Genomic DNA, 262932 nt, shown 5'->3' on the forward strand with positions numbered 1-262932 from the left:
CTACCCAGCGCCGAGAGATCTGGGGGGGGGTGGGTGGTGAGGACCCAGCTCAGTTCATTGCTCAGGGTCTTCAGGGGAATGGAAATCGGTGGTAGGCTCCCTCCCTGCCTTCCTGGAGGTCTACATACGTCTGGGAGAGCAGAGCAGGCAGCTGCCTCTGGGGGGGAAACTGTCTCTTGGGCTTTGTGCTGGTCCACAGTACCCAGGACCAGCTTCCCACCCTTCTCCCTCTTTCCCAACATCTTCCCATAGAATCTTCAATCTCAAATTACCCTAAATTGCAAGGACAGCTCCCACCTAGCTCCTAAGCTGCTGGGGAAAGCTTAAGTCCAGCTGGGAAGATGCTCTGGGTACCACACGTGGAGGCTTCCCGGGGAGACTTGGGCGTGCAGGAACTTCCCCTTCCTGCTTCACAGCTGCTTCTGAGCCAGGCTCTGGGAAACGACCTCCAAACTCCGAGGAGTTAAAGGCCTGATTTGCATTTAGATGCCCTCTCACGCTCAAAATACCAAGGCCAAGCACACCACGGCCAGAGTTGCAATGCACAGCAGGGCTGAGCAGGCAGGAAGAGAGCAGGAAAAGCTTCTTTCTGAGATGGAAAAGCATCCTCCTGCCAGCGACCCAGCAACTCTTCACCTGCAGGCAGCTGCTCCAGGAGACGGTGCAGCATCCCACCTCATCCCACGCCTTGCCATGCTATGCCAGCTCAGAGCAAAGCACAGCTTTGATTTGCAAAGCCACCCTGGTAATTGGACCAAAGAGCCAAGCGGGAGGATTTATTCCCCCCAAGTCCCTCCTAATGGCCCCGGCACCCGACAAGAGGGGGTCATTACCAGGAGATAATGGACCCTGTCAACATTAAGCTCTCTTAGGACGCAATTCAACACACTCAATTATCTCCTAATCAGGGCCATTTTGTCAGAGGTTATTGCCCTGAGGGATCAATTAGATTAAATCTACGGCATTACTATTTTATGGGCAAATCATTCACAGCAAAGTGTTAAACACCTTCCCAAACTTCCTTCCCCCCCACCCCAGTGGAAACGACTTGTGGGCAGCAGGGGCTGGTCCCGAGAAGGAAGTCCCCAGGGAGGGCACTGGCAGCTGTGCCTGGCACTGAAGGTATCCTACTCAGGTCTAGGAGTGCCTATCCCTGTCCTACCAACAACAGCCACATCTGAACCTCATCCCACCTCACCCCATCTCATCCCACCTCATCCCTTGGTGGGATGCTGATACTTGGCCCAGGGAGGTCGTGGATGGTCCCTTCCCTGGAGATGTTCAAGGATGAGGCCTTGACCTGCTGTGCCTGGCACTGCAGGTATCCTACCCAGCTCCAGGAGTGTCTATCCCTGTCCTACCAACAACAGCCACATCTGAACCTCATCCCACCTCACCCCATCTCATCCCACCTCATCCCTTGGTGGGATGCTGATACTTGGCCCAGGGAGGTCGTGGATGGTCCCTTCCCTGGAGATGTTCAAGGATGAGGCCTTGACCTGCTGTGCCTGGCACTGCAGGTATCCTACCCAGCTCCAGGAGTGCCTATCCCTGTCCTACCAACAGCCACATCTGAACCTCATCCCACCTCATCCCACCTCATCTCACCTCATCCCTTGGTGGGATGCTGATACCTGGCCCAGGGAGGTCATGGATGGCCCCCCTCCTTCCTGGAGGTGTTCAAGGATGAAGTCTCGAGCAACCTGGACTGGTGAGAGGTGTCCATGTCCATGGCAGGGGGTTGGGACTGGATGAGCTTTAAGGTCCCTTCCAACTCAACCCATTCTGTCAATCTATGAATCTCCATCCCACACCAGCAGAGGTGAAAGGAAGCTCTGGCCTCATCCTAATGTTCAGTACACAGCTTGGTGGTACCTAAGCACAGCAAGGTGCTCATCCCTCTCCTGACAATCTGTTCCCCACCTGCTTGCCAAGGTGATGCTCAGCACAGCCCTGGCTGACATCTCACCAGCATCAAGGGTGCTTTACCCATGTGTCAGAGGAGCCCCGGTGCTGCCCGCAGGTCCCTGTCTGCAGTCCCAGAGGGCAGGTGAGCGCTGAAGCTGCTCTCACAAGCCCTGTCAGCTCCTCTCCCTGTGCTCTGAAGTTATTTTCGTGCTCTGAGATATATTTAACTCGAGCCATAACAGTTTGCTCTCAGAAACCTCTCTGTTTTATTAAGCAAAGCGTGCGGGTGCTCGCGAGAGGAGCTGCTGGGGAAGCAGAGCTGCAGAAAATTGCAGAGACAGAGATTTAGCCTCATTACCCTTTCCCTCCCTCCCCTGCCTCCCCAAAATAGAGCCTTCTCTGCCACCCAGCTGCTGCCCCACCTCACCCAGGACACCTCCTGCTCTGGTGGAGGCAAAGCTGCTTGGCCTGTGGATGTGTCACCTGCTATAATGGGGCTGTGGCCCTGTGCCAACAGCCATGCTGATTGTCCAGGGTGCCAACTGGATGTGTTCCTCTGTGATCTGTGTTAGATAGGATTGTCCTGCTCTGCAGGGAGGTTGGACTCGATGATCAACTTAGGTCACTTCCAACTCCTAACATCCTGTGAGCCTGTGAACTGTCCTCTGAGTCCGCAGAGCTCAGCTCCCGAGCAGAGCCTTGGGCAGGCTGTGACCACACAGCTCTTTGGTGGCCTTGTGCTGCTGTTCTTCTCTCAGGTGGCTTTTTCTGCTGGTAAAGAAGCAATGGAAAGAGTAAACAGAGGACAAATGTGTTCAGAAAGCTGCAGGGCTCCAGCACCTTGGAGTACTCCTGCACCTTCCGAGAGCTCCTTGTGTGAACAGAGAGCCCCAAAGGCTTTGCTTGCCCTGCTGGACTTGCCAGAAACACTCCCAGAAAGCAGTAAAGGTTCTGAAGCAGTGAGGAGTTCTCTGAGACCCTTTTGGAACATTGGCATCCTGGCATTTGGGGCATTGGCATCCTCAATGGCATCCTGGGCTGGCTCAGGAGCAGTGTGGCCAGTAGGACAAGGGAGGTTATTCTCCTCTTGTACTCAGCACTGCTCAGGCCACCCCTGGAGTGCTGTGTCCAGTTCTGGGCTCCTGAATTCACAAGAGATGTTGAGGTGCTGAAAAATGTTGAGAGAAGGGCAGCAAGGCTGGGGAGGGGCCTGGAGCACAGCCCTGTGAGGAGAGGCTGAGGGAGCTGGGGGGGGTGCAGCCTGCAGCAGAGGAGGCTCAGGGCAGAGCTCATTGCTGTCTGCAGCTGCCTGCAGGGAGGCTGTAGCCAGGTGGGGTTGGGCTCTGCTGCCAGGCAGCCAGGGACAGAAGAAGGGGACACAGCCTCAAATTGTGCCAGGGGAGGTCTAGGCTGGATGTTGGGAAGAAGTTGTTGTCAGAGAGAGTGATTGGCATTGGAATGGGCTGCCCAGGGAGGTGGTGGAGTGGCTGTGGCTGGAGGTGTTGAAGCCAAGCCTGGCTGGGGTCCTCAGTGCCATGGTCTGGTTGATTGGCCAGTGCTGGGTGCTAGGTTGGGCTGGCTGAGCTTGGAGGTCTCTCCCAACCTGATTGATTCTATGACTGCAATGTGGAGCCTTTTGCAAAGCTGGGAAGTGCTGGAAAGTTCCCCTCCTCGGTGCTCCCTGTCCCCCCACCTTGCAGCTGGTGCCCAGGATGAGTGCTTCACAGCAACAGGGACTGGCATGTTGCTGGGTTTGCTGCCAGAGAGATAGGTCTGCTCCTTCCCCAGGTGGCTGGGATGTGAATATTGGTATTAACTTCATGATGATTGGAGAGCACAATTAGGGGCTATTAATAATGACACAAATAAGGACACTCAGGGCCTCATTGTGATGGGAGCAGTGCTCTGTCTGGTGGTATTTAAACAGCTCTGTCTGGCACAGCTCCTGCCGTGCCAAGGTGTGAACTGTAATCGTGGCATCAATCACCCAGCTCCCTGCCGGTGCCTGCCCCTGCAAAGAGACCTGGCAGCTGGGGGTCTCCTTCACCTGGGAGGGAAGGGAGGGGGCTGCAGCCAGCAGGAATGCTGGTGAGGAAGGCTCTGGGGAAACTCTGAGAGTGTCTGCAAGCTGCCTAAGCGAGCTGCTGCCAGGTGTGAGTGAGGGCTTGGCCAGCTCCAATGAGTGTCACCACCAACCTCTGCTCCTGAGAGCAGCCCAAGCAGCTGGCAGCTGGTGGCAGCTCACCAAGGGATTGGCAAGGAGAAATCACTGGGCAGCACTGAGGGTTGATAGACTGATGGGGACACTCCAGGGAGGGGCTGGGTGGGTCTTCTGCCCGAGGAGCTGACTCCCCTGGGCAGAGCACCTTGAGCCAACTCCTCAGCTCCTTCTGCTGGGGGTTCCTCAGCCCCGTGGCTGCAGGAGGAGAAAGCTGCCACAGACTCAGCAGAGCAGTGTCCCAGTAAGCAGCTGATCTTCTCCAGGCTCTCCAGAGGCAGCTTAATGGGGCTGCTCCAGCTTAACTCTGCCGACGCTGGGCACTGGAAATGCCTCATTTCCTTGGCACTGCCCTCGCTGCCACGCTCAGCCCTCAAGCAGCCTTGCTGTGCTAATGGCACTTAATGGGCACCTTGGAGTCAGTTCCTCACTCCCTGAAGAAAATCCCTCTGGTTTGTGCAGCAAAAGCTGTAGCTGAAAATGGCCTTAGGTTCCAGGGGGATAAAGGGAGAGAGGAGAGGGAGAGGAGAAGGAGAGGAAAGGAGGAGGGAGAGGGGGAGGGAGAGGAAAGTGAGATAAAAGGGAGAAAGGCAGGGGGAGGAGAGGGAGAAGAGAAGGAGAGGAGAGGGAGCAGGATAGGAGAGGGATAGGAGAGGGAGAGGAGAGGGAGAGGGAGAAGGGAAAAGAGAGGAAAGAGAGAAGGGGAGGGAGAGGAAAGGGAGAAGGGAAGGGAGAGGAAAGTGAGATAAAAGGGAGAAAGGCAGGGGGAGGGGAAGGAGAAGAGAAGAAGAGGAGAGGGAGTAGGATAGGAGGGGGAGAGGAGAGGGAGAGGGAGAAGGGAAGGAGAGGAAAGAGAGAAGGGGAGGAAGAGGAAAGGGAGAAGGGGAGGGAGAGGAAAGGGAGAAGGGAAGGGGAAGGAAAGGGAGAAGGAGAGGGCAAGGGATAGGAAAGGGAGAGAAAATGGAGAAGGGGAGGAAGAGGAAAAGGAGAAGGGGAGGGAAAGGAGAGAGAACAGGGGAGGGAGAGGAGGTGGGAGGTCCATTGCAGTTCCATGAAAGGGGGGATCAAGTGAAACGTTGCTGGGTAATCACCAGGTCTGTACATGGTGTCCATGGCTGGGCCATGCTGCAGAGCTCTGCAGGGGCACAGCACATCCCTCCCACAGCACGGGGGGAGCTCTCTGGAAGCACTCACCCTCCAAATTGCAAAGTTCCACTCATCTGAACCCCCAGAACATGCTGAGCTGCCTCACGCCTCATTGCTCTCTACAGCTACCTGAAAGGAGGTTGGAGTCCAGCCAGTGCTGGCCTTTTTTCACAAGTAGCTAACAACAGGATGAGAGGAAATGTCCTCAAGCTGTGCCAGGGGAGGGTTAGTTTGGAGGTTTAGAAGAATTTGTTTCCTGTAGGAGTGGTCAGGCATTGGAACAGGCTTGCTGAGGGAGGTGATGGAGTCCCCACCCCTGGAGGTGTTCAACCCGGAGGCTAAGGGAGCTGGGGTTGTTTAGCCTAGAGAAGAGGAGGCTCAGGGGTGACCTCATTGCTGTCTACAACTACCTGAAGGGAGGCTGTAGCCAGGTGGGGGCTGGCCTCCTCTCCCAGGCAACCAGCAACAGAACAAGGGGACAGAGTCTCAAGTTGTGCCGGGGAAAGTATAGGCTGGATGTGAGGAGGAAGTTGCTGGCAGAGAGAGTGATTGGCATTGGAATGGGCTGCCCAGGGAGGTGGTGGAGGCACCATCCCTGGAGGTGTTCAAGACTGGATGAGGCACTTAGTGCCATGGTCTGGTTGACTGGATAGGGCTGGGGGATAGGTGGGACTGGATGATCTTGGAGGTCTCTTCCAACCTGTTTGATTCTATGATTCTACGAACAAAGGAGTAGATGTGGCAGTCTGGGATGTGGTCTAGTGGGCATGGGGGGGTTGGGTAGAAGGTCAGACCTGATGATCTTAGAGGTCTTTTCCTACCTTGTTCTGGAGTCCTGTATACCCCTAAATTCCTCTCCCTTGGTGGCTTGAATGGGAGAGGAAAAGCTGCCTGTCCCCCATCCCCCCCCACTTTGCCCTGCAGGCGTGAAGGGGGTGAGCAAGGGGCCCTTGCAGCACCAGGGGTGCCTGTGCAGTGCCCACGCTGGGATCGGGCTGGGATTGGCTGTGCTTTTAGTGCCTAGGCAGTGGTAACTCACAGTATCACAGTATCACAGTATCACCAAGGTTGGAAGAGACCTCACAGATCATCAAGTCCAACCCTTTACCACAGAGCTCAAGGCCAGACCATGGCACCAAGTGCCACGTCCAATCCTGCCTTGAACAGCTCCAGGGACGGCGACTCCACCACCTCCCCGGGCAGCCCATTCCAGTGTCCAATGACTCTCTCAGGGAAGAACTTTCTCCTCACCTCCAGCCTAAATCTCCCCTGGTGCAGCCTGAGGCTGTGTCCTCTTGTTCTGGTGCTGGCCACCTGAGAGAAGAGAGCAACCTCTTCCTGGCCACAACCACCCCTCAGGTAGTTGTAGACAGCAATAAGGTCTGCCCTGAGCCTCCTCTTCTCCAGGCTAACCAATCCCAGCTCCCTCAGCCTCTCCTCGTAGGGCTGTGCTCAAGGCCTCTCCCCAGCCTCGTTGCCCTTCTCTGGACACGCTCAAGCATCTCAATGTCCCTCCTAAACTGGGGGGCCCAGAACTGAACACAGCACTCAAGGTGTGGTCTAACCAGTGCAGAGTCCAGGGGCAGAATGACCTCCCTGCTCCTCCTGGCCACACCATTCCTGATGCAGGCCAGGATGCCACTGGCTCTCTTGGCCACCTGGGCACACTGCTGGCTCATGTTCAGGCAGGTATCAATCAGCACCCCCAGATCCCTCTCTGTTTGGCTGCTCTCAGCCACTCCGACCCCAGCCTGTATCTCTGCATGGGGTTGCTGTGGCCAAAGTGCAGCACCCTGCACTTGGAGCTATTGAACACCATCCCCTTGGACTCTGCCCATCTGTCCAGGCGGTCAAGGTCCTGCTGCAGAGCCCTTCTGCCCTCCAACCCAGCCACATCTGCCCCCAGCTTGGTGTCATCTTCCTGATGACTGACTCGATGCCCTCATCCAGATCATCTATGAAGATGTTAAAGAGGATGGGGCCCAGCACTGATCCTTGAGGGACACCACTAGTGACAGCTGCCAGCTGGATGTAAGGAGGGTATAAATATTGGTGGTCTTCCCGCCTAGGCAGTGGTAACTCTGCTCTTTGTCTAGGGATGGTATAAATACAGGGGGACTCTCTGCCTAAGCAGTGGTAACTCTGCTCTTTGTCTAGGGAGGGTATAAATACTGGGGGGACTCTCTGCCTAGGCAGTGGTAACTCTGCTCTTTGTCTAGGGAGGGTATAAATACTGGGGGACTTCCCACCTAGGCAGTGGTAACTTTGCTCTTTGTCTAGGGAGGGTATAAATACTGGGGGACTCTCTGCCTAAGCAGTGGTAACTCTGCTCTTTGTCTAGGGAGGGTATAAATACTGGGGGGACTCTCTGCCTAAGCAGTGGTAACTCTGCTCTTTGTCTAGGGAGGGTATAAATACTGGGGGACTCTCTGCCTAGGCAGTGGTAACTCTGCTCTTTGTCTAGGGAGGGTATAAATACTGGGGGGACTCTCTGCCTAAGCAGTGGTAACTCTGCTCTTTGTCTAGGGAGGGTATAAATACTGGGGGACTCTCTGCCTAGGCAGTGGTAACTCTGCTCTTTGTCTAGGGAGGGTATAAATACTGGGGGGACTCTCTGCCTAAGCAGTGGTAACTCTGCTCTTTGTCTAGGGAGGGTATAAATACTGGGGGACTCTCTGCCTAGGCAGTGGTAACTCTGCTCTTTGTCTAGGGAGGGTATAAATATTGGGGGACTTCCCCCTCTTGGGGTCCCCACCTTGGAGATTGTGCCTGCCTGAGCGTTGGTGCCTGCCTGAGACTTCTCCTCCCCCCCCTCGCCTGGCCTGGATGCAGAAAGATCCCAGGACTGCTTCACCCATCAACACCTTTTGTGCAGACCTTAACGACCCTTAACGACTCTTCTGCGGCTTCGGGACCAAGTCAGCCTGCCCGTGAGTTGTTTTGGCTCAGCTTTATCCTTAAGTGGAAAAAGCTATTCATTAATAGTGTCATAAACATCAAGCATAAAGTTGCTGTTCATGCACAGGAAGGCTTTAATAGAGTTGCAGGAAACAAGCAATGCACAGACCTGGGTGTGTGGGGAGACTCTGCTCTACCCTAACACACACCTTTTGTTTTCAGTGTTCTCTTTTTATAGCCTATTCATTACTAATTCTGAGAATCATAGAATCAACCAGGTTGGAAGAGACCTCCAAGATCATCCAGTCCAACCTAGCACCCAGGTCAACCAGACCATGGCACCGAGTGCCTCATCCAGTCTTCTCTTGAAGACCTCCAGGGACGGTGCCTCCACCACCTCTCTGGGCAGCCCATTGGGATTTGCTTATCAGTTTTAGGAATGGGAGGTGTCTCTTCCACGCATGTCTCTTTTTATCCGGTGGTCCCTCTGGTGGTCTTCAGTGATGAAGTAAGAGGTCTTCCTCAAGTGTCCTTTCCAAACTAGTAGTGTCCTTTCCATGAACTCCAAACTAGTAGCATCCTTCCTCTGTTTGCTCATGCACAAAGGCTGTCTCTTCCACCTGCCTCCCTCCTCCACCAAACTTTCTAGTTTCTAATTATTGATTGCTGTTATCTTAAGCCAAGTGTATGCTTTTGTGATGGTTGTGCAAGGAGGAGTGCAGCTCCGTTCAGAATCCCCCTTCCTCCCTGTCTGTGGCCTCTTGCCACGAATTGATCGGATCAAACATGTATTTCTCACACTAGCTAAAGCCTTTTCCAACTTCTGACTTCCAAAATAGTCAGGTTATCTATGGCATCACTGAGAGAGTCATTGACTACTGGAATGGGCTGCTCGGGGAGGTGGTGGAGTCGCCCTCCCTGGAGCTGTTCAAGGCAGGATTGGATGTGGCACTTGGTGCCATGGTCTGGCCTTGAGCTCTGTGGTAAAGGGTTGGACTTGATGATCTGTGAGGTCTCTTCCAACCTTTGTGTTACTGTGATCTTCTCAAACGAGCTGAATCTGGTAATTAAACCTAAATTAATTTCTGTTTATAGATTTGGGGGAGGGTTTTGGGGAAATAAAATAATCCTATTTGTCTATAAAATTCCCTGCCTCGACCACATTAATTCCCTGCCTCCACAACATACCTTCATGACTCTGTGCAGTGGAGAGGCAGATGGGAAGGCAGAGGTGGGGGTGGGTGTTATCCTTTGGTGGCTCACACCATGCCCAGCCTGCCAACCCTGTCGCCAGCCACCCAAGGGCATCCTGCACATCCCTGCTGGATGCTGAAACTCATTTCAGACGCGAGGATGTTGGCAGCTGCACACTCTGAGCAACAACTGCAGGGCTTGCAGAGCTTTTGCAGTCTGCACCCCACGATTCCCAGAGACTGATGGCTTCATCTGCTCGGAAGGGTCTGATGGAGCCAGGGGGAGACAGGCAGAGAAAGTCACCAAACAAGTGATTAACCTTTAATCAAACAAAGCAGAAGGCGACAGCGAGAACAGTAGAATTTAATGAGCCAGTCTCGGTGGCTCCCCAGCAGAACTGCCTGGCAGTAAAGTGTGGCTCCCAAAAGGTGCCTGACTTCCAGACACCATCCACAAACCCTCCTCACTCTTTGTTCTCCAGAAGAAACTGCCTGTGAAGTAGTTCATTAGGGCTAGGAAGTGTGTGTGTGGGGAGGAGAGGGGGGGTTGCTTTTCCCTGCTCCTCCGGCAGGCCACAGACTGATTTTTCTTTCTTTTTGCTTTCTCCTCTTGCCACAATTTATTTATTGCAGATTTTTTGGGGGTCTCTTCCTTTAGAGCACAGAATCAGGAAGGCCTCATGGGCCAGCAGCAGTGTGGAGCCTCGCTGGATGTCAGGGGTGGGGGTGACATTGCCTCAACCCCTCCCCCCTCCCCCAGCAATCCACACTTGGGGTGTCCCTTACTGCTGCTCAGCGGTTTAGACCCAGCTCATCTCCCCCAGCCCTTGTGCCCAAAACCCCCTCATAGCCTCCTGGCTCTAACCCACTCTGTACTGAGCTGGACGATGGGAGCTGCTCTGCTGGGGTCTCCCAGAATCACAGCAACAGCTCCTGTGCTCAACCACTCTTTGCTCCCTGCCTCGCAGACTGGGGGGGGGGCAATCCTCACAGACAAACGCGGGAGGAGGGGAGGGGGCTTGGACAGACACCATAGGGCAAAGCTTTCTCTCACCAGCGCATCCCTTCTCCTTTCCCCCCTCTCCTTTCTCCCTTCTCTCCTCTCTCTTCTCCCTTCTCCCCTCTCTCCTCTGCCTTCTCTCCTCTCCCCTCTCCCCTCTCCCTTCTCCCCTCTTCCCCCCTCTCACTTCTCCCCTCTCCCCTCTCTCTTCTCCCCTCTCTCTTCTGCCTTCTCTCCTCTCCCCTCTCTCTTCTCCCTTCTACCCTCTCTCTTCTGCCTTCTCTCCTCTCCCCTCTCCCTTCTCCCCTCTTCCCTCCTCTCTCTTCTCCCCTCCTCCTTCCCCCTTCTCCCTTTCCCCTTCTCCCTCCTCCTCCCCTCTTCCCCCCCACCCAGGTGCATTTGCTAGGGAGCTATAAAGGGGGATGGGTGGGCACAACCCTTCCCCTGGAGCTGCAGCAGCAGCAGGAGGTCTGCGTGGAGCTGTGGTGAGTGTGGGACAGTGCGACGAGGGGGGTTGGGGGGGGGGAAGAAGAAGCTTGTACCACTAAGTGCTGACAGGACGTGGCTGTCAACACAGTGTTCCGCCTTGATGAGCCTTCATCTATGAAGATATTTAATGAATTAGTTAATTAATGAGTGGGGTTTGATTGATGGATCATAGGGAGAGCTCAGCAGGGTGAGCCTGACCCTGGGATATTGCTGCTGTTGCTTAAATGCATCCCCTGGCTGGTCCGGAGCACTTCGTGCGCTGGCAATTTGCATGCATTAAATGGAGCTCCTTAATAGGCTGTAATGTGAGCGAGGAGCCAAAAGCAGAGCAGCTGTAACTTAAAAGACAGCCCCATTACTGCGAGCCTTATAATTAGGGTAAGAGGGAGCCTCGTGCTGCCATATGTTAAACTCTTTTGAGGTTAATAGCTCTGTAAGATTTTGCAATTTAAAAAAATTAGTCTTGAGGAACGGTGACAAGGCACAGATCCACCGCGGTGCAAGGAGGGGATGAGCGTGGGGATGCTCTGTCCTGCTGCAGCCAGGCTGGCTGGGTGCCTGCAGAGGCTTTGCAGCTCTCCCCTGGGTTACTCCTGGGGGATGCTGCTTGTCCAGGTAGAGGGTGTGGGAAGTTGAGCTGCAGAGCCCTTATCCTGGCAGGTCCCCAGCTGCACAGTCCCAGGTCTGCACCTGCACAGCTCAGAGGTTGTGTCTGCTGGGTAAGGACATGAATTTTCACCTGCCAACTTTGCTAGGGTTTGCAGAGGGCACAGGCTGGGAGAGTTGGGGATGTTCAGGCTGGAGAGGAGAATCATAGAATCAGTCAGGGTTGGAAGGGAGCACAAGGAGCAGGCAGTGCCAAGCCCCCTGCCATGCCCAGGGACACCCTACCCTAGAGCAGGCTGCACACAGCCGCAGCCAGCCTGGCCTCAAACACCTCCAGCCATGGGGTCTCAACCACTTCCCTGGGCAACCCCTGCCAGCCTCTCACCACTCTCCTGCTCAACAACTTCCTCCTCACCTCCAGCCTCACTCTCCCCACCTCCAGCTTTGCTCCATTCCCCCCACTCCTGACACTCCCTCACACCCTCAAAAGTCCCTCCCCAGCTTTTTTGGAGCCCCCTTCAGCTCCTGGTAGGCCACAAGAAGGTCCCCTGGGAGCCTCCTCTGCTCCAGCCTGCACAGCCCCAACTCTTTCAGGCTGTGCTCACAGCAGAGTTGCTGCAGCCTCTCAGCATCCTCCTGGCCCTGCTCTGGACACTCTCCAGCATCTCCACATCCTTCTTGTCCCAGGGGCTCCAGAGCTGGATGCAGTACTCCAGGTGGGGTCTCAGCAGAGCAGAGCAGAGTAGAGAGGGAGAATCCCCTCCCTGGCCCTGCTGGCCACACTTCTGCTGCTGCATCCCAGGCTCTGGTTGACCCTCCAGGCTGCAAATGCACACTGCTGGCTGATGTTGAGCTTCTCAACCTGAGAAGGCTCCAGGTATAGCTCAGATCAGCCTTTCAGTACCTGAAGGGGCTCCAGGAGAGCTAGGGAGGGACTTGGAACAAGAGCTGGGAGTGATAGAACAAGGAGGAATGGATTGAAGCTTGAGGAGGGCAGATTAAGACTGGAGATGAGGAAGAAATTCTTGGTGGTGAGGGTGGGGAGACACTGGCACAGGTTGCCCAGGGAGGTTATGGAGCACAGAAGCACAGAATGTGATCAAAGATCTGTGGTCCACAACCTCCCTGGAGGTGTTCAAGGCCAGGCTGGATGAGGCCTTGAGCAGCCTGTACTGGTTGGACATGTCCCTGCTCATGGATGAGCTTTAACGTCCCTTGCAACCCTAACTCCTCTATCAGTCTATGCCCTTCTCTTCCCTGGCCTCTCAATAAAAATCATCCTTTCTGCCCTCCTTTGCTGCTCCCTGCCCTCTGTGGCCCTCTGAAGTGCTGGGGGTGCCAGCCTTTGCAAGCCCAGCCCTCAGTGCCCAGGGACTGATGTGGGTTCTGTGTGGGTCAGAGAACCTTGTGTGGGCTGTGGGTTGTGGTTTGGGGCTGAGCAGCACCTGGGAGGTCTGGATTGCTGCTCAGCCCTGGCAGGGATGTTCTCCCCAGAGGCTCATCTTGGTGGGGGAGCTGAGAAGCTGCTTTTGAGTGTTGCTTTCATGGCAGTTCCCTTTTTTCCTTCCCTCTGTCATGTGCACAAATTATTCTACCTTGGTAGCCTCAATTTGCTCATCCATAAAACTGAGACTAACGCCGCACTTGGTAAGGGTGTCACAGGCCCTTTGTGTCTCAGAGGGCTTTGAAGTCCTCTGCTCCAAAGTAGCGAGGAAGTGCCAGTCCCTAGGATTATCCCGACGTGAGGTGGGTGGCTAGCAGGCTGCTGGCAAGGTCTGCTGTGCCTCCATGGGCTGGCATCTCAGGGGGCACTCTGTGGTTTGTGTCCTTCCTGCTGCAGCCCAGGTCGGGGTAATCTGCACATTGCCACCCCCCCCACACACACACACTTTTTCCCTCTGCCCAATGAAGGGTCCTTAAGTAGCCACAGCAGGGAGAGGATGGGATGAAGTGTTCTGGGGATGGTCCTGCGTGGAAGCTGCTGCAGAGGCCACAGCTAGGCTGTGTGTGGGTGCACTGGGGTTGGTGCTGCTGCTGTGCTCATAGAATCAGTCAGGGTTGGAAGGGACCACAAGGAGCAGCCAGTCCCAACCCCCCTGCCATGCCCAGGGACACCCTACCCTAGAGCAGGCTGCACACAGCCTCAGCCAGCCTGGCCTCAAACACCTCCAGCCATGGGGCCTCAACCCCCTCCCTGGGCAACCCAGTCCAGCCTCTCACCACTCTCCTGCTCAACAACTTCCTCCTCACCTCCAGCCTCACTCTCCCCATCTCCAGCTTTGCTCCATTCCCCCCACTCCTGACACTCCCTCACAGCCTCCAAAGTCCCTCCCCAGCTTTTTTGGAGCCCCCTTCAGATCCTGGCAGGCCACAAGAAGGTCCCCTGGGAGCCTCCTCTGCTCCAGCCTGCACAGCCCCAACTCTTTCAGTCTGTGCTCACAGCAGAACTGCTGCAGCCTCTGAGCATCCTCCTGGCCCTGCTCTGGACATTCTCCAGCATCTCCACATCCTTTTTGTCCCAGGGGCTCCAGAACTGGATTCAGTACTCCAGGTGGGGTCTCAGGAGAGCAGAGTAGAGAGGGAGAGAATCACCTCCTTGGCCCTGCTGGCCACAGTTCTGCTGCTGCAGCCCAGGCTCTGCTTGGCTTTCTGGGCTGCAAGTGCACACTGCTGGTCCAGGCAGACTCTCCAGTATTAATGTCCTCAGCTACAGCAGTGGGAGGTTTTAAGGTCATCCTGAAATCACTTTAATGGCTTCCTTCCTCCCCCTACCTCCTGCCTTATTGCAGTGTTTAATTGCTTTCTTATTTAAAAGCATCAAGATTTCCTGATAGGTTTGGCCATTTGGCACCTTGTGCTCTATAGGGAAGCTGCAGGGCTGGAAATGAGGAAATCATCTTGAAACTCCAGGCTGTTGAGGGGGCAGACACAAGACTTAAATCTCTTCCACCAGAGCTGGCCTGTCCCAGAATCTGGAGACTGTTTGGACACCCAACTGGGCTTCAGCAAGTCCATGCTTTGTTCTTCTGCTGCTTGGAGAAAGAGGCCTCAGCTCTCAGTGCCTGGTGCTGCTCCGTTGCCATTGTTTCAGGGCTGGTTCTGCTGTGCTCACTGAAGGGCTTGGATTTGTCCTTGGGAGGCAGTTTTGGGGTTATCAATCCTGAAGTGGTCTGGTACCAGGCAGGGCTTGTTTCAGTTGTGTGGCATTTGGGTCCGTGGTGCTGTGGTGGCAGCTTTGAGCCCACAAACAGCAACTGAACAGGCTGCAGGTTCCTTTTCCCATGGTGTGCTCCACTGTCAAAGGCAGAATCCTCATCTCTGGATCAATATCAGAGCCATTAAAGAGCATCTGCAGCTTCTGTGCACGCTGCTGCTGCGTTCAGCACCGCGGCAGCAGCCGCTCCCTAACGAGTTCATCTCCTCCGGTAGAGGGAAATTCTTCACTGCCCTCTCCTCTCCTGCAGTGTGACCATCATGTGGCTGAGTCCTTGGCAGTGAAGAGAAGGATTGGAGAGGCTTTTGGAGCAGAGTGGCTCCGTGGCTGCAGATTTCCAAGAGGAAGGAGTTGCTGCCAGCTTGCAGCTTGCTGACACTTCAGAGTCCAGCTGCAGCAGGGCAGGAGTGGGGCCAGGCATGAACAACTTGCTTAGACTGCCTGGGCTCAGGGGGGCTTAGACATTTACAAGCACATTCCAAAGCATGACTCTGCCACACAGGAGCATGAAAAGCTCTTGCTGCTCCTTCTCAGCCCTCTTGGAATCTGCCTCAGCTGTCACGCTTGCAGGGAGGTGAGCTGGATCAGCAGCTCTCCCCTCCAGCTCCAGCTGATGGGTCCCTTTAGTGCCTCATTCTTACTGGTCCCAGTCTGTAATTTACTGGTGCAGGCTGCCTGTTTGGTACCTGGGCAACAACTGGCATCATCTGACACTCAAGGTTGTACTGGTTTAGTCCAGTCCTTAGTGCTGAGACAGTTTTAGCACTGTGTTAAGATCTGCACTTGGCCACCTGTAACTGAACCTTCCCCATCTGCATTTAGTGGTCTGCATGGGGCAGGAAGGGGAGGATGTTGTGGTCCTGCACTCCACTTGTCTCCTGCTGGGAAGAGCAGGGCTGAAGTATGGAGTGTCCACCTGGGTCCCCACTGCTGTTCAGGATCCAATTTAACAACCAGTTATGATGGGGGAGGTTATGGATCTTACCCTGATCTATCCCTGATGGATGGGAAAACTCCCTCTAGGAACCTGGAACTCGTGGCCAGCACAGCGAGGGGCTGCTGGGATGTGATGAGTGAGGACAGGGAATGCAACAGGAGGAAGCAAACCCAAATCCATCTTCTGGCACTGGTTAAATAATGACAGTGGTGTTTGGACAGCAATGAAATATCCTTTGGGTAGTGTGACAGAAACCCTTGCAGGTGCTGTCAAACAAGCCCTTAGCTCCCTGAGCACATCGTTGATCTCCTTGCTGTGAGAGGTGAGACAAATGACCTCTGCTCCTGGTGCCAGCCCAGCATCCTCTGTCCCTCTTCCAAACGCTGCAGCAAATGGGGCTTGCAGAGCTCCAGCTGGGAACAGGCCAGGACTGAAGGGTCCTGAGCAGCTGCTGAGGCCCTGAGCTCTCATTTCAGAGATGGGGGGTGCTATCCCTCACCCTGTGACCTGGCATGGCCTCCTCGGTCTCTTCCCTGCTTCTCTCTAAAAATAGAGGATGCTGCCATGTGGCTAAGCTGCTCTGAGGGACAGATGTGCAGGGGCCATGCTGCCAGCCCCTCCTTCCATGGGCAGGGAGGGATGCCAGGCTGCATGGGTCTTTCCCAGATGCTGGGTTCTCTTACTGGCTGCTTTTCCTTTTCCCCTGTCCAGCAGTGTCCCGGCAGGGCTGGATGCTGGGGATGTAAATCTTGCTCTGACCTCCCCTCTCATCCTCATTTCCTTGGCTGTGCTAAGCAGTGGTTTAGCTCCGATTCCCCCAGCCGGCTGGGGGGAGGAATAATGCTCTGTGCTATTTTACACCTCTCTGCACTGGAGGCTTTCCAAGCCCTCTGCAAACACCAGCGGAGGTGGCAGGTGAGGATTTGTGTTCCTGTCCAGCAGACACAACCTCAGAGCTGTGCAGACACAGATCTGGGGCTGTGCAGCGGGGGAGTGGCAGGATTAGGGCTCTGCAGCTCAGCTTCCCACACCTCTGCCTGGGCAGTGAGGTCCTGCTGGCTGCACAGGGATCTTGGGGGGCTGTGCTGATCAGCAAGCAAAGGCTCTGCTGCTCCTCAGCCCTTTCCAGTGTCCTGGATGACAGCAGAGCCTGAACCCTTAGCTTGCATCCTAAGTCCTCCTGCCTTTCAGTGCGCAGCTTTTGGAAGGGAGACTCCTGAATACAGCCCAACCTGTCATCTTGTGTTCTCTGAGGTGAGTGTTTGTGTTCCTGTCCAGCAGACATAGATCTGGGGCTGTGCAGCTGGGGAGTGGCAGGATTAGGGCTCTGCAGCTCAGCTTCCCACACCTCTGCCTGGGCAGTGAGATCCTGCTGGCTGCACAGGGATCTTGAGGGGCTGTGCTGGTCAACAAGCAAAGGCTCTGCTGCTCCTCAGCCCTTTCCAGTGTCCTGGATGACAGCAGAGCCTGAACCCTTAGCTTGCATCCTAAGTCCTCCTGCCTTTCAGTGCGCAGCTTTTGGAAGGGAGACTCCTGAATACAGCCCACCCTGTCATCTTGTGTTCTCTGAGGTTTCATTTCACTTTTAAAATGATTTAATTGATGAGCCCTTTTGTTTCATGCAGCCACGTTGAGCTGGTTTCCACAGTAACAACCAAACCTGGAACCCAAAGCTTCGAGTCCTCGCCGAGTAAATAATGCCAGCCCCAATCTTGGAATATTTAATTGAATTCCCTGCCATGTCCCTTTTGTCTGCTTTCTGTGCAGCTTCTGTAAACAGATTTCATGGAAATGTGGACTTTAAAGGAAACAGCAGAGGACACCCTGCAGGGGAGATGCCCCAGACCCCTCGGCAACCTCAGCCCTGTGGCTCAGCTCCAGGGCAAAGCAGCTCCTTCGTGTCCTCGGTGAATGCTTCCCACTGGTGCTGGTGGCTCCTGGTCCCTTTGTGACCCCCCCCCCCAGCAGCAGCCCCAGGCTCCTGCACTTGTGTTTTTCTAGCAGTTCCCTAGAAGAGAATCCTAGAATCATGGGATGGCTCAGCTTGGGAGGGACCTCAGAGATCATCTACACCTTCTGAGCTAGACTCAGCTGCCCAAGACCCCATCCAGCCTGGCCTTGCACACCCCCAGGGAGCAGGCAGCCACAACCTATGGCAGGGTCCCACCACCCTCATGCTGAAGATCATGAGCTTCCCTGGGGGTTTAGGTTGTATTTCCAGTTTCAGGATGTTTCTAGGTTGTATTTCCAGTTTCAGCATCACTACCAATCCTAAATTTCTCCTCCTGCCATTCCTAGGTTTGGCAGTGTCAGTTCAGCTGGGAGCCATCAGGCTGGCTCACCTCTGGGCAGATCAATTATCCCTCTGAGGAGGAATCTGCCACCAATGCCCAGTGCTGCTGTGCTCACGATAGCTCCTCGGTATCACAACACCTCCTCAGATGGTGAGTGGGCTTAATTAGCCCAAGGATAGGTTTTATTTTTGATTCCTATGACTACTTAATCTAATGGCAACACATCATCTGCTCACAGGTCTGCAGCTCTCCTGTTGTAATTAGCACTGCTCTTAGCTGAGAGTGCGTCAGGGGCGGTGGCTACAACGTGGGAGCTGGAAGCTGCTACCTAAGCTGGGGACTCCCCCCCCCAAAATGCATGCCTGGGAGACTGCCTGTGCCCTGGTGTGCCCTAGCAGGTGGGTGCCCAGGGTGGAGCTGCTGGACACATGTAGGGGCAGGAGAAGGTTGTTTGGGATGGTGGCACGGTCGGGTCTGTGGCGTGGGAGCTGGGAGTGGTGAAGTTTGTGGTGGTGGAGCCCAGGGTGATGGAGAGCCTGGGCAGAGTGGCTGGAAGCTGTTCAGGTAATGGAAGCAAAGCAGCTCAGACATTTCCTCAGCGAGGCCTGGCATTTATGACTAAACCCTCACATTTCAGGACATGCAGATGGCTGGCAGGGAACAGCTTGCAGGGATGGGCTGAAACCAAATTATTAATTGTAGCCTTCTTTGCACCTTCTCCCAAGCAAGGGCTGTGAGAGCCTGGGGCAGTGGGTGGCAGTTTGTGGCCAGCACGAAGGTTTGGGAGGCTTGGTGAGGCTAACTCCGTGCTGCTGAGCCGTGCTGGCTGCTCTTGTGGATGGAGCCTGTAGGGTTGTGTGACCTCTCCCCTTCCTTGGGCAGCAGAGCTCAGCTGTGCTGTCTGCAAGGGCTGGCAGTGTTGCCAGCACTGAGTGGTGTCCGAGGGGCATGGAAGTGCAGGGATGTGCACATTTAGATGCAGTTCCCAAGTCCCAGCATTTTCAGCAGGCTTTTGGGTGTTGCCTTTTCCAGCTCCTGCCAGCAGAGGGAATGTGTAAATGTGCCAACTGCTCCCTTCTCTTCTTCGCTTCCATGAAGAGGACCCTGCCTGGCTGGAGAGCAGGCAGCAGGATGGGCAGACACTCGGCACCCTGATGTTAGCTCCTGGATGGGCTGCATCTTGAGCTAAGCCATGCCAGTCTGTGCTCAGCACCCTCAGCAAGGCCCTTCCCATGTGCACAGGGAGGCAGCTTGTGGTGCAAAACACTGACACAGATTCTCCTGTGCCAGACCTGCTGCGGTGACAGGGCAGAGCCGAGCCTCCTGCCCAGCCTCTGGCAGGGTGACTGATCAGATAATGTTCTCTAAGCAAATGCACAAATAACACGAATTGGGGTTGGCACTGAGCAGTGAGGTGTAAAAAAAGCAATTTGAGGTGTTCTAAGAAAATGCCAGTGCCTCTGAGATGTGATTGCCTGTCGGAAAGCTGTGCCCACGGCGCAGGCGCCAGGAGCGCTGCTGGCAAAGTGTCAGCCCCAGGAGAGCAGGAGGTGAGCCTGTGGAAACCTGGGATTAGAGGCTCCCTGCCTGATCCTCAGCTCATTTCATCTGCTTTGGCTGTGGCAGTTTGTGGCTCTACCATAAAGTGTGAGGGCAGGGAGAGCCTCTGGTGCAGCACCCCCAGCACGCTGGGAGCTGCTCTGAGCAGTCAGTGGCACAGGAAGGGCTTAAGGAGAGTTGATGGCTGAGCTGGGGTGGGCACTGGGCTGCTTCGTCCTCAGCGGGTAGGAGGGGAAACAAAAGGTTCAGCAGAGCCAGTGCCATCCCCTGTTTTCCTGTTACAGCTGTGACAGTGCCAATCAGATCCCTCTGCACGCAGCAGCATGTGTGTCTGGTCTGGGACACAGCCCTCACCCATGCCCGCTCTGGCTGGTTCTTCCTCTGCCCTGGGCTCCAGCTGAGCCCCCACTGTGGTGGGTGCTGTTGTGCCATGGTTTCTGAGCCAGCCTGTCTGGGCAGAGCTAGATGATATCTGAGATGGCAGCCTTGCATTTCTGCTCCATTTCCCTCCAGCCTCTGCCTCCTCCCTCTCCTCCTGTAACATTCATTAGCTGCAGAGATGCTGAAGCACCGAGCAGAGGCCGTGTGCAACCTCTGAGTAACCTCGCAGATGAAACCTGTGCCTTGGCACCCCTACCCTCTCCTCCCTGGGCACTAATCAGTCCTCACCCCTGCGCCCCAGCAGCTCCCTCTAATACCAGTGCTGCTCGTTAGCCTGGCAGAATCCACATCTGTCTGCTTGATGGAGTCTGTTTGCATGGGGAAGGAAGCTTCTGAGGGAGCCTCTGTGTTGTTAGAAGTGAAAGCAGGGTTACAAGAGGCCTGGGAATTCCCTCTTACAGAAACTGCCCGTTTGGAGCTTAACAGACACTGCCTGCAGCCCTCGGAGTGCCACAGCCACCTCCGTGGTCTTTCATCTGAGGAACTCCTTGGGTGGAGGATGCTGAGATGCTTTGGAGTAGTCTCCTTGCCCCACTGACTCTAGATCTAGGAGGGTCCCGTGGCTCAGATGCGGTACTGGGTTAGATTATTGCTCTCCAAAGCACTCGTGGGAAGCCAGCAGGCACAGCCTGTGAAGCAGGAGAGGAACTGTTCCTCGCTAGACCTTTCATGCTCACTTCACAGCCCAGCTCCTGCCTCCCTCCTCTTCCCTGCCTGGCAGAAGAAAGGGCCCTTCAATGCGAGGGGCCATGGAGGAGGTCAGAGCTGAGGGATGGTGGTTTGATCTGTCCCAGAGGAAGGGGGGAGTGGGATGGCTGTCAGCGTGAGGCTGTGACAAATGAGAGCAGAGGATGATGCCAGATGAGTGGCGCAGGCAGTGATGGGTCATGCTCCAGGATGGCGGCAAGGGGAGAACCCCTTTCAAACATCCCTGCTCTCTGTAACTGGTCTGACTGGTTAGAGCAGCTGGATCTGCTGTGAGGGTTTGGCAGATGAGCTTTTCATGTTGTTCCAGAGGTGCTGGTGAGGTTTCAGGTCAGCAGCTGGGAAGCTGCCATCCTCCCCAACCCCTCCTGAACCCTGCCGGTGTGTTCCTCACATGTCTACCACTGCTTGAGCACAATGCCAGGACAGGAGCTAAAATACTCTTGCAGATAAGGATGCGAGGGAGTTATCTGGAAGCCTGCAGATACTGTATGTGAGGGGGAAGGTCAGTGAGAAGAGGGAGGTGGTGGAGATGGAGATTAGGTGATTTGGAGATGGTTTGAGGGATTTAGCAGAGAGGCAGAGCTCCTGCGGAGCATCAATGGGCAGCAGCACCTCTGATGGATTAGAGGGAGACCTGTTCAGAGGCTTTCCAGGGCTGCAGGCACCAGCAGGGAAGAGATGGGGAATCTTGCATGGAGAGGAAGCTGCAGAGCTCCAGGTAGAGCCGTCCCTGGTTGTGTCCCCACTCTGGAAGCACACTCTCACAGCTGAAACAGCATCAGGTGCCACCTGGGGTGCCAGCAGGTGCAGTGCCCACCTGCCAACTGAACCCTGGGGCAGAAGCGTGGCTGCAGGAAGCAGCTGGGGGGCAAAAGGTCTTTTCGGTGTCTGAGTTCATGTTGGGATGCTCTTCCGAGGGCAGGGAAATCGCACCTATCCCTCAGAGCCATTGTCCTCCCTGCCTGCCTGTGCTCAGCTCCACACAGCTGCTGTGAGCTCGTTCCCAGCTCCGGAGAGAAGGAGCAGCTCCTGACCTCTCCTTGTTGTGTTTGGGATTTGCCCCTTTGTAGCCTGCTTCTGACTCTCCTGTCCCTGACAGCCCAGTTTGCAGCCTTCCCCCACGGGCAGCATCCTGCTCATGCTGTGCTGGGGCTTTTTCTCGCCCTGCCACTGCCGAAAGGAGCTGGAGGAGATGAGCTGCTGCTGCTGCTGCTGCTGCTGCTGGCAGGGATGTGACCCCCAGGCGATGGGGAGCGATCGGATCTCTTCCTCTGGCCGGAGCGCTGAGATCCTCCATCACAACCCGCGAGCTGCAGCAGGCCTTATCCCCTATTGTTAAGGACAAAGCAGAGGGATTTGTGTCCCAGGCTTAAGCTGCCTCAAATCCCCAAGTACATTCCCCAAACGTTTTCTCCCCGGCTGGGCTTTCAGAGCATCTTCTTTTCTCGGTAGCTTTTGTTTGCGATCGGTGTTGCGCTTTGTAATGCGAATTTAGTAAACACCATCACTACCCCAAACCGACAACTTTGTTCCTTTCTCCAAGCGATTGCTTCCTTCGGGATGCTCTCAGCCTTCCCCTACGCTGGGCAAGGGCAGTGAGGACCCAGCACAGCTCAGTCCCCATCCAGCGAGGCTCGGGGCTGCTGCTGGCGTCATTGCGAGGCAGCTGTGACGCGCGGGAGGTGCCTGCATCCTGGAGAGCTGTTAACATTTAAATCAGCGCCGTGGTCTGGGAATAGCAGCGAGTTAAAAGGACCTCTCCTGAAAAGAGCACAGCAGGGACTTGGCTGAAGAGGTCTCTTAGCCCTTTAAGCGCAAGCGGCTGCACGGATTTTCATCAGCAGCCAGCTCCGCGCCAGCCCATTAGGGCTTGATTGAGCTGCTCTGGGGCTGGGAGGGAACGGGGGGCAGAATGGGCATCTCTCCTGGCACAGGGCGGATGGGGAGGGGGGGAGGTGTTCCAAGACCTGTTGGTCTCCTCCCCCTCCTGGAAGTCTTCTTGGGCCACGTCCGGGGGTCCTGTGTGCGCTGGAGAATCGCTGGGGCAGGCTCCAGGGAGTTTGTGCCTCACTTGTCACCCTTGTGACATTTCTGTCACGTTTCTGTCGCGAAGCTTGAGGCCGACTTCATAATGTGTAAGCTGCTGCTCCGTGCATCAGGTTTCATCCTCAGCCCTTCAGAGTCCCGGGTGCTCTTCAGCATGGCAAATGAGGTTTGAAAGGCTTCTTGGAAACGTCTCCAGGTGTTTCAGGGAGCCTGGGTGCTGCTGGCCGCTGTGGGCACCTGCAGGCCAGCCTGGAGCCTGCTCAGCCTCTGTCCTTATTTGCTGTGGCAATAACTCCAGCAACTTAATCACCACCTTGGAGGAGTATTTCTTTTTATCAGCTTGGACTTTCTTCCTGCCTGAATTTATTGCAAGCCCCGGTTCTCATGTCTTATGAGATGGTCCCAATCTGCCTCTTATGGATCATCTGTTGCCTTTTTATTGCTGCCTCTTCACCAGTTGCCATCCCAAAGCCAGAGCCTCATTTTTTACCTCTGCCTTTGTGTCAGAGCTGTCCAGGACTGTCAGGCTTTCCTCTGAAGGTTCCTGTCCCCATGGTACTTGCTTTGCAGAGGGGAAAGCGGATGGGAGGTGGGATGCGGGATGCTGGAACCATCCCTGCAGTGGTACTGTCCTGGCAGAGGAGACTTCTGCCCCTTGTCCCTGGCAGCAGCTTTTGGGAAGCTGTCAGTTCCATCACAGCCCCTTCAGCCAGCTGACAAGATGAATTTCAGCTCCCATGTGGTGACAGGGGTGGCTCTTCCCTCCCAGGCTGCTCCCCGTGTGGACAGCAGTCTTGTTGCCGCCTCACCTGCATCTCTGCTGACCTCTTCTGCTCCTCGGTGGCCTCCTGCCCTGCTGAACCCTGGCAGCTGTCCTGCCCACATGGTGCTGCCATTCTCCCCTCTTTCCGGGGTAATAAAACCCATCAAAGCCCGTAACCAGACACTGCTGCAGATGGGCTTTCAGGAGCCTCCTGCGAGGGTCTGAGTGATTTAGGGAGCTTGAAGGAGGGGTGAAGCTTCCATCTCTGACCCTGGGTCTGACAGCAGCCGTTAGAGACATAAATAATCCATCCACTGGGTAAAAAGTGCAGGGACAAAAGGGTTCTTAGCATGGGACTGCAGCTGCCTGCAGGATGGTGCCCAGTGACTGTGCCACCTTCCCAGTGGGGCAGCAGAAGCTGGATTATCTGGGGCTGGCAGAACTGGGGCAGTAGCACAGGAACCACTTCAGCTTGCAGCGGGGGAGCCGAGACCTGGATTCTGCTCGCGAGTTTGGCTTGATTTAATATAACTTGGGGCAAGTGAATTAATCTTTTCTGCTTTTGCTGCTGCTGCTGCTGCTGCTGCAGCTCCCAGCACTGAGGTTTTGTTGGTTAATGTTTATAAAGGCTTTTGAAATGTGGCTGTTGGCGTGCGGGCCCAACAAAGAGCCGACAATAAAGGAGTGTTTTCCCAAATACAGCCCAGGAGAAGCAGCCCAGATAAGGTCTGCTCTCATTAATTTAAAAAATGATATTTTCCCTCCTTCTTTCAATAAAAACTGTCTGCATGATAAACTGACATCTTTAACAATTGTTTAAGCTGCACAGGTTTAAATATACACTGCCTTCATGGGCTGCAGATGAGTCACTACTCACAATTATTTATCCGACGCGATCGCTCCGTGCCAGGCAGCGTGAGATGGAGCTGCCTCCTTTCTTGCCACAGCCTGGCTGTTGCTGTGAACAATTGCCAGGGTTCTGCAGTTCTGCCCCTGATTTAATGATCTGGAGTCAGTGTTGACACCTTTGGGATGCCAGAGATGTTCTAGAAGGAGGTGTGTACAAAGCAGTGTTGTCTGCAGTCTGAGGCAGCAGGGGATGTTGAAGCCAGCAGTGTGCCCAGGTGGGGGCAGAGTGGCTGAGAGCAGCCAGGCAGAAAGGGACCTGGGGGGGCTGGTAGAGAGGAGCTGAAGAGGAGGCAGCAGTGTGCCCAGGTGAGCAGCAGAGCCAATGGCATCCTGGGCTGGCTCAGGAGCAGTGTGGCCAGCAGGACAAAGGAGGTTCTGCTGCCCCTGTACTCAACACTGCTCAGGCGACAGCTTGAGTGCTGTGTCCAGTTCTGGTCTTCTCAATTCAAGAGAGATGTTGAGGTGCTGGAATGTGTCAAGAGAAGGGCAGCAAGGCTGGGGAGGGGCCTGGAGCACAGCCCTGTGAGGAGAGGCTGAGGGAGCTGGGGGTGTGCAGCCTGCAGCAGAGGAGGCTCAGGGCAGAGCTCATTGCTGCCTGCAGCTCCCTGCAGGGAGGCTGTAGCCAGCTGGGGTCGGGCTCTTCTCCCAGGCAAGCAGCACCAGAACAAGGGGACACAGCCTCAAGCTGTGCCAGGGCAGGTCTAGGCTGGATGTTGTTAGGAAGTTGTTGTCAGAGAGAGTGATTGGCATTGGAATGGGCTGCCCAGGGAGGTGGTGGAGTGGCTGTGGCTGGAGGTGTTGCAGCCAAGCCTGGCTGGGGCACTGAGTGCCATGGTCTGGTTGCTTGGCCAGTTCTGGGTGCTAGGCTGGACTGGATGATCTTGGAGGTCTCTTCCAACCTGGTTGATTCTATGAGTCTAAGCCACTCTTGGCTTGAAATTGTGCCAGGGAAGGTTTGGGTTGGAGATGAGGAAAAAATTGTTTGCTGCAAGAGTGGTCAGGGATTGGAACAGGCTGCCCAGGGAGCTGGTGGAGTCTGTCCCCGTCCCCCCACCCCCCCCCCACCCCCGGAGGTGTTCAGGAAACATGTGGCCATGGCACTTGGGGACATGGTTTAAGGGCCGTGGTGGTCTTGAGCTGATGTCAAGACTCTGTGAGGGCTTTTCCAGCCCAAACAATTCAATGAGTCTATGAAATGCTGACAGAAAATTGTCTGGGACACTGCTGCTGTCCAGTTCTGAATGTTTAGGATCCTGTTTCTTGTGACTGTAAACCCAAAAGCTGTGACAGGAAAGGACAGAGGACAGACAGACTGCATCATAGAGTGGGGAAAGAGGTCTGCTGGGTGTAGGTGGACACTTGCTCACCCAGCAAGCTTTTGTGTGCCGGGTACTGATACCAGTGTCTTGAGGGATGCTTGTAAGATACCTACCAAAAGCTGTCTCTGAAGTGTTGCTGTGTTGATTTAGAGGCTTGGAAAGACCCAAGGCATCAGCATTTGTGATTTGACATCACCAGGGCCACCATTTGTGATGCAGTGAAACTGGGAGGGTGCTCGAGCCACAGCCACAACAGGCTCTGCCTGTGGGAAAAGGCTGAAACGTGCTGTGGGCTAACCAGGATGAGGTGATGAGAGGGAGAGGATGCTCAGGCACTACAACCAATGTGTGAGCACTGCTTGGCTGAGCCCACAGAGCAACCCCAGTGCCCTGGAGGCGGCCAGACAAGTACAGTGGGTCTGGGAGGACAACTGAACCTGCCGGTCCCCCACCATGCCTGCATCTCCTTGAAGCCCTGCCTGCCTCCAGAGCTCCATAGCAAAATCTACGCCCTTGCCTAGTCTTCTTGGGGCTGATCCCCCACACCAAACACCTTTCTTTTCTTTTAATCAACTTGTCACCAGGAGACACATCTGCTCCTGCCTGCCTGGCCACTTTCATCAGGGGCGAGGAGGGGAGCCAGTGCCGACACTTATGCAAAACACTGCAGCCAGGCAGGGCTGCTCCGATATCAAAGGCAGAGCCTGGAGAGGTGGCCTGCTGGAATTTGCATATAAAATTGCAAGCTGAAATCCAAACAGCAGCGAGATGTGAAGATCAGTGCGAGGGGTGAGCATGAAAAGCACCGGCAGGCCTGGCAGAGGGAGGGGGGGGGGGGGGAGAGCCAGGGCAGGTAACTGGGAGAGCAGCGTCGAGATATGAAAGGGGAGGAAAATGAACACACAGAATATTTTAACCAACAGAAAAGTTTCTTGTACTGCAGATGGATGATGAAAGGGAGACAGTGAGGAATTATTAGGACAGAAGATAAGGAAACAGCAGAGATAGGAAATAATTATTTTGTATCTGTCTTTATAAATGAAAATGAAGGGCATTAGCTTAAATAGGATTTAGGGTTTTTTTTTTCAGGGACAGAAGGGGATGAATTAAGAAGTGTTCAGATAACAGCAGAAATGATTATTAAAGGTCGGGGGCTCTTGAAACTGATGCTGCAGGACCACCCCGGGGCTGCCAAGGGGCACTTCAGGGGATGCCATCCCAAAGCCAACAGCTGACACGCGCTGGCTGGAGGTATGCTGAGTGCTTGGTCCAGCTGACCTGGGGAGAGGTGAAGGAATGTTCATGCTGCTGGTGCTTGGAGGAAAGCTGTAGGTGGGCATCACTGTGCTGCCCTGGCACAGGACCCAGCAGCCTGCCTGGTTGTGATGGTTTGGGTGTTCCCCACCCTCCCCACACTTTAGAAGGTACCCAGACTAGACTCAGCTGGCTCTGGGAATAGAAATGAAGCTATTTATTTACAGCTAGCACAAATATACAAGCAGATATTTGCAGTATATACAGTTACAGACAGAAATATATAAGGTAAAAGTAATACAGAAACACAACTCCTCTCCCAGAAACCTGAGTCCCCAGCAGGGGCTCTCAACCACCCCTGCACCTTCCCCCTGCCCCTCTCAACCTTACCCCAGTCCTAAGGAAGAAAAGAGGTTCAGCCAAGAGGTTAAGAAGCAAAGGTGAATGGAAGGTGAGGTTAGGGAGCTGCAGCTCAGTCAGTGCCCAGCCAGAAAGTGCAGAGAAAATGGCAAGAGTGTTATTTAATGTTTACTTTCTTCTTGTTCAGCAAGACTCTGAGGGGAGCAGACATCACCATTGTTTTCCTTTCACAGCCTATAATCTACTGTTTCTCACCAAAACATTCTAGCCTGCTTCAAACTAGCACACTGGTGAAGCCAAATCACTCCAAGAAGGGCATGCATGGGGTGAGTTTTCCCCCTCCAGCCCCTTGCCTGTGCCACACAGTTCCCCAGCAAAGATGCTGATGATTAGCACAGCGATAATTGGGAGCCCTGACTAACGTTGCTGGGGGGATAAAGAAACCCCAGCCCCAGTGAGACCTTCCTGGAGGTGTTTCTATGCCCCTCACACATGCTGAGCAGAACTCAGCCAGTGCAGCATTTGCATGGCATTCTTAAGCCAAGCAGCCCTGGGCCCTGTTGCATTTTCATGTGGTTAGAAGAGCCCTTTCATTTGCACTCCCATTTCAGGTGCTGCTTTCATAATCCAGCTCCCCCCCACTCTGCACACAGGGAGGGTTTGGTACCCAGGGTCAGTGGCAGGCATGAAACCTGGCACACGTAGCTCAGTGTCTTTGTTTGCCTGGCTGGGTGGAACAAAGGGTGGCTCTGGAGGCACCAGGAGCTGCAGATGGGGAGGTTAGCCTGAAGGATTTATTCCAAACTGAGGGTCAGGATTTTTCCAAGTAGCCTGGTTACATCAAGCTTGTCTGGCACGGAGCTGTTTGAGCAGAACCTGACCTCCAGAGCCTGCATTCCAGATGCTCCCTGAAAGTGCCTTGGAAGCCTTTTAGCTGGGAATTGAACCTCAGGAGCCACTTGTGACAATCCTGCTGCTCCCCCAGCCCTGCCTCCCTTGCCTGCTGTGAACTTGTAGCTCTTACCCTGATAAACAACATGCAGCAGGCTGGAAATGAGGCAAATAACAGTAATTGCTCTTAACCTCAGACTTTTAATAACACTTCTCTGTTCCCTTGCTCTGATCGCTGAACTTGGCTGTAATGGAGTTGGTTTTGATGCCATCATTGCCTGCTTGGGATCCAAAGACTCCTAGCAGCTGGTCCACAGGGATTTTGTATGGTGCTGCCCATGGGTCTGTACACTCTGACTGCCCCAGAGAAGCTGGGGCTGGGTTTGAGATGGGCTCTAAGGGTGGCCTTGGCCTAATTTTGAGGCTCATCTCACGGCAGCATCAGGTAACCACCTAAAGCCTAGGTGTGACTCAACAGCTATCTGCAGATGCCTATGTGAGCCCCTGTGCCCTGCTGGTACCCACCCTGAGCATCTGGCCACGTGGGGAGCAAAGGGATGTGCTGCCTGCTGTGGTTAGACCCACACATTGTGGTCCCTGGGAGGGTGGTGGCTTTTTCCCCTCTGAGCCATGGCAGTGAGGCTGTGGGATGTTGGTGCTGGCTCATGCAGACCCTTGGTGAAGGTGGCAGCTGAGAGTTAGTGACTCGAGCTGCCAAGAAGAGGACAGTTGGCAGCAGGGATAGGCATGCAGAGCTGAGGTGACACTGCAGTGGGGAAGGTGACAGTTTCAGCACATCACATGCAAGCTGCTCAAGGGTTTTCAACAGACATCCCTGGAAAGAAGGTGGTTGGTTTATTTAAGAGATGTCCATTAGACTGCTAATTGCTAATTGATAAAATCTGACACAGAGCAAAGGTCTGAATCTGTATGAGGGAAGCTAAGCTTGTCCTGTAAATTACCCAGCCGGAGCTGGAGCTTCCTCCCTGGCTTCTCTGTCAGGGAGAATGGGTCCATTCAGCTGCTAAAGTGGCAAACCATGACTGAAATGAGATTTACAGCACCACTGTGGGAAATAATCAAAGCCAGAGGCTGCCTCTGCAAACCACCAACTGCAAGGAGAGAGGCAGCCGAAGGAGATGGCTCCTGTGTGGGTCAGGCAGGGACAGCACTGCTGGGGCATGTGGGGGAGGCTGGGATGCCAGGCTGGGATGCCAGGCTAGGATGCAGAGCAAAGGTGGCAAGGAGTAGGTGGTGAATGCAGCCACTCAGGTGGTTCCTGGTGAATACAAGCTTCAGGCAAAGGCAGTGCTGAGGTGTGGCCATGGCTTGGAAATGCCAGGGGTGTTTGGGCTGGAAGAGACCTTAAAGATCATCTAGTGCAAGAATTGTTGCCAGTGAGGGTGAGGAGACACTGGCACAGGTTGCCCAGGGAAGTTGTGGAGCTCAGAGAGGGAAGATAAGGAGACACTGGCACAGGTTGCCCAGGGAGGTTGTGGAGCACAGAAGCACAGAAGATCAAAGATCACATTCTGTGCTTCTGTACTCCACAACCTCCCTGGGGGTGTTAAGGCCAAGCTGGATGAGCCCTTGAGCAACCTGTGCTGGTGAGAAACGTCCCTGTCCATGGCAGGGCAGTTGGAGCTGGATGAGCTTTGAGGTCTCTTCCAACCCAACCCATTCTGTAGTTCCATGGATCTATGAAGTGCAGCCTGAGCCTCAGAGAAAGCCTTGGGAAGCCCAGGAGAGCAGCCTTGCCCCTTAGCTGGTCCGAGGACAACTTTGCCATGCATGAGCTGCCAGGACACCCTCAGAAGCTCGACTCGGAGCGGCTGCACTCACCTGCTGCTTGTCATGCAGCAGCCACCGCAACTTCTGCGCTGCCTTAATGGAGCAAAGTAAATCCCATCAGCTCCGGAGGCTGCGGACTGGACCTGGGGAGGGGCAGCTCCATCCTCCCGGTGAAGCGAGTCACAGCGTCGCCGTTTCATGTCATGCAAGACAAAAGGTGCAATTTCAGACGGCATCCTTCAGCTGCTCGGAGCAGCGCCGGGCTGTCAAACGCCCATTTCTGTAAGCCAGTGGTCCAGAATAAACTGGTAATGAAGAGTCATTTGACAGCAGGCAAGCTGGAAACGTGTCTGTGAAAATAATCTGCGAGGTTCTCGTTCCTCGGCGCTGAGCTGAGCGATTCTCCTCGCCTTGGCTCCGTGCTGCTGGGGGGCAGCACAGTTGGGCTGCTCCAACTGCTCTCTGCAGAATGAACTGCTGGAGAGGGTCCAGAGGAAGCCATCGAGGTGATCAGAGGGCTGGAGAACCTCCCCGTGGGGACAGGCTGAGAGAGTTGATGCTGTTCAGAGAAGAGAGGGCTCCAGGGAGACCTTAGAGCAGCCTTTCAGTACCTGAAGGTGCTACAGGAGAGCTGGGCAGGGACTTTAGACAAGGACTGGGAGTGACAGGATGAGAGGGAATGGATTGAAGCTTGAGGAGGGACTGAAATTGGAGATGAGGAAGAAATTGCTGAAGTGGAGCTTCCTTGGTTCCAGTTTGTATCCACTGCCACTTCTCTTATCACTGAGCACCACCAAAAAGAGACTGGCACCTTCTTGGCACCACACACACACACACACCCCTCCCACACACACACACCTCTTCAGATATCGATATACATTGATCAGAGGTCCTCTCAGCCTTCTCCTGTCCAGCCTAGGCTGGGCATAGCATCAGCAGTACCGAGCCGATCCTGGCCAGCATCTCATCTCCTGCCTAGCAGGGAGCAGGACCGCCCCCTCCTCGCCTTTCACTTCATCCCCCTGCAGGCTGGCAGCGAGGGCTGTGACAGGACCTATTATTTTTCCAGTTATCCAAACTGTCCACGTCTTAACAGCTTCCTCCTTCAGTCGAGACAGTCTGAAAAGTTTAATATCATTTCAAATCAGAGCCCCAATAAAACCTGACATTATTAATATGATGTCAAGGGGTTTTCCAACTGCTTAGGGAAAAACAACGTGTCCCATTAAACAAAGCTCCCTGCACACTGAAATATTAAGTGACTTTTCAACGAGTGCCAGCTGGAGCTATTAGTTTGCCTTTGGTGCAGTTGCTGTGCAGAGGAAGGCTGCTGGAGAACCTTTCATGAAGACATTAGCTGAGTCCACACTGCTGGGAAGGGCTCCTGCTGCCTTCGGAGGGACTGTGCCTGTGGGGTTGCGTCTGCCAGCATCAATTATTCAGGGTGCTAAATAGGTTTGGTGGGGAGTGCCTGCTCCCCATTAATGCACTGTTACTCTGGGGAGTCTGGAGCACCCCCTGGGAATGTGAGAAGATGAGATTTTAATAAGCTGAACTCTGGGATTGTTCAGTCTGGGGAGGAAGAGGCTGAGGGGGGACCTCATTACTGTCTACAGCTCCCTGAAAGGAGGTTGCAGTGAGGTGGGAGTTGGTTTCTGCTCTCTAGTAGTAGGTGATAGGGGAGAAACTGGCCTGAAATTGTGCCAGGGGTGGGGTAGGTTGGGTATGAGGAAAAATCTGTTTGCTGCAAGAGTGGCCAGGGAGTGGAACAGATGGTGGAGCCCCCATCCCTGGAGGTGTTCAAGGACTCTGTGGCCATGGCAGTTTGGGGCAGGGTTTAGTGGCCATGGTGACACTGGGCTGCTGGTTGGACTGGAAGATCCTGGAGGGCTTTTCCAGCTCCATGATTCTGTATTCCTCATCTTCCTACCTAGTTCCAGCAGGGGCCCAAGGGTGTGTGTCTGCTGCTATCTCCTGTGGTCTGACTCAACAGCCGGACGCTGGGCCTCATTGCTGGGTGGTGCTCCTGGGCACTGCCCATTTCAGTCCTGCACCTTGACCCTGGAATTCTGGCTTGGTGCTGGGTGTGACCCTTTCCCAAAAGATATTCCCTAGGGAGAGCCACTTCTGTTTCCTGGCTGGCTTGTTGGTGCTCAAGGAGCAAGCCTGAGGTTTCCAGAGGCTCCTTCATTCCCAGTTGTTACTGTCAGAGCAGATCCCTTCAGCTCTTTGTTCAGGCCCAACAGGTCCTGCACAACCCCCCTGAAACCTCCTTTTTTTTTTTTCCCCTATTTTTATTTTTATGGGAATGCCTTTGGAAACACCCCCGGGAGCCAGCAGGTATTTAGTGCAGCAGATGAAAGCCTCCTCTCTGCTCGGTGTTTACACCGGGCACGTGTTGCTGCATGTCCTTAAACACCCCTCCCAGCCCTGGCCCGGGCTCTGCCTGTCTGCTCTCCCAGTGGTGTGATAAGCCTGGCTTTGATGTCTGCCAGGGGAAGTGTAAGTGTTTAATTTCGCTTTTATGAAGTTCTTTGACAGGGTAAAGAGCACTGCACACAAAGCAGAGTTTCGGGGAAGTCGAGGCACTGATGTCCCTCTTTTATCTCTCAGAGAGCATCCCACATCTGAGCAGAGAGCCCTCCAAGCCCCAGCGCTGCCAGCCAGCCACGCTGCTGCCTTAAGGGCATCGCTATTTTTGTCGGCTTTAGCCCACAAATCCACCCCCACCCCCAGCCCTTCCCGTTCTAATGCACCAGCACCGCGTCGGTTCCTGCGCTGCTCCTCTGCCTGGCACCGCAGTGGTGCTGGGGGCTGGAGAAGACCCAACGCTGGGCTCCCTTCCCAGGGTGCATCCCATCTCTTGGGGCTGCTCCCTGGGGTTGGAAGTGGCTCTGTCTGAGCCTCTGGGGCTGGAAGTGGCTCTGCCCAAATGAGGCAGCTCTGTGCCCCGGTTGGCTTTTGGAGACCTTCCCAGCAGGAGTCAGGGTGGGGGGCTCCACGAGCTGGCTGCTGCTTTAGCTCCCGAGCGAGCCAAGCTCCTGGCAGGAATGACAGCAGCTGTAACGTAGCCTTCAAGGAGGAGGAGGAGGAAGCCTGGCGCTGCCTCTTTCCTGCCTCACAACCTTCCTTCACCTTCTTTCTTTTAATGTCTTAATCAAGTGGCTGATAAGAGAAGTGATCCATGAAAAGGACGGGTATCTCGACAAGGCACAGAGCCTTGTGGCAGCACTTTCCCCACAGATCAGCATCCTCAGCGAGAGGGAGAGACCAAAAAAAAAAGAGAGAGAGAGAGAGAGAGCGCCAGGTTTTTGTACCCTTAAGCTTCCAGCACTGCAGTTCAAAAGACCACTCTTTACAGAAAATAAATTTAAAGGAGAATTTTTGATGTATGTGATGGTCTCTTGTGGTCGACAGGAGTGCTGCTGGCAGGGTACGGAGTTATGCAAAGCCAGGGCTGGGATTACTTAAAAGTGTCTGTAGTGCTTTGATTAACCAGTGTGGGTTTTATTTTTTATGTGGCACCATCAAGCCCTGCACTGATGAGATCTCCCTCTTATTGTTCCAGCCCACCCCCCCACCTCCACCATCACCTTCCAGCAGCATGCAGCTGCTTTTTTAGGGCCCTCCTTAAAGAATTCGCTGCCCGCGCGTTAAATGTGTGGGTCTGGAGCTTGGCTTTGGCACCTAGGGGAGATTTGGGGGTGATGCTGAAGGGTGTGGAGGTACAGAAAGGGATGGGACTGCAGAGCCTGCTGGGGGACACTGGACTGGGAGCCTGGTAGTGTCCTCCTCCCCACACCGAGGTGATGCTTGAAGGTGTTGCTGATGATTTTTGGTGCTCTTTGCCAGCTGTACCAGAAGGCAGGTGGAGCACCAAGGAGGAGCCTGGTAGTGTCCTGCTCTCCACACTGAAGGGGTGCTCAGAGGTGATGCTGATGATTTTTGGTGCTCTTTGCCAGCACAGTACTTTGCCAGCTGTATCAGAAGGCAGGTGGAGCACCAAGGAGGAGCCTGATAGTGTCCTCCTCCCCACACCGAGGTGATGCTTGAAGGTGTTGCTGATGATTTTTGGTGCTCTTTGCCAGCTGTACCAGAAGGCAGGTGGAGCACCAAGGAGGAGCCTGGTAGTGTCCTGCTCTCCATGCTGAAGGGGTGCTCTGAGGTGTTGCTGATGATTTTTGGTGCTCTTTGCCAGCTGTACCAGAAGGCAGGTGGAGCACCAAGGAGGAGCCTGGTAGTGTCCTGCTCTCCATGCTGAAGGGGTGCTCAGAGGTGTTGCTGATGATTTTTGGTGCTCTTTGCCAGCACAGCACTTTGCCAGCTGTACCAGAAGGCAGGTGGAGCACCAAGGAGGAGCCTGGGAGTGTCCTCCTCCCCACACCGAGGTGATGCTTGAAGGTGTTGCTGATGATTTTTGGTGCTCTTTGCCAGCATGACACTGTGCCAGCTGTACCAGAAGGCAGGTGGAGCACCAAGGGGGGATGGCTGACCCAGGAGGTGATGCTTTGGGTCACCAGCACAGCCAGGACAGATGCTGCTCTCCAAAATGATAGCGTTTTCTTCGCACCCCTCATCAGCTGCCTCCTTCAGCTGCCCCTGGGTAGGGCCAAAGGCATGTAAGGCATTTGCAGATAATAATAGCAATCCCCAGGAAGGCAGAAGGAAGCAATCTGAGCCCGGGGTGGCTGCAGGGGAAGTTCAGCAGCTGCAGCACCCGAGGAAGTCCTGCTCAGCGTGGTGGGTTGGGGTTTCAGGTGGCTGCTGCCTTCTGCTTTGCCCTGGGTCAGGGACCTTCAGCCCTCAGATCTCCCCTGGCCCTGGCAGAAGCACATAGCAGAGGCAGGACCTGCTGTGCATCCTGCATGGGTCACCAGAAGCTGTCCCTGCCCGAAATCCTTATGATCTTTTCAGCAACTGCAAAACATGAAGCAAGGTGACAAATGCCAGCTGAGACCTCAGCCCCTTCTGCTTTCCTTCTCTGACTGCTGTGCTCAGGAGCTCTCTGCTGCCGGCAGGACTTGTTTCATGGGCGGGGTGGGGCTGTGTGGTGCTGATCCTCAGGGTGCTGTCATCTGTGGGCTGTGGTGGTGCAGCGAGGCTCCGGCTCTCCCCTCTGCGGCTGTGTTGCCTCTGCAGCGCTGATGGCCCTAATGGCTTGTTCTTGTCACTTGGCTGAGCAGACAGACTCCTGGGGTATGCGCAGAGCCAGAGAGGAGCTGCCTCAAGGTGTCCTATTTCCCCTACAGACTTGCTTCCACCTTCCTTTGCAAAGGAGAGGGGGGGGGGAAGCTGCAGGAGGATTCTTTAGCTCATTCTTGGGCCCTCGGCATCGCTGTGGCTTTGCTAAAGGAAAGGGCATCCTCTGGTCCTGTGCCCTGACCTCCTCAGGACCCATGATGGTGTCAATGAGCAGCCTGTGACAGCCTTGCAGCATGGCCCTTGGAGCTGTCCTGGGAATGGAGAGGGCAAGGGATGCTCTGAGATGGGAAAGGTGAATGTGGAGTGCAGGAGCTGGGCAGGTTTGTTCAGCGCTGTCAGATCAGAGCGGGGGGGGGGGTGAGGGGATCAGAGCAAGGGGGCGAGGGCTGCCCAGCACTCCGTTACCTCCCTTCTTGCACAATGCATTCCATCAGGAGGCAGTGGCTCAGCTCCACAGCCAGAGGTGGATGTCTGCCCCTCCTCAGGACGGGTTTGGGGTCAGTGCTTCAGCGGTGCCGGATTTGGGTTTCAAAGGGTTGCAGCCATTGCTGCAGTCAGGATTTCTAAAGGGCCCAGCGTGGGGACATCTGCAGCCAGATGGTTCAAAACCAGCCTGGTACTTCAGATGCTGAACTCCTGAAAATGGACTCGTTTAATTTGTTAAATGAGAGCGAAGGTCTCTTCAGATCATCTCCCTGCCATGGCAGGAGCCCAACGCTTCGGCGGGCAGAGCAGCCTGCTCCCCACCGCAGCTCCTTTCAGGTGCAGAACATCTTAGCTTGGAGTCACTTTAAAGTGCATTTTAAAGGCAAGAAGCAAACCAGAGAGGGCAAAATGCGACCTGGTATCAATTAGCTGGAATTTGCATGGCTTGTTGCTTGGATTCAGAGATGTTTGGTCTGTACTAACCAGGGATGCCCTCGTGGGAGGTGTCCTGGTGAAGCTCAGTGTGGCATTTCTTGCTGGAGCAGGGAAGGGGACAGAGGATGCTGCCTGGGTGAGTGATGAGTCTCTGAAGGCAAATAAAACCCCTCCTGTGACAGCTCACTCCTAGGGTTTCAGGCACATCCTCTCCTGAAGAGACTTAGATGAGCTGAGTACTGCCTGGGGAAATGCAGCTCCAGGCTGAGCTGTGTGATGGGAGCATGGCTCTGGCTGTGCCCCTGCTGTTCGTCCCACCAGTAACACCCAGAGCCGTTTGCAGCCTGCCCAGTGGTGGAATTCCTGCTCTGACCCCATCCTTGGGATCAGATCCCAACCCTGCATCCCAGCTGGGGTGTTCATAGAACTGATGAAGTGAGTCCAGAGGAAGCCACAAGGATGAACCAAGGGCTGGAGCAGCTCTGCTGTGAGGACAGGCTGAGGGAGCTGGGGGTGTGCAGCCTGGAGAAGAAAAGACTCCGTGGAGACTGTCCCTGAAGGGATCCTGCAGGAAGGCTGCAAAAGAGCCTTTCCTGAGGGTGTCTGGAGACAGGACAAGGGTGAATGGTTTGAAGCTGAGGCAGAGCAGTCTGGAAGTGAGGAAGAAGTGTGAGGGTAGTGAGAGTCTGGAACAGGCTGCCCAGGGAGGCTGTGGCTGCTTCTGCCCTAGCTGTGTTCAAGGCCAAGGTGGATGAGACCTTGGGCAACCAAGTCTAGTTGAGAGGTGTCCCTGTCCATGGCAGGGGATGGGAGTAGATGACCTCTGAGGTCCCTTCCAACCTGAGCCACTCTTTGCATCCATGATTCTGTGACCCCTCTCTTAGGAGCCATCACCCCCTCCATCGCTACAACACTCAAGGATGGGGTCCCAAAGGCTGGTGGCTTTGGCCCCTTTCACCTCTGGCACAGCAGAAGACAGGGGCACCCCAATGCCACCCAGGGTAGAATCAGAGTGAGATGCTCTCACCCCTATCAGTGTGTGCAGCACCTCAGAAGATCCTTCTCGGAGCACTGTGTGTAGGTGTAGAGTGTGTGTAAATACCAACTGATGAGCTAAACCCCTTATTGACCTTTAACTACTTGGGAGCTGATTCTCTCCCATAATACATATCTCCTGCAATTAATAGTCAATTGGCACTTAATTAATGAAGCAATAACAGTGGAACAGAACATTGTCACAGGATAATGGTCTCCCGCAGCCATTACACCGGAGCTGTCCCACTAAATCAAAATTAAGCAGGGAGTGCTGCTGGTTTGGAGCAGGGAGAGCAGAGCCTGGGCTGGCTCCCTGCTTCCCAGGGCTGCTCCCAGCATGGGGCCCGGCAGGCAGCTGCTCTGCGTTGGAGCAGGCAGGAGACTGCAGGGCGGGGTGAGAGCATGAGGCAAGTGGAAGCTGGAAAGAAGCTTCCCGCAAGGTCTGCAGGAGCCCCTTGGCTGCAGCTGTGGGGACAGCAGGAGTTGTGCTGGTGGCTCAGCTCCCACTAAGCCAAATTTAACCAGGTGAGCTGTGCCTCTTCCTCTGGCTGACCTTCTGCTCCAGTTTCTGTCACAAGGAGGATTGTACTAAATGATGCAAGAGCATTTTTCTGCAGGGTTGGGGCTTTCTGGGGTGCCCATGAGCTGGCCCTTGGCTGGTGCTGTGCCCTGCCCTCCCCTGAGCAGAGACTGGTGAGAGCATGAGGCAGGTGGAAGCTGGAAAGAAGCTCCCCTCAAGGTCCACAGGAGCACCTTGGCTGCAGCTGTGGGGACAGCAGGAGCTGTGCTGGTGGCTATGTGGGGAGCAGAGGCTCAGCTCCCACTAAACCCAGTTTGACAGCATGGACAGGGTGGGCTCTGCCTCTTCCTCTGGCTGACCTTCTGCTCCAGTTTCTGTCACAAGCAGGGTTGCACCAAGTGATGCAAGAGCCTTTTTCTGCAGGGCTGGGGCTTTCTGGGGTGCCCATGAGCTGGCCCTTGGCTGGTGCTGTGCCCTGCCCTCCCCTGAGCACAGGCTGGTGCTGTAGAGGTGACTCCAAGCATGCCAACACCAGCTCCTTTCTCTCTCTCTCTCTCTTTTTTTTTTCCCCAAGTCCCATTTTTCTGTCTTGTCAGGTCTATTTAAGCATTTAATGAGGTGAGATAGTACCAATAAATTCCACACAGCACAATAACTCTGGTGTGGGCCACAGCCTAATAAACTTCCATCCTTGGGACGGGAGGGCAACGCAGCCGGCACTGGATTGTCTCTGCTCTGATTGCTTTGCTAGGGCAGGACCAAGACTGAGCAAGGACTTTGGAGGCACTGCCACGAATCTGAGGGTGTCCACCAAGAGAGGATGGAGCAAGTTCCCCGAGGGCAAAGCTTGTGGTTGTCAGCTGGCACCAGTGGCACAGGATAGGACTCATTCCTTCAGTTGCCAGACCTGTTTTGTTGTGCATCTTTCGTGGTGATGTCTGCTCGGAGCTGCATTGAGGGCTCTGAGTTGCTGATTTGGTGCTCCAGCAAATGGAGCTGGCCTCAGCTTCAGCTGGTGACTCCCTGGGCACCCACAAGAGCTCACAGTGTTTATTCACTCAAGAGGAGCAACTTGTGTGCAGGCAGGCCCAGAGTTTAGCTGGCATTTAGGAGCACCTGGCTCCTCTAGGTACTCAGTGGCTTGTTCCCAGTGACTGATCCTGAGAGTGATGGTTTCAGTAGCTGAGCTTTATGATGGAGCTGAGCATCCCTGGGCAGCTAGCTTGAGCCCCATGCTCCTCAGGGTTCTGCTGCAACCAGCCTCAGGTGCAGTACCAGGAGCTCTTGGCACTGTGTGGTGGAACGTAGAGAGATTTGTACTTTGGCTCTTTGAATGTCTCCTGAATCAGTCAACTTGGCAGATTTTTCCCTGCTCCTCACTACTTGAAAATCTGTTTGCAAGCAGCTTGCCTTCTCGGAGGAGGACTTGGAACCATCAGCTGGCTCCTGCATCCCGTTTGCTGCAGCATCCCTTCCCGTGCCTGGCTTTGGCAGTGCCTGCTCTGCTCAGAACGGGCGGGAGGAGGAGGGAAGGCTGAGTTCAAAGCCGTTTCCTACAGGGAGATCTGCGACTTTAAGGCTCGTTCCAGCACTTTGTCACACGTGTCCACGGCTGAAGCAAAGTTCAGGGGGAGGTGGAAATGATTCTGTGGCTTTGCAGCTCTCAGGTTTTGAATTGCATGGGGTGCTACAGGCTGGTGTTGCCCACTGAGCAGTGCAGCCACAGCCTCCAGCTTTACCTGGGTGCTCTGCAGGGCACAGCAGGGAGCTACAGGGAGCCCAGGGCTCAGCAGGGAGCTACAGGGAGCCCAGGGCTCAGCAGGGAGCTACAGGGAGCCCAGGGCACAGCAGGGAGCTACAGGGAGCCCAGGGCTCGGCAGGGAGCTACAGGGAGCCCAGGGCTCAGCAGGGAGCTATAGGGAGCCCAGGGCTCCTCTGCTGTCTGTCTTAAGGCTGAGGAAATATCTAGGATGTAAACTGGAAGTTGTCCAGCATTGACCTGCTCCCTGCTGGGGGAGAGGCAAGACCAGCACCTGCCCACTGGTGGTACCTAAGCAGGACACCAGGCTCTGCTTACACAGAGCCCATACAAACCCCCTTCGTTCTCCTCTCTCTCTTTACAGCTCTCCAGTGCCAGCCCCCACTAACCCCTGGGGCTGGCTGGCCACAGATGTAATTACCCCGAGAGGGGAGGGAGCAGTGAGAAGGGAGCTGATGGAGATGCCAGCATCCAGCCTTGTGGCTCCCTGTGATTCACAGCCCTGAGCCCTCGCCTTGCAGCACGGCACTCACCTTCAGAGGCTTCCTCAGGCAGGCTTTGGCTGAGCCTCTTGTTGTGCTGTGCTCAGGGACATGCCACGAGTGGTTTATTACAGCTTTCTGCTGGGCTTGCTGCAGTACAGAGGAAATAATGCAATCATGCCTCAGCTCCTTGTGCTCTCGCAGCCTGAGCAGCAGAACAACCTTTTGCTTTGTTTGTGCTCTGGCTCTGGGAATGCCGTGGGGATCTCTGGCACTGCTGCTCCCAGCCCTGCACTCAGCCTGCTCCTGAGCTCAGCCCCTGGCCTGGCAGGAGAGGATTTCCTGGGCCTGGAGAACAGCCACCTTTAGCCAGATTTTGTGCCTGGGGAGGTGGCCTCTAGGTTGCAACAAGTCAGCACATCCTCATAGAATCACAGAATCAGCCAGGTTGGAAGAGAGCTCCAAGCTCAGCCAGTCCATCCTAGCACCCAGCCCTGGCCAATCAACCAGACCATGGCACTCAGTGCCCCAGCCAGGCTTGGCTGCAACACCTCCAGCCACAGCCACTCCACCACCTCCCTGGGCAGCCCATTCCAATGCCAATCACTCTCTCTGACAACAACTTCCTCCTCACATAAAGCCTGAACCTTTCCTGGCACAACTTGAGGCTGTCCCCCCTTCTTCTGTTGCTGGTTGCCTGGGAAAAGAGATCAACCCCACCTGGCTACAGCCTCCCTGCAGGCAGCTGCAGGCAGCAATCAGCTCTGCCCTGAGCCTCCTCTGCTGCAGGCTGCACCCCCCCAGCTCCCTCAGCCTCTCCTCACAGGGCTGTGCTCCAGGCCCCTCCCCAGCCTTGCTGCCCTTCTCTGGACATATTCTAGTACCTCAACATCTTTCATGAATTGAGGAGCCCAGAACTGGACACAGCACTCCAGGGGTGGCCTGAGCAGTGCTGAGCACAGGGGCAGAAGAACCTCCCTTGTCCTGCTGGCCACACTGCTCCTGTGTTCCATTGGCTCTACTGCCCACCTGGGCACACTGCTGGCTCATCTTCAGCTCCTTTCTCCCAGCACCCCCAGGACCCTTTCTGCCTGGCTGCTCTCAGCCACTCTGTCCCCTGTGCTGTTCTTCAGCACAGAAGCTCAGAGCATCCAGGCGAGACACTGGCACAAGGTGCCCAGAGAGGCTGTGAATGTCCCCTCCTTGGAGGTGTTTGAGGCCAGGTTGCATGCAACCTTCAGCAAGCTGGGCTGGTGGGAGGTGTCCCTGCCCATGGCAGGGGAGGTTGGAACTGGATGAGCTTTAAGATCCCTTCCAATTGAAACCATTCTGTGAACCCCAACCAGGACACCTGCCAGGGTTGGGACACAGGAGAGCTGTAGAGAATCACCTCCTGCTGCCTGCTGCTGTCCATCACCAGGGCCTCTGACACTGCTCTCACCCTGCAATCTCAGCTAGGACTGAAGGAAATGAGAGGTTGTCACCTAGATGTGAGAGATGTGGGTGTGATGGGACCTTGGGCAGGAGCAGTGCAATGATGGCTGCTGAGGGTCACCAATCATGCCAGGAGCTGATGGAACTAGGCACAAGGGCAGGGCATAGGCATTACGTGCTGGGTGCAGCTTCCACCCAGAGCATCCAGGCATGATTCAGTGCTTGGGCTTATTATGGGAGTGAACTGCTCCAAACAAGTCCAGGGGTAACTCTCTGCTCAGATCCAGGGACTCTGGGTTTCAGCAAAATAAATAATGGAGCTGCTCTTTGAAGGGGGAAGCTGAGAGGTGCTGTCAGGTAGGAAGTGATTCAGTGCACAAAAATGCCTCAGCTGCTGAGTTTCCTCAGCTCCACAGGTCATGAACTCTGCTAAATTCTTCCAGCTCCACTTCTGGAGCTCCATGAGACAAACCTGGGGGAGAAGGAAAACATTCCTGGTGCCCCCTCTGCCTCCACAGAGCTGCAGCAGCAAATGGTTCCAATTACCAGGAGGAGTTTGCATGCTCTGGGTTGCTTCTCTCAGTGCTGGAGGGGCTGAGTCTCCTCACCACCGTGGCTGGGGTCTGGCAGCCCACACCGAGGGGTGTGGGGAAGCAACAGCAGGAAACCAAATGGATCCTGCTGAAAGCAGGGGCAGAGGGGCAGTGAGCAGTGCAGGGGGCAGATCCTAGGGATGCAGGGCAGGGATGCTCAGGACACCAAACCCCCCTGGCTGGGGTGGCACTGGGCAGGCACTGGGTGGCCAGGGATGGTGCAGGCAGCTGTTCCATGGGAAACAGCTTGTTGGAGTTAGGAGAAAAAAGGGACAGAATGGTCCTGCTACAGCTCAGCTCTGCTCCAAAATGTGTTCTCCAGAGGAGCATGCAGCAAATTCTGTGGTTGGTGTCCATCACATCACTCAGGCTGCTGGTGAGCACTGGTGGTGTTTAGAGAGACCTTGAGGAAAGGCATGGGGGAGCCTTCCACCAGCCCAGGTTGCTGAAGGCCTCATCCAACCTGATCTTGAACATCTACAGGGAGGTTGGGGAGCACAGAAGCACAGAATGTGATCTTTGATCACATTCTGTGCTTCTGTGCTCCCCAACCTCCCTGGGCAACCTGTGCCAGTGTCTCCTCACCCTCCCTCTCTGTGCTCCACAACCTCCCTGGCCAACCTGTGCCAGTGTCTCCTCACCCTCCCTCTCTGTGATCCACAACCTCCCTGCCCAACCTGTGCCAGTGTCTCCTCACCCTCACTGGCAAGAATTTCCTTCTAACCTCCAGCCTAAATCTGCCTTTCTCAAGCTTCAATCCACTCCCTCTCATCCAGGGTTTCACCATGGTTTGATCGATTTTCCTCTCAGACCAGGCTCCAGCAGCTCTCCCTGCTGCCCCGTGGCTGCTGGGCAGTGCTCTCCTCCCGACTCCTTTGCTGCAGAAGCGACTCAAGCTGCCTCTCAGCTCCCCTCCTTCTCCCCGCGCTCTGCCGAGTGACTCCCACAACTTTCCCGAGCGATGCTGTAAATTGGCAATGGGGCTGGGCAGCAGCTCCCCCTATGCTGCCCAGCATCCCTAACGAGCTTATCAAAGGGCTGCTTGGCAGGGAGAGCTGAGCCCTCCCGGGCTGGATTCTGAGCAGGTGAAGGCAGAATGTGCTGAAGCCTGATTGAAATGTGCGAGGTCAACAAACTAGAGCAGCGAGTGCACAATAATTGGGGAAGCAGCAGCAGCCTTGCTTTCTGCCTGTGTTCCTGTGATCCCTGCCTTGTAATCTCCCTTTTCCAAAGGGAAGTCTGCCTTGCTTGCTGCAGCATAGCCTTTGTTCCACCCCAGGCCTCTTTGGACAGGAGGGAGAAACCCCAGAGCTAAAACCTTCACTGGCTTCGTTCTCCCCTTTTGTTGTGCATCCAAACTGGGAGACAGCTCGAGAAGGGCTGTGGAGAGAGGAGTGGCACCAGGCTGTCATTGTAAGGTGTCCTTGCATCCAAACTGGGAGACAGCTCAAGAAGGGCTGTGGGGAGAGGAGTGGCACCAGGCTGTCATTGTAAGGTGTCCTCCTTCTCCCACAGTTGGAGCCTTTTTATCTCCCCACATTGCTGCTGTTTGCTGTAGATCTGGAGGTGAGGAAGGGGGTCCTGGATGACAAACCTTTCTTGCAGGCTGAGGTGGCTCTGGCTGGGCTCTGCAGGGCAGCAAATGTCTGCTGGCACAAACTTGCTGGCACAGAGTCTTCCCCAGGCTGGGCAGATCTGAAGTTTTGGGTAACTTGGGCCTTTTTCAGGGATGTGGGGAAGAGGTAGAAGAGTTTTATTTCCAGCAGACACTTTCTCCAAAGGCTCTGGCACTGTTGGAAGTGCTCCATTCCCCACACCTGTGCAAACCAAACCCTTCCTTTGCTTTGGAGCCTTCGCTTGGGGGATTTCCCTTCTCCTCCGCCTGCTGTCTCTAAAAGGGGAACAGATTAAAAACAAACCAGGGAAGGGGGAAGAAATCTGTCCCATTCTCCCTCCTCCCCATCTGCTGTTTAATCCCCAGCTGCTCAACCTTAAGCTTGGATTATTCCCCTCCACCCTGCTGCTGGGGTGCAGCAGGGCTTGCATCTCCCACGCTGCGCTGTGCATCCACTGCCGGTGGAGAGAGCCAGGCAGGGCTAGTCTGGGGGTGGCCAAACCCATCCCAGTCGCCTGCAGGCATGGCATTTCTTCTACCTGAGATGTGTGATGAGGCAGGGCCGGTCCCCATGGTGCAGGTGCTGGGAGTCACTGTTTTGCTGCTTGCAGGGCTGAGCCAGCAGCCCTTGGGTGTGCAGTAGATGGTGGCTGCTGGGGCAGAGTTATTTACCCTGTGCCAAGGGGCAGATAAATAGGGTAAAGTTTCACACCCACAACTGGGAGGTGATGCCCAGCAGGAGCCCAAGAGCTGATGTGGGTGTCAGGAGCTGGAGCTTTCCCAGGGCTGGGCTCTGGAGCTTGAAAGGAGCTTTGTGCCCATATGGGCGATTGGCTCACAGGAGGGAAGCAGCCACGAGTAAGGCTGCTGATGGTGCTGGGTGGAGTGAGAAGCCAGGAGTGCCAGCAGGGGTTAGGACAGGTGCCAGCTCTGCCTCCAGCTATGTGAGCTGTAGGAGAAGTCAGCATGAACCCAGGGACTGCTGCACTGCTGCATATGCTGAGCTCACCCAGGGAAGCTGTGGGTGCCAAGTCTTTCTTTCTGACGAACTGAATTCAGCAGGGCAGGGGCAGCTCCCTGCCCGTGTGCCCCCTCTGCTCCCCACCTTCCTCTGGGGAAGGTCTCCCCACCCCACAGCCAGCCTGCAGCAGCTCCAGAGAGGGGAAGAGGCATCATTTTGCCCCCCCATCTCCCTTCCCTCTCAATGCTTGCTGCTTGCAGCACATCCAGGCCCTGCTGTGCCACAGCTGCATCCTTGGCATCATCCACACGTGCCCCTCACGCGTGGGTTTGGGGTTCAGATCCCTGGACAGTGACAGCAGCAGCGACAAGGAGGACTCAACTGTTTCTACTAGAGCCTAATCACTGGCACAGTGGATCCATACCACAGCCTGATTAGCAAGCCCCCACCCCAGCAGCCCAGATCCCCTCCCAGCCAGCCCCCATGCTCCACAGCAAAGGTGGCAGAGGCTGAAAGAGGGAAGGTCTCCCTGTGCCCGCGGTGCAGCGCCCGGCAGCCCCTGCTACGCCGCCATCGGTGACACCAGCATCAAAGGGAGCCTATTCTTAGCCCCCCTCCTGCCAACTGTGGAGGAGAAGAGAAAAGCAGCAAACCAGGGCTGCCAAACACGGCGGCCACGATGTTTTTATAGGCTCCGTTTCAGAGCAGGGAAGGTTCAAAGGCAGGCAGGGCACGGCGAGCAGCCTGCTACAGAGAGCTGCCAATCGATTGATGCAGCTCCGGGCTCCTGCTCCTGCAAAAGAAAATAAAGCAGGGGGGGGAGAGATGGGGTTGAGGGTTTTGGGACACAGCTCACAGCAGAGGTTTCTTGCTAGTGCAAGAGGTGGAGCTGCTGGAGGTGGGATGTGTTTGCTCCTACGCCCTGTGTGAGGCACCTGGGAAGGTGCTGAATCATAGAATCATAGAATCAACCAGGTTGGAAGAGACCTCCAAGATCATCCAGTCCAACCTAGCACCCAGCCCTATCCAATCAACCAGACCATGGCACTAAGTGCCTCCTCCAGTCTTTTCTTGAAGACCCCCAGGGACGGTGCCTCCACCACCTCCCTGGGCAGCCCATTCCAATGCCAATCACTCTCTCTGTGAAGGACTTCTTCCTAATATCCAGCCTGTACCTACCCTGGCACAACTTGAGACTGTGTCCCCTTGTTCTGTTGCTGGTTACCTGGGAGAAGAGGCCACCCCCACCTGGCTACAATGTCCCTTCAGGTAGTTGTAGACAGTAATAAGATCACCCCTGAGCCTCCTCTTCTCCAGGCTAAACAGGCCCAGCTCCCTCAGCCTCTCCTCATAGGATTTGTGCTCCAGGCCCCTCACCAGCTTTGTTGCCCTTCTCTGGACATGTTCCAGCACCTCAACATCTTTCTTGAATTGAGGGGCCCAGAACTGGACACAGTACTCAAGGTGTGGCCTGACCAGTGCTGAGTACAGGGGAAGAATAACCTCCCTTGTCCTACTGGCCACACTGTTCCTGATGCAACAGGAACATAGGGTTGGAGACATTTGGGTGTGTAGGACCAGGATCCCTGCTTTGATTCCAAGCAGACAGGAGTGGTTAGAGGGTTAGAGGTGGGGGTCAGGGTTGGTTCTGCTGGCCCAAATGCTGGCAGGCTTGGTGTATGGATTTGGGCAGGACAGGCTCTGGCACAGCCCCATCCATCCCTGGTGCTGGTGGGAGCCTCTGGAGGAGGGGACAAGGCTGGGTTGTGATCTGGACCATGCTTACAGCTTGCACTGTGGCCTCAGGGTCAGCTGGCTGCTCACACTTCAGGTGCTGTCTGTGAAGGGTGGCTTTGAAACGGGAGCTTTTCAGCTCAGATTTCCTGGGCAACCCAACAATGGCAGAGTGAGGAGCTGCTGGGAGCCAGCAGGCCACACATCCTTTGGTTAATGCCTCACCAGCAAAGGGGAGCTTCATTACACAAGGGCTAATCATTGACAAGCTATACATTGAGAGTGAGGATTAAAGTTCATTGCTTCATGCCCCAGGTATGTGCACTGGTTTGCTGGCTCTAGGGGGGTGGTAGTGGTGCCATCTTTGCCCCCTTTGCAGAAGAGCCTGGAGGTGCAGACCTTACCAAAGCCATGTATGAGTTTGCTGCCTCTTGTCTGGAAAGAGTCACAGTCCCTCTGTGTCTGCAAAGAAAAGCACACTGCAGAGCACCTGCAAGGCTAAAGGCTGGGGAGCCCTGAGGGACTGCAGCTTTCCAAAGCATCCCTCCCTCGGCTCCTGCACACATGAGGAGTGTGAAGGAGCAGAAACCTCAGCCCTTGATTTGGAGCAGGGCTTTCAGATGTGACCCAGGAGAAGCTTAAAACCTTAAATTCAACTTCAAGCCACTTGAAATGGACACTTCCATGCTGAACTCATGAGTTAAAGGTGCAAAACTTGCTTACACCTCCTAAACCTTTGGGTTCAGATCTGGGGCATGGAGTTGTTTGCTCTCCCAATGCCTTGCATGATGGCTGCTGGGTTTCAGTGCTGTAGGCACTTATTGCCATCAATCATAGAATCAACCAGTTTGGAAGAGACCTCCAAGATCATCCAGCCCAACCTAGCCCCCAGCCCTGCCCACCCAACCAGACCATGGCACTAAATGCCCCAGCCAGGCTTGGCTTCAACACCTCCAGGCACAGCAACACCACCACCTCCCTGGGCAGCCCATTCCAATGCCAATCACTCTCTCTGCCAACAACTTCCTCCTCACATCCAGCCTAGACCTCCCCTGGCACAACTTGAGACTGTGTCCCCTTGTTCTGTTGCTGGTTTCCTGGGAGAAGACACCAACCCTCACCTGGCTACAGCCTCCCTTCAGGTATAGTGTTCTGTCACAGCAGCACAATCAAGGGCAGCTGGTGCCCTATGGGAGGGCTTGGCAGGGCCTCTGCCCCCAGCCCCCTCCACCCTTGCTCTCCAAGCTCAGTCCCTGGCCTCTCCTCTCCATTTCCCCTTCGAAGCAGATATTGATTTTCCTGACTAATGCACTGGGCCACATCGTGCACCACACTCCAAACAAAACCAAGAGAACTCAATCAGCCACTTAAACAACACCAAAAAAATCAAACCCCCCCTCCCCCTCCCCACCCCCATCTTCCCACCACAGGCTGGGCAGGTCACGCAGCTGCAACTTGAAAGGGTTCCAAATGACCCCCAGTGCTTGGTTAAGATGAAGGCAGCAGAGCAAACACAGGCTGGAGATGCAGGCTTAGGAGAGCTTTTTGCTCACATGAAAAAGGTTTGGCTGCTTTCTTGTTACCTGCAGATGAGGAGAGGATTCTGCTCTCCCTGGCACTGCGTTGCCTTATTCTGAGCGCACCAGCGCCTGGCTCCCTGCTCCCTCAGCTCATAAGTAATCATGAGGAGGTTTGTGGCCTTGCTTGTTTATATTTGGACCAGAAAATGCTTTTTTTTTTTCCCCTCTCTCCCTTCCCTTGCCTCTTTCAGTCAGATGCTTCCTGAGGTTTATTTGTAGCTTGTAAACACCGAGTAAATAGCTTTAATTTAATTTCCCGGGCTGCCGTGAGGAGCTGTCTGTGAGCAGCAGTCCCAGCAGCCTCTGCTGAGCAGGGAAGCATCTGCAGATGTGGGATGTGTGGAGCTTTTCCTCTTCTTTTCCCTAAGGAAGAAGCTATTTCCTCACCTTCTGCTGCTGCCTTCTCCAGGCTGCGGAGCTCTGAGCGCGGGACACTCTGGTGCAGGTCAGGTGCTTGGTGGGAGGGTGGCAGATAGACTCTTGGAGCCTGAGGAGTAGAATCATAGAATCACAGAATCAACCAGGTTGGAAGGTAGATCCAAGCTCATCCAGTCCAACCTATAACCCAGCCCAACCTATAACCCAGCCCTATCCAATCAACCAGACCATAGCACTAAGTGCCTTATCCAGGCTTTGCTTGAACACCGCCAGGGGCAGTGACTCCACCACCTCCCTGGGCAGCCCATTCCAATGCCAATCACTCTCTCTGGCAAAAACTTCCTCCTAACATCCAGCCTAGACCTCCCCTGGCACAGCTTGAGACTGTGTCCCCTTGTTCTGTTGCTGGGTGCCTGAGAGAAGAGCCCAACCCTACCTGGCTACAGCCTCCCTTCAGGTAGCTGCAGGCAGCAATGAGCTCTGCCCTGAGCCTCCTCTGCTGCAGGCTGCACCCCCCCAGCTCCCTAAGCCTCTCCTCACAGGGTTTGTTCCAGGCCCCTTATCAGCTTTGTTGCTTTTCTCTGGACAACTTCCAGTATCTCAACATCTCTCTTGAACTGAGGAGCCCAGAACTGGACAGAGCACTCCAGGTGTGGCCTGACCAGTGTTGAGTACAGGGGAGGAATAACCTCCCTCATCCTACTGGCCACACTGCTCCTGAGCCAGGCCAGACAGTGATGGCGATGAGCTGCTCCCAGTGCTGCTTCTGGCCCTGCTTGCTTTGGGCTGACAGAGCCAGGAGGACATCCTGCTGCCTCCTGGCAGCCCCTGCTGCAGAAGAGGGTATTTCCATATTTTCTCACAACTCTCAGAGGCTTCCTGGTTCCTGGAGAAGACTTGGCAGGCAGAGCTCCATGCCTGTTTCTGCAAACAGTGTTTCTGCAGAGATGTGACTGACTGAGGTGCTGAGTTTTATGAATGGGGAATGTCAGCGGCATGTGGGCAGCAGCTCTGAGCCCAAAATCATGGTGAGGAAGCAGAGAGAGAGTGTGAGCTGGCACTGGTGATGGCTGGAAGGAACGAGGTCCTGGCTGCTTTCAGCCTGGGTGGGTGCATGGGTGCTTGCAGAGACTGGCTGGGAGGGGTGGCTCCTTGAGAACAAAGCTCATGATTGCTGCCACACAACAGAACCCTTCCCTAGAGCTGTGTAAAGATCATGATAGAGCATGGGCAGCACCAAAACCCAGGGCAGCAGCACCCTGGGCAGCCACCCACTCTATGGTGGATGCTTTGCCCCCTTCCCAAGCTGCAGCAGGCAAAGATGATCCTGCAGCAGGCAAGGGTGATCCTGCAGCAGACAAGGGTGATCCTGCAGCCCTGTGCATCTTGCCCCAGCTGATGTTCCCAAGGAACATCCCAGGGAATTGCACCTCAGTTGTATCATTTCACTCTGCATTCCCAGGCCCCTCACATGCAGTCACTGCTCAGGGAGGTTCTGTGCATCCTGACCCACTCCCTGTCCTGTGCCACAACCCCAGCTCCTTCTGGAAAGACAGGGCCAGTGGTGAAAGGAGGTGGCTACAGTGATTCCCTGCCCTACCCTGCCCATCTCCCCTCCCTTCCAGCCCTGGTGAGAAGCTGCTCACCCCCATAGAGCTGCTCGTTGGAGCGTTCCATGGCTGGGAGCCCAGAGCAGGATGGGTGGGAACAGGGGTAACGCTGGCAGCCCTGGCACTTTTGCCAGGATACGTCTTGGATCAATGACTCACTGAGGCAGGAGCCTTGCTACGCCCTGTTTCATTCCCATGGCAGGGACTGGCACTCTCCCAGTTAGCCCGGTGCTCCCCAGCTCCGGCGCAGGGCTGGAGCGCCGCTGCTGGTGTGCCCTGAGCCGCGATGCCCGCACGCGTGCGGGTGCTCGGAGGCTCCCACTTGTGCGATGTGCCACCCGAGCTCGCTCTTTCTGCATCAGTTTACGCGGCGCTCCCCTCCCCACGCACCCTCGCGTCTCGTTAGCTGCCTGCCCGGGGCTGACAGCTTCTTTAGGAGGGGCTGGTGCCCAGAGCTAGAATTTGCAAACAAATAACTTTCACCTGCCGTGTCAGTGCGGGAGAGGCTGCGAGGAGCCTCGGCGGCGACGGCTGACGTGACAGTGACAACAGGAGTTTTGTCCTCATTAGTTTTCCCAACGGAAAGGCTCCCAGCTCTGCCCAGCCCTCGCTGCGCGTCAGCGGAGCTGGCGCCGCCGCCTCGCCGCTCTGCAGGCAGCAGCTGCCGGCTGGGGCTGCGCGGAACTCGGGCACCCTGCTCCTATCCCTGCTCTCCTCGGCGAGGTGATGCCGGCAGGCAGGAGCCTGGGTTCTGCGTCTGCGGGTGAGGGGTTTTGCCTCTGTGTGTGCCCACAGTCGGTGTGGGGATGAACCCTGGGCTGGTGCGCGTAGGAGGAAGAGGCGAAGAAGTGCTGCTGGCTGCCTTGCGCAGCGCAGAGCGGATCTCGACGCTGCAGCAGCTGCTGCTGCTCTCGTCTGTGGTCATAGCAACTTCGAAATTAATTTTGCTTACTTTTAATCTGGAGCGCCTGCAGTGACCCCATCAGTTGTCCTCTCCAGCGCCCGTTTGCGTTGCCTTGTTGCCCTCGGAGCCTGTACGGTGGCAGAGGATGAGGAGGAGCAAATCTTCCCCTGCTGAGAAGGGGCTGTGGGGGAGATTTAGATCAGCACGGAGGCTGAAATACCTGGGTTCTGCAGAGGCTGGATGGGGCCAAGCTGGGTGTCCCTGCTCAATGTGGCTTGGCTCTTGGGCAGTCCATCTGACAGGACGTCTGCCTGCTCCTGCTTGTTCCCCGGTGGACAATCGAGTCACCCTACGGCTTCAACCTCCCTCATTTAAGCCTGGGCATGCAGAGCCCTCGTCGGAGGTGGGGACAGCTTCAACCTTTCCCTCTCCCAAGCTGCAGTGAAGGGATGGGGGTGGGGGTTGGAAGCTGCTGGACGTCCATGGAGAACACCCAGACATCCCCCCAGGAGCAGGAGCCGATGGCCCCGTTCTCTGCTGGGGTGCAAGCAGGCCACCATTTTTCCTAATTAGTCATGATGTCTTGCCCATCACCGGGATAAATAGCAAGCCTTCCCTGAGGACATGGGATGAGGAGCACTATTTATCGTGGCTCTCAGAGGAAGCTGACAACATGACAGGTGAAATATCAGGAATAATTAAGAAAAATAAGGGCCTGTGTACTTTATTGCACCGGCAGCAGGGATGGATTGCCAGCAGCTCCTGCATCCTCCTGTGCCCCATCCTGCCCTAGCTCTCACTATTGGATTTTCTGAACCACGTTTGTGCAGTGCCTCTCTCGCCCTGGGGCCCATGGCAACGGCTGCCCATCCCAGCAGGCTTCACTCCTGGGTTTAGTGGCTTAAACAAACCAAAGGAGTGAACAAAGTGCCTCAGTGGTCATAGTGGACCTGCTTGGAGGTCCTGGCTCTGAGGTTTAACGTGCTGGGTACACGTGTGCTTAGGCAATGCTGTTTCCCAAACAGCTCTTTATCCAGGCGAGAGGAAGGAGAGACCCCCAGTAACCACCTCCCTGGAGGTATCACAGTATCACAGTATCACAGTATTATCAGGGCTGGAAGAGACCTCACAGATCATCAAGTCCAACCCTTTACCACAGAGCTCAAGGCCAGACCATGGCACCAAGTGCCACGTCCAGTCCTGCCTTGAACAGCTCCAGGGATGGTGACTCCACCACCTCCCCAGGCAGCCCATTCCAGTGTCCAATGACTCTCTCAGGGAAGAACTTTCTCCTCACCATGTTTAAGGCCAGGTTAGATGAGACCTTGAGCAGCTTGGGCTGGTGAAAGGTGTCCCTGCCCATGGCAGGGGGCTGGAACTAGAAGATATATTTACATTCCCTTCCAGCCCAAACCATTCTATGAGCCTATGAACTTGCCAATGACCTGGAGATTTTAGGCTGACCACAAGAAGGTGGCTGGGAAGAAGACCCCACCAAGGTGCTGGCTGAAGGGGCCACCACTGGGCTTCCCACTCGCTTTCTGCCCGGTGAGGCAAGCTCTTGGTGACAGGAACAGAACAAGGGGGGGACACAGTCTCAAGTTGTGCCAGGCCAGGTTCAGGCTGAATGGTAGGAGGAAGTTGTTGCCAGAGAGAGTGATTGGCATTGGAATGGGCTGCCCAGGGTGGTAGTGGAGTCGCTGCCCCTGGAGGTGTCCAAGCCAAGCGTGGATGAGGCACTTAGTGCCATGGTCTGGTTGATTGGCTAGGGCTGGGTGCTAGGTTGGACTGGGCGAGCTTGGAGGTCTCTTCCAACCTGTTTGATTTTGTGATTCTATGATTTTACAATTAGGGAGAGCATCCCCAGCACTGAGCCAGGGCTTGGTGTGCTGTCCCTGCTGGAATCGATAACGGATGACGCACAGGGGAAGGGAAGCAGTTCTGGTGACCTGGTTTTCCATGACAGCATTAGCCTTGCCTCCAGGGCACTCCTGGGTCCTCTCGGGCTAACGCTGGGCTCCATGGCCTTGCTGAGGATGAAGTTGGAGCTGCAGCCTGCCCATGCAGGGAGATGTGTTTGCTTATGAGGCAGGACAGCTGGGGAGCTCAGGAACTGTATCTGCTCAAACAATGTGGAAATCTGATTACAGCAAGTGTCAGTGGGCATCACTTAACTCTTCCTCGGCAGCCCCAGCCTCTCCTGACAGGGATAATGGATCTGCTGGATGCAGAGGAGGACGCCTCGTCAAAAGCAGTTAAAATCCCCCTGGCTGCGCCTTGCTGATCGCCTCTCGCTCTGCCTCCCTCTGCTCGCGGCCGCCCGCCCCACATTAAGCTTCATTAAGCCATGCAGCAGCCTCCCGACGCTTGGTCAGAAAATGAGTCTCTTTTCTTTGGTGGGGGGCACTCGGGAGAAGTGCCATTGTGGTCACCATCCTCATCCCGTCCCCTCTGACCACGTGCTCTGGGCGCTCCTCGGCGCTGCTTCGGAGGCTTGTGAAAGGGACCCTTTGTCGGAGGGGAGGAGGAAAGCAGCAGCAAACAAGGGAGAAATGCTGCTCCTGGGGCACTTATATTTAGCTGGCTTGCAGCACTGTCCCTTCAATTTGTAGTCACCCTTTTGTCCCTCTTAACTAGCGGCACCGAGGGTCTAAAGGAGCAGGCTGGCAGCAAGGAGCGGGCGGCTGCGGCGGAGGGAGGTGAAGGTATTTTTAACACAATGCCGGAGAAAAAGGGATTTGTTTCCTCCACCCTTCAGTCAAAGTCAGAGCTGCGAAGGATCTCTGATGGCAAGCAAAGCCTGGGTGCTTCTGCCCGTGAAAGCATCGCAGGGGCAGCAAAACCACCTCCCAGAGCTGAAGAGGTGCCCTCAGGAACAAAGGCAGAGGTTCATCCTGGCGAGGTGGCCTGTGGTGACTCACTCATGGAGGTGAGGAGCTGCGGGGGAGGCAGGCAAGGCACAGGCACCCATGGGAAACATGCAGGGTGGTCAGGATCCCAGCACAAGGAGGGGATGAGGCTGTCCAGTGAGAGCTAGGCTCAAAACTGAAACTGCTATTTGTGCTTTTAACCATTTGTAGAGCACTGTGCACCCTGTGCCACTGCCTGTGCTCCCTCAGGCTTTGGGGTGGGAGAAAGCATCCAGAGCAGGTTTGGCATCTTCTGCCAGATGCTGCTTCAGAGCCTGACCTTGAGGATTTCTCACCTCCTGATTTCAGTTCCTGGACTGATGGGTCTCACCACTGCAGTGTGTGAGCACTGAACGTCTTGGGGTGCTCTGGCAGGGAGATGCTGGGCAAAGAGGTGCTGGGCAGTGCTGCTGACAGGCAAGGAGCAGGCTCTGCAAGGCGTGGGATGTGCTGATGCCAGGCAAGGGGCAGCAACAGGGATCCAGCAACCACGCTCCCCATGGAGCACACCCAGGTCCTGGGGGGCTGGCTTTGGCTCTGGATGTGCTCTCCCAGCTCACTCCTCCTGCCAAGGAAAAGCCTTTTTCTCCCCTTTCACTGTGGTGTTTGCCTGCTTTATCAGCTGGCATCGAGTCCCACAAGTCTTGGGATAACTGTGCAATTCCTCAATCCTCCAAGCAAATAAGCCCAGATAAGAGGCAGCCCTTTGAAGCCCATGGTAATTTAATGCAGCTTAACTGGTAAACATCGAACAGTGGCAAAGGAAATATGATCAGAGACATCGATCTCTGGGCAGCAACAGAGGCTTGCTGAATAATTCCCAATAATGGGAAAATGTGAGAAAATTGAGACCTGTTTGCAGATATTAGAGGCCTAAATGGTCAAATAAATAATTAGCAGGCTCCTCGTTTAAGCTCTCTGCATGAGTAAACAAGGAGGTCTTCACTTCCCAGTGGAAACGATGCACAAAGCATCTTTTTGGTGTCAAACAGGGTGGGGGGAGGAAAGGGAAACCCCTGGGCAGGGTGGAAGGTGGATTTCCTCTGCTGGCAGAGCAGGGTGCTTAGTGTGGGGAGCAAGCAGCTTTCCCCAGACTGCATCACTGCAGCACCATCCACACTCTGCTGGGTGCTTTATGTTTCATTTCTGCTCTCTGGATTAATTTTAGAGTGCTAATGAGCTGGCCTGACACAAGGTTCAGAGCCTGGAGAAGGGCTGAGGTGTTGCTGTGAGTAGTTCCACATCTAGACTGTGGCTAAGGTTGAGTTGTTTCTGTCTGGGAGAGCCTGACCTGTCAGCACTGATGCTTTCCAGATGCCCTGCCTTCCCCTGACAGTGGGGAAGGGGTTCTGGGGATGTGAGATGGGGTGGCCAGGGCTCACCCAGCAATGGCACCCAACTCTGGAGAGCTGGCAGTGGTCTGGGCTGTTGGAGGTGGCAGGAAGGCAGCGTTTGGCTGCTCTGCCGAGGAGCTGTTGTGGCTGGAGCTGTTCGATGGGGGCTGTCTGCGGTGCCGTCACTGAGGATGCTCTCCAAGCGCCGTTAGCGTTGCGCTGACTCCCTCTTTACGTTTCAAAAGGGCAAAGCACAGCAGTGAAGAGCTTTAAAGAAATGGAAGCAATTTGTTAGCACTTCCCTGTGAGTGCTTGGAGAGGAGATGCTCCTGCTTGTGCTAAGCTGAGCGCTGGTGTCCTACCCTGCTCTTCTCTTTCCTCCTCGTGCTCTTTCCAGCCATGTGGCTCTTTCCTCATCTTTCCAGCCACGTGGCTGCTGGCTTTGTTCCCATGGGCTGGCTTCACAAACATCACATCCCCTGCCATGGACAGGGCAGAGCTTATCCCTATGCACTGCTCCTCTGAATGACACCTGGTGATGCTTCTGCTGAAGGAGATGGCTTCTCACTTGCACTGCAAGGTCCTGTTGCTCTAGCTTCATGTCTAAGCACATCTCTGGCTTTTATTAAGGACAAGCCCACCCCTGGGGTCCTGCCCAGGCTGTCAGAGGGCACACGGACCCTGACCCCAAGTGTCTGTCTCTCTCCTGGCTGCTCTCTGGCCATCACCACTATGTGCTGCACCATCTCCTCCCGCACAGCATCTCCTGCTCCATGATCCTGGGCACTGATCCTGCTCATTGACTGGAAGGAAATGGTTTCTGTTCTAATTTCAGTTAGGTCTAAGAGAAGGATTTTTGCTTCTAACCTGGCAAGTGCAGGCACAGAGTATCGAGTGCCACTGGGCTTGTGTAACTCGGGGTAGGATGCTCTGTAACGCTGCAGTCGTGGCAGACACAGGAATTTAGTGGTGCGAGGGGAAATTACAGACTGGAGAGCACGAAAGAGAGGTTTCTAGTTTCCCTGGAACACAAAATACCTGCCTGATTACAGGCCCTGTGGAGGCTTCCAGACTTCTTTCCTGACAGGCACGTTCGACGGGATGCCTGCCCACCCCCTGCGGAGCCTCTCCACTCCGGGTTTGTCTGGATCTGCAGAGGCAGCAGCGCTGCCTTCCAGCCGCCGGGGTTCCAGCGGGGGTCTCCTGGCTGCTGTTCAAAGCAGGAAGGGGGTGGCCAGGAAAGGAGATCTGCAGCCGGCGCTGCCCCTCGCACCGGGGCGATGCTGCCGCGCGGGGCAGGTTGCCGCTGGGCATTGTTCGTGCCAGGGCCAGCTCGGAGTGGATGTTCTCCAAACACAGCCCAGCTCTTCCCCGGCCCTTCAGACAGAAATGAAAAGGCTTTCATGTTCCGCGGGGGTGGAGAGCACAATTTGTGATGACCTGGCTCCGGCTGGTATTCGAAAGGTCACTTTGAGTACGAAGCTCTCTGAGCCCATTGATTTAAAAAAAAAAAAACCAAAAAACAACCCGGAGCTGGAGAGGGGAAAGCGGGGGAGAGGCAGCGAAAATAGCTCTGGCAACAGGCATTGTCTAAAGCCAACAAAGAGGCTCTGAAAGGCTCCCCGCTCGCCGCCGTCAATAGCCAGGCAAGGGCACTGCCTGGCGCGGAGAGATGCCTCTGCTCGGCTCCTGCTGCTTTGGGTGATCGTGCTGAGGAGCTGGGCTGCTGGGAACGATGGAGAGGGCACATCCAACCCTGCAGGTCCTGCTAATGGGGCGCTGCACCCATCCAACACCACAGGACCTGCTAATCAGTCTGCCATGAGGATTACTCTGACCGCTGCCCGCTCTGCAGGCAGGGCTGTGGGACCAAGCTGAATTCTTACAAGCCGAAACAAGGTCCAAGGGGCCTCAGCCCCCAGCCGTGGCTGGATCACTACCTTGAAAGCGTTCAGGGCCAGGCAAGAATCGATTTGCCCTGAAGAGCTCAGCTGCCCATCAGCTGGTGCGTGAGCACCAGAGAGTGAGAGCAGCACCGGCCCCGTGTGCCCGCGGTCTGCTCTTGCCTGACAAGACCAGCGCTGGCACCTTGTCGTGTTTCAAACGCTGCTGATCAATGCTTTAAACAAAACAATAACCAAAGCCAGCCCTGTGTGCACCCAGAGGCACTGCTCTGGCTTCAGCAGGGATCTGCTAGCAGGACTGTACAGAGAGGAGGGGACCCTGCTCCTGTCCCCGAGCCTTTAGACCTGTGGAATCCACCTTGCTGCAGCTTGACCATGTCTGCAGAAGAGCAAACTGCTCCCCTGCCAGAGGGCTGCTCTGTCACCTGCAGGTTGCTGCAACCCCAGCAAGGTCCTTTCTGCTGTCGTGGTGGAGCACAGGAAAGGAGATCTCTTCTCCATGGACATCGTGGCTGATGGTCAAAGCTGCATCAGATAAGTTGCTGCAGATAAGTGGGAGGTTTCATCTCAGCACACGAGAATGGGGCAAGCTGAGAGGAAAAAGGGTCACAGAGGGAAGTCCTTGGTGATGGAGACCCAGATGCAATTAGCTGCAATTTCTGTGAGGGAGGGGATAAGCTGGTCCCCAGCTCAGAGCCCTGCCTGTGATACAGGGAAGAGAGCACCTCAGAGGTGCTCCGGGGGCCGTAAAGGCGTGTGACAGTCACAGGCTGCTCGAGCACTGCCATCCTGGGTGCAGTGGGTGGGAGAAGCCTAGCAACCACCTTCTCCTTTGTTTGTGTCTCCAGAATTAAGTGCAGCAGGCAGCGGTAGACATTTTGGGGCTGAGGAGGGGAAAGGGAAGACTCCAACTTGTGACTAGGTTAATTGGGAGGCAGAAAGTGGGGTTTGCCCTGCCCAGGGTAAGAAAAGACTCAGAGGGGAGGAGGCAGCACCTCCTGGGCTGGGCACCTGGTGAGAGAGTAATGAGAGAGCAGAGGTGGCTCCTTCAGAGGCCTCAGGTTGAGGGGTGTAGAGGAGGAGGAGGAGGAGGAAGCATCTCCTGGGTTAGGCATCTGGTGGGAGAGTGTTGAGAGAGCAGAGATGGCTCCTTCAGAGGCCTCAGGTTGAGGGGTGTAGAGGAGGAGGAGGCAGCATCTCCTGGGTTAGGCATCTGGTGGTAGAGTGATGAGAGAGCAGAGGTGGCTCCTCCAGAGGCCTCAGGCTGAGGGGTGTTTGGGGGAATGGGGTTTTCTGACCAACTCAGGGGCAGACAGAGCACAAAAAGATCTCTGCTGCTGCTGCTGCTGGTGACAGCCACTTTTGTCCAGGCACAAGCCCAGATGGGCCCTGGTCAGTGGAATGGACCAAAGGAGGCAAAGCTGTGCACTGGCAGAAGGCTCTCAGCAGAAATCACTTAATGGATTTATTCCTCCAATTTCCCTGAGCTCTCCCAAGCCCTGGACGTAAGCGAGGAGAGAGCAAGGTAAGGCTCAGGTTATAAAAGTGATGGATCTGCTGCAAAAGGAGACGTTTGAAGGGTTGCAATGCACCGCAGAGCCTGGCCTGGGAGTGACCCCAGGCCTCCTGCTCTGGATTTTTCCCGTGGTACGCAGAAAGCTGCAGTGGGGCAGCTGGGCAGAGGGGCTGGTGGCCGTGTCCCCGTGATGTATGGCAGCCATAGATCAACGCTGGGCTTCCGGAGAGCAGGGGCGAGGCGGGCGTGAGGCTAATTCATGATGCATGAAGGCATTGATCTTCCTGGCTCTGAAAATACAATGTAATGAACCCCCGCTAACAGATCATTTTTATGCCACTGCACTTCACTAATATCTAATGATTTCACCTTGCTCTGAGATAAAATATAATTGTATGGGAGTTCCAGCTTTGTTCTTAACGCCGCCGCAGAGTTAACGAATTGTGTTTTGCTCTGTAGCTGTCGGCAAGTTGAGACAAGCCTACAAAAGCCCCACAATTACTAGGCTAAGATGCACTCCCTAAAACACTCCCTTCTGTGTGTTTGTATCTGCTGGGGATGTAATGACTCAATGCGTGGAGCCTGTGCGTGGAGCTGGCTGTGAAGGGCACTACGAGAGAGATGTTGACTTGCTTGCAGTGTGTCCAGAGAAGGGCAAGGAAGCTGGAGAAGAGGGCTAGGGAAGAGCAGCTGAGGGAAGTGGGGGTGGTTAGTGTGGAGAAGAGGAAGTTCAGTAGAGTCCTGTTCAATATCTTTTTTGATGATCTGGAGGGGATTGAGTCCAGCATCAGTAAGTTTGCAAATGGCACCAAGCTAGGAGCAGATGTGGAGCTGTTGGAAGGTAGGAGAGTCCTGCAGAGGGACCTGGCCAGGCTGGATGGGTGGGCAGAGGCCAATGGGATGAGATTGAACAAGACCAAGGGCAGGGTTCTGCACTTTGGCCACAACAACCCCAAGCAGCACTACAGGCTGGGGACAGAGTGACTGAGAGCAGCAGTGGCACAGGAGCTGGGGGTGCTGGGAGAGAGGAGATGAAGGTGAGCCAGCAGTGTGCCCAGGTAGGCAGCAGAGCCAATGGCATCCTGGGCTGGCTCAGGAGCAGTGTGGGCAGCAGGACAAGGGAGGTTCTTCTGCCCCTGTACTCAGTGCTGCCCAGGCCACAGCTTGAGTGCTGTGTCCAGGTCTGGGCTCCTCAATTCAAGAAATGTTGAGGTGCTGGAAGGTGTTGAGAGAAGGGCAGCAAGGCTGGGGAGGGGCCTGGAGCACAGCCCTGTGAGGAGAGGCTGAGGGAGCTGGGGGGGTGCAGCCTGCAGAAGAGGAAGCTCAAGGCAGAGCTCATTGCTGTTTGCAGCTACCTGAAGGGAGGCTGTAGCCAGGTGGGGTTGGGCTCTTCTCCCAGGCAAGCAGGGACAGAAGAAGGGGACACAGCCTCAAGTTGTGCCGGGGGAAGTATAGGCTGGATGTTAGAAGGAAGTTGTTGTCAGAGTGATTGGCATTGGAATGGGTTTCACAGGGAGGTGGTGGAGTCGCCATCCCTGGAGGTGTTGAAGAAAAGCCTGGATGAGGCACTTGGAGCCGTGGTGTAGGTGATTGGCCAGGGCTGTCTGATAGGTTGGACTGGATGATCTTGGAGGTCTCTTCCAACCTGTTTGATTCTATGATTCTAAGTTGAAAGGAGATCTCATTGTTCTCTGCAGCTCCCTGAAAGGAGCCTGCAGTGAGGTGAGGTTGTTCTCTTCTCCCTAGTATCAGATGAAATGGCCCAAAATTGTGCCAGGGAGGGCTTAGGTTGGAGATGAGGAAAATTTTATTTGCTGCAGGAGTGATCAGGGATTGGGAACAGGCTGATCAGGGAGATGGTGGAGCTCCCATTCCTGGAAGTGTTCAAGAAACTTGTGGCCATGGCACCTGGGGACATGATTTAGTGGCCAAGGTGGGGTTGAGTTGCTGGTTGGACTCTATGATTTCAGAGAGCTTTTCCAACCCAAACAATTCCGTCCTTCCGTGACACTGCTTGGATGCTGAGGGGCTGGTGTCCATGCACAGGGATTCCTGGATCTCACCTGCCCACTTGGGCCCTGGGGAGCAGTGGTAGCTTTGTGCTGGAGGCTCTCAGTCAGCTCATCCTTCCCAGTGTGCCAGCTGGGGCTGCAGCAGCACAGACATCCACTCACTATGTCCAGAATCCACACTCCTTTTGCAGATCAGCCCACCCCAGCCTGCCCTCCCAGAACTGAGCTGTGTTTCTTCCCCAGCTGGGCAAAGCATCTGCTCACTAAAATAACTTTGGAGCCCTTTTGATATCACTCTGCTGAGTTCTTTGTGCCTCACCCCAGTGAAGGTGCACATCAGGATTTTTTCCTGCTTATTATTTGTCTGTAAGCAAGTGCCAGCTCCCTTCCAAGCCTGCTCAAGAGCCCACAGCTTGGAGCCATTTCTGATGATGCTTTTCAGACAAAATTAGGGCAGGCTAAAAGGAGAGGACAGTTAACCATGGACAGTCCTGATGGCAGAGAGGAGAGGACAGTTAACCACCACTGCTCCTGATGGAGTTGTGTGGGGTTGGTTTGTAGGGGGCTGGTAAAGTCAGCTCGTGCCTCTGGCCCAGCACCAGGGATGCTTCTGATCACTCCAGCAGGGTCTCTCTGAGCACCTTCTCTGTGGTTCCTCTGTCTGCTTGGTGACAGGAGGCACTTCTGGGGGCAAGTGAGCAGCGAACTGCTGTGTGCTGCTGTGTGCTGCACAGCATCTCCTGCAGCTGGGGTCTTGGCCCCCGACTGTGGCTTTTAAGTGCTGTCTCCACACGAGAAATGAGCAGGAGCTGGGGAATGAGAGCTGAAGGTGAAGATGTTTGTGGATTCTTCAAAGGAGAGCTGTGGTGCTACAGATGGAGTCAATGGCAGCCTAACTGCTCTTGACAGTGGAAGCTGCAGTCATCTTGTACCTAATTTGAAATTCCCTCTGGGCTAAGTAAGACTTCTCCTTTCATGTGCTGTGTTTGTATCCCTTCTGGGAGACCTTTCCTCTGCACCACACTTGGTTCATGTGTTGACAGGTGATTAAGATATGAAGTCTCTTAAAGCAGAGTCCCAGCCCAGGTTTCGCATCCTGTGCTGCTCAGGTGTTTACTTGCAGCAGCTCCTGTGGCTCAGCCTGGCTCTGAGGCTTTGGGGCTTGCTGCCTCTTGCAGCTTCAGATGTCCGCCAGAGAAGGAGATGCTGAAGGGGACAACAAACTGGAGCTGGATGAGCAGGACAGCAGAGGAGAACACAGTCCCTTGCTGGCAGCAGTGTGTTTATCGTGGATGGGCTCACTGGATTTGTTGGCATCCTTAGGCTTTATCTCGGGGGGATGAGGAGCAGAAGCTTCAGCAAGGCTCTGCTCCCTGTCTCCACCATGTAAACCTCACATGGTAGTGTGGGGGAAGCTGTGAGATGGTTGCATGGGGGAATCATCTCTGGGATGCTTCCACAAGCCAAGGTTAAAGATGGCTGCTGTGACGGGTTGATGCTCTGGCACTTGGTCACCAGGGTCTGTGATGGGTTTTGGGGAATTCAGGTGGGGCAGGCAACACCCAGGAGGCATCTCCTTGTGGGGCTTTTGATGGCATCAAAAGGGTTTGTTTTCCCCAGCAGCTGGTGTAACACAAACAAACGAACAACAAAGCCCAACTAATTTGCCATGGTGCCTGTCTGGAGCGAGCTGGGCTGGGAAGGTAGCAGTGGGAGCTTTCCAAACCCCAGACCTGCTGGCAGCATAGCGGGCCAGACCCAAACTGGACTCTACCACGGGACAAAGAGAATGTGAGCATCATTGTGGACCAATCTGGATACCCTCAGTACACTCCATTAGCGCTTGGAGCCACCTCCTTACGGCAGAGCCGCGGCTTCCCCCTGGCACCGATTTTGACGGCTTACTTCCTCCCCCGCCCTGTGATCTCCGTGTCTTGACTTCTGCAGGCACTTTTCTCCTATAAGAATATTAAACACGTTTTAAAAACACTTAAATGCTAATGTGGAACCTGAAAAGAGGATGTCAAACGGGAGCAGCGAGCGGGAGACACGATGTCTCTGCAGAAGGGTTTGACCCCGGTAATCTAATTTGCTTTACATTTCAAATGATACTTCATTCTCTTATTATAAGGCTCTGTGTCATTGGCTCATAAAGATTACAATTTCTTGTCTTCCAGTTGTAATAAATCCAATTCGAGCACCCTCTCCATCTGAAATTTGTCACAACAACATGCAGAGGGCACAGTGGTCCCTGGGTTTTATGGCGTGGGTGCATTAGAGGCTCATCTGCAGCAAAGATGATGCAAGACTATGAAACGATTTGTCCCCCTCTCCTTTCCCCATTGGATCAGCATCAGGGGGAAGGGGGGGGAAAAATGAAATAAATAAAATCTAAATTATAGCTTACTCCTCATTATCCCCTAGTAAAAAGGTTAGGCTGGCAGAGGAGCCGGGCTGGCGAGGCCTCTGTGCTCTGTTCTTGCACTGGGGAATGATCTGGTTTCTTTAAAACCATCTGAAAATATTTCATCTCCTTCCAGCAGACCTGAGAGCTTAACCTCGCTGGTTGTGCTTATTGGAGGTGATAGAAAACCGATGGCTGCTTCCTGCATGCATCTCACCAGGCACCAAGGGAGGGATGCAGCAGATGTGCCCACTGGCTTTGTAGTGGGGCTTGAGCCCCTTGGCTCAGCTGTCAGGTCTGTGTGGATGGGCACAAACCAGCCCTTGGGTGAAAACTGGGTTGGGCACGGTGGTGGAGGCTGCTGGCTTCAAGCTCTGCACTGAGCATGAAGGGATTGTTGGCCTGCGTCCATGCTGTGTGTTTGCAGCGATAGCGATGCGCTTGGGCTTCCTCCAGGGACCACGAACGGCTGTGTAGGTGCCTCGCTGGGACTGCTGCCACAGCTGGGCTGTGGAGCCAGCTGGGCTCTGAACATGAAGACCCGGGCTGCTCCTCTGTGCTTAGACCCAGGAGAACCCCAGGGCTCGACTGCACAACTGAGAAACACAGCTGGGAATGGGAGCAGTCATGGTACGGCTGTCCCAGGGAAGCAGGTGTCCCAGGGAAGAGGGTGTCCCAGGGAAGAGGGTGTCCCAGGGAAGAGAGTGTCCCAGTGAAGCATCTTTTGGGTGGCAGCAAAAGTGGGGAAATGCTGCAGAATCCCAGGAGATTTTGGGTGCATCTCTCTGGCTTCTGGCACAGAGCAGCTGCGGGGTGGGGATGGTGAGAGCGAGGCGTTAAGTGGCATGGAAATAGGCTTTTTTATTCTGGGTAGTCTCGAATAAATACGTGTGAGAGACTTTGCCGAGAGAGAACTTTTATACTTTGAGTGTCTGTCGTTCCTTAGGGGTTTTTTGGTGTATGTGTGTGTGTTTTTTTTTAACAAAGGTTTTAGCCACGTTGAAAAAAAAAAAAATCTCCCATCTGGATGGCTTTTTATTAGGAGATAAAAGAGGAGGAGTTCATAGGAGTTAGCATTAAGTCACCGTCCGCAGCCATCGGAGGTGCCGGCTGGCTGGGGACTCTCTCTGTTTATTTCAAACACCCTTTATCGCTGGTTGAAAGAGCGGTGTTCTCTGTAAAGCTCTGCCAATTGAAGAAAGAATCAGATAATGAAGACTGATGCTGCACTGATGACAGCCCTTCAGATCCTCAATAGGATTTCTCCCAAATCAAAAGGCTTTTTTTTTTCCCGGTTTGGGATTTTTGGTTTGGTTTGGTTTGTTTTATTGCCACACTTGTGGCTTAAAAATAATTAAATTTGGTCTTCTTGCTCTCTAAACCAAAATGACAATTCCAAGCCAGGGCCCCCCACATACAGGAAAACGACAAAGCAGATGCAAATGTGCAGTGAGTGCCGGAGCAAAAGGAGAAAGGAAGGGTGGGCGTCCGGTGGAGGAGCTTCACAAAGCCTCCCGCGCTCCTACTCTCAGCCAGCCGAGCTGCTCCTTGTGCCTGCGCTGCCTGGCCCAGGGGAATTCAAGTCAACATCTTACACCCTGCTACAAGCGCTGCTTGCCTTTGTTAACCTGGCACTGGTGCTTTTAGGAAGCACTCCGAAGCTCACCATCTTTTCGCACCAACCCGAGTGCCCATGGGCTGTAAGGGGACCTGCGGGATGCAGATGCTGCTGCTGCTGCTGCAGCGCTGGCGCTGCAGCAAGGGCTGGCAACACGCTGCTGCGAGGAGCTGGGCTGCTGCAGCCACATGTGCCAGCTGCTGCGACTCAGTACCGGGGGCATTCCGGGTGCCTGCGCCTCGCCTTTCCCACCTGCGTGACGGCAGCAGAAGCTTGCCTTCTGCAGGGCACTCAGTGAGGGGAGGTGCCGGGCGTTGGGCTTTGGGGACATAGCTCTGTGGCAGAACAAGCCCTTAAAGGTGTCTGAGTTTCACTGTGGTCCAGTTACTGGTTTGTGGGTGCCAGAGCGTGTGGTGTGGGTGGGAAGCTCATAGCCCTAAGTTCCCAGGAGCATCTCAGTGTGCACCAAGTACATCTTTGTGCTGCCTGGCACCTCCCATGTCCCTGCATAGCACAAGGGCTGGGACAGTCGTCACTCAGTGTGGCTGCTTCTGCATCACGCAGCCCCCTGAACCAAGTGATGGGAACGAGGTGCCCACCCTCAGGCTCTGGCATGAGCAGGGTGTGGGTAATGAGCGGGCAGAGCCCCACACCCAAGGTGCCCTCTCTCCTCAGCAACGAGGGCAGGCAGCAGTTCTGCCGGGTGCTGGGGCCTCCCTTTGATACCTTTAAAAATGGTGAACAAATTTGCTGCTCGCAGTGGAAGGCAGATAAATAAAACGCATTGGGAGCTATTTGTACTGTAACTAAAGCCCTAAATTTATAGAGGGAGAGCGTAGCAAATGACAACTTTGTCACAGTACATGAAAGACTGGAAATGAGGCTTTGCATTTTTACCTGATCTCCAAAGGGACTGCACTGGGCTTCTAGGATGGGGACAGGTCCGAGAGGCACTGCACGGGAGCCCAGGCGGGCAGGGAGGGGGGCGGAGCGCAACCCACCCGTGAAGCGCTGAAGCGTCTGCCAGGAGAGCCCTGAAATCTGAAATGCTCTAACTTGATTATTCCTTCTCTGCTTCCCTTTTGACAAACTCCTCCGTTTTCAAAGGGTTACACAGGATTTAGCCCCACGCTGCCTGTGGTGTGGATTGTGTGGCTAAAGTGGCATGCGGGGCTTTGAAACTTCGGGAGCCGGCTCCTCTCCCGAGAGTGACAACTGTTTTATTCCTCCTGACAGGACCTGCAGCCAGCAAACACCGCCAGTGCTGGAGGAAGCTTTTTGGTCTCACTCTCTAGAGCACCTTTAATCTGAGGCTCAAAGAGCCGCACAAGAATGGCAAATCCTGCAGTATCTGCCAAAGTGAAACACGTCCTGCGACGCCTTCCTTTTGCAGAGGGCAGAACTTGGACTTCCTCGGGTTCTTTTTTTATTCCTTTCTCCTTCTTGGGTTCCTGTAGGGAGCGAATAGCAAAGCTGGGAACTCAGCGGAGAGCCAGCGAGCAGCCTGGGCTGCCTGTGCCCATCTGTGAGATTCATTGTTAGCTTTGCAAACCCGTCTGAGAGCAGCTTCTTCTGTGGCTCCTTCTGCAGTGGCTGTAATGAATGTCAGCTGTGCTGTTGTGTCCTCTCCCAAGGGTGGGAACGGCAAGACTGGAGCTGATTTGCCCCAGGACCAGTTTGATCCCTGGCCTGATGTATTATCAGCAGCTGCTGCTCATCCAGGTATCTACGGCTGGCTCCTGCGAGCTGATGCCCTCCGGGGCAGATCAGAATGCCCCATCCAAGTGTGGTGCTAGGGCAGGGCAGAACACAAAGGGGTTCAGTCTCTCTTCTCATGCCTCACTCAGCATTTAAAGCTGCGGGGTTTGGCTCTGTCTCCGGGAGTGTATCACAGATTGGATTCTCTTCTTTAAGTTCATTTCTGCTCCTGATTGAAAAGCTGAAGTAACAAACAATTGATTATCGGTTTTAAGATGCAAAAACACCATCTGGTCCCGGAGACGTGCTGAGCTGTGGCTGGGGGAGCAGGGATGAGACATCCGAGGGATCTCAGCAAGTGGCACCGGAGAGGCCCCTGGCAGGAATTCCTGACCCCGGCCAAAGCAGAGGAGGAAACCTGATCGCTCACGTGGGGGCCTCCGAGTCTGCTGCAGTCCTTGGGTGGGCTTGGGGACAAAAGGCCGTGGCATTTCAGCCAGTGACACCAGCAGCATGCAGACCAAAGCATGGGCCCAGAAGTGCTTTTCTCTTCTCCCTGGTGCTGCAGAGATGCCTGGAGGTGCTGGTGACCCTCACGTTCTCCACAGCCTGCAGTCTGCCACCAGCCCTGCCTCCAGAGCAGGCACGGAGTGGTTCCACTATCCCACGTTTCCTCCTGGCTTCCCTGGAGATGGGTCAGAGCTGGTCTCAGGAAAACAAGTGGGTGCTTGTCAGTGGGACATGCAGCTCGGGGAGCCACCTTGCCATGTCACACCCACCACTCAGTTGGATTTGTGGGTCAGGTCAGCTGTCACCACCCCCCCATCCCCACTCTCACTCCCACCCATGCTCCCTGCCTGCCTGTGACTCAATGTCACCCAGCTTGCCATCACTGCATGCACCTCAGCATCTTAACAGCCAAACACCCTGTGACAAATCAGCTGAGGCCGAGCTTCCAAGACAGAGGGAATCATCTTCCTCTCCAAATGAAGGTTGCTGCATGCTGGAAGATGTTTCCAGCAGGAACACAGCCAGCCTGAGAGCATCCTGAGCCCCTTGGTGTCTGCGCTGGAGGTGGGGGAAGTCATTTCCTAGAGTTCAGGATTTGCAATTTGCATTCAGTAATCTCCTGGTCATTTAGAAGCACATCATTTGTCACGGTTTGTTTTAGCTGTTGTGATATTGATATTTATTATGCAAATTGTATTTCCTACTACTTATTGTTCTGCACCCTATGAATACTTAAATTATTATAAACCTTTTTAGCTAATAGGGGTTGCCTTTCAGTCAGCTGCTGGAGCTGCAGTGGGTCATGATGTGCAATATTGTGCAAAAGGGTTTAAACCATGTAATTAAAAAGAGACAAACAAGAGAGCTGGGTGCCTAATGACACAGAGGCAAGTGGAGCTTCTCCACAGAGCTGCCCGAGCCTGAGATGGTGTCCATCAGCGCTCAGATCCTTCTAGGGAGAGGGGAATTGGGTGTCGTGGGTGGAGACAAACTCTCACAGCCTGGGGCATGAATCTGGCATGGTTGCTCAAGACTTTTCGTTGTGAAGCAGGCAGCAGAGCTGTTTGGTAGGTCTAGAGGGCAGGAAGACTTGCCATCCTGGGAGGCAGAGGGTTGTACAGGCAGCAGAGCTGTTTGGCAGGTCTAGAGGGCAGGAAGACTTGTCATCCTGGGAGGCAGAGGGATGCACGGAGAGGTGGTTTGGCCATTTGAGCTAGATTTGGGAGGTGTTGGAGCCAGTCCCAGAGAGAAGCAGTTTCTGTTTTCTGGGGAGCTGCTGGTGTGAAACCTGTCTGGTTTCTCAACCCATTGAGTGAAAGCTCTTCCCAGCCCCGTGCTGTGACTCAACACTTGCCCTGAGCAGTTTTATCTTCGGGCTTGGCAGGAGACAGGATGATAAAGTTAAAGTGACATCTCACCTGCCTCAGGTTAGCTTGGAAGAACCTAATTAATGACGTTGGCAGCATTTGACATCTCCTGCACTGCCGTGCTCAGTGCCTGCGCAGGCCTAGGCTATTTCTGGCTCGGTGGGTGGCTGGGTGGGTGGAAGGACTCAGTGGTCCTGTCCTAGAGGAGGTCAACCTTCCCTCCCATGTCTTTGGCTCAGCTTATTTGGGCTCGGTTTGGCAGTTCAGGGGGGAGCGGGGGAGCACTTGCAACTTGCTTTTTAATTTGCTCCTCTCAAGCCCCGCTAGAACGGGTGGAAATCTGCGGGAAAATGCTGGGGTTTGCCGTGCTGCGGTTCGTGAGCCCCAGCCCCGCATCACTCCCGGTGGCCGTGGCGGGCTGCCGGACTCCGGCCTCGCCGCTCCCCCGGAGCCGGGGAAGGCTCAACACCGCCTCCAGCGGCCCTGGTCCCGGGCGGGGCGATGCCGGGGGGGCCGGACCCCGGGAATGAGGATGCTGAGGGGACCGAGAGGGAAGATGCTGGGGGAGCAGCCGGGAAGGGAAATGCTGGGCTGGACCAGACCTCGAAATGAGGGATACTGAAAGAGCAACCTCGGAGAGGGGAAACACGGGCAGGGTGACGCTGGAGGGGACCAGACCCCGAGAGCGAGGATGCTGGGGGGCATCGGGCCCAGGGAAGGCGGATGCTGTCGGGAACCAAACGCCGGGGAGGGGGATGCTGGGGCGGGGTAGGCGAGGGAAAGGCTCAGGTTGGTGATGCGCGTAGCCCCTCGGCCTGTCGGCAGGAGTCGCGATAGGCGGCCGTGGCTTGGAAGCGCTGTAGGAAATGAGAGGTTTGATTTTTTTTTTTTTTTCTGGTGTTTTTCACATTTTTCTCGCTTTAAACTGCGACCCTCGGGCTCTCGGCGCCGGCGGGGTCGTGCCCGGCTCCCACACCCTCCCACCCGTGGCCCCCGTTCCACCGTGGTGTTACTCCCCTGAGGTCCCCGCCGCACCCCTTCGCCCCTCGCCACGCCGGCACTTTGCCCCCAGCCCCTTACGCGGCGGCGGCGGCGGCAGGGGCGGGACCGGGCGGGGCCAAGGCGCGTCCCCGCCCCCGCCGCCGCCGCGGTGACGCGCCCGCCGCTCATTCCGGTGTGTGGCGCGGGCGGCGCGGCCGGGCAGAGCCGAGCAGGTGCCGGAGATGGCGGGTCGCGCCCAGCCCAGCGGCGGCCCCGGTCCGGGGCTCCTCCCGCTCCTCTTGCTGCTCCTCTCCGCCGCCGCCGTCATCCGCACAGGTAGGACCGGGGATCGACCCGCCCGACCTTCCCGCCACGCCGACGGGGCCCGCGGGGGGCTGAACGGCAGCAGAAGGGTCGTGGCGGGGCTTGGGGGGGGGGCACTGGAGCCGGGCGGGCGGGGCAGGGGTCCCCCGTGGCGGGCTCGGCGGCGCGGGCAGCCGGCGCCGGTTACCATGGAAGCGACTTCCCGGTGCTGCCCGCGGGCTCATCAGGCGGCCCCGCAATTAAAAAGTAATTACGATACGCGGCCCCCCTCCCGGTACCGTCCTCGGCGGGGAGCGGGGAGGGGGGCGGGATGCGGCGCCGCGCTGCCTGTGGGAGCGGGGACCTGTTGGAATCCGAGCGCAACTTGCGAGGAGCCGCTTCCCTCCTCCCCCCCGCCCCTGCTCCTCCCTACCTCCTACGGTACCACCGAGGCCCCGCCGAACTCCCTCCCCGCTGGGTGCCCCCAGCCCAGGCGCTCCTGGAGGCGATCGCGCAGCTGGGATACGGCGGCCGTTAATTAAACGGGACTTAATTGGACTCCCTTAGCTCGCATCCTGCCCTCCCTCCCCAGCACCCGACGCAGCCGTCGGAGCTGGCCCTCAGCATCGTTGCGGCGGGGGCTACCCTCGCATGCAGCCCCGACGCCCTCTCGGCGGCACCGAGCGCGGGAGCCGCAGCAGGAACTGGTTTCGGTGTCCGAGGCGAAATGCCCCCCGCGATGGCACCTTCCGCTTGTAGCCATCGCCGGAGGGTTCCATGGGGCGGCTCGGCCGAGCGCAGCCCGCGGGGCTTGCCCGGGACGTTTTGGGGCAGAACAAGGGGCCATTGAGCCGCGGGCTGCGTCTGGCTGATGGCGAGGGGGGGATGAAGGCGCGGGCAGCGCGGCCGAACAAAGAGCTTGATTCACGGGCGTGTTGGACACGCTCCCCCCGGGCTGCCCCTGTGGCCCTGTTGTGGCGTGGTGGGCAAGGGGGGAGCTGGGGTCATTTCCAGCTGCTTCTCCTTCCTTTACCTTCTCAAAGGGCAGCTCCAACAGGGAAAATCCTTCCTTCCTTACGGAGTGCCCACCCGCTCCGGCAGCGGCGAAGTGCGGCAGTGCTCTCTGTATCAGCCGCTCCATGGCCCCAGGTGCTTATTGAGGGCAAGCCAGGAGCGATGGAGAGGAGCCATCGGTGCCAGCGCGTTTCGTGGCAGGCGGGGAGACGCTGGCCGCGCTCCGGCACGACTCGGCTGCGCCCGCCGCCCAGCTGTGTGTGCGCACTCGGTCTGCTCCCCTCCTGGTTGTTCAGATGTTCCGTCGCAAGGTGCTCGTTTGTGTGGAACGTAGGCGAGAGTTCGCCATCGCGCCCGCCGCTTCGACCCGGAGACCCCGCCGTTGGGAGACGCCTGAGCCAAAACTCGGAGCCCCGGTGCAGGACGCCTCCGTTCTTTGTTTTGCTGCCTGGCTCTCAGCTCCTGGCGTCTCCCGTCGCTTTCCGCGAGCTGTTTTTAACGGGGCTGGTGGATGCTCCCGCGGGATAAGGCTGCGGATCCAGCGCAGCGCACGGCTGATGCCGAATAGCGAGGCGGCCGCCGACAGACAAAAGCGGGGCTGGATGCTGAGCGCAGCCGATCGAGCCGGACTGCTGCAGCTGGGGTTTTCCAGCGGTGAAAGGCAGCAGGCAGCCTGAGCCGGAGCGCGGTGCTGCCAGCGGGAGATAACGATCTGGTGGGCTTGGTGCTCGTCGTGACTCACAGGATAAAATCCTAGACCTCCTGCCGTAAAGCCTTTTAGACAACGCTTTCTTGGGGCTCAAGAACTCATTTTTTTTCCCTTCTGCCCTTTCGGAGCTCTGTGAGCAGTCGTGGAGGAGGAAGCAGTGTTGTGGCAGCAGCGCCTGGCTCTCGGTGCTGTCGCCGTGGCTCCCGTATGTGTTGCCACTCGAGGCACGATGGTGCCGTATCAGCGCCGCGGTGGCACTCCGGGATGCAGAGCGTGTGGCGATGGCTCGGCTGCCCGCGTGGAGACGGGGCAGTGGGAACGGCTGCAGCCAGCGCTTGGGCTGGGCTTGAGCTGAGATGGTAACCGGAGATGAATCTGTGCATTGCTGCGGTGCCTTTTCAGTGCTTTGCAGTTAATTAAACTTCCCAGAACCCCTGTGAAGCAGGGAGAGATGAGGAAGGATTTCAGTGGATACGGCGCACTGGGCTGGAACGCAGCATCTGTCCAGCTGTGCGGAGAGTATCGCCCATCGGCTAAGGAAGGGGAGCTCAGCAGAAGCTGCAGGAGGCATTTGGTGTCAGCGTTGAGCTGTGACCCGGCTGTGGCACAGAGGTGCAATGGGCTGGGTGAGAGGCAGGTGCAGCCCTGGGCTCCGTGTCTGCCGACACCAAACCAGGACCCTCTGGAAGGCAGCGATCGCTTCTGCCACCGTCTCAAGCTGGGAAACATAGAATAAGGTTCCAAGGAGCCTTTTGATCTGTAGTGACTTCGCTCAGGCTGGGCTGAGCCCTGGCACTGGAGAACACGCGGTTGTGCTCTTCATGCAGTGCAGACGTCGGCAGAGTGTTGCAGGGAAGGGGCTGGTGAGCAAAGTGATGCATCTGGGCTGCAGCCTGGGCTCATTTGTCTTGTGTGTAGGCACTGGAGCGCAGGTTTATAAGCACGACAGTCTGGCATGGGAACCACTGCCAAGGAGGCTGCCGTGGTTCCCCGGGGTGGGAAGATGAGGATGCAGCTCAGCTGCACGCGCTCTCGGCGTGGAGGAAGAGAAGTGGTCAGCACCTTCGGCCAGATGGACAACTTTGGTATTCGTTGGGATGCTTCTGGGCATGGGTGGCTGGATCCGCCGCTGGTTTCATGGAGGTGGATCTGTGGGCAAGAGGCTGGAGAAGAGTTGTGCTTCCCCAGGGAGCCCTGGGCCTCACCGGCGGCTGCTGTGCGCTGCTGCGTCGCTGTTTCCTTTGTTTGTCTTCCTCTGTCTTCCTGGGTGTGTAAATAAAGGCGGCTTTGTAAGCTGGCAGCTCTGGCTCCGTAGCCCTGGTGGCTTGGCCGCCTTCCTCCAGCCATGCCAGCGCTGGGGATGCACTCAGCAGGGCGATGGCATTGCGATGCCACCAAGCGGGTCTCTGCCCTATCACTGGACTAAAAATGGGTCAGCCTTTGAACCCTGCTCCTGCCCAAGACCACCTGGAGTAGGACACTTGTTGCAGCCTGGATATGCCCTCTGGTTCAACAGAGCATTGAAACCCTCCTGAGAAGGCTCATCCAAGCCCCTTCCAGACATGGAGGCTAAGCAGATTTTTCTGGATGTTTCTGTTGAACGTCTGCTTTGCGAGGGACTGCTGGCATGCTTATAGGAGAGGTTTTGCCAACCTGTGCCTCTCCTGCCCACTGAAAGCACCTGGCAGCACTTCTCTCCTGGATGCATGGACTCCCTGCTGCCCAGGAGTTGAGCTGCTTTCTATGACTGGGGCGATGCGGAGCTGTTGCAGGCATCTGAGGCTGACGCTTGCCCAAGCTGGAACTTGGTGTCAGTAGATGCTCCAATAGTGGGTGAGGAGCACAAACAAAGCTGGACAGGCAATCTATGCCTCTTCTGAGAAACTGGATACTACGTGGAAGGATCAAACCAGTTGTGTTTGTTTCCCTGGGGCATGGGGTGTGCTGGGCTCTGGTGGGGCAAACCCACCGGCGCTAAATAAAGAGAGGCTGCCTGGAGAGTGAAGGAGAGAGCCGAGGTGGAATGTGGTAATTACCAGTGGTATGGACTTGTTTAAGTTTCATAAATCAGTTGCCTTCCCGGGGCTGTAATTGCAGGCTGCCGCAAGCAGCTGCTGCTGTGGTTCAGGGGGAGCTCCGCCATGGAAGGCTTTGAAGGTCGGCCAGCGTGGGCTCGGGTGCCTTGGCGTGCCTGGCTTCGAGGGGAGCCTACTGCTGCAGGAGGAGTGGCTTTTGCCCGTGTGGCAGGTGTGTGTTGAAGGGAAGCACCACAAGGCTTCAGTCAGACCTTTGGTACTGGGAGCAGAAGGGAGCTGGGTGCCCGGGGCACGCAGCGGTGCGTGGTCGCTGGCCCACGCTGCTGCGAGATGAGCCAGCGTTTGTGGTGCAGCCATGGGCTGGATTTAGATCCTCCAGTTTCTAATTTGTGAGGGCACAAAGAGCCCCAGCTGTGAGCTGTGTGGGTTTAGGCTGGCTCCTCCACCAGCCGTGGCCTGCCTGTGACCAGTATCTGCCTGGCTTCTCCAGCTTTTTGGGCTGTAATAAGAGGTTTTCTGCTCCTACTGTACTCGCTGCCCCTTGAGCTTGTGCACCATCAGGTTCTTACTGTATGTCTGTGTGGTGCTGAGTTGAGTATTGGGGAGCCCCACAGGAGGTGCTCTCTGGGACTTGCAAACCTGGCTTTGGGTGGATCCCAAATGTGTTCTGGTGAGTGATGAAAACACAGAAGGAGCAGCAATGGCTCTTGTGACTGGTGCTGAGCTCTTGCCCCTTGCCTGCCCCATGCGGTCGGTGCCTTTCTGTGGTGTTTAAAGCACTCTCTAGGTCGTGCCAGGAGCTTTTCTTGGCCTGCCTTGTTTTAGATCGATGGTGTCCCTTTGCAGGGCTAGACCAAGGGGCTATTTTTACCTGCCGGTTCGGATTTCATTGATTACATTCTTCTGTGGTTGAAAAACTTGGGTATTAAAAACATTCTGACCTTACTTGAAGGCTCAAGGTGAATCTATTAGAAGAGTTGAGACCCCATTAAGACGCCACTGTAAAGGATCAAAGTGATACTTAAGCACATCACTTTAGCCTCGATTTGTCCTTTTTTTTTTTTTGTGGAGGTGCTGGCAGCCTCTGGGTGTTGTCCTTTTGCCAGTAGCCACACGTGGAGGTGCTGCCTTCTGGCAGGTCCACCGTGGGTCTGACTTGGTTTTTTTTCCCCTTCTGATGGCAAAACTGGCACTCGTGTTGGGATTTCTGCAGCTCTCTGCTGAGCAGGCGGGGGACAGTAGTGTAAATGTAGCTGTTGGAACCCAGGATGCCTGTGGGGACTATGTGGCCTCCTAAAGTTACACTTGGACTTGACTGCTGTTTGGTATATAAACCCTTGGGTTTAGGTTACGGCAGCGAATGGAGCTCCTTGATCTGGTCGTGTCCTTTTTTAGCAGCGTTGGTAAGCACCTGGCTCTGGTTTATAATCTCTTCAAAGGTCTGTTTCGAGAATGGAAAGGTCATTGTATTCCCTGAGCCATCAGCACGTCTCTTGAGTCGATCTTCTCTGGAGTAGGCTCTGGCAGTGGAGATCTTCCACTGACAAAGATGCACTCAGCTGCTAATCCAAAACGTGACAACTCCTGTGAGCTGGGACCCGAGATAGCTCACATTTGGATGCAGAAACACACCTGCCTTTAGAGCAGGAGCGCTGCTGCTGCTCGATGAGAACTTCTGGGCAGCATGAGACCAAACTGGCACTTGGCAAGTTACAGCAAGTGAGATCTAGCAGTGATTGCTGGATGGGGGCTCTTGGTACCACCAGCCCTATGGCGTCTCTGCCTAGGAGGTGGATGCATCCTAGACCCCTCATCTGCTTTTTCCAAGTGCTTTGCAGTGTGTATCCCTCATCCCTTCTCCAAAGGGTGACAGGGAGGAAAGAAACATCAAGCAGCAAAGTGACATCTCCCTCCTTCCTTCTCTCTGCTCCCCCCGTGCAGCAATAGAAATAAGAGTGTGAGGCTGCAGCATCAGAGGAGAGATCAGAGTAATCGGATCAAGCATGAGAAACTGCTTGTTGCCGCTTTTCTGCCTTTAAATGAGGCTGCCTGGCAGCTCCCCTCGCCCCGCGCTGACAACTCGGGGATGCTAAGCCTTGGAGCTGGCTTCGGGCAACGTGCAGGGCTCTGCTGAGATGGGGCTGCAGAGGAGAAGGCCTTCGTGCAGCCCAGGTGCTCCGTGCAAACCCCACCTGGCCTCGGGATCCCACCCCCGCTCCTTGCGCTGTGTGGCTGCGATGCTGCTCTAAGCTGCTGCTCCGAGCTGCCGCCTCCGCTGCTGGGTCTGCTGTGACCTTGAGCAGGCACCGCGGCTTCCTGCGGCACTGCTGCCCTGGGGTGGCACAGGGGGGCTGCAGGGCAGCAGCTGCCCTTTGGCCAACCAAAGGTGGTGAAATCGGGTGGCTGGGGCAGACAAGGGCAAGGGAGAGCTGCTGGCTAGAGTTCATGGCTTAGCTCCAAAGAGCTGTCTCTGCTGGCTGGAGGCATCCATCCTGGTCCTTAGTGTTTGTGGGGCATCAGACCAGTTCCTCACCCACACGGCTGCACAACTGCAGTGCTGTTGGTTCCATGGCTGTGTTTGCTCAGGGATCTGGCAGTGATGGGTTCAATCGGCTGAGAGTAAGAGAAGAAGGGCACTGAGGACTAGGGAGGGGTAAGCATTGTCTTCCTTGCTTTCCTCAAGCCAAGAGCGGTGCCAGCCTTCCTGCTAGCCCCTTTTGGGAGCACTGCCCTGAGAGAAGCTAGAGAGGTCTTCTACACCACCACCTCGAGTCAGGTCTTTGTTCTGCCACGGGCAATCCATCGGTGCAGGGAGGCTGGTGCTGAGCTAACCTCAGCTGCTGCAGCACATGGGCAGACTCAGAGACCCTGCATGGCTCGGTGCAGTTGGGTTGTGATGTGCAGCTGCTTGAGGCTGCTCTCATTGTAATGAAGACCTGGAATGGTCACGTTCAGGGAACTGTTGCTGTAGCTCATTTGTTTTGGATTCACGTTCTGAGCTATTTTGCTTGAAAACATGATTTGAGCCATCTGTTTGTGCTCCCTGACTTGCCTCTCTGATATCTTTATTCCCATTAGCGAGTGTGGACGTAGGTTATGATATTAGAAGCTCGGGTGAAGCAGGGAAGCTCCTCAAGCTGCTCCTGCTTTCCCCAGCCTGTGTAAAATCAGATGCTCTCTTTTTGCTGACTTTGGGGGTAGGTGCTGCCTGAGCTCTCCTTCAGCAGAAAGTGTGCCACGTTGGCTTCAGTGTCAGCAGCTCTCAGAAGCACGTTCATGCCTGGATCACTCCTCCTGCTTTCCACAGGGGAAGGCTGCTGGAGGGCTGGGTGGTGCTGCTGGGGGCCGAGCTCCCCAGTGATGCCATTCCTCGTTATCATCTCCCAGTGACAGCCTGACTGGGCTGCGTGGCGGCTGCAGAGCTGCTTGACAAACATCAAACCCATGAACGCCTGTCACGGCCTGAGCAGCAGTGCTGCCAGGGGAGCTGGTGCAGGGTGCTGGATTGATGAGGGCTGTTGGGTGCAAGGCAGCTCCTCCAGGCCGGGCAAAGCAGGGAGGAAGTGAAGCCAAAGCCTGCTTGCCATGGGAAGCTTTGTCTTGCTGCAGTGGGGAGAATCTAGGTCGGCTCAGAGCAGCTCCACTGCTGCTCCAGGCAGGTCAGCTCTGTGCCACCGTTGGTTTTCACCGTGCTGTGCAGGGGCCAGAGAAGCCACACAGGGGTCCTCGCTGCTCACCGGCTGAGGGGCTGCAGTCAGGGCTGGAGGGGCAGCAGTTGGGTGCATGGTCAGGAGCACTGTGCTGAGGCACTCTGCCGAACCAGCCGGTGGGGTCTTGGCTCTTCTGCAGGCTAATCCCTGGCACCTTGCTCCTCCTGGATCAGGGAGTGGGGCAGAAGAGGGAGGATGTCCAGCCTTAGAGCCCACTGCTGGGCAAGGGGGGGAGTGGGGATACCCACCTAGACCAGGGTTGTTTGGTGGGCATTGTGCCATCTGTGACCTTCGTAGGTGCTTACAGCAACTGATGGTAGGGATGAGGCACAGGACACATTGAACTTGCTCCTGCTTCTCATCCCTACTCACTCTGGGAGCATGGATGCACTGACTGCCTCCTCTGGGTGTGTAAAAGCTGGCTGTGATTTCTGCTTTCTCACTGACCTGCTTCCTTTTGACCTTCACTGTCCAACATTCTGCTGGCTGCTCAGAACGAGGACCTGTGCTGCGTGGTGAGCAGAGCTATCCAGAGGGTCATGGTGCACCACTGCTGGCTTCTGCTCTAGCACAGCTGAGGACCAATTTCCCTCCTCCCCACACAGCTGCTGGTCTGCAAGTGGCTCCAAAAGAGACATTACTCATTAACCCAGCAGGCAGAGCTACTCCCAGCGAGTCCCACGCCGAGATTGTTCACCCTGTGCATGTGAACAGCTTCTGGTTCAGTTTAAAGGTACTCTGCTCTTAATCATTCCATGGAATCCTGAGCAGGATGTGCACATGAAGGCAGCTGGGAATGATGCTGGGGATTGCTGAGGTGGAAAAGGATGCTGGCAGGGCTGGGGTCCTCTTGCAGGCTGAGCAAGTGGTACCTCCTTTTCCATCCTCTCTCAGTGTGTGTAAATCCCCTCCTGGAGCAGGGAGTAGCTGAAATGGTGCTGCAGTAAACAAACAAGGATTAGGAAGCTATTTTGGGGCTGGGCATCTGCTGCTCTTCCCAGTGGGAGCCCAGTGGAGTGGCCACGCTCCGAGGGGTGAGTGAATTTTCTGCTGGAATTAATGTGGCTGTGGGGTGTGCTCCCTGCTTCTCCCAGATTTCCCTGCCCCAGGAGGGAGCCTTGTGCTGCAAACCTGGCTGAATTCCCTAGGGAAGCCTTGGGAAACACAACTCTTTGCTCTGGTCAAAGGTGGCTGTAGCAGTTGAAAAAGCTGGCATCCATCAGAGATGCAATCTGAAACCACGAGGAACTTGAGGGTTTTTGTTGTGCAAAAATGAAATTCCTGGCAGGGTAACTTCCTTGCTCAGCTGGTTGAGAAGGGGCCAGGGAAATTGCTCTCCTGAGCCTCTGTAGAAGCCTCATTGGAATGGAGCAGCACAAGAGTCACCTGTGTCAGGTTCGGAAGCCTAATAAGATAGGTAATCTTAGGGGGGAGCAGAGCACCTCTGGAAGTGGCATCTCCTCAGTTTCAGTTGTGTCCTCATGAGGGACTCAAGGGCAGATCAGGAGCAGGAGCTGAGGCAGCTTGTCCCTATTTTCCTGGAAAACCCAGAGATCCTGTCAAAGAGAAGCCAGGATCTGGGGACCTGATGTGCCTGGCTTGCTGCTCATGTGGCAGGGCTGCCCTGGGTGGTCAGGGCATGGGTCCTCCTGGCCTGCCCTGTGTCCTCCTGGCCTGCAGCAGTCCAGAGCGTTTGTGTCTCGCTGTGTGCTGCATCCCCTCGGAGCAGCCTGTCCAGGCTATCAGCATGCGGAGGAGAGCTGGCTCCTATTTACATGATTTAGTTGTAAATATGGTAAGTGTTGATAGATCTTGTTGTCAGAAGTGCTTACAGCTCCTGGACTGATGACTGAATTTCTCCTCTGGAAATCTGCACAGGCTCTGCATACCAGCAGCTTCCCAGGGGAGCCGAGAGAGGAGCTTGTGGCTTCCATGCGGGAATCCAGCCCCAGCCTGGCGGCACTAGGGGCAGCGTTTGCTGTCTGGCAGCAGTGGGGGCTCCAAGGTTGTGATGAGGGCAGCACAGGAGCTTTTTGCCCTTGTTTTGTGGGAGCTGATCCCTGTTTGGGGACAATGTGTGCAGGGAACATCTGTAAAGTGATGCGGGAGGGGCTTAGGCTGAGCAAACTCATCCTGTACTGCACCATCCGAGTGCCTGGGACCTCTGCTGCTGCGGCTGCTTGTGCTTAGTGGCATCACCTCGGAATGCTCTGCATACCTGCCCTGATCCCCTGCATTTGCAAGCCAGGGCTTCTGGGAAGTGCCTTTCCAAATGCAAAAAGCCTGGATTTGGTGAAATCCTCTCCTGGGATGTGGATTGTTGAGGGCTCTCCGCAGCCTTTGCATCGCTGAGTGCCTTTGGTTCCTGTGCGCTCAGCCGAAGGAAATGGTAGTGTGGGGGCTGCAATTGGAGGTTTGGAGGTAATTTCGGGTGGTGATAATTACTGTGCTAAAAAACAGGGCAGGGAGAAGCAGCTCCTGATGCTTGGGCTGTGAGGGCATGGATGGGACTGGCTCTGCACAGCCATGGCCTCCCCTGAGCTTGCTGGTGTGAGAAGCAGGGTCTGGGGTGCAGGTGGTGCTGGTGCCTCTCACCACGCATGGGTTTGCTGCCAGCTGCCAGGAGATGGAGACCCTGAACCTGCAGGCAGTGGCCTGAAATCTGAGTGCTCCTGAACTTGCAAAGTTTGTAAGCTGGACTGGATGCTGAATTTAGGGCATGGATAAAATCTTTCTCCCCACCCTGGTGGACCTCTTTAGCTGTGACATTGAGTCTTGCGTCTTCATCTAGCAGCTTGGACTAGATGAAGAGAACCTGGGAGCTGCATCCCAGTTCCTGTGGCACCGGTTTTTAACAGCCCTGTGGGTGTGAAACGAGAAGCAGAGCTACTGGATGTAATTCTGGGCTTGGAGCAGCTTCGTTGGGAGCAGAGACGAGTTGGAAGGAGTAACTGTTCCTTCCCAGGCAAAAGCTGTCCCCCTGGGTGGGAGGTGCAGAGGCTTGACTTGGTTGGGTAGCACAGGCTGGCAGCTTGTTTGCTTTGCAGCCCTTCGATTTGGGACTGTTTTGCCTTCGGGGTTGGGGGCGGGGGGGGAAACAAGGAAAACGTTCAGTGGTGGGGTCAGGAGAAGAGGGAGGAGGGGACCCCTGTGTAGTTAGTATGGGCAGTGTGAGCTCTGCAGAGTCACACATCCAGATGGATTACATGAGGAACTTGACATCTTGTTTAAAAACAAATCATTCATTATGTAGCGATGAATAATCAAGCGTTACAGCTCCATCTCTGGAGGTTCCTTTTTTTGGTTGGAATTTTGATAGTTCAGTAATTAAAAGCTGAAAGCTATTACACTGTCTACATGTTGATCAATTGGTAATTAAAAAGTTGATGATAGATACGGTATTTCATGGGACCGGTTTGCTACCATCAGCTCTCCTTAGTGTGTTTTGGCAATTGTCGTTTAACTCAGCGCTTAAGCAGCTCTCAGCATTCAATGGGCTGCTTGCCCTGGGCTGCTGGAGAGCCTTGGAACCGCCAGCGCTTGCCTGCCTGCAGCACTTGCAGCTCCTGATGGATCGCAGGGTTCTGCCCTGCTCCGCAGGCTGCATTCCTCCTGCCCTTCTGCAGTGTCTCAGGCCTGTGGCTGTGCTCCTGCCCTGCTTGCCCTCAGATTCCAGGGCTGCCAGGCATGGATTTGCTGTGGTTGATCCCTGTGGCCATGCTTCAGCCTTCCTCTGGTGTGACCCTCGGGGAAGGGTCTGCAGAAGTGTGTAGGGTCTCCAAGCAGACAGCTCTGGTGGTTGTGGCAGGGAATTGGCCAGGGTGGGCTGTTGGGAGTTGCCTGGTGTTGGCACAGCAGTGATCCTCACTGTGCCGAGCCCACAGGCATTGGGAGTGCTTGTGGGAAGCCTGCTGCAGGGGGCTTGCTGGGCTTGTCAAATCTTCGGGGTGGGGTGGGGGGTTGCTAGGCCTTCAAACCTTCTAGGAGGGGTTTCTGTGCTGTCAAACCTTCTGGAGTGGTCCTAAGCTGGGTTGGCATTGTGCCCTACCTGAGCTCTAGCCCTGGCATGGCTTTGTTAGATCTGGCTGGGAAGTGGAGAGCTGTTGGAGATCCCTGCCAGCCTGATCTAGTGGAAAATCCTTTCCCATCACTTAACCTGGTGATCTGGACTGAGCCTGGGAAGGGCTTCCCAAACTGCACACCTGAGAAGATGCTTCATGCAGAGCTGCTCCTTCATGGTACCAGGATGCTTCCAAGGGGCCAGGCAATGAAAGCTCAGATGCTGGACCCTTCTGAAGGGCAAAGTCCTTCCTAGCCCTCACCTCTGACCATCAGGACATTGTCCTGTGCCCCCAGACAGGGCTGCCTGCATCCTGCTGATGGCAGAAACTGTTGTGACTGCTTCCCTTGCTACCCTGGGGCAGGGGCAGCATTTGGAATGTCTGATTTTGGCAGGAGATGAAGATGTGACATTGGTGTGAGCCTGGCCAGGCCCCTGTCCTTGGGCACTTGTTGCTTTGTGACAGCTGGTGGCAGCAATTTGTTTTTATAGGGCAGTTTGTGGCAAATGAGTGACACGTGGAATATTTCCCTCGGATTTAGGCTTATCTAAAGGATCCTTTCCTCTGCCCTAATTGGAGATAATGCTGAGTACATCGATGTTGACATGAGCAAATGGATTTCAAATGATTTTGAAGTGAGCCTCATTAAAAGATGCTCTAATTCAGGCATCAGGAAATGTCACCCGGCGTGGCCGTGCGCTCGGACCAGATTGTGGCGGTGCTGGAGCCCTCGCAGGTCCCTGTTAATTACAGGCAGGTCCATGCTGCATGTGGCCTTTGGTGACTCTCTTTAGAGTCCTGGTGACAGACTGGGAGAGCTGCCTCTGTTAGGAGGTGGTAACTGTGGAGGCTGAGAGCTCCTTCTGAGAAGAGAAGGCTCCAGGGGGACCTCAGAGCCAGTATCTGAAGGGATCCTACAGGAAGGCTGCAGAGGGACTTTTCCTGAGGGTGGCAGAGACAGGACAAGGGGGAATGGTTTGAAGCTGAGGCAGAGCAGGGTTGGAGTGGAGCTGAGGAAGAAGTTCTGCAGTGTGAGTGTGGTGAGAGTCTGGAACAGGCTGCCCAGGGAGGCTGTGGCTGCCTCCTGCCTGGAGGTGTTTAAGGCCAGGCTGGACGAGACTTTAAGCCGCTGAGTCTGGTTAGGAGGTGTCCCCAGGCACGGTGGGGAGGTTGGAGCAGATGAGCTCTGAGGTTCCTTCCAGCCTGAGCCATGTTGTGATTCTCAGTCAGGCAGTGCTGGGGAGGCCTCTTTGCATCCATCTTCTGTCAGCTGTTTTTCAGAAGTGAATCCCACTGCAGACAGGGGTGAGTGGAAGCTGTGCTCAGGGTGCTGTGCTGCCCACTTGAGCTTTCTGATGTTCTGGAGGCAGGTGCTGATGTCAGATGGGTTTCTAATAGCTGTTTCTTCATGGTCTTACATGAGTGGTCCAAGGCAGCCCTGGCAGAGCTGGGGATGGAATCCCATGTTCCAGCTGGAGCTGAGGCTGAGCATGCTGAAGCTGAAGCGCCGTAAGAGAGGCAGCCCAGGTGGTCCTTGGGCCATGCTGCACAGGGCTCTGGTTGGCCATGGTGAGCAGCTCTGCCTTTCTGGTGAGCAGCTCTGCCTTTCTGGTGAGCAGCTCTGCCTTTCTGGTGAGCAGCTCTGCCTTTCTGGTGAGCAGCTCTGCCTTTCTGGTGAGCAGCTCTGCCTTTCTGGTGAGCAGCTCTGCCTTTCTGGTGAGCAGCTCTGCCTTTCTGGTGAGCAGCTCTGCCTTTCTGGTGAGCAGCTCTGCCTTTCTGGTGAGCAGCTCTGCCTTTCTGGTGAGGAACGAGTGGCAGCTTAGGTCTGAACTTAAAGAGCTGGATCTCAGCATCCCTCGGGCTGGTGATGAATGCCTTCAGTGCTGAGTTCTCAAGCTCCCTTTTCTTGTAGGTGGGGAGAAATGTTTTCCTCGTGGAGATCAGGATCTGCCTTTGAGGGCCTCCCATCAATGAAATTGACTTTCCCCTTTCTCCCCTCTCTGTGAGGAACGTTGCTTTGCTGTCGTGCAAGTGACATCTGAAGTTTTGAATTCATAAAACTTGGATTTGCTTGAATCTCTTGTTTTCATTTCCTGGAGACAAGTGGGGAAATGAGTCTGTGTGCAGCCCTGGCCCAGCGTTAACCCTTTGCTCTGGCAGGGAGAATGAGGAGGCTCGGGGAGAAGGAGAGAGAGCTTTGGAGACATGACTAACATCTCAACTATGCACTGCCTTGCACAAACCCATTACGGCTGTAATGTAATGTTCTCTCGGAAGAGATTGATGGCCGTGATGGGGAGTGAGGAGGCAGTGCCTTCCAGGGAGTGCTGCTGCCTGGCTGTCTTCTGAAAGTCAACCAGAGGAAGTTAAACATCTCCCCCAGCATGGCTCAGCCTGGCTTCTGGCAGTCCCCAGCCTGCCTGGGCAGCAGGGTGGGCACTGGAAGAGGAGCAATGGGTGAGGCATTTGGCTTGGAGAGGTGGTCTGCAGGGAGAGGTGCTCTGCAGCCATGGTGAGCAGCCTGTGTCACCTGGCAGAGGGGAGCTGCATGCTGCAGGTGAGTGGAGGAGCCACAGCTCCTGCAGAGGCACAGGGGGTGTGTGAGAGCCTTGCCCCTGTTGGGTGGGTGGCAGTTGAGGCGTTTCCAGCCTGGCTCAAACCACTCTGGTGTGGGCAATGTGCTCCCAGCGTGCTCAATGGCCTCACGTTTCCAAAGCCTGAGGTCCACATCTGGTGTTCACGTGAGAGATGCAGATGCATGTCAGGAGGGCAGTGTCATGCCAGGATAAAGTGAGCAGAGCTTCAGATGCTTCCAGACCTCTTCTGTGGCCGGTCCAGACTGTGGCCGGTCCAGACTGTGGCAGCCTCTGCTCCCCTCTCCTTTCTGGCCTCCTCTTTTCTAGCCACTTGTTTGTGTGTCAATGACTTTAGCACCATGAGGGCCAACTGTGGAGGTGATAAAAACCCATTTGTGTGCCAAATGCTCCAGCCTGGCTTTGGGAGGCCATGGGGAAGAGTTACCAAAGATGGTCATTCCCTGGGCAAAAAAACATCTACCTCAGTTCTGGGGGATTTAGAAACACCCAGAAGTTTTGAGATTCCTGTGAGGTGATTCATTCTCAGAACACAAGAAGGAAAATGCAAGGGGAAATATAAGAATATTTGATGGATAAACCCCCAAACCGAGCAAAGAGAACCAAAAGAGCTGTTTTTTGTTGTCCTAAGTGGAATTGAAGCAGTTCTGGGTTAACTTCTGTGGCACAAAGAACTCTTCAGTTTGCCAAGGCTGATCTCTGCAAGCACATTGTGGATAAAAGCTGATGGGAAGCAGATGAGGTAGAGTCCCTCGCTCAAACCCCTCTCCCAGGCAAAGGCTGGTCAGGAAGAGCTATTTTAAGGAGAGGAAGCCTCAGAAACCCCCAGCAGATGGAGTTTGGCTTTCCCCTGTCACCGTGGACTTGCCAGGGCATGCAGATGGTGGCCTGGCTGCCCTCTGCATTCTCATTAATATCTAAAGTGAATAAACAGGTCCTTTGCCCACTCGGTGCCTAATCCCTGCTGCAGCCGCAGGTTGGCTAATCAAGGGCTGCTTGGAGCACTGCAGCACCTGGGATATTTGGGGAGATTTTTATTGTACTCAAAGTAATTGTCGAGATCTGATAGGAAGGGGACACAAAAGGTGAGTTGAAAGCAGACAAGAGCTGAATCATTGAACTGAATTGAGAAGGAGCTGCATTGTGCAAGCTGTGATGCTCCTTTCCATTCATTACCCCAATTATCTTTGTGGAACCCAAAGCCTTTAATTGGCCTCGCAGCCTCTCCAGGCTGAATAGATTGCATTGTTGCCATCTAAAACAAAAATACCCTCTTATGCATTGCAAATACGGCTACGTGTTGCTCTCTGCTTCTCAAGAGGTTTCTTTGTTTATGTGATGGGTGATTAACTGAATTATGGATCTTCCCGACGTGGTGTCAAGCTAAAGTCAAACGGAAGAAGGATTCTTCCCCACGCAGCAGATGAAATCGGATACAGGCTTGAAAAAGAGAGCCCAAAAGACCAAACCCTGGTGGAGTTGGGGCCGTTGTAAGAGCTTTGGGAAGGCTTGGAAGGCTCTGGGTGGGTGGGATGGTGCTGCTGGCGCTGCCTGGCAGGTGCCTTCTCCCAGTTTGGGAGCTCACACAATCATGGAAGGACTCAGGTTGGAAGTGACCACAGAGATAGGCTCCAACCCTCCTTCCCTCGGAGTCTTCTCTTCCCCAGGCTGCACACCCCCAGCTCCCTCAGCTTGTTCTCGTAGCAGAGGTGCTGCAGCCCTGGGATGGTCTTTGTGACCTCCCCTGGGTTCTCCACAACAGCTCCGTGTGCTTTTCGTGCTGGAGGCACCAGGACTGGAGGCAGCATTCAGAGTGGGCTCTCACAAGGTGACACTGCCTTGCTCTCTGCCCCTTGCTCTCAGTGCGTTCCCTGTGGCAGGTGCAGGCAGGTTTCACTCAACGGTGAGGCCCTGGTGAGCTCTTCCCGTGCCAGCAGAGCTCATCCGTTCTCCATTAGCAGCAGGGAGGTGCAGAAAGGTTTGGGTTTTCCACCCTTGTTCCAACATCCCTGCAGCCTCTGGGCGTTTATTGTCCTCTGCTGGTCTCTGAACACTTCCAGCAGCAGAGGGCTGGTGGCTCCCAGCCTGCCCAGCTCATCACTTCCCATGGAAGTGAGTTTTTAAATGGAGCATCCCTTCTGAATTGCTGCTTCTTCTTGTTGGCTCATCTCGGCTGAGGGGTGGAGGGGGACGAGAGCTGAGGCTCTGCCACACAAAGATGCTGTGTGTAGCACTTGGCAGAAGGGCTGGAGATTGGATGCCGAGCTCCTATTGCAGCAAGTCAATGTCCGTGGTGTTTTTATAGCTTATCTCCATTCATCTCTGTTTGCAGGGCTTTGCTTGCCAGGCGTTAATGTAAACACTCTGTTTGGAGACACAGCTCCAACTGCCTTCTGCAAATCCTGCTTTTATAAGGTGGTGCTGAAGCTTCCCAGCATCAGCCCGAAATAGCCCCGGTCAGCACTGCCGCCGGTGGCTGACAGCTCCTGTCACCTGTGTCAGCGCTGCCTCTCCAGGCACCAGAGCCTGCTGTGGTGGCTCAGCCACATCTGCTGGCCGTGGGGCTGCTGCTTGGGGCTCTGCTGTGGGGCTGAGATGGGTCCTGGCAGGAGCAGCGCAGCTAATGCTGCAGGGCTCAGCAGCTGCTTCCCACCGGGAGGGTTGAAGCTCCGTTTGTGATCTCTCTGTGCCTCAAAGGGTTCTACCTTGAGCCTGACCAGGGAGGCTGCAGACCATGTAAAGAGCACTCTTTGATCTCACTAATTGGCCATAGTCTGCTGAGCACAAGGGACAGCTTCTGCCAGAGTGCAACCCTGAGTCCTTCTGGATGGAGCTCCTTCAAAACGTGAGCAAACTGGGAAACTGTGTACAGGAATGTGGAATCATGGAATGAGTCAGGGTTGGAAGGGACCACAAGGAGTAGCCAGTTCCAACCCCCCTGCCATGCCCAGGGACACCCTACCCTAGAGCAGGCTGCACACAGCCTCAGCCAGCCTGGCCTCAAACACCTCCAGCCATGGGGCCTCAACCACCTCCCTGGGCAACTCATTCCAGGCTCTCACCACTCTCCTGCTCAGCAACTTCCTCCTCACCTCCAGCCTCACTCTCCCCACCTCCACCTTTGCTCCATTCCCCTCAGTCCTGTCACTCTCTGAGAGCCTAAACAGTCCCTCCCCAGCGTTTTTGCAGCCCCCTTCAGATCCTGGAAGGCCACAAGAAGGTGACCTGGGAGCCTCCTCTGCTCCAGCCTGCCCAGCCCCAACTCTTTCAGTCTGTGCTCACAGCAGAGCTGCTGCAGCCTCTGAGCATCCTCCTGGCCCTGCTCTGGACACTCTCCAGCATCTCCACATCCCTTTTGTCATAGGGCCCATAGGATTGTCTCCCCACCCTAGTGAGGCAGGAGATCTCTTAGGGTTGAATTTGGAAGAACCAGGTTAACTTTCTGCAGTGCTCCTTCTGACAGACTCTCCTGGAAAGGGTTTTGCAGAGCTGGTGCTCAGCACACAGAGGGTAACAGTGCAAGATCTTAAGAGGATTTGGGGAAGGATTTTACTTTATTGTTAGTTTGGCTGGGAAAATGGTGTGGAAACATCACCTGAAGCTTGGACTGAAAAGTGAAAGAGAACAACCTGTGTGTGTCCAGCCAAGCAGTTGATTATTTCGGTGCTGTGAGGCGTGGCACAGCATTTTAGGAGCTGTGTGAGCTCTCGGGAATGTGGCCTGGAAAATCATAGGGTCCCTGAATGGCTCAGGCTGGAAGGGACCTCGGAGATTATCTGCTCCAACCACCCTGCTATGGGCAGGGACACCTCTCAACTAGACTCAGCTGCTCAGGGTCTCATCCAGCCCTGGCCCTGAGGATCCCCAGGGAGGAGACATCCACAGCCTCCCTGGGCAGCCTGTTCCAGGGTCTCACAACCTTCCTACTGAAGAACTTCTTTCTCAGCTCCAGTCTAATCCTTCTCTCCCTCAGCTTCAAACATTCCCCCTTGTCATGTCTCTGGACTCCCTCATGGAAAGTCCCTATGCAGCTTTCCTGTAGGATCTCTTCAGGTACTGGAAGGCAGCTCTGAGGTTCCCCTGCAGTCTTCTCCAGGCTGAACAGTTGCAGTGTTCCAGGGCTGTGATCTGCAGGGTTCTTAGAGGTAACTCAGTGCCAACTACTTGGGAATATTTTGTGGTTCAGAGCCTTCTCTATCGTGTTTATTTTGGGATGCTTTGTGACTGGGGGGAGGAAAGAAAAAAGTGAGCACTTAAGAGAGCTCCTTGGAGAGCATGAGCAGAAGTGACTGAAGAGATAAAGGCAGAACTTCCCAGTGGAGAGCTGCTGTTTGCTTGGGAAGGAGATGAAAACCTGCCTGGGAGCAGTGGGAGGCTGGGAATGGCACAGGGCTGCTTCCATGCCCTGTTTGCTCTGGCTCTGGAAGCTTGGTTACAAGTGCAGTGGTGTTCAACAGCCTGGCCCGGGGGCAGCTCCTCTGCAGGGGGTGGCTGTGAGCCTGCGGTCATTGCTGTGGGCACGGCTGGAGGCCTGGCAGTTTGTTTGGCAGGAGGAAGAAAAGACTCTTCCCACTTTCAGGCAGGGTAGGAAGGGACAGGGCAAACTTCACAGATGCCACACTGGGTACAGGGCTGAGTGTGAGGCCAGGCATCACTCCTCTGCTGCACGCTGACAGCAGGGGTTAGGGTTGGTGCCCAGGGACAGGAAAAGGGGTAAAGGGCACAGACTGAACCTCAGGGGTTCCAGCTACACACGAGGAGGAACTCCTTCCATTTAAGGGTGGTGGAGGACTGGAGCAGGCTGCCCAGAGAGGTGGTGGAGTCTGCATTTCTGGAGACATTCACAACCTACCTGGATATGCTCCTATGTGACCTTTTCTAGGTGACCCTGCCTTGGCAGGGGGTTTGGACTTGGTGTCCTCTAGAGATGCCTTCCAACCCCCTCCCACGTTGTGGTTCTGGTGCTGTAAAAGCAGTGCTGGCTGTCTGGAGGAGCTTGTTCTGCTTTTTAGAAGCAGAATTATCTCCTGCTGACCCCGAGAAAAGAGACATGGGAGGAGGGACACAGGAAACCCATGGCAGGAGGTTAAGTTTGAGAAACCATCCTGGAGCCATCTGAGAGGGCTGAAGGTCAGGCAAGAGCCTGGAGCTGGTGTCAGGAGTGGGAAGCAAAGCACCCAGCTCCCTGTTGTTGGTTTAACAAACACTTTGTGCAATCCCCTGGGGCTCTGTGGCCCTCACAACTAGGGGCTGTGTTCTGTGGCCCTCTGGGCTCCTTCCATGGGGAGCTGAGGCTCAGCTGTGCTCTGCAGGCTGCTGTGGGCAGGGCTGTACAGTGACGAATGGCAACTGTCACTTAATTTTTATCTTCTCTTAGGCAGCTCCAGGCCCCATTTTTCAGGTGCAGTGCTGGAGCCATTAAAAAGAAATAAGTAAGCTAGGTCCTGTTCCATCACCTTTGGCAGCTGCCCAGTGGCCTGCAGCCTTAATGCCAGTGTTTCTCTACAGGTATTTGTCGTGAGGCTCTGAGGTGATGCTTTAACACTCCCCAGATGGTCCAAGTGAGGAGGAATCTGGAGACAGGTGTGGAGCAGGCAACAGTTCTGTGCCAGTGTTCAGAGACTGATAGACTGACAGAATGGGTTGGGTTGGAAGGGACTTCAAGGCTCATCCAAGACCAAGCCCCTGCCATGGGCAGGGACACCTCCCACCAGCCCAGGTTGCTCAAAGTCTCATCCAGCCTGGCCTTGAACACCTCCAGGGAAGGGGCATCCACAGCCTCCTTGGGCAACCTGTGCCAGTGTCTTCCCACCCTTACTGTTAAGAATTTCTTCCTCATCTTCAGTCTCAACTTGTCCTTCCCCAGCTTCAGTCCAGTGTTCCCATCCTGTCACTCCCAGCCCTTGTCCATAGTCCCTTCCCAGCTCTCCTGCAGCTCCTTCTGGCACTGGAAGGCTGCTCTAAGGTCTCCCTGGAGCCTTCCCTTCTCCAGGCTGAACAGCCCCAGCTCTCATAACCTGTCCCTTTAGGGGAGGTTCTCCAGCCCTCTGATCACCTTGGTGGCTTCCTCTGGACCCTCTCCAGCAGTTAGATGTGCTTCTTGTGCCAGGAGCTTGCAGGTAAATCAGTGGTGGAGACATTGAAAGCTTTCAGCAACAATACTTCCTGCCAGGGATCAGGCAAACCCTTCCCTGAGCCATCAGTGTGTCAGGGAGGTGACTGTGTTGCTGCTCAGCTCCTCCTCGTGGGATTAGAGCTGGGTGAACTGAGCTGGGCATTGAGCTGTTGAGTGGTGCAGAGGTTTGTGCTCAGGGCTGAGTGGAGGCTGCAAAGCCTTTCCCAGCAGCGTTGATGCACAGTGCAGAGCTTTAAGCACTGCCGAACCTCGGCAGCTGCTCCTGGCCTTTTCCTTGGAAAGCAGCAGAGACCACAGCTCCAGGATGCTGTAACCTTCAGTTAGGACTCTCCTTGCCCCATCTCTTGGCGGGGGGGGATCAAGGGTCCTGCGTCATCTGGCCAGGAAGGACTTCCAAGCTGTTAGCTTAATTTCCAGCAAAAAGCATTAGCAGCTGCTGCAGATGACTTGGCCTTTGTAAAGGTCTTCTGAGGACAGCTGGGTCACCTCAGGAGAAGCTGGCAGGAGCTGCTCTTGGTGTGGGCTTTGCAGTCACTGCAGCTTTGGGTAAGGAACCTTTGGCTTTGCCCTGGTGCTGGAGCAGAGCCTATTCCTGCCAGGCTGTGTATGATTTGTGAGCGCAGCAATCCCTGCTCCTGGCATCTGCTTCTGCCCCTTAGATCCCTGTGGGTAGGAGCTTGGAGGTGCTCCTTCTAAGTGCCTTCAGCTCTGCATTTGATGTGCTGCTCTTCAGTAGCTTACAGAGAGTCTTTAGGACTGTAGGAAGTTACAGGAGCAAGCTGCAGGCTGCTGTGTGTCTTTAGCAGGTGGATTTGTGTTTGTGCATAGAGATGCAGAGCAGCCTGAAAGCTGCTCGGCAGCTGCGGCGCTGGGTGCGTGCTGGGCTGGTGGGACACAGGTCCCTTGCTGCTCCTGACATGATGAAGATGCTCCAGCTGGTTAAGGCAGCTCCTTCAGAGGGAGCACTGGAGATTAGCATGCGTTAAACTTCCTTCCCAGAGGGGATGTTTCGACAAAGTTGTTGTCTGTAAGGCAGGGAAGGATATTCTCAGCCAGCTCTAAACTGAGTGTGTCCTGGCTTGGCCCTGTGTATGCACGAGTGAGGAGAGGAGGTGAGAAGTTAGGAGTCCTGGCAGGGATCTGCTGGATGTGGTCCTTCCCTACACCCTCCTAGGACACAGATTCACAGAGTGGGTTGGATTAGGAGGGACTTTAAAGGTCATCCGGCTCCAACCCCTGCCATGGGCAGGGACACCTCCCATCAGCACAGGTTGCTCAAGGTCTCATCCAGCCTGGCCTTGAGCACCTCCAGGGAGGTTGTGGAGCACAAAAGCACACAACCTCCCTGGGCAACCTGTGCCAGTGTCTCCTCACCCCCACTGTCAAGAATTTCATCTTAATCTCCAGTCTCAATCTGCCCTCCCCCAGCTTCAATCCATTCTCTCTCATCCTGTCACTCCAAGTCCTTTTCCAAAGTTCCTCCCCAGCTTCCCAGGGAGGTGGTGGAGTCACTATCCCTGGAAGTGTTCAAGCAAAGCCTGGATTGGGGCACTTAGTGCCATGGTCTATTTGACTGGATAGGGCTGTGTGATAGGTTGGACTGGATGAGCTTGGAGGTCTCTTCCAACCTGGTTGATTCTATGATTCCCTGTAGCCCCTTCAGGTACTGGCAGGCAGCTCTAAGGTCTCCCTGGAGCCTTCTCTCCAGGGAGAACAGCCCCAGTTCTCCCAGCCTGTTCCCATAGGGAAGGTTCTCCAGCCCTCCAGGAGACAGTGGCAGCCTTTCTTGGAGCACAGTCATGCTCCTGTGCATCTTCTACATCTTGGTTCTTCCCCACATCCTCTTTGGACATGAGGATCCAGGAATTTCAGTGGGGAATGTGGTGCTGTGGTAGCAGCTTTCTGCATGAGTGGTAAGCACAGGGAAAAATGCCACCCCAAAATAGCCCAGGTAGGTGCCAGCCTCATTCACAACCCATCTCCTATCGCACCACCTGGACCCACCTCCCACCTAAGGGTGTGAGGCTGAACAACCTCAGTATCCCTGTGTAACAAACACCTTCCAGCCTGCCTTTGGTGCAGATCAGAGCTGGCACTGTCGGATGCCAGCCTGGCGTTGCCAAATGCCAGCCTTGCTGACATCGTTCGCAGTGCAGCTGTCGAGCTGGGATTTGAGCTGTGGAGTTTCACAGGGGGGAAAAGCTCTTGATGTCCTTTTTGAAAGTTATTTCTCTGTGTAATGGGATTGGAAGGAGTGAGAAACTGCAGCTCCTTGCAGGCTGCACGATTTAATTTTTCTGTGCAGTGGAGAAGTTCACACCTGATTGTATTTCCTCGTCCCTCTCTGTTATTCTTTGCACTTCTGGGCTCAGGATTATTCTATCTGCAATTCCTGGAGCTGTTAAAATTGCTGCTTAAGGGAAAGCCCTGGTGTGAGGTTGTAGGAGGGTTATTAAAATCCATGCCCCTTGCAGCAGAGGGATGGCAGAGCTTTATTTCCCTGCAGCAGGTGTTGCTTGGTGCCAGTCAGTGCTGCTAGCTGTGGTGGTGCTGGGTTGCTGGCTGGGCTGGATGACTCTTTTTGTGATCTGAGACTCTTTTTGTGACTGTGAAATTCCTTTTGGTGTCAGCAGCCAAGCTGGCAGGCAGGGAGCTGAGGGGTGCTGCCTCTGTTGCAGATGTTTCAGGTAATTCCTGGTCTGGTTTTGAAGACCCTGGGCTCCTGCAATGCTCCCTGGCAGCCTTTGCCTGCTCTTTGCCATCTTTATAGGGTTAGATTTGTAGTGTTTCCAGCTGCTGGGTTTAAATCTTCCCTGCTGAAGAGGTGTCTGCTGTAAAATGGGATTTGAGCACACGTGCAGCACGTGGCTGTGAGCTCCAGAGCCTTTTGCTTTCCCCAGCCTTGGCTAGGGAAGCTCAAGGCTTCAGCAAGCATCCTTCGGGGCTGAGCCATCTGCTGCGAAGGGGAAATCATTTCAGGGTCTTTAGCTCCCAGGCCTCAAATGCTGTTGACAGTTTGCCCCTCTCCAGGACAAGAAGAGTGTCTCTGTCTTGGAGTTCCTTCTGGAAGCTCTCCCTGAGCAGCTCCCGTGCTGCAGTGACACTGACACAGACATAAATCCAACCTCTTGTGGCTCCGGAGCCACCATGCCAGGATTGGGGCTGGCATTCCCTTCACACTGGTAAGCAGCCCTGGCACTGCTCCTCTGCTGCAAGACCTTATTTGCCTCGGGTGTTGCTCACTTTGCCCTGGAGACAGTCCCTGCAGTGTGGCTCTGTGGCTTCGGCAGTGGTCGGATCCTCACCACCCTGCTCTGTGCGGGCACCGCGGCAGGCTGGATCCATCCCCTGCTGCCACCAGCAGAGCGACTGCAGCCTTCTCCCCTGGCCCTGGGCAAGGTCAGCTCTGTGTCTTTGTCACCGTCCTTGGCGTGCCTGGGCTGTGCTGCCCCCAGCCTGGGGGCTGGCACCGATCGATGGTGGTTTTGTCACGGGCCAGAAATCTGCCATCAGCTCCCGGGGCCCTGCTGTGCCAGCCCAGCTCTTGCAGGGCTCTGCTTGGCAGTCGAAGCCACTGCCAGGGGCTTTTGTTGACCACCTGTTCGCGGGGGGAGCTTTTCAGTTACCTTTTTGGTGGCTGCTCCGTGCACCGCTGCTGCCTGTGCCCGGTGTGCCACTGCCGCTGCCGCCACCTGTGCCCGGTGTGCCACTGCTGCTGCCGCCGCCTGTGCCCAGTGTGCCACTGCCACTTGTGCTGCCGCCACCTGTGCCCGGTGTGCCACTGCCACTGCTGCTGCCGCCACCTGTGCCCCGTGTGCCACTGCTGCTGCCGCTGCCTGTGCCCAGTGTGCTGCTGCTGCTGCCACCTGTGCCCGGTGTGCCGCCGCCACTGCCGCTGCTGCTGCCACTGCCACCACCTGTGCCCAGTGTGCCACCACTGCTGCTGCCACCGCCTGTGCCCAATATGCTGCCACTGCCTGTGCCCGGTGTGCTGCCACTGCCGCCGCCGCCTGTGCCCAGTGTGCCACCACCACTGCCACTGCTGCTGCCACCTCTGCCCGGTGTGCCACCACCCCTGCCACTGCTGCCGCCGCCTGTGCCCGGTGTGCCACTGCTGCCACCACCACCTGTGCCCAGTGTGCCGCTGCTGCTGCCTGCGCCCCGTGCGCCGCCACCTCTGCCTGCTTCTTCTCCTCTGCTTGGTTCCCCCGGCTTGAACGCCAAGCCAGCAGCAAATTGCCTTTGCAGGAGTGCTGCTGCCCATGGCCTGGTGCCTTGCCCCATCTCTTGGTTGCATCTCGCAGCCTACGGTGCCAGGAGGTTGAGTTTCAAAGGAGAAAGCTCAGAAAAGGCTCCGGGAGCAGCCTCAAAGGTTGTGTGCTGGAGGGTGGCTTGGGACAGGCAATACCCAGGGCTGGTGGGGCCAGCTTGTCCTGGCTCTGGGAGGGCAGCAGAGCAGGATATGTGGATGGTGCAACACAGAGTCCCCTCCTGGGGTGACTTTGATGCCAGCCGCCGCTGCAGTCTCCGTGTCCTGCCCTTCCCGGTGCTCTGCTGGCAGCTCTGCTGAGTGAGGGTGCTGGTAGAGCCACTTGCTGCAGGCTGCTCCTGCCCTTCCCAGGGTGGGTGCTTGGCAGGGGTCTTGCAGATGAAGCATGGGCTGGGGACATCGGAAGAGCCCAGGAACAGCTGGGCTGTAGCCCCTCGGGGCAGATTCCTCCCATGCTGCTCCGGAATCTCTGCTGTGACTTCAGAAACATGCTTGGGTCCTGCTGAGATGTCACTTCCAGGTGCAAATGCGCTGCTGCTTTGTGCCCTGCAGCAGTTCTTGTCCAGAGGAAGAGCTCCACGAGTCCATGGCCTCCACGTTCCACTAATTTACGGCACGGTTGAGTCTCCCCATGGGATGTTGAAAGAGGGAGGATTCATCTGTGGACTTTGGCTGCTCTGTCCTGGTGGTTGTGTCACAGCAGCAGAACCAGATAGGAAAGGTCTGAGGCTGGATCCAGAAACTCATTCCCAAAAGTTCAGTGTTGTGCCTGATGCTCTGGAGGGTGGGAATCGACTCTTTGCCAGTGAGTTACTTGAACTTGGGAGATGTTTGCAAGCAGCAGCAGCTCCTCTGGAGGGCTGGCAGCTGAGCAGCTCCAGGCCTGCTCTAAACACTGCCAGGCTCAGATGTAATCCTATTAAAATAATTGAGTATCTTCAGGGCAAAGAATCCCTCATCCCCTGTCCCTGCACACAGCAGAAGACATGAAAGGCAGGCTGGAGTGTCCTCTGCACATCATTGAGCTGGAATTCCTCTGGAATTCCCAGGAGCCAGGGCTTGGCTGACTGCAGACAGATGGAAGGCTGGCAGTGGAGGATGCGGCGTGGTCTGCATGCCCATTTCCTGCCCTCCCTGTGGGTTTTGAGTGCGCTTAGTCCTTGCCTCCCTGTTTGGGTTGGGCTGACCCACCTCGGTTAGGATGGGAGACCACTGTTAGCGTCTGGTATTTGTGCCTGGAATGTGAGGAATGCCAGACCTCACCCAGGGTGTCCTGTGGCACTCCCAGATTCAGCGTTGCTCTGGGATAACGCAGACAGGAGGCTGCTGAGCACAGCTTCTGCTTCTCTCTTGATCCTCAGAGGTAGCTTTGGTTTTGGATGGGTGCTGGCAGCCCCCACCCTGCCTGTGGCTTTTCTTGTTTGAGGCACAGCTGGGGCCTGGGGTTGTGTTGTTTTGGCAGAGCTGCGGCCCTGGTTTCTCCTGCTGGTGATGCTGCTGGTGAAGCCCCCAGGACATCAAAGCAGAGCCTCTGTTGGCTTTTTAGAGAAGACAGCTTCTCCACTTTGCCTTTTGATAATCTTCAAATGCTGGCATGGCCTGAATTTACAACGAGGAGAAAGAGAAGGAGAGGAAAAATATCTCAGAAAGCTTTTAAGGTGTCTTTGACAGCAGTAAACTAGAGAAAATAAGCACAAGCTCCTGCCTCTCCCCTCTGCTTTTGTAGGTCACTTCAGGGGAAATCTGAGCAAATCAGAGAACTTCAAACCCAACCTCCAGCCCCGCTGCTTCCACCAGCTACCCAAAAAAAGCTTCCACCACACAACCCACAGACCTCAAATTCTCTTTGGCAGGATCCTGTGAAAACCATCTTTGAATAACTTGCAGCAAAGAGGACACCAAGTTCCCTGGGGCTGGGAAAGCAGACCTGCTTATTTTTGTTTGCAGCAGCTTCGAGTGGCTCAGGGCTCTGGCAAGGACTGACCTTGCTCCCTTCCTTTGTGGGTTGAGCCTTGGAAGAGGGCAAAAGGTGGGCATGAGATTCCTTTTTGGGTTGAGCCTTGGAAGCTTGAAATAAGGGAAAAGCTAGATATTAGGAAGGAGTTCTTGACAGTGAGGGTAGGAAGGCACTGGAACAGGTTGCCCAGGGAGGTCATGGATGTCCCCTCTCTAGAGGTGTTCAAGATCAGGCTGGATGAGGCCTTGAGCAACCTGGGGCTGGTGGGAGGTGTCCATGACAGGGGCTTGGAGCTGGATGATCTCTAAGATCCCTTCCAACCCATTCTATGAAGCTATGGGAAGGGGGCATGAAAAGGAAGGATTGGCTGTGCAGGTGGCTTCTGTTACCTGTACCCTGGTGCCTGTCAGGTGTGATGCTCCTCACCTTGCTTTTTCCTGAGGAGCATCACCCACAACGTGAGCAGCAGAGCAGGCTGGGCACAGGCACTGCACCTCCCCTGCCTGCTCGCCTTGAATCCAGCTGGTTTATGGCATGATGCTGTCACTGAAGCAGGCAGGAAGGTGATCACATAACTCAACAGGGCTTGCTCTTGGAGTGATTTAGGTGGGCTGTATGATGGCCCAGGAGTTGGATTGATCCTGAGCTCCTGCTGGAGCTGCCTTGGGAAGGAGCTGCATCTCCTGACTGAGAAGAGTGATGCCATCAATGTTCTGGACATGCCTCGTGTGTGCCTGTGCCATGGGGAGAGCTGTGTGGTTGTGGCTGAGACACCTGCTTGGGTTCTCAGGAGGGGAGGGAGATGCACTTTGCTGCAGGGCACGCTGTGTGGTGATGCTCTGGGGTGGTGATATGGAACTGTGGCTCCAGAGATGCTGCCCTCGCTGCGTGCATCTTTGGCAGTGGCTGGGATGGGGTTTTGGAGGCTGCTTTCAGGTGCTCACCAATTTTGGCTTGAAATGTTGGATTGCTTGGATCATTACTGGAGTTCAATCTGCTCTGAGCTGGCTCGTAGCAGGGATGAGCTGCTCCAGGACCTCCCCTGTGTGTTAAGCATGAGGTGGTGTTGGTCAGGAAATCAGGGAGGAGGAAATGATCCCCTCCAAATTGCTTGGAATGGGTTTGTTTGTTGAGCTGAGCTTGTGGGAACAGGTTTGATGTCATCATAGCTTGGTGATGTGCCAAGTGGAAGTGGTTCTGAACCACGGTCCTGTTGTAGCCACCTTCTCCCTGGTGGGATAACTTCACAGGAAGGTTTGGCATTCGTCCTCCTAACAGCTCAAATCCTGAGGCTTCCACCTGAAAGCATTTTAAGTCTGGCTCAAAGTCTCCTTTAGGTGTGGGGGGGGGCTGGATGTGAAAGGCAGAATGGTTGGATGTGAAAGGCAGAGGGGTGCTGCTGGCCTCAGGACAGGGCATGGACAGTGAGGAAAACCCCAGCAGGGAACAGGCCCTGGATCCCAGCTGCTTGGCTCAGCACTCCTCAGCCTTAACCGAGCAGGTCAGAGCCAATTGCCTCCTTGCTGAAGCTGCAGTCAGTCGCTGTGGCCAGGGTGGCAGCTGTCAGTGCCAAGAGAGGGAATGCAGCAAAGTTAAACCCAAACCTGATTTGTGACCCTCTCACAGGGTGCCAGGGTCCCGGCTGAGGCCAGTCCCTGTGCCCCACTCCATTGTTTTCCTTTCACTCCATCACTGCAGCCATTCACCTGCCCAGGGCCACAAGCCCAGGGAGCAGCTTTAGAGCACTGCATTTGTTTTACCTTGAGAGAACTTAATTAGCTGTCAGCAGCACAGCACAGGAGTGGTGACTTTTGAATGAAGTTATGAAATCTCTGCTCCTGAGGCGTTTTTCTCCCTCCTGCTAAGGCAGAGGGAAGGATTTGTTTGGATGGAAGCAGAGGAATTTCAGGGTGATGCCCTTGCCTGTGCAGTTTCATAGATTCTTAGAATGGTTGGAAGGGACCTTGAAGGAACCTTGAAGATCCTGCAGCTCCAGCCCCTCTGGGCAACCTGTTCCAGTGTCTTACCACCCTCACTGTCAAGGAAGTTTCCCTGCATCCATGACAGCAGCATCCAGCCCCTTGGTTCTGCTTTGAAAGGGAGGGATGAGCACAACAGGGACATCAAACTGGGTTGGGAGGGCACTTCCCAGCCAGTCCAAGGCTGTGCTCTGGGGGAGTCCACCTAGGGCAGGCTGATTTCTGGAGTGGCTGAACAGCTGTTGTCCATCTGCTCACCACCAGAGTTTAAACTCAGAGTCGTTTTGGTTGGAAAAGCCCTCTGGGACCATCCAGTCTAACCATTCTCTAACTCTACCAAGTCTGCTGCCACCTGAGCAGCCTGCCCACAGCTGCCAGCCCTCAACGTGGGTGTGCTGCCTTCCTGGCTTCAAGAAGCCCCCAGAAGAGCTCCTTTTTGGCCCTTTCTGCTGTAATTCCCTCTCCCAGCCTGGACTTAACTTGCACTGGAGCAGCTCTCCTCCATGAATGAGCATGCCCATGCAAAGCCCAGCAGCAGCTGTGTCCCCAGCCCTGTGAGCTCACCAAACCTGCTCTCACATCCTAAGAGCTTCCAAACGGCAGTTTGCTTTCCCCTGGAAGCTCTGGTTCTGTGCTTAACAAATTGTGCAGCTTCCATCCATCAGGCAGCTCCGTCCTTGTGTGCTCCACAGCTTCAGACAGCCTGGAAAGGAGGCGCCGGAGCCCTGCAACCGCAGAAAGGTCTTGGACTCAAAAAGATCAAACCTGATCAAACCTGATAGGAAAAAAAAAACACCACTTAAACGTTTCCACACAAATCATTTGAAGTCCAAAGTTCAAAATTTACTACTTTTCCAGGCCTGCTGGCAGGCAACGATGCCCCCAGGAGCTTCTCTCAGCCTCTGCTCCTGCAGCAATTTGCCTCCTCGCAGCGCATCCAGGCAGCAGGCTTCAAAGGGTGCTGCGGGCACCGGGCGCTTTGAGAGCAAAGGGCTGTCTGCAGAGAGCAGCCAGGTGAGGAGGAGACAAGTTCACAGCCACTCTGCCAGGGAAATCTCCTCGGCACAGCAGCAATTACAGCCTGCAGCTCCCGGCACACGCTGGCAAAACAACCTGCTGGGGTCTGCAGCGGCTCCGGCACGATGCAGGCAGCTCCTGGCCCTGCTGCATGCAGCGACAGGCTCAGGCAGACAGCACCACCTGCCTGACCTCATCCTGGGCTCTGGAAGCTCCTGGGCTGAGGTGCTGAGCCTGCAGGAAAAGCCAAGGCACAGCAGCTCTGCCAAGAGGACCTGTGTGTTACCCAGCAGCAGCAGCTAGGGACCCATGGCTGTGTGCTCACCCAGGCTCCTCTGGTGCCACACTGAGGAGCTTGCACAGCAGCTCCCTTTGGGGTTTACCCCAAGCTGCTTGCCTGCCATGACGCCACAGCATGTGGGCTCAGCTGCTGTAACATCTGCAGGCAGACACCCCTGGCTGCTGTAGCACCACAGAATGGTTTTGGGTGCAAGAGACCTTGGACATCATTGAGTCCAGTCATTAACTCTGCCAGGTGGAACCATGGCCCTCTGCACCCCATCTCTGCCTCTCTTAAACCCTCAGTGAATGGGGATTCAGCCACCTCCTGGGGAGCCTGTTCCAGTCCTGGAGAGCCCTTTCAGTGCAGAAGTTTCTTCTACCATCCAAACACTTTTCCAGCATTTCTGTGTTAGCCTGAATGGAATTTCCTAGAGGTCTGCTTGTGAAAGCTGTGTTGCAGGACTGAACTCCCAGTGTTGGTTCTCCTGATGTTTTGCCACCAATAGTATCAAGGCTATACTGGAGCAGTCTGGAATGAAGATAGTTAAGAAAATCCTGCAGGCATCAGTGCTGTGGAGAAGCCTTCCCTTACCAGCTACAGCAGCTGTGGCTCTCTGCTTTCCACTGATTCAAAGCTGTTTGAATGTGCCCCAGCAGCCAGCAAAGGTCTTTGCAGCTCTTTTCTCACACATTAAGCTCTGGGACACCCCAATCCCCTTTGGCTTTCTCCTCCTGTATCAGACACTCAAGCTGTGGAGAGCTCCACCCGTGGCTGAACCTCCTGGAGAGCCAAATGCTGAAAGCCGCTCGGCCAAGGGGACAGCAGCAGCAGAAGGCTGGCACCAGAAGTGATGAGGCTGAAAATCCTCCCTGTTTGTGCTGAGAAGAGGCTGCCTAACGAGTTCCAATTCCTGGGTCACACTTCAGAGCTGAAGCTGATGCTCCTTGGTGTCCCAAATCCCAGGCTGCCCTATTTTGCACCTCGTGTTTCTGTGCTGCATGGCAGTGCTAAGACTTGCAAAATATTCCAAATTACTTTGCAAAGGGGAGAAATGAAAACAGAAGCAGCCAGCAGAAGACTTAAGCCTGGGATCTGCCAGGGAAAAATAGAAAAAGGGATTAACCTTGCTGGCTGGCAATTTGAGACTAGTGGTAATTGAAGGAAGCAAAATCTCCTTTTCAGCAGTTAACCCGCGAGGAGTAGGACTGAGCTGCCTCTAGGGCCCCCAGAGCCCTGCCTGGCAGACAGAGCCTGTGCCTGGATCACCAAGAAGCTCTCAACCTGCATCTACTAAACCTGTAGCAGAGTGTCTGGGGCATGGGGCTGGTGCAGGTGGTTTTCATAGCTTCGTAGAATGGGTTGGCTTGGAAGGGACCTTAAAGCTCATCCAGCTCCAACCCCCTGCCATGGGCAGGGACACCTCCCACCAGCCCAGGTTGCTCAAGGTCTCATCCAGCCTGGCCTTGAACACCTCCAGGGAAGGGGCATCCACAGCCTCCTTGGGCAACCTGTGCCTGTCTCCTCACCTTCACTGTTAAGAATTTCTTCCTCATCTTCAGTCTCAACGTGCCCTTCTCCAGCTTCAGTCCAGTGTTCCAATCCTGTCACTCCCAGCCCTTGTCCAAAGTACCTTCCCAGCTTTTCTGTAGCTCCTTCTGGCACTGGAAGGCTGCTCTAAGGTCTCCCTGGAGCCTTCCCTTCTCCAGGCTGAACAGCCTCAGCTCTCCCAGCCTGTCCCTTTAGGGGAGGTTCTCCAGCCCTCTGATCACCTTGGTGGCTTCCTCTGGACTCTCTCCAGCAGTTAGATGTGCTTCTTGTGCCAGGAGCTTGCAGGTAAAGTGAAGAATTTCTTCCTCATCTCCAGTCTGAATCCACCCTGCTCAAGCATCAGGCTTTTGGGCAGGGGTTTCCAGGCACCTTCCTCTTGTCTGACTCCTGGCAAGTGAGTGGTGGCTGCCAGGTGCTGCCTTTGAAGTTTTGCCTTCACTCCAGGCTTGCCATGAATTACAGACCTCTCCATGCTGCCACGCAGCCACCCTGGTCATCTTTCCCATCTTGTTCACTGTGCCTCGGAGACCTCCCAGCTCCCTGTGGCATTGGTGCTCTGCCCAAGGCTCCCCTCCGCGCCGCTGCTGGTGCCGCGTCCGAGCCGCAGTGATTAATCATCTCTGCTGCCAGGGCTGACGTCCCGAGGTGGGGAAGCGACGTCCAGAAGGAGCAGAGCTGATTACCTGGGAAAGCAATTCTTAAAGGTAGCCACTGCTAAGGAATGGTGCCAAGTGGGGGTTGGGCTCTGCTGCCAGGCAAGCAGCAACAGAACAAGGGGACGCAGTCTCGAGTTGTGCCAGGGCAGGATCAGGCTGGGTGTTGTTAGGAGGAAGTTGTTGGCAGAGAGAGTGATTGGCATTGGAATGGGCTGCCCAGGGAGGTGGTGGAGTGGCTGTGGCTGGAGGTGTTGAAGCAAAGCCTGGATGAGGCACTTAGTGCCATGGTCTGGTTGATTGGGCAGGGCTGGGTGCTAGGTTGGGCTGGATGAGCTTGGAGCTGTCTTGTAGCCAGGTGGGAGGTGGCCTCTTCTCCCAGGCAACCAGCAATAGAACAAGGGGACACAGTCTCAAGTTGTGCCAGGGTAGGTATAGGCTGGATATTAAGAAGAAGTTCTTCACAGAGAGAGTGATTTCCCATTGGAATGGGCTGCCCAGGGAGGTGGTGGAGGCACCATCCCTGGGGGTCTTCAAGAAAAGACTGGATGAGGCACTTAGTGCCATGGTCTAGTTGATTGGTTAGGGCTGGGTGATAGGTTGGACTGGATGATCTTGGAGGTCTCTTCCAACCTGGTTGATTCTATGATTCTATGATTCTATCTGCCAGCCCCAGTGGCACTGGCAGGGCACAGCTAACAATCATCACACAGCTGCCTGCTTTGGGATTGTTTGTCACCAGTTGCCACTGGGACGTTGGGAGCTTGTCCCCAGTTCTCTCCCCTGTCACCCAGCAGGGCTGGGAATCTCCCATCAGAAGGTCTACAGCAGCTTCTGACAGCAAAGCTGAAGGTCAGCTCTGGCCTGGGAAGCACAAGCTGATATTTCATAGTCAAGGCTCTGCCAGAGCAGTCCTGTAGCTCCCATGTCCCTGTTTCCAAGCAGGTTTAGCTTGTCCCTCTCCCTATGGCTGCCCGTGAGGGCTTTGGTCATCACAAAGGATGGACCTGCCCAAGGTGTTGGTATGCTCAGGTGAATCACGGGAGAAAAGGGGCAAATGCTGCTGGCATTGCCATGGGCATCCTCCCTCTGTTCCCTGCTGGCACCTCGCACTGCCTTCCAACTCTTCTCTCTGCCCACACAGTGCAGCTCCATGCTGGGGTCCTCTGGTGCTCATTCCACGTTTGCAGCTGCTTTGTTGCAAGGTTTTGTTGTTCCAGCAGCTCTCGGTGTTGCTTCTTGTGTCTTTGCTCCTGGGGGGTTGAGGAAGGAGTGGGCAGAGGGTGACCAAAGCTGCAGGCTTTGGGAAGGGTTTGTCCTGCCTGTGCTGTACCTCACAGCCTTTTGGTAGCTGAGGTCACCTGCAGGCTGTGGAGATGTTGCCTGCTAATGGTTTGCCTTGGCTCTGGTGTTCAAGCAGAGTGGCAGGAGGAGCAGGAGCTAAGGTTACGCTGAGGCTGTCTGCAGCAGATGTCCTCCTGTAGGCTCTCTGCACCTTGGAGGTGCTTCTCCTGGGCCTTGTGGCTGAATGAAGCAGGGCTGGTGGTGTAGCCAAGAGTCAAGTTGGGAGGCTGGAAGTGCAGCCTGACCAGGACTGGCTGGCAGCCAGGGACTCACCTTTGGCACCTCCCCTGCCTTGCCCTCCTGCCCAGGCTGAAGCTGGTGCTGAGGAAGGCCTCTGAGAGCCGAGTTGGGCTGAGTGTTGTCAAGGAGACAAGCAAAGCCCTGTGGAGCTCCAGTCCTGCCAGAGGAACAGGCACAGATTCCTCCTGCTCCTAGAAGCATTTCAGGGTGGTGAAGTTCTCCAGATGTTCTCCACAGCTGTTGCCTTTGCAAGAGAGATTTCCAGGCTGCACACCTGAATACCAAGGAGCAGGCTCTGCATCCCCCCCATAATCCCTGCTCCCAGGAAGTTCTCAGCTTGCCTCAGAAATGCCATTTCCTAGCAGCCAGGCTTGCTAATGACTGGAGATGATGAGAGGAGACGAGCAGGGGCTGTGATTGGGAAGGAAACAATGTTTAAGGAGTGGGAATCTGAAGATGCTTTCCATAGGGAATGGTAGGAAATCAGCCTTCTAAATCCAGGGGCTGCTGAAGTGCTTTCTCTGGAGGCATCAGCTGGAAATCCCTGAGCAGCAGGTCTTCTAACTGCAGAGGGAATTGGGCTTGGTCTCTAGCAGCCACCTACTGCCTTCACCTCCTCCCGTTGGTGGCTTAGGTAGCTGCAGCAGTGAGGAGACAGGGGCTGAAGACCACCATGAGCACTTCTGCACCACTTCATGCTGCCAGAAGGGTGGGCAGAGCTCCGTGACCACCGTGGGCACATATGGAGCTTGGGAGCAGGGAGTGCTCTGCAGAAGTGATGATTCCAAGTGGTGGTCCTCAAGGACTGCAAGGCACTGATGAAGTGCAGGGACTTACAGCTCTCCTAAGACCCTTTACTTCTGGATTTCCTTGCCTGAGTGGATCCAAACGATTCCTATAACATTCCCTATGGATGTTGCAGCTCTTGAGCAGTTTCTGGCACTCTTAAGCAAGGGACTGTGATGTAGAAGTGGTTGATGGCAAAGCAGCTTCTGGTCCTGGCTGACCTCACAGCAGAGCTCTGTTGGCTTCTGTGCAGTGTGGGAACTGAGGGCCTTCCTCCAGACAAGACTCTTCTAAGGAAGGCAAATCCAAGGATGGAGCAACAGTTTCCCATCGCTCCTCTCAAGCAAAGGACAACCAAGCCACTGGGGGCTCTTCTGCTGCAGCCTGGCTGTATGGAAGACCTCTGCCTGTGCATGCTACCTGCTTGCTGACTGCGGCTTGGAGGGCCCCAGATGTGCACCCATCGGCGCGGCTGCCTAAACGAGAGGTGACAAATTAGTGATAATTAGGAGGGCCTCTTGTTTCACCAGCACAGAACAAGGCTTTGTGAAAGCCAATTTGGTTTTATCTGTGGCCTCGGGAGCTTCGAGCCTGTTCTGCTCGCTCTTAATTGCTTGGTTTATGGGCAGAGTGAAGTGGCACCAGGGATGGCAGCGCGGAGCCTGGGCCGGGGCTGCCGCTGTGTTCCAGCAGCAGGCAAAGAAGGGACACAGTGGAGTGCCCAAAGCCTCCCAATTCCCACCTTGCATGGACAGTTCTGGGCCCCCCAGTTTAAAAGGGATGTTGAGATGCTTGAGCGTGTCCAGAGAAGGGCGACGAGGCTGGGGAGAGGCCTTGAGCACAGCCCTACGAGGAGAGGCTGAGGGAGCTGGGATTGGTTAGCCTGGAGAAGAGGAGGCTCAGGGGTGACCTTATTGCTGTCTGCAACTACCTGAGGGGTGGTTGTGGCCAGGAGGAGGTTGCTCTCTTCTCTCAGGTGGCCAGCACCAGAACAAGAGGACACAGCCTCAGGCTGCACCAGGGGAAATATAGGCTGGAGGTGAGGAGAAAGTTCTTCCCTGAGAGAGTCATTGGGCACTGGAATGGGCTGCCCGGGGAGGTGGTGGAGTCGCCGTCCCTGGAGCTGTTCAAGGCAAGGTTGGACGTGGCACTTGGTGCCATGGTCTAGCCTTGAGCTCTGTGGTAAAGGGTTGGACTTGATGATCTGTGAGGTCTCTTCCCACCCTGATGATACTGTGATACTGTGACATTAATGAGCCCAAGGGCCAGGTCATGCACTTGGGTTACAGCAACCCCATGATGAGTTACAGGCTTGGAGATGTGTGGTCGGAAAGCTGCAACTTGGAGAGGGACCTGGGGCTGTTGGTTGGCAGTCGACTGACCATGAGACAGCAGTGCCCAGGTGGCCAAGAAAGCTAATGGCATCTTGGCTTGTGTCAGAAACAGGGTGGGCAGCAGGGACAGGAGGTGACCATACCCCTGTCCTCAGCAACAGCAAGGCCACATCTTGAGTCTTTAAGTACCTCACTCCAGGAAGGGCACTGCGGGGCTGGATAGTGTCCGGAGAAGGACAGTGAAGCTGGAGAAGGGCCTGGAGCACCTGGGCTGCATGGAGGGGCTGAGGCAGCTGAGGGTGTTCAGGCTGGAGAAGAGGAGGCTGAAGAACTGATATCAGGAAATGTTTCTGTACTGGAAGGGTTCCCAAACTTCCCCAGGGGTGATTGTGGTGTGTGGACCTGGCACAGAGGGACGTGGTTTAGTGTTGACCCTACAGTACTGGTTCAGAGGTTGGACTTGGATGGTTTTGGAGGTCTCTCCTAATTAGACAGGTTCTGTGATTAGCAACACAGCCGTTTCTAGCCATCCCATAACTAATACAGCAGTGAAATGTGATGTGGAGCAGGGAAGGTTCTCCCGCTCGGAGCTGCCGCGCTCGGAGCTGCTGCGCGTCCGCTGAGTGCCACAGATTGTGTTAAATGGGCCTGAAATAATCTGCAGGAAGAGAAAATCGTTTCCTATCCTCCCTGACACCAAGAGTTTGTCACAGGCAGGCAGCCCCAGCCCTGGCTTGTTAGGGAAATCATTAGACTTAGCAGTACAAGTTTGATGCAAATCCGCCCGTTTGCCTTGATTAGGTTTACATGAGCAAGCGGTAATTAGAGGCTGAGGTGATATTAATGTGCAACAATTAAATCTGTAATTACTAAGTGTAATTACCAGGTGCAACTGTGGCTTTAAAAACGCTGGCCCCAGCCCCTGTGCCATGCTGACGTTGGGGGGTTCCCCTCCCGCTCCCCTGGTGCTGGTGTGCAGCAGGGGTGGAGGCTTCAGCACTTGGAGATGGGCAGGAGGTTCCTTCCCCAGCAGAGCCCAGCCTTTGTGTGGTTAAACAGAGGCTGTGGGGAGAAGCTTCCTGCTCAGAGCCTTAGGGACTCTGCATAGTGTCCCTGAGAGCTCTGCCTGAGTGGTCAGGGACTGGAACAGGCTGCCCAGAGAGGTGGTGGAGCCTCCATCCCAGGAGGTATGCAGGAAATGTGTGGCCATGGCACTTGGGCACATGGTTTAGTGGCCATGGTGGGGTTGGGTTGCTGGCTGGACTGGAAGATCTTGGCTGGCTTTTCCTGCCCAAACAGTTCTGTGATGCTCTGACTTCAGGCTGTGCAGAGGTGCCCGTTGTGCCTGGTGCTGGGGACACCTGGGGACTGGCTGTTTGGCTGTGTGGAGAGGAGATCTGCTCTCCTTCCTGCTCCGAGGATGATTTCGCTCTAGGTCCTTTCTATTGAAGCCTGGGCCAGGCAACGAGAATGCCTGGGGGGTACATCTTGAAGAGGGCTTCCACAGAGCAGATGAAACAGCAACGTTTTTTGTGCTGGGAGCATACCAATGAAGGGCTTGAGGAGTCTCCTCAGCTTGGGCTTTCCCTCTGCTAAAGAAGCAGCCAAGGAAGGCAGCAGGTCCAGAGGAGTCAAAGCAAACCTGCTGTCTGCTGAGCATTGAGGACACAGCTGCGAGAGGGAAGGCAGTGTGAGGCCACGGGAAAGGGCTTTTAACATCCTGGTGTGAAGCCACTTAAGGGAGAGGCAGAGGACCTGCTCTGTGAGTGTGCAGTGAAGATGGATGTTCCCCAAGAGGACAGAGTGAGAATGGACCTCTAGGACATTCTTTGTCCTAATGAAAGTGACTTGCATAAAGGGATTTACAAACCACTTGCGAGCAGCACTCTCGGCTGCATTGTCCATGCTGAGGTTCAACCTTCTTATTGCTGAGAGAGGAAAGCATCCTCCAGGTGCATCAGCTCATGCTGGGCACCCACTTGCCCTTTCCTGCCATCCATGGACCCTCAGTGAATGCAGCATCCTCAGCTTTGCTGTAACCTTCACCATCCAGTTGGGTATTTTCACTTGTCCTCTCCAGTGCCCTTTGAAGTCCCATGTGTAAGGAACCCTTCTACCAGGTGGCTTCTGTTCACCCCCTCATGCCTGTGGCCTGCAGGGTTGAAGCAAATTGGCCTTCTCTGCCTGACCCTTGCTGCATTTGCAGTTGGTCTGCAGCAAAAACTAAAACCAAAACACCAAACCAGAAACTCAAAAGGAGAAATGGAGACCTCAAGGTACCTCCTGGCACAAGGTCAGAGGAGCTTCCTGGTGGCTGAGGTGGGAGATGCTTGCTGAGGATACCTGGAACTGGCTTTGGGAGTGCTCAGAAGGGTTCGTTGTGGTTGGTCCCTGTGGTGGGAGGATGATTTCAGTGTCACCAGCCCTAGAAATGTCTTGGTGGAGGTGACTGTGAGTACTGAGCAGATGAGCTGGCACAGGCAGGGATTGCAGTGTGCTGCTTTCACAGCACCCTTCTCACCAGCTACCACAACTGCAGCCCTTTGCTGTTGAGTTTCAATGGATTCTTCTGCTGGCTGATAAGGCAGAGAGCCCTCTTTGGGGAAGGGAGGAACACAGCCTCTCCATGCTGCCTTCCAGCTTCCTAGAGCTGGCGTTGCTGATGTCAAAGCACCACTCACTATCTGTGGCTGGGAGAATGAATTACTGTGCTGGGCAGAATGAACACTGCCCCATCTCTTTCAGGCATGGAGAAATGGATGCTCCAGGGTGTAGAAGTGATTGGAGAAGTACTCTGCATCAGATCCCCCCTGGTGTGTGTGTGTGTACCAATAAAAGGCCTCAGAGGTTGGCTGGGTCTTTATTAACCTTCCTGTCCTTCAGGGGCCCAACGAGGCTGCAGGGGCTTGGCCTGGGGCTTTAGCAGCCTGGGGCTGCTTGCTTTGGCTGTGTTGTGGTGTTGCAGGGGGCCATGAAAGCTTCCTTCCTGCAGGGTTTTGTGTCTGGGGTGCCAGGTCCATGCTAACCCTGAGTGTTCTCTGCTCTCTCTAGGTAAGTGAACACCTTCAGCCACGTCGTGTGCATGGTGATGTTCTGCATGGGACAGCTGCCGAGGGCAGAGCTGGAGAGATGAGCCTGGTGTGAGCTGAGAGGCAGCGTTAGTAAGTCTGGAACCGCTGGGTGATGTCAGCTGTGCTGTGCCCACCACCTGAACCAGGGTGGGACATCCTCGGGTGCTTGGGTACAGCAGCTCTGGGGATATGCAGAGCCTGCTGAGGCAACCAGCAGCCTCCAGAGTGTCCACGAACTCAGATGGCCTCTGCTGTTCATACAAACTGTGAGAAAAATGCTCCAGCAGCTTCTGGAGGTTTCTGGGAGTCTCCCACTTGAGTGAGGAAAGACTCAAACACTTCCTCTTCTAAAGCCTTCTTCTCCTCCTGGCTTTCCTGTTTTCTGATTCTTGTTTCCCATTTGGTGACTCTTGCTTCCCATTTTTCTGTGGTGTCTCTCTCCTGCAAGACATCTCAAGACATCTCTCTTGCAAGAGCTGTTTTCAGAGCCAGCTCAGCTGCTGGCAGGGGAGCACAGTGCTGCCGAGGCTCCAGTGGGGCAGGGAGCGGCAGGCAGGGGCTGTGCTTGGGCTTCAGTAATGCTTCATCTGGAATTCAATTCCCAGGAGTGCCTGGAGAAAAGGAGACCTCTCTGATCAGATTCTCTGAATAGTTTTTGTCTCCTCTAATCAGCAAGAAGAGCTCGTAGAGGGAATTCTGTCCTGGAAGGGGAATTTTAATAGCAACAGATCTGCAAAGAGGGAGGGGTCTCAAGTGACTGCAGAAGGAGCTGGCGAGCAGGAGATCGGTGCCATGCTTGGGGAACACAACTTCTTGTGGCAGAGATTCTGCTTACTGGGGAGAGTAAGCTCTGGAGATTTTGGGGTGGTGAGGATCTAGGGTCCCTGCTGAACTGGGTAGACTGATCCAAAGGTGCAGGAGAGGTCCCTGCTGATGTGCCCAAGGTGTGGCAACGCCCAGGCTGCCTCGCTCAGCCGTGGTGTTCCCAAGGGATGGAGCTGGTGAGCTCCAGCAGGTAGGCTCCCACTCCTTCTCCCCAGACGTCTGAAGGGGTCTGTGAAGGAGTAGCAGGGAGAAGAGGAGCAAGATAAATTAGCATGGTGAGCAGGGCCCGTTTGGTCCCAGCCCTGGTGTGATGTCTGCGAATCCCACCGGGAGCAGCAGCACCCTGGCCGTGGGGAACTCCTCCATCTGAATTCCTGCTGGGAGTCGTTCTGTTGAGTGGCTAATTACTGGAGATAACTGAGCTCACTCAGAACTTCTCCTCTCCTTCTGCTGGGCAGCCCTAATCCTCTATTTGTGCGGCTGTCATTCCCATGGCAACAGACAAGTGTCTGAGGAGGAAGATTATTAAATACAGAGCAGTGCATTAAAATAATGTTAAGGTTCTGACTTGGAGACTTTCACACGGGGGCAAACTTCAAAAAAAGAGAGAGCAGGGTTCTGCAGAAAGCAATTTGCTGCGCGCTGATGGCTCTGCTCCCGCGGCTCTGGCTGGGGAGATGGCTGTGAGCTGCAGCTCCTTCGCAGCCCATCCTCTCCTCTCGCTTCAGAGAAATCCTCAGCCTCTGTTTGTGTCGTCAGTCGGTTGCCGTGGAAACCTTGTCACAAATGTCTCATGACCTCACCACGGGTTGGCACAGGAGGAAGATGTGGGCTGAAAGGGGATATTAGAAATGATTAGTGAAAGGAGGAAAACAACCTCCAGGCTTGGAGTGTGGAGCAGAACCAAAGAGAGGGGAAGGTGGTTGCTGGGGTGAGTGTGGCCGCACTCACCTTAGCTCCTCATCCCCTGCTGGCAGCAGCTCAAACACAAAACCATGGTAGAGCCCTCACCTGGTTGTTGACCCGCTGGGTTCATGGCAGTGGCACAATTCTGGGGTGGCAGCAACAACAAGGAGGAGCAGGATTGTCTCCCTCAACTGGTGGTGTGATTAGGAGGACTGGGCACTGACGGGCACAGGACCTCCTCAGGTCTTTGGAGCCTCTGGAGGCTCATCTCTGCCATGTGTTGTGTCTGAGGGAGGCTGGAGCAGGATGTTTGCTGCTGTGCTGCAGCAAAACAAATTTGCCAAGGAGAGGAATTTTTGCCCCTGTAGGTGCTGATGCTGTTTCCCTTGGCTGGGAGCAGGCTCTGCTGCAGGGTGGTAGCTGCCTCAGTTCTGTTTCTTGCCAGGACAGGCTCTGTCTCCCTGGCAAGAAGAAGGATGTGGTGCCTGGGGCTGGGTGCTGGTGGACTGCTTGCCTGGGGCTTTTGAAGGGTGCCTGTGGAAGGTGCTCTTGTGGGCAGCAGAGGTGATGATGTTGGATTGGGTGATCTCCAGAGGTCCTCTTCAGCCTCTCCTGCTCTGTGGTTGCTGCTGGGTTACCACCTTCCTCTGGCCACCACCCTGAAGCAAGGTTGATGTCAGGAGCTCAGAAAGGGGCTGATGAGTTTGGATGTTTTCCTGATCCTTTTCCAAGCTGTGGGTTGGGACACAGACAGTGTTGGCAATCTGGTGTTTGTTCAGAGCCACTGGGCAGCAGTGTCAGGGACAGACTCCAAAGGGGGCTTCTTCTCCTCCTCCTCCTCCGTAGTGCTGTGTGTGTACGGAGCCTGCGTGGGCAAGGCTGAGCACTGAGGTGTGCTGGGCTTGATCTGCAGGAGTGGAACTTGGAGCAAGTGCTTGTAGTTCTGCCTTTGAGCTCAGCCTTTGCCTAAACATCAAACTCGTAGCAAGGCAGGGGGATAAAAATAGCCAAAGCTGCTGCAGCCTTATCTGCTCAAGCAGGTGCCTGGAGCAGCGCAGCCGCACAGGCGCGGCACAGCCACCGGAGTGTTCCTGGTGTTCCCAACGCAGCCTTTGGAGTCCTGCTGGGATCTGTGCACGGCCTCAGCTTCAGTGGGTGCTGGTAGCTGTAGCACTGTCCACAGCTGGGGAGGGTGTGTGGCTGTCATGCTCTGTGTGGACGCTGCAGGTGAAGCAGCCAGTGAGGAAAATCCCACTCAGGTGTTTATTCTGATGGGCTGGGGCAGTGCCCATGAGATCAGCACAGATTCATGGAATGGTTTGGGAAGGTCATCCTGTTGCAAGCCATGGGCAGGGGCACCTCCCACTAAACCAGGTTGCTCAGAACCTCATCCATCCTGGCTTGAACACCACCAGGGAGGGGAGGAGGCAGCCACAAGCTCTGTGATCTCGGAGGCCTTTTCCAACCCTCATGATTCTGACTTTTCCCACTCACTGTGTGTGCTGTGAGACTCCTCCTCAGGTGCATCACAGGTGGAGGAAGCAATGAAGACAGCAGCAAAATCCCCCCTGCAAGTAGGGCACCCTAGCTGCTGCTGCTGTGTGAGTGCAGCCTTGTGCTGCCTCCCCAGCCAGCCTCTGCCTCCTAGGGAATTTGTGACCGAGTTCACTGCCTTCTATATTTGGCTGCTAGATGGGAGATGTCTGCTGGCAATGTCTGCCTTCAGCAGGAGGAGAGCAGGGTAGGGGGAAGAGGGCTGCTGGCATTACAAGTTCCCCTTGTCTTGACTCCTTTAGCTGGGTCACTCCTACTTGAACCAGGGTTGTTGTTTGGGAGTGAGAGTTTGAGGCTGAGTGCATCCCAGCCTCCACCTCCCAGGGGGCAGCCCGAGGCCAGGGCTTGCAGCTGCATGAGGCACTGAGCTGTGCTCTTTGGCGTGCTCTGCCCAGTTGTGATCTTCCCTTCAGCCTTTCCAGTCTGAGTTGGAGGTTGTTGAAGGCCATGAGCTGAGCATAACCCCTCAAACAATGTCTCTGCTATGGGCTGAGTGCCTATCAACCTCCCTCCTCCTCACACCCTCCCCTCTGCCTCCTCTTCCAGTTCAGCAGCCTTGCCAGTGTGCTAATCCCTGGGCTCCAGGAAGAGCTGTGGAGCAGTGAGGCAGGGCGGAATCAAATCGGCAGCAGGGTCGCTGGTGAAGGAGACTGGAGATGCCACCTCCACTCTGTGCCAGCTGACTTCCAGAGCAAATGACCTGGAGGTAAAAGTCTTCCTAGAAAGAGGAGGGGGGAAAGCACTGAAGCTGGCAGCAGAGCCCTCAGCCTGAGCTCACTGTGGTGGAGTTTGTGTGAGGATCTCTTCCCACGTTCAGTGACACAAGGTTTGCTTGAGTAAGGTTCCCAGGTGCATGAGGAGGCTGGGTCTGGAGGTGGGGAGAGAGCTGCTCTGGGGGCTCTTACAAACTCTGGGCACCAGTGCATGCTGGAGTGTACACTAGTGACATGCAGTGTCCCTGCTGATGTCCATCCAGGCAAGTGGTGTGGCACTTGGTCCCCTGGAGTGCCAGGGACACAGGGTCACCATGCTGTGTCCTCAGAAGACAGACAGATATCATCTGCAGGTAGCCAGCAATAAGCATCATGTGCTGTGACTTGCTGGGTACAAGAACTGTGATCAGAGCTGTCCCCTAGCTGTGTTCCAAGCAGCTGGGAGGCTGCTGGCTGTGTGGAGACCATGTTGGGAGGCTGCTGGCTGTGTGGAGGCTGCTGGCTGTGTGGAGGCTGTGTTGGAGACTGCTGGCTGTGTGGAGGCTGTGTTGGGAGGCTGCTGGCTCTGTGGAGGCCGTGTTGGAGACTGCTGGCTGTGTGGAGGCTGTGTTGGGAGGCTGCTGGCTGTGTGGAGGCCATGTTGGGAGGCTGCTGGCTGTGTGGAGGCTGTGCTGGGAGGCTGCTGGCCAGCAGGATTTAGGTGGAACTTGTCTACATTTCTGCTGGTTTGGAAGAGTTCTCCGAGGCTGTGTCTAGTTATGCTCAGTCCCTGCAGCCTGGCACTGGTGGGTGAGGAGTTCCCAGGCAGTGCTGCTCATTGATTTCTTCCCCAGGCTTGGAGGCAATCATCAATGTGTGAAGAAGGTCTGGCTTCGGTTTGCTGTCGATTGTGGGGGGGTTTGCATCTCTGTTGCTATGTTATTGGTAGCTTTGGAATTGATTCAGTTGGAAAACTGGACGAGGAATTAGCAGGGACACATCTCAGCTGAGTTACTAAGTGGAGGGGGTTGGCTCCCTCAGCACTGCACCGCTGGGGAAGCTGCAATTAACCACTGCATTGACTGGGGGAGGGCTGCAGAGCTCATGTCAGGCACCCGACCTCATGGATTTCCCTTCCCTGTGCTCTGGGAGTGAGGCAGCTTTTAGGGGGATGAGAGAGGACAGCAATGTGTCTGCTATTGGAGCTCTCTTTGCTTTCTCTCTCCCCCCACCCCAGAGCTGCTGTCTGGTGGCTCCCCGAGCTTGCTGCCATGCTTGCTGGCACAGCAATCCTTGCTGCCTGCCCTTGGATGTCCCAGGGGCACAGGCTCCTTGTGAGACCTTGCAGTGACAGCACAGAATGTGATTGCAGTTGTGGCCCAGAGGGATGGGGATCAGTGGGTTTCATTTCTTCCATGGCAGAGACTCGCAGCTCCTTCAGCCCTCCCTGAAGCGTTTGGGGTTGTCCTGTGCTGGGGCTCAGGCCACCTGCAGCAGCCTGGCTGGAGCTGGCAGTGCTCTCCTGATCGTCCTTGCTGGCTTTGCTTTCAGAGAGGAGATGAAGCGAGCAGTGCAGCCCTGCCTGGACTATTTGTCCTACAAACCACACGTGCCACTGCCATTTGGAGAGAATCAGTTTCTCCAGGAAGATCCCAGCAAGGCTCAGAGATGAGCAAAGCTTCCTTGGTTCAGTCTCCGGGATGCTGGCAGCTGTCCTGCGCCCCGCACCGGGCCACAGCTGCCAAAGGTATTAAGGGTGATGGGCAGACACTTCCTTGGCACAGCTGCCCAGGCCCGGTGGAGGCATCCTCTGGATGTCTTGGGAGCTTACAGATGGAAAGCAGCATGGTATAAATGCTTGCTAGGAGCAGCCACAGCAGCCCTGTCCCACTCAGCTCCACAGGGGTCCCTGGTCCTGCCTTGGAGAAGCACTTCAGTGAGAGATCAGAGTGGAGGAGTTTGTGGCAGAAGCCACTCTGCCTGTTTCTGCTGTCTCTCAGCCTGATGAGGCAGCAGTGACTACGTGTTGCTGTTGTCATCTCAGAGCCTTGGGCACAAGGGTGTGGTGGGTATTAAGCAGGGATTAGGGAGTAAATCGCTGGGGTGTGGAGTGCTGCCAGCTGCTTGTTCCAGCAGACCACAGCAGCCTGGTTTCTGGAGGGGTTCTGGGTGGTTCTGAACCAAAATAGCTTCTTGAAAGCTGGGATTGTGGCTCTGGGTGATGCTGCAGACTGGGAGATGAGAGATGGCATCTCCACAGCAACTCGAGCTGTGACTCTGGTACTGGGAGCCAACTTTGAGGTGGGCAAGGAGAGGCTTCTCATCCAGAACAGCCAAGTTGTCTCCTCACACAGCATTGCATTAGCTCTACGAAGGTGCTCATCTTGGCACCAGTAATGGATTCTGCTGGTTCCACTGCAGTTCCTTTTTGCTATCCAGACGTTGCTTCAGGACACATAGCAGGGATAACAGCTCTGCTTTAACTTCCTGCTGCAGCAGCAGAGGCGACAGCCAGGTGGGCAGCAGAGGCCGAAGTGGCTGGGAGTGCCACTTTGCTGCCAGGTGTCTGAGGAGTGCTAGGAGAAGGGGGAAGCCATCCATCAACCCCACAATCCTGGATTTGAGGCTTCTGTTTAGATTAAGCACGTTAAGAAAGACGGATGGGGAAGGAATTTCAGCAGCGCTGTCCCCACAGCAGAGTGCAGTAGGAGAAGGATTCAATTACAGCAGCACACGGCTGGAGCAGGAGCTGGGTGAGCAGGGAGCTGGCGGGGCAGTGGCTGCTGCTGCTGCTGGATTGATGGAGTTGGAAGGTACCAACGTGGTGCTCGTGGAAGCCTCCTGCTCACATCGCGTCCCTGCGAGCTGCCAGCTTGTTTGCTGTGGTTTATGGAGCTGTGCCTGCAGGTTTATGCTGCTTCCCACGTGCTCTACACACAGTTTATGTGTCTGGCACACTTCATTCCTGCCTGTACGGAGCTCGAGGAGCTCGTTGGGCTGTGGTTTTGTTGGGAATCGTTCCCGTGCTGGTGGTTTTTTTTGGGTGCTGGTGCCCTTTGGCTGAGCCTTTGCTCTCCTTGTGCCCCTGCTGGTGCCTGCTCTGCGGCCAAGGCTGTGCTGCGTGGTCTGGGTTGCAGGGAGGTCATTCTGCCCCTGTACTCTGCACTGGTTAGACCACACCTTGAGTACTGTGTTCAGTTCTGGGCCCCCAGTTTAGGAGGGACATTGAGATGCTTGAGTGTGTCCAGAGAAGGGCAACGAGGCTGGGGAGAGGCCTCAAGCACAGCCCTATGAGGAGAGGCTGAGGGAGCTGAGATTGGTTAGCCTGGAGAAGAGGAGGCTCAGGGCAGACCTTATTGCTGTCTGCAACTACCTGAGGGGAGGTTGTGGCCAGGAGGAGGTTGCTCTCTTCTCTCAGGTGGCCAGCACCAGAACAAGAGGACACAGCCTCAGGCTGTGCCAGGGGAGATTTAGGCTGGAGGTGAGGAGAAAGTTCTTCCCTGAGAGAGTCATTGGACACTGGAATGGGCTGCCCGGGGAGGTGGTGGAGTCACCATCCCTGGAGCTGTTCAAGGCAGGATTGGAGGTGGCACTTGGTGCCATGGTCTGGCCTTGAGCTCTGTGGTAAAGGGTTGGACTTGATGATCCATGAAGTCTCTTCCAGCCCTGATGATACTGTGATACTGTGAGGTCTTCACAGGGACTGAGTTTGCTCAAAGAACAAAAGCCTCTGCCTGTGATTAACAAATTCCATTTGGTCCTTTGCCTTCGAAGATTCTTTTCCTGGAGCCAGATTCTGTCAGCAGCAGGGAAGCTGCAGCAGGTGACTGGAGGTGATGTCAGTGTCCAGCATTGCCCAGGCTCAGGAGTGCTGCAGACCCAGCTGGAGCCTGGGCTGAGTGTGGTCTTCACTCGGGGTTGTGTTCCTGAAGTGCTTTGGTAGGGCTAGAGCAGGCAGGATGATCTCAGAAGCATCAGAAGAGAGGAACAAGGCATCTTGATGTGTAAAGGGTGAACTTTAAGAGGTGAAGGCAGCAGCAGCTGTGTTCTGTGGCTTCCTGGGGAAATCACTTCATGCCCAGGACAGAGGTTCACAAGGAGCTTGAACCTTCTGCCACCAAGTGAGGGTCAGGGGCACCCGAGCAGGCTTTGCAGCCTGGGTGCTGTGACCTCCCTGTCCTGCGGCTCAGCTGTGCAGTCACAGCCAGTCCTCGCTGCTGAGATGTTCTTACTCCTGACACAACTGCAGAGGCTCAAACTCTGTTCTTTGCCTGCCAGTCTCGCACTTGGCAATTAAGGAGCCCATCTGATGTTTGTGCTTTGATCTTCTCTGCCTGCCTCTGAGATCTGCAGTGCTGCTGTGGTGTAGAGAAGGGAAGGTGCTAACTGCTGCTCAGACCGAGGGCTGGGGCAGCATTTCATCCCCAGGGCAGTGCTTTGGTGGTTGTGTCTGTTCAGTTTTCTCCTCGTGTGCCAAATTTCCTACATAAATAACCCCTCCCAAGCCTCCTCAGGTGGAGCTCCCATCCTCAGGTTGGTTTCTCTGCTGAGGGACTCTTGGAGGGATTGGGAGTGCAGTGAAGGTGTGAGGGGATTTTGTTCTCAGTGGTGTGCTTTTAATTGAAGAGAAATGATTTTTCCTTCAACAACTTGTTCTGCCTGTTCAGTTGTGTCCTTTGCATTCTGACAGATCTGAGGAGCCCAAGTGACAACTCTGGTCTGGCTCAGCAATCAGTCTTGGGCTACATTCAGATGCAGGGGGCTGAGTCAGCAGCTGGTGTGGCTGTGTCCATCCCTAAGATCTCTGAATGTTGTGTGTAGGCTCTCAGTCAGGAAACTGCCACTGCAGAAGAGGAGTTTGTGTTCCTCTCTCTCTAGAGCTTTGTCACTTGGCTGCTGGTCAAGAAACGACAGAGAGCAGAAGCAGCCAACCCCACACGTGTTTGCCTTCCAGCCCCTGCCTGTGCTGCTCCAGAGGATGCCTCACCTGCAGGATTCCCCTCCTGGCCTTTAGGCAGGTTTGAGCACATGGGGACATTTCTGCTGTTAGACAGTCACCGTGCCAGGAACCAGGTCCTCAGCCTTCCCTCCTGCTTCTTGGAGGTGGTAGAAAAAGTTGTGTAGGTCAGCTTGGAACCATCATGCTTGCAAGGAAGAAATCTAAACTGACTTCAAAGGACAACTCTGACACGGTCAATTAATAATTAAAACAGTTTTTTAATGAGCTATGCAATTACCTGTGTGTCCCTGGAGATGATAGTTTATGGTATTATTGCTCAGTGCCCTTTCTTTAGTCATGGCAGATGACATCTGTAATTTAAAGCAGGCGAGACATTAAAGTGACAGAACTTTCATTAACCTTGTCTGAAGTTTGCTAGTGACAAATGTCTGCTAAAAACAGCTATTGTCACAACCCCCCCAGGCCAGGAGGGGAGCCTCTGCTGCTGCAGCCTGAGAGCTTCCCCTGGGCTGAGGAGCCTGCATGAGGCCTCCTGATGGCTCGAGGAGACCCTTTGCTTCCCTGCTCATCCCAAAATCCTGTGCTACATGGGTGGTGGCTGCATGGACCTGCTCCCCTTATGGCTTTGGCTCGAGGGATGAGTTCAGGCAGAAACTCTGGCATGCAGCTGTGGCTTGGGTTTGGTTTACTGAGCTGAAAAGTGTCATCTTGAGACCCTTGTAAAAGCAGGATGCTGGATGAGAGAGGGCTGTAGGTGCAGATGCTCAAGCTCCATGCTGGGCTGCTGCTGATCCTGGTCAGATTGCTGCATCTCTCCTCCCAGCTGTGGGAGGAGTGCTCCATGTGTGCTCCATGATTGCTGGCTGCTCCTAGCCCTGGTTTCTCAGGGGGGTTTTGCTCCCCCCAGGTGCATGGAGCAGAGGTGTCCATGTATTGCCTGTCTACAGCTCCACCTGGCTTGTCATGCGTTGTGGAGCTGCCTGCTGAGCCCTGCTGATAGCTCTTTGGCTGTTGAGAAGACCTCACTTGGTTTTATTTTGCTGTGCCACTCCAATTCCTGACCTGGGTGGCTTTTGGAGGTCAGTGCCCACGCAGACAGGTGAGGAGAACCTGCATCCATCCATGGCTGAGAGCGTTGGGATGCTCTCCTGAATGCCTTCTTGTAAAGCATTGGCAAATCTGACAGCCAAGCTCCTCAGCAGCCACTTCTCTGGCACGATGCTTCCCGGTGGAGGCCTGGAGAAGTTAATTTAGTTTCCACAGGAGTTTAGATTAAAGGCAGAAATTATCTGCTTGAATCATGAGCAACTTCGCAGGGAAGGCTGCTGGGGAGAGATGCGTTAGCGAGGAGATGGCTTTGAAAAGGAGAAGTTGGATCTTAGCATCTCAGTGCTGAATGTCAGGCTGCTTGGCAGTGGAACTTCTGCAGCAGCAGCTCAGGGCAGACACTACAGCAAGAAAACCACTTTGGCATTCCCAATCTCGAGTATGGAACGGGCAGGGAGCACCTGGAGCAGGCTGTCCAGAGAGGCTGTGGAGTTTCCTTCTCTGGAGACATTCCAAACCCACCTGGGTGTGTTGCTGTATGACCTGCTCTAGGTCACCCTGCACTGGCAGGGGGTTGGGTTCGGTGATCTCCAGAGGTCCCTCCCAAGCCCTGGCAGGCTGATTCTGCACAGCTGGTAATGGATCACAGGAGCTTGCTCCTGCCAGGGAGTTTGGGTTGCCCTGAAGGAAGGGTTTGCTGTGCTTGCTGGAACCCCCTGGGTGTGCGTACATCTGGGTGTAGCTACACCTCTGTGTACATCCACGGGGCTGTTTGTGTGTCTGGATGCAGAAGGCAGGTGTGAGGCTTTGCTGCTGCTCTGTCTCCTCCTGGTCAGGGTCTGAGGTGCAGGATGCTGTGAATTCTGTTTTTTCCCACTGACCTTGCCCGTGCACGTTTGCAGTTGGCCTCTCGTTGGTGTGAGATCAATACCAAATCTAATTTAAGAAGGAAGCAAACCAGCCTGATGGTAGCTGTGAAGGTGGAGCCCACAAAGCCTCTGCAGGGTCGCTGGGAACAAGGCTGCAGCAGAAGTGTCCCTCTGGAGAGCAGGGTGGGTGCTCAGGAGCACGTTAGCTGAACAGCTTTCTCCTGAGTTGCTGGTTAGAATCATGGAATCAGTCAGGGTTGAAAGGGACCATAAGGAGCAGCCAGTTCCAACCCTCCTGCCATGCCCAGGGACACCCTACCCTAGAGCAGGCTGCACACAGCCTCAGCCAGCCTGGCCTCAAACACCTCCAGCCATGGGGCCTCAACCACCTCCCTGGGCAACCCCTGCCAGGCTCTCACCACTCTCCTGCTCAGCAACTTCCTCCTCACCTCCAGCCTCACTCTCCCCACCTCCAGCTTTGCTCCACTCCCCCCACTCCTGTCAATCCCTGAGAGCCTCAAAAGTGTCCCCCCAGCTTTTTTGTAGCCCACTTCAGATACTGGCAGGCCACAAGAAGGTCCCCTGGGAGCCTCCTCTGCTCCAGCCTGCACAGCCCCAACTCTTTCAGTCTGTGCTCACAGCAGAGCTGCTGCAGCCTCTCAGCATCCTCCTGGCCCTGCTCTGGTTCTGACTCTATCTCTGGCAAGGGCAGTGCTGCTGCAGGGTGCAGGTTGTCTTAAGCCACTGCTTCTCCACAAAGCCCAGACCAAACAAAGCAGAGCCTGCGGATTACCGGCACCGAAGCGGAGACAAAGGGCAGAGGCAGTGCCGCGGGCAGCGGCAGCGCTGGCGGCTGGGAAGGCAGCAGGGATTGTTTGCAGCCTTGCCTGCTGATCCCGGGAAGGCTGCCGAAAGCCTCTGCGCAGCCAGAGGATGAAGCCTCATTTCCCACCTGGCAGCTCTGACCTTCCTCCTGGCACAGGCAGCAAGCCTGGATGGGGATCAGTCACTGTGAGCAGTGCCAGAGGTGCTGGGTGGAGTTGGGGAGCAGCTGCTGCCTCTGCTGAGCCAAGCAAGGTGCAGTGTTGACCTCCCTGGGTCAGTGCCACTGTGCCCACAAATTGCCCTCACTGCTCATGCCAGTGGGTTTCCCTGTCCTCTCCAGAGCAAGCAGGCCCTGTCCTCCTGCACAGGTTGTGTCTCTCCAGAGCACACAGGACTGGGGTGAAGGAGCCAGGGCATCAGTCCAGCTCATGCAGGCACCATGCCAGGTTGGTTCCCAGCCTGTGATGCCAAGTCCCACCAGTGCTGATACCAAAGCCTGGGCAGGAGAGATGCTGACCACTGCTCACTGCTTTAGCTGCTCTCTCAACCTTGGGGTGATGTCAGAGTGGCTGTTCCAGGATCATGCAGAGAAGTTTATGTGAGGGGTGAAGATGTAGCTGCTGGGGCTTGGCTTTGCTGCAAGGGGGTGGTGAGCTGCTGGCTGGGCAGCTCCCTGCAATGGCAGCTCAGGACTGCATGGTTTTCTGGCAGGCAGATGAGGTCTTGCCAATCCTGGAGGTAGCTAAGCCAGGAGCAGCCCTGGTCTGAAGGGGGTAGCTGCTGTGTGGCTGCCACCTGCCCGCGGCTGCCCCTCCTGGGGGCCTCAACCACAGAAATATGGAAGGCACCGAGGCTCAGGACTTCTGCTGGGGAGGGGAGCAGGGTTAAGCAGCATCTCACACCTCTGCCTTCACATCTCATTATTCACTGCTAATGGAAGCCCAGACCATCTGTCTCGGCGCTGGGATGTGACAGGCATCGGCGATGGCACCAAACTTTCTGAGATGTTTATTTCTGGCATCTTCTGCTCTCGGCCTCTCTCTGCCTCCTGCAGCATCTCAGCCCTCACAGGTGAGGAAGCTGCCAGCTGAGGGGCTGCTGCAAGGAGCTGCTTGGGATGAGGTCACTGGCACACCTGCTCTTGGGGCTCTGAGGGGTCAGAACCTTGCTCCTTTGCCTCTTGAATTGTGTCGACTTGCAAGCAAGTGCCCAGCAAGCCCCAGGAGCTGCGGTCACACCTTGGAAGCCTGTGTTGGGCACCTCATGGTGTGCACTCTCTGCTCCTGGCAGGTTGTGTGGTCCCACCACATGAAGACCTTGTCCTTGGGACTGTGTCTGAGGCTCAGGTGTGGGAAACAGAATAATCTGTGGAGAGCTGACTTCGAACTAGAAGCAGCTCAGTTTGGATCACAGAAACATGAAGCCTGGAGAAGACCTCAGAGATTGAGTCCAGCCACCAACCCAGCACTACCATGGCCACCATGGCCCAAAGTGCCATCCCTACAAGGTTTTGGAGCTTCCCAGGGATGGGGACTCCACCACCTCCCTGGGCAGCCTGTTCCAATCACTGACCACTCTTGCAGCAAAGAAACTGTTCCTACCCAGGCTGGATGAGGCTTTATGCAACCTAGGCTAGTGGGAGGTGTCCCTGGCCATGGCAGGGGGGTTGGAGCAGGATTGTCTTTGATGTCCCTTCCAGCCCAAACCAGTCTGTGCCTCCATGACTGCAGTGGTTTTGTGCTCATTAACCTTTGTTGATGAGCTTGGTGCTGTTCCTCGTCCGCCCCCAGCCCCTGCTTTGCAGCCTGCGGTTCCATGGGGTCTGTGCTGGGTCTGTGGTGTTCTGAGCTGGGTCTGAGGGTGCTTTGCTCTGCACCCAGCACTCCTCAGAGTGCTCCTTTTTGTTTTTTCCTGTAGCAGCACTTAGAATATCAAACAGCCTCTTCCCCCGAGGGCAGGAACTGCTCTGGGATTTTATTATCCTCTCATGTTTTCTTTCTGCAGCGCTGAGGAGGAAACTGCTGCTTTCCACTGCTGAAACTGATGCTGCTGAAAAATGAACAACTCTTTCTCTGTGTTTGCCAGGTTGTGGATATGAGCAGTAGTTGGAAAGCAAACCAGGAAGGGCCATGGTGGGTAGGGAAGCTCTTTCTGCTCAGGTTTAGCTGTCACGGTGCTGTTTGGTTCCTCTGGGGGTTGCTTGCAGCTCTTTTGCCCCAGGGAGCAAAGGTGACTGCTTCGGAGGCTGTGCTGACTGCAGGTAGAAGCAGGGACCTGAAGACCTTCCACCAGTGAGTGCCCTGGATTTAAGTGTTGTTATCTGCCAGAGCTGCAGCTCAGGTGACAGCAGGGACTGAGCCTTCACTCCAGAGTGCTTTTTCCAGCAGGGTTTGTCCCTCTCTTTGCCCCGCTGCTGCAACTCGCTTGTGATTTACCTCTTGTCCCTGAGCTGGCAGCAGTCCTGGCAGACACTGGCTTGATCTGTGCTTTGCTCCTGTACTGCTTATTGCTCCTCACCTTCAGGTGGTTGTTTGTCTGCATCCCTGTTAAAATTCCAGCTTGGAAAGAGGATGAAAATCTGTGCTTCTCTCCTGCTGGTCGATCCATAGGAGCACAACTGGTTCCTTACAGGAGGCTGATCTGGAAATGAATTCCCTGGGCAGCTGAAGGAGGAGGGGAATGGTTTTTATCTTGGTGAATGGCAGAGCTGAGACAGGAGGTGAAGCAGTCATGGTGCTTCCTCTGCGCTGATGGATGCCACCAGCACCCATTATTTGGGGCCGAGTGTAGCAGCCGTGCCAGGCTCTGAGCACTCTGTCTTCATTGCTGCTGCTTCCTTCCCTGCCAGCATCTCCTGGGCTTCTGGAGTGCCTCTCACTCCTGTCTGCTGCAGGAGCCTCAGCCTGTGCATCATTTTCCTCCTGCTGTGGTGGGGGAAGATGGTGCACGTCCACGGCAGAGGAAGACAGTGCACATCTCCAGCAGAGGAAGGGGCAAGTTCCCTGCCTGGCTCTGTGTGAGAGAACTCATCCAGGTGAATAATTCCTCTGGAGGTTTTGCAAGCCTTGGCCTTGCTCCCCGGAGCAGGGAGTGGCTCTGTCTGTGTGGCTAGCAGGAGGGCACCTCATCCTTATGCCATCTGCTTGGGAAGAGGTCAATCCTGAGGCTGCTGAGATGGATTATGGAGTCAGATGAAACTCTAGAGTGGGATTTGAGGTTGATGAAAGCTGGTAGGGGAGAGAAGTTTTAGTAGGACAAGGAAGAAGTTGCTGAACCTGCCCTCTGCAGTGGATCTCCACTGGCACTGTGTGGCTCAGAGACGTGAGCTTGGCCACTGAGCTGGGATGTTGCTCTGGGCTGTGGGGAAGCTATTCTCAGGCAGCAGCATCTGTGGAGCTCCACTCCCTCAAACTTGCACTGTCTTCTGACAAGGCAGCCAGATGTGACTCACTTGAGTGTGTTGGAGGGAGAGGAAACAATAAAGGGCTGTGTTTACCAGAAATGCAAACATGACCTTTGCAGGATGAAGGCAGCCTTGGGTCCCACCCTGGCTGGAGGCAGCAAGGGAGGATTGATTTGATTTGATTTTCATCATTGGCATGAAACCCCCTCCCAGCGCCAGGTCCTGGTGTGGTGCTCTGGCAGGAGCTGTGTTGAGCAGACCTCTGCAAAGATCCTGCTTTCCAGCTGGGAGAGGACAAAGGCTGACCACTGCCTTCCTGTTCTCACCACCTTTGTCGAGGCTCACTCAAGCCATGAGCTGGACTCTGCCTGGGAAGCTGTTCTCACCTTGCTGACGAGTCTCAGCTCTGCAGCATCCAGCTCTAGCAGCAGAGCATTTCTGTTTGACTTGAAGTTGCCAAGGACCCCTTATGGTAGCTGCAGGATTTGGTTTCTGCCATGGACAACTGCCATGAGAGGCCTCTCCCTGCTGGCCAAGCAGCGAGGCAGCTGTGGGGCATTGCTGGTGCTTTGTGAACGGTGAAGGCTTCTGTTTGGGTGTCTCCATGTGGAAGTTGTCTTGGCTCCAGGGTTGCTTCACCGCCACATCCTGGTGCTGCCTGGGGATTGGCAACTCTTCAGCTGCCAGCCTTGCTGTGGCACAGACCCCCCCTGCAGCCTGCTTGGGGGGGGGGTCCTGCTGATTTCACACGTGGCCCACGTGGGAGGAGATGTGCTGCGTGGGAGCGGCTGGCAGCTTGAACTGCTGTCACAGACAGGTCTCAAAGACAGATCTGGCTTGGAGTCAGTTGCCAACTGCTGCAGCCACCAGCTGATTTGTTCTGCAACTTAAAGCCTGACAGAGAGAGTGATTTCCCATTGGAATGGGCTGCCCAGGGAGGTGGTGGAGGCACCGTCCCTGGGGGTCTTCAAGAAAAGACTGGATGGGGCACTTAGTGCCATGGTCTGGTTGATTGGTTAGGGCTGGGTGCTAGGTTGGACTGGATGAGCTTGGAGGTCGCTTCCAACCTGGTTGATTCTATGATTCTATGATTCTATGACTTCCCTCCTGCCTTGCCCAAGCAGGAGAGGGGAACCCTGAGGTTAGTGGTGGCTGTTTGGGAACTTTTGGGGTGGTTTTGTAGTCCCAGTGTCACCTCTGAACCATCACAAGCCCAAATGGATTTAGCCATGACAGGCTGCGTGGGGAGTTCTGCTGCTGAGTTCAGGGCATCCACCCTTGAGCAGGCTCGGGCAGAGTAAAACAAGCCCCCAGAAGATGTTACCTGCCAGGCTTCAGCTGGGCTGGTAGAGCAGGAGTCAGACCTTGACATTTGCTATCTCTGAAGCAGGATTTGGCTTAAATTCAGTTGTTTACTACTGCAGTCAGGAGCAGATTTGTTAGACAGGGCTAATTATATGTGCATGTTCCAAAATCATTTGGAAGCTTTAACATTTGTTGCTTTTCAAGCGCTTTAAAATATGCAAATATTGCAGGCAACGAAGGGAGCTGATTCCTGCAGCAGCCCACAAAGGGTGCAGGAGCCAAACCTGGCCTTGGAGGTGGCCCACAGCGAGTGCCTGAGGTCCCCTGCAGCCAGGGGGAGGAGGGCAGGGAGGGTTCCCCTCTGTACTGTGTGACACTGCAGCGTCCAGGGAGGAGCTGAGCAGGTGGAGCCTTTGCTGACTGCCCTGAGCAGGGATTTATCAAACAAGGGCTGGGAAGATTACCAGGGAATGTTTTCAGCTGCAGATGAAGTGATCAGTGCTGGTGCTTCTTGGCTGCTTCGTGGGACCGTGCATCAGCTGATGGCTTCACACCAGCAGAGCTGCACACAGAGCCAGGGTTGGGGACCCCTCTGGCAGCACTCTGAAGGTCCAACCTCACAAATTGCAGCTTCTCAAGCCACAATGTTTAAGATATTTGTGGGCTTCTAATTCCAGAGCACTTAACTGCTGCTCTTTGAATGTTGTCTGTGTGGAGGGCAGCCATGGTTAGCTTGGCTGGAGGAAAAGAGGCTCAGGGGAGCCCTTCTCACTCTCTACAACTCCCTGGGAGGAGGTTGGAGACAGGTCAGGGTCAGCCTCTTCTTCCAAGCCACAAGTGATAGGACAAAAGGAAATGGCCTCGAGATGCACCAAGGGAGCTCTAGGCTGGACATTAGAGGAAGTTTCTTCCCTGAAAGGGCTCACACAGGCTGCCCAGGGAGGTGGTGGAGTCTTTGTCCCTGGAGGTGTTTCAAAGAGGCAGAGATGTGGTGCTAAGGGACATGGTTTAGCAGCAGCCTTGGCAGAGCTGGAGGATGGTTGGGCTGAGTGACCCCCAAGGGCCTCTCCCTACTGAAATGATTCTGTGATTCCCTGGGGAGCAGCAGGATGCAGCCTCGCTGCTGCTTCTCCTCTGTCCCGTGCAGGGTGATGGGAAACCTCTGGAGTTTGGCCTTTTGGATGCTGTGCTGAGGACCTAACCTCCACAGATCACCTGAGCAGCAAAGCCTGGTGGTGCTGGGGTCCAAAAGCATTTCCTCTAGGGCCAAAGGTGTCCCAGAGGAGAGCTGCTGGGGAGCTGTGGATGCGGTCGGAGTCGCCACTGCTGATTTTTCAGCAGGCTGCTTACTTTGTTCCTTTCTGGGCTGCTGTCATCTGCCAACCTTTGTGAAATGCCATCATGTAATTATTCTGGCAGGCAGGCTGTGTGCCTTTATTTGGGGGATATTAACCTTTCTAAACAAAGGAAATGTTAATACTCGTTGGAGACACAGCTAATGGGGCTGCATTTGTCTTGCTGGAGTCCTTCTGGAGAGGCTGTGAAGGAATGCAGCAAGTGCAGGGATTGCCTTTGGCTGATCCAGGCCAGGCAGTGTGAGCCTGGGGCCCTGAGCAGACTGCATGGGCTGGAGAAGGGGTTGAGGTCTCCTTAGGTTTGGTTTGCTTTGGCTCCACTGAATTGGAGGATGAGAGCGACTCAATGAGCTGGGAACAGAGAGGATTCTGGGATGGCTCAGGTTGGAAGGGACCTCAGAGCTCATCTGCTCCGACCTCCCCACCATGCCCAGGGACACATCTCAGCTAGACTCAGCTGCTCAAGGCCTCACCCAACCTGGCCTTGAATACCCCCAAGGAGGAGGCATCCACATCCTCCCTGGGCAGCCTGTTGCAGGAGCCTGCTGGGAGCAGACTCTGGTTCCTTTGCAGAGCTTCTGTGGCTCTTTGGGTGGGAGTGGCAGGACAAAGCCTCAACCAGAACCCAAATCTTTGCCTGAGGCTTTGGATTTGTGTTGGGTATGTAAAAAGAGGCTGCCAGGAGGATGGAAACTCTCTTTGACAAGGAGAATGGAGAATACAAGGGGTGATGGGGACAAGTTACTGCTGGGGACATTCCCATTGGGCTCCAGAGGAAAATGTTTCCCCATGAGAGCAGTTGGACACTGGAATCATCTCCCAAGGCAGCAGTGGAGTCCCCTCCATGGGACAGTTTGCCAGAGGGCTGGAACAGCTCATTTCAAGTCTGCTGCTTCCTAGACAGGTTGGAGTAGATGGTCTTTGGGATCCCATCCTGGGATCTTTCCCTGAGAGCCTGGGAATTCCAGCTGGCTTTATGGGCCGCTGGGGTGAATGGTTCTTGAAGACTGAGGTCTTTCTGGTCACTCCACTTCTGGGAAGCTTCCTCTTGCCTCCTGCTGGGAGCTGGAGGCTCTCTAGGTGAGAGCACAGCGCTGGGCTGCAGGGGGATGACATTTGGCAGTGCTGAGCTGGAGCTGGGCACAGCAGTGGCTGTGTGCAGGCTCTGCTCAGTGCTGGCTGCTGCTTACCAAGCAGCCTTTGGGCTCCTGTCTCATCGTCGGTGCTGCCTTTATGAGCTGCTGCTGCACTTCCACTCCTTCCTCTCTCCCCACAGTGCCTTGCAGCCCAGATAAATCACCCAGGCTCTAAGGGATGCCTCTTCCAATCTTGTTTGTGAGGCACTCTTTCCAAACTCTCCCTCTACCCTGGCCCTGCCTGCAGCCAGCCTGGTGCATGGGCAGTGCTGCAGCCGGCGGCCAAGGGGAGCAGCACTCCCTGCTACCAAACCCAGAGTGGGATTTGGTAGAAGCTCTTGGTGCATAAAGGAGGAGAAGTGGAGGCAAAGGCAGCTGCGTGTCCAGAGGATGATTTGTGCCTGATTTATGCTCTAATTTTAGTGTTGGGGTTTGTGCCTGGCAGCGAAATGCCACATTAGCATGGCCCTCTTCTGCTGAAGCACCACGAGCAGCCCTGCTGCTGAGCCTGCAGATTGGGCTCTGCAGAGCCTCACAGCCTGATGGCTTCCCCACAGCCTGCTCTGGGTGACAGCAATCCTGCTGCAGACACCTTCACAAGAAGTACTTGGGTAGGATTTTCCTTCCTTCCTTTCCCCTCCCCGGGCTCAGGGATGTGTGGCCAGCAGGAGCAGGGAGGTCATTCTGCCCCTGTACTCTGCACTGGTTAGACCACACCTTGAGTACTGTGTTCAGTTCTGGGCTCCCCAGTTTAGGAGGGACATTGAGATGCTTGAGTGTGTCCAGAGAAGGGCGACGAGGCTGGGGAGAGGCCTTGAGCACAGCCCTACGAGGAGAGGCTGAGGGAGCTGGGATTGGTTAGCCTGGAGAAGAGGAGGCTCAGGGGAGACCTTATTGCTGTCTGCAACTACCTGAGGGGTGGTTGTGGCCAGGAGGTTGCTCTCCTCTCTCAGGTGGCCAGCACCAGAACAAGAGGACACAGCTTCAGGCTACGCCAGGGGAAATTTAGGCTGGAGGTGAGGAGAAAGTTCTTCCCTGAGAGAGTCATTGGACACTGGAATGGGCTGCCTGGGGAGGTGGTGGAGTCGCCGTCCCTTGGGCTGTTCAAGGCAGGATTGGAGGTGGCACTTGGTGCCATGGTCTAGCCTTGAGCTCTGTGGTAAAGGGTTGGACTTGATGATCCATGAGGTCTCTTCCAACCCTGATGATGCTGTGATGCTCGGGAGCAGCTGGCTCCTCACCAGCTTCGGCAGGACGAGGACAGGACCTGCAGTCCACAGGCTTTAACAAACTTGTGAAGCTGCTCAGCAGCAGCAGGAGCCTCTTTCTGCAGCAGCTTTACTAAAGCAGCTGCTGTCACTTTTCTTCCAGGCAAAGAAGTGCTGGGATTCTTATCTTTGATGCAGCTCCTTCCCAGGAGCTCCATTCCACATTTCCAGGGTGCCTCTGCCTCGCTGTGTGCCACCGCTGAGTCACCAGCCTGCCTGCACTCCTGGTGGGGCTCTGTGTGCTGTGCCAGATCCCCCAAGCCTTCCTCCCGAGCTGGTGCTGGGTGGTGTACCACCAGCCTGAGCCTGGCCACAGATTTTCTGTGGGATTTGTGGGTTTCTGTCAGGCACTGTGGAGAAAATAGTGGCCATATGTAGCAGGCTCTTGTTCCAAAGTGAGGAGAAGCTCTTCAAAGCTTGGCTGGAGCTGACGTGGATATGCAGTGCTGACGCAGAGTTGAAGCTCTCCAGGAGCCAGCAGTGCCCTCCTGTAGCCCAGGAGGCAGCCATGTGCTGGGCTGCACCCAGAGGAGTGTGGGCAGTAGGACAAGAGAGGGAATGCTGCCCCTTGACTCTGCTCTGCTGAGACCTCACCTCCAATCCTGCCTCCGCTTCTGGTGTCCCCAGCAGAAGGAGGACACAGAGCTGCAGGAGTAAGTCCAGAGGAGGCCACAAAGACAATCTAAGGGCTGGAGCAGCCCTGCTGTGAGGACAGGCTGAGGGAGCTGGGGGTGTTCAGCCTGGAGGAGAGAAGGGGGGACCTGTCTAGGTTCTAATTTAAATTTCCCAGAGACTCAAATACAGTTGATAGAACCAATAACATTTGCTAGGATGCCCTTCTCTCTTCCCCCTTCTTTCCCAAAAGAAAAGGAATGAGATGAAGAGAGAAAGGAAAGGTAAAGCAGACCCAAACAAATAATCTCACTGTGATTTGGAAGTTAAAAGAAGAAAAGCTTAGCAATAAATAAAAGGTATCCGAGATAGGGAAGTTACAAAGGTATAGGGAGGGGGAACAAGATACAAAACACAGAAAATATACAACCAGATCTGATGGCAGTAGGTTTTGTCCACCTCGTGGGGTGATGGCCACGTGGAGAAACAAAGAGACCCAGGAGGCAGGAGTGGTGAGGCTGGCAGGGAGAGAGGGAGCAAGCAGGAAGCCCCCCTGCTTTTATGGATCTTAGACAGGAAGGAGGAGTGGGCTAACCACCATCACCTGGTAGTGTTCAGACTCACCCCTGAGGGTTAGCCCTGTGCAGGACCTTAGAGCTGCCTGCCAGTGCCTGAAGGGATCCTGCAGGAAGGCTGCAGAGGAGCTTGTGCTGAGGGTGTCTGGAGACAAGGGGAATGGTTTAGAGCTGAGGCAGAGCAGGGTGAGACTAAGGAAGAAGTTCTTCAGTACCAGGGTGGTGAGACTCAGGGAGGATGTAGCTGCCTCCTGCCTGGAGGTGTTCAAGGCCAGGTTAGATGAGACCTTGAGCAGCTGAGCCTAGTTGAGAGGTGTCCCTGGGTGTGGTGGGGAGGTTAGAGCAGATGAGCTCTGAGGTCCCTTTCAGCCTGAGCCACTCTGTGGTGTGCAGGTGCCACAGCTCCATATGATGCTTTTGCACCATCCTAGGAACTCACCAAACCTACCACATCAGGTGGGGGATGACTTGGTCAGGCAGAGAGGGCAGCATAGGTGTGGGAGTGTGCCACCAAGGAGGGCTGTGGCTGCGCTGGCAGAGGCAAGGACAGGAGAGTGGGGGGGGTGGGGAGGGCTGCATTATGCAAATGTGGAGCTGGTGGAGTTGTGCTGCTTTTGTAGATAAACACCAAGACAGCTGCTTTCAACTTCACATTCCTTAACCTTGTCCTGTTCCTTGCTGAGTGCTGACACTTTGAAGGCAGATGAAGATGAAACTAAACTTAGCAGCAAGCAGAGCCCCCTCTTCCTCCTCCCCTCCCCATGGTGCCCAGGCAAAGCCTGGAACGGGCACCATGGGGAGGGGAGGAGGAAGAGGGGGCTCTGCCTCAGCTGTGAAGATGAGTCCTTGGTGTACCTGCAGCCAGCTCAGGGAGTCCATCCTTGGACTCTGCTCTGATGGCTCCCCACAGCACGGGCAGTCCAGCAGAGTGCCTGGCAGGGAGGGCATGGTCTGCCCAGGGGGCTTATTCTTGCTGTATTGGTTAGTGGGAGCTGTTTGGGAAGGGGATGGGGGGACAGATGTAGATGGGACTCTTGAGATCATCATCTTCAGTCCTTTCCAGATGGGGAGGAGGGGAGAAAGCCACTCTCTGCTTCTGTGTCCTGGTACTTTGGCACCTCTGGTGGGTTTGTCCTTGAGAGAGGTGAGGTTTGGTGCAGGATAGAGCCTCTGATGAGAGGAACTTTCCTAACCCTGAGCACTTCCTTACAGTGTTGACTGCTCATGTGCATGCTGCTCTGAGGAGGGAACATCCCTCCTCAGATGTTCCCCAGCTCACTGAGGCCCCCCCACCCCTCCTGGGGTCGGTTGTTTGAGCAGAGATTAATTGTTCTGCTGTGTCGTAGTGGCTGTTCAAACCTGAGCCCTCAGGGGAAGGGATTTTTTTTAAGCCTCCAGACATAATTGGAGCTGTTGTCTGCATTTCAGCAAACAAAGGGATTGACCCTTGGTGGCTGTGAGCCCTGCTCCAAATAAAGACATCTCAGCTGCTTCAGCTGCCCCGGGAGTGGGCAGGAAAAGAGGTGGGATGGGTAACACTGGGTACTTCAAGTGCCCCTTGTACCACTGAAAAGGGAAACCTGAGGGGAGATGATGGCAAACAGCAGCCTGGCCTGGAGCAGCAGTAGTGTGGCCAGCAGGACCAGGGCAGTGATTGTCCCCCTGGACACTTAGCACTAAAAGGGGTTTAGGTGGGGCATTAGAAGAAACTTCTTCCCTGAAGGGGCTCTCAAGCACTGGCACAGGCTGTCCAGGGAGGGGATTGAGTCTCCCCATCCCTGCAGGTGTTTCAGAGAGGCAGAGGTGTGGTGCTGAGGGCCACAGCTCAGCACCAGCCTGGGTAGAGGTAGAGGTGGTTGGACAGGATGAGCTTAAGAGTCTTTCCCAACCAAAATGTTTCTATTTCCATTCTCTGTGTCATCCCATTCTGTCACTAGGAAGGATTTGGTTCCCAGCTGGTTGCTCAGTTCAGTCCCAGCTGACCAGTAGGGTCTGGTGGGTGAGGAGCTCAATCTCCACTGGTGGCCTTCCCACTTCTGCTGCTGCCAGCTGATTGCTCATTGTTCTCCAGCCTTGCATCTGGCACCGGTTGGTTTGCATTTCTAATGAGGAGGAGTTGGTGGCAGCTCCGGATTAACCACCCCCCGAGGCTGGCCAATTAGAGCCCTCTGGAGTGCTGAGATGCTGTTTGCTGGCAGTGCTGCTCTGCTGTTCTGAGGCTGCAAGTTGCAGCTGAGAAGTGAGCCTCGCTGTGCTCCCATCTCCTGGAGCCACTTGAACTTGCCTGTGCCCATCTGGGCAGCAAATGCACCTCTCCAAATCCCATGCCCAGCATGAAACAGAGGCCAGGCCAGCACTGAGCTGCTGGTGCTGAGCCCTACTGCCCTGGATCAGGACATGCTGAGTGCCAGCAGGTCCCTTGGGTGAGCAAAAACTTCTTCCAGCAGCTATGGGACAAACAGGAGCAGCCCTCAAGGAAGGTGTGTTGTGTCTGGGGGGCTGTTGGGGGTCCATTCCCTCTGTCACCTGTGGCAGTCATCACACTGCTGGGAAATGCCTGGGCACAGCATCTGGGGTGCACTGGAGATATCCTCACTTAGCTGTGGCACTTTTCATGTGCCACTGGGGTGTGAAGCATCCAACCTGTGCTACTCTGTCACATCAGGGATGTCTGCAGCACCTCAGGCTGGGGCTGAGAGGGGACCTTAAATCAATGGCTATAAATAGCCGAGGGATGGGTCCAAGATGAAGGTGCCAGGTTCTGTTTTGTGGTGCCCAGTGACAGGACAAGGAGCAGTAGGGACAAGCTGGAACCCAGGAAGTTCCACCATTCCATGCCATTGGAATGGGCTGCCCAGGGAGGTGATGGAGTCCCTGTCCCTGGAGGTGTTCAAGAAAAGCCTGGCTGGGGCACTTAGTGCCATGGTCTGGTTGATTGGATAGGGCTGGACTGGATGAGCTTGGAAGTCTCTTCCAACCAGGTTGATTCTATGATTCAACACGAGGAGAAACTTCTTTGGTGTGAGGGTGCTGGAGCCCTGGAGCAGGCTGCTCAGAGAGCTGTTGGAGTCTCCTCCTCTGCAGACTTCCTGGATGTGTTCCTCTGTGAGCTGCCCTGAGCGACCCTGCTCTGGCAGCAGGGTTTAACTGGACGATCTCCACAAGTCCCTTGCAACCCCTCCCATCCTGTGATGGTTATGAAGCTGGAGTTGAAACACAACTTCCCCAACCCAGAGCTTCACTTCCTTGGTACACCTGAGAAGACCCCCAGGACTTCTGCAGGTTCTCCCCCACAATTGCCGTCTGCTGCAGCCGCTGTGCTGATAACATTCCGCAGCCGTGGCTCCCCAGCATGACAAATTGGCAGTGTTTTTAGGCCCTCTATTAGCTGTGTTCCCAAGGAATCAAATTAAAGTCATCTTCTTTTATAGCAGGGTAGAAGCTGCACATGCAGCTATTTTTTATGGCCGCTGTAGCTCTTAAGGTAAGTTGAAGTTATTCCAACGGTTGCCGCTCCGTGCGGCGCGGCCCTGACGGATGGCTGCTGCGATTCCTTCCCCTGGCAGATGGGGACAAAGTGGAGATTTTCCAGGGGCTGCTCAGAGAATTCATAAATTTTTAGGTTGGGAACGGGGAGAGTAGATATTGAAACGGTTTAAGTTGACAAGAAGACAGAGAATTGTTCTCCGCTCTCGCCGCTGCCGCGAAGGGAAGCTGAGCTCTGATGAACGTTGTCAGCAGCTTTTTGTTGCTGTGGAGTTGTGGATGGGAGGAGCAAATTACCTTGTGAGAAGAGTTTCTTGGCAGGGGGAGTGCCTTTGATGCCTGGGAATCATGGAATCACTGAACCACTTAGGCTGGAAAAGACCTTTAAGGTCATGGAGTCCAGCCATCACCCAGCTACCGTGGCCGCTGAACCACAGCACCACATCTACAGCTTCTTGAACACCTCCAGGGGTGGTGGCTCCAGCACATCCCAGGCAACCTCTGTCAACCCCTCACCTCTCTCTCAGTAAAGAAGTTTCTTCCTAATGTCCACTGTAAACCTCCCCTGGCCCAACTCAAACCCATTTCCTCTCATCCTGTTGCTGGCCACTCAGGAGCAGAGTCCATCCCCACCTCACCACAACCTCTTTTCAGGGAGGTCTCCCCTCAGCCTTCTCTTCTGCAGGCTAAACAACCTCAGCTCCCTCAGCTGCTCCTCGTGTGAATGGGTTAGGCTGTGGGGGTAGTGGAGATCTTGGTTGGCCACCCTTGGAGCTGGGATGCTCCCTCCTGCCAGGGAGGAGACATGGCTGGTGTGTTGCTGTGATGGGGTACAGAAGGGCTCTGGGACAGGGTGGTGCTGGTGTGGACAGGCTGTGGGGATGTCCTGAAAAGCAAAGAGCAAACTGCTCTTGGAGTGCCTGCTCTAGCTGTAGCCTCCTGCCAGTTCAAAGATGTGTTTGGTGATGCCTGGGTTAAAGCACCCAGCACTGAGCCTGCCTTGTCTGGACACCCTGGGATGACTGGGCATGGAGCTACAGTGCTAGCAGAGGGGAATAAAGCCCTTCCCTGGATCCTGCTCTGGCACCATGCTCTCCAGGCTGGCTCCTTGCCTTGCTGGCCAAGGTGAATGTGGGCATCATGGAACTCAGGATGCAGATCCAGCCTCTTCCATGGCATCCTTCTGGATTCATTTGGAGCCAGGCAGTACTGGTGTGAGGGCCTCGAGCTTTGCTGCTGTGGACTTTTTTCCTGCATGAAATGAAGTTTTATTTAGCAGGATGTTAATTGAGCATTGCCCTTCAGAATGCATCCTCTGATCCCTTCAGCTGCTGAGATGGATGAGAGAGGAGCGACTCAGTCGCAAGGCAAAGTGACACTTGTGGCTCCCTGGCTGCGCCTGCAGCGCTTCCACTTTCATTTGTGAGAGGGAAATTTGGCTTCAGATTTTGCCAGCAAAAAAGAAAATATTTTGATATGAGCTCATGAGTCACTGGAGATAAAAGGGAGGAAGCCTGAGCACTCGAGCTGCCTGAGAGGCAGAGAGGGAGAGGCTGAAACTGACATCCAGCACAACAGGGCTGAGGTCTGAGGAGCAGCTTGGTTGCTTCTGCAGGGTCTGTGCCCACAGAGCTGGGGAGATGTGGCACCTCATCTCTTTCCAACCCTCCAGTTTGATGCCATGCCCCAGTACAGGCTTCAGGGCAAAGGCACAAGACTTGTGTGCTCTCTCAAAGGCTGAGTGACCCCCCCCCAGAGCAGGCAGAAAATCCTCCTGCCCAGAAACACCTGAGGGGCTCCAGCTGGGGCACATGTGCTGTGCTCCAAGACTGGACAAGGGTCCTGGGCAGGCCAGTGCAGAGGTTGGAGAGCATGAGAGGGCACTTCCAACTGTCCTTCTGGAAGGGTCCTCCTGTCCTGCTCCTCTCTCACGTGCAGGATGGCACAGAAGAGAATGTTCTTGTTTTCCACCACCCCAGCTGGTTCCCACCACATGCAGTAGCTGGCTCCTGTGAGGTGGTGGCAGGAAAAGCGGCTCTGAGAATAGAGGATGCAAAAATGTGTCAGGCCAAGGCAGCTGAGCAGAGGAGGAGGAAAAGGAAAGGCTATCAGGTGCAAACCAGGTGGTTGCACATTGTGCTGTGTCCCTGGAAGGCTCCTATCTAGCAGGGGTAGAGGAGCAGGCACAGCCATGCCCATGCGTGCGTGGCACCTGGCAGCCGGTTCAGCACAGGACCCTGAGTGTTAATTTGGCACCACACTGCTACTGGTGAGGAGGATGTTAGGAGGAAGTTCTTCACAGAGAGAGTGGTTTGCCATTGGAATGGGCTGCCCAGGGACGTGGTGGAGTCACTGTCTCTGGAGGTGTTCAAGAAAAGCCTGGCTGAGGCACTTAGTGCCATGGTCTGGTTGACTGGCTAGGGCTGGGTGCTAGGTTGGGCTAGATGAGCTTGAGGGTCTCTTCCAACCTGCTTGATTCTATGATCCTGTGAGCAAAGCAACTGATAAGAAATGTTATTATCCATGATATTAATGACAATATTGAATGGTGTTAACCTCTCAAAAGGATACCAAAAGCATTCAGGGAGGCTGTGGCCAGGTGATGTTGGGCTCTTCTGCCAGGCATGCAGTAACAGAACAAGGGGACACAGCCTCAAGTGTGCCAGGGCAGGTTCGGGCTGGATGTTAGGGGGAAGTTGTTGGCAGAGAGAGTGATTGGCATTGGAATGGGCTGCCCAGGGAGGTGGTGGAGTGGCTGTGCCTGGAGGTGTTGGAGCCAAGCCTGGCTGGGGCACTTAGTGCCATGGTCTGGTTGGTTGGGCAGGGCTGGGTGCTAGGTTGGGCTGGATGAGCTTGGAGCTCTCTTCCAACCTGGTTGATTCTGTGCTGCTTCTGTGATGGTTCTGCTCTGGTGTGCAGGTGGAGGGAAGACTTTGGTCTTCCAGGGCCTGTTTGTGTAGGATGATTGCAGCTTTGAACAAGTGCAGCTTTGAACATGTGCAGGCAAGGGCAGGCCTCGAAGATTCATCTTCTTGAGGTGGCACCGAGTGGCACCCAAGACTTGACTGGGCAGAGCTGGGTGCCAGGCAGACCAGGGAGTGGGAAGCCTGCCCTGCAGAATTGGTATTCAAGATGCAAATCTGAAATTAGTTTGAGATTTTTTAAATGGATTTTTAAATGCCAGGCACAGAAGAGGCGGAATTGATATTGGTATTAATATTAATAGGCTTAAAAAGATATTTAGGGAAATATTTGTATAATTTAATTTTCTTCAGAAGCAACTCAGGAAAGCATCTCCTGGCCACGGGGCTTGGGGGGCTCAGCTGCACAGCCTGGCTGAAATGCCACCACCAGCTGAGTGTAGCTGAGAGGTGTCCCTGCCATGGCAGGGAGATTGGAGTGGATGAGCTCCAAGGACCCTTCCTACCTGAGCCATTCTGTGATAATGATGTACAGGACAGGGGTGGCTGAGTCCTCTCTCATGGGCACATCCTTGTTCCTGCCCTTTGGATGTCATGGAGCTGTCAGCACCGTGCCAATCCCACTGCTTCTGGGACAGCAGCGTGTGGGAGGAGGAGCCCTCAAGCTCCAGCTCCTGGCACACAGCTTAATAGGGTGAGGAGCAATTAGCACAGCTTGGCCCAGATACAAGGGGAGGGAGGGCTGGCTGCTGGGGGGCCTGCAGTGCCACGGCAGGGAGCCTTCCTGCGGGCACAGGGGAGCTGGGGAGGAGCAGCAGTGGTATCCTGCAGATATAAATAAAACGAGGACAGTTGCAGGAGGAGGAGGAGGAGGAGATGGGAGAGGCTGAAATATTAATGAAGATATAAAGCTCTGCACCTACACAGAGAGCAGAGCAATGTTCCTGCTCAGCTGATCGTGTTCAGCCAGCTGGAGCTTTAAATTTTAAAGCCTGGGTGGAAAAGAGGGGCAAGGTTAGGCAGCTCGTTAGAGTGCTGGAGCTGTGCTCAGCAGCTGGAAGGGGAGGGAAGCCTTTGGTATAGGGACCTCACGATGTCCCTGTGTCAGCCCTGGCTATGGAGCACCAACCTGCTGTCCCTTGGTGGTGTTGCTGTCCCTTGGTGGTGTTGCTATCCCTTGGTGGTGTTGCTGTCCCTGGGTGTTGCTATCCCTTGGTGGTGTTGCTGTCCCCTGGTGCTGCTGCTGCCCTGATGCAGCTCTGCCTGGGAGCAGGATGTGGCTCCTGGGTGGCATGTCTTTGCTGGCACTGTAGGAATGAGGGCAGGACACCCCTAAACGACCTGGGTAGTACCCACAGGGCCATGAAAAGCTCAGGGAAGTGAAGGAGGGTGTTGGAGTGAGGTGTGTGAGTGAACAGCATCTGCCTGGAAGGAGCTGATGGGCTGTGGACTTGAGGCAAACTCACCTTTTGGGGGTGCCTGCAGTGCGTGTCTGGGGGTCGCTGCCCCACTGGGGGCTGTTGAGCATCATGTGGGTCTGCAGCGAGTTCCTGCACTGGGCACTCACTTTGGCGTGGGTGGAGTGGCACTGGTAAGGATTCACTTCTGCAGGAGAAGTCATGATGCAGGAGGGGAGTGCTGGCACCTCCACAGCTGCTGCAGGTACCTATCAGCTCTGGTTCTGAGCTCCTCTTTTCAGCAAGGAGTTTGCCTCCACCTACAGGAAGCAGAAAGCAAGAAAAGCCCCACAGTGGCACAGCCTGGCAGTGCTCATCCTCCTCAGGAGCTCTGGGGAGCATCTCAGTGGTCTCTGGTGCTATGTGGAGCACTCAGAGGGGCTCCTGCAAGGTGCTATGGCAGCCTGGAGACCTCCTACCCATCAGACAGATTTTAATTCACCTTCTCTCTTGGTCCAGGTCCCAAAAGTAACCATGCAGCAGCCAACAAGCAGGTAATGGTATTTGGGTTGGCATTTGTGAGGCTTCTGGAGCTGGTGGTCAAAAGACAAAGCAGATCTTTCTAAAGAGAACCAGCCCAGAGCTGGGAGGCTGTGGCAGAAGCAGAGCTTCCCTGCCTGCTCTGGAGGCTCCACTGGCTGGCTGGGGGTGGTGCTGGTGCTGGGCTGGGCTCAGCAGCCCTGTTCCCTCTCTGTGGGGCTGCTTCCCTTTTCTTCCTGTGTGAGTGTGGAAGGGGAAGCAAGCAGGAGCCAGCTCCAGCTCTGCATGGAGCCTTTCGCTTCCTGCTTCATTCCTGGGATGGGGAGCAGCCCCCAGCACTGCCCTGGAGCAGCCTCTCCTGCTTGGGTGCACAGAAGTTGATGCAGCTGTTGGGATGAGGTTGCAGTGTAGCAGATTTCTAACTGTGATGTCCCTGTGCAGAGGGCTCAGAGGGGACACCATGCCAGGTACCGGGCACCTCTCAGGCACTGGTGGTGTGGTTGTGTGCAGCTTGGTATGGAAACCACCAGCAGGTAGCTGGGGCAAAAGCCTTGAGTTCAGAGAGAGGGAAGTGTCCCCTCCACTGGACAGTTCGACGGCTTAGCTTGCCAGGGGGCTGTGCCATTCAGAGAGAGGGAAGTGTCCTCTCCACTGGGCAGTTCGACGGCTTAGCTTGCCAGGGGGCTGTGCCATTCAGAGAGAGGGAAGTGTCCCCTCCACTGGGCAGTTCGACGGCTTAGCTTGCCAGGGGGCTGTGCCATTCAGAGAGAGGGAAGTGTCCTCTCCACTGGGCAGTTCGAAGGCTTAGCTTGCCAGGGGGCTGTGCCATTCAGAGAGAGGGAAGTGTCCTCTCCACTGAGCAGTTCGAAGGCTTAGCTTGCCAGGGGGCTGTGCCATTCAGAGAGAGGGAAGTGTCCCCTCCACTGGACAGTTCGAAGGCTCAGCTTGCCAGGGAGCTGTGCCATTCAGAGAGAGGGAAGTGTCCCCTCCACTGGACAGTTCGAAGGCTCAGCTTGCCAGGGGGCTGTGCCAGCTCCTGTCAACTCTACAGTTACCTAGACAGGTTGGACCAGATGTCCTTTGGGGTCCCTTCCAACCTGGCATTCCGTGACACTGAGATGCTGTGGATGGGCAGGTCGTGGTCCTGCTCTTTGGTGGTGTAGATCTTTGGAGCAGTGTTCTCCGGATGCTCAGAGCCAGAACAAGGAGGGATCTGGATGGCAGGGAGGAGATGCCTGCTGTGGCTGGTGGTGATGCCTCAGGCTTTGCAGTCTGTCCCCTCTGTCTGTCGGTCCAAAAGCCAGGCTGGTGACCTGGTGTGACACTGCTGGAGCAGCAGGAGCAGTGCTCAAGTGATGCCCAGAAGAAAGGAGCTCCAAGCCCCTGTGCTTTCCAGCGAGGCTACCTGCGAGCGGAGCTGGGAGCTGACCTTTCTGTTTATGAGCTGGGAGCACGGAGCAGTGCTGGATTTGGGTTTAATTAAGCAATAAGGCCCAACAGATGGTGCTTTTCTGGGTGATTATTGAGCGTCTCTGCCGTGACTGAGGCGCAGGAACGCGGCGCTCGGCAGCCTGCGGTGGTTGGAAGGGGCTGAGGTCCCGGGAAGATGTCTGTGGTGAGATCTCTGCCGTCGCTTCTGCTGCCACCTGAGCATCTGCTGCTCCTGGCCCTCTGTGGTGCTTCCCCACCCACACCTGACAATGTTTCCAGATCTTTCTGGCCCAGGGGGCTTGGATGCTGTTGGGAGTCACCAAATCATTAAGGTTGGAGAAAAGCTCTGAGATGCTCCAGTCCAACCTCCCACCTAACACCTCTGTGGCCACCAGACTGTGGCCAGAAGTGCTGCCTACTTGGTTTTTGAACACCTCCAGACATGGGGACTCCACCACTTCCCTGGGCAGCCTGTCCCAATCCCTGACCACTCTTGCAGCAAATCGGATCTCCAGCCTGACCTCCCCCTGGCACATTCCTCTCATCCTGTTGTTAGTTACTCAGGAGAAGAGGCCAGCACCAGCCTCACTCCAGCCTTCTTTCAGGCAGCCATAGAGAGCAATGAGGTCTCCTTGCAGCCTCCTCCAGGCTACACAACTGCAGCTTCCTCATCCTCTCTTCACCAGACCTCTCCAAACTCCTCACCAGCTTCATTGCCCTTCTCTGGACCTGCCCCATCCCTTTGGCGTCTTCCTTAAGCTGCAGTGCCCAAAGCTGGGCACAGTGCTGGAGGTGCAGCCCCCTCACAAAGCAGAGCTCAGCCACCCCTCTGCAGGACTCAGCCATCTGCTTCCCCTCCACGTCCCTGCACCGTGGCTGCCTGGGGAACTCTGCAGGGAAATATTCAGCTTCCATTAAGTGCCCTGGGCAGAGGCAAGGCTTTGATGCCTTCCTCTAATAACGCTGACAAATAAATTTCCCAAGGCTTTCCAGGCTAGTGCAGACCCAGAGCCCCAGCTCTGTCCTTCCATGCATCTCACCACAGGAGTGGCCTCTCTGAGGAGGCTCAGTCGTTACCAGCACAGCGAGGAGGGGTTGAGGAGCACAGCAGCCAGGAAAGCCCAAGCAGTAACGGGGCTGTTTTGCAGCCAGCTCCTGTCCCTGCGGATCAGCCGGAGCGTGGGGCCGGTGTCATGCCAGCCTTGGCAGAGATAAATGAGGTCAGACGTTGAAGATGCACTGGGACACACTTGGCATGTGGGCACTCAAGGCTCAGGAAGCCAAGAGGAGCCAAATTCATGGCAGGTTGGTTTGCCTCTTGGGTTTCTTTCCCTGCTACATGACAACTTTGCTTGGCATTTTCCCTGCTGGGTGTTTCTCTGCATGCTTGCAGCTGCCATGTTGAGGCTGGAGGACATTAAAAGGCAGCAGAAGCAAGGAAGGATGTGGAGTTAATGGGGCAGATCTGGCCCTTCTGCAGCTCCTGGAGCAGGGGCCAGGCAGTAAACTTGGAGCTGTGGCTGTTGCTGCTAATGTGTGTGACAACCTTCCCCTTGCCTTGTCCCCAGCACCATCAGAGGTGGAGCTGCTGGCAGCCTAGCCCTGAACTTGACTCTGTGCAGTACTTGAGATCACTCGCTAATGCTCCTCATTTCTCTCATTAATGGAGTATTTGAAGAGCTCAAACTGAAACAGATTCACTTGCTGGCTATGAAGCTGTTACAGGGATGATCTATGAGGAGATGTTGAGGTAGCTGTGGCCTTCCCAGGGAAAACCACCTGTGGGACTCCAGCTCCTGCTGCTCGGAGGGGATCCAGGATTGCTCCTCAAATCAAGAGTCGTGGAAGAAGGCTTTGAAATTGGAGTTGGAGGTGGCTTTGTCTCTTCTCGACCTTGCCACTGGTCTAATGAGCTGTGTCCTCATTAGCCCTTCTCTCAAAGTGGTTGCCTGAGGTGGGATCTGGTGTGCCCCATGCGGGGTCAATGCCCCTGGCACTGCCGTTCTGGCTGCACCACTTTGGAGCCGCACGGCGCAGCTAAGCCGATTCTTGGTTGCAGATGAGCTGGCCTGGTGCCACCCTTGGAGACAATGTCCCACTTACATACCCTGTGTTGGGCTGTGAAGAATAATTGCTGCTATGAAATAATTTTGCAATTAAGGCTGTAATTAAGGGCAGTTTGTTAATGAAGGTGCTGGGTGAGTGATGGCTGCGGGGCGCTCCAGCCTGCTGCCTGCACCGTGCGATTGGCTGGGGCGCTGGGCATGCTTGGGGACTTGGTGACACAGCTGTCAGGCTGGCAGGATGGATGGCAGTGCCCACTGCTGCTGGTGATGAAGTGCTGTCGTTAGCCTCCTGCCCCGTGGGAACTGGACAGACAAGGAAAAAGAAACTGAAAACCTGCCGAGGAGCAGGATGGCCACTGGCTGCCCAGGCCCCTCTGCCCATGCCATGTGCAGATGCCATAACCCAGCTGATTCTTTGCTTGGTTCTGAACCTCTGGGCTGGTTTTGCAGCCACAGGAGCTTCTTTGGGCTGTGTCTTTGCAGCTCGTTTCAAGCTGCCTTTTCTTTTCCTCTCGGAACACAGTGCGCTGAGGCTGGGTACCAGAGGTTTGCCTGCTGCAGTGTGCACGCAGCTGCTGGCTGCAAGGTCTGGCTGGGGTTTTGAAGCAGTACTGGAAACAGGTTTGTGTGTTCAGGGGTGAGAGTTAGACTGCCCCAGCAGCTCAAAGCACGGGAAGAAGGCAGCTGGCCATGGCCTGAGTCAGTGAGCTGGATGCCAGCCCTGCTGGTATTGGGCATATCCCTCTGGTTTCTGTCTGACCCAACACTTGTGTGTCACTTGTAGCTCTTTGTGGAGCTCATGAGCAGATCTTCCAGCATGAGAGAAGGCTTGGTGGGGGTCTCATTGTCCCTAAAATGGAAGTGACTTTTCCAAGATCTCCAGGTCCCAGGTTGCTCTTGTGATGGTTTTGGAATTCAGAAAGCTGAATTTCCATGTGGTGTTTCCTTGTGGGCAGCAGCTGCAGCACCTCCAGCCAGGAGGTCAGGATCGTTGCCTTTTCCTGGTGAGGACAAAAGTTGAGGAACTTGTGGCAGAGATGGGAACAAGGCAAATTTCAGATTCACTGAGGTCTGAGGTGCCAGTAAAAACCCAGCTGCATGCAGTGTGCCATTTGGTGTTTGGCTACAGAGTAGCTCTCCTCCAAGTTTCCTTTACCCCACCAGAGCCTGGGCAGGGGAAGGCTTCTCATCAGCAGCAGTCCTTGGCAGAGCTGGGAGGTGTCACTGGTGCCATTTCAGGGATGAGGAATTTGTGTTCCCAGCCACATTGCAGGGTTGCTCAGAGCCTTTTCTTCTAATTGCATTTGCAAACATCCCAGAAAGGAAGAATTTCCCAGACCTGCTTACGTGCACCCAACAGGGTCTGTGGCACTGCTGAGATGTTCTTCTGGCCATCACAGAATGGGAGGAGTTGGAAGGGACTTCTGGAGATCATCCAGTCCAGCTCCTCTGCCAGAGCAGGATCATCCAGGGCAGGTGACACAGAAACACATTCAGAGGGCTCTTGAAAGCCTCCAGAGAAGGAGACTCCACAGCCTCTCTGGGCAGCCTGCTCCAGGGCTCTCTCCCCCTCCCCATAAAGAAGTGTCTCCATGTTGAGATGGAACCTCCTGAGTTCTAGCTTGTACCCACCAGTGTGAAGCAATCCTGGCCCCACAGGTCGGTGTGCTTAGGCTGAGGTCCAAGAGGGGCTCAGAGGGGAGCATCCCTGGAGGTGTTCAAGAAAAGACTGGATGAGGCACTTGGTGCCATGGTCTAATTGACTGGATAAGGCTGGGTGCTAGGTTGGACTGGATGAGCTTGGAGGTTTCTTCCAGCCTGGTTGATTCTATGATTCTATTCCTGCGGTGTCTCCGGCTGCCTCCTGCGGGAATGCTGGTGTGAGGGCGAAGAAGCAGCCTGGCTGCAGGTTACACCAGGCATGGCAGGGGCTTCTCTGGGTCTCCATGATGGACACTGATTAGGTTCTTCCCCTTGCCAGTGGCTGTATCAAAGCAATGCTAATGCCCAGAGCCACGCATGCCGAGCGCCAGCGCCTGCCTGCCTGCAGCCCGTGAGCACGCTCTGAGCCGCGCACGAAAGATCCAATCCAGGCAACTTTTCCCTTCTATTTTTGGAGAAGTAGTTAGTAAAGGAGAAGGAAATTGATTTTGGTGTCAGAAAGGACATTTCTGACAGGAGCATACTTTGAAATGATTCAAGGCATCTGTTTCTGTTGCAGACACCCAACGCTGCTAAGAGCTGTACCTAAATTAAACCGTTGGAGATGTCAGCTGCGGGTGCTGAGGCAATTTACATCCCGCCAGCACGGGGGGAATTTTTATCGTTTGATGAACAAAGTCTCTCCCACGGCAGCTATTTCTGCTGGGCCTACAGACCTTCACGTGCACTTTAGATGCTGGGCGGGGGGGGGGGGGAGCAGGTGGGGCAGGGTGTGAAGGTGCAGTCAGGCTCCTGGAGCTTTGGGTGGGTTGGCTCGGCGGTGGCTGGGGATGGGTTGTTGGTTTGGCATCGTCCTGCTGTAATCGAGCTTCTGCCGTGGTTAAGCGTTGGAGGAAAGTGCTTCACCTCCCTGAAGCTGGAGAACACTTTCACCACGGAGAACATGCCCCATCCTCCATGCTCTGCTGGGGGCCTGAAGAGAGATGGAGTCTCAGGGTGGATGCCGGATTGACACGAATGGCTTCTAGAGCTCCACAATTCAAAGGTCTTTTACTTGCCCCACTTCAGAGGAGATCTGCTGCTTTACTGCCGGAGCCTTGGCTTGGAGCCTGCCTGACCTTGGATCCATGCCTTTGAAGTACCAGCAGGGTTTCTTGTGCACCGTGGTGGCCTTTTGTGCACAGAACAAGCTGCTATTGTAGCCACCATCTTTGCAGAAGAATTTCTGGTCCTGATGGATGCCAGCAGGGGCAGGACACTCGATTCCACTTTCACATCCATCTTGCAGTTGGAGCTGATCATGCCAGTGAGGTGTTGGGAGCCTGGGTACCATTCCTGCTGAGGCATTTGTCTTCTGAAGCTCCCCTGTAGGACTGTGCACATTAGGAGCCCAAGCACTTGCTGCATTTGCCTCGGACAGGTCTGGAAGTTCACAGAGTCACAGGATGGTAGGGGTTGGAAGGGACCTCAGGACATCATCTAAATCAGTGTCTGGCTGCTCCAGTGCCTTTAGTATTTCCAGCTCTGACCACACCTCTGGGAAAGGATCCAGAAATGGCCACAAAGGTGATCCCATCCCCTGGAATGCTGCCCAGAGAGGCCGTGGAATCTTCTTCTCTGGAGACTTGTCAAACCTGCTGGGACATGGTGGTGCTGGGCAGCCTTCTCTGGTGTGCCTGTGTTAGCAGAGGCTTGGACTCAAGCTCTCCAGAGGCACCTTCCAACCCCCACCGCTCCGTAACGTATTGGTCCCTCTGGAGCGCATCCTTCTGCCTGCCCCGCTGCAAGGCGTGCTTGGGAATGTGTCTGTCCTCGAGGTGCTGTAAGTGGGGTGGAGTTCGGTTAAGCCCTGATTTGAGGCAGTGGATTACCTTTGATCTCGTGAGCCAATGAGTTATCGATCCCCTGATGGGTAATGCTTCGGTGAAGGTGCTGGCACCAGCGATCCTGCGCTGGCTCTGCCCAGAGGGCACAGCTGCCTGTGGAATGGTGTCCTAGGTCAGTCCTGCTTCCCAGGGCTTTCCCTCCTTGAGACTGCAGCATTCAGCTGCTGAAGGGACCATAATTCCTGTTCATGGAGCTGCTGACTGAGGTGACACTGGAGCCATTCTGACCTCGGCTTCATTAGGTCTGTGCTGGTAAAGGGTGCTCCTGAGGGACCGGTTCTGCTTGCTGGCTCCGCAGGGAGCAGATGCACATTGCCATTGCCACCCCCATAGCAGTGTGGAGGCAGGAGATAAAGCAGAGAACCTTGCGTGCTTCTGGCTGAGGGCTGCCCGACCGAGATGTTCAGGAGCTGTTTGCAGGGAAGCCAAGATGCACGGCGCAGGCAGGGAGAGCTCTGCAGCCTGCTCCCCGCCTGCCAGCGCAGGAGATGGTATCTCAGGAAACAGAAAGGGACTTAAGCCTTTGAGCTGAGTTCTGACCGTGTGGCCTCCTGCATTCTCCACAGGTCTTTCGGTGCAGCCTTGTGATGCTGCTGCTGCTGGTCTTTGGGATTCCAGCTGCACGGCTCCGACTGCAGCGATCGATCACGGCCCTGCCCTGCGTGCTGTATTGACAGGCAGCTTAAATAGGGCTCATTTGAAGAAGTGCAGCATGGATAATTAAGCAATGCACTCTACAAGTTGGTGATCAGCTTCTGGTGGAGGACCAATAATGAATAAAAAGTACATTAACTAAATTAAACTCTTGATGCCCGTAGGTCTGTAACTGTGGAGCTGCCTTTATGAAATTCATTACAGTTTCTAAGAGTCCTGTTAATCAAAAGGCTCCTGCAGAAAACATTCTGGGAATTAAAGTTTATTTTATTTCCGTGTTGTTTAGGGCAGAGATGAGCCTGGCTGCTGCTGCTCTGCCTGAATGCTTAACGGCTCTGACTCAGGGCCCATCAAATGCAGGGGAATGGAATTTAAACAACTAAATGGTCTCACCCCCTCCTTAAATCTGCATAACGAGAGTTTGCGCCGCCGCTAATGGCCTCTCCTGCGCTGTGCCTGCCTGTGTGTTTAGTGCAGCTCAGCAGATTCCCAGCCTGGCTGCCTCAGCTTCTCTAACCCAACCAGTGCCTGCGACAACCTTGCTGTGGATGAGAGCTGCTGGAGCAGTTGCATGCTGCCCCAGCTTCATCCTCTGCCTGGTGGACACATCTCCATTTGGATTTCTCTCTCTGGAGCACTGAAGTTGTGCGAGGCCAGGAGCTGGGATTGCCTCTGTGAGGAGGACCAAGGATGTGTGTGCTTCCCAAGCTGCAGGGGTGCCCAGAGCCAGGCTGGCTGCAGCTAATTGGTGTCAGGGATTCATCTTCTTCATGCTCCAGAAAGCAGCTCTCTAATTCTTATACCTTTTTTTTACCCAGTCCTCATCAAGCAGCCAAGGTACAGCAGGTAATGAGCAGATCTGGGCCTGCTTCAGCAAGGCTGCAGTGCGGGCAGGGTCTGGGAGCTCACAGGCACAGAGACATGAGCACGACCTGTCAAAGCTTCACTGCTCAGCAGGGCGTGCAGCAAAGCTTCCCCTGTTCCTGCCTACCTCACCAGGATGCTGAGTTGGGCTCAGCACCTGCTCCAGAATGGGATTTGCATGGCTGTAATCATGCTCCAGCTCTAAGCATGTAATCGAAGCGCATGTAGACATGTGCTCCATCAGGTGTCCTCATCACTGCCCTGGGAGCTCTTCCCTTGCAGACCTCTCTTCTTGCCATCAGGATGTGGAAGTGCTTTGGACCAACATAGGCAGGCTGCAGAACTGATGCTTGCTCCCCTCCCTCCAGCTTCTATTTTTCGGGGAGGGAGAGGCTGCCAACAGCACACTTGGATGGGAGCCATTTATTTGTGGCACAGTCAATCTTCCCTCAAAGAAAACCACCAGCGAATTAGCTTTTGCATAGTGTTTCAATCAAAGCACTTGATCCTTGTTTCTGCCAGATAATCCTAAGAACTTCTTATTTGGAGAATAGAAGACCGTGATGGATTTAATTCATAAAGGGAAGCAGCCGTAAGGAATGTAAATGTAAGAGCCTGATAAGGTAGGATTTCCTAGTTGCTATGACAACCTCTGGGTCATGAGCCTGAGAAAATGTAAAGTAAGTCCTGGAGCTCTGAAGATGATTATAAAATTTAACTGTCATTCTTCATTTGGAGTTGATGGCAAACATTATTTACTTAAGTTTATCTGCAGGCAGGCGAGAATCCTTTCTTCCCGCCTTGGATCGGAGCCTTGGATCACAAATGAAGGTGTCGCGTGCGGCTGACATTCCGGAGCCAGCCTGCTGTTTGTTATTCCAGACAGTTTGCATGGCATATCCCCCTGGATTTGGTCAGTCTCCCCCTGTGAGCAGAGGTGTTATCCCCTGTATCCTCAGGAAAGCCTCCCTGATGCTGCTTGGCACAGGGGGGATTCTCCCAGCGTGGGGTGGCTGTGCCAGCCGCAGCTCCTGTGCCCCAGGGATGTCCTTCCCATTGGTTCCTTAAACTGGAATCCAGAGTTTGGCTTCCACAGGGAAAGGACTGCTCAAACCTTGAGTTCTGCCCTGTGGTGAGGAACAAGGAGGCATCTGGGGCCATGCTGCAGCCCATCCACTGGGATGCCAGAAAGTGAGAGGTCTCGAGCACAAGCCCTACGAGGAGAGGCTGAGGGAGCTGGGGTTGTTTAGCCTGGAGAAGAGGAGGCTCAGGGGTGACCTTATTGCTGTCTACAACTACCTGAAGGGTGGTTGTGGCCAGGGGGAGGTTGCTCTCTTCTCTCAGGTGGCCAGCTCCAGAACGAGAGGACACAGCCTCAGGCTGCGCCAGGGGAAATTTCGGCTCGAGGTGAGGAGAAAGTTCTTCCCTGAGAGAGTCATTGGGCACTGGAATGGGCTGCCTGGGGAGGTGGTGGAGTCGTCGTCCCTGGGGCAGTTCAAGGCAAGGTTGGATGTGGCACTTGGTGCCATGGTCTAGCCTTGGGCACTGTGGTAAAGGGTTGGACTTGATGATCTGTGAGGTCTCTTCCAACCTTGGTGATACTGTGATACTGTGATACTGTGGTTTAAAACCAGTGGATGATTCCTCTCCCAGACCATAGAATTTGAGTGCTAAAGGTGCAGTTCCAGCTGGAATAGGAGAAAAGATAAAATACTCCTGTGTGACCTGCTGCCATCCCAGGGATTATCAGCTCGTGGAGCTGGGCATCGCCTGGGCGCACAGCAGCGGCGGAACAAGCAGCTGCCTGATGCTAGGTTGTCCCAGATCCGTTGGCTGCTGCAGAAATGCAGATTAGTTCTGTACCAGCCTGCATTAAGCTCTCCTCCAGATGGAAATCAGGGACCCCTCTGATTTCCAGAGTCCCTGCTGTACCTTCAGGTTTCCAGCATTCCTGGCACCGTGCAATCAAAGGTACCTCCAGTGAGAGCTGTTGTGCAGGGTGCAGAGTGAGGGATGCCAGCCCTGCCCCTCTCTGGGGGCCTCGGAGCTCTTGTGGAAGCTGGAGCTGATGCTGTGGGGAAGGGTGAAAGCAGCTGTGCAGAGAGGACCTTGGGTGTACAGGTTTTACTGAGATGGTGAGGAGCTGGAACGGGCTGCCCAGGGAGGTGCTGGAGTCACCATTCCTGGAGAGATGTTGAAGAAACTGTAGATGTGGTGCTGCAGGATATGGTTTGCTGGTCGTGGCAGTTAGGGTACAGTTGGGCTTGATGATCTTGAAAGTCCTTTCCAACCTTAATGATTCTCTAAGATACAGGCAGTGAATTGTCCCCCATGTCAGGGTAACCCTTCTGCTCTCTGCGTGGCTGCATCAGCTCCACCCTCTGCTTAGAGAGGGAGGACAAACTCTGTGAGGCTGTTCCAGCTCTGCTGTTGGAACGTCTGACTCAGAAGAGGAGCACTGAAAATCATCCAGAATCTCACGGGGCTTTTTTTAACTCCATTTGAAAGATTTCTCTTGCTGCTCAGCCTTCCTCAGGGTGATGGAAAGTGGAGTCATTTGATTCAAAGAGTTCACATCAACCAAATTCCTTTCAGTGGCGCCACGAGTTAAGGCGCTGCTATTCCCGAGGCCACTCTCACAATTGCAGGAGGGAAACTGTCACCTCGGTGGCTTTCATCCTGGAATGGAGCTGGCGTGGGTGAGTGCTGGTCAGGAGCAAGAGTTTAGAGCCATTGATAAAGAGAAGGAGCTCTTGAAATGGAGCAGAGAGTTATTGCTGTGCTGAAAAAGCAGAGCTCAGTACTTCTGCCTAGGTGGGAACTCGGGGAACGTGCTGGTCCATGTGGGTGTTGAAGCAACTAGAAGTTCTCCTTGGTGCTTTTTCTGTCTTGAAGGAAGGGGCAGCTCGTTAAGCAGCTCGTCAGTGAGCGCATCCCATTGGCAAGGGACCAGATCCCAACCAAGGCAGCCGAGGTTTGCCACGTGGAAAACCTGTTTGGGCAGGGAAGAATCCTGCTGCTAGTGCCTGTGTGTCAGTGCCATACAGCTTCCCCCAGCAGCTTCTTTCCAGCAATTCTCACTCTCTCAGACTGGCTCTTTCCTGCCTGCAGCAGTGAGATGTTGGTTTCCCTCTTTGTAACCCAGTTTAGCTGGGATAAAAATAAAGCTGCGCTGTTTGCATCTGCGTCTGCCCAGCGCAGCTCAGCTGAGAGCAGGGCTGCTGGCAGGAGGGCTCTGGGCTGCTTCCACACCCAGCTCGCTCGCAGGGGCTGGCAACTTCTTGTTTCTTTTTTCCTGCCAGGTTTGGTTCCCTCTGCACACTTTGCTCAAATGCAAAAATAACATTTTCCTGTGCCTGTGTGCAGACCTTACCCACTGCACAGGTGCTGCTTCCCTCCTTCAGCAGAGAGTGTTTCTGGGGATGGTGGTGGGAAGGTGTCTCGGTAGTGGGAAGGTGTCTCTTGGCATCGCCTCCATCAGAAAGATGGATGTCAGGCCCCCTGCAGGGGCTCTCAGGGCATAGCCCCTGTGTGGCTGGCAGCAGATACCCATCCTCCGAAGTGATGTGGATGTGCAGTTGTGGAGGAGACTCCAGACCTGCCTGGAGTCTACAGGAAGGTTGCAGAGGAGCTTTCCATGAGGATGTCTAGAGACAGGCCAAGGGGGAATGGTCTGAAGCTGAGGGAGGGCAGGGTTAGACTGGAGCTGAGGAAGTTCTTCAGTGTGAGGGTGGTGAGACTCTGGAACAGGCTGCACCGTCGGTGATTTCCAAGGTCCTTTCCATCTGGAGCCATTCTAAGATTCTTTGACTCAATGATCTTAAAGTGGTTTCCAGCCTAAAGGACTCTGGTTCAATGAGGACTTTGCAGTTGACCCTTTCCCACAGGAGCCATGGACCAGGCTGGTGCAGCCTGATCCACAGCACTGGGGTCACGCCAGATCCACCTCCAAAACGGGGATCTGGTGCAGCGTGCAGGAGGCTGCACGTGGAAAGGCAAGCCCGGAATAGCTGCTCCCCAGGCAGTGACAGGTAACTGCCATTCTCTTCAGCTGGCACACGCCGGCGGCACTGCCGCCACGGGAGCTGGCAGAGCCTTGCACTGGTGGGTGGTGAACAAAGGCTGCTCTCTGAAATGTTTTCCAGACAAAGCGAGAATTAAAAGCAGGGAGCTGGTGTAAGGCAGTGGTGCTAACGATCCGGGTGCAGGGAGTAGCTGGGAACACCCAGCTCAGCTGAGAGCTTTGCCTGTGCTGGGGCTGAGCTCCCTGGTGCTGTGTTCTCCTCTCTGCCCAGGTGTGGGTTGCTCCTGAGCTGTTTTGCCTCCTGTTGATACTGCAGCAGAGATCAATGGCGTGAAAAGGTGGAGCGGAGATGGCCGTTGGGTTGAAGCCTCCTGACGGCTCGGGTGTGATGGTGTTGCTGGTCCACCCGGCTGAGGGTGGTCATTCTGCTGGATGCTCCCCTCTGACACAAGCCTTTGACTCGCCTGCAGAAGGCTGGGGGTGGGTGCAGAGGAGCGCAGTCTCTTTGGAGAGCTCCAGCCCCCGACGCCAGCTCAGGCGCTTCCCTCCCACAGCCCCTCCTGCGCTGCCTGCAGCGCTTCCCTGGTAAACACGCTGATGGTGTTGGTCCTGACAGCTCCTCGGAGCCCACTCACCACCCGCCCTGCCAGCAGCAGCCGGGGGAGGCTGCTACTAGTTTCCCTTTTTCGGCAGTGGGAGGAATACGGAATCTTCTGGTGGGTTGTACGTGTTGGCAGCAGTGGGGGCACTGGGGCTGGCCAGCGCTGCCCCATACCCATTTGGGTCCCTGACTGCCTTCTGCTGAACATTTCCTGCAGGCAGAAGCCATCAGGGCTGTGTTGTGTCAGCCTGGGCTGGGATCAAAGCGCTGCTTTCATGGCACCTTGTTCCTTATCGGGAGCACTTGTCTGTCTGTCTGTCTCCTAATTACCACAGACAGATCCCTCCAGTTGCAGGTGACTCGTGTCTGTGCCACCTGCCTCTTCCTCCTTGTCACTCATGAGTACCACAAGTCCTTGAGCAGGAGATGCCCAGCAGAGCTCAGCTGTGGAGCAGGAGACCTGCAGAGACACATTGCTGTCCCCAGACTGCATCCTGATTGGACACTTAGGACCTTCTCACTCCCATTACCGAAGCCCCTCAGCATCCATAGCAGGGAAGTGCAGTCCATCAGCTCCTGAGACTTTGTGGCAGGTTTGCACTAAAAAAGGTGAGCTGAGGGAGTTCCTTCTGAAGGTTGAGATGGTGGCAGGGATCTGTCTGGGGTCACTGGGAGCCAGCTGGACCTCACAGCTAACAGTCACATCTCGCTGTCACACACCTGCATTTTTCTTTGCTTTTTGCCTGTGGTTTCAGAGGCTGAAGGCCCTTAGCAACACCAAGCCCCAAAGAGCTCATGGAGACTTCAAGGGGAGCTTTGGCAAAGCTCTGCTGCCATCAGGCCTGGGTTTGGTCTGTGGGCCAGGAGGCAGGTGAGCAGATGAGGGCAGCCGTGGCCGCTCTCTGGGTAAGCAGCAGGTCACGGAGCACGGCAGGGTGGATCTCTGCAGGCCAAGCTCCTGTTTGGGAGGAATTAGAATGAGGCTTGGTGCTTTCTTTTTTTTTCTGCTTGTGACCTTTAAAGATGCTGCTCCTAGATTGATAAGCAGGCTGATGCTTTTAGCAACCCAATCCAAAATTTCCTCCTCGTAGAAAGAGCATCTTTCAAACACCGTGGGGACGGCTGCCAGGAGCAGTGCCTGTCTGTAACCCAGCTGGGGGAAAGGAGGGGGGCACCGAGGGGGTCTGAGCTGACAAGCAGGGGAAACGCAGCTTTGTTTCAAAGGAGTACAAAGATTCATTTCTTCAGAGCCTCAGCCTCAGGACTTTCCACACCTTCCTTCTTCCAGCTTTTTATCTTGAGGTGCTGCTGCCTGGTGGGACAGTAGAGAAGGCTCAGGGAGGTTGCTCTCACACCCAGATCCACCCTATGCTGGTGAGGTGGATTACAGAGCTCACACAGGTGCCTGTGACACCTCAGCAGCTTTCACATGGGCTGTGCTGGTTCTGCTGGCTGACCCTCAGCTTCGTGTGTCCCTCTGGGCATCCTCTTGGGTTCCTAAGCCTCACTGCTATTGTAGAGAGCTTGGGCTAAAATCCACAGCTAGACCTCGATTTTTCCACCCTTTCATAGCTCTGGTGGGTGCAGGACTCCCTGGGAGCAGGGGATTTCAGGAAGCCACAGCCCAAGTGATGAAAATAACAGCTGCAGATGTGCTAGTTGAGAAAAATCCTTTTGCTTGTGGTGGGCAGCAGTCCTGTGTCCTCCAAGTGTGTGCTGGTGCGTCCCAACGATGAGCAGAGGATCCCTGGTGCTGCCTGGTGAGATGAGGGCAGGGCTGGCATCCCCAGCTTGGCAGCCTGGCTAAGAGGCTTTCCCTGTGTTTGTTCTGTGTTCCTAGAGTGCTCCTGGCACGCAGGCAGTGCCGCTGCACACACCCTCAGTGTATAAACTCCTCCTGCAGGACTCTTCAGTGCTCTGCGCTCTGCTGGTTGTGTTCCGTCGTGGATCTGAGGCTGTCCTGGGCACTCAGACAGGAGCCTGCAGATTGTGAACATACTGCAGAGGAATCAGAGCTCCTCTGCTGGTCTCTCCTCATTGCCCTTGGCCATCCCTTACCTTCCAGTCCAAGCAGGAAATGGAAGACGTGGCTTGGATCCAAACTGCTCTAAACCACACAAGAGCAATTGCTGTGGGTAGCTCCACCGTGGCACTTTGCAGGCCATTACCAGGGGATGTTGGTGCACAAATAATTCACTCTTTACTGTCCCAAGACCATTTTCTGACCAACTTCTCTGTTTTCTGAAGTTCAGAATGATTTTCTCTGTGATGCTAAAGCCTCTTGCCCATACCGTGGTTCTCCTCTCTAGTACCTGTTGGTCTCTTGTGATGAAGGCTGTCCTCGAGCCCTGATGACTCTGACCCCAGTGAAGGAGGGGGTGAGCCACACTGCCCAGTCTGCCCTGGTCTGCCCTGCAGCTGGGTGTTGCTTCCCTTCAGCAGTAGGGTGGTTACTGAGCTAAGATGCTCCAACTGCTCGTCCCTGTGGTCAGAAGATGCCTTTACTCTTTGCACTTGGGCAGAAATTTTTAAGTAAAGAGATGAACTTTTTTCCAGTTCCTGGACAGGAGCAACTGTGACTAAAAACCTGGGAATGAGCAAACTCAGGGTCTCAGAGCGTTGTCAGCAGCTGAGTGGTGTGCTGGGATCTGGTGGGTCAAAGTGACCTTCTGAGGGACCAACACCTGCGTGCCCCAAGCCTCTTGCTAAGGATGGGCTCTGTGGTTCCCTCACCTGTGGAACACTGTGGGGCAGAGCCAGCAAAGGGCTCTTGCTGGAGCGAGGAACTGGCAGAGTGCAGGTGTGGTGGCTGTGCCCTCCGTGCTGTGCCTTGCTCGCTGGCGCTGCCACCCGTGCGGGAGCCGCGGCAGTGCGCTGGGCACCGTGCCGGGCTGGGCAAGTTTCCTGGTGCCGAGCCAGACATCTGGGGTTGGGGGTTTCACAGCGTTCTTCAGTAGGATTAGGAGAGCTCCTAAAGCAGCCTCTCCGGGGCATTGTGCTCAGCAGCACATTCCCAGGCAATTACAGAGCTGGGCACTGCGGGTAATGAGCCCTGGCTCGGGCAGGGGATGGGGAAGACAAAAGCTGAACTTTGAACGAGAGCTGCGGAACCTTCGCCCTGAATAGCTGCAGGCTGGTAATTGGGATCCCTTTGGAACGGTTCCACTGGCAGGGCTGCATGTCCCAGGCTCAGCCAGGGGGAGGGTGGGTGGTGGGGCTGAGGGAGAAGGGCTGAGGAGCTGCAGCCCCTCTGGATCCAGGCGCTGGGGGGGGCTTCTGACAGCGCTTTTCAGGGTAGAAAAGCACTACGCAGTGCCTGCTCTGCCGAGCGTGGCTTGGCCTGGCACTGCGAGTGCATGGCCAGAGAGGGAGCTTTACTCTGCTTTCCCTGCCCTCAGCACCAGCATCGTTAGCTGTGGTCTTGGGGGAGATGGAAGAGCAGCTCCAGCCCAGCCTTTTATTCCTTAAGACCCTGAGCCCAGCAGGTCTTTGGAGAGCTGCAGCCAAGATAACAAGTACAGGCTGAATGCTGGTGAGGGGCTCTGGCACACAGGCTGGTGGCCTTTCTCTGAGCCTCATGCCAAAGGTCTTGTTCAGTTTATTGCTGTGCATGGAACCAGGCTCCTCCACCCTGCCGGAAAGCACCGGGACACAGTGGGCAAAGACCCCGGGAGAACGCAGCCAGGCTGCCCCCTGCACGACCCTGCTTTGGGTGCTGCTCACGGATGGAGAGCAGTCTCAAAGCACCCAAACCAGCTTGTCTACAGCCAGCTGGGACTGGCTGGACTAAGGGAGGAGCTTTGTGGTCACCATCTTCAAACCCCCACTCACAGCCAATCCCAAGCCAAATTGCTGAGGTGATGTATATGTGGCTGGAGCAAGGGCAGGTCACTTCCCAGTGAAGAGTGTTGCAGTGTAGATTGTGTACATAGTCCTCTGTTGCTTGTAGCTGTTGCAGGCCCAAGGGCTGCACTGAGGTGTTTGCAGGCTCTCTGCTTGTGGATGTTGCATTTGGAAGGTACCAAACCAGAAGTGGAGTTTGAGTAAAAATCCTTTTGGCTTCTGCAGTTCATTGTTGCCAGTTCTGCTCAGAGACATGCATCTCCACACAGGTAGCTTGCCTAGCAGAGCACATTTTGCTGATGTTTGTTTAGAAAACAAACCAAGAAACCTTCTGAGCCAGCACCAAGAGCGTCCCACTGGGATTTTGAGTGTGGTGACAGCTGCAGTCTGAATCTAGCAGCAGCGCTGCTGCCCTCAGGAGGTTTTGTCTCTCTTGCAAATTGAGGGTAAATGACCAGAAACTCACTGAGTTCCCACTGGAAATGTCTGGTAGGAGGCTGGGGTCAGTGTTTCCCACCCTACAAACCAGCATGTGTGAGCTGGCAGCAGGGGAGGATCTGCTGGGCTCATCCCTGTCAGAGCCGGATCGGCCATCCCAGCCTGCTCCCAGCACTGCTGCCTTCTGGCCGCTGGCAGTAGGGAGTGGGGAGCTGAGTTCCTCCTGTTGTGTTTTGGATGGAAACAAAGAAAATGGCAGCTGAATCTCCTCCTTTACCGAGTGCCTCCCCACGTTGGACTCCTGTTGTTCCTTTGGGCGTGCGATGATGGCATTTGACGTCCCCCATTCTCCGCTGTCCCCCCGCGCCGCTTCTCCCGGCGTGCTGCGGCACCCCTGGCTTTGTGCAGCCAGGTTTGCTAATGAGCAGAGAGTAATTCAGCTTCTTGAGGAAATTACAGGCAGCAGCACCGCCATAAAGCCTCATGATTCATGATGGTTTGTTTTGTTCTCATAACACAACCCCAACTCAGAAGCCATTCATCACCCTGCACAGCCTGCTCCTGGCTGTCTCTGGGCAGCAGCCGGAGGATAATTCATCCCCAGCCGCAGAGGAGCTCACGATCCATCCCCAGCAACATGGCTCTGGATTCAGGGCGGTGACAGGAGGATGAGCTGCTCCCAAATCAGAGCCAGGTGGTAGGAGAAGGGTGGTTTCCTGGTTGGAGGAGCCCAGCTCCTGTTGGGTGTCGAGCAGATGGTGCCCATGCCAGTGTTTCTCCACAAAACCAGAACGCTTGATCTCAGCAGCTGAGCTTCGTAAACCCTGCTGACTCCATGGCGATGGGTTTGAAGCAGCAGCCCCAGGAGGCTGCTGGAGGAGCCTTGCTCTCACCCTGCACTTGTTGCAGGAGATGCTGCTGCTCCAGCCTGGAGAGTTATTAAAGGAACTTGGGAGGTGGAACCCACAAGCCCCTTGCAAGGACTGGGTGATTTATGTCTGCAAACCAGCGCAACCCTCCCAGCCAGCAGCCAGCCCCCCTGACTGGAAAGCACCTCAGGCACAGGCAGCAGGTGTCAGACCGAACCCAAACCATGGCTACAGAGGCTGCCCAGGAACATCTTCAGCCAAAGCTATTCTGAAGTCGGAAACCTGCTCCTAAAAGCCAGACCGAGGCAGACTAATTTCAGTCACTTGCTAGGAGAAATGCCCACCACAAGCTGTGCTTCGTGTTTGAGCTCTGACTGTGTCAGGCAGGGGACAGCAGTGGTGTCTGGAGTCATGATCTTAAAAGTGCTTTCCAACTGAAATCATTACATGATTCTGGGATATTGAGAGGTCAAGGTTTCTGGATATAAGGAAGGATAAGTGTCCCTGTGCTGGGCACCGGTGAGGCTGCACCTCGACTGGGTTCAGTGTTGGGCCCCTCACTCCAAGAAGGACATTGAGGGGCTGGAGCAGGGTCAGAGAAGGGCAACAAAGCTGGTGAAGGGTCTGCAGAAGAGGTCTGGGGAGGAGCAGCTGAGGGAGCTGGGAATGTTGGGGGCGTTTAGTTTGGAGAAGGGGAGGTTGAGGGGCGACCTCATTGCACTCTGTAGCTCTCTGAGAGGAGGTTGCAGTGAGGTGGGGTTGGGCTCTTCTCCCTGGTATCAGGTGATAAAATGAGAGGAAATGTGCTGAAATTGTGTCAGGGGAGGATTAGGTTGGGGATGAGGAAAAATTCTTTGCTGCAAGAGTGGTCAGGGATTGGCAGAGGCTGCCCAGGGAGGTGGTGGAGTCCCCATCCCTGGAGGTGTTCAGAAAACCTGTGGCCATGGTACTTGGGGACCTGATTTAGTGACCATGGTGTTGTTGGGTTGCTGATTGGACTCGATGCTCTCAGAGGCTTTTCCATCCCAAACAATTCCATGATATTTCTGACAGGGCTCTGTAAAGGGTTTCAAGTGAGTCAGGCAGGGAATTTCTTTTGCTGTCAGATGCAAACTTCAACTTTCCTGACCATGCTGCAGAGGTATTTTTTGCAGAGTTCCTCCTATGAAATAGATTTTAACTCTTGCTGAAGCTGGGGGCAGGGATGCAGCCTTCCCATTGGCAGAAAGAAGCAACACTCCAAGCTGCTGGGCTTTGAGAGAGGAGTGGTGAAGAGCTGAGCTGGTTCAGGTTGTTCTTTCAAGAAATGCTAAGCAAATGTCTAGTAGGTTTCCAGCTGCTGCTGGCAACATCTGTGAAAGGTCTCTTGTCTCTCTGGTGACATCTCAGCAGAAGGACTGGAGTGTGCTGAGCTTTGAGGGAAGTAGCACAGGGATAAGCTGGGAGAGTGTTTGGGGTTTGAAAGCCAATTACTGTATTTACAGATAAAAAGAGCAGAGCCCAATTCCATCCCATGGATGTGGCTGTTGCCTGCCTTTGCAGGGCTGCCAGGCATTGTTCTCTGTCCAGCTCAGACACCTCTGCAGGATTCCCACCACAGCAGGAGCATCAGTGCAGGCTTTGTGCTGTGTGATCAGAAGGGGATGCATGGAAGGGGCTGCTCACCCTCGGGCAGTCCTGGCACCAGATAGTGGGTTTGTGCCAAGCTGCAGCAATGAAGCAGTTTATCAGGTGGTTCTGGCTGCTGCTGCTGCCCAGGCTTGTGCCCGAGTTATTGTGGCTAGCCAGGGGGGCGGGAGACGTTCTCAGTGGTGTTTGGGTTTTTCCCAAAGCGCCTCCCGGCCCTCACTGTTCCCGGCACCTTTCTAAGATCCCTTTTGCCATCACTGTCCCAGCTGCACTCCCATCAGAAACTGTCACTGCATGGTGGGCAGTGTGGCTTGGACGGGATGGTCTGCAGAGGTCTCTTCCAACTCCCACCAGGCTGTAGTTCTATGCCGTGGGTAGCAATTGCTCCAGTCCTGGCCAAAAACCTGCTTGTGGAGTCCGTGTGGGCTTCCCGTGAGTGCTGCAGACAGCTCCTGTAGCTGCTCTGGACGGGCAGCCCCGTGCCGGGCTCGACCTCAGACCCTTCAGGAAAGGTTCAATTGCAGAGCAAGAGGGCACTTAGTGTTCCAAGCAGCGCTTGATGGCTGCGCCCCTTCCCTCCTCGCCTCCCGGGGCGCAGCCGCGGAGCAAGCTCCCGGAGCCCTGCGCCGCCGTTGCCTTGCCAACCCCGAGCGGAGCAGACGTCGGAGCACGGCGAGGTGGTTGTGCTGCAGAGCCGCGATGCCAGGCAGAGCAGGGCGCGGGGGGAGAGCGGCAGGAGGACCTCAGCCTCCTCCCAGCACTCCTGCAGAAAGGGGAATCCGTAAATACTGGCAGAAAGGTTCATTGTTCTCGCTCGCTGCTTCTGCAGCGGTACAGCAGCATAATTCTTTCCTGATGGCTGTGATCAAACAACCGTTCCCAGCCTGGGCGTCTTTGCCTTTTCTTCTGTCTCTAGCTGCAGAGCCAGGGAGCTCGACATGGTTTACAGTCGACTGGGTGCCTGCGATCCTTATTGATGGAGCCGATACCTGCTGGTGTTTACCATGTGAATATCAAGGAGGAGCAGTAAATTGCAAATTGCTGCTAATGGGCTCCGTTTGCATCTTTTAATGCTTCTCGGGAGAAAACAAGGAACGTTGAGCTTTGAAAACAGAGCTGGCACAGCGGTGTCTGCAAGCGCACGTCGCGTCTGTTTGCCTGTCTTTGCAGCTTGCATCCCTTCCGTGGAGCTCAAACGCCCCTGAAGCACAAAGCAGGCGCAGAACTGTCCCTCTGTCCCACAGCTCCCACCTGCTGCAGCAGGAACGCCGCCTGGAGCGCAGGACACCGCGGAGCGGTGACAGTCGCCGCGTCCCCGAGCAGGATGCGGTGGCATGGCCCTGCTGTTGGGCAGAAGGGGCCTCGGTTGTGGGTTTGCATCCTGCGCTGTGTTGGCAGCCAGGGATGTGTAGCTTGAGAGGATGGGAAAGCAGAAGGTGCTAGAACAAAACAGGAGCCTAATGAGCGCAAGCAGCAGGCGCCGGCTGCCGCTGCCTTGTGCTGGTAGGCAGGAATCCTGGAATCACAGAGTGGAGTCGCAGGATCCTTTAGACTGGAAGAGACCTTTTAGGTCACTGAGTCCAACTCTTAACCCAGCACTGCCACGTCCACTGCTAAACCATGGCCCTCAGCACCACAGCTACATGACTTTTAAACCCCTCCAGGGGTGGGGACTCCACCACTGCCCTGGGACAACCCCTCAAGGGCAAGAAATTGTTCCTCATATCCAACCTAAACCTCCCCTGGGGAAACTTGAGGCTGTTTCGTCTGGTTCTGTTGCTTGCTGCCTGAGAGAAGGAGCCCCACCTATCTCCAACTTGTTTTAGGAAGCTGTAGAGAGCTGGAAGTTCTCCCTTCAGCTGCCTCCTCTCTTTCCTGCCTCCTGTCCTGTGGGTCCCTGGAGCAGTGGTGGCCACACTGGCACTGGCCTGGCAGAAATGCCATCACTGTGCTGTCTGCAACTACCTGAAGGGAGGTTGTAGCCAGGTGGGGGTTGTTCTCTTCTCCCAGGCACCCAGGAGTAGAACAAGGGGACACAGTCTCAAGTTGTGCCGGGGGAGGCATAGGCTGGATGTTAGGAGGAAGTTGCTGGCAGAGAGAGTGATTGGCATTGGAATGGGCTGCCCAGGGAGGTGGTGGAGTCACTGTCCCTGGAGGTGTTAAAGAAAAGCCTGGCTGAGGCACTTAGTGCCGTGGTCTGGTTGACTGGCTAGAGCTGGGTGCTAGGTTGGGCTGGATGAGCTTGGAGCGAGTCTCTTCCAGCCTGGTTGATTGTATGGTTCATTGGGATCAGGGTCAGGATGTCCTGTGAGACTGGTGGTCCTGCCTGTGTTTGGGGCTTCTCTGGAAGCCCTTCTCCATCCCTGGCACACAGCAGGCACACAGCACCCATCCTTCTGAGTGTGGGGACCTGGCAGCAAATTAACATTTCAGTCAAAAAGCGAAGGCTTCGCCACCTGCCGCCCTGCCTGCCAGCGCCGTGCTTCAAAGGCGGCGGCGAATCCCAGTCATCAGGAGCTGGAGCTGTCTCCTCCTTTCTTCAGGCAGTGTTTTGATAAATGTTGATGAGTTTAACTGTAAAACTAAATGACATTTAGAGCAGGATGTGTGCTTTGCCCGGCGCTTAATTAGCTTTAATGGTGCTGCGTGGAAAACGCCTTCGCCGTTGCACTCCTGCTGGAGACGCTGAGCTGAACCTGGGGGCCTGTGGGGTCTGCGCCGGGGTGGTGCCTTAATTAAAAGTTAAAGACAATCTGTGTTTGGAAGGCAGCCTTGAGGGGTGCGGGGTAATGCAGAGGGAGGTGTTTTTTCATCAGCAGGGCATGGTCTCTTTTCCCTCCCTTCCAGCTTCCTCCCTGTCCCGTGAGCCACTGCCCTGCCACAAGGTCCCTGAAGAGAGCAAGGTGCCAGGGATGGGTCTGTGCCCAGGGAGCTACCTCTTCATAAACAACCCCTGGATCAGCCCTATGCGCTGCTGCTCGGCTGGCAGAGCACCCCCAGCAGCAGCAGAGCGCTCAGGAGCATCTGCCCATCCTCTTCTCATGGGTTCAGTGAAAGCAAATCCCACAGGTGAAGTGGAACCAAAAAAAAAAAACCCAAAACCAACTCAGACAAAACCTGCATTTTGTTTCCCCGTGCCTGGCTGGAGGAGCTGTGGGTGGGGGCTGGGTGGGGGCAGGGAGGTGCAGGAGCTGGAGCGAGCAGATTAATGTTCCAAGATGTTAGCATTGGTCTTTTGCTCACATTTATAAATCCAACGGGTGGCAGATTGAGGACTGATTCCACATTTTTCTGCCTCTTCTGTAAAATAATAAATATGGTAAAATAGCTCTCGGAGCTGCCTTTATCGTGGGGATGAATCAGGACAGTTGCTGTTGTAAGAGACTTAAAACTTACAAATATGTTGCCCTTTAGGCTCCCATTCATCATTGTGTCTGATCCAGGATCTAGACTAACAGCTTTTGTTGGAAGGTACCTTTTTATCCCTCCTCAGCAGGATAAATTGGAGGCAGGTCTCACTTTGATCCTGCCGCTGCTGCCAGTTATTTCTCCCCCCCTTTCTTTGGGGGTGCATCCCCCTTGCTGAAGGGGTCTGCAGCTCACCAGCAAATCTTGTTACTGGGCTCTGAAAAGAAATAAAAAGGGGGAAGGACCCTTAAAAAAAAAAGGAAGTAATGGAAGAGGCTCCCAAAACCAGGGCAGCTTCCTCATGGCATGATGTGTGCAGGTGCTGTAAGGGTGTCTGAGGGTGCCTGTCTGGTCCTGCACCAAAGGGCAGCAGAAGGCCTTCAGTGCAGGCACAAAGTGGGAACTTTCTCAGCTCTTTTGTGGGAGTCTGCAGGTGCTGAGCAGAGGCAAATAAACCCAGCACTGCTCCAGCATCTTGCTGCCATAGCTAAGGATCTGCCCCTGGCTCCTCTGGGCCAGTGTGGGCTTTGCAGCAGGAATGCCAAAGCTGTGATGCCTGAGGAGTCCTGATGTGCTGCAGGACTGGGGCTATAAAGGTGGTTGATGTGAAGCACAAACCTGACCGTGCCTGTGAGCCTCGCAGCACTGGTGGCACTGAGCCTCCTGCTCCCCTTTGCCCAGGCTTAGGTGTGGCTCCTCCTCGTCTCCAGTGGGATAAGCTCCAGTAGTCCTTGGACAGGCACATCAGAGGGTGGGTCAGGTTTGCAGGTTCAGGCTGTTGTGCTTGGGAGCATGAAGCCTTTTATCACTGCGCTGTGCTTCTGGCACTGCTGCCGGTTCCCTCTTGTGCTGAGATGTTGCTGATTCAGTTTATTGAGCCTGGTTGTGTGTGAAGCCCACAGCAGCTGACATCAGGAGCTCCCACCCCAACCCCTGTTCTTACTGGAAGATAGCAGCAGCATTTTTTCGCCTTATCTTGAGGGGAAAAAAGCACTGGAAGAAATCAAATGTGTGAATTCTAGAGGCTGGCAAAGCCAGAGGCACCTCGCTTCTGAATCTTTAGCTACCCAAAAGGGTTGGTTTTTGCAGCACGTGGGCATCTCCCCACTGCAGGCACAAGGCAGAGCATGCAGAGAGCTCCTCAAGGATGTCTCACTCCAAGTCAGAGGAAGGCTCTGGGAAAGGTTGGCACCCTGCAGTGAGTTGGTTTCAGCCTGAGCTGGCCTGGAGCAGCGGTGCTGTGCCCTCAGGCAGGACAGGACCAGCATCCATGACTGGGACATGAAATCTCATCCTGAAAGATAAACACTTGTGAAGGAAGCAACTGGGAGCACTGGTGTTGGAGTGGGAATTGGGGTTGGCTCTTCTGTGACTGCAGACTGGGATTAGCTTTAAAGGGCAGAGCATAAACTCAGCTTAACCCCAGAGAGGGTCAAATCTCACCTTGGGGTGTCTGGGGGAGCTGCACAGGAGAGGCAGCTGAGGTGGCCACGCTCTGGATCCCTGCAACCTGTGGGTGTTTTCCCCTCTTATTTCCTGTGAGGGTAAATGCTTTAGAGAGTTCTGCAGGGGTTTTACTGAGGGCTGGCAGCATCACTTCTGTGGATAATGCAGCAAGCAAAGTGCTGGGATTTACAGCTGGCTGCACACTGCCTCAGCCCGGGAGTGGGAATTGCCTGTGACACCTTGGGAAAATCACCATTCCAGCTGCTTCCCTGTTAGCTACTCTGCCCCAGGACATTTGTTGCATGCTGGTTGTTAATTTTGTCATCCACTTCTTGCCTATTGCAGGGGTGGGCCCAGAGATTCCAGCTTGGATATGAAGAAATTAAGGGGGGGGGGGGGGTATGTCCTTTAGGAAGGAGAACAGGTTGCTGGTGATCAAAATTCATCTCGGGTGCTTTATGGAAATAAAGATTTCTTGGGTTTAAAGGAGATTATTAAGCTGCACATGGTGACAGATGCTGCTGGCAGTGAAAAAAAAAAGGAGATGTTAAGGAGTCTGCAAGAACTGGGTTGCAGGTAGGGCTGCAAGAGATACCTGCTCATTAGAGTGAAATGAAACCCAGCATCTGACTGGGAACAGCTTTCCTTGTTACTGGAACATCCCGTTGTTCCATGGGAGTGGGTCTGGGCTGTGGGTGTTGTGCCTCAGGCAGCTGCTGTAGTATCAGAGGATTGAGTGTGCAGCAAAACCGACTTCAGCAGGAGCAGCTCTTCAGAAGGTGCTTGGAGATCGCAAGGGTGTCCTGGAGATGGAGGGTTGGGATGCTTGGTGTGTGTCCAGCTGCCAAAGGAGGGTCCTCTGTGCTGTGCCTCCTGTCCAGCTGTGGTACCTGATGGATGCTCAAGTCTGCTGGGCAAGGAAAGGTGGAGGAGGAGTAGCTGGGTGAGTTTCCTCCAAAGGCCAGCTCAGAGCATGGCCAGTGCTGTGCTTGATCGGCAGCATGTGGTTGCTGCCAGGCAGAAGAGGAGAGGTGACAGTGCAGGTGACAGACCTGCAGACACCTGAATCCTCACTTCCCATGCTCAGGGTCTCAACCAGGAGAGCCAGGGAGGACCCTGAGGCAGAGGAGCTGTTGACCAAACTTGTCCTGACAGCGTAAGGGCTCCAAAGGCACTGAGTGTCCCTGCAAACCAAACCCTTTGCCAGAGCTCCTTGCAGCTCCTCATGGAACCTGGCATGGCAGAGGGGGGAAATTCCAACTGTGTCTCACTCGGGATTCATCAAGGTCTCCTTGCTCAGATGCTGGCTGTGGGTGTCCTTGGCAGTGCTGCAGCTGGGAGATAAAATGCAGCTAGGGAGCTGTGTATGGGAGGGCCGTTAGTGGTAATCGAGAGCTGATCCTAGTGGAGCCTTATTTGGGCACACTGAGCACAGGCAGCAGGCCCTGGGACCAGCTGCTCTTGTCAAGCTGCTGCTCCTTGACTGATGCTGCTCCTGAGCAGTGGCAGGAGACCAAAGCCTTGAGGGTTAGGTAGTGCCCGTGGTGGGTGGTGGCTGGCAGTGAGGACTGTGGCAGGAGGGGCATGAGCTAAAGGGACTCCTACCTTGTGTTTCTTCTGGGGCTCTGCACAGCTTTGCCCTTCGATGCACTTTTCCTCTCTTTTCCATGCCCTTCCTCCCTCCTCCATTTCAATGTGCCCCTGACAGCCCCCTTGGAGCCCACAGGCGTCTTTCAGGGGATGACTTCCTCATCCTGCCTCCCACACTCGAACTCTTCCACCACAAAGTCTTCTGCATCCCTGATGTTCAGCAGCCAGAGAGCAGTGCTCACACAGATGTCCTTTGGTGATGGCTCTGAGGAACCTCTGACCTTAGGAGAGCAAGACAGACTTTTAAGAAGTGACCTTTTATTGTCTTGCTGATGGACCATCAGCCTCCAGAATAAAAGCAAGAGTTCAGCTGCTTGTGCTTTTTGAAAGCTGTTCTGGAAAGGTCATTCAGCTGCTTGAGCATCCCTGGGTAGATGCAGAGATGGATAAACAGAGTCAAAAGCTGCAGCAGCAACATCTTTTATTTAAGGACCGTCCAATGGCTTAAGAAATCGGTTCTGAACCAGGCACGCAGCTTCCCAGCTCAGCCACGGCCAAGGAACCTGCATATTGTGCTTTTAGGCAGCAGAAGCTCCCCTGTGCTGAGCAGGCCCTGGGGATCCTTCTCCAAAATGGTCCAACGCTGCTGGCCTGGCTCCGGAGCGTGCTGGGTGCAGTGGAGAGAGCTCACTCTGTGTCTTGAGCTGTGCTTAGACAGGGCATGGGAACCTGGGGTTTGCAGAGCAACAGGCTTGGGTAGCCTGGTGCTAACACTGAGCTGTGCCAGACCCTTCCCACAAACCTCCCAGGTGCCTCATTGGCCGTGCCCGTCCCAGGCAGTGACAGATGAGAGAGGAATCAATCACCTGCTCCTGCCACTGGCAGCCTCTGGAGCACAGGCAATGTATCAATAGCTGGGGAAGAGAAAGACAAGCGTGAGAGCCAGAGGGACAGACCACAGACCTGCTCTGACCTGCCTGCTGGGAATAGCAGGAGGGGAGGGCACCAGGAGCTGCTGACCGACAGCAGGAAGCCCAGCAGCCAAAAGCAGAGAGGCTGTCAGGGCAGAGAAAAGGCTTTGAGAGCAAGGGGAGCAGTTTGGTCTGACCAGGGACTGGTGTGGGTGAGTGGTCTGTGCTAGTGGTGACCATTCCCTGGGGTGTGGGTGAGTGGTCTGTGGTAGTGGTGACCATTCCATGGGGTGTGGGTGAGTGGTCTGTGCTAGTGGTGACCATTCCCCAGGGTGTGGGTGAGTGGTCTGTGCTAGTGGTGACCATTCCACGGGGTGTGGGTGAGTGGTCTGTGCTAGTGGTGACCATTCCACGGGGTGTGGGTGAGTGGTCTGTGGTAGTGGTGACCATTCCCTGGGGTGTGGGTGAGTGGTCTGTGGTAGTGGTGACCATTCCACGGGGTGTGGGTGAGTGGTCTGTGGTAGTGGTGACCATTCCCTGGGGTGTGGGTGAGTGGTCTGTGGTAGTGGTGACCATTCCATGGAGTGGGGGTGAGTGATCTGTGGCAGTGGTGACCATTCCACGGGGTGTGGGTGAGTGGTCTGTGGCAGTGGTGACCATTCCACGGGGTGTGGGTGAGTGGTCTGTGGCAGTGGTGACCATTCCATGGAGTGGGGGTGAGTGATCTGTGGCAGTGGTGACCATTCCACGGGGTGTGGGTGAGTGGTCTGTGGCAGTGGTGACCATTCCACGGGGTGTGGGTAACTGGTCTGTGGTAGTGATGACCATTCCTTGGGGTGCAGGTGACTGGTCTGTGGTAGTGGTGACTGCCAGTGCCACGCCAGCCACATTGCTACTGCCCTTCCTCCATCACTTCTGCAGCTCAGTGCTGTCTGCTGGCAGCCAGCAGCAGGCGTTCCCCTGTGCCATTCCATCACACAGAAATTCACAGATGTTTAAGGTAAATACAGCCTCTGGTGTCAGTTTGCAGCCATTGTCATCTTTTATTCCTACTCTTTAAGCCATAAAGGTGGCTGTAGCCTGTTTTTTCCCCACAAATTTAATAGCTGAGCACAACTGGCTGGCGTTTGCAGTTTGTTTTCCCAAAGTGTGTGTTTCACAGCATAAAGCTGCTCCCCCCGGGCAGTGATGCTGAGCCTGTGGGCTCTGGAGGGCAGAGTCACTCAGTAGGAAAGGGTGAGCTGGGGACAAGAGCTGTCTCCTCACTGCTGGGAGGTGCTGAGAGACATCTTACGGGTGTGAGCTCCCTAAAATGTGTGCTGAGGGAGAGGGTAAATGGGTCCCTGCCCTCAGAGAGGCTGAGCAAAGCTGGTGACAAGAAGAGGTAACAGCTGGCACTGAGGATGCAAGTGGCAGGGGCAGGTTTGTCTCTACAGTGCCAAGGAAGGGCACAGGAATGGCTGTGAGGAGCAGAAGCAGCCTGGGATTTCCCCCAGACGGGAACTGCTTCAGAGGGGGAGGAGGAGCTGCCACGTCCCCTTCCTGTTGCTGCAGCTGAGGCTGTGGCCCTGGGTGCCCAGCAAACGGGGACATTCCTGGGCACACCTCACAGCAGCATTCCCAAGGCACCAGACCTGCGCCGCAGACCAAACCCAGAGGGAGATGTTTCTAGAACTCTTTATTGGCCACTGTTGCTTCTTGGCTTGCCATGGATGGTGGAGCTGTGTCTTGGCCAGGCTGAGCCCATTGCTCGCCCCAAAGAAGATGCCAAAGAGGGAGCAAGAGCTACCTGAGTGCAGGAAAAGCTCAGGGATGCTTGACCTGGGGTCATGGAGCTGGTAACTGAAGCTGCCTAGAAGGGGAAGTTGCTGCTTCAAAAAGTTAGCTGTGAGTGCTGGTGGAAAGTAAAGTTTTCCTCAAAGGGTGCAGATCAAATTAAAAGCAGGACTGTGCCCAGATGCCCACATGTGGCTCTGGACTCTTTGGCCTCGTGGAGTTCTGCTAGGGGACCATGCAGGGGTGCAAGGATCCTCAGGCTGCCTTCCTTCACTGTGAAGTCCTCACAAGAAGCTTTCTTTGTGCCAGTGGCAAGAGCATCCCTGTCTCTGGCTCCTTGCTATGGACCTCGGGGGCTGCAGGCTGGGTGCTGCTGTGTGTTTTGCAGCAGGGCTGCCCAGAGCCCATGGCTGCCACCAGCTATGCAGGCCCTGCTCAGCCACAGCAGTGCTGGCACCTGGCAGAGTCGTGGCCTGTGCCTGCTGCTGCAGCCCCAGCTAAAGTTGTCCCCATTCGTGTGCCTGGAAAAAGATGGGTTGAGATTAGCTCTGCCTTCTCCTGCCATGCAGTTGGTGCTGATTGTCCATTCTGCTCCAGAGTTCAGGAGTGGCAGCAGTGCTGTGTGCTCCTGCTCGGGACAGCCTGGGCAGATGCTCCCAGTCCCAGCAGCTCCCCCCGACGCTGTGCTGTCAGCTGCTCCCTCCTTGAAGCAGCTCTGCAGAGACAGTCAAAGGCAATTTGATTTCCCCCTTTTCCCTGCTGCTGTATCTGATCAGGACAGGAAGCCTCTGTGCTGCTGCAGGCTCCCTGTAAAGAGGGTTCGTGCTGGGTGTGTTAAGGGGATGCTGTCTCTGTGATGGATGGGGAGCAGGGGAGCTGCTGGGGGAGAGCAGCGACAGCGAGGAGCTGGAGGAGGGGAATTGCTGCCTGCATAGCAAACCTGCCTAGTGTCTACCTCAGCTTTGGCTGGTACCTTCCTTCCAGAGCACTGGGGCTGACAGCAGAGTTGTGGTGTTCAAATTACACTAATTCTGTGGTGTGAGCATTGCCTCAGCTCTTCCCCGAGCTCAGGAACAGTTTGTGTGGGTTGTTTCCTTTGGCTCAGTTGACTGGGAGGAGCTGTGCTGGAGTTGTGGGCTCACTCAGCTTAGGTATGATGCAGGTGACTCTTGCCTGGGAAGAGTTTGTGGCAGCATCCCCCAGCCTGAATCAGCAGTGCCACTGCTCAGCGTGGAGTGCCTGTGACTCAGAGCTGGGTAGGAGCTGAAGGGTCATGGCCACCAGCATGGATATTTTGTCATCAGAGCTTCTCTCTGTCTCAGTCTGCTACCAGTGGAGAAAGAATTGCAGCTTGCCTCTTTATTTTGTCTAGAGTTTGACCGACCCCAGCCATGGGAGCAGCCCTGGGTACAGCCACTCAGAGCAGTGCCCAGCATGGGCTAGGGCTGCCCGCAGGCAAGCTCAGGGCAGCAGAGCAAGAGGGGCTTGGCAGGCAGTGGCCAGATCAGGGCCCTGGGAGACAGAATAAGCCAAGGCTGGAGCTGCCTCAGAGCCTGCATTCAGCCTGTCCTTACGTGCACCCTGCCACTGCTAACCCTGGGCCCTCGGGGAGGACAAGAGCCTTCTGGAGAGGCAGCTCAGTGCCAGCCTGGACCGAGATCTGGACTTCTAAAGCCATCACTCAGTGGGTTTAATGTAGCAGCATCCTGGCATGAAAAGCTTCAGTGGCTTGAACTTCAAATAATTTATTTCTAAATTACTTCTACTGTAATTCTTATTAATTCCAACAGGCTTCTGAGCTGATGTAAAATTCAGTAAACGCAAGGAGCAGCTTAATGAATTGAAAACAGGATTGAGTCTTTTAAAGTAAATGTAAAAAAATATGCTGGCAATAATTGCTGAGATGGAAATCGAATCTTAATGGCTTTGTTAATGATTTGTAGTGAATATTGCGCTGAGGAGAACACATGGAGCTGATCCTTGTGCAAGAACCTTCTTTGGAATGGCTTTGATGAAATGCTTCCCCAGCAGCAGTTAGCAGCGTTTAAGGTTTGTGCCTTGGAGCTGTTTGATGCTGCCTCTGCTGGAGCTTGATGGGCTGCTGAGGACAGGACCTGCTCTGCTGCTTCGAGTCCCTGCTCCTCCTGCAGCGAGTAGAGGATGTGGCTCTTGGCTGGCGGCTTCTGGGGTCTGCGTGGGTGGTACGATCGGGTGGAGGACCTCTCTGCAAGTGCAGAAGGGGACATGTGTGGCTGTAGTCCTGGTGCTGCTGGGGACATCAGGCAGGGCTCCAATCGCTGGGGTTTGTGTTCAGTAGTGGCTACAAGAGGTTGTCACCTTCTAACAGGTTGTCTTGCCTGCAGGTGTCAGCTTCCAACCCTGTGGGCTGGGTGTGAGGACTGCTGCCACGCAGGCAGGAAGCTGTCTTGATAAGTAACAGGGTCCTGTCTCCATCTTTGGATGGGCAGGTTGACAAACTCAGGTGTTAACAGCAGGTGACACTCTGTTAGGGATGGTGACAGGGGGATGAGATGGTTGGATGCTCATCCTCTGCTCTGAGGGCTTCAAGCATGATCAACCTGCAGAAAGAGCTGCAGGAGCCAAACAGATACACACTGACAGGCTCTTTGCACCTCCTGGCTCAGGCCTGGACTCAGCCTCGTTGGGTGTTAGTCTGCTTGACAACAACTCCTCAGGCTGCTCTTTAGAGTTCATCAATCTGGAGAGGTGGAACTTGTACCAAGAGGGCAAGAAAATGTGTCCAGACTTCAGTCTGGTGCCATCAGGGCTGGGAGGGTGTCTGCTGATTTGCAGCCTCTTCCCTTCCAAACAATGCAAGCTTTGTGTGAGAGGTCTGTGTGTGTGACATGTGCAATGGAAAGTGGGAGAGGAATGGAGAAGATGCAGGAGGGAAGGACACAGGAGGGTGATGGACGTGCCCAGGTGGGCTGCTTGCAGGCATTGTGAAAGTCCTGCATTGTGGCATTTTCCTTGGTGAGCTGAGAAGCTGGGCTGACCCTGCCACTCTCCATGGAGAGGGAGCTGTTAATGAACAGAAGCCTTCTCCTGGCCACCCAGCCCTTGGCCAGGTGCCCACCTACCCTCACTGTGTTGGGCAAATTGGCTTCACATTCCTCCTGCTCCACCTGGCTCCTGGCCCATCACGCCTGCCAGGTTTGAAAGCAGACTCAAGTCATTCCCAAAAGAGACCCCAATTAGTGTTCTCTCGGGTGGTGTCCTCTAGTCCTGCCTTGGCCTTTCACTCCGTCAGCCCTCAGTGAGATTCCCAGCATGACGGAGCCCTGGGCTGCAAAGCTTTCTCCAGTTCCCAGCCTCTCGCACGTGGAGCAGCTTCCCAAGCCTGCATGTGAGCTGAGGGTTGGGTGAGCTGAGGGTTGGGTTCATTAGCTCAGCAGGTGGTGCAGCTCAGTGGCTGCAAGGCTCCCACAGCATCACTGCATAGGATGCTTTTTGTGCTGCCTCTGGACATCAGCAGTGCCTCCTGACTGCACTGAGCGAGCCGACTCGGTCCTGCAAGCAGGAGCAGGGCTGCTGCTAGAGAGCTCTTCTGGCAAGATCCTGTAACCAGAGTCCTCTGCCGAGAGAGAGACTTCAGCCACTTCCATGCATGTGGCATGCAGCTGGTTCCTGTGAGGCTGGAACCAGCATGAGGGCAAGGAGAGGTGTGAGGTGGCCATGGACATGTGTTGACAACCCCCAATTGGTCCTGCTGGTAACCCCTGCTGGTCCTGCTGGTAACCCCTGCTGGTCCTGCTGGTAACCCCTGCTGGCCCTGCTGGTAACCCCTGCTGGTCCTGCTGGTTGCCTGCCCAAGGTTTCCCCTGCAGAAGGTTCTTCCTCATGAGACTGCTTGGCGAAGAACCCAACATGACTGTGGCAGGGTGGCCCAAGGGTTGTGCCACTGGCATACAGACCTAGTGCAGCTCAATGTGCCCAGGTGAGCCTTGCTGCCATTGTCTCTGATTTCGCTGTCTCCTCTCTGCTCTGTCTCGAAGGCGATGGCCAGAACCTGGTGACCGAGGACGTGACGGTGGTGGAGGGAGATGTGGCCACCATCAGCTGCCGCGTCAAGAACAGCGACGACTCCGTGATCCAGCTGCTGAATCCCAACAGGCAAACCATCTACTTCCGGGATTTCAGGCGTAAGTTTCCAATTGCCTGGCTGGGAGCAGCTCTGCCTCTGCCTCACCTGTGCTCGACAGCGCAGTCAGTGCTGCAGAGGGTGGGTGAGGCATTCAGCCATCCTCTTCCTCCTTAATGCACACCCTGATGGTCGCCTTAGGAGCCAGGCTGTCTTCTCTGCTCCGGGTGCTGGCTGCAGGGGTTCAGGGCCCTGCAGTGCCAATATTCAGCTGGCTCAAACACAGTGAGCAGGGCGGCACTGGCAGTGCAGCGTTCTCCAAGGGAACCTGCCTAGGTTGAAGGCTGAAACTTGCAAGACAATCCCTGCTGCCTTGTCACCAAACCCACATCTCCTGCCAACCCCATGCCCAGTGCCTGGCCCTTGTGACAATGCCATGGAACTTGGTGGCAGCTGTAAATTGTTTGCCATAATGTCACCATGAGGATGGGCCACAGTGGTGCAGGGTGCCCAGCACCACGGGAACTCCTGGCAGACAGCGTTCTCGAGGTGCTGGGTGACCAGAGGATGTCCTTGTGCTGGCTCACTCTTCCTGCACTACTGTTCCAGGCCCTTCTGTTTCATGCTCCCTTTCTGAGTCCTTGAAAGGACCTGGGCAGCCCTTACTGGTCAGGAGCCAAGTTTTACCTTCTTTTCCCACTTCTCTTCCCCACTGCCCCCAGTCCAGTGGCTGCACACAGGCACAAACAGGTCCTCCTAGAAGTGGACCTGTTGACCTCCAGGTCCATCCCTGGAGGTCAACAGCAAGGCAGCAACTACCATCAGGATCCCTTGGGTGCTTGTCCAGATGCTGCTGCTCGCTCTGCAGAGCTCTGTGGTGCTTCTCTCACCCTGGTGTTCTTGCTCCACAGCGCTGAAGGACAGCAGGTTCCAGCTGGTGAACTTCTCCAACAGTGAGCTCCGAGTGTCCCTGACCAACGTGTCCATTTCTGACGAGGGGAGGTACTTCTGCCAGCTCTACACCGACCCCCCCCAGGAGATCTACACCACCATCACAGTGCTTGGTAAGGACCAAAGAGGCGCTGGTGGGGAACTTGGCAGGGCTGAGGTCTACACAGCCACCCAGGGAGAGCCACAGCTCCCCAGCCGTGAACACAGCAAGGACTGGAACACTGAGAGCTCTCCTACTGCAGACCAGCTCAGTGCTTCAGCAGCTCAGTGCAGCTTAGGCCTTGAACCTGCAGGCAATTTTTGGCTTCAAAGAATAAGGAGAGGTGTAAGCATGAGGTGTTCTCCACTTCCAAGCCTCTTTTACTTGGGCAGGTCACTTGGAGAAGCTTTGAGGCTTTCCTACCTCTTAGGGAGTGGGGTTTAATACCAGCTTTCATCTGCAGGCAGCCTCGAGGATGAGCTCTCAGTGCTGTCACTGCTCTGTGAGAGTGTCTGAGTGAGTCGTTTGGCTTTTCAGGGCAGCCTGAACCTGCTGACGTCCTGGAAGTGATGTCTGATGTCTGTGCAGCCCCAGGCTTGGCAGAAGGGTAGAGCTATGCAGCACAAACCCTCCTCTGTCTCATTTCTGCTCAGCTTGGGGTGACGGGAGGCAGCACTTGCCACAGGGAGCAGGGATGAGGAGTCGCAGTGGTTGTGTCTTGTTTGGGGGAGAGGGGGAGGAAGCAGCTGGAGAGGAGAAGCTGTAGCAAACATCTTTCAATAATTATCTAATGTGCAGAGGGAACACTGAGGGATGTGACCACTTCCCAGCATGGGGAAAGTGCTCATTTTATGGATTTTGTGTTTGCAGTCATCTGCCACTGTGGCCACATCCCAAATCCTTCCTCCCCAAACCCAGGGTGTGATGCTGGTTTAATGCCGAGCGACGGCAGCTTTGCCCAGCTGTGATGCTCCTCTAGGGCCAGCATCAGCGCTGGCAAGCCTCCTGCTGCTGTGCAGATGTGTAGTTCCTGCAGGTTTCTCAGCTGGCACTGGTGTGCAGGGGAGGCTGGAGCTCAGCTCATGGGCAACGAGAGCTTCGTGTTTGAAGCCAGCTTTGTCGGTACAGCTGCGCCACTGGCGTCCAACGCCTGCTCTTTTGCCTTGGGATGGCTGCTTGCAGAGACAAAGCCAGCTCTGCCCTGTCCCCTCTGTGTCCCCTACCCAGATCTGCTCCCACACAGCCCCGTGGGGTCTTCCCTGTCCTTCACTCCTCTGGGCTTCACCAGGTGCAGGTGTGGCTGCGGTGCCACTCCCCGTGTCAGCCTCTCCTGCTGCTGGAGCTGCTCCTGCAGAGCTTTCCAGGGCTCTGTTAATAGGAGAACCTGAGCCACAGAGGGGGAGTTAATGTCAGATCTCGCTCCCTGATTAGTCTAAATCTTCCTCCTTTCACTTAATGAGATTTGCTGCTTAGGTTTTATACATTGTGCAAGTAATGTTTATAAGCAGTTCTACTACAGCTATTAGGTTTATCAACACCCTCAGAGTCTATGCACTTCCCATGTTCACAGCCTCTCCTCTCTCATCAGGCACATGCAGATGTAGCTGGTTGGAATTCATCTCAGCCAGCAGTGCTGGGAAGTTGTTTGAAATCATGGCAGTTGCCCTGATCACCTCCAAGCCAGCACTGCCTGTCTATGAAGTGAGGAAACAAGATGCAGGGGTTGGGAGTTTTGAGCAGCTCAGGGGGCAGTTTGTGTTCCCTGCCTTGTCCCTCAGCTCTTTTGAAGAGGGAGTACAGCATGGCCACTGTGTGCCTGCCTTTCCCTGGCACACATAAAGCAGTGAGTGTTCTACCTTCACTTTCATGGCATCCTTGGCCCAAACATGAGCTCACAATGCAGGCGAGGACCATGACTGTTGGTACTGGAGTACAAAGGAGGGGACCACTTACCCTGGCTGTTGTTTGTGGTGCTGTGACACCAAGGGGGAACTTCCCTCCTGTTCCCTCTGTTACTGACTCTGCTGGCTTTGCTGTGCCACGAGCAAGGGTGATCATGGCCAAGACACCCTGGTCAGACCTCCTGTGAGGGAGATGTTCTGTGGCAAGGTCAAGCTGAGCCTGCTCCTGGGCTGTGACTGTGGCAAGAGCAGGAGCTGAGGCAGAGGAATTGGGTCTGCACCGGTCCTCCTGGGAACATGCTCCCCAGTGCAGATCTCACGGTCATCACTCAGGCTTTGATCTGCCTTAGATTCTATCAAAGAGTGTTTCTGCTGCTCTGCCTCTAATGATGCTGGCTTCAGAGTGCAGAGCAGAGTTTGGAGGCATCCTCCTTTGGAGTGGGCGTCAGGAGGCAGCTCAGCGCTGGCTGGAGCAGCTCCCCCTGCTCCCCACGCACCTCAGTGTCTGCTGTGACACACTGTGGAGATTTGTTGCTGCCTAATTGGAAGATGTGAAAGGCTCAAACATGGAGCCTCTTCTGTTCCTTTTAGGGAGAAGCCACAAGTGACTAATTAGTCCATTTGATCATCTGGATGCTATTTGTACATATTTGTTCTTCATTAGCTCGGAACTGTGTTAGTCACATCTGAACCATGCAGTTGCTTAATCACATTGATCAGAGCAAGGTTGAGGGTCCTTTGGAAGTTCTGGGGTTTGTCTTCAGCTCTGTGCTCTGTGAGCTCTTGATGCTCATTTTTGCCTGTTTTTTGCCTCACTGGCTGTGGGTTCTTCCATGGGGGAAGAGATTCCTTCTGCCCATGCTGGAAGTTTTCAGCTAGTGTGTCATGTTCCTGGCTGTGCTGCAGTGGTTGGTATCCCCCTGAAGTCACAGCCTGCTGCTCAGTGCTCCTGGGGTAATGTTCATGGAGTATTTGTCTCCAGTGGCACCAGGCAAGGTGTAGGGTGGATGGTAGGAAGAATTTCTTTGCTACAAGAGTGGTCAGGGATTGGCACAGGCTGCCCAGGGAGGTGGTGGAGTCCTCATCCTTGAAGGTGTCCAAGAAATGAGCAAGATGTGGCACTTTGGGCTGTGGTCTAGTGAGCATGGAGGTGTTGGGTAGGAGGCTGGACTTTGATGATCTTAGAGGTCTTTTCCAACCTTAATGATGCTATCATTCTGCAGTCATGTTTTAAATGTCTTTGTCTCCAGAAGATCCATCTCTGGGACACCAGCACGTTCCCATCCCAAGGGAATTCCATGTGCTGTGGGTACATGTCCTTGGGCCTGGAGCTCTCCACTCCAGGATGGTTTTGTGCCTGATTTGTGGTGGCCTGGTGGGTTCCAAAGGTGAAGCCATTCAAGCCCACGCTGTGCACGTTGACTTCTTGAGCTCTTAAATGAGCCTGATGCCTGCTGGCTGCCTTCCACCGCTGCCAGCTGAGCCTGGAAGCTCAACAGCAGGAGAGAAAAATCGCAGCGCGAGGTTAGAGGCAGAGTAAGCAAAGCACTTCCAAATGTCAGCCTCTGTGTTTCCTCTCCTTGTCAGAGGAGTCAAGCAATGTGCGCCGAGTCAAGCTGCAGTTCTGAACTGCAGCAGGCACAGGCAAGCAGCGTGGAGTCAAAAGCTTTTCTCTGGAATGCTGCCTGCCTGGGAGAGAGCAGAGCTCCAGAGCTGAGCAGTGGCCATTTGTGAAGTGCTGATGGTTGTTAAGTGGGGAGGGAAAGTGCTCTCTCTGCTCACTGTGAAACCACCCAGCTGAGAGCTTATCCACTGGAAGATCCCAAAGGTGCTGCTGGCCTCTCTTTGGGTGGATCTAATGAGTTTTCCTGAGGGTTTTGCCTTGTGGTAGCACTCAAGAAATGGCTTTTTCACCATGTGCCTCCTCCTGTGTTTGCTGTTGCAGTCCCACCACGCAACTTGGTCATCGACATCCAGAAAGAAGTCGCTGTGGAGGGAGAAGAGATTGAGCTGAACTGCACTGCCATGGCCAGCAGACCAGCCACTACCATCAGATGGTTCAAAGGGAACAAGGAGCTGACTGGTATGTGTGGCCCTCAGTCACCTCTTGCCTGCAGCCAGCTGCAGTGATGTGTGTGAGGATTCCTGGGGGTTTGTCCTCATCGCCAGTTTGAGGGGAAAAAAGAAAAAGGAAGGGAAAAAACAAGTCATGGGAGGAGCTGCTTTGAACGGCAGCTCAGGAGCACAGGGCTGTGTGGGCAGACAGATGAGTCCCCAGCACGGAAGGGCTGAACTCCACTTGGTCTTCTGCCCACCTGCTGTACTGGAGTGCCAGGTCCGGAGTCGCTCTGTAGCTGCAGGTGACCTTGAGGACAGCCCCAGAGCCGTGCTCTGAATTCCTCCTGCGGCAGCTTCCTCCGCGCTGTGCTGGCTGTGGGTGGGATGCTCTCTGCTGAGGGCTCCGCAGGTTCCCAGCTCAGCCTCACGTCTGCCTCTCTTGTTTGTGGAGCGTCTCTCTGTGTTCAGCTGAATATTCATAGCCCTGCCTGCCCGAGCTCCCCCAGCTCTGCCTGCTCCTGCTGTTTGCACATTCCGATTGCTGCCTCTGATCGCCGCTGACGTGCTGCTGGTTGGGCCTGTGGGTAGATGTGAGCTGGGCTGACAACTCCTCTGTGCCTCACCCACCTGAGACACTAAAGGGCTCTCTGTGGAGTCCAGGCTCATTGCTTCAAACCTGCTCCCAACAAGGGCAGGAGAAATTTCCCTCTCCAAGCCAAACACCTACAAGCATCTGAGTAGGAGCCCTGCTGAGGGCATGCTGAGCTGGGTGGAAGGCAGCCCCACTGCCTTGTCCTTTCTCCCTCCTCATTTCTGTTGCCTCATCCTCCAGGCAGCTGGTCCAGAGCCACGCTGTGCTCCAGCCACCACTGCCAGGCTTTCCTTCACGTGCTGCTGGAATGCTGCAGCCTATCAATATGTCTTTTAATTAAGTTAATCTGTTTAATCACTTTTTCTGGCTAATTGTTGATTCAAGAGTGGGAGGGGATTTGTTGTGCATTGATTTGGGAGCTTGGGGATTTAGGGCTGGTGTAAGGGGATCGTTGCTCACCGCGGGAAACGCAGTGGGGACTTCATCTGGCAGCAGCCTGACGGAGAGCAATGCTGCTTCCCCTCCTCAAAACCTCAGTGGGCAGAGGGGGTGACACTTGTCCAAAGAGAGATGCCCATGGTGCAGTGCTGCTCACTCCCTGCCTGCTCTCCTCTCCCAACAGGCAAGTCAGAGGTGGAGCAGTGGCTGGACATGTACACAGTGACCAGCCAGCTGGTGCTGAAGGTGGGGCGGGAGGACGATGGGGTCCCTGTCATCTGCCTGGTGGATCACCCTGCAGTCAAGGACCTGCAGACACAGCGCTACTTGGAAGTCATGTGTGAGTAGCAGAACCTTTTATTCTCTGAACACAGGAAATTGCTGGCTTAGGAGTTCAGGAGCTGGTCACTACCTGACCAAACCCAGTGTGCTTTGTGTCCTGTTACGCTGTCCTCAGCGTGGCGGTACCACTGCGTGGGTTAAGCCATGACTTTTCCAAGCTCTTCTGTGGTGCCTTCCTTCTCCTAAGGAATAACTTTCTGTACCTAGAATTTGCACCATCAAAGGATCCTGGCTGGGCTTTGTAATTGTCAGAACAGATTAAATCTGAGCATTTTCCTTTTAGCAACCTACTTGCTCTTTGAAAAGTGCTTCTCTACTCCCACATCAAAGCAGCTGGCCACCACTGTGGGTTCGCTGGCAGAAACCTGGTGCTGTGCAAAAGTTGCTGAGGGCTCTGCACTGTGAAGATGCAACACTTTCCCAAGGCAGAGTTCCAAGAGTTGTGTGGAATCTGCAGTGACACTGCTGCAGGAGGCCACTCACCCTCTGCGGTGCCTCAAACATCTTCAGTGCTTACAGTGCACTTTCACGTCCCTTAGGAGCTGCTCTTCTGATGGTATTAATGAGGTTTATGAGCAGATACCTACAGGTTCCTGTGGTCCCAAATGCAGCCATGCCTGACCTTCAGCTGCTGGAGATGCTCCCTAGCCAAAGCTCTGCTGAGGAAAGAGCTGCTGAAGGCAAAGTCAGAGCCTGTGTGCCTGGGTGGTTCTGAGCACTCGGTTTTGCAGGTTCACTCCAAGTGTAAGGTGAATGAAAAAGAGAGGAGGAAGTTTTGTGTTAATTCATCCTGTCTGCCTCATTATGTGCTTTGATTCCGAACATCTTGGTTACAATTCTCCTATCTGGGAGAGGAGCGGGAAGTGATGTTCCTGTAATGAGGAAAACAGAACTGATCAGATACCAGCTCAGCTGGCAGATCCCAGCTCTGCTAATGTGTAATTCATTTATGCAAACTTAATGTCCATTAACATTTCTTGTAGAGCTCCATTAGCTTTAATAATGCATCAGCACCTTTGTGAGGCTTGATCAAATACTGAACGGGGAGAGGAAGAATCCCAGCTCCCCGCCAGGCCCAGGGGCTGCAGCCTTGCTGGGTTTCTTCCTTTAGCTCATCAGGCTCCTCCAGGCTTCCCTTCAGAGCCTCTGCAGCCCTGGTGGGTGGATGGGTCAGGGGAGGTCTGCACCAAGCTTAATAACGTTTTCTTTTCCATCCTTTCAAAGAAATCCCTTCCTGGCCATTTTCACTGGCAGCCTTTACAGGGCTCCCTGTGCAACAAGGGCAAAGCAAAGCTCAGCTGCAGTGACCTGGGTGTCCTACAGGACACACAACCTTCAGCTAACAGGCTGAAGGCTGCTGGAGTGTCCATTGCAGGGGTTTCACTGATCTTGGTGTCCCCTCTGGCTGTTCTGGAGCTGCTGTACTGAGTCACAGGACTGATGAGTTTGTGTTTCCAATGTGCTCTGGATTAAGGCTTTTAAGTTCTGCAAGTGTATGTGAGGGATGATCAACCACTGAAGCACTTCTGTGCTCCTGGAGTGCAGCCTAAGCCTTTCAGAGTTCTTCTCATAATATTTTTCTTACACTTGGACTTTTGGCCTCAGGCTACACCAGGGGAGGTTTAGGCTGGATATTAGAAGAAACTTCTTGACTAAAAGGGTTCCTGAACACTGGCACAGGCTGCCCGGGGAGGTAGTTGCATCCCCATCCCTGGAGATGTTTCAGAGATGTGATGCTGAGGGCCATGACTTAAAAGCAGCCTTGGTAGAGGTAGAGAATGCTCATACCGGATGGTCTTGAAAGGCTTTTCCAACCCAAACCATCCCGTGACTGGTTGGAGTGGAGCTAACACAGAGCCTCCTCCTCGAGGGCCTGCGGAGGAGGGCTTCACATGGGCTGGTTTTGTGTTCTGGACTGAGTTAAACTCTGAGCTCACTCAGAGGGATCATGTTTATATGTGAGGACTCGACCCACGCTAATCCAGCAGGCTCCTTCCACGGGCAGCAGCAGATGGCCTGAGGGGAGAGCAGCAGCAGCTGAACAAGTTGCGCATCACAACCTTGCGGCTCTCAGCAATTAGCAGCTTCAGGACTCCATGTGCTGGACTGCGTCCAGACATTCGCGTTTAGTACCTGCTGGTGGACCTGAACTTGGGCTAGCAAGGGCAGCTGCAGAGCAGACTTAGCCTTCAGCTCTTCCTGCTCCAAGCTGATGATGTATGGGCTGCTGGGAGAGCCTGAGCAGGAGGAAGATCCTCTTGTCTTTGTGGATGGGCAGCTTGCTCTGGGCTGCTGCAGATGTGGGCTTGGCCTCTTGGGGAAGGCAGTGCTGCTGCCAGGCCGAATCGATACGTTCTCAGCTGACTGATCCAGGGTTTGCAGTCAGAGGGAAGGGATCCTCCCAGCTAGGGTCTGTGCCCATCTGCTGACCATGAGGTTACCTTGCAGACACCCCAGCTGCCAGGTCTCCAATGTGGTGGCCATCAGCCCTCACTGATGGTCCTGTCCTCACACATGTGGTCCTTCCTGCTTCTCTTGCAGACAGCAAAGTCTCACTTCAGATCTGGCTGTGTTCCTTGCTCAGCTCTCTGCTGCTGCCTTCTCCCTCTCAGTCCTGCTTGTTCCCACCAAGGGCACAGTGGAGCTTCGTCTCCAGAATATCAGCAGGGCACAGGACAATCTTCTCCCCAGCAGCCCTTGTGTTTCTCTGCACTTAATGTGTCTGACTCGAGCATGAAAAGCATTGGGGAAGGGCAGGAAGATGATGGATGGAGCCTTCGCAGACAGTGAGGGATTTTTTTGTCTCAGTTGCAGAAGATGGAGAATGTTTTTTTTTCTGTGATTCAAGAAAAAAGCCAATCAGGAATCAGAAGACCTGAGTGGGTTGCACAGCAGAGAGAGTATAGGACATCATCACCCCAGGGGACTGTTTAAATTGCAGCCTGCAAAAGGGAGCAGCCCTGGAGCTGATGAAGGACCAGCATGGTGGGCACCCAGGGTGATGGAGGATCAGTGTGGAGAGCACCCAGGGTGATGAGAGATCAGTGTGGTGGGCACCGAGGGTGATGAGGGATCAGTATGGAGGGCACCCAGGGTGATGAGGGTCTGATGTAGTGGGCACCCAGGGTGATGTGGGATCGGTGTGAAGGGCACCCACGCCCTGCTGCCTGGCTGGGAGCCGTTCCCCGTTCCGGCTGGAGCCGCTGCCTGTCGTGATTCACATCCGCCGGCGAGGGCTGGGTGTAATTTTAGCAAGGAAATGAAGCAACAAAAGGCATTAAAATGTCATTAAGGAGCTGAATGGAAGCAGATATTCTTGGAGATGTCTCAGTTCAGCCTCTATGGTACTTCTGCTTATCTCCTTATGTGACACTGGAAGTGAAGGTGCCAGAGCCTTGGCTGGTCTTCCTTTGCTCTCCTGAAGCTGTCACCAGCTGCAGGCTCAGCCCTGTGCTGCAGCCATGTGTCCTTCCAACACATGCACCAGGACCTGCCCTGGCTCTGCTGGGAGGCACAGACTCTTCGACAGGAGAATTTTTTGCACCCAATTATGCCAGAGCCTGGCCGTGTACAGATGCCGCCGCATCCCCAGCCCTCCCCGTGTTCCTCTCCAGCACAGCTATTAATTGCTGGGTCCGCAGTGAAGTGATTAACATCGCTGCAATTTATCATCTGGAGATTTCTAAAAAGGAACAAATGAGTTGTTTTGTTCGCTGAGGTGTTGACCCTTTCAGAAACTTTGATTTAAAGCTTTTTTTTTTTTTTGCTTTTCTTTTTTCCCCCCTCTTTTAGCACATATGAAAAGCTCCACGATCAGCCGAGTGTGCAGTTATTTGATTTTCTGGGGCATTAGCCACTCTTGTTTGTGACATTTCCCAGTTGGGTGCTCATTTGCGAGCTCATTAATAAGGTTTTCTGGGAGGACTGTTGTTGGGAGTGAGGAGCACACACAGCACAGCCTGGACTCTGCCTTCCGCAGGCGTTTTCCAAGCGAGCACTTCAGGACTTCAGAGGGAGGCGTTTGTGCCACCTCACCTCTGCCGTCCCCTTTCCTGACACAGCCAAGTCTTTCAATGCCTTCAGTCAAGGGCAAATTTGGCAAAGTCTTGTCAGCCACTTTGCTGATGAGAATGAACTGGGAGGAGTGGCTGACACCCCATCAGCCAGGCCTGGCCAGGCAGGGCTTAGACTTAGTCTCTGTGAGGCTCTGACCTCAGTGTGATGCTCCTCTGGCTGGGTGAGGAGATCCGAGCAGCATCAATGGGCTCATGTTCACATGGATTAGCAGTCACTGGCTGGCAGATCCCATGGGATGGGCATTAGGGAGCAGCTGGCCAGCCATGGTACTTTTAGAGCACAGGCATTGGCCTGGGTGTCTGCCCTGGTGCTGTTCCATACACCCACGAAGCATTTGAAGCTCTCCAAAAGTCACCATTAATAACCTTGGTGTAGGGAAAGGAGCAGGCAGCCAGGCAGAGAACTGTGACAGATGAAGAGTACCTGGAGTGTCTTAGTGACATCCAAACCGTGGAGTCTGATGTGAGAGCAGCCTGGGATGGTGGAGGGGAGATGCCACACAGAATGGTAGAGATTGGAAGGGACCTCTGGAGATCATCGAGTCCAACATCCCCTGCCAAGGCAGGGTGACATAAAGAAGGTCACACAGGAACGTGTCTAGGTGGGTTTGGAATCTCTCTGGAGATGAAGACTTCTCCACCTCTCTTGGCAGCCTGCTCCAGTGCTCTGTCACCCTTTACTTAAAGAAGTTCCTCCTCATGTTCAGATGAACTTCTGATGTTCCAGTTTGTGCCCCTTACCCCTTGTCCTGTCACTGGGCACCACTGAACAAAGCCTGGTGCCATCCTCCTGACACCGTTTGTGTCCTCTCTCATGCTAGCAGCCAGGCTCTGTCTGAGCCGTGCTGCTCCAGCACCAAGTGTTGGCTGGAGGAGCCCTCAGGGGGTCCCATTGCTGAGGAACTACACTGCAGGATTTCGAGTGAGGAAGAGATGTTTTGGGGTGGGGTGGGATGAGGCTGGCACGCACTGGGATGGAGCGAGGGGCGAGGAGCTGGCACCGTGCTCACTGGGCCGGCTCTGGTTGTGGCACTGGCAGACTGGCAGCACAGGGCTGTGGTAACAGAAATCTCATCAAAGGCAGAATGGGTTTGTAATAAGTTTTTCAAATTGGTTGCTGCTGCAGCGTAACCTTTCGACTGCTGGCGTTTAACCTTGTATATCACTCTTAGCTCCTGAATGAGTTTAGCTTAATAAAGGTGCCTTATTAAATTACCAGCCTGGTTTTTTAAGCCTCTAGAAATAGGCAGAGTAGGAAATAGCTTTGGGTTGTTAGATCTAATTGGCTGCCAGTGGAGTATGCAGTGGCTTGGATGCAGAGATGCAAGTGTTGGTTGTTGTGCGGTCCTCCAGCGCTGTGGTATGGCCAAGTTCAGCAGTGATGCTGCTGGAAGGCGCTCGGTGGTCAGAGCCCTGCTGCTGCTTGCCTTATGTCCTGGTTGCCATCCAAGAGAGCTGCTGCCTCAGGTTGTGCAGCCACTAGAACATGGCCCTTATAATGAAGTGTTTAATAGGTGGCAAATGGCTGGTCCAGGCTTTGGAAACCAACACACTTCACCAGTGCAGGCTGGCAAATGTCACAATCCTGTGTGGCAGCTGAGCTCAGGGTCCCATGGCACTTGGCATTCTATAGAGCTGCACTGACAGATTCCATCACTGGAAGAAGATGGACTGGCTTTGAGCTGGGGCACTTGGCACAGGAGGAAGAAGTGATAGGTTGGACTCGATGATCTCAAAGGTCTTTTTCAACCTGGTTAATTCTGTGATTCTGTGAAGTTAAGCAGCATGTCCCTGGAAGAGGGAGAATGGCACTGTCCCCCAAATCCTTTCTATGAGCAAGCAAAATGCTTTTGGTGTGCCAGGAGCCAGATGAAAACACAGGGTCCTAAGTGTCCAACTGCCCTCTGGAATCCTTCAGGCTGGAGGAGCACTCTCACAAGTGCCTGCTCTTGCAAGTGCCTGCTCTAACTGCTGGTGAGTCCTGCCGTGGAGCCTCCACTGGAAACACTTTCGTCATCCCCAGTGTGTGCCAGTGTGCCGCCAGGCCAGGATCCTGCTGCGGATGATGTCTCTGCAGTGTCTGGATCAAGGTGGTTCAGGTTGACTCTGCTACTTTCATTAGGTTAATGAAGACCATGGGGCTGGGAGGCTGACGTGAAAGGGTTCAGTGAGCCTGCAGCTTGCCTGGGCACTGCCTTTGGGAAACTCCTCCTGATCTCCGTTGTCACAAGAGCAGAATCTGTCTGATGGGAGCGGGATGGGAGCAGCAGGACGGGCAGGGGGGCGCTGCATGGGGCACTCCAGCGGTGGCTGTCGCCTTCCCAGCCACACGGGGCTGAGGAGCTTCTTCCCTCTCTGCAGCCCGAAGTCTAACGGCATCCGTGGCTCTGGCACAGGCACCGAGCTGCTGCCGCAAAGCAAATAATAAACAAGGAGCAGATGGCTGGGGGTGGGCGTGGGGAGCGAGGGTGGCAAGCCTGAGCATGGCGCTGAGGCTGCTGCTGGTGATTTCCTTGCTGCATGGCGCTGGGCTCAGCTCCGCTCCTCGTGTTTGTGCATCGTGTCAGTGCCCATGGCTCAGGGCAGTGCCTCAGCAGCTACTCTATGACCTCCCCAGCTCTTCTTGGGTGGTGTTGTGCCACGTTCCTCCCAGGGTTTCAGAGTGTGGACCACCCTGGCTGTGCCTGCACCCCCTGTGCCAGGGAACCAGGTACACCTGAAGCAGATCCCTGCTCTGGGATCTGTCTCAAGGGTACGCTCAGAGCCTCTGTCACCCTCTCATGAAATACCTTCAGCTCTCACCTGGACCACACTGGTCACTTCCACCTCTTGACTGTGCACATCCAAAGTGTATTTTCAGCATCTCCAGGGGAACTGGGACCCTGCCCCTGGGCTGCATGATCCCCCCCAGAGCCTGGCAGTCCCTGTGCGGGTCCCAGCTCGCAGAGGCACTTGGGTTTCATCACTACGAGCAGCATCTGTGATGGGGATTAGTTATAAAGTGTTTGTGGTGTAGGCATCTCAGGAGAGGATTTACTGGTGTAGCTTATTCCATTACTGAAAATTATGAGAGTTTAAATTGGTTAAATCCTGACACGGATTTTTTTGTGTGCCTAATCTCTATTATTCCATAGGCAGCATGTTAATGAGTTAACCACAGTTAATAAAATGCAGCAAGCCAATAGTTTTGGTAGCAGTTACTCTCCAAGGAAATAGAAACATTTAAATGCTTTCAACCTTTGTGCATACTGATTGGGGTTTTTTTTTGGTGGGTTTTTTTTTTTTTCTTACCTCCCTTTGTTCCTTACAGTTGAGTAAATTCCTGAAAAATATATATGGCTTAATGGCATTTGTGGCAGGGAATTGATTTCTTGCCCTGATAACGTTTTAGCTACAGCTCAGATTGCCTTTTTAATCTGGGCTCTGGTTGCAAGAGGCAATGAATTTTTTAATTGTGGGCTCTGGGGCTGTGCTGTGCCTTTTTTCCTCCTGCAGGCTCTTACTGAAGTGCTTTCGAGTCGCTCCCTCGCCGCCACAGCTTTCATTCCCTGTGTTTGTTTTAGGCTTTAGAGGAGCTTCGGATGGACGGAGCAGAACCTTCTGTTGTTTGCCCAGGAGCAGCAGAGGCTGTGGCTCCTTTTTGTGTTTCTAGCTTGTAAAGCCCAAGGTGGTGGCGTGTGAGGGCACCCTGCAGTGTCCAGCACAATGAAACCATCCCACCACAGGCACCTGCAGCAGGGAGGCACAGGGGCACCCATCCTGCCATGGGCACCTGCAGCAGAGAGGGACAGAGGGCACCTCACAGTGTCCAGCACAATGAAACCATCCTGCCCTGGGCACCTGCAGCAGAGAGGGACAGGGGGCACCTCACAGTGTCCAGCACAATGAAACCATCCTGCCACGGGCACCCGCAGCAGAGAGGGACAGGGGCACCTCATAGTGTCCAGCACAATAAAACCATCCCACCACAGGCACCTGCAGCAGGGAGGCACAGGGGGCACCTCACAGTGTCCAGCACAATGAACCCATCCTGCCACGGGCACCCACAGCAGGGAGGCACAGGGGCACCTCGCAGTGTCCAGCACAATGAACCCATCCTGCCACAGGCACCCACAGCAGGGAGGCACAGGGGCACCTCGCAGTGTCCAGCACAATGAACCCATCCTGCCACAGGCACCCACAGCAGGGAGGCACAGGGGGCACCTCACAGTGTCCAGCACAATGAACCCATCCTGCCATGGGCACCCACAGCAGGGAGGCACAGGGGCACCTCACAGTGTCCAGCACAATGAACCCATCCTGCCATGGGCACCCACAGCAGGGAGGCACAGGGGCACCTTGCAGCTGCAGAGCAGAACTTGAGCACAGCAAAAACCTCTTTGCAGGAAGCGGTGCTTGGGTCGGGTGCCAACTGCTGCTGGCCACCCTTTAAGCCCACTGCCCACCACATGCCAAGGTGGTTGGCCAGGTGGGGACCAGGAAGACAGCAGTGATGATGGGTTGGCTGCCTTTCAGCCTGGGCTGTGTGGAGGTCACTGGCTGGGCACTGACAAGAGGCTGTTTTTGTCCTGCAGATAAGCCTCAAGTGCGGGTGTCTCAGAACTACCCGGTGCAAGGCCTGACGAGGGAAGGGGAGCCGCTGGAGCTGACCTGCACAGCCTTTGGAAAGCCACAGTAAGTGGGACCCTTCCCCAGGGTGCTGGAGCAGGCTGCAGGCTGTGCCATGCCGCAGGGGCATGCCCAGGTGCAGCCTCTCTTGCTGCTGCAGGCATGAGGATGCCGTTCGCTGCTGTGGAGACAATGAGATGGGGTGAGAGGGAGGGAAGCCTCCTGCACCCTAACATCTGCACATCCTCAGACATCCTTTTGCTGGCATTTATTGCCCTCTAACTGTTGTCTGAGGGACCTCTACTCAGAGAGCTCCTGCGAGGGCAGCAAGCCCTTGGGTGCAGAAGGGAGAGGCCTTGCTTCCATGCACCCCTTCCCCAGGGAATGTCTCGGGTGCCAGTGGCTGCAGTCCCTCTGCAGAAGCCAGGCCAGGGGCTGACTCCCCAGGCAGTGCCAGCACGCAGAAGTGTGGCTGGCACCATGGAGCTGGGCGAGTGTGGCAGTGGGGAGGGTCCCCGAGGCGAGGCAGTCTGTCCTCCTGCCTGGACTGGCTGGGTGCTGATATTCCTTCCTTCTGCTCTCCTGTGTGGGCTTTCATGAAACACAAGTTTTATTCTTTCTCCTCTTCTTGCCATGCCCTCGAGGCTTCCTTAGATAGCTGAAGAAATTTTTGCATCAGGGAAATGCTGGCAAGGGAGGGCAGATTTCCTTCCACACTTCCATTGTTGTTCCAGTTTAAGTTCTGTCGCCTTCCTTTTCGCTAAGAGTGCTCTCTCCTCCACTCGGATTTGTGGCTGTCCAGTATTGACTCTCCTTTTTTACTTTCATCACGTTCATGAGATTCCTGCAAACATCCCTGAGATCTGTCAGCGTCTCCTCGGTAGCATGCCCAGAGATGAGGAGCTGCTGCAGGTGCCACAGAGCCGTCGAGGCTGACAGTTCTGCTGCCGTGGGCAGCGGCAGGCAGGGTGTGAGAGGCAGCGAGGAGGCTGGGGGGGTCCTGGTACCCTCCATGGCAGCAGACCCTCTGCTCTCAGGTTGCCTTCTCGATTCCCACTTCCTTCCACTGGGCACAGGGCTGGTTCCTTCTCCTCACATTAGAGACTGGCATGGCCCCTGCCGAGTTCCATTTGAAATCTGCACCCTGCCCAGAGCCCTTCAGAGCCCCTCTGCCTTCCTCCTCTGGTGGGTAGCTGCCGTTCCTCCCATTTGCTGTCAGGTGGGCATTTAACGACTGGGCTGCTTTGCTTTTTTTCCTTGCAGGCTCTGAGTAAGACACAGACTCGTTAACGTTAACCCAGACCCAGACCCGGCTGCACACCGCCGCTCCTTACGCTGATGCCAGCAGTGTGCTGGGGACCTGCTTTTGTAGGGCACCTCACCTGTGTCTGTGCAGGCAGAAGAAAGCACAGAGTGAGACGCGGGGCAGTGCTCAGCTCTGCCTCTGCAAGACAGATTTCACCCAGTCATTTGCAGAGGGTTAGGCAGCAGGGGGAGGTGTCTCTGGTTAAACAAAACCATTGCCCCGCGAAATTCGGCACCAAAACACTGGGGGAGGGAAGCTTAGAGGAGAACAAAAGGGCAGAGGACTGTCACAAAGCTGGGAGGATCCCAGAACAGTCACTTTAAGGGCATCCAGGATGAGACAGGATCCCGATGGTGTTGGACACCTTGGGACACCACAGTCACAAATGGCTTTGTTGCAAGGCACAGCCAGGAGTGGCAGAGCCCTTCCCACTCCCATCGAGCTTAAGCTGCAGTTCAGCTCCTTTGAGGGCTGCTGCTGCCCAGGCCGAGGCTCATGTGCCAGTGGTGCACCAGGCCCTTGTCCAAACCCAGAGGTCAGCTTGGCAGCAGGCAGCTGACAGCCAGCTGGCTTTGCTCAGGGCTGTGTCTGTCCCAGCCATGGGACTGGGCTGTGGAAGCTTTGAGAGCTTTTCCATCCCAACATCCTCTCCATCTCTCCCCTGGGCAGGAGGAAAAGCCTGAGCTAGGTGAGACCTCTAGCAGCAGCAGTAAAGCCCAGCCAGCAGCCCTGGCACTGGGCAGGCTGAAAGCTGCCCCTGCTGCAGCAAGCTCCCCATGTCCAAGCTCCCTGCTGGCTCACCCTCAGAGATGCCACTTTTTTCTTGCTGAGTAACTGATCTGCCCCATTCCTGCTGCTTAAAGGCTACAATGATAAATAAAATAACAACAAAAGACACCCCCCAGGTTCCTCAATGCTTGCTGCCTCTAACCAGAGGGTCCCTGTACCCCCAGACGACACAGCCATGCTGCTAGTGGTGTCTCCATTGGCAGAGAGGTGCAGGGCAGGGGCTGCCAGTTGGGCAGATGGGGTTGGGGGAGAGGAGCAAAGTGCCCCTCTAGCTGCTGGAAGGTTGCTGGCGAGCAGCAGGGCCAGCGCTGAGGGCCGTGGGTCCATGGCCTCGCTGAGGGGAGGGCTCAGGCTTGACCAAGAGATGCTCCTTCTGCCACACACCATCCAGGTCTGCGCTCGCCACGCCCCGCGGAGGCACCTGGAGTCGTAGCCTCCAAGCTGCGCGGGCTCTCTGAACAAGCAAACGATTAACCACTAATGAACTTTCTTCCTGCTTGCATTAGTGCTTTCAGACAATTTAAGCTCTGGATACAGTTCCCTGTTGGGTTAAAGTAAAGTTAAATTGAGGAAGCCTGGCAGCATCTGGGCTTGAGTAGTGCAAAAGAACCCAAAAACCCAAACCAGTCTGTGTTGTTTCTTTGCAGTTTTTCTTGGTTGGGGCTTTCTGTCTGTGGATGAACTTTTGAAGATGCCATCTTTACCATAGGAAATAGTAATGTGACTGTTTCTTTTTCTCCCTCCTCTGTAGGCCTACGGACATGAGGTGGTTAAGAGTAGATGATGAGATGCCTCAACACGTTGTAGTGTCTGGTTCAAACCTTCTCATTAGTAACCTAAACAAAACAGATAATGGTACATACCGCTGTGAGGCTTCAAACGCGGTGGGGCAGTCGCATGCGGATTACTTGCTGTTTGTATACGGTACGTGAGCACACCCCACCGGTCCTCAGCCCCACCCACCCCGCGCCCCCACCCCCGCGGCGCCGCTGCCTTGGTGCCAGGGTCGCAGAGAGCTCCGGGGCAGGGGCTGCAGAACCCTCCCTCTGCCTCCACACCTCTCGGTGCCGCGCACTGGGGCAGCTCCCTCCCGGCGAGCGGAGCTTGGGGGCTCGCCTCAGCCCTCACCTGCTGGTGGGGGGGAGCCGAGGGAAGAGCCAGAGCAGGGGCGTGGGGGGAACTGTGAAGTTCTCTGGCCTGACTGTCCTAGGACTCCTCTGATGACTCTTTTCTTTCGGTAATGCCTCCTCCAGGCTCTCCAGCAGTGGTCCCGGGTGGGGGGCAGGGGATTGCAGCTCTTTCACCAGCAGGTTAAGTTCCCCAAGAGCCAGCCAGAGGCCCCAGACACCTGCAAACCAGTAAAGGAACTGGAGGGGTGAGATGCCTGCAGCCTGCCTGGGGCAGCTGAGCAGACACGAAGAGACACTTCAGCACTTTCTCTAAGTGCTGTTGAGCTCCTGCTTTAATTCCCCAGTTCCTCCAGCTCGTTTTGCCAATGCCCCAGACCTTGTGCTCTTGTCACAAGGTGTTGCACATCCTCAGGACTCAGCAGGCACTCAGAGAGAGCTTCCCCAGTTTAATGGCCTTGGGATGCATATTTCAGCTTTGCCTGTTCAGAGTGGGTATGGTGTGGCTGGGCTGGGCTCGTGGTGGGCATTGCCTCCTGCTTGGATGGGACAGGAACTTACTTGGGTGTGAAGTACACTCCGCCTAAAGCTCTGCAGTCCAAATTCCCTCATGCTTGCTCTGACCCAGAGCAACAGTTGGCATCTCCTGTCCCAGTGCCACTTGCACTTGAAGCCCAGTCTCAGCAAGCTGCCCCAAGGCTGAAGATAACCTATGCTCAGCTCCAGCTCTGAGCTGAAGTGGAGCTCAGCTGCCACATCAGATGGGTAATTCTTAGCTCCTGTAGCTCGCAGAGGCTGGTTCACAAGGTGCAGCCAGGTGTGTTTGTGGTGGAGTAATTCGTTTGCTCTTGGTGTCAAATAATGCCTCGTTTGCCTCGGTGTTTAAAGGAACTCCTGTGGAGGAGGGAGGAGCTGGAAGAGGACATGAGCAGTTCCCCTGGGATGAGAGCTGGGGAAGCCACTGCCATGAAGCAGTTGTAGATGAGGCAGTTCCAGACCTTGTCTAGTTTTATGTACCTATGCTGGCCTGTTGAGTGCTAGATGACCACCGTCAGCAACCTGGGGTCTGGACCTGGTGGGAGCTCTCACACTCAATGATCTTCCCCTTTGGATGTGGGTGAGAACTTCCTCAGTGCTGCTGTCCTTGGGTTACACTCACAGGAAGAGAGCCAAAACAGAGGTGCAGCTTCCCAGGGGATTGGAACCTCTGGTTCAGACATCCAGCAGATGTTTTGGCCAGGCTGGGGAGGGGCTTTTGTGGTCTGTCAGGAGCTCATGGGCAGATGAGTTTTACATCCCATCATATCCAGTCTCTGCATGCTTGGGAGTATCCTGCTAGGATCTGGCATGCTGGACAGTGTAGAGAATCCTTTTACCTCTGAATGGAAAAGGGAGAAGTGCAGAGGTGTTGGCGTGGCAGAAGCGGTTGGGCTGTGGCCACCATCTGAAGCCCTCAGTGCAGAAGCCAGAAGGAGCTGAAGGAGGTTCTGCTGCCCACATGGAGTGTGCTGGGCTCACCCTGCTCTGCTTCCACCCCTCCAGCCTGTGGCACCTGCTGCCACACAACACCTGTCACAGCAGCTCTGGGGTGCAGTGTGGTGGTGGGAGGACATCTAGCCCAGCTCAGGGAGCACCTCACTGCTGGCTGGTATGGAGCTGCCTCAGGTCGTGTTAGGTTCAGAACTGGGGGAGGTTTGGTTACAGCTCTGAGGTGCTGTGGGGAAGTGGTGATAGCCCCAGCAGAACCAAGGCCTGCCCCATCTCCAGGAGAAGCAGGGAAGGGACAGCTCCGCACTCAAATGCTTTTATGTGCAAATAGCTTCCAGCAGCTTGCAGAATAACCACTGCTGAGCTGTGCTTAACACCCTCCTCTGTCCACCCTGGTGTGAGGAGCCCTCGGCACATCCACACTCACCAAAATACCTCAGCTTTCCCAGTGCCTCCCACACCTTTCCTGCCCGTGGGAGGGGGTGGACACAGCTGCTAGAAACCAAGCACAGTGAGCACAGTTCCTAGCACTGCCCCAGGTAGGCTGGTGAAGGTTCAGTGACCTCCTGCCTCTGGTTCTGCTGGAGCTCTGTGTGCTACAAGTGGGCAAGAGGTGTCCAGTCCAAACTGCAGGGACTGGGATGCTGCAGGTGTAGGGAGGGACAGGAAGCACTGGTAATATGCCCATAAATAAGCTCCACAGTGAAGCCAACTCTGGGGTAAAGCTTCTTAACTTTGGGGAAGTTGCATGGAAGATAATAAAGGTGCAGCCTATAATTAAAGTTCAGCTGTCTTAATTAGGGAATCTGAGAGAGCTGGCTTGGAGATAAAAGAGTAGCAGATGTCTCCATGATGAGAAGTTGACATGAGATAGAGGAAACCTAAAATCAAAAGCCCATGAAATGTTTCATGCTCCATTATTGCTGAACGAAGCTGCAGTTCAAAGTCTTTGGGACTGCTTAGCGCATTCAGTTTGATCATCTGGGCACTGATACACACTTCTGCCTTCACATCTCCTCATATCTGCCTTCTCCTGCCCAGACATTTTGATGAGGAAGTGCCCCTGTACGGAAGATAAATGCCCTTGAAGAGCAGCAGCCTTTGAGCTCAACAGGTCAAGCGTGGCTGAGGAGTGGCTATCAGCCAGGGAGGAGCACCCCTGAGTCCCTGCTGCCCTCGTGGCCAAGCCAAGAGCCTTCTGCTGTCAGGGCCACAGAAACAGGAACTCTGTTTTAATAAGTGCTCCTGGTGCAGGTCCTCAAGCCCTGAGATTGGTGTCTACTACCCATGTGTCTGCATTCATGAGGTAGCTTTGAACATCCTGCTGCTGCTAGGCTTGGACAGAGGAGAGCAGTGGAATTTGGAGCCCTGGGCAGACAGATAGGCAGGCAAACAGACAGATAGGCAGGCAGGCAGACAGACAGACAAGCAGACAGACACTGATGTGCAGTGAAGCGCAGTGGGGCCCCTCACAGCCTCCCCTCCCCCTGGGTCCTCCCCTGCACACGCAGGAAGCCAGCAGAGCTCCACTGTGTCTCTCTGTACGTGTGACCTGGTCTCTCTGTCGTGGAAAGTGTGCAGTTTATTTTCCTTATGCCTCTCCCATCCCATCTCTCTCTCTTTCATCGACTAATTTACGCTGGGCTTAATTTGGTGGTTGTTTGGTTGTTATTTTTTTTTAATTATTATTATTATTATTTTTTTTTAGCTGTGGAAGGCCAGAGGGGGAGAGTTTTGGGGCCAGACTCCCCAGCTGAGGGTCTGTCCCACTGTCCTTAAAGCCAGCTGGGCAGCCACCCCCTGGCTTTAGGGCAGGAACGGCGCCCACCAGCCAAGCTGCTTCTTAGCCTCCTTGTTTGCCTCTGATCACGATTGAGCGCTGTTGTGTTCTGCTTGGTTTTTCTTAATTTGCCTTTTTATTATTTTCCTTTTTATATTTTATCCAGATCCCCCCACAACTATCCCTCCTCCCACAACAACCACCACCACTACCACCACCATCCCTACCACCATCACAGGTATGGTACCTTCATAACCATTGGAAATGTCCTGAATGTTGATTGTCTTTTGTGTATGTAAGCAGAGCATGAAGCCTGGGGAAAAACGACAAACAGGTCACCTGCACTGTCCCTTTTTCAGTCTCCACCCCAGCCCCAGGGGACAGCCAAGCCCTGGCCCGTGGTGCAGTGGGTGGGATGTTCCCCACTGCTGTGGTCCCTGGAGCGTGGGAACTGCCGTGGCACAAAATGCTCTCGGCTCAGTCCTGGTGGCTAACGTTGGATGCTTCCAAACCAAGAGCACAAACAGCCTCAGAGCTCCTTTGATGTGGGCAGAGTGGTCTCAGCCTCAACCCCTCTCAGGACCAAGTTCTGAGCCATTTCTACTCGGGAGCAGAAAGTTTGGTCTTCAGGAGCTGAACTCACTGCTGCAACTCCAGGTGCTCCTTCTCCCACGCAGATGTTTGGTCCCACTCTGTGACAAGCTCTCCCCTTCATGTCCCAGAACAGCAGATCCCACCAGGTCTTTTTTACTGAGCTGGACACTGTCTGTAGGAGCATTTTTGAGGCTTTTAGCCTTCTGAGGTTTTCCCTCTCTTGTGAGTGAAGATGAGTAACAGCCACTGGCTGGTCTTGAGGCAGGTCTCTCTTTCCCACGCATCTGCCATGCGCCCCCCCTAGAGCCGACTCTCTCCACGCACAGGGAAGCCCTTTCTGATTTGTTTGTAATCATTTGCATTGCCATTTTCCTGCTCTTCTGTTTCAACTGCTGCTTGTGCTTGTGCTTGCTTTGCTTTGTTTTTTGGAGGCAGAGGTGACAAACGGCAGGTGGGGATGGACCATTGGCTAGCTAATGGCACCACGGTCACTGTGGCTGGAAACCATCCCCTGTGGAAATGCTTTCACTTTTGATTTGCTTTTATGAGGTTGCTCAGCTGACTCTACCTGTCCTGCCCAGGGCATTTTGTGGTTTCTTTCCTCCTGAGGTTTGTGCAACCAAGTCAGACCCTGCTGGCATGGACACACAGTCGAAGTCCTCCTCCCAAGGTGCCTTACCATGCGCCGTCTGCCATCCCCCATCGTGCTGTCCTGCCCTTGCCATTCTCTGTCTTCCTCTTTCCAGGTGCTTGTCAGTAAACCCGACCTCCAGGCACCCACGTTTGGATGCTTGAGCCACTCTCCCCCTGTGCCATGTCACAATGTGGTCGCTCTGTTTCAGTTCTGGTTTCAGTTTCTTAACCAACTTCCCTTCCAGAGCAGGGCTTGGGCAGACCAAAGCCTCCCTGCGAGCCGCCGGGGAGCAGTTCGGTGCGCGGGGGCTGGGCTGAGTGGGTTGCAGTTGGTTCTCTTGGTTCTCTTTTCTTCCACGGTGATTTGCAGCTGCTTTCAGTGGATGGGGCAAGGCTCACAGGAAGAATTTCCCCTGCTGTTTGACTGCCCCTGCCTAGTTTAGGTTGGTGCCTGCACAGGTTAACCCTGGTCCTTTTCCTGGGACTATTTCCAGCCTGGCACGTCACGGATCTCCCCAGGACTGGTGTCTGCAGCGTGTGCTCTCCTCGGCTGCTGTTGGAGGCTCCCAGGCTGTGGTTGTTGGTAATAAAAAGAGGGTTGTGGTTTGCTCCTCTGCTGCTGTGAGCTGGCAATAGCCTCTGGGCTTGGGGGATCCTCTGTGCTGGTTTGTTGACTTTTTCATAGGAAGTATGAAGAGAGGGAGGTGGTTCCTGAAGTCAGAGAGGCACCAGGCCTCACACCCAAGGTGATGTCAAGGGTGGCTGTGCGCTGGCTGCTGCAGTGGCATTGCCCAGGTTTGGCAGCAGCCCTGCAGGGTTTCTGTCTTGCTGACAATGCCCAAGAGCTGCTCAACACCCTCACAGCTACAGCTTGGTGCTGCTTCCTGGTTCCATGTCTGTGGCTGTACCAAATCACTCTTGACATCCTGCTCCAGGTTTGCTTTGCACAGGGAGCTGCAGGGGTGGTGGCCTTCTGGGAAGGGAGGACCTTCTGACGTGACACTTTGCAGCCTTTCTTCTTTAACTTTCCATCAGAGCAAACCATTGTCCTGAGGATCACCCTGAGGATCAATGCTGCCCTCTGCAAGGGTGCTGTCCCACGGGGAGCTGCGATTGTGTTGGGAAAGGGTTAGAGGCTCACCGAGATGTATTGGGCAGCAGCTCTTTGTTTCCTGTACAGGTAGAGTTGTGGCTTGCTTTTCTCTCAGCCTAGCAGAAGGACCTCAGGATCAGGGGCCCGTGGCTGTCCTACAGTTTTCTCTCCCCTTTGTTTGCAGTGATGGAGAATCTGAAACCCAAAACTGGTGGCAAACCCAGGTGGGTCTCCATTGCCTCCTTGGTGCCTTTCTGTGTTGTCTCTGAACTGCTGAAGAGGTCAGAAATGGGATGGGGCCATAACGTGGCCACTGCTTCCATCAGTCACTGTTCACCATGCTTAGGAAAAAGACAAGTTGGTGCCGATCAGGGGCACGTCTGTGCTCTTCCCTGACACCCATCTAAGGCTGAGTCTTCTTGATGTGTCCTCACATCTTCTGCCCACAATTCCACCTGCTTGTCCCACAAAGGGCAGCTGAGGCTTCGCCTCCTGCTCTGCACAGACACCGGCAGGTGTTTGTTCTCCAGCCAGCAGCCAGGCAGTGGGGAGCTGCAGAAACTTCTGCTCCTCAAGAGTTAAGAGACTTTGTAGCTGGGAAAAACGAGGTCAAATTAACATAATCTCTGGAATGACACCACCCAGGAGAGCTGGAACACTCTGTAAAGCCTCCAGAGACAACTGATACCTTAATTCCTGGCGTCGCCAGCATGCTGCGGTGCACTCCCAGTGCGGCAGAGGAGCTCATTGGCAGAGGAGGTGTTTCTTGTGTCAGCTGCCGGCTGGCTGGGAGGTGTCTAGCAGCCAGCCGGGCTGGAAACCAGTCCTTAGGGTGAAGGGGACCAGAAACCTGCTTTGTTTTGCCTTTCCCCCCAGTTTCTGCTGTGATAGTGGCCTGCTGCATGTCCCCTGGAGCCATGTAGTAGTCGTGAGAAGTAGTTGCTTTGTTTTACTGTTTAAAGAGAGACCTGCCCTGACTCAGGTTCTCTGCCCAAAGCTCAGGCTGTAGCTGTTCTGTCATCTGCAGCAGCTGCCCCTAGGAAACGTTCTTGAAAGTTCTTTTGAGTTACTGGAGATAACCTCTGGGTTCATTTTCCCAGACTAAAACCAACAGAGCAATCTCACAGGGCTGCGTTTGCCACTCCACAAGCAGGGTAAGTGACTCCTCTCGTGCAGGCTCTGGCGACAGATGCCTTTTGCACTTGCTTACCTGCAGTGCTTCTGCTTGAGATATGTTCTGACATGACACTGAGATGCCATCCTGTCCCAGGGAGTTTATCTCCAAGAGGTGATGGATGCTACTCAGCAAACCAGAGCCAGAGCAGGAGGTGCAGCAGACAGGTGTGCGGCGTGCAGGCGCCCGCAGGAGCACGGCTCTAGTCCTGCATGCTCATGGGGTGCTCAGCTCCCCAGTGTGCTCCAGTCCCTTTCCAGACCTACCTAAGTCCATGCCTGGGGGGAAGGGTTGCTTTGTCAGCCCCTCTTGCTTGGCATGTCCAAATCCTGAATTGATGCTGCTTGGGCCTGGCTGTGGAGCTGTTCGATGTCCCTGCTGCAGGCTGCAGGCTTCCATCAGCAGAGCAGGCAGGCTCTGTGGGACAGGAGCTGTTAATAGATGCTGAGTATGAAGATCATGTCTTGACCAGGGTCATGTAGTAGCTGAGCTCTCTTGGCCCGTGCTGGGTGAGGGCAGAGGGCTCTGCCTCTGCCAAGCGGAGGCTGGCCAGATGCCAGCTCTGGGCACCCCGTTAAAAACCACATTTTATGTCATGTTGGCCCCCTCAGAAATAATCACACCTGGAAATCTGAAGATTTTAAAAGAAAGAGTGTAGCAGGCTTCAGAGCTTGAATTCACATGCTGGAAAACTTCCTCCAAACAAGGCAAGCAGAACCTTTATCCCCAGTGGAATCACAGAATGTTAGGGGCTGGAAGGGACCCCAAAAGATAACCAGTCCAACCCCCTCTGCCAGAGCTTTGCCCCTTTTTTGAGTCCAGTTTTCATTTTGGTTATTTTTTTATCCTCCTTCTCCCCCATCTCCCTCCTTTCCTTTCCATCTATTTTTCCCCATCTCCCTCCTTTTCTCTCCATCTATTTTTCCCCATCTTCCTCCTTTCCTCTCCATCTCTTTCCTTTCCCTCATCTTCCTCTTTTTTCATTTACATCTCCATCCTTTTCTTCTCCATCTCCTTTCAGCACCACCTCCCCTTTTCCACCACACCTGCTCCTTTCCCACTCCAGCCCTTTACCCCACAAACCCAGAGCACCTGGGTGCTGTTGGAGTCTCCTCCCACCCCAGGTGTGACCACTTTGCCCTCCCTGCCCACTCCCCTTTTTAAGCAGCCCCAGGAAAGGCAGAAGCCTTAAGCCGTGCCCAACAGGGCAGAGGATCCTCCTCCTGTCACCACTGGTGAGTCCCCATGGTGCACACTGGGTGGATGGTGGAGGAGATCAAAGGCTGGGGGGCCTGGTGGCCCCCCAGTTAGGCAGGATTAGAGAACAGTTTGATGGCATTGGAAATAGTAGAGTTTTGATTAAGTTAAGCCTTTTTTTGTGTGTCCACCTACCCATTCCTGTCTGTATGGAGCGCAGGACTTGGCTATGGTAGTTTGGGCTGCAGTCATGTAGCAGAAGTCCACCTCTCCCTTTTGCTTGGTGTTCCAAGCAGAAGTTATTGCTTCTGGGTGCCAAATGGCTTCAGAATGTCTCAGTGAGAGGTACTGGTCCTTGTTTACATTGAACTTGCTTGCTTTACTTGTTTTTGTGCTCTTCTCTTTCCTTAGCATCATCCAGTCTCATTTTTATCTAACTCTGAGTTTTTTCACAGACTTGCTCTTCCCCTAGGTTTAGTATTTGTTCAGTCTGTGTTTGAACCATTAAATTTTGGCTGGAGGAGACCTTTCAGATTGAGTCCAACTGTTAAACTGACTGCACTGGAAGTGCACTGCAGGTTGCAAGGCTTACAGCCTTGAGAACACAGGAGGGAGAGACCTGGAGCCAGCTTTGTGCTCAGAGCCACTTCAAAACTTTTCAATGTTCTAAGCAAATTGTAAAGGGATAAGGAACTGTAGTCCCAGCTGGGCTTTGTTTTAGCAGGAGATTCACTGAATTAGCCAGGTTGGAAAAGACCTTTGAGATCTTAGAGTCCAGTGTTGATGATCTCAAGATCTCATCTTGAGATGAGGGGTGGGCAACTGATGTCAGTTACCTGGAACTGAGCAAGGCCTTTGGCACTGTCCCTCAACACATCCTGGTCTCCAAGCTGGTGACTTATGGGTTTGATGGGTGGACCACTGGATGGATACAAAACTGGCTCAATGGTCACACCCAAAGAGTGGCTGCCAATGGCTCCATGGCCAAGTGGAGGCCAGGGACAAGTGGAGTCCCTCAGGGATCAGTCCTGGGACCAGTCTTGTTTGGTGTCTTTGTGGGTGCCATGCACAGAGGCATTGAGTGCAGCCTCAGCAAGTTTGCTGATGACACCGAGCTGTGTGGTGCAGCAGACAGGCTGGAGGGCAGGGATCCATCCAGAAGGACCTGGACAGGCTGGAGAGGTGGGCACAAGCCAAGCTCAGGAGGTTCAACAAGACCAAGTGCAAGGTCCTGCAGCTGGGTCATGGCAATGCCAAGCACAAATCCGGGCTGGGCAGTGAGTGGCTGGAGAGCAGCCCTGAGGAGAGGGACTTGGGGGTGCTGCTGGAGGAGAAGCTCAGCAGGAGCCAGCAGTGTGCACTTGCAGCCCAGAAAGCCAAGCAGAGCCTGGGCTGCATCAGAAGTGTGGCCAGCAGGGCCAGGGAGGTGATTCTTCCCCTCTGCTCCACTCTGCTGAGACCCCACCTGGAGTACTGCATCCAGTGCTGGAGCCCCTGGGACAAGAGGGCTGTGGAGATGCTGGAGAGTGTCCAGAGCAGGGCCAGGAGGATGCTCAGAGGGCTGCAGCAGCTCTGCTGTGAGCACAGCCTGAAAGAGTTGGGGCTGTGCAGGCTGCAGCAGAGGAGGCTCCCAGGTGACCTTCTTGTGGCCTTGCAGCGTCTGAAGGGAGCTCCAAAAAAGCTGGGGAGGGACTTTTTAGTCTCTCAGAGAGTGACATTACTGGGGAGAATGGAGCAAAACTGGAAAGGGGGAGATTCAGGCTGGAAGGAGGAGGAAGTTGTTGAGCAGGAGAGTGGTGGGAGGCTGGAGAGGTGGTTGAGGCCCCATGGCTGGAGGGGTTTGAGGCCAGGCTGGCTGAGGCTGTGTGCAGCCTGCTCTAGGGTAGGGTGTCCCTGGGCATGGCAGGGGGATTGGAACTGGCTGATCCTTGTGTTCCCTTTCAACCCTGACTGATTCTATGACTCTATCATTAAACACCTCCTACTAAACTAACCCATGGCACTGAGTGCCTCATGCAGTCTCCTCTGAAACACCTCCAGGATGGTGACTCCACCACCTCCCTGGGCAGCCCATTCCAATGCCAATCACTCTTGCTGGGAAGAACTTCTTCCTAACATCAGCCTGACGCTGCCCTGGCACAGCTTGAGACTGTGTCCTCTTGTTCTGTACCTGGCAGCAGAGCCCAACCCCACCTGGCTACAGCCTCCCTGCAGACAGCTGCAAACAGCAATGAGCTCTACCCTGAGCCTCCTCTGCTGCAGGCTGCACACCCCCAGCTCCCTCAGCCTCTCCTCACAGGGCTGTGCTCCAGGCCCCTCCCCAGCATTGCTGCCCTTCTCTGGACACCTTCCAGCACCTCAACATCTCTCTTGAATTCAGGAGCCCAGAACTGGACACAGCACTCAAGGTGTGGCCTAACCAATGCTGAGTACAGGGGAAGAATGACTTCCTTGTCCTGCTGCCCACACTGCTCCTGAGCCAGCCCAGGATGCCATTGGCTCTGCTGCCCACCTGGGCACACTGCTGGCTCATGTTCAGCTGCCAACCAGTACCCCCAGCTCCCTCTCTGCCTGGCTGCTCTCAGCCACTGTCCCCAACCTGTAGATCTGCAGAACCTGGCACTTGGACTTGTTAAAATTCATGGCATTGGACTGTGCCCATCTGCCCAGGTCCCTCTACAGAGTCTCCTACCCTCTGACAGATCTACCCTTCCTCCCAACTTGGTGTCCTCTGCAAACTTGAGAGTTTGGTGCTGCTTGGGTGAGTTCCATCCACTGTACAGGGCTTACTCCAGCAGGACCCTGCAGAGGATGCAGTTTTGGGCACTGCTCACTTGCCCTGCAATTGGTGTGGGAGGTGTAGAGGCAGCATAGGGAGGACTCAGGTGCTGGGTACCCACAGGATTCAGCTTTTCCCCCTCTACCAAGGGCAGCTGGGTGTGCATGGGGCTGCCAGGGCAGTGCCCATGGGAGCTGTCTCAAGGGTGGTCAGCTTCCCAGTCAGATCAGCCTGGGAGGTTGTTGGCCAGTACAAGCCCACTTGGCTGAGCCCATTTTTGCGCCGGCAGAAGGAGGAGATGGGTGCCCTAGGCGCGTTGCCAGCTTGCTGCCAGCCCTACTGCATGCTGCTACCACGGAGGGGCTCAGCTCTGTGATCTGTTCCCCTAAAACTCTTTATTATTTAACTTTTGCTTTCCGCTGGAGCTGCTGCGTGTCCCTGGTAAAATGTCAAGTTAATTTAGAGGTGATGCTGCACTCCTGTGACATTTTCATCCAGGATGTGACCGCATTAAAGGGAATAAAGGAAGAGAGAGCAGCTGACAGGCTTGTTACAAAAAAGAAAATGAAATCAAATTCAGTCTTTTAGCAGCACGGGCAGTTGGCAGTGGGCACAGAGCTGTCACATCTGCTCTCACCGCTGGTGACACAGCGCAAGCGGCGCAGAAACCATCGTTTGGCTGGGCAGAAAGCCTGACTTGAGGAGAGTGAGGGCAGGGGGAGCTGGGTAGAGGACTTGTCCTCTCTCAGGTGATGCAGGCTGGCTGTGGATAGAGCCCTAAAGTGGTCAAATCTTGTGGAGGGGAGGGTCTGTACAATGGCTGGCAGCATGATGGGCACCATCTGAACCCAGACGCTTCTTGGTCTCAGCAGTGGGAGTGAGCTCTGCCCACAGAGCATCTTGTTGGCTGCTGCAGGCAGGTCTGACGTCCACCAGGTCAGGGTAGAAACAGACTCCAGATGCCTGCAGGTCTGTGTGGAAGAACGTGCCAAGGCATAGCCAGAGCTGGGGCACTAATTCTGGAGTGGTTTTGCTCCTGTCACACACAAATGCCACCCAGCCTGGGGTTGCTTTGGAGGAACATCTGGCTCCAAGGTGCATTGCAGCACAAAGGCTCCCAGCACAAGCTGGAGCTGCTCATGGGGATCATCGTGGAGCAGTGTCATGCAAAGTGCCTTTCTCCAGCCTTCTGAAGATTGGTCAGCAAGGGAGTGTGAGGCTCTGCCTTTGCACCCTGCAGGCCTTTGGGGCACCCTTCTTGGGCTGCCCTCGGGGTGTCCTGGAGAGGTGACATCTCTGCTCTGTCCCGCAGGTGTTTGTTCTGGCGGATTCCTGTGAGGCTTTCATGAGCCTGAGGGACCTGGGACAAAGCAGAAGCCCTGTTTGTAGTGCTGCATGGTGGTTCCATGGCTGCTGGAAACAGCAAGGCAAAGGAGTTCATCCTCATCCAGGTCAGGAGATGTGAAGCAGCCTGGAAAATCAGGAAGAGTAAGAGCTGCCCAGGTCAGCAAGCAGAGTGCCTTTGGTTGGAGTTCAGAAAGCAATTTAAAAGGCAGAACACTGAGTGGCTTTCTGGGCTTGCAGCTGCCTCCTTGCATGGACAGAAGCAGCTCCTTTTGCTGCTATTTTGAGGCTGTGCTGCTGTAACCCCCCCTGCAGCAGCCCTGTGCTGTTAGCTCCGGTGTCTTGTGTGCCCCTGAAGTGCTGCAGCACCGCAGCTGGACCTCTGGAGCTGGTGAGCTCAGTGTTGCTGCTGAGGGGTGAATGTTCCACTCAACATTTGTTCGGCTGCAGGCTGAGGACTAATTGCAGCCAAGTTTAAAGGGCCCTGCCTGCCTCACTGCACAAACAGTTTGAAGTTAGAGAGAATCCACTTGAGGAAAGGAGGAGGCTGAGGATGGAGTTTGAACTCCAGTAAAGGTTGCCCAGTTGGCCTCATGCTGTGACCCCACGAGTGTGTGTGTGTGCTGGTGTGGGGAGTGCCTGCATCTTTACTCTGCTCCCAGCTTGCTGGGCTGACAGGTGACAGCATCTACGTGGCAAGGCTGTGGATGTTGGCATCTTCCTTTGAGGGCTGCCTGCTCTAAACCCTGTTCTTGGGACCAGGGCTGAAAAGAACTTCCTGCAGCTTCTTTGAGGCCAACAGTTCCCTTCTTGGGATCCTTCTGTAGTTCTCAGCCAGCCCTCTGGTGAGTTTCTGTACACCTCCACTGCAAGTCCCCTGCACTGCTTCCCTTCTCCCCATACAGTGCAGTTCATTCTCTTCCTGATGAGTCAAGAAGAGAAGCCTTTGTCTTAAGATGGGAATTGCTCCATGGAGCCTTCTTATGTGCTTCCTTTGTCCTCTCTGCTTTGCTGCACCTTTCAGACAGACCTTTCTCAGCACCTCCTTATGCTGTGAATGAGGCCTCAGTTTCCCATGGCTGTGCAGCTGCTCCTTGCAGCAATGGCTTGGGAGCAAAGTGGTGCCTTGGGGTGATGGCAAAGCCTTGCCTGAGCTTTGTTCCTGTGAGCCTGTCGAGGGCTTTCTTCTTGCTCCGTATTTGAGGAGGAGAGATGATTTTTCTTCCAGGCTTGGGGGGCAGCAGGCCCTGCTCTGGGCTCTGGCCATGACCCTAACTGTTCTCCACAGAGAAGCAGAGGTCAGCAGCGCATAGCTGGAGCTCAGGACAGCAGTTGGAAGCTGGGGGTCGTCTTGGCAGCAGCACAGCAGGGCTCAGACAGACAGGGATTGGCTTGACCTGGGACCTTTCATCCCACCCCAAAGCAGCAGTGACAATTTCTCTCCCTCCCTGTGGTCGTGTGCCTGTGGCGGGGGCATTCCTGGCTTCCCTTTAACGTGAGATGATTCCTCTTGGGAGCACTGTGCGTGTCCAACCCTTCTTCTGAGCGAGGCCTTGGGGACTGAGGACTTCCAGGCAGCTGTGGCTAACCTTTAACCGCTCTGTGTTTCCTCTTGCACCCATCCAAACCATTTGCTAATCATAACTTTGTCATTCCAGCTGCAGCCAACATCTTGTTTGACTTGGATCTTTGTCCGCACTTACAACCGCTTGAGAACTTTATTTTGTGTAACCTGTTGGTCTCTGTCCCCAGCCGGGGAAGCGAGATGCACTGTGCAGGTCCCACTCTCTCCTGACCAATATCTCTTCCAGCACCTCAACTCGAGTTTGCTTTCAGCAGAGTCTCTACTCAGTGTCAAAGCTGACATCACTTTTCTTGTTGCAGGAAGACAGTAAATTGAGGCTATTTATTGCTGCTGTCTCAGGAGTTAAGATTCGGGTTTGCAGCCCTTTCTAAATGAACAACTTTCCCCCTGCCTTCACCACCATTTTCCCCTTCACCATTTGCTTGGTTAAAGCAGGGCAATGTAGGGGGCTGGCTGCCCAGACACACAGGCAGGTTCTGCTCCTGTTCTCCTTGTGGCTTGGGAAGGCTTCTCTCAGCCTCCAGCACAGCTCCCAACAGGAGAACAAGCGCAGGCACCTTGCAGCTTGGGCTAGGTTTGATGGCCAAGAGGAGAGCAGCAGCTCCTGGCAGTGGGATCAGGCTGCTGGTGGCTGGAGGGTTTATGCCAATCTGGGGGCAGGGGGTGAAATTGTGCAGGGGTTCTTTGCTTTGCTTTCCTCACTAAAGCATGTAGACCTTGTACCTGTAAGTATTGTGTACTCCTTGTATGATTCTTGTCCTCACTGCTGCTGCAGAAATGCAGGCTCTGGGCTGCCCTCAGCTAAATTGCCAAGGGACAGGTCTTTGTCTTCCCACTGCTGGCTCCAAAGGTGCTAGAGGACTGCTGGTCCCAGGTCCCTGTGGGCAGCATGGGGACGTGGGGAAACGCCAGTGGGAATTGTCTGTCACTACTGCCAAACACAAGCTCGGGGCTGCTGTGCAGAGACAGGCAGCAGAGCCACTCTGGACACTCACTGTGTGCTTTTACTCTTTTAAACATTGCCTACTCCAAGCCAGAAGAGCTCTGCACAGTCTGGGCTCCACTGTGGGCTCTGAGGTGTCTGCAGGGATTGCAGGGCTACAGCTGAGTCGTGAGGAGCCTGCCCAGCATCACCACAGCTTCACCCAGGTGAAGAGGAGATGCATTCCAGTCCCTAACTAAGCAGTGGTTTGGGTAGTGAGAATAACCCTGGCCTGAAGCTGCTGGTGTGCAGGGAACAGTGCAGGACACTGTTAGGAAAAGCCTTCAGGTTTGGGTCAGTCTAAAACTGGCTGTTGCAGACATCTCGAGGTGCTGAAGCATTGCCCTGGTGGCAGGGCAGCAGCCCCCAAGAGACATCCAGTGCCTTGTAGCATGTGGAATAAAGTCAGCTTCAGACCCTGGCCAGAGCAGCGTGATGGGTTTGAATTGCCAGCAGCTGCTAACCAACTCGGCCCTGCAGCAGAGGCAGGGCAAAGTCTGCATTTTTAGGACCTTTTTTAGAGCAGAAGCCTGCTGCACCCTGCCAGGGCATGGCTTGGTGTTGCCAAGGGCAGCTGCCCACACCCCCAGCTCCAGATGTGAGATTTTTGGCAGTCTGCTCATTTTTTAGCTTAGCACCTGTCCAGGTTCAGAGCCTGTGGCAGAAGGTTCCCTGCCATGGGTGAAAGAGGAGGATGGATATGGGGAGAACCAGGTGCTGGCCCCAGGGCTTTGGAAGGCAATGTTTGAACGAGTTAAAAACTCTCCTCCAAGTGTCAGCTCGTTGTCCTGGTCCTGAGCTTCTGTTTTGGTCTGTGCCAACGGCAGCGTTGGCGTGGGTGTGCTCCCCATCCCGTTCCCCTGACTTTGCAACCACCAGGGCGAGGTCCTGGCAAAAGAGGCAAATTCCCAGTTTTCCTCAGGCTCATAGCTTTGGACTGGAGGCATGTCTTCTAAACAGTGCAACTCACTTCAGATGCTTTTTGCCTTTCATTTGATTATTGCTTGTCACGCAATGTTCTCTGAAAGCTTGCTCATATATTATCTGTTCCATTTTTTCCATTTTCCCTTTTTTTGCATGCTGTTCCTCCTGTTTCTTCCCTTCCTCCAATCCTCTGTTCCCGTGTGTAGACACAACGGCGACGACAGAACCGGCAGTTCACGGTTGGTATCACATTCCTGTTTCTCTTATTTCTCAGCCCTGCTGAGTGGCAAGACAAGCCTGGGAAGGGGAAGCAAAAGAGGGAAACGAAGTCTTCAAGGGAAAACTGCGTCCAGGTGGACTGATCTCGTACCTGTCACGTGGCTTTTGAGGCTGGAAAGTCTGTCTGCTCTTGTCGTTGCTGTTGTCAGCTTCGCAGCTGGTTGCTGTGGTGCCAGGCAGGCACCGATGCCCCACGCCCCGCAGGGACAGTGCACGTGTGCCGGGCAGCAAGCCGTGCCCACGCACCTCTGTTACCAGGGTAGTTGCTTCACGCATGGAAAAGAAACCCTGCAGTGGAAAAGAGAGATCCAAGCTTCATTAATTCAGAGGCACTCCAAATCTTGAGCCTTTTCCTCTTGTTTTCAGTCTCTAAGACCGGGTCCAGCAGGACCCCTGGCACGAGGCAGGTCTGGGTGCTGGGGATGCTGTGCAGAGGTCCATGGGGAGGTTTGCAGGCTTGCAGTGCAGAAGGAGCTGTGGAAGCAGCTAGCAGCAGCCCTCCCCTCTCGGCAGAGCAGTCTAGCAAACTCACCCCACTCGTCTGCTCGGGGCGGTCTGGTTAACAGCTTGACAGCTTCCCAGCTTCCTACGTTTTCAAAGCCAGCCTAAATAGTCCCTCCAGACTGGAAGTGGAGCAGACCTGTTTTTGGCATGAGCTCACTTCTCAGCTACAGAACCAAAACCTCTGACAATTTTAATTAAGGCTAATCCATATTTGAGTTTGCTATTTTAGTTTCCCTTAACTGGGCTAACTCAGCTGCTGCTGTTATTGACACAGCTCTGTAATGCAGAGCAGCCTCCTCTCCCTGCCTGCTCCCAAGGAGGCAGCTCCTGGAGGTGGGACGGAGCAAATTGATGCTGGAGCCCTGATGCCCCATGTCAAGTGGAGGGATGTGCTGTTCCTGGCCCAAATAGCTCACCTCTTTTGGTGCATTTTCCCATTGGACATAAAAAATTTGGAACCCCTTCAGGTGTCCCTTCTATTTTCTGTTCCAGTCTCACTCCTGTTTACTGCACCTTGCCAACTACCCTGGGCATGTTGAGGTTGAATCTGGGCCTCAAGTATTTCGTAGCTCCCTCTGGCAAGGTAATAAAAGGCCAAGTGCAATCCCATCCCACGCTGCTCTTCCACTGGTGAGAGTCAGGCACGATGTGAGTGTCCCCATCCTTCAGCCACAGAGAACACCTGCAGGAGCTGGCTCTGGAGGTGGCAGCGCTGTTGACTCCTGCAGGTCTCACTCCAGTGGGAAGGGCCTAGTTCCATAACACAGTTCCCAATGGCTTTCCCCATTTTCACTCATGTTAGAGAAAGCCCCAAAGCCTGTTTTTTAACTGCAGGAGGAGCTAAGTACCTCCAGCCCTGCGAGCAGGCTGGCAGCTGAAGTGGCAGTGTTCTCCACCCTGGCGAACTGAGCTGCCACAGACTTTCCTGCCTCCAAAGCCAGCCCAGCTCCCCAGCACCGCCCGCAGGGGCTGCTTTTCCCGTGAAGACTCTGGGATTTCTTTCCAAGCTTGTGTTGCTGGAGTGTGTCTGGAGTACACCAGGTGTTCCTGTGTGTTGGCCATTTGTTCTTACTGATGTCCGATGGGAGTGAGCATGTCTGGGAATGACTCGAAATGCATGGGCATGAACTGCAGCCAAATGGATTTTCTCCAAAATCAATTTTATACAAATTGGGGGAAGGAAAAAAAAAAAAAGGAAAAAGAAAAACAACTAAAACCAAACTCACAAATAAAATAACCACCAAAGGAAAAAAAAATTAAACCAAACAACAAAATGCAAAAAGCCAAAAAAAAAAAACCCCAAAGATTGATAGCAAAGAGAACAAACTGTAAGGCTAGTGTGGAGCCAGCACAATTCCTCCCCCAATCGGGGAAAGGACTTTTGAGCCATGTCATGTTTTGGAGTGCATCCTAGAGGACTGGGGGGAAGGAGTCCTGTGTGTGTGTGTGCATGTCCAAGCGGAAGCGGAGCCCCTGCCATTCCTGCTCCCCTCCGGGATGGAGCTGACAGCAGCACTGCATGAGTGACCCAAAGCACGAACCTTGTGAACTCTGCTGCTGAAAACTGAGAGCTTAACTGTAATTTTTCTGATGCACTTTCTCCTTTCTCTGCACTGTTCATTGCCAGAGCTCCAATAACAGCATGGTCATGGCCAGCAGGAAGGCTTTTGTGCTGCTGCTGCCGCCCCACTCTGAGCCGGGTTTCCCCAGCTTAAGCCCTCCTTCCTTCTCATTTTGCCCTCCCTGGTGCCAGGGTGCCAGTGAGGCTCAGATGGCAGTTCCCTGCCTACGTGCAGCTGAGACCCAGGCAGACTGTGGTGGAGTCAGGGCAGTCATATCTCAGAGTTCACCACTGCTCCCTCTGCCCAGAACGCTTCCTGCCATGCCTGCCCTTCGCACCCCTCTGCCCCTCACAATCAACCTGCCACTTTTGGATTTCCCAGCTGGGGAGCTCAGCCTTTGCCAGGCTGTGTCCTTGGAGGAACCTTTCAGGCAAGATGCCTGGCTCACGTTTTGCCCTCTGGCCAGGCAGGACCTGTCCCAGCAGCCATGACCTTATCCACGACTCTCTCTTGCTACAGCAAATCATGACTTCATTTCACCACTTTTTTCCAAATTTGGGCCGTGCTCTGTGAGCTCAAAATGCTCCTGAGTCGTTTTTCAAGCCCTGGGCCCATGCCCACTGCCATGGGTCGTGCTTGCTGCCTAGGGGCTCTTGGGCAGCCTTGTGCAGGCTCGGCGCTGGAGGTGCTTAGAGCTGCTTTCAGCTGCCCTCTCCCCAAGACAGAACCAGGTGCTGCTGCCCCTGCACGGGCAGAGCTTCTGCCTGTCCTCATGGAAAGGTAGGGTGAAAAAAGCCTCCTCTAAAGCTGGCAAAGCAGGAAGCCTGGAGGGAAGGTTAAGTCAGGAGCAGATCCCAGTGCTGAAGAAAGAGGCACAGGACAGTGCCTTGCTCTAGTTGTTGTGCCCACTGGCGCTTCTCCCCTGAGGGCCCCTAGGAACAAGGTCCCTGGCGAGGTTCTGTACCAGAACCTTTCACACTCCTCTATTAAGCTCCTGATGCTTTTTGGGCTCAGCCTTTGGAAACGAGCTTGAAGTGCCTGAAGCTGAAAGCTGGGCCCTGGCAGGGCTCACCACATGCAACGGCAGCACACAAGAACCTCGGCAGCTTCTGCATTAATGCTGGCATCAGCTCTGCCTGTCCAGCTGCCTCCTTTCCTTTGGAGAGTGCCCTACTTAAAAGTGCACCTAGGAGTAAACCCATCCTAACCATCCTGTGCAGCTCCAGTCCTTGGGGCAGCTGAATTAAACATCAGAGTATGCCCAGCCCACGTGTGGGAGGCTGTGCAGCACTGCCACGGCGGCATGAAACAGAATCCCTAAGTGCTTATTTACAGCTGGAGCCAGGCAGAAGTTGGCTTTTCCCTGGAAAAGGGAGGTGGCTCCAGCCGTGGCATGAGGCAGCACTGTCCATAAGAGCCTGGCAGTGCCCGCTGTGCCCGTGGCACCGCTGGAGTGCCCAGGTGAGCAGAGTTGAGCGTTCATTTGTGGCCCAGGAGCTGCAGGAGGCTGGGGGGTGCAGCAGTGGCAAGAAGGGGCTGTAATGGCTGCCATGAAAGTTTAATGAGGAAAATCAAGAAGCAATTTGCCTCCCGTTTGAAATGCCTCGCAACAGGCTTGGTGCCCTTGGGTGGCATTTCTAAGTGCACCAGGTGCAGGTAGGAGCTGAATTGTTGAGTTTGCTTTTGAATTGGGGTTTTTTTTTTTTTTATTCTTTCCCTCATGAAAAATGCAGCTTTGCCCTTTCTCATCGTGGAGGAAATGTAGCTGCTTTTAAGTGAGAGGGAAGACTCTACAGAAGCACTTTGGGAGAGATGAAAGTTGAGTGGCTCCTCCAGCTCGCGTGTCCAAAGCTCCTGCGAGTCAGCTGTGCTTAGCTTCAGCTGTTGGATCACAGTGAAGCAGGGAGCTCCCCCAAAATCCAAGAGCTGCTCACAGACACAATCCTGGCTCTTAATCCAAACAGTTCCCACTTGAGGAGATCATTCTGCCCACAGCTCCCAGGTGACTGCATGTGTTTACAGCCAGCCACTGAAATCCGGTTCTGTTTGCCATGAGCTGAGCTTTCCACATAGGTGCAGCTTGCTGCTGTCCTGAGGGCACTGCCTGCACCCAGTCTGTGCTTTGCCAGGGTGCTAACCTCTAGATTCACCAGAAGTCACTTTTCCAGCAGCGTGTGGTGTGATGCCAGGCTCCCCAGTGACCAGTGGTGGTGATGGCTCCTCATGCAAGATGCTTTTTTTTCCCCTTCAGTAACTCCTTTGCTTTAGCAGCCAGCGGCAAAAGTCAGTCAGCAGCAGGGGCAGCCTGCAGCAGCCTGTGTGAGCCCTCATTTAGCTCCCTCCCTGTCACCTCCAGGCACTACCCTGTACTGGGGAGGTCAGCCCACTGGGTCTCTGTCCTCCTGTGGAGCCCCCAGCAGTTACCTTTCAAACAGAGCAGAGAACCACAGCTTTACAGCCAGCATTAGCTGCCTGCAGTGGGCAGGCAAGCGTCTCTCAGCCCCCTGCTTTCCCAGCTTGAGGAGAGCTTTCTGCAGGGCGGCACCAAATCTGGGCACTTTGGGGCAGACTTTTGGCAGGGGTGCAGCCTGCACCTGCAGACACCTTGCAGCCACCACGTGTGATCTGCAGCTGGGTGCTGAGCTGCCTCGTGGGCACGGCCCCAACCGATTGGATGTGGTGGGAAATTGGGAGGCTGAATGTGCACAGAACCAAACTGGGCTGAATTGGGAAGGCACCTCCGAGGTGACTAAAAGGCAGAGTCTGGGGGTCTTTGCATGCTGTTATGAATGAGTGGGTTTGATTCCATGTCTCGTGTGCCAACAGTGTAGACTGAGGAGTGTTTCTGTCTGTAATAAAGGACATGATTGCAATCCTGTCACGCAGCTTGCCCTGCCCAAAGCGGCAGAAGGTGGCAAGCAATTGACTCATCCCCTCCTCCCCCCCAAGACCTTCCCCCTCACTTCTGAAGTGTGCTGTTTTTCTGTCCCTCGAGAAACGCAGAGCAAAACCAGTTTGTTTTTACTTGTAAGGCTTTACTCACTTGCCCAATTCGGCAGAGGAGCTGGACTTTGGGGATCTCTCAGGTAAGGGCTAGTCCGTAGGTAAACTGCTGCTCTTCTACACTAGACCCTGGTCCCCCCCCCCGGTTTCTGCATCGTGGCCGTGTCGCATCGTGCAGTCGCTGTGGCCTGGCTGCTCCTCCACCGCACGCTGGCGCAGCTTTGGTGTCTGCTCTTTCTGTTGGGGTTCTCTTTTTGGTTTTGGCACCCATTTCTGTGTGGCACCCTTGAAGCTGGGGTGGGAGGTGTGCCGAGCAGGGAGGCGCACCCCTGCGGGGTCCCTCCCCGCTGAGGGATGGGGTTTTTTTGAATGCTGGTTTGGGTTGAGATTGTATGTTTGGGAATTGCTCCACTCTGCCATGCTGGGCAGAACCACCTTGAACGGTGCAGCTGGTGCTGGCTGCCTGCTGGCTGCTCATAACGCCTGTACCAGGCCGGGGTAAAAGGAGGTGATTGTCCTGCCAGCAGAGACAGAGCCAGGTAAATGGTTTGAACCTCTTTTTATCCATGCTGGACTGAATGTTGCATCAACACTCTTAGAGATGGTCCTTGACAATCAGCACTGATCCAAAGGAGACATTAAAGCGTCTCCAGTGGATGCAGTTGGTGTAGTCGAACCTGGGGTTGCACCAGGGGTGCAGAACCTCTGAGCCTTGTGTTTGCCAGAGTCTCTATAAGTCTGTTTAGAAAATCACCTCATTTTTGTGCTCCTACATCCCAGAGTATCTCTGCCAACTCCTTTTCCCCACAGGTGGGTTCATAGGCCAAGTATCCCAGGAGAGCAGCCCCAGGTGGGGACAGGCCCTGATCTCAGCTGTGGAGCAGGACCCTCTGTCTCCTGGGAGGTCCATGGTCCAGCACCATCTCTGTCAGGGGTTAGAACACAGAACAAAAAAATAAGGCAAAAAAGGCAGCCCCTGAGTGCAGATCTCATCCTGTCCAGTGTTTTCCTTCTGCCCCATCACACCAGCAGCACTTCCTCCCATGAGCCAATCTAAGGATGCTTTGGCCAAGAGGTTAGGAGCACTGGAGTCCCTCAGTGCCTCTGCTGTCACCTGCATCATGGTGACCTCTGTTCTGGCAGGCTGGGGCCAGCTCCCAGAGGTAAGGAGTTCCAAGTGTCCATTCAACATTGCCATGTGGATGGGAGAGACATTTTGCCCTCTTAAGCTTTGCTACTGCTTTTAATCTGGATTTTTTGAAGTACCTCTTTTGGGGGATGAAAGGCAGATCAGGAAACAATTCCACCAGGGAATTCCTTAAAATAGGTGTCTGCTGGCCCTGCCGTTCCCCAGAGCAGGGCATCCCCATGTGCCCCATGCCACAGAGAAGCTCTTCCCATGTAGAATGGTCACTGCTGCTCTGCAGTTTAGTGTTTCCCTGCTCCTGAATCTGAGCTGTGAGCCAAAATCTCCCCAAAGCTTTCACGGAGCCAAGTGAGCCCAGCTGCTGCTGGCACCATGCCAGTGAGCACCTTGGAGCTCTACCAGACACCTGTTTTCCTGCACCCATTTTGACTACTTGATGGGTTTTTCCCTAAGAATTCCCAAATTTTGGTTGTTGCTGTCCGAGTTATTGGTGTACACCCACAGGGTGACCACACCACGTCACTAGACAGAGAGCCCCAGGCCATGCTCTGCCCTCCATCCCATCACCCATGTCCAGGCTCCCAGGAAACTGGGCACCACGATCCCACTTGCAGGTTGGGGTCGGCACGTTTGGGCCGTCGGATAGGTGGTCCAGGTGAGTGCTGGCACTGAGCTCTCCATCGGTTAACGCTGCCCTCCGCTCCAGCGGGGCCGGGCGCAGGGAGCCCTCGGGAGCAGCCCATGGGTGCGGGGGGGGCGCAGGGGTAGGTGCCCTCAGGCGCGGCGGTGCTGCTGTGGCGCGGTGTTTGCTCAGTGTGCTGTTCCTTCCAGGTACTCCTGTCTCGCTAAATGCTTCAACGGAGGCTCTGCCAACCATGCACTTAAGTAACGCATCCCTTGCCTTCCGCCCAGGTAGTTTCCAGAGCTGTGTTGCTTCCCCTGGTCGAGCTGTGTGTGTCTGTGCCACCACAAACCTCTTCTCATTCCTAATGCAGAGCCTGTAGGATATGGACTGGGCTGACCTTGTGCTCAAGGCTTCTTATCCTGCTGCAGCTTCTGCCCAGCAGAGCCTCAAAAAGGAGGGATTCTGAGAGCACCAGAGATTGCCAGGGCAAGCTGCTCTACACACACAGCATAGCCATAGGTGGACATAGGCATACTACATAGCTGAAACTGGCTGTACACATGCAGCTACAGCTATAGCTGGCTGTGCACACTCACGCCATGTAGCTGCAGCTGGCTGTGCACACTCACACAGTGTAGCTGCAGCTGGCTGTGCACACACAGTGTAGCTGCAGCCTGCTGCACACTTGGTGCTGTGTGCTCCCACCACAGTCGTGTGGGGCCCCAATTCCCCAGCCCTGCCTCCAGGCTGTGGCACAGCCTCTGCTCCGCTCCAGGGTGTTGGTACACCTCTTCTAAAGCAGGGAGCAATCAAGAAGAACCTACATAGCCTCCACCCCGGGTCTGATTAACTAATCCAGGCCTGATTAGCACCTTTGCTCAAGGGGGATGCTGATGAATCAATAGCTATCGATTGTGAGCAGGGCTCCGCTCTCCAGCAGCGAGGAGCCTGCAGGAGCACCCGGGAAGCATCAAGCACCTGTTGTAGTGATTAAATTTATTAAAACACAGCACATGATTTGTTATGAAGCGATCTCAGAATGGGTCACTGAAGGGGAGCTTATTGATTGCTGAAGGATTAACTCCTCGAATTTCTCTGCCTTCAATTAGACCAAATTCAATTAGGATCCGACAAACAGGTTAGCGCCACGCTCCAGCAGCCCATCGATACGGCGAGCAGGGCCGGCAGCCCTAGTGCCATTGCCGCAGCAATGAGTAACACTGTTGCTCATCCTGTCACAGAGATGCATGATTTCTGCCCTCCCACACCGTGGGCAGGTGGTTTATGGTGCTTCAGCAGCAGAGACAGCCTGCTCTTCCCCCAGCCCTGCCCACCAGCACCAACCCCAGCTTCTGGTGCTGCCCCTTCGTTTCAGACGCTTCATTCCACAGAAGAGTTGACCACAAATTCAAGGGGAAGTGATGCTGCTGGCTCTCAGCTTCCTGCCTCGTAGCAAAGAGGATTAGTTGCCTTACCAGCTTTTGAGGAGCATACCAGCAGCTTCAGGCCATCCTACATCGTGCCCAGCAGTGGCGTGTGGGAGCGTAAGTTGCATTGGTCTGTTAAGTCTTTAATAAGCTAAGCTTTGACAGGAGGAAGGAAAAGTGGCTGAGTGAGGAGTTCTTCAGAGAATGGATGCAGGTTTCTTTTGCCCAGGCTCAGCCCAGATGTTGCAGTAACATCTGGGAAGCGTGGTGGCTGTTAATGGAGTTGTGTGTAGACTTTCCAGGTGCACACAGACACCACTTCAGGCCATGCTGTCCTACAGCAACAGCTTGCAATTAATTTTCACCCAGAAAATTAAGATTAGTTTTAGTGGGAGTGCAGCAATAAATCCAACCAAGGCAGAGTTACCATCTCTGCTCTGCTCTTGCTAAGGTCCCCGGCACTTCCTTGCTCTTATAGTACGAGTTTGCATAGGACAAGCTCAGGGCTGCTCAGAGATGCCCAAAAAGACAGGACCCAAATCTGTGCTGGCAGAATAGCCACAGCTACAAATGCTGCATTGGCTTCACCCTCTGGTGTTGAGCAATGGAGGAGCCTTAATCAGGCATGCTGCTGGAGCATGCAGGGAGAGTGGGCAGAGATGCTGCTGGGGGTCTTGATGACCCTCAGGATGGTGCCTGCAGTGAGGGAAGGGCTGGAAGCAAAGCTCAGCCCCAAGTCTGGCTGCTCCCGCACAGGATGTCACCAGGAAGGAGCTGCTGCCTTCGGGCATAGCAAGATGCCCTCATGTGCCAAGGGCTCCCTGCCCAAGGATAATTCCAAGCTTGGCTCTTGGAGCTGTGCAGGCCCCATTCTGAAAGCCAGGGGAGCACTGAGATTAAAAATAACCTGGTGTGACCTCAATGGGTCTGCAGCTTTTAGAGCAGGTGTAATGAAGATCAGCTGCTCCAGTCAGCCAGGTTCAGCCCAGTCCTACTCTTCATCTTGAGATGCTGCCACTTAGGGAAGGAGTGCAGGCTCAAACGTGCACAGTGCATGTGTCTATATATATTTTAAAGCCTCGTTAGAAAAGAATTGAGTGGAACCTTTTTATTGAGTGGCTGGGAGGAGCAAAGGCTCCCATCTGCTGAGCCTTGCTGCAAGCATTGACCCACATTCGTAGGGCAGCGCTATTAAAACCTGCCAGCTCTGCTCACAGGCTTCAGACAGCCCACAGAAGGCTGCTTTTAAACAACTGCCACTGCAGAAGTGTCAGAAAACCTCAGACCAACAATGCTTTGCCCTTTTTTTTTTTCCTTCAAGTGTCCCCCTTGCAAACTGCCCCCCCCCCCATAGCTCAGGGCCTGCAGGTTCCAATCACCGGTGTTAGTTGGCTGTGGTTCCATGAGTGGTACCCAGTTGGCCATCAGCTGAGTGTTGCTGCTGGAAGACAGAAGTTCTGTTAGCTGGTGAGCAGCAGGACACAGCCAAGCAACCCTTTCTCTTCTCTCTGCCTGCTGTCTCCTGAACTGCATTTCTTGTTTAAAGGAAAACTCCAGGGGTGACCATCAGTGGCATCATCTCCTGTTTGCTGGCTCCAGGGGCAGGTGGCTCCAACAGTCAGCCCAAACTGATTCCAAACTTCCAGAGGCTCACATTGGCACTGCTCAAAATGGGTCTGCGTCCTCTGCTGCTGTCTGCAGGGCTGCATCTTGTGCAGGTGCTTTCGATGCCACAGCCCAGGAAGTTCTCTCTAGGGCTGGGCACAGGTCTGCTGTTCCTCACGGCAGCGTAAAGGAAAGAGTGATCTGTTCTTCTGCAGATACTGAGTCGTTGCATGTGGGCTGTGCCACGGTCGCTGCAGTTTTCCTTTAAGGTGCTTTGGTGTCAGCAAAGCACTGCCCCAGCCGGCGGGTCCCGCTGTGCCCTGTAGCCGCCCAGTAGCCGCCCAGGTGTGCACATGTTGCTCACAACACGCTGCCAGGTCTGCACCTTCCCCTCGCTCCTCCCTCCCTCCTCCTGCCCGCCACAGAACCGGAGGCAGAACAGCAAACCCTGCCGATTGGCTTGGGGGGCCAGCACGCTCCAGTATATATTAACATCTTAATGGGAAAGCGCTGCCTGTGTACATTTACCACTCTCTGACAAGAGGGAATTAAATGTCAGAAGGATTTGTAGCATCTATAATTGAATTGATGCTGAGAAAAGCAAATCTTGGGGAAGAATAACATATTAGGATTAGCAAATAATGTGGCATTTTGTCAGTTGCTGCCATCTCATCTGCTCCCTCTTCAGTAATGAAGTTGTGATTCCTGCTTTAATCGCAGAGATGAGGCAGGGATGGCTTTTGTGAATTGGAGACAGCAGTCTGCAGCAGAATCCAGTTTTTGAGGTCAAACCTCACTTTCTTGGTGCATCCAGGCTGGACAGGGCTCTGGCCAGCCTGATCTAGGGTAGGGTGTCCCTGCCCATGGCAGGGGGGTTGGAACTAGATGATCCTTGTGGTCCCTTCCAACCCTCACTGATTCTATGAAATGTGGAGAATTATTACTTGCTCCATAGACCTGGCACTTTCCTCTTAATTCCCAGGGAAATGAGGAGTGGCAGGGAAGGGAAGGGTCCTGCACATGCTGCTGGAGTGCAAGTGGAGGTGCTCGGAGCAGGTTGACATCAGGGCATGTGCAGTTGGATGAGATGTTGGAGATGGTGCAAGGAGGAAATGTGGAGGAATAGCAGCAAAGGGGCTGGGGTCACCCTGGAGCAGCTCCTGGAGGACAAGCCTCTCACTGGATAGCTGTACCTAAGAGTTGTTAGCACTGCCTCTGCTCCGGGGTCGTGGGCCCTGCCCTCTCAGGATGTCTTGGTTTCACTTTTCTCTTTAAGCAGTAGAAAAGGACAGAAGATGCACTTTTAAAAAGTCACAGATCTGATGTTTTGTCTTAGAAACTGCAGGTAGTTTGGAGAGCAAAATGATGCCATGTGGAGAAGCTCCGAGGTGGTTTTTTTTCTGGATAAGTGTTTTGATGCCTCTGAATGCAGCAGAGTTATTTTAAGCCAGACCTTCTGCCCACTTAACCTGCAGAGACAAGCAGGGGATGGTGCTGCTGCTCCTCAGAGCTGCAGCCTCTGGCCTTTGGGACATAAAGGGACGCCACAATGGAGGCTCTGGCACAGCTTTCAGTAAGCCAGACTTGGCTGTGCAGCCACGGTGGGTGTGGTGGCACCAAGGCTGCCAGGGTGAGAGCACTCAGGCTTCATCTTTCCAGAGCTTAAATTTATGGTGATTGTGGAAAAAACATCTCATGATGCAAAAGCCTGCTGGAGGCACATTACAGAGCTGTGTGTTTATGCCCCTTCAGCTGCTCCAGATGTCAGCGAGCAATCCATCCTCCTGGGCTGGGACATGGCTGTCTCCTTCAAGCAGCCCAGCTGGGCTGGGTGCTGAGGTTCTGAACAAATGAAATAAAAGTGGAGTGGAGCTTGTCTGGAGCAGCTGCTCCAGCAGCTGAGTCAGGTCTGCTTGTGTTACGGTGAGCAGCTCCTCAAGGGCTAGGATTAAGGGAGGCAAAAGGCTGCTTTTAGGTGCTAGCTGCCCAGGGTTGCCCATTTCCCTCGGGTGTAGGTGACGTGGCTGGGAACGCCTCTGCTTTGCAGTTAGGCTCTTTTCTTTTTTGCCCCAATTTTGAGCTTCTCTGGGACAGTTTTTATCTGGCAGGGACTCTGCTCTGGCTCCTCACCCCGTTCCCAGCCCAGGCATCCCGTACCAGGGCTCCTGCATTTTGAAGTTATTCAAAGAACCACTCAAGGGGTTGTTGGGTTGTTTGGGTTGTTTTTTTTTTCCTCTCTTAAATTGTTTTAATTAAAGGGCACTTTATGGTGCTCTCAGTCACGAGTTATTTACTTGGGTCCCTCAGTCCTTAATCTTGGAGCAGAATTGGAAATATCGATGGAAAGCGTAAATCCCAGGCTGCTGCTCCCAAGCTTTGTATCAGGTTTCGGCTCAAAAGAGCACCATTACCTTCAGCTGTCACGGAGCTGTACGCTTGATCGATAAACTTCAAATATTATTAGAGGTGGAGGCTTCAGAGATTTGCTCTGTGCTGTGGAGGGAGACGGAGATAAATCTTTCTTAAAAATTGACTTGCATTTGCACTCTGAGCCGCGCTGGCAGAACGCATTTCTGCGAGGTGCCCGGGCAGCAGCGTGCCGGACAGATTTATGGGCCATGTGCTTCTTGTAGTGAAAGATTTAAATGGTAAATCCTTCACATCTGACTTCACAAATCATGTAAAGTTAAAGGATTTTTACCGTTTCTGTTGCTGCTGTGCTTAAATTGTGAGGTAGGGCTGGTAAATCATTTTAATGGAGGTGTCGCGCTTGACTCAATAGAAGGGGGAAAAAAAAAGGAGGAGACAATGGTTTAGCTTCTATTCCAAAATGTTAATGTATTAATCAACGGGAGAATAATTGGGTTTTACTGCCTTATAAATCTGCGTTGCCATTAGGGTTGCAGCAAGGGCTGATGTAGCCGCGTTCTTAAATTAAAATTGTTTACCCTGCTATCCATCCACTTCACACGGCCGCAGCTCAGCGGGGCCCGGCGCCGAGCCGCGCCCCCGCCACATCCCTCATCCCTCTGCCGGCATCCCGGGGGAGAGGCGCTTAGGGAAGAAAAGGAATTGCACGGTGAGGAGGGGAAGAAATGCAGCAGTCGGAGGCACCGCGCAGTTGGTGCTGCCTTTCCGCTCCTGAAGAGCTGCTTAGAGCTCGGGCCAGCAGCTTCATGTCTCTGGACGTGGAGAGCTGCGTGGAACAGCAAGGGGCATGGTTAAGGGTTGGGGAGAGGATGGTTGCAAACGTCTTCACTTGCCGGCTTGGTCGTTTCTTGGTGAGGAGCTTTCTGGGCCAAAGTCGAAGTGTTTTCACCAGGGCACTCACTGGTGGTGTTTCTCCTGAGCCAACGACGAACGCTGCCCTGTGGTGCTGCTGTTCCCTGTGCCCCATCCCCTGGGAGGGTGACCTTTGGGAAGGCTTCTAGAGAAATTCCCAGAATATATCCCCACCAACGACTCCATCTCTCCTGTCCTTCTCCCAGCTATCTTCCACCTGCATAGTTGTAGTGCTGCTGCTTGTAGCGGAGGGCACCTTGCGGGTCGAGCTGCAGATCAGTTCAGCTCAGGACAGAGCTCCTCTGCCCGAACTCATCTGCCTAGCTAGTTCTGTGCTTCACCCCTTTCCCTCTGGAGAGCACCAGGGTGGCTTTTCCAGTCCTGAGAACAGCTGCAGCCCAACCCTTCAGAGCACAGCGCAGTAAGTCCCAAATTCTTATTCCTCTTCTGATCTCAACAGATTCCCGTGCGGGTGAGGAAGGGGTGATCCGGAGCGTGGACCACGCGGTGGTCGGGGGCGTTGTGGCCGTGGTCGTGTTTGCCATGCTTTGCCTGCTCATCATTTTAGGGCGATATTTTGCCAGACATAAAGGTAAGACAAAGCCTGGAACTGGGAAGTGAGAGGATGTGGTGCTTGTGTGTGGCACTCGAGGTGATGCCCAAGGCAAGAGCCCACATTGCTGCTCTGGAAGAATGTCTGGGCATAGGACAGGGAGGAAGGCTGGAGCCAGCTGTTGGTGTCATGTGTACCCAGGGCTGAGGGCAAGGAGACAGAGGTTTGCCCCACAGACTGGCCCATCTACTGGCAAAGTGAGTGTGGGTACCAGTGGAGGTGGTGTCCTTTCCAGGGCACTTTGGCAGCAGCATACCTGAAGATGAGGTCTTGTTCTCTTTCTGGAGCAGCTACTCATGCTGAGCTCTTTCCAAAGAGCTGCACCACCGCTGCCTCCTGCTGGTCCCAGGGGCAGCATTTCCTGTGTGCAGCACTGCAGGGAGCTGCTCAGGCTCAGCTTATTCCAAAGGTGGCCACCAGCTCACCATGAACATGAGGCTAGGGAGGTCCTTAACAAACCCCAGCTGACCTGAGCTGACACGTGTGTGCCACACTGCCTTGGCTCTGTGTAAAACCTTGTTGCAGCACAGGCACTTGTTGCAGCTTTCAGAGCAAATCCAAACCCCCAGAACTGTGACCATCATCTCACATGCACATTTGCAGAAAGGATTTAGCATCAAGCAGGGTTTACACAATACCTGTGGAGAAGGATGGGGGCTGGTCACAGCCATGGCTGGGATGGGGTGGATGATCTTGAGAAGAGAGAAGAAACGGAAAAAAACAACCCTAAAGCACATTAGAGGAGGGAGAAAGCAGAGCTGAGAGATTTCTCTCCTTTAGGTAAAGCATAAAATGCAATTTTACTGATCCTTGTGTGCTTCTGAGAGGGGGAAATGGCTGTGACCTAATTTCTTTTCTGAGTGAGACACCGCAAAACGTGACACTCCACTGCTCATGGGAGCGGGGATGTCAATGCCTGACGTGTGGTTGGCCTTGGGGATTTTGGCACCGTCTGTTCCCAGAGTGTCCGGAGCTGGGAGCTCCTACACTGGGCAGCATCAGCCAGGTTCCTTCCTGGCATTATTCTTTCTGTGCCCAGCCTGCTATTTGCACATCTTCCATCCATGCTTCTCCCTTCCTGCTCACGGCTTCGTTGCTCGCTGTCGTAGCACCTTGCAGAGCCCTCTGCTTCCCTCCCAGGTACATACTTCACCCACGAAGCCAAAGGAGCAGATGATGCGGCCGACGCAGACACAGCCATCATCAACGCAGAGGGAGGACAGAACAACTCCGAGGAGAAGAAAGAGTACTTCATCTAGAGCAGCCTTGGTCTCCATGAGGTGTCCAACCGTGGACGGTTACTACTGGCCCTATTTAAACGCTACAGAGACAGTGATGTGGGAGGTTGCAACCAGCTTGTGTCTTTTCTTTTGTTTTTTCTTAGAGAAAAAAAAAGCCAGTGGGAGGAGGAAGAGGAGGAGGAGGAGGAGGAGGAGAAGTTGTGCAAGGCTGGGAGGGTCCGGGATTTGCTGTGTAAAAATATTCCTCGTAAAGTACACTCTGCTGTTCGACACCTCAGTTTGTTTGGGTTTTCTTTTTTTGGCCAAGTCCAGCTTGGATTTAGTTTAGTGAAGTCATTTGCAGAAGATTCTGTGCCTTGTTTTAATTTCTGTTCGTCGGGGTCGGGGGGGGGAGGCTGGGAAGAAGAGGAGCTTCTGTGCGTTAGCTCCCTTCGGGTTTCTGTGGCTCTTCGTTTCCCCTTTCCTGTTCTGTTCCCAGCGCTGCCTGCTGGGGCCCCGTGCAGTAGTTGGGTTTCTTTGAAGGTGTTTCTCTTTCTTTTTTCTCTTCACCGTTTTGCGTTCAGCACTCGAGCTCATCGGGGGAGAACCAGCACATTTTAGATTCCGTAGTTCACAGTCCAGTGTGCCCATGTCCCATCCCCTTCATCGTCACGAAGGCTTGGATGCGCAGACGGCGAGGAGCCGTTCGTGGCTGCCCACAGCTGCTTCTGGTGCTTTCCCTGGCGGCGACTCGGCACAAGGCTGGAGCTCGGCACAGGCACGGGTGGGAGCAGGAGCAGGAGCCTCCCAGCAGGAGCCTGGGAGTTTTCCTCCCAGCAGGGGCACGGAGCCTGCTCAGAGGTGCCCCACTCCCGACCAGGCTCGGCAGGGACGCTGGCTCGGGCCCTTTGCCGCTTCGTTCTGCTTGCTCAGCTCCCCACCCGCTCTGTGGGACAGACGTAGCCCTCCCACGGGACAGGGGGCTGCAGGCACTCTTCTTTTGCCATCCTCCCCCCTCCTTCCGCAGGCGCAGGGCACGGGGGGGGGGCGATCGCCTTCGCCCCAGCTGGAGCCGAGCCCCCGGCACGGCCGGGCCAGCGCCGTCGCCTTTTTAACAGCCGCTGAGTAAAGGTGGGAACCTGCGTCCAACGCCAGCGCTCACTGACTTCTAAAGCCATAGGTGAAACCGAGACTCTAGGGAGATCAGGACCAGAGCGGGGAGAAGGTGGTGGTCAGATTGCGTCTGCTGACTCTTTTTTGGTGAGGAATCGTGGATTTAGAGCAATCCTTTTTTTGTTCGTTTTCTTTCTTTCTTTTACCTGTGTTTCTGTGGAAAATGTCTGCGGGTTTATTTAAGGGAAGCATTAATCTAGCGTCAGGTTTGGTTTCTTTTCGGGTGTTTGAGGGGAGTGGGTTTGTGCATTTATTATTTTATCTGTTTGTTCGGATTGGTTTTGGCAGAACCGTGGCAGTGCGGGAGGGAGTCCTGGGGGAAGGGGGTGGTCCGCGGGCGCTGAGCGCCTCCGTCCTGCAGCGGCGTTCTGCCCCTTCCCCTCCTCAGGAGAAGACCCTTGCGGGGATGTCCCTTTCTCGTGTCGAGCGCAGCTCTTTTCTGAGCCTTCAGCACCATTGCCAAACCACACCGTGGTGAGAAGCAGTCAGCAGGTTGGAGTGGGGGCGGGGGGAGGGGTGTCCTTTCCTCGCCCGCGGGGCGCGGGGGCGGCGTCCTGGTTGTGAGCAGCCCATCTTTGTTTTGGAAGTGTTCCTAGTGCAGTGTGACCGATGTAACTTTGACTTACGATGTTGACATGTCTCAGGTTCATGTGTTTTGGTGTTTTTTCCGTCTCAGGTAGATTGGCAAAATTTCGGCCCCACACATTGGGAAAAAAAAACAAAAAACAACACAACAACAACAACAAACAAAAAAAAAAAAAGGCAAACAAAACCGAACAACAAAACCAAGAAGGAAATGAAAGCAGGATCAAAAAGCAGGAAATTCGCATTTTAGTTGTATATTGGTTTCTGTACTTTTCCTCAGTATCCAGTGCACTGTTTGAAATGTATTGTTGAGTATTACTTTGTACAGCTTTAGATCATTAGGAGTTTGAAGCGTGAAGAAAGAACAACCTTGTTTAGAGGAGTGCTGGGAGTGAAGGACGCCCGAGCCGATGATAAACAACCTTGTTCTTTATTCACCCGGCCTCTTGAGTTTTTTTCCCCTTAGGCCAGTTCTGTTTTAAGGTGTCCATGGAAGATGTTACAGTGTAAGGAAGTACATATCCATCTCTGCCCATTCACATTTTGTATTGGTTCATGTATCCCATTTTTACAAAGGAAAAGAAGTACTATAAGATATCTGTCTTCTTAATAAAAAACATTAATGTTACAAAGCTGCAGCTCGCTTGTGCCCTCCTTATCCCCTGCCCTTACCGGGACCCTTGGCTCACCTGCTGCTGCAGGGGTGGTGCTGAGCAGGTTACAGAATCTGGCAATGATGATGATTGTCCAGGCCAAAGAGCATCTGATGGTAAGAAGGTCCCAGGATCACAGAATGTTAAGGTTTGGAAGGAACCTCTAGAGATCAGCCAGTCCAAGCCCCCTGCCAGATTAGGATCACCCAGGGCAGGTCAGATTGGAATGCATCCATGTGGGTCTTGAAAGTCTCCGGAGTCAGAGACTCCACAACCTCTCAGGACAGCCTGCTCCAGGGCTGCAGTCCCCTCACCCCAAGAAGTGTTTCCTCGTGTTAAGGAGGAACTCCCTGGGTTCTTGCTTGTAGCCCTTGTTCCTTGTCCTGTCACTGGGCACCACCAAAAAGAGCCTGGCACCTTTTTCTCACCCCCCACCCCTCAGATATTTATAGACATTGATAAGATCCTCTCAGCCTTCTCAAGACCAAGCAACCTCAGTTCTCACTCTTCCTTCGTACAAGAGATGCTCAAGTCCCACAGACATCCTTGTCTAACCCAAAGATCCAAGCCAAAGGACACGCAGTAGTGAGAAGGTCCAAGCCTATGGGCATGCAATGGTGAGGGCTGAGCTGCCAAGCACTCACCTTTCTGTGGGTTTGGGTAAAGCCTTTCTGTATCATCCCAATGGATCTGTACTCTCTGCCCAGTGGGATGCTGCCTGGCATGGGAAGGTTCAACATGGCTGGAATCAGATTGTTCTCTTGGAGCAGCAGAATACCAGCAGCACTTCCCATTCCCCCGTGCTCCCAGCACCTCCCCTTTCCCCTAGCGGATGTCCTCTCGGGTTAGTTAATCTCCAGGCTTAGCCTTGCTGTGAGCAGCTGGAAGCGTGGCCTAAAGTCAGCAGTGCTGCTGTGATGTCTTCTGCTGTTCATTCCACACTGGTGTTTACCTCGGGAGCAAACAGCTCTGTAACCCTGAGCCGCAGTGGGGGCAGCCCCAGACATGAGCTGCTCACAGCAGACAAATATTGAAATCCCACAGCAGCAGGTGAGTGCTGAGCTCTGTGACCTCCTTCACCCATGTCTGTCTCCAGCTCCATCCTGGTTGTTGCCAGGTTTTCTTGCATTGCCTTTTAAAAGGCTCCAGAATTCCAAATCAGTCTCTGCTGTTGGTTCCCCTCAAAGCAGCAGAGCCCAGTGAGAAGCTGCCACCAAGAACCCTTTTGCCAGAGTTCAGTTACAGCATAGCTACTGCTGAGCCTGGCATCATTCTCTCCAGTTCCGCCCTGGAAGCAGGTTCTAAGGCAGCTGCAAACCCAAAATTAGTAGCATCAATCTTTGCTGGTTTGGAGAAAAGAAGAGGAGGAAAACTGCTTTCTGCTGAAAAGATCCCACCAAGAGCACCACCTGTGTGCAAACACTGCTGCATGCCACCGGCATCCGGAGGGGCAGAGCTCAGCTCTGCAGAGCTCCTGCACTGGTGACAGTGCTGTGGGAAATGAGATTGTTCTGACAGGAGTTGTGACACCCAGAGCAAAGCAGGAGGAGCAGCTCTGCCCTTTCTGCCACGAGATGAAGAGGAGCAGAGCTGCTATATTGTAATCAATGCCCTCAGGATCTTCCAGTCCAGGTCCCTGGTGCTGTTCTTGTCCTCTGCAAACCAGGGCTAATTGCATCACACTCTTGTGGTGTCACAGCTGAATTCTGCTCCCAGCTGATTCCTGTTCCCCTTTCCCTTGAACCCTTTATAGTTATGGTCATGCAGGTGGTGGCACAGCTCCAAGAGTTGCTCAACAACATTCAGTGATGGCATCTGATGCATTTTACCTGGCAATGACAGCAGCCAGGGGAGCAGGGGTGGCATCTTGTGCCACACACAGTCTCTTGTAGGGTTCTGTCCTGAGCTGCCCAGACTTCCTCACTCAGTAGAAGGATGAAGTGGTCAAGGTGTCAACATCACACCTTTACAGCTGTCGCCTTTCCAGGGTCACCCCCCAAAGAAGTGTGATGGGAATTAACAGCCCAGTAAGAATCCAGTCATGGTCCCTGCTGCCAGCTGAGCTTCGATGAGAGTGAAGCAGCTGCCTGCCAGAGGTCCATCACTTATTTATGGCCAAGTGTGGCCTGGACCCAGACGTTCCTCATTGTCTGTGGGCTGGCCAGAGCCTCTGTGCCCTGCTCGCAGGCTGTTCACCTTCTGTGAGTTCTGAGCAGGGTCCTTGCCAAGCTTCTGGAGCCTCGACCTGGCATGGCCCAGCAGCTCCCTGGCCAGCCGTGTGAAACCGCTGCCGCCTTTAATCTTGGCAATTTCACGCCGCAGCATCCATCTGTTCGGGAAAGGGCCCAAAGAGGGAGAGCTGCTTGCAAAGATCACAGATTTACTGAGCTGCAGCTTCAAAAGGTTCTGATTTCTGCCTCCCCTGGGAGCAGGGAGAGTTGCGTGGACAACCACAGCTTAACCCTTCTTCCCATGCGGCTCAGACTGGCATCAGCATCCCCTATCCAGCTGTGCACTGTCAGTGCAGGCAGCAGCTGTTTGTCTGACCACTGAGCACCACGCAGGGAACTCAACTGTCTCAGGAACCTCTTTGAGTTGCTCTGCTAGGGCTTAACAACTTGCAGGGTTTCCCTGTGCCCTGGTTCACACAGCTGACATTGCTCTGCCAGGCAGGGCTTGCCAGGCCAGCAGGCTTTGCTGCTGGGCATCCGGGCAGGGCATGTCGGTTCTCAGGCATTAACGTAACCAATTCTGTCGGTTGGGCTATCAGTGGTCCAAGGCTTTCAGGATGATTTCCCAAACCAAAGCAGTAGCCATCAGCTGAGCATGAGTGTCACAGCCCCGAGCCCACTCCTAGGCTGTGTGTTAAGTCCAGTTCTTAAGCCTTTGTCACCAAAAAGCCCTGGGGACAGTGCCAGGGAGATTATGAAACAGATGGAAATGGTCCTTGCTTAAAACAGGCAGGTGGTGCTTGCCCAAGTCACGCAGGCCAGCTCCTCCAGACAGCACAAGTGCTCTGTGTGACTTTAGTTTTGATATTTATTTCAACCAAATAGGAGGAGGAACTCTTTCTGCTGAGTGTCTGACTCTGCCCTGCACAATGCCCACCCTTTCTGCCAGGCTGACCTGGCTACAAGTCCAGGCTTCCGCCACGTGAAGTTCTGAGTGAGAAATGGCATGTGGGTGACAGCAGCAGAACACATCCAGGGTCTGGGCTGGAGGATGGAAACGTACTTGTTAAAAACTGCAGGGGAGAGCTGGGGTGAGGGGTGGCCACTGGCAGCATCGATCTGCGCTGGGCACTGGCTGCTCATCAGAGGGTCCTGACAAGGGGCTAATGGCTTCTGCTGCGGCTCCGATCCCGCCCAGCAGGCAGCGGCCGCTGAGTGCCTCGTGGATAATTCCTGCACATGGCATCGATTGCGGGGACCTGCCCCCACTGCACGGCCTCCCGCTCCGGGATAGGAGGAAGCAGATGTGGATGAGAGGAGATGCTGGAAGCTGGTCCCTGTGCAACAGCAGCAGCTCTGCTCCTGGGGACCATTACGCGTTCGGGCTGCATGTTGAGCCTCGAAGGTAAGAGCAAAGCAGCCTGGCAGCGAGCGCTGGGGATATTCGCGGTGCTTACAGCACAGGAGCTGGAACCAGCTCGGCTGGAGCCCGGGCAGAGCAGGACTATCGGTCTGGGCGTTTCAATTTGCCAACCATTTGCAGCAGATTATCTCCCTCACACACACTGCCCTCCTCTGAGTTTCAATGAACCTGCTTTATCTGGATGTGTAATTTCGGGGAAGGGGGGGAAAAAACCCAACCCAAATCCCATCTAAAAAGCACCATTCTGGCTGATATTTTAACATCTAAATCAGTGCAAATGAGAAAATCATTCCAGTCAATAAAAGTTTGAAGCAGCCATGCCTGGCTCCCAACGGCAGCCGTGGGGCCACTGCTGGCTGCACAGCAAAGGCTCTCCCCGGAAAGTGGGAGTAGAGCTGGCAGGGCAGTGGGCTCTTGACTGATGCTTACAGGGAAGGCACCAAGGAAAGAAGGTTTTACTCGCAGACAAAGCTCTGCCAGACCTGCTGCTGCCCTGTAAATTGCAGAGACTCCTCGGTCAGCTTCAGTTAAATAAACAAACGTTAGGTAAATAAACAAAATGTGGTTAAATAAAGTGCAGTGAAATAAGCTAAGTGAAGTGAAATAAACAAACCTCAGTTAAAATCAACAAGCAAGGGGAAGTCACCAAACAGGCAGAGACTGAGTTCTGAAGCAGGGGGCAAGGGGGCAGAGCACAGCCCCAGCTTCTCCCCAAGGGAGGAGGGAGCTCCTAGAGAGAAAGCTCTCTGAGATGCCATGAGATGGGCATCACCAGCCCTTCTCCTGCAGCACCTCTGCTGATGGTGGGGTGCTGAGTGGAATGAGCCTCTGCTCAGCCTGGCAAGAGCATGGGGGTTGGATTCCCATCCCTAGAGGTGTCTCAAGCAGGCAGTGATGTGCTGCTGGGGGACTTGGTTCAGCACCAGACTTGGTAGAGCTACAGAATGGCCACACTTGGTGATCTTAACCATTCTATGATTTCATGTCCTCCTGTTCTATCTGCTTCTTTCTCTCCCCTCCCAGCCTTCTATATCTGTTTCCCTCTCAGTCACCTCCAGAGGTGAGAGGATGGATGGATGGATGGATGGATGGATGGATGGATGGATGGATGGATGGACTCATGGATGGATGGATGGATAGACAGATGGACAGACTCACTCACTCTGCTCTGAAGAACCTGCCAGTGCCTCAGAGCCGTGCAGCCACTGGCTGCAGAGCTCTCTGTCCATTTCACTGTCAGCTGAGGTCCAGCTAAACTGCAGTCAGTTTTAAGCTGCATGTCTCTGCCTCTTCCCCACAGCCTCAGCTCTCGGCTCCAGCTTCCTACCCTCTTCTGCAGGACAGCAGCAGTGCTCCAAATGCCTGTCCTGAAGCAGTGTAGGTAGAGTAGGAGTAGAGAGGGTCGGTGAGGCAGTGATGCAGGATGTAGATAGAAGGAAGATAGGGCCTGGTGCAGCTCAGCAGCTTCTGGTTGCTCACATCCAAGGCAGGAGGGATCTGAGGGTGCTGGATGATCCCAGGCTAGTTTTGGTAACTCTCACAGCCATGTGCAATGGGAACTGAGCTTCCTCAGAGGAGTGGGGGTGTTCAGCAGCTCTGTGGGGGTTTGCTTCTGTCCTAAGACTGTGCCTTAAGCAAGGCCTTCTCCTGCCTCCCCACACTTTCCCTCAGCAAATGGCTTTGTGGAGCTGCTGCAGGCTGTCCCATGCCCTGGTCCAGGAGTGCCAAGCCCCTGATGAAAGAGTTCCAGAGCCACTGGGACTCCCTGTGCCCTTCAGTGCTTTGCTGGGCTGGAGCCTTTCAGTTCTGGGATGAGAGGGATGCCCTCCTCTTTCCCAAGGAGCTGCACAGGGGTGGGATTCCTTCACTGCCTTTGCCCCTCCATGAGGCTCCCTGTGCAGCTGGGGTGCTGAGAGTTGGTGTTTAGGGTGTGGAGCCTTCTGCCTGCACCCAAAGGGTGAGCATCCAGCAGGGCAGCAGCGTCCCTGCCCGGGAGCCCTTGTGTCGGCCTCCTTGCTGTGACAAGCAGGGTGAGCAGCACGGGGCCACTTCGCCCGCCCGAGCACGCCCGGAGCAGGCACGCACCAGATGAGCAAGCAGGAGATGTGAAAGCTGCCAGGAGTAAAGGGAATATTTGATCACACGCCCTCAGCTCTCCTCTGTTCTCAGCTCTCCAGCCTCCCTCGGGGCCAGCACCTCGCTGCCTCCAGCCCCGCTCCCGTCTGCGCACCAGCGACAGGTTGGCAGCAGCTCCTCAACATGGCAGCTGCAGAGGAATTTCAATCAGATGGAGAAGGTAATCTCCAGCCTGCGACTCTCCCTGTGCTCTCCTCCCCCTGCTCCTTTGCACCCTTCTCTCTCTGCATCTCCTCTTTGCTGAATTTCTGTGACCGTGGCCAGCTTCCCATTTTCTCTGCCTGGACTCTTTGACTGTCACCAGCACAGCTGCCCAGTGCCCCCTTTGCTGGGGCAGAGCCTTTTCCTTCATCTCCCACACCATCCTGGTCCTGCAGCCTGCCTCTCATTCATGCCATGTCCCAGGCACTTGAATTCTGCAGGCTCTTCCATGTTTCCCAGCGATGAACTTGGTTGGCATCAACACCTCTTCCTAGAGGCCTTTCAACAAGTCTGGAGGAGCCACAAGTGATGTGTGAGATTTCACACTTTGGGATGATTGTTTATTTTCCCAGCCTTGTAAAACAGCCTTTGGAAAGAAGAGCAGGCTCCAGCCTGGGCACAGCATCCCAGCACCACCACCCTCACCCCCCCATCCTGGTGCCCTATGTCCAGAGGCAGTGGGTGAAGCAGGTCACGCTCCCTAAACATCTCTATGGGAACCAAGACAGGTGGCTCCCTCCTGGCCAAGGGACACAGTGCCCGGAGCATCATTCTGAGGGTGCCCTGGAGCTCAGCTCCTGCCTGCACAGCTGCTCCCTGGCCACCATCAGCCCCATAAGGCTGGGCCACGTCCTCTGCTTGGGTGCTGCAGAGAGGGAGCAGGCAGAGAGCTGCTGCTTTGCTGTGGCTAAGGGAGGTGTGCGTGGCCCTGATTGCAAATGAAAAATTAAGGCCCCGTGCCTGGCATTCATTCCCACTTGATTACACACCGCTGCGTAAACAAATCTTCACCCTGTTGCCTGAGGGCTGTCAATGATCCACCTTCTCTTGCCTGCCTCTCCTCCAGCAGATCTATAATGCATTTAATCTTCACCAGTCACTCTCCTCACTTTTTAAATGTCTAATTTGCTGTCAAGCACAGCTCCAATTCTCTCTCTGCCGCCACGTTAACTGCCTGGCTCGTGTCTGCCCGACCAGCCCGGGGCACTCCTGGCTCTTTGGGCAGTGGGACCAGCACAGGCAAACAGGGTTGGCAGCATCTCTGCCCACAGAGCCACCCCTGGGAGTCAGCTCCTCTCACAGGTGTCATGGTTGGTGGGCTGAATTTGAGCAAAGCTGGACAAACTTTCCCAGGTTTGGCCACAGGTGCTCAGATGTGGGGGTGGGAAGTTGTTTGCTGTGCATATGTCTAGAAGCAGACCTGGGACCTGCATGATTTGGCAAGCAGCGGGAAGGAAAGGAAACCTGCAGTAGCCTGGCAAGCAGTGGCCACCAGAGCTGGGCACTGGAGTGTTTCAGGCAGTTGTGAAGGGCATCAGGAGATGGAGATATTCAACCCTTTGTGTGTTTGGTGCAAGCTCCTCTTGGTTTATCTGTCGAGCCAGCAGCACTCCTCAGTGGGGCCAATAGGGTAGGGAGCAGAGCATGCAGGACATGCCCATCAGAAGCCTGGTGATAACCCTTTGCTGCCTGCTCCAAGCTCTTTCAGCTGGTGTGCAGTCTCAGAAGGGTCTGGTTCCTCAGCCACCTCCATCCCCATCTTTTGGCAGGGTGACTGAGGGACCAGATGGCTTCTGCTGCAGGAGCCTGTCGTGGGGCTGTATGCACAATACTCCATGCAGCTTTCCGTGTGTGTTCTGTGCATGCTTCTCTGGTCAGCCTGAAGAGTCTCCTCTTGCCCCTGCCTATATAAGGCTGACTGGAAGCTGCCAGGCAGTCATCCATGTTCAGCCAGCCTTGTCCATAGTCTCTCCAGTACATGGGAAGGGAGCAAGACAAAAGTGGTTTGTCTCCCTCCTTTCCAAGGTGGTCTCTTGACTACAGATAAGGGAGCAAGATGAGAAACCCAACTCCAGGGACTGCTGAGGTGAGAGGAGCCAGGGATGGGGATCTTGGGGGTGCCACAGGCTGCCAGCTGCAGTGCAGGATAACAACCTGTCCATGCTCAGCTTCTTGCTTGTTCCTCTGAGGTTTCCCAGGGGCATATCTGGGATGTGCCCATGAGAGTGAGCCTGCTTGGAGAGGCACATTCAGATTATCAAACTCTCCATAAAGCCTGCAAGACATCTTCTACCTCTCTGTGTGATGTAGCCACACTGCTGCTGCTTTAATGCTCTGCTGAGGTCTGAGGCTTTTCCTTCCCCCAGCTTTTATCTAGTCATGACTCCTACAATATTTAATCTCTATCAGAAACCGTAAGCCTTGTATTTATTTTATGGGTCAGTTGTTCATCCTTTTCCCTCGATGCTCTCACTGGTGGTAGATAGTGTGGAAGGGGATAAAAAAAAAGCCAAGGGGAGGGAAACAAAAGCAAGCCCTGCTTGTTTCTGCCCGTCAACATTTGTCCAAATGACAGGCAAACAAATCAGAGCTCTGAAGGCTAATAGCAGCCAGATAAATCTGGCAGGGAGCAAACGGCTGCATGAAAGGGATGCTGGAAATTTCCATCCTTGGGCAGTGTCTGGGGAGGGAGCACAGGAAGGCTGCAAGTGGTGGCTTGGGGCAGGCTGGTGTGTGCCTGTCCGCACCGCCCTGCTCCTCCCTGGGAGAGGCTCAGGTCCTGATGAGGCCAGAGCTCAGAAACCTGCCTCATTGTCAATGCAGCCATGGCCAGGGCAGCCAGTCTGAAGCTGGCATCAGGGTCCCACACAAATGGGAAGCTGTGGGTGGTCCAAAGGGAGCCCCAGTGTCTGACTGAGAGGAGAAGCACCTGCTGCTCTTCTGGTTGTTCCCTATCTAGAAAGTCTTCTCTCAGCACTGAGATGAATAAAAGATTAGCATGAGAGGGGAGAGGCAAAGGTGAGCCATGGAATTTACTGCACATACTGCAGAGATGTAAATCAGGGGGAGAGAGGTGGCACCTCGGCATCCCAGCCTGCTGCAGCAAGCCCCTGGACAGCCTCCAGGCTTCTTGGGGTGCAGAGGGAGGAGGAGATTCAGAGGATTCCTTCCTCTCCAGAGCCCATGGCTCATGGGTGATGGTGCCCAAGAGAAGGAAAACCCAGGAGCTGCTGCAGGAAAGGGGACTGGAAAGGAAAGATGATGTATGGTCTGGGGATGCAGAAGTGCTTGGCAGTTTGTAGACCCTGTGTGGTTGAAAGGCAATGAATATTTCATGTCTAAAGCACTATCTGAAGCGTGGGCAGGCAAAGCCTCCCTTTTTCTTCTCCCCCCCCACCCCTCGCTCTTTTTTTATTCCCAAAGTCAGGAAAATCTGTCAAAACATTTATCAGAAATCTGCACAAAGTGGCTAAGCACAGCACAGAACTGATCTGTGCCTAGTGAGGGGAGCCAGCAGTGTCCCTGTGGAGCTGCCACCAGCACTCCCGGCGGGGTTTGCTGGGGAGGACTGGAGTGAAGCAGGAACCAGCCCTGAGAAGCAAGGTGCAAATGGGCTGGTTTGGAAAGGGCATGGCCTTGGGGAGCAGCTGAAAGTCCAGAAAACAGGGCTCCCAACCAAGGTGATGGGTGCCCAGCACTAGGGCTGTGCCTGGGGGTGGCAGGAACACCATGCCATCCCTGCCTGATGGCACAGAGCGTCCTTCTAAGGCAGAGCTGGGTGGCCAGGGCAGATGACAGAGGGCAATGGGGTAGGACATTTCTGTACGTGTGCAGGCAGCAGCTGTGACTTTTTCCTCCACTGGGATCTACCTCAGTCCTGTTGCCAGTTTGCAAACATCCCATGGGGTGCTGTGCCCGGTGAGAGAGCCTGGAGTAGCAGGAGTTGTGCCCTGCAGCAGGCTTTTGTTTGGGTGTGACAGCGACTGAAATGCAAGCGTCAAGAGGGTGCTGTACGTGCTCCAGCTTTTATGGCAGACCTCTAGTGGCTCCTGTCTCTCAAAGGCAAGTGTGTTGCCATCTCTGCACTGCAGTGCACGTGGCTGAGCACCCCACAGCGACAGCAGTGCTGTCATCAGCCCTTCTCCTTCAGCAGCCTCTGGCTCCCCGGTTTTGGCAGAGATCACCACGATCCTCTGCCCCCAGGAGCCTCAGGATGTTGGCATATCTGCCTTGAAATTCAAATAGCCTCTTTGGTGTCCTCTGGGCCTGGCTGGGAATGCCCATAGTCAGGAGGAGAAACCTCTTGCTCCCTCATCAATTAATGCTGGGTTGTAGGGGGCTCAAGCTCGCACATCGGGGGGAGGATTGGCAGTGGCTAAAATGGCACCGAAGGACAATAACTCATCAGGTGGGTGGAAGGGGCAGGAAGTTGTGCCAAAGAGAGGCTGGACCTGCTGTGGTCCAAGCCCCTTGCCCTGCCTGGCAGTGCCAGTTGCACTGTGACACCCATTCTGGACTCTCCTGCAGCCCCTGTGTGCCCGGGGCAGAGCCCAGGGTGATGCAGCAGTGCAACTTCCACCTCGTTCTGCCTTGGCATCAGTAACGATGCAGGTCGTGCAGGGCTCGGTGCTGCTGCCTGAAGGCAGAAGAGCTGCAGGCAGCTCTGCTGTACCATTTGCAGTGTGCTCCTCTCTGGCTTTCCTCCTGAACCGTCAGGTTTTGCTGCAGGCAATAACCCTCTAAGGGGATGGGATCCACAAGTTGCTTTGCTCTCCCATGGGTTCTGCAGCCTCAGGGACAGTGCCCAGCACCCTGGCTACTCTTGACTTTGCCAGCTCCATGGGGTCCTGCCCACAGTGCCCAGCAAAGGCAGCTGAACCAGGCTGGTCCCAGGGCTGCTGGTCCTGCCAGGAATGGCAAAACAAGCTCAGGATCTTCATGCTTCTGGGAACTGTGCCTATGGCTTCTGGCACCAACACAAGCCACCTTGCCTCTGCTGGAAGCATGGCTCCCTCAGGAGCATGGCATGCCACCAGCTCCCACTGGTGTAGAATTAGGAGGAAGGTATTTCCTTTGTGCCAGGTGAAGTTGCTCCTCCTGTGTAACAGCTGGATCTGCTCCCGCAGTGCTGCTCGAGGTCACCTCTCCGCATCCTCGCACTCCAGAGGAGCAGAGCTTGTTCATCAGCCTTGCTCCCTTCCTTTCATTTGGGAGGGTTAAACGCTGAGTTCTGCTGTCAGCTGTCACCCGTCGCTGTCTTTGCGCTCGACCTGCGTGGAGAGCTGGGCAGGCGCCTGGGAAGAGGCAGCTGGGCGGCAGGAGCTGCACGGGTGGCTGAGTTACTGATTTGCATCGCCTGTGGAAGCTGGAGCCAGGCTGCTGGCGGGGAGGAGCAGGCAAAGGCAGCGATGCTGTGTACATGCTGCCTCCACAGCACTCTGAGACCTGCTCAGTCCTCACCACTCCCAGTGTAGGGCAGCATGGTCCTGTCCTGGTGGCATCTCCTCTGCCATGTTTCCAGACTGTTTTGAAGCTTTCTGCAGCTCTCTCTTTACAACTCAAGTCCTTTCTTCAGCCCATTTGCTGTCACCTCCTGAGTTTGCCAAACTTGACAAGCACACATGAGGATGGGTGTGTTGAGTGCAGACTGGTGGTATCCTGAGCTCAGTGGGCTATGGTTTGGTTGAGCAGATACTCTCCAGAAGATGGGAGATGCCCATGTGTGTCATAAGCTCTACTCCCAGCATCCTCCAAAGGAGTGAGCTGGTACCACTCACTTAATTTTCTTTGAAGAGATCCAGGGAGGTGTAGCATGAGCTGGAATCAGGTCTGAGTGTTGTCTGGAGACACTTCGCCCAGATACGGTGGAGAGACAACATTTTCAAACCTCATTTAAGCGAACACAATGAGAGGGCTCTTGGGCAGAAGGAGAATTAATTAATCTCCTTCCTATGCAGATACTTTTAATTAAATGTGAGTGCATGGTCCTTTTAAAAAAGCACATCTGGAGAGGCACCAGCACCTCCGTGCCAGCCTGCCTGGAGGCAAGGGACAGGCTGAGATTGGTCTTTCTGAGTGGTTTCAGGAAGAATGTGCACCAGAGCAGAACAGGTCTACTTTGTGAGGAGGCACTGACCTGGGCACTGACCCTCTCCTTCCTTTCATCCCTTCCTGTGTGACACAGACCAGTGCAGGGAGCACGGTAAAGGGTGTGGGAGGCTCCCTGTGCATGCTAGAGCATGACATCTGCTCAGGGGGATCTCCAGGGCAAGGTCTCCTGAGATACAAAGAGGAAAGGCCACGACTCAGTTTCCCTGTCAGTGCCACGGGGCAGCACTGATGATGAACGCAGCTGGGCACCTGAAACCTCTGCCAGAATGCCCTATTTGGTCACTGCCAGCTCAGGTAATTGCTACCTGCAGCGCTGCAGGGAAGCAGAGCTGAAAGCTCTGCTGCGTTTTACTGGCTGAAGCTGAATTTCTTCTGCATCCCAAAGCTCCCAAGTTCTTGAGAGCAATCTGGATCCTTGGGGCAGCAATATCAAGGAAGACGAAGCTTTACCTCCTGCTTATTACTGAGCTCCCTGAAGTTAGCGATGATTCCCTGATTCCTGGAGACCAGAGCAGCAGCAGGTGATAGATAGGCACAATTACATATTTATGAAGTGTTGGGTTTTGGCAGGCACGGGGAATTCAGCCCAATATTGCTCCACTTTCCCCAGCCCTTGCTCAAAATACGAAGCAGATAAACAAGGCAGGGGAGCTGTGTTTGCTCGCTGGTGAGCGCGCATTTCCCCGCAGCCCTCTCCGGGGGCAGCAGCTCTTATCAAATACAGTTGGCATCTCTTTCCTCCTTAGATTTAACAGGGGAACAAATGGAGCTGGCAAAGCTGCTGCGATTTGCCTGGCTGATTGCAGCCTTCTTCCAACAGCAGGCTTTGCTCTCCAGCAGCAAAAAGTAAGCGGGGCTGGGCACAGTGATGTCTGCAGACCGGGCTGGTTTTGGATGCTCTCCTGCTTTCCTGCTGACTTTCTGGTGGCTGTGCCTCTCGCTCTGCCTTCCTCTCGCTATCAGCAACTCATTATCCAGGTAACTGACTCCAACCCATTCAGCAGCCCCGTTTGCCACCGGACAGCGCGGCCAGCCGTGGAGAGCCGGGGATGGGCCAGGCGGCGGAGGCTGGATGCTGGCTGTTTCACAGGTCAGATGACATCGAGCTGTAGCTGAGGCTGCGAGGGACCAGAGCGCTGTCCAAGGCAGAGGGGGTGCAATGTCATCAGAAGTGTGAGGTCTCCAGGAGCAGCCACCGTGCCCTCCAGAAGCTGCCAATGCTTGCCTGCCTCGTTCTGCAGCAAAGCTGGTGCCAGAGGACTGGGTTTTGCTGGAGCCTTTTCAACCGGTAGGGAAGGAGATGTTGGATTTCTTTTGGACACAGGTAGCTGCCATGGCCAGGGACGTCCCAGCTGCTCCATGGCACAGTTGTGTGCCAAGCCCATGTCTGTGAGCCTGCTGCAAAGAGCAGGTGCTGCTGTTCACATGCCGGCACTTTGCTCCACTTCCAAAAACCTAATTTAATTTTCCCAACCAGAGTGCTCCAGTCTGCAGCCATATGGGTTCCCAGCCACCCCCCCTTACTACCCCAGCAGGCATGGTAAGTGTTCCAAGAGCCCCTGCCATGTCAGGAGGGATTTAGGTGATCGCCTCTCTTGGGGTCTCCAGAAACCTACTTTTGAGGTGGGTCACCACCTTTGCTCTGCCCCAGTGAGGGAGAAAGGGCTCATTCCCCTTCCTGCCTGCCAAGGGTCACAGAGACAGAAGCAAATGAACCCCAGGCTGAATGTGGGTCACCTCCCATCCCTCTGTCTGCACATGCACCTGTTTGCTTGAGTGATGGCTCTGCCACAGCCCCTGGGCCAGGCAGCTCTGGGGGGACAGGGGCTGTATTTTGCCAGCTGTTTGCTGCCCTGGGTTCCGGAGCCAGCGATGGCTCACACTGCGCTGCCGCTGCTTCCCGGCCGGGTGATGAAGCTGCTGTCAGGAGCGCTGGGATCAGCAGTGATGTCTCCACAGATTTAGTGAATGCTCGCAGGAGCTTCATGGCTCATCTGAATATTCGCTGGCAACATATGGAGAGATCGGGGCACAGAGCCTGAGCCTCCACATCATGCTGACAGGAGTGCTACAGGAAGCTGAACACAGCAAATGCAGTAATGGTAAAAACCCTCTTATCTATTATCACATGAAGTCAGGAGCTCATCAGCCAGCTCCCAGCACTGCATTTTCCAGCCCAGAAGCAGGTTATGGCACACTTCATCTTCCCCCAGGCTGGGGCATCGCTGCCCACACCCATTTCAGCGGTGAAATGGCCTTGCTTATTGTGTGGAGCTGCTGGCATCAATCCGACCCTCTGAAGAGGGGTGTTCAGCAGACGTGATGTGGAGCACCTGCATTAGGAGACATTTGCATTCATCTGGTGGGTGGAGAGTGGCCTGGACCTCCACAGAGCTGCGGTAAGGCACTCGGTGCTCCACAGACCGCGGGGTGGCATGGCAGCCTCTGCAGCCACTGCAGCTGTGCTGGGGGTGGGTTTTGGTGGGACACTCTGTCAGGCAGCAGCTGGGAAGGGGCATCTGATTATTCCCTCTATACTTAAACACACAGGGTGGCTACCAGGGCAATAGAGCAGTGCCGTGTGGGGCTGGCGAGTCCCCTGTGCAGACTCGAGCTGCTCGCAGTGTGCACTGTAACCTGTCCTCCCCTCCGTGTCCGTGCAGATGCGGCAAGAGCTCCTGCTGGTGAGAGGCCATCAGCCACAGCTGGGAGCTGTCCCAGATGTCAGCCGGCTCCAGGATCTGTCCTCCCTTTAGACACCCACGTGGATTTTCAGGCTCATTCCACACAATTACCTATTCCTCAGCAGCTTGCACCGGGAAGTGTGGCTGCTGGACCCTGTCTGTGGATGAGCAGCGATGTGAGGTGGGTTCCTCATCACTGCTCATTTGGGTGCTAAGCTTCTTCTCCCTGATTTCGTCCTTCATTTCCAGCATCTGTTGCACCAGTCACCGAGCTGAAGGAGCGCACTCAGCTTTCCCCAGGCCTGGAAATAGTATTGCTTTATTATCCTGTCATGTTTTGGTGAAAGGTGGGAACATGGGTCCCCACGGTCACCCCTCGGAGTGACAGGATGCTAATGAATTGAGAAATGGCTGCAGACGCCACTGCCCACATCACGTCTTCATTAGCATCCTTCTGCCGCAGCCCACGGTGATCAACGTTGGCACCACAAACAGGGAGCCAATGAATAATAATTGCCCATCTGGGTAGGAAGTGGGGCTGGTGCTTCTGCAGTGGTGGCACCTTTGGCTCAGCAGCAGAGCAGGGACCCTGTAGAGAACTTCCAGGTGTGGGTTGGATCCTTCCAGGTTGCTTCTATTAGTGTATATTAGCCAGCTGCTGGCACTGGCTCTGGCTGGAATGTCCTCTTGGCTTGAAGTGAGAGAGAGCTGAAGGCTACCATGCTGGACAAGCTCCATTAGGAACATGGAGCACCACAAAATGTCTTTGTCCACCCAGTGAATGGTCTCATGCAACATTTGCACCACCCCAGAGATGTGCTTGGGCCTAGGTCCTCCAGATTGAACCAGCTGGGTCAGAGGATGGTTGTCCCAATGGTGTAGATCTCTTGGACACACTCTCCTGTCTTCAGCAGGGAAAAGTTCATTACTCTGGGAATGTGGAGTGGACAATATTTAGCTCAGAGGGAAGGACCCCACCCTAACCACCATTCCAGCCTGTGCATCCTTCAGCCTGTCACAAAGGCATCTCTTCTCCTTGGTGAGTTAAAGGCCTCAAGCCATGAGTTTCCAGTTAGTAGGACTGGGAGGTTTGCACCTCCCATACCCATAACTGAACTGGGGTAAAGCCAGGGCAAAGAGAAGGATGCTCCTGGGATGCAGACACCTAAGCTCTGGCAGGAGTATTGCTCTGCTGATGAAGCACCACCTCATGGATGCCAATGTCTGGGCTGTGGGCAGTCCTGGTTCCCATCTGGCAACTCCATGTTTCCAAAGAAACCCACCACAGTTTGTGAGAGGGCAGCTCCAGCTCCTCCCACCCAGCACCTGCTTACCCCACAGCCTCACCATCCTGCTCCACGTTTAGCAGACAGACAGGCAGAGTCTGTCCCTTTCCCCAGGAGCTTTTTGTGAGGCAGCTGAGTCAAAAGCTCCAACTCGGATGCTGAGGGTGCAGGGAGCGACTGGAGCGGTGCAGGGAAGGGACCTGCAGCTTTGAGGTGCATGGAGGAAGGAAGCAGCTCCCTGCTTCCCCCTGCTCGGAGGAGGCTGAACTTACAGAAAACCCAGAAACTCGCAGAGGTCAAAAGAATAAATTACTGCAATTTCTGAGGGTTTTGTGGGTTGTTTATCTCCCCTGTTTTCGAGTCAATCTAATCAAATGCGGCTTTGCCACAATCACAGCTCGTGCTAACCTTCACCTGGAGCTATTAATATGCATAGCACTCGTTAAGTGTTTGTTTAATTTTTATTTATGGAAACGAGACTCTGCGAAGTGTAGCTGAGCTTGGCTGCATGTGTGAACGACGTGCTGCAACGGGAAGCCAGAGCAGAGGGTGGGTTGATGGGTGGGTCCTGGCTGGGAGATGCTTGGTTCCTACAGCACTTGGTCAGCCTGTGGGATATGTGCTCTGCATTGAGCTCCCCTGCAGCTGGTGGTGTAGGCAAGCCCAGAAAGCTTCCTGATCCTTAACTTGAGAGTTCTGAGCAGAGGACCACCGTCAGAAGCAGAGTCTGCACAGCTTTCCGTGGGCTGAAGAGCTGCTAAGGAGAGCAAGCTGTGTAGCAGAAATCTGTGACCCCCAGCCCTGGGTGATGACTTTAATGATCTGAACCTTGTGTGCTGTTCTTCTAATATACGGATGAGGTGCTGGGGACTCGCTTAGGCAGCAGCAGTGTCGTGCTCCTGGGAGAGAGAGAGAGAGAGAGACAGAGAGATACAGAGAGAGGAGCTGTTGTGAGGGGGAATTTCCCTGCAAATGGCTCTTGTTTGTACAACTGGCGTTGGGGAAGGGACAAGAGAAGGACAGGTTTATTCTTAGCAAAGCAGCTCTGAGATCTCCAGCCTGGAGGACAAGGTCCTTCCTCAGAGACCTCCTGTGCCGGTATGCCGTAAGCATCCCATCTGTGCTGATGGCAGCGCGGTCCCCGTGGCCATGTCTCGGGAAGCATCCGTTGGGATGAGGCAGGGCTGGTGTGTGACTAAGAGGCCACTGCTGCCTTTGCAGGTTCTCTGGTTCTATGGTGCTTGGGGAGGTGTGGAAGGGGATGGTGCCGCCGGCAATCACCTTCCTCTGACAGCCTGTCCCCTGGGCAGCGCAGGCTGCCAGGACAAGCTGCGGTGGCTGGGAGGAGAGATGCTGGCACTTTGCCACCTCTGTGCACCAGGATGGGGCACAGCAGTCCCCCTCTACATGGCCACCAAACCCCTACATGGGAGCTCTGTTTCTGCCCATCAGCCTTGAGGTTTATTCCTCAAGCTGCAGCACAGGCCAGGGATCAAGATCTGGGAAATCATCCTCTCCACTCTGCTGCTTAGTGGTTCTTTTACGGATGAAAGGCTCCACAGCCCTGTTATTTAAATCAAAGAGACATCTTCCTACAGCCTGCCCCAAAGTGTGCACCACAACCAGCTCCTGGTATGTGAGGGGATTCATCCAACCCCTCCCTGGCCCCCATCCCTCCCCTCCCACAGAACCTCTGCAGCCAGTCTATAAATAACAATTTATCAGAGGCCTCCAATCTGTGGGATTCGGTGCAAGCCATGCAAGTGAGCATTTGTACAGCACCCCGGGTGTGTTTCAGCAGTCAATCCTGATCTGGGAATTGATTATGGAGTCAATATTTGCCCGGGTTTTTATCAGGATCTCTAGGAGCAGCCAGTGGGTGGTGGCTGTGCCCGGTGCATCCTGCCCGTGCCGGGCTCCGGCTCCTCGCACAATAGCAGCTGATGGAAACGTTGCTGATAGCAGCCAGCTCCCGAAACAAATCCACCGAGCTGTCTCCTGGAAACCCTTAACGCATTCATAATCCCAGTATTTATGTATCTGAATTAAAAAAGGGAGAAAAAGAGCCTTAACCTTCGGGGGGAGGGGTGGGGGGGAGAAGAGAGCTCGGGGAAGGCAGAAAGGTTGCGGTGATTAAAGCGAGCTCCGTTCATTTGAGCGATATTAAATCCGACGGCATAATGACGAGCGTGAGATCTGATAGAATAGAGAGAAGGCTGAAAATAAAGGGCTTGTATTTTTCCCTGATGTAACATAATGGTCACATTTTTCTTTCACAATGGTTTTTCTGAGATAAAGAACAAATTATACTGATTTGATTGCTACTTAGAAATACTTAAAATTGAAAAAGACAGCAGGTGGGCATGGTTGGGAGGGATGGTTATTTTAGCATAACAGATGCATGCATAAAGCACTGCCGAGCCAAGCTTTTAATGGTGAGACCCCAGAAAAAAAAAAAAATCCCATTCCTTCGGAGCTTTTGTGTGGGAGCTGGGGAGGGGGAGCGTGGGGAATGGAGGAGGACAGCCCCTCTGCCAGCCGGGCTGCGGGGTGAGCCATGGGAACGGTCCTTGCACTGACCGAGGTGGGAAATCAAGTGTGGACTCTATGCTGGAGATGTTTCGTTATCAAGAAGTTGGGATGACTTCACCAGGAGATGAGGTACCGCCACTTGAGAGAGCTAAACTGGGATGTGGCATAGCCCAGGGCGCCAGGCAGGGAGGGACAAATCCTCCTAAATCTCAGCCTTGGCTGATGCTGCCTTGCAGAGGAGTTGGCAGCAGTCATCAGCTATTCCCACAATGAGGAATAACTTGTTTACCCAGATTTACGCAGCGCTAATAAATGTGCCCTGGAAAGGACTCGGCAGAGCTCAGTTACTCCTTAAGCGCGGCACAGAGCGGCAGCGCCGCGCTCGCTGCATCGATCCCTTCACCTTTAATTACTGCAGGCTGCTGCCGGTGACTGACCGCCGGTGACTGACCACCGGTGACTCGCCATGGCTCCAGCTTGCTCCCAGAGTGGACACCTCGTTTACAGCTCCTGATAAAGGGTTTTGGGAAGGGGTGGGGTCTGCTGAGGCCGTGGGCTGGTGTGGGTATAGCAGCTCTGCAGGAGGGTCGCTGATGGGATGGAGGTATCAGAAGGGTCCCATTGAAGGAATGCTGGTGGCTGCCTCTCCAGCTGACTTGGGCTGGGTGGTCAGGGCAGGACAGATTCTTTGAGGCTTCCAGAGTGTGCCAAAGTGACCTGGGGGAGATGTTGCTTCCCAGCAAGGTTCTGAGCAACAGGAGGGCAGAGCAAGTGGCATGGCAGAGCTGCGCACCAGCAGTCACTGTCGGAGCCAAAGCTGCGAGCAGCTGGTTGCAAATAATGAAAGGCAGTGGAGTTTCTCCATCCCCAAAGGGGGTTTCATACCCTACAGAAAGCAGCAGGCACAGGGAGAGCTGCCAAGCAGCCAAGCAGAGGCTGCTCTGCGGCGTTGGGACCTCTGCTCATGCTGCAGAAGCGTTGGGAGGATTTGCAGGAATAATCCAGATGCTTGGCAGAGCTGGCACAGCCTTGCCAATCTATGGTGACTGTGTCCAGTTCTGCCCAGGTTGTGGGGACAGAAGCCATGCTCAGAGCCAACCCTGCAGAAGAGAGTCACCTGTACCCCACCCCACCTCGAGCCCCTGTGGCAGGCAGGGATGGAGGCCAGCAGGGCAGGTGGGACAGTTTAAGGCTCCTGTTGGGTCAGTTTATTTTTAGGGCTCTAAGTCCAGGTTTGCTGCACCAACTCTCAGGCTGTGAGCACAAACTGCTGCCTTCTGCTTCTTGTTTTGAAATTAGGAAAAGGCTCTGACCTGGGCGTCTGCTTCCAGCAGTTTCCACACCAAGCCCCATCGCTCACTTTGATGGTGCCATGAACGGCACAAGACAAACCGCCAGGGCTGAAGCAGAGCTGCTAGCTCCAAAATTTTGTTTCTATAGAATCTCAAAGTTTCATTTAGTGATAAAGCACATTTTTATGTTTCTTTCCTAATGGTATTTTTGAAACATCTCAGATTCTCCTGGGACAGTAAATCAGATTCTTATCTCCGTGTTGTAATGAACTCCCTGCCCGAGCCTGCCTTCTGCAACCATTACTGCAAAGGAAAGAAATAAACCTGGCAGACCTTGCAGCTCAGGGCTGACCTTGCTATTGGCCTGGATTCATTATGCCCTGGGTGTGGGGGAGGGCAGCATAGTGCAGATGGCATTGGGGTGCAGTCTGTGTCCTCATGGAACATCACAGGGCACACTCCATGTCCCCTCACCCAAGGTACCTGGCTGCAGGCACTGCAGGGAAATGGTTCCCTTCAAGGGGTAGCATCGAAGCCAAACTGGACAGAGAAGATCTTGTGCTCTGATTTGCATAGGCTCATTAAGGTTGGGAAAGGCCTCTGAGGTCATCAAGTCTGTCGGCCCAAGCCCACCATGGCCATTAAACCATGCCCTCAAGTGCCATGGCCACAGGTTTCTTGAACACCTCCCAGGATGGGGACTTCATCACCTCCCTGGGCAGTCTGTTCCAGTCCCTGACCACTCTTACAGCAAAAAAAATGTTTCCCAATATCCAACCTAAACCTCCCTTGGTGCAACCTGAGGCCATTTCCATTTTCCACTGATGGTATGTGTCACATTTTAGGGCAGAAGGACAGTTAAGCTGCTTGCCCTGGCCCCCATTCCTCATTAGACACAGCTCTACCTGCCGTGCTTGTTTCGTGCCTCTGTGTGGCTGGGACAGGACAGGGTTTATGAACTCAGCACTGTTTAAAACAACAACCCTGAGACCCCCAAGCTGCTGCTGCAAGGCTCTTCAGATGATGAACCCAGCTAATTACTTTGCTTTCCAGCTCTGTGCATGGTGACTGAACAACTCCCGTGCACAGTGCCGCATTGGCCAGCTGGGAGAGGCTGTGGTGCAGCCAGCACCTGCCTTGCTGAGGGCACCACAAGAGGGTAAAGTGGGCAAAGCTGAGGCCTGGCTAGTTAGAATGGTGAGTGGCATCCTGGCTGGGAGGAGACAGAATCCCATCCCCTGGAGCAGGGAGGGGAGCCCAGCTCAGGGCTCTGCTCCAGCTGAAGCAACAAACTCCTGGCACGAGCAGAGGCAGGCAGAGCTCACAGGCATGCTTGGCACTCTTCTTTCCTCTTCTCTTTTTCTCTTCCTAATCCTGCCTGTCCTGTGGCACCCATTGGGGCCTCCTATGAAAGTATGGATTTGTCTGGCTTTTGTGTTTAATCCCGAATCTGTCAAGCCCTGTTAAATGTGATGGCTCCTAAGCAGCCTGGTGTTAAGCAAATGCAGGATGACCAGAGCTGTTGATGGGAATCAGACGGTGCCTAATCCTCAGGTAATGGTTTTTCCCCCCAGCCAGGAAGGCCCCGGGCTGAGCAGGAGGAGGAGAGCTCAGAGAGATGCTGCAGATCTGCTCACCTTCTCCTGGGACCTCACCTACCTTCCTCGGGGTGGGTATCTCAGGGCCCTGCCCTGGTCACCCAGGGACATCTCTCGCTGCTTCACAGCATCTCGCCATCCCCTAGTGGTACCCAGCTGGGGATGGAGGCTGCTGGAGGCACAGGGATGCATGCTTGGGGCAGACCTGGCATGGTGTCTCTCCAACCCCAGTGCTGTTTCCCACTGGTGGCCCCCAGCTGAGGGCAAATTGTCTCATTCATTTCAGACAACCCTGCCCAGACAGGAGCTGTCACTGCAACTCTGACTGACTCCCAGGGGCAGGCTGCTGGGAAGATGCTGGAGTGTCTGACTGAACACCCCTGCCAAAGGCATAGACACTCACCCAGGGACACAAAGGTATGGAGGATCCCACACCTGGCCCTGCTTTTGCCTCCCCTCCCTTCCCTGTCACCCTGGGGTCATTCAGGTGCTTGGTTTGTTCTCCTTTGGCTCCAAGGGCAGCTCTTCCTTTGGAATTCCCTGGTTTCTGCCTTTGCAGGATGCTGCAAGCAGCTGGCAGTTGGCTGTGTGCACAGTTACTGCTGGCTTAGTGAGGTCCCAGGGTTTTGATTAGCTGTTACCTGTCACTGTCTGGCTTCAGATGGCCCTGAGCAGTCAGAAGGGGACTGGAGATGGTGGTGCAGGAGGACAACCTTCCTTCTGAGGGCAGCTGGCCCTCGAGCAGCCTGATATTTGTGCTTCCTTGTTACCATCCTTGAGATTTCCACACCCTAGGTCCTTTGATGGGAGCAAGTTCATAGAGAGGTCCAAGCTGTGGTGGTGTGGACCACAGCCAAAGGCAAGTCAGGCCTCTCCTTCTCCTCTGCTTCCACCCTGCTGTAGCCCACCAGGCCAGGCCAGCACTTTGGATGAAGTAACTGTTCCTGGCCAGGTAATTGAAATTCAGCATTAAACAGGCAGCTGCAAAGCAATGAGGCTTGAAGGAAACTGCAGAGCTCCTGCTGCACTCCTGCTTCCTGCCTGCCTCTGGAGCTAGGAGTCACTGCTGGCCCCGGGAAGAGCCCAGCTCACAGTTTTTGCCCTGTTCTGCTGTGCCAGGGCTCAAGTGTGCTCCTCTTTTAACCTCTTTTTGCCCTCTTTGATAATGCAGCTCACCCCTGACCACCTGTGTGGTTACTCCAGAGCAGCTGTGTTCACTGTGCACAGCTCTTACCCCTCTGCTTTGGCACAAAGGGTCACCAGGAAGGTGCAGCTGTGGTGGTACTTCAAACCTACCTCTGCCCTCCAACTCTTTCAGCCTGCCCAGGGTCATGGTGCCAACCAGAAGGTATGTTTGGCTGCTGCTTTTTTCCCTTTCTCTCCTTCAAACAGCAGGAAGTGTCAGGATGTGTCCACTCCTTTGTTCCCTGACTCTCCTCTGAAGCAGATTGAGGGTACAGACCAGGGATGCAGGTGTCTCATGGTGGGGGTGTGTGTGTGTGCCCAGGTGGCCAAGAAGGCCAACAGCATCCTGGCCTGGATCAGAAATGGTGTGGCCAGCAGGGGTAGGGATTTGCTCATGCCCTTGTACTCAGCACTAGTGAGACCACAGCTCGAGTACTGCGTCCAGTTTTGGTCACCACAGCACAGGAGGGACACTGAGGTGCTGGAGCAGGGGCAGAGAAGGGTGATGAGGCTGGGGAGAGGTCTGGCAAACATGGCTTGTGAGGAGGGGCTGAGGGAGCTGGGGGTGTTTAGTCTGGAGAAGAGGAGGCTGAGAGGTGACCTTATTGCCCTCTACAACTGCCTAAAAGGAGCTTGTGGTGAGGCTGGAGCTGGTCTCTGCTCCCAAATTACTAATGATAGGACAAGAGGAAATGGCCTCAAGTTGCATCAGGGGAGGTTTAGGTTGGCTGCTGGGAGGAAGTTCTTTCCTGAGCGGGTGGCCAGGCACTGGAACAGGCTGCCCAGGGAGGTGGTGGAGTCGCCACCCCTGGAGGTGTTTAAAAGGAATGCTGATGTGGTGCTTGAGGCTATGGTCTGGTGATGAAGGATGTGGGGATGAAGGTTGGACTGGCTGATCCTGGTGGTCCTTTCCAACCATAGTGATTCACAATGATTAGATGTTGTGCTGAGGGGTTTGGGTTAGTCAAGGACTTGTCAGTGTGAAACTAATGATTGGACTTGAGGAGCTCGAAGGGCTTCCCAATCTAAGAAGCTCTGTGGTTCTGTGGGTACAGCACATTCTGCCAAAACCAGGCCTGGGGGAGGAGGGACCAGGGGAGCTGGAGCCTGTCCTCACTCTGGCTGCTGAGAAGACTCAGAAGGCAGAGCAGAAATGAAGATGTATCTGCTCCCTGCACAGATAATCCAGGCTGGTTTGGTAAATGAAAGTAATTCATTGTGCATCTCCAGACAAACGCTTCTGCATTGTTATTAATATGGGCCCTGCTTTTAATTTGCTTTTTTTTCTGCAGCTAATTACCTGTCAGATAAAGAGTTATCTACTGTTTTGTGTGCATTGAATAGCTGCCTGGTAGCTCGCAGCAGGGAGGGGAGATGGAGGATGTCTTCAAACTGGTCTAAATGGAATCAGGTGTATGGGTCAACCAGGCAGCTGCTGAGCTGGGACACTGGCAGTTCAGGCTGCAAGATGTCCTGGGTGGTTCAGCTGGCTCCACGCAAGCACTAGCATCTCATCAAAACCCAAGGGCTACCCCAAAGCTTTCCCCCATGGAAATGCCATCGGTGCTCAGACACTGCAGGGGGTGGGATGTGTGGTGCTGGCTGCAGGAAGCCCATCTGCTCCCATTAGGGCAGTGTGGCTGGTGTGCTCCACGGGAGCAGGTATCAGCCTCACTAGCACAGGAGGTATCTCACTGGCCATCAGCAATTCCTTGATTCTGGATAAAATTATTAATCTCCCAGACATTTTAATGTAGGGAGTTGCAGGGAGAGGGGAAACGACTGCAGGAGGACAATAGATGCTGCAGAGCCAGGTCCAGTACTGCTGGACATATCTCTGGTGCTCATCTTCATGATGAATGGGACTCATATAGCACCGGCAGTTAATGCTCTCTGGGGCCCTCACATGGATAAATCCCACTCTACGGAGTGGGCAGAGCTAATTTGAACACTTTGCATGGACCTTACCAAGGTCTTGTCCAAGCAAGCACTGCAAATGCAGATAGGAGCAGCTGGTGTCTCTGATAGGCTTGGTCTGATGAGAGAGCTCCCCAGCTGCAGGGCTGGTGACAAGGCCAGCACGGCATGAGCAGCTGGAGAGCCCAGCCATGCCCTGCCCTGCCTCACACCATCCATGACTGGCCCACAGTCGGTGCACAGCTCCGTATCGGCCTCGCCTGGAGCTTGCTGATGGAAAGTGCTCGGGAGCCAGCCCCGGGGGACCCGGTGAGGTTTGTGTTGCTTCCAGCAGAATAATGCAATTCCTCATATTTTATGAACCATAATAACCACAAGCCTACAGCCTTTAATGTATCCCCATCCAGATTTTTCTCCGACTTTCCAATTATTTCAGCTCCTTGTATGCCGCTGATGGGAAATCCATCTCAGCACGCTGCATTCGAGGTGCCACAAGGCCACCAGAGCACTGTCTTCCAGGCACAGCGAGGAGAAGGCAAACCACAGCTCCCAGCGCATCGCCAGCAGCCCTCCAGCTCCTGGTGAGCTGCTTGTCCTTCAGGAGGAGTCTCCCAGCCCTCAGACCCACCCCAGGTCATGTTAAAACCACGGAAACCATCGGAGAGATTTACTCTCCATAAAAAATGTGTGACTGTTATGCCGAGTTGTTGCATTTCTCTGTCTGTGGCTTTAATGGGTGATAAAACTGATTGACTCCGCGGCTTTAGACGCCGCCACAGAGTATTAGTTGGGACAGGATTGATTTTTTTCCCCGTTGCTCCCCCCCACACACACACACACTTTTCTTCATGCAGCAGGGCACCTGACGACTCAAAGTTAGGAACTTTGAGTTAAATTATGAACCTTTTAGTTTTGCATTACGAGGAGTATCTGAAACCTGATTTGCTACATCAAGCCACATTAGTTGTGTTATGTTATTTTCCAAAAACACATTTCAGAGGAATAACTCCAATCTGTGCTGCGTTTTATAGAGCAAAATAATTGAATGGCGGCTGTTTGTAATTTTAGCAATCTCTTAACCTTAATCATATTTAATGGCTTTTCTCTTCAGGCTAACAGGAGGGAAAAAAACATATTTCAGCTCCATTCTCTAACGGCACTACAGTGCTGCACTGGCGGCTCTGGCAGGCACTGTAAATTCCTGCTTTCTGAATTGTTGGTTCAGGACAATCATTCAGCAGGGAATTACTTTCTCATCTAGGAAATAAATGAGATGTTAAACTAGTTTTCTGCTTCCTGCGGTAGGAAGGCGACTGCGAGCGGACCCAAGGAAGGCAAAACCCAGCGCCTGGCCTGGGGATGGGGAGAGAGGGAGGCGGAGAAGAGAAGGCTCAGGGGAGACCTTATTGCTGTCTGCAACTACCTGAAGGGTGGTTGTGGCCAGGAGGAGGTTGCTCTCTTCTCTCAGGTGGCCAGCACCAGAACGAGAGGACACAGCCTCAGGCTGTGCCAGGGGAAATTTAGGCTGGAGGTGAGGAGAAAGTTCTTCCCTGAGAGAGTCATTGGACACTGGAATGGGCTGCCCGGGGAGGTGGTGGAGTCGCCATCCCTGGAGCTGTTCAAGGCAGGATTGGACGTGGCACTTGGTGCCATGGTCTGGCCTTGAGCTCTGTGCTAAAGGGTTGGACTTGATGATCTGTGAGGTCTGTTCCAACCTTGGTGATACTGTGATACTGTGACCCGGGGTGAGGCCATCAGTGGCGTGTCCAGGATGGAGGCATCCATCAAGCCACAGCCAGACATGCTCCCAGACACAGCCTCAGGGAGCCAGGATGCTGCTTGGACCCCAGCTCAACTTCTGGAACTTGGCTGGGATGTTTTCACTCAGGAGGTTTTACACCCTGGAGCCCAGGAGGTCCATTCCCCACACTCATCCTGCCAGAGCACACCCAGGAGCTTTGTGTGAGGGAAAAAACTGAGTCCTTGAAGCTGCTCATTGCTGCTGGGCTGAAACACCAAAGTGCCTGGAACAGGCTTTCTGAAATCCAGAAGGACAAAGGTTTTGAAGGCAGTGCCCAGTGGGATGGGAAGGCTTCATTTTGGAGCTGTTCCTGTGTTTCTTCTCTGGCCAGCTAAGTCAGAAACACTTCCACAGTGGTGCTAATTGCAGCTTCAATTGCCTTGGTAAGTGAAATAGGTTCCAGGGATGAGTGTTTGGAACTGGTGGCTAGCACGAGGCCACTGCCCAGCTGCTTGCAGATGGTTATCCTCCAAAACAGTGCAAGGGGAAGGTGGTACACAGGGCGGTGTTGAAGTTCACAGGGTCTGCACCACACCTGGTTCCCTTCTGCGTGGACAGCTCGTGGAAGTGGCCATGGAGTTACCTACAGATGCAGCTGGCTTCTGTTATTTTAGGTTGTGTGTTCAGACTGCAACGATGCTTTGGGTGCTGTGAGAGAACCTGGGCTGGGCTGGACCGCTGGGTACCAGCCAAGCATGATGGTCCTCGACAAAAGAGCCTGTGCCCCTTGGCACTCAGCAGCATTGGCAGCTTCGCTGGAGGAAAACCATAATTGTCTTTTTATTCATTTCAAAAGCAGCATGAAACATTAACACCAGGCCTGGCTGGTCACGTGGCAGCGTCATCCATCAGCGCCTCGGCGCGTGGGAGCATGCCTGAGAGTTCTCCCCCTGCAGAAGGCCTTGTTAGAGAGACTAATCATCAGGAAAAAAAAACAGTCCAGAGAAGCTGCTTATATGGTGAGCCTCACAGCCCCATCCTGCCCTTTCTCCAGCAGAATCAGAGCAGCCAGAGTCAGCCTCGCCCAAAGCCTGAGTGGTTTCTAATGTCTTTGCCAGGCACTTCAAGTGGAGTTGGTAAGTCAGGGCTGGGTGACCAAGTGCCAGTTATTTGGGATGCTCCAGTAATGTTCTCATCCCTTTAAAAGCCAGAGAGAGATGCCAGGTTATTTGTGTTCTCCTCTGTTAAATGCCTGGAACATGTCCTGACCTCCATCCTTGGGCTGTGTTTAAGTTCAAGCAGCACAAAAACCTTTCCCATCTTCATCCTGGGTCTCTCCTCTAAGGCAGAATCCTAACGGGGTCTAATTTGGCACAGGTTTGACTCCATTGGTTCTGTATCTGAGTTGCACAATGGAGCTAATGCAAAGGGAGAGGAGCCAGGCAGGGCCTTCTCACAGCTCCTTTGAACAGCCCATTGCAGAGGAACCTGAAGAGGCTGCGTTTTAAGAGAGCCTCATTCTTCACCTCCAAAAAGTCAAATTACCATAATTTGTGGGGAGGAACAATGTGGGTAGGAACTGTTAGTCACTGCTGATTGAACAGGTAGGTTTCAGTGGCACGATCTGCTGAATATTCATACCATATTGGTTCTGACATTTGAAACTCAATTATCAGTTGACTAATCAGGCTTTTACAGGACGTTATTTTTTTGATGGAGAATGAAGCCCCAGCAAGGCTCAAGGAGGATGCTGGGGGGAGAGGCTGGGGGGAGGGGAAGGGAGTTGTTTTTCTCTTTAAGGCAAGGATTTTCTTTGTGAAATGGATGAATGTTGCACTTCTGATAGCAAGTGTCCAGGAGCCCTTGAGCAGGGCAGGAGGCTTTATCCGGGCTTTGCAGCACTATGTGCTGGAGCTTGGCAGCAGCCTGCACCAGAGGCCAGGTGCTTGTGGGTGTGCAGAGGTGCCAGGAGGGAACAGGAACAGCCTCTCGATCCCTTCAGGAGCTCCCCAGCCCTTTGCTGGGTGCAGCACCAAGCACAAGCAGGTTCCCCCATCGTTTGCAGCCCCCGGGCTGGGCTGCAGGACCGAGTGACAGCAATAATGACGAAGTCTGGGGAACAGTGGCTAATGAGCTCCCTGCTGCTTTCTGCCGGGGAAGAGTCCCTGTGGCGACACCGTGCCCGCACTTGTCTCCGCTCAGGTTTGAAGATGTAAACACCACGGTCCAGATCTCTCTGGTGGCAGCAGCAGAGATGGAGAGGAAGGAAGGGCAGGGCTCTGGTGTAATCTGGGGCTCTAAACAAGTGTGAAAAGGGCTAGGAGTCAGTAAGGACTCTTCCCAAATACGCTGCAAAGCACGGAAGGGATGGGAGCTGTCTGAGTGTTGATAAGGACCCCCAAAACTTGTCCTTTTCCTTCCCTCCTCTCTTTTTGGAAGAGATTTTTGGAAATGTAGTAATAATCTCTGTGTAATTTACTTCTCCACGTAAGAGCTGAGGGACCAGCTTTCCACTTGATAGATTATTTTGACATATTTACTCATAGCTACGTCTGTCTCAGCGGCATCCACATAAAACCCTCAAACTTTAAATTAACGTGGAGGGACTGAGAGATGTTTTTTTGCCTGCAGTCGAACAGTCTCTCAAACACTCTCTGCTCCCTGGCTTCTAGTTATATTTAGGTCTAAAACTGTAACTACAACAAAGCAGCAAGTGCATTGCTTGTAGAGCAGAACTGCAGGCCTCATTGAGTAGTGCCCAGGCAGCAGGTCCCATCCCTTCTGGAGAGGTCTGTTCTGGCGAGGGTAGTTGGCTGTGGCCATCCTCAGTGGCCATCGCGTCCATGGGGCTGTCGCTTTGCTGAGCTTCAGGATCCAAAGGGTGGGGGCAGGAGCACTCGGACCATTCCCTGCAGGTTTGGTTTAATCTATGGAAGAAGGCAAGCACATTATTTCACCTTCTGGGAACGTGACAGTTATTAATAACCCCATTAAGAGCGACGCCGCTCGGCTCTCTTTAGGCAGGCGATGCCCGAGTGATCGCTGCGGCGCGGGCAGCTCCCGCCTCGCCCAGCTAACAAGATGTTGTGTTGCTAAACATTGTTTTTCTGCTCTCGTAACGAGCTCTGCTCGGGGTGGTGTGGGTCAGATCAATAAGAACACAGCTCCCCCCCACCCCCCCTTCATCACCCCTGAGGAGAGGGGGAAAGAATGGTGGCTCCAGCATTCCTCACCACTTTTAAACCAAGCTCTTTGCCTTGCAGAATCACAGAAGGCAGCAGGCTGGAAGGGATCTTCAAAGGTCATCTTGTTCATGCTCTTGTTCATCCTGCCCCTTCAGAACTGTTTTGTTTGGGGGGCGGGGGAGGGTGTGATAAAGCTTAGTCCCCCAACAGGCAGACAGGCTTGTGGAGAGAGTCAGGTGTGTGGCTGCGAGTGGCAGTGTTGGATAGGTGCTGCGGTCCCCACAGTCACACAGCTCAGCTTGGATGGGAAGCTCAGGGCAGCAGGGCTGTTGGCTTCCAGTGGTGTTTGTCAACTGGCTGCAGGTTTGTTCCTCTGCTCTGCCATCCCAGGGGGACCTTATGGGGCTGCAGAATCCTCCTGCTCAACTGTTGGGTTGCTGAGGATGCTGCAGAGCTTCATGGAAGCTTTGCCTGAATGAGGAGGAAGATGAGACATCAGCACAGAGCCTGAGGAGAGAGCCTGGAGCAGCCAAAGAGCCCTGGGCAGCTCCTCAACAGCTTCCTCGGGGTAGTGTTTCTTCTGCAGTTGTTCACTCTGGGTTGTTACTCCAGGCCACTGCTGATTGATGAGGGTGGACGAGAGGTTAGTTACCGTGGGCTGTGGGAGGCACAGCAGCCGCTCACTGTGAGCCTGCTTGGCCTGGCTCGGTGCTTGCTGCTTGGCTTTAAGAAACAGAAATAAGAAAATACCTTTGTGCCTTGGGTTTTAATGTCTGGGAGGAGAATACCAAGAACTGTAATTCTTCTTAAGGCCGGAATTATATCCATATCCATGTATGTGTGCAACTGCTCCTTTGTCTCACTTGAGAATAATGATGCCTGGTTTTACAGAGCCTGAATAATTCATCGGCCAAAACCCTCAGTGCCAGCACTCCTCTGTAAACCAGGAACAGACCTGGGGAAGTGGTGACCAATGGGCAGGTTTCTTGGGTCACTAGATAACTTTAGGAAGCCATTTCTGTGGTTAGAGAGAGAGACTGGTGGGTAGAGCCAGCACAGTCTTTTGGACAGGATCAGCCCCTCCATTGCCTGCAGGAGGCAAGCTGCCTGTGCTGGACTCATCTCTCTTTGATCCATGGTTAATGTTGGGACGTTTGTCCCTCTGCTGAGCAATCCTCACTGCCCTCACCTGAGCAGGGAGCAGGGACAGGACAGACAGAAAGGGGAAGTATGCCTCAGTATGGGACTTGGGGATTTGTGTCTGGTTTCTCCTCTCTCAGGTAACTTTTCAAAGCACAGTTGTGTGCTTGGGCTCCACTATCGCCTCTCTGACCAGTGAAGAAAATGGGCACCTTCTGCCCTGCAAGACATTCACTGGCAGCAGGCATCAAAGCACCATTTAATCCTGAAGGCTAAAACCTCACGTTGTGGGGGAATTCTTATGCAGAGCACTTAACTTTCTTTTCCTTTTGTGATGGATCCAGCTGTCTGTGCCTCTTGTCCCCAGCCAGACCCCTCCATTCTGCTCCCAGGACTGCTGCTGCATGACTGCCTGGCTCCACAGAGAGAAGGTATTAAGCAATCTCACCGTTCTGAGAAGCAGGGTTTGCTACCCTCAGCAAAACAATGCCTGTGAAATCATTTCCTCCTGGCCCAAGCCTTGTTTCTCCCAGCAGACAGATTGGGGGGGGGGGGGGGGGGGGGATTTATTAATTGGTGGTCATGCTGGTGGTTGCCTCTGACCCCAGAGTGATGTCCTGGCCAATGGCTTAGCTGATGGTGGAGATCAGGGAGCTTCATCCCAAGTTTCTGTCACAGATGGGCAAGGCACCACCATAGAGGACTTTTTTCCTCCAGTATCAGCACTTCAGAAGTACATTTGCCACTGCCCCAAGAGTTTATCTGAAATGAATTACAAAGCACTGGTTTGCATCCACGAGCAGCCCTGAGTGCTCTGGAGCACTGAAATCCTGCAAGGATACAGGCAGGACCACGGAGAGTCAGGGAAGGAAGCGTGGGTTTGGTGGGGAATGTTATTCTGCCTGCCAAAACAGGGGATAGTGTGCAGGAAACCCACTCAGGTTCCTGGGGTGGCAGAGTGCCAGGCCTGGAGATCCACCACTCCTCTTTCCAACAACAACAATTATCTTCTTGAGCTAATGAGGGGTTTCATAAGCAACTATGAATAATGGTGCTTAGGGACTCTTGGCAAAGAGTGGTGTCTGGAACCAGGCAGCACTGTGTTGTCCCGAGCAAAGTGTGGGCTCCGCACATAAGAGCTTCCTCCCTAATCCATGTGCCCAGCATGGAGGCTGGCACGGCTGTGGGCTGTCAGGCAAGGAGGTGGAATGGTGGTGCCCACAGGAACAATGCCCACAGGGCTTGTGTGTAATGACTAAAGCAGTTCAGTTATGGGCATCTTTGAGCAGTGCCCAGAGGAAGCAACGATCCTGCTCTGCGGAGGCAGTCGGAGCTATCGGAATACGATGGCTGCATTAGGAGACACAGAGAGACCCTGTGACCCCATCGATGGGAAGGGCAGGGACATCAATTCTCTCGCTTGGAATTAATGAACTACAGTCTGAAACTCACAGCCTGGTTACAAACATTATGGATTTCACCTGCTTGCTGCTGCCAGAGGATTTCTGCTGCCCCCATGCACTCTGCAGGGCTCACTGGAGCCCTGCTCCTCTCCTCAGCCCACAAGCATCAGGAGGAGCATCCTTTCCACCACTCCACGGGGCTGGGGAGCTGGGGCTTGGGTGGTTTGGGGCAAAGAGAGAGACACTTCCAAAAGGAGGGACTGTTCCAGCAGCCTGGGCAGAGCCAAGCTGCTGCTGAGCGTCCGGCATCGCCGCTGTACAGCGCCTGGCACCCAGCAGCCTCCCAAGTGCAAGGCAGCATCAGCTCTGGTTTTAATTTTATTCATTGAGCCACGATTCCTCCATCAAGATCACACAGGCTGAATGCTAATGGCCTCAGGATTGTTTTAAGTGCAGATCTGAACCAGATACTTGCTTTCATTTTGTCAGAAGCTGTTGCCTCGCACTGAGATTTGTGGAGTTTTTCCTTCCAATGCATCCTGCTGGGCTGCAGTGCCAGATCCTGGGGTGTGCATTAGGACAGAGCCAAGCTGCACCTGCCAGGGAGAGGGAGATGTGGCAAAGCTCCTCCTAGACTGATAGCTGTTAGCTCTGATGTCTGATTGCATAGGCAGAAAGGTTCTGCTCCTGGAAGAAGATGGATGAGACCACGGTGCATAGCTGGGTCAGTGGCCTCTGCCTGTACCATGCACTCCAGCCCCAGTGCAGCAAGGCAGTGCTATCCCTTTGCATTTGCCACCCATCCAAACCATGAGCTCTTGTGAAGCAGGGGCCTCCTCTTTGCTGCATGGCTCAGGAGAGACCTTGGGCAGCAGCTCTTGGTGCCCCTGGGACACCATCAGTGATTAGCAGCAATAATTCACTGTTCAGGTGGATTTAGCCTCTTGCTCTCCTGTCTCTGTTCCCTCTGAAGGTTGATCTGCACCTCTGTAATCATTCTGTCTGCCTCAGCCTAGGACACACTAGGGAGCATCATGACCTTCCCATGAGGCCCCCATTTCCTCCTTAGTACAAGAGCTTCCCTGCTCCTTCAGAGGCTGTGCTCCGAGGTTGCTGCAGCTTCCACGTTGGGAATTGTGGCATTTAGCATAGAGGATTTTGTGTTTCATAACAAAAGGTAATTTATGCAATTGTATGCAAAGAAGGGAGCGGTGCTGGTGCCTCTGAAGCTCTCTTTGGTTTGGGCTGTTGTAGTGTGAGTTTAAAACCTGTGAAGACATCAGTGCCTCGCCCGAGCACCTCTAGGGGGAACTTGACCCTTCCAAGCTTGAGCTGAATTGCCTTAATTAACCACTCTTGACTTTGACAGAAGGGCAGCGTGGCAGGCTGGCAGCCAGGGGCACGTCTCCTGAGCAGACTGCCAGGTGCTGATCTCCTCACAGAGCACCGTGGTCTCCCTTTCTGCCCCTAGGAGAGAACTTGGAGGTGAGCTGTAGGGACCTTCTCCTTGGCAGCCCCATCCACCAGACAGTGGTGTGCACATCCCAGCACCCACTTTGATCTACTCCAGAATCCATGGGAATGCAAGGCTCTTTCCCAAGGAGAGACCCTGCAATTGCTTGGCCTGATCTGTCCTTCTGCAGTTGGGATGCTGATGCCACCACCATCAGCAGTCCTCAATGCTTGATGCTGTTTCTGACATTTCAAAGCCCTGCCTCTTTCTGCCCAGATCTCTGAGTGCAGCCACCTCTCTGCCTGGCAGAGGGGTCCCACCAGGAAGGTGGCCCTTTGCCTCCACTCTGTTTTTGCAGCTTGCTGCCAGCCAGCAGGAGGAAGGGCTCTCCGCTGGGACCCAGCTCTTGTTACTGCTGTGCTGGCCGTGGCATCAAAGAGAATAGCAGATAAATTGTGGCTGGAGACAATTAAGGGTAGCATGCCCCTGGGATTTGTACCAGCTCCAGGATGGTGCCATGCAGTCATTAACAGTCTGGAAAAGCAATAAGCTGTGAAGGAACAAAAATTGCAGATGACACACAGCTGGGCAGAATGGGCAGCTTTAAAGAAGACAGAGGAATTTTAAGGACATTTACCAAAGCATGGGTTGGAGATGAAATTTGGGCTGCTTGGTGCAAAGTGATGAGCAGAGATTGCAATTAACAAAGTTACTTGCATGCATTTCTGAGTCCCAGGTTAACCCTTTCAGCTTGGGGAGCTAAAGCACACCCCTGTGTGCTAGTTTGAAGCTAGCTAGAATGTTTTGGTGAGAAGAACTAGATCATAGGCTGTGAAAGGAAAACAATGGTGATGTCTACTCCTCTCAGAGTCTTGCTGAAGAAGAAACAAAAACATTAGATAACAATCTTGCCATTTTGTCTCACTCTGCTTTGGGCTTCTGACTGAGCTGTATCTCTCTAACACACACCCTCCACTCACCTTTGCTTCTTAACCTCTTGGCTGAACCTCTTTTCTTCCTTGGGACTGGGGTAAGGTTGAGAGGGGCAGGAGGAAGGTGCAGGGGTGGTTGAGAGCCCCTCCTGGGGACTCAGGTTTCTGGGAGGGGAGTTGTGTTTCTGTATTACTTTTTACCTTGTATATTTCTGTATATAATTCTGTAAATATCTGCTTGTATATTTGTGCTAGCTGTAAATAAATAGCTTCATTTATATTCCCAGAGCCATCTGAGTCTAGTCTGGGTAACTTCTAAAGTGTGGGGGGGCAGGGAACACCCAAACCATCATACCCTGTCAGAAGAGACCACTACACTGGTAATCATAGAATCATAGAATCATAGAATCAACCAGGTTGGAAGAGACCTCCAAGATCATCCAGTCCAACCTATCCAAAAAGCCAAGAAACAAAAGATACTCTGAAGCATATGGCAGGGAAACCCCAGCCCTGGAAATGTGCTGTTTGACTGCAGTGGCTTATGGATCCCCAGAAACAGGAGCTGAGCTCCAAGAGACCTCCAAAAAAGATACAGGAGAGATGACAAATGGAGCAATACTCTCCTGACTCGGGTATGGCTGCTCTGTGAGGATCCCTGCAATGAGTTATTGCTGGTTTCAAAGTGCTTGGAAGAATTCACAGGAAGCCAGAGGAGAAGTCCCCTCCTCGGGCTCAGGGAGGTGCTCACCAGCATCTTTGCGGGGGTTTCTGGGGGGTTCTACCCAGTGTTGCCAGTCTCTGTTGAAGATGAACAGCACAGAGGACATGAAGGTGTCACTGCTGACTTTGTGCTGACAGGACTCCAGAGGAAGTCTCCTGGATTCCACCAGCAGCCATTTCAGGACCAGGTGAGTCTGCAGCTGGAGGGGTGCCAGAGTGGAGGGGTGCCAGGCAGGAGGCCAAGATGAGTGGGCAGCTGGTGGCTGCACTCGGCAGGATGGAAGGTGGTTGTGGTGTTGGGGAGTGTTAGAGATGTTTTGCTCAGCTGCAAACTTTTCAGCCTGGGCTCTCAATCTTGGTGTAGAGAAATGGGAAGGGAAAGCTGGAGAGGACCTGGCAAACTCAGGAGCTGCAACAGGTGAACAAAGTCCGAGTCTGCCCACCTTGAGGTCCCAGCCTGTGACATAGTCCCTTCCTCGTCCCCCAAACTACCATGCCCCAGAGAAAAGCCCAGCACAGCATTTCTGCAAAGTGCCACAGGGATAAGTTCCCCACTGGTGAGATTCATGGCACTGCCACTCCCCCCAGTACCCAATAACTCCAGAGCCATGCTCAGCACTGCGATTTATTCCGGTTGTAAAACATGAGGAAGGTAAATCACAGGCAGCATAATCACTGCTTTTGTTCCTTATAAATCAAGCCACATCTCAAAACCTCTCCTCTGCCTTCCCAGATGGGTCTTTCATTTTGGGGGCAGATGGGGAAAGGAGAAGGGTGAAGTTTTGTGAGGTCCTGGTGGCAGCTGGGGACAGGGAAGGCTGCTTGGGGCCAGTTGGAGTTCCCCAGCCCACAGGTCACTGCAGCAGGTCTGGCAGTTGAGTTTTTCCCAGCCTTGCAGCAATCACATTTTGCAGTCACCTGTCCCTTACACCTGGGTTGCAGAGGAGACACTTCAAGAGTGATGCCTTGAGGAGAGCCTCGTGCTGAGCTGTTCTGCAGAAGAGCAGAGCACAGACACTGCTCCAAGCACAGGGCTGGGGGCGAAATTGTGGCTACTGAAATCAGAGCTCTGAAAACTATTCCCTCTCTGGTGTGAGCAAGTCTCCATGTCACCATCTGTGCCACCAAGATAATTGTTCGGGACATTGCTCCTGGGACAGGACAGGATTAGAGTGTTGAGAAGCCCTCCCTGTCAGATCAGCTTCCTTTCTTTTCCTTCCCTTTGAGCTGAGGACAGAATTTGCCTCCCCTGTGCTGGTGGTGGCCATTTCAGCAAAACAAAATGCAAGTTGCTCTTTGTGAATTCCAGCTGCTTTCTGAAAACAGCTACTTGAATTCCCAGGGCTGTGAGATTGGGTAGCAAAAGCATCTGCAGCTCTTCTGGAATGGATGTGGATTTAGCACAGAACAGACCTTAAGTGAGATTTGCAGGAGTCTGGCAGTCTTTGGGAAAGCCACACAACATCTCTCCTTCCTCTGGCCCCCACCGTGCTGCTGGCAGAGCCAGGAAAGACCACTGACTGCTCAGTGGCATCTCCTGGTCCTCTCCTTCCAGTTGGGAATGTCTCTTACTGGCCACAGCTCCCACCCAGCACCTGGTCCTGTGCCCAGCACAGCAGAAGGAGGCCTGGGCAGGTCTATCCTGGCCAAGCAGGGCTCCTTGTGGACCCAGCAGCTCAGCCCTACTCTGCAGTCCTCGGGCAGATGGTAATGAATGGAAATTCTCCCAGCCCAGCACTGCTCTATTTTTTCCCCTTAACAACTGAACTGATTAGAGTGAAACTTTGACTTGATTAGTGATTATTGTCTCGGGTGCTCGCAGCCCCTTCATTTGCTGGGTTTGTTTTTAAAGAAACATTGGCAGGCATTTCAGCCCCTGATTTACTGCTCAGGCTCCTCTGCTCCATATTCATTTCTCTCTCCCTCCTTCCCCTCCCTCCCGCTTCAAAGACTCCTGTTATTGTTTTATTTTTGAGTGCACCTTGCACAGTGGCTGCTCCCCTCGAGCCGTGCTGTGAGGAGCTGTGCTCCGGGGGACAAAGCCACAGCCAGCCCTAATGACAGAATCACATGCAAGAGCAGCTCCATATTTCTTTCTCCTGGGTTCCAGCTCAGTGATCTCCTTTACTCCTCCAGCTCCGATGCATCCCAGGCTTATTCAGCATTATTTCTGTTAATTATTGGCATTAGAGCAGTTTCTGGGAACCCTGAATGAGCTCAGAGCTGTTACCACTTTATGATTTATTGCCTCCTTCCATCTCCCTGAGGGTTCAGCTCAGGTTTGGTCTCACAGTCATTGCTTTGTAGGCAGAAAACACAAGAGAGCCCCAGTCCACAGCACCCTCAGGCTGGGACAGGACAGGAGTCAGCTTAGGGGATGTAAGCACACTGTGAGGCAAGGGCAGCCCAAAATGCTCAGCACTTGCACTGCTGCACAGGTTGGGTGTGACAGTGACCGTCACAGCTCCCATCACCCTCCACAGGCACCTGGACTCTGCATGGCTCCAAGTGCCTCTTTCCCAGGGAACCCTTCAGCAGCTGGGGTCTGCAGGATGCCCACCCTGACTCTTTTCTCCTCTGCCTACCGAGCCCTCAGCCCCTGCCACGGGGCCAGATCTGACCCTGCATCACCCTCCCACCTTGCAAAAACCGGGCAAAATATTTATAGCAGGGCTTGGTGCGATCCCAGCTCCTCCTGGGAATGCAGCTCACGTGCTGCATAACAACGACTTATTAAATAATAACTGACATTTACCTAGCTGCTGCTTGTCCTCTGCGCCCCCAAGACTTGGCAAACTTTAATTAATAGTTGTTTTAATAGTTAAATAACCTTTATAACTGCGTCGCATTTATTCCGGGCCCGTCAGAAATAAAGTCATAATGATCTGAGTCAAGTGCTCAAACACAACATCTGCTTTAACGTTTGCAGGGTATTTAATGAACTGGGGAGCCTGGCAGAGGAGCTGTGTGCTGGTTTCCTCTCCTCCTGCTAAGATGGGGTTTGGAGGGAAATAGCTGACGAGGTTTTGGTGTGCTCTGGGTGTTTTCCAGCTATGTGTGCCTGTTCCCTAAGGGAATCGAGTGCTGGGAACTCTGCTGTTCAGGTCCATCCGTGGACCACTGATTTATCCCCAGGTGCAACCTTTGCCATCTGTTTTGATGCCATGCTCAGCATACAATGAGCAACGCTTCACGGGCTGCAGGATCGATGATGAGGCACCCACAGCCTCAGCACATTCTTCACACAAGGGGGCCGAGGACCAGCAGTGCTGCCTCCAGGTGCTTTGGTCCCTCTAAGACAGGGTTTTTAAACAGGGGAGCGGTTCACTGTCCGTGAGACTGTCCGGGGCTGGACTGTAGTTTGTCGGGGGACGGACAACAGTTTGGTTCCAGCCCAGGAAGTGTCGGGGACTGGACTATAGTTTGGTTCCAGCCCAGTCCCGGCCGATGCTTGAGGGCTGCGGAGGCAGAGGAGCGGATTAAGTGGCAGGAAGTGGCTGCTTGGTTTCCCCTCAACCCCCGACAGGGCAGGGGGTGTCTGTAAATAGCAGCGGGCCGGATTGAGGACCCTGGGGGGCTGTATCTGGCCCGTGGGACGTAGTTTGAGGACTCTTGGTCTAAGAGGTTGCTCGCCAGCTCCTCACATCCTGAACCAGTGATGCAACTCTCATCCTTTTACCTCTGGCCTGGAGCAAGCCACGGCCCTGGGTTCCTGGCTCACCCCAGCTCAGCGCTGCTGCTCTCCCTCAGACTTGGCTCCTTGTTCTCAGCAGCCTGTTCAGCATCCAGACTCAGGCTGCTCAGCACAGCTCCCGCTCTGCGCTTCCCAGAGCTCCGTCTGCACAGTGAAATGAGCTTCCTCGGGCATGTTTTGGGTACTGGCACTCCCCCCGCAACGTTACCTATTAATTGCACAGAGAAAATATTCCAGAAAGTTACTTATGCCCCTGAGCTATATTCGTGTTTATTTCCATAACTCTTTGATACAATATTTGTCTTTGCCGCAGACAGTTTGCCAAAAGGAAAGGGAGAAGGAGGAGAAGCATATGAGGAATTTGGATTGCCTCACATCTGCCTTTCTTTAAGCAGCCCATATGGGAAAACATATTCTTCTGCATAGAATTTGTTCGAGGGCTGGTGGCAGACACTCAGCACGGAGCCTGGCAATATTTATATTGAAAATGGGTCCAAACAGATCCATTTGGAGAGCGGCTGGAAGCCGAGGGGTGGCAGCGCACGGCTGCCAACGCAGGCGTGTCGGTAGCGCAGCTGCCGGGACCCGCTGGCGCCGTGGTGTGACGAGAGCAGGAGCAGCTCTGCAGATCGGTGAGGACGAGAGCACCCTAAGTGTGATGTCATCATCACAGCTCGTCCCACGGGCTCCCAACAGACAATGCTGGCCATGGTCCCCTCCAAGACAGAGCAGCAGGGTAAAGGGGAGTTGGCCAGAGTGGACGCTTCAGCCCTTTGCTCTCTGCTGGTGTAAATCACAGCAGGCAGCTTGCAAAACCCTGCTCCCATCACAGCACAGCTCCTCACAGGGATAGTCCTATCGACCTCCTTGGGGTAACTCATGGGCTAGCCAACACAGTTGAGTCCGAAGAGAGGTAGAGGCAGGCACTGGAACTGGTCCCTCTGTGCTGTCTGCAGAAGCTGGTGCAAGCATGGAGCTCCTCTGCAGCTGGCATGGACATGAAGCTGGCAGAAAGGAGAACAGAGGCTGATCTCACCAATCAGCCATGGAAAGAGTGGAGCAATGGACCTCTGCACCGTGGTGGCAGCAGGACTATTGGATCAGGAGTAGATTCATTCCACAGGACTGCGATTGAAACCTGTGTCCTCCTCTTCCCCACCACCCACGTGTGCCATTCCACGTGCAGCCCCAGCACCTAAGCGAGGATGCTGGATGCTGAGCTCCTGCAGGTAGCAGGTAGGAGCAGGGGCTGATGAGCACTAATCACATCCCATTAGCTGGTTTCAGACTTCACTGGGTTTTGTTTGGTCTGGTTTATCTGAGTCTTCATTAGATAAGATTGAATTGGCATCAGGGCATGTGACGCAGTGGCCTACGTGATCTCCATGGGAAGAGGCTGGAGGGCAGCTCCCCAGCCCCACACTCCAGCCCTGCCTGCTTGCAGATAATTCTATTTCATCTTGGCAATCTTCTGCCGTGTGCTTAAGTAAACAAAGATCAAGCTCCTCACAGCCTTAATTAGGCAACACATAAATAATAGATTGCTGGATTAGCCAGGGGAGAGAGACAACAACAACAGACAATCCCCCTGCCCGTGTCTCCCTTGCAGCATAGCCCTGCAGCTTGTCCCTCTCGTCCATCCCTTCCCGCCCCCTGCCTCTTTCTCCTTCCTAGCAGAACAGGGGAAATGACCCAGGCACGGCAGAGTGATGGGAGGATGGAGTGCAGAGGAGGGGTGATGGCCAGTCCCGTGGCTGTGCTGGAAGGAGAGGCTGGGTGACAGCGACCTCAGGACCTCCCTCCTGTCCTGCTCAGCTGTGCCTCCTTGATTTGAACTTCAATGCGAGACTTGAGAAAGGCAAGATGCTTTGCTGCTAATGCCCATGGAGACCCTCTGGGGTTCATGAAGAGATCTCACTTGCTTCCAGCAGACTCTGCAGGGCCTCACTGTGCAGCCTCCTGGATAGCCCAGCAGGTCTCCCACAGCTGCAGCTTCTGTTTTGGGTCTCCATTTACCAAGGTGTGCCTGATGTGGAGATGTCAGCTCCTTCGGGCAGAGCATTGGCCACTGGAGAGGACCAAAAGAGGGAGTCCAGGCTTCCCCATGGCATTGACAGTGGGTAGTAGAGGGCAGGTCCCCG

At 54.5% G+C, this 262932-nt stretch overlaps 1 protein-coding gene and 1 long non-coding RNA gene across 13 annotated transcripts; both read left to right on the top strand.

The window, feature by feature from the left end:
• The first annotated feature begins 17913 nt into the window (after window positions 1-17913).
• Window positions 17914-20176, top strand: LOC135191079 (uncharacterized). Of its 2 annotated transcripts, none has more exons than XR_010308723.1 (3): window positions 17914-18053; window positions 18142-18333; window positions 18936-20176. It is a non-coding gene; the product is annotated as an uncharacterized LOC135191079 (long non-coding RNA). The 2 variants fall into 2 exon arrangements; XR_010308724.1 differs by having other exon boundaries at window positions 18142-18301.
• Window positions 20177-69034: 48858 nt separating this feature from the next.
• On the top strand, window positions 69035-222185 carry CADM1 (cell adhesion molecule 1). Of its 11 annotated transcripts, XM_064173127.1 has the most exons (13): window positions 69035-69202; window positions 170702-170848; window positions 171699-171851; window positions 175565-175702; window positions 176892-177047; window positions 185700-185799; window positions 188580-188752; window positions 192390-192461; window positions 204735-204767; window positions 209906-209959; window positions 211855-211935; window positions 218423-218554; window positions 219716-222185. In XM_064173127.1, exons 1-13 carry the CDS (start codon window positions 69109-69111, stop codon window positions 219832-219834), a joined length of 1452 nt encoding a protein of 483 aa, XP_064029197.1. In that variant the 5' UTR covers window positions 69035-69108; the 3' UTR covers window positions 219835-222185. The 11 variants fall into 11 exon arrangements, with proteins under 11 accessions (XP_064029197.1, XP_064029199.1, XP_064029198.1 ...); XM_064173129.1 differs by lacking the exon at window positions 211855-211935; XM_064173128.1 differs by lacking the exon at window positions 192390-192461.
• Window positions 222186-262932: the final 40747 nt, after the last annotated feature.

The sequence above is a fragment of the Pogoniulus pusillus genome, chromosome 38, assembly GCF_015220805.1.
Source record: "Pogoniulus pusillus isolate bPogPus1 chromosome 38, bPogPus1.pri, whole genome shotgun sequence".
Lineage (NCBI taxonomy): Eukaryota > Metazoa > Chordata > Aves > Piciformes > Lybiidae > Pogoniulus > Pogoniulus pusillus.

Bases quoted from the DNA above. Each gene is read 5' to 3' on its own strand.
- CADM1 (XM_064173127.1), top strand. From the start codon at position 69,109: ATGGCGGGTCGCGCCCAGCCCAGCGGCGGCCCCGGTCCGGGGCTCCTC. The intron at 171,852-175,564 runs GTAAGGACCAAA...TTGCTGTTGCAG, and splicing joins CACCACCATCACAGTGCTTG to TCCCACCACGCAACTTGGTC. The intron at 192,462-204,734 runs GTATGGTACCTT...TCCCGTGTGTAG, and splicing joins CATCCCTACCACCATCACAG to ACACAACGGCGACGACAGAA.